General features: G+C 42.8%; 1 non-coding gene across 1 annotated transcript; it reads right to left on the minus strand.

Annotated features, from left to right (window-relative positions):
* Nucleotides 1-223,687: 223,687 nt before the first annotated feature.
* Nucleotides 223,688-223,762, minus strand: Trnas-uga (transfer RNA serine (anticodon UGA)). Its single transcript has one exon. It is a non-coding gene; the product is annotated as a tRNA-Ser (tRNA).
* Between the last annotated feature and the right edge of the window lie 64,596 nt (nt 223,763-288,358).

The raw sequence follows: 288,358 nt of genomic DNA on the forward strand, positions 1-288,358 counted from the left end.
CATCTACATTCATGACACCTCCTTTTTAAATTATTTTAAATATGTAACAGCTGTTAAGTTCGTTAAACAATAACTTTATTTAATAAATTTAACATGTAAAGAAATGGTGGGTGATTCAGTTTTTTAAGTATCATATTTATATTTCCCAGCCTAAAAAACATAAGGTATTTTCAGCAAAAAAGTTTTTCCATCGTTGGCCTGTGTTATCAGTAGACATATGACGCAGAAATTATGCTAGTCTTATGACAGCGAGATTTAAAGCCGCTTTTAGCCATCATAGCCATGATTGTAAGCCATTCTGAAATTTTCATTATTTCGAGAAATTTCTTAGGTCGAGGAACACCATTGCAGAGAATGAAGTTACCAAATTTTTCCATTCTTACAGCCATTATCGCTATTAATTTCCTCATCCCACTGCTGCTACACTTCTGCTTCACTAGAGCATTTGTTGCTTCCTGGCCATTTTTTGAAGCAGTTTCATGTAAATATTTAGTTCACAGCAAATGACTGCGGCGATCTGTGGAAAGCGGACCGTAACAAATAGTTATTTAGTTCTTTCCAAAAGTAGGGAATGCTTTTCATGACAATATCGGATATCTCCAAATATTCTTAGATTATATTAACACTAAATTAACTAATGAAGACGTTACTTCATAACGAATATTGCGCTGCACTACTTCACTTATTTGCGCTTAGCAACGACGCTTGCAGAATGCTAGAACTGGAGGTAAACACCAGTTTCAAAGCCAGAGGATGTTAATGTCGTTTGTTAAATGTCACGACCATTCTCTCCAGATGATCTGATACGTCTGACATACTTCAAACAGTACAAGGAAGAAAGTATTGCAGAATATAAACTGTTTTCCGTTGCAATAAACTGATTTTACGTGGTCCAAGTTCACGTTTTCTCGGAATTACTCTAACTGTAGTATCCACTTCAACAATGCAGAACAGTATTCCAACGTTGCACAAATGACATCTGACTCAGAGACCTTACGTAGCCGCCAACGAGAAATTCTAACTCTGTTGGAACACCAGCTTGAATAAACTGATGAAACGAAGACTTACCCACCGGAAAATACGCACTTGACTTATTGGACTATACAAATATACTGCAACAGTGATTTCGTAGGCAAGCAATTCATACGAATTCCAGAATCTGATAGTGCCGTATATTCGTGGCCTAAACTGGCTCTGCATCATTTAAGATTCCAGGTACGGCAATGTTATACTGACACTAACAAAGTGCTCGTGCTGCCAACTTCATTCTTCGTTTAACTTGATTTTGTAATCACTAAAATAAAAGTCACATGATATCTCAATATGAGAGATTTCATTTTGTTCGTCCTTCCCTTCTGGGAGTTTAGTTTTCTGGCCAGTAAGCTTTTGCCTTTCTTGCCAGCGAAATGTGGCCAATAATACCTTCACCAACCGCTATTTAGCACAGCTAAGAAAATTTTTTATAACACAGTCGTTGGTGAAGGAGTTTAGTTTAATCTTAAAATATCTTAAGCAGCAATCAGCTGAGTTTAACACGTAATGGTATGGTACTGCTAAAAATACAAAACCATTAACAAGTGAAGGCTGAGTTCACCCTCAAACTAAGGTGTATATGTAATAGGGAAAACAAGGGACACTCTTTGTCCTCGCCTTCCTCCAGTGACCACTGGAAGCCATACACACAAACATTTACAATACCACGAGTACTTTGAACGTTAAAATTGAGGTTGTCCTCCAAGACGCAATAATTCTTTGTTTACAACGAATTAAAATTTATAGAAGCGGCTGAATACGAACCTGTTAACAAGAGATTATAAACTCACCGCTTTACCCACTCCACTATCCTCCCACTTCTATGAAGGGCCGTCACAAATTTCTGTGGTGTAATATGCGAGTTAAGACTGTTGACTAAAGTACGAGACGGAGCAACATGATCTGCATCATAAAGTCAATCTAAATTTTACCTCTAATATCTGAAAACGGTGTCACTATTATTAGTACGTACAACGTTTACAGTAATAATGAATTTAAACGGTTACCTAAACCATACTAACAAGGAACTCATTGACTAAATATTTTTTCAAAGCATATAGCCGGGAATGAATTTGACTTCAGAGGCGAAGGAAGTACTCTCCGCCTTGTGCAACACTTCTCCTTCTGACATGTCAGTGGATCCTGACCTTACGTCACAGCTCAAGGAATTTGATGACGTTCCCTTTTTGCGCTTCATGAAGATGGGTACTCTATCAGCGCTTTTTCCCGTGCTCTAGGATATAGGAAATCTACGATACATCTGTAGGTGGCTAGGGTGGAGGAGGAAGGCCGTGTCGAGCGTCGTCATCGATCTGGACGTCCGTGGACTACGACAGGGCATTAGGATAATAGTACATTGCAGTGCAGTGATGAAGACCCTTTCAGGACTAGCACAGAAATTAGCAACATTTGTAAGTAGGCTGTTTATGTTTTCTTATTGGTAACGCCACGTAGCGCTCTGTATGAAAATCACTGGCTGTGCTGTGTGCAGTCTGTGGCTAGTTTGCATTGTTGTCTGCCATTGTAGTGTTGGGCAGCTGGATGTGAACAGCGCGTAGCGTTGCGCAGTTGAAGGTGAGCCGCCAGCAGTGGTGGATGTGGGGAGAGAAATGGCGGAATTTTGAAATTTGACAGACTGGATGTCATGAACTGCTATATATACACTCCTGGAAATGGAAAACAGAACACATTGACACCGGTGTGTCAGACCCACCATACTTGCTCCGGACACTGCGAGAGGGCTGTACAAGCAATGATCACACGCACGGCACAGCGGACACACCAGGAACCGCGGTGTTGGCCGTCGAATGGCGCTAGCTGCGCAGCATTTGTGCACCGCCGCCGTCAGTGTCAGCCAGTTTGCCGTGGTATACGGAGCTCCATCGCGGTCTTTAACACTGGTAGCATGCCGCGACAGCGTGGACGTGAACCGTATGTGCAGTTGACGGACTTTGAGCGAGGGCGTATAGTGGGCATGCGGGAGGCCGGGTGGACGTACCGCCGAATTGCTCAACACGTGGGGCGTGAGGTCTCCACAGTACATCGATGTTGTCGCCAGTGGTCGGCGGAAGGTGCACGTGCCCGTCGACCTGGGACCGGACCGCAGCGACGCACGGATGCACGCCAAGACCGTAGGATCCTACTCAGTGCCGTAGGGGACCGCACCGCCACTTCCCAGCAAATTAGGGACACTGTTGCTCCTGGGGTATCGGCGAGGACCATTCGCAACCGTCTCCATGAAGCTGGGCTACGGTCCCGCACACCGTTAGGCCATCTTCCGCTCACGCCGCAACATCGTGCAGCCCGCCTCCAGTGGTGTCGCGACAGGCGTGAATGGAGGGACGAATGGAGACGTGTCGTCTTCAGCGATGAGAGTCGCTTCTGCCTTGGTGCCAATGATGGTCGTATGCGTGTTTGGCGCCGTGCAGGTGAGCGCCACAATCAGGACTGCATACGACCGAGGCACACAGGGCCAACACCCGGCATCATGGTGTGGGGAGCGATCTCCTCGAGGGGACACTGAATAGTGCACGGTACTTCCAAACCGTCATCGAACCCATCGTTCTACCATTCCTAGACCGGCAAGGGAACTTGCTGTTCCAACAGGACAATGCACGTCCGCGTGTATCCCGTGCCACCCAACGTGCTCTAGAAGGTGTAAGTCAACTACCCTGGCCAGCAAGATCTCCGGATCTGTCCCCCATTGAGCATGTTTGGGACTGGATGAAGCGTCGTCTCACGTGTTCTGCACGTCCAGCACGAACGCTGGTTCAACTGAGGCGCCAGGTGGAAATGGCATGGCAAGCCGTTCCACAGGACTACATCCAGCATCTCTACGATCGTCTCCATGGGAGAATAGCAGCCTGCATTGCTGCGAAAGGTGGATATACACTGTACTAGTGCCGACATTGTGCATGCTCTGTTGCCTGTGTCTATGTGCCTGTGGTTCTGTCAGTGTGATCATGTGATGTATCTGACCCCAGGAATGTGTCAATAAAGTTTCCCCTTCCTGGGACAATGAATTCACGGTGTTCTTATTTCAATTTCCAGGAGTGTATTATGACTTTTGGCGACTATTAATTTAAATACATTGTTTGTTCTCTATAAAAAAATTTTCATTTGCTAACCATGCCTATCAGTAGTTAGTGCCATCCGTAGTTTGAATTTTTTATTTAGCTGGCAGTAATGGCGCTTGCTGTATTGCAGTAGTTCGAGTAACCAAGAATTTTGTGAGGTAAGTGATTTGTGAAACGTATAGGTTAATGTTAGTCAGGGTCATTCTTTTGTAGGGATTTTTGAAAGTCAGATTGCGTTGCGCTAAAAATATTGTGTGTCAGTTTAAGCACAGTCATGTATAAATGTTCAAAAATGGACGTTTCATATGTCGACCCTTAGCCGAGGATACCTCACTGGAATATCCTGATTTTTTTCTTGTAGTTTGTGTAATTAGTGTAGCCTTTGTTTATTGCTAGCGCGTAATCATAGAGAGAATTTCCTTTGTAATTGTAGTTTTTCATTGTTGTACAGTAAAACAGTTGTGACATGCATGTAGATTTGCACCAAGTATTTCGCAGCTGCGCTTGCAATTAAGTAGACATTATTTCCATTGCCATGTAATCTTATTTTGCTCTTCAAATTGTGCTTTTTTGTGTTATCGTGTGAAATATTGTGACAATTATGGCGTGCGAAAAACGTAATACTAGGCTCCAAAGTAAACTGAGAAATGACAGTGAAGACGAAAACAGTGTGTTAGCGCCACCGTGTAATGAAGTAACTAATGTTCAACATAGTAATTTGGTAATTGTGCATAGGGAAATGGAGCGGGCGGCAAACAATGTCGTAGGCAGTGAAACAATTAGTGAACAGGGAAGCATTATCGATCGATCGCTCGGCAACAGCTCGCCTCAGGAATCCGAAATGACAGGACACAATTTTGCAAATACTGCAGATTCAGGTTTTGCGTCCTCACCGTTTTCTCAAATAAGTCAAGACACATTTTCTGCTTATCAAAATGTGAATGTTGCCGGTGCAAATGCACTGCCTAAAAGCGTAGAGGAACAGATTCCAGACACTTATGCACTGTTATTACAGCTAATGCAACAAATGGAACAAAATCAGAGACAAACACAGCAAAAGCTTCAAAAGTTAGACACAATGGAACAACACCAGAGACAAACACAGCAACAGTTAGACACAATGGAACAAAATCAGAGACAAACACAGCAAAAGCTTCAAAAGTTAGACACAATGGAACAAAATCAGAGACAAACACAGCAAAAGCTTCAAAAGTTAGACAACACACTTGAACAAACACGTGAAGATTTAACTACTGAGTTACATAACAATGAATCGAAATGTCAAAAAGTCTGTAATGAAGTAAAAGCACAAATTTGTGAGCATTTTCAACCTATTTTTTCGCGGCATGAAAATGCATTACAGAACCACAAAGCAGCCATAAAAGAACTGCAAACCATTGTTCATGAAAATCACGACACCTTGCAAGCTAAAATTGACTCAGTTGCATGTACCGACTCGGTTACGCAACTTGCAAAAACTCGGTAAAACTTAAAGGATACAGTAGATACTCTGAAACTTGCTTCAGAAAAACACACTGAGGAAATAAGTACACTATCGGAGAAAGTAGCCGAACTTTCGAATCAGTTCACTAACTTATCTACAAAGGTAGATGATGATCTGAATGACACAAGACCTGTAGCCATCACTGACACAGAAGAGTATGAACAAATTAAGAAATTCAAACAAAATCAGAATCAAATTAATACGCAACACAAAAGAGAAATCCGGGAAGTACAAGATCAGTTGCCACAAAAATTACATATTTCAGAGGACACTCGCACTCCAACACGGGAAGAGGGACTTAGAAATACGGAACAACCACAAAATAATAACACAGGACACTTCGGAAATTATGAAAGAAATTGGCAAGGCACACCGAATTTTGAAATGGAACCGCCGAAACGACGTAACAATGACCGATATGCGACTCGCCGACATGATGATTTTGACTATAAGCTGTTCATTACTACACGTAAATTTAAAACATTTAAGTATTCTGGCAATGACATTCATCCACAAGCGTGGCTCCATCAATTCTCTCATTGTTTTCCTCCCAACTAGTCATTAGAACACAGATTAGAATTTATGTGTGGCTATTTAGAGAATGAACCAGCTGTAAGAATGCGATCGGTCATTCACCATTGTCACAGTGAAGGAGAATTTTATCATGCCTTCCTCTCAGCATATTGGTCTCAAGCTACACAAGACCGAGTAAAACGTAGCATCATAATGATGAAACATTTCGAACAATCTAAATTTTCCAGTCTTGTGAAATATTTCGAAGCATTTTACATAAGAATCAGTATCTTTCAAACCCATACAGCCCCTCAGAACTCATCCGCATTGGTTTAATCAAATTGCCTGAACATTTACGACATATTAATTTGGCAGGACGTTTCAAAGACGACACTGAAGCTTTTCAGGGACTGTAACAAGAAATGGAAATTGACACTGACAATCGCGGAACGCGAAAACAGGAGCACAACAATTACGGATCACATCCGTCACAATTCCGCGATGAAAGAAATAATAACTGGACACAACAAGGCTATTCTTACAACGCAAATCGTGAACAAAACAGACACCACCCATATGACAACCACTGGCAGAGTAATAGTTACAGAAAGAGATTGCATTTCCGTAGTAATGAATATGACAGAAACAATCATAGAAACAGACAATATGGCAACCAGAACTATTATTATCACAGGAGACAGAATAACTTCAGACGCAACGGTCCACCGTGCAGTGATAATTCAGGGAGAAATTCTCCACCACTTAACCGACAACAAAGAAATTACAGGAACTACCGACATGACGACAGACGATATAATCGTAACGACAGACTTGAATTGCATCAGAACTGGCGAGATTCAAACAGAGCAGGGCACTCTCGACAAGGTGAATTTGTAGAAGTTAGGTCTCCCAATCCCAGTAACGACGCGCGCCAACAAAGAAACAGACAATGACTCGCACCGCAGGCAGCCACGTGCGCCCGCTGGCTCAGGGAAAAATAACATAGACGCTAACCTTGAGAAAAATTCCAGTATTCTTTACCGACGTATATCACATGATAATTGCGTTAAAGTTGAAACTCTGCATGCTAGGAACAACAAAGGGTTACTCCACGTTTCACATGTAAAACCGTTTATTGAAAGATAATCTGCTTTTTAACTTTGTCTTTGCCATATAACTTTTCATGTTACATTACTAGTATGCTTGTCAGACTTAGAATCTGTTAACATGCAACAATGTTTGAAGTTAAATATCCAGTCAAGAACCAAGAGAACTTATTGAAACAGAAATTACGAATGCATTGTTATAGTGAACAGACGTCACAGTGTTATTGTGTGTGTACATTTTTGCTTGTTAGTTGCACGATTACGTAACGACTATAAGGCTTACATACTTAGAACATATACTGGTACTGCTAATGAGATTTTAATGCAACATTTTGGTTTACGTGAAAATACATTCTGGATTTAAAGTACTTTCTGTGAGATACCAGACGACACAGTGGTTAGTTTATGTGACAACTACACGGTTTTATCACAACGCTACTAATGAGTGACAATTTACAATGTTGCTTTTGCGGTGTTTCTGTTTTATATCTGCAAAGTTTTTCTGCATTATTCTGGAAAGTAAAACATGTTTTAGTTGTAACTTTTGTGGTATAGCAACAATGAGACAGCCTTTTTCGTGGCACAACAATACGTTACTGTACAGTACTTTCTTCATCACGCCAATAAGCATAATAACTACGATATCTATACGCAAAGCATTTCACTTTTGTTTATCATGAGGTAAGTACATTGACTTCTGCAGAATTTAGCTTTTGGAGGACGATAACTACGACACTTCCACAGAGACTATGTTGCAACAAGACGCACAGTTTAGCGCTACAGTACACGTATTTGAGTGATTAATCTTATTCTTAAAACATTTATTTTTAAGGATTTTTGAATTACAAAGAAAGTTTTCCGTGATACATTTCATTCCATTGCTGTAATCTGTAACACCTGAGGGTATAATTACATTAATCCTCAGAGGGATGTACGCTTACTTTGTGTACCATGTGTTTGGCAAGCACAAGGAGCCCTAGCTAATATGGTATTTGCTTATACAACTTTACACATCGGTACCATATTTCTCTAACACACAAATTACACAGCTATCTGATCATTTAACTGAGAGATAAACATTTTTTTACTACATCAGTGACACATGTTTGCACAGTTACATAGTTGGGTAACTTCACATTTATGAAATTGTATTTTGTCTGTACTTTGTGAACTGTTCATGTTTTTTTGGAACCATTGTGATACTATGAGAGCTTTGAATGATGTATTTGGTAAGGGAGCATGATTTTAAAGTACGTTTGAGATAGATGAAACTATTGAAATGAGCAGAGAATTTTTTTTAAGCTTTGAAATTATTGCAGAAAGCTACGACATTTTTGAGATTTGACTGGGGTGTTATGACATTATTACGACGATGATGTGTATTATGCTGTTGAGGTATGTTTATGATCAATAAGCTGATACTATATGAGGAATTTGATTATGCTATGTATCAGTTATAATGAAATATTGTAGAAGTGTCGACGATATGTGTGGTGTCACCGCCAGACACCACACTTGCTAGGTGGTAGCTTTAAATCGGCCGCGGTTCATTAGTACATGTCGGACCCACGTGTCGCCACTTTCAGTGATAGCAGACCGAGCGCCACCACACTGCAGGTCTAGAGAGACTTACTAACACTCGCCCCAGTTGTATGGACGACGTAGCTAGCAATGCACACTGACGAAGCCTTGCTCATTTGCAGAGCAGATAGTTAGAATAGCCTTCAGCTAAGTCAATGGCTACGACCTAGCAAGGCGCCATTAGCCTTACATAGCTTGTATCTAAAGAGTCTCATCAAGAACGATGTATACAACGGATGGATTAAAGTTAAGTATTCCAGAAGCTACGTACTTTTCTTTATAGCATTCATTACGTGTCCTGTTTCAGACATCACTCCATCCTTCATGAGTTAGCACGTGCATCTTGGCCGCCTCTTTCAATTAGTGTGCGTAGTGTTGGCAAGTCTGCCGACACTACAATATGTATATGTAAATAAGGTAAGGAATAATGAGTAGTGGTTAGGGACTCTGATTTGTGGAAAAGGTTGTTGGAAACCAAGAATCGTACTTTAAGAGTTATGAAATGTGTCTAAATGCGTGAATGTATCACAATGCCGACGAATATTTTTTGGACACTGTTATATTTATAGGATTTTGCTTCTACACATTTGTAACGCAAATTCTCAACCTGTGAATTTTTTTATATGAAACTGCCACTGTAGCGGAAACTGCAGTCGTAAATATTTCAGTAAGAAAGGTAAGTGACCTTGACGTAATGCGTTTTGGGCTCCCAGCTGAGAGGTAGTCGTCTGACAAAAGAAAGCCATTAGGTGCAAAAAAAAAAGAGGGCATTATCCTCGCTATTGACATTTCTTTGTCAAAAGCATCGCAAATACGACACGCTCAAACTTGAAAACATATGATAACACTGTGGCACTCTTAATTTATGATATTTACTAAAATGCCTAATGAAATGATGAGCTACATTTTACATCTATTGTCTTTCTAGTTGAGAGATTGCTCATTTTGTTTAATATCTGGTCTCCAGCTGCGTTGCAGCATTGGTTTTATAAAATAAACTTAAATGCATCTGCTAATGTGAACACTTTCTGTCAACAGATCTATTAAATAATTATTTTCTGATCCGCATTCTTCGAAAAAGGAGCTCTTGGAATGGAAAGAACAATAAGAAGGGACTAATAACAGTAACTGCATATATAATTTTCTTTTCAAGTAATTGGTAATTTTTTTGTAGAATTAGTTTTTGTGGTGCAGCACTTTAATTATATAGACATTAAGATGTGAATATACATTTCCCTTATCTGCATTGTTGTCTTTAGTGTACTATTTTTTTTTTTTTTTTTTTTTTTTTTTTTTTTGCTTGAGCTATGTCATGTTTGGATATAAGTTATTGCATTTGCTGCTGCTGTTTGCCTGGCATTGTGCTACTAAATTTCACTTTACATTACTCTGTTAAGCCAGTTTTACTACTGATTTATTTTTCTTGTTGCTGCACATTGGCTCATATTAGTTGTAATTTTGTATTTTATCTGTTAATTTAGATTTACTGCTGCTTGCTTTGCACTCTGCATTTTTTTGTCATTGCTATTTGTGTTAATTGTTTTGTGCTGCTACATTGCCTCATCCCTTAGTTTAGCATCTGAGCTGAGTAGATTTAAGTTAGCTTAAGATGGGGTAGGCTATATGTGAGAACGAGTTGTGATGAATTGGAATAAATGCATTGATAAGCTATGAGAAAATGGTTTGACCAAAAAAGAATTTTGAAAGACGATGTGAACAGAATCTAGAAAGCATGCTTGGATAGAATTTTTTTGGTGGAAACAAATGTTGAAATAAGAGGAAAGTTCTACAGAACGAAGTTTTGGGTTGGACTGCAGTACCAAAAGTCACACTGAAAACGAACCCTGTCTTTCCTTTTGTATTATTTCGCTATGTTTTTGCGTACCCTTGTGTATTTGTGTTCTTCCTGTCTTTATGTGTTTAGCTAATAAGATTTATGTTGTAGAATTTCTCTAATACTCAGCTACATTCACTCTGATGAGGAATACTGTTATCCTCAAATATAATTTGCATTTATAATATGTTATTTCCTTTGTAAAGATGTTTAGACATTATTAATTCTGTTCTGTTACAATTATCATGTGTGAAATTAATGTTTCGAAAACTATTCTCATTATTTTATTTATTTACTTATTTCATAATTCCTGTAACATTGATGTATATGTTTATTTCTATTCTTTTGTAAAGTCTGTGTTACTACAAAAGTTATCTGTACTGTTATGTTCTTTGGAAATGGAAATGAGCGTTTGGCGTCATTGGCCGGGAGGCCCCTCGCGGGGCAGGTCCGGCCGCCACATCGCAGGGCTTATTACATTCGGCGCCACATTGGGCGACCCGCACGCCGGATGGGGATGAAATGATGATGAACACAACACAACACCCAGTCCCTGAGCGGAGAAAATCTCCGACCCAGCCGGGAATCGAACCCGGGCCCAGAGGACGGCAATCCGTCACACTGACCACTCAGCTACTGGGGCGGACGTTATGTTCTTTAATGATGTATTTTGTACCTTTGTAATTGTATTCTTATGTTGTAATTGTATAGACACCAGTTCTTCAAATTAAGTTACGTTTCACTGCACACATTTCTGTTGGTCATAGTAATGCACAATATGTGAGAAGTAGGGACTGTTAGTGTTTGCACATGTGTTTCTAATTTAGCAAGGGACTGGATAACAGCATTGCTGGTTCTAAGGACAATTCCAAAAACTTTGTGAGTGCACAAGTGGTGGTTGTGGACTTGCTACATTATCCGCAAGACTCTTCAATGGTGATTGTGCACCTGCACAGTAACAACAGATGTCTGCTGGCCATCTCTACAAGGACTACAGTGGGTCTGCATCTTTGATGACCCACTAATACCATTATTTCTACAAGGACTACAGTGGGTCTACACCTTTGCTGACTCACCAGTACCATTATTTCTACAAGGACTGCAGTGGGTCTGCACCTCTGGTGGCCCACCAATACCATTATTTCTACCAGGACTGCAGTGGATCTGCACCTCTGGTGGCCCACCAATACCATAATCTCTACCAGGGCTACAGTGGGTCTGCTCTGTGATGACCTACCTACCAATATTCTTCAAAACGTCGAATGACTCTGCTGTGGGTTTGCTCTGTTGTGGCCCATTACCTGTCTGCATGTCGAGAGTCAGCACTGTCTTTTCGTTGGAAGGACAACACTACTTCTTCAAGACTGCATGGAAATCCACTACTTCCGTGTGCATTTTCTTCTACTGCTCAGACTTTGAGAAAATCACTGCTATTTTACTGTGATGAACGATCAGGACTGTCTTTATGGACTGTGAGAAAATTTTAGCTTTTGACCAACATTGTATCAATAAGTGTGTGCATTTGATATCTTTGTTATTGTAATTATGAAAAATTTTATCAGATCGTTATTGGCCACTGCCCAATACAATTTGTAAATTTTTTTGTGGGGAGCATGGGGGCTATGTAAGTAGGCTGTTTATGTTTTCTTATTAGTAACGCCACGTAGCGCTCTGTATGAAAATCACTGGCTGTGCTGTGTGCAGTCTGTGGCTAGTTTGCATTGTTGTCTGCCATTGTAGTGTTGGGCAGCTGGATGTGAACAGCGCGTAGCGTTGCGCAGTTGGAGGTGAGCCGCCAGCAGTGATGGATGTGGGGAGAGAAATGGCGGAATTTTGAAATTTGTCAGACTGGATGTCATGAACTGCTATATATATTATGACTTTTGATGACTATTAAGGTAAATACATTGTTTGTTCTCTATAAAAAAAATCTTTCATTTGCTAACCATGCCTATCAGTAGTTAGTGCCTTCCGTAGTTTGAATTTTTTATTTAGCTGGCAGTAGTGGCGCTCGCTGTATAGCAGTAGTTCGAGTAACCAAGATTTTTGTGAGGTAAGTGATTTGTGAAACGTATAGGTTAATGTTAGTCAGGGCCATTCTTTTGTAGGGATTTTTGAAAGTCAGATTGCGTTGCGCTAAAAATATTGTGCGTCAGTTTAAGCACAGTCATGTATAATTTTTCAAAAGGGGACGTTAAGGGGACGTTTCACATTCTTCAAATAAGTGTGAGCTGGTCGACTATTCGTCGTCTTTACAACGAGAAGGGGAGGTATTGACGAAAATCAGCCGTTAAGAACATGTTGACGGAGCAACGTAAGGCAGTCAGATTAAACTTTGATCTGGTATATGAAGGAAACCACTTTCCTACTGGGAGCAAGTTATATCAACAGCCAAGAAGGTATTTTCTACGAAGGTAATCCCAAAAGTAAGGTCTCCTATTTCTTGTAAGTACATAGACCTATTTATTTCTACAATGGTTTACATCAGTTTACAGCTTGAATATTTAGCTTTTCTTCGACATAATCACCATTTCTGTCGATGCATTTTTGTAGACGCTGTGGTAGTTTTTGTATGCCCATGTCATACCACCTCGCCGCCATGCTGTTCACAAAGTTATGAACGTCTTCTTTCACTTCGTCGTCGGAGCTGAATCGCTTTCCACCCAAATGTTCTTTTAACCTAGTCAGCACTATAGGGCAGGTGGGTGATTATGTTCCACTGAAACTGTTGCAAGAGAGCAACGGTTTACCGAGCGATGTGTGGGTGAGCGCTGTCATGGAGAATGTGTACGCCCTTGCTCAAGATTCCTTTTCTCCGGTTCTGAATTGCCCGTTTGAGTTTTTTCAGAGTCTCACAATGCCTGTCAGCGTTAATCGTGGTCCCAGTGGGCATAAAATCGACCAACGATACCCCTATCCGATCAAATGGTTCAAATGGCTCTGAGCACTATGGGACTTAACTTCTCAGGTCAACAGTCCCCTAGAACTTAGAACTACTTAAACCTAACTAACCTAAGGACAACACACACATCCATGCCCGAGGCAGGATTCGAACCTGCGACCGTACCGGTCGCGCGGTTCCAGACTGCAGCGCCTAGAACCGCTCGGCCACCCCGGCCGGCCTATCCGATCCCAAAAAACGGTTGTCATAACTTTACCGGCAGACTGTGTTTGTTTGAATTTTCGCGGCTTTGGCGAAGAAGGATGCCGCCACTGGCGTGATTGTTGCTTGGTCTCAGGTGTAAAGTGGTATGCGCACTCGTGACAATTTAGCCCAGAAAGTTGTCCTGTTCGGCTGCAAGGCGGTGAAGAAATGCGCGGGAAGCATCAACTCGTTGCCACATGTGGTCCTCAGTCAGCATTCGTGGCACCCATCTTGCGCACAGCTTCCGGTAGTTCAATGTTTCCATTAAAATTCTGTGAGAGGTGCTTCAGGAGGCCTCAGGAACCAACGTGCAGAGATTATTCAGGTTGATACCCCGATCTTCACGCATGGTTTGCTCAACCTTCAACACTGTCTCCTCAGAAATTGACAGTCTCCCGCTCCTTTGTTCGACCTGAATTTCGGCCCCACCAGCTGCAAACTCTCTACACCACTTACGAACATTTTTAACATCCATGCACAACTCACCATACACTGCGTCATTTGGCGATGGATTTCAATTGGCGCAGTACCCTTTGCGTTCAAAAACCGAATAACTGCGCGCAATTCGCACTTGGCGGTAACGTCCAATAGGAGCTCCATTCTCAACTGCTGACAAGCCGAGACTGAGCACCTCAACGCGGCGTGCGCATGTTTACACACAGCGAGTGAAGCACTCTTCATAACAGTGTGACCAACTGCCACACAAACAGAGTTCTGTACTTATGAAAAAGCAGGAGACCTTGCTTTTGGGATTACCCTCGTAGTACACCAAATACTTCAGTCCATGTGTATCGACCAACTGGGGCGAGACTAGACAGCAAATATGGTCATCTGAGGGAAAGGTGTGGTCGAACTGCTGTCACAGTTTGGGGATGGATATCACCAAGTAGTTCTGGCGTTCGGTGGAAAATTTACCGTCCGTTATCTAGTCATTACGACTGCGAAATAATGGAGAATGTAATTTACCTTTTGTTCCTCTGAGATTTTTCGGAGGCAGAATAATCTTACAACATAACCGTTCCTCTGTCCACACCGTGAACTGTAAAAAGTACTGGTGTCAAATGAACGGAGACGTTGATCTGTAGGACTGGCCTCCCAAAGGTGCTCTGGCCTCAGTCCAGTAGAGCACGTATGGGCAGAGATGGAGAATATTATTAGGTATAGAACACCAGTACCGGCAACCAAGTGAGCGCTCTCTGAAGTGGCTCATGGCGAATGGGAAGAGTTGTCGCAGAATAAGTCATCCGGAAACTTGTAGACAATATTCCCCGGCGGCTAAATGTAGTCGTAGATGAAGCGCGAAACAGGACTCGTTAGTGAATTATTGTGTTATCAGGGAAAAAGTTTTGTTTATCGCAAATGGACCTTTTGTTTTCCCTCGAAGGAGAAGAAAATTCGTTTCTCTGATCTCTGTTTTTTATTAACGAAAGTGAGCAGATTGTACATAAACACTAGCCTGTCTATTTCAATCCTTTCACTCGTTAAATAGACTCTTGATTTTGAATTGTTTTACGACCATTGTTCAAAAAGACCGAGACAAACATGAAAGTAATTTTTTTTCTTGTCACATGGTACATGACGTCAGTGACGATGAAGGCATCAAAGTTACGTCTAGAAAAACCGTCATATTAATTTGTATTCTCTTTATTTACTTTCCGGCGCTACCCACATTCCGAAGAAAGCTCAAAGGAGACATTATTTTCTTCTAATGGCAAGCAGGAATCACAATACATAAAGAAAAAAGTGGTGCAACACCGGCGGTGTAGACGTAGTCCAGCGTTTGAGTGCACTCGATTATATACTTGTGAATTCCTAAAAATTAAGAATACTTACTAGTTCCCATTGTCCTCCTAAAATAAGAACTCTTACCACGAATTAAAGTTTATGGAAGCGACAAGATTCGAACCCCCTACTGATCACCTAAATCACTACGCCATTCTACTAATCGTGAATGCTTTGCTCATGTCATCGTATGATATGATTTGTGACGTCACACCTTTTCCATGAAAAAGATGTTATATACCGCCTGAAAACAGCAAACAATCTCTTTGACAGAAACGCAGGTGCCGTCTGTGGGAGAGTGGGAGAACTTGTTAGCTGCTAACGCAAGTGTCATAAAATTTCGTCACAGTGATGGAGAAGTTACGTGGCAATTGCTCGTGCTGTGCTGACGTCCCCCCCACCCCCCATTGGAATTGGAAGGAAATTAAAAATGTCGGTGTACTTTCTGGGACTCGAGCCCTGGTCCTTCTGGACACTAAGGCCAAGTGCACCCCCCAACACTTGGAAACTGTCCAGACGCAGGAGGGGAAGGTCAGGTTAGTGTACTTTATTTATTTTTGTTGCGAAACTGAAGATCGGCCATAATTAGGTAATTAATCAATAAATATCGGTCCTAATAACAAAACTATAGGCATAGCGCTACACAAGAAGTGCTTAGAATCGCAATGCAGCTCAAAAATTGACGATACCATACCACTGGTGTTATCCTGCTGTGAAAAAATTTCCCAATTCGACTGGAAACTAGTGGCTGACTTACTCAAACTTTACCCTTCACCTACAATCTGAAGGGAAAAAAGGGTGGAGTGAAAGGTACTATCTTTTTTTTTTTTTTTTTTTTTTTTTTTTTTTTTTTTTTTTTTTTTTTTTTTTTTTTTGTGGGAAAAGTGTTCAACTGACGAAATGCTGGTGTTGGACAGAGAGGAGATTGATAAGAGTATTACATGTAACCATACAACTGAGGAGTGTATCTACAGCTGTTCAACATGAGAGTTTTCTACAGACACCTGCTTGACAGTCATCCTGCAGCCGAGGTAATCGAAGCCAATACACATTACCACAACTGATGGAAAATGCTTCACTGTTCTAATTACACATCGAAATTGTGAAAAAAAACATCACTCATGATCAACGTGTCATAATGGAACGCATGTACTTGGGAAAATCGTCGTCCCAAAAGATTGCAGAGGGAGTAGCAGTTGCATCAGTGTCCTCCTCAGTGGGCACTCACGAACTAATCAGTGTTACCCTCCCTCCTAACACCCCTCATGCCTCCCTGTCCTCGCCATAGGTGAAGCCCGATCTATCTTTCAGCTGGTGGTCCATAAAGAGATCCTTCTGGTGACACTGATATACTGTCTCCAGTGGAAATCAGTCACAGATAAAGAGACATGAAGAGGATGTTTCATGCAATCTGTTAAGGAGACCTCGACGTAAAAATGACTGAAAAATAGAAAAAAAAATTATCTGCATCTGAAAGACAAATTTCTCCCGTTTCCAAAAATGTGTGCATTATCAACTTTCAAATTGTTTATTTGTTCTTAAACGCTCTTTGAACAAACGTCTGTACACCAGCCACGTCTCCTTTCAGTTCACTGTCGCACTGCCACAGTCATGCAAACAATAAAGTCAATATACAGGAATTTTGCAGATACAAAATTATTTAGCAGATGTCTACATGGCCACACAAAGAACCATAATAATAGTTTCAACAGTTGTGTGTGGCAACAGGTACCAAAGACAATGTATGTTGGAGGGATGCTACTCAAAATAGGTGTGATGAATGCTGTCATCTGTTTCAATGATGGTGCAACTATCAGGACAAAAATACCGGACAAATAGATCATCTAACAAGGAAATAATGTGATAGTTCCTTCGACTGTCATAGATCGTCAGAGAGTAGTTGAAGCTGAAAGGCTGCGAAGGCCACCACTGAAGAGTTCAGGGTAAGAAAAGGACTCCTCAAAAAGTGTAGAGGATAAAGAAACAGCTGGCCAGCAAGAATATGCTGCTGGGATGTTCTGAACGAGGCATTCGGTGAGTCAAAAGCACTGTGGACAGTCTTTTCTCATTTTCTCGAAACTACATTTTCCGAACTTTAGGTACATATATCTTCACTATGGTTTGAGCCACGTTCAACAAATTTCCGCAAAGTGAAGAATGCTATAGTCTCATTGTATTAGGCATAATACATTGCTGAAACTTTCTATGTTTTTGATTCTGCATATAATTTTAGCGGTAATTTCTGAGCAAAATAATTATGTGGTATAATGAAGATTTTTCTATTTCCTCAGATGCATTACAAACTACAAAATGAGAGGCATAACGCGTTCCTATGAATGTTGACAGCAGTCTGCCAGAGTATGACGGATGATGCACCAGAAAATAGTGCCAGAAATGAAATGAGTGTTAGATAACCATCTATTAGACAAAATGTTGTAATTCTTAAACTATAACCGACAGTTTAATAAATTTCCTTGTACAGCTTCAGTTAATGTCATTCAGTGTCGGTACAAAACCGCAACTTCCTCCGAATTGCAGGTCACGGGTAATGCTTACCGAAAGCGAAGCATAAAAACACAGGCCATTCTCATCCACATATCCTTAAACATATTTCTCGGAGAGACTAGACCCCCTTGGAACAACAATGCAACTGCCAACCAGAGCCCCTGCCAAATGCGGGAGCAGACTCTTCGCCCATCTGCAGTCGGAGCAATCTCCTGCGCGGGGCACGTGGCCGGATGGTCCATTCAGCGGTTCTTCGCTAACACAATAGGTCATAACGTCAGCTGCCTGCAGAACAAAAACGACATACATGAGGCTAAACTGTAGGCATGTCTAGTCGTGGCACAGCTCTCTCGGACGAACACATATGCACACAAACGCATACACACACACACACGCACACACACACACACACACACACACACACACACACACACACATACACACACACACACACACATGCACACAACCACACACATACACACACACACACACACACACACACACACACACACACACACACACACACACACTGGACTGTCCTCGCACCGCCTGGCTAGTCCTGCCATTCTGAATGTGAAAACACTACACTGTAAAAATTGTATGTAATGTCAATGAAAATAGGCACACCATTTTCTTTTAGTTTTATGAGCAACATCGGTATAGTTTTTTTTGTGCAACTGCAGGATACAATTTGCATCTCTATTTTGCGACACCCAACGAAGTGAAAAAACTAAAGCATCGCCGCCAATCACTGATAACCAGATTGCAGAGGTCTATACATGTCAACCCGGCTTAAAATGGGGGAAAATGAACTTTCACTATTCTTTTGTGAAAAACTGCAGATCACCGCTGAATGTCCTCATTATTTTGAAACCAACAACGAAGTAGAGAAAAAGCGAGAATGCAAACTCCAGAGTAAAAACATCCATGTTAAGCAATTTCTTTCAGCTTGATGAACAGCGCCTATCACTTTCAATTCTGTGTCTGTAAATAAACTGTCATGCACACGTCTATTAAAAACATTTAAGACACATGAAATAACATTGGAGGATACAATCTTTCGCACCATTTGCTCACATGTCGAAAAAATACAATCATTTGACCTTCAACAACAGCAAAGTATAGTTCAAGAGGATGTTGCACTGTTTTGTATGCTATGGCAAGTCCCGTTTTACCAGTGTGAAGCTACGTCACATCAGCATATAAAAAAACAAATCCTGAGAGACCGTCTTGTAATAGAACCTCCTATAAGATTTTACCACGTCTATCTCTTCTGATACAGCAAAACCAGTTAGCATCTGCGTACTTACACTTCACATTTTTACTCTATAGCTGCCCTCTACCGACCTGTGTGTAAAATTTCTTTCATCCTGAAGACAGTCGATCAAACAGCAACATATTTTTTTAAATAGGGTGGAGCTTCTCCACGCCCTCACATGGGGACGGTGGCCAACACAAAAGGTCTACTGGCATCTCTAGTTTTCACTAAGTGAGGTCTCGCAGCATGTAGGTACTGCGATGTTTGCATATGTCTGGTTATGATTAACCATTAATACACACTCATCTGGAGATAGATTGGATCAAAAGTTGAACAAAGGGCAACAGTTTGAAAGGCAGAGGGAAAAAAGTGTCAAGGCAAGAGACAAGAGAAAAATGCGATAGTTGGGTCAGATTGTGAGAGCAGCAGCGCATTTCTTGCTGCCTGATACAGGTCATGCAAGGGTACGTTTTGTTAGTAGTGGGTATCATGCAGGCAGATACCGTTGACGTTGTGAAGCAATGTTGCTCCAGGGCTGCAGCTGGGTACAGGTATTTGCTTCTCCATCAGCATCAGTTTATCTGTAAAGTTGGTTCATCACCGGTTAGTGTCAGAAAGGTCACATAACAAATCCACAGTGTAGGGTAGTTTTGGCGGTTTGTTTGTGCATTAGTGCGTGAACTTGTCAGGGTCCTTGCTGTAGCCTGTTGGTCAGCTGTGGTAGCAGCTGGTATATCCAGTCAGCATAGAAGCAGCTTCTTGAGTTATAGTTTTGTGATTAATTTGATCATCATAGCCTGTTTAACACAATCTACCCACATGTCGGGAAAAAGTGCTACCATTTCGAAGTTCCACAATGAGCTATAATTCAAGCGGTGTCTAATTTGTAATTAGAGGTTATGACATATGAAATAACACAGGACGTATCGTGATGATAATAATAAAAACAATCATGATTCCACGAGAATAGATACAGCCGATTTTTATTAGTTTTATGAGCAAAATCAGTGTAGTTTTGAGAGACCTATCTGCATCCAAACTTTAACCAGCTGTACCACTCCTTGTAATAGAACCTCCTATAAGATTTTACCATGTCTCTCTCACTTCTGCTATATCGAAAAACAAATACCATCTGTCCATTGACAGCGAGCATATTACATATATACATATCTCTCCACTGGAGCTGGTGGACAGTAGTCGAAGTCTCGTGCACAGAACTGCGAAGAGTTTTGTCGACTGTACTGGGGGAAGAACATATCAAACAGCCTATAAGTCACAAGAGAGGGTTACTGTATTGTTCCTTCATAAGCAGTTTAATACATCGTTTTTTGCAGCTGAAACACATTCAAGCAGTTTACGGCTACAGCTTTGTACACTACCATACACTTTGTTTTTCTACTATGACTTCAAGGTCTATGTCATGTGCCAAACCAACATTAATAAATTTTATCCATTGCCTCTTACAAAAATCTGAATGTTGCATGGTGTAAATTATGCAGCTCTCACAACACACAGGATGGTAGAAAAGTGGGTAGGGCATTGTATCATATGGGAATTGGATGAGTCTGCAGAACTGAGGAACGCTTCCTAGCAACTGTCTGTACATAATGACCTCTACATTTAATCCCATGTTCCACTGTGACAAGTAGCAGATATCCAGTGTTACACCAAGGCCCTCTTCATCTCTCACTTTGTTGGGTGGGGACACTCCGTTTATCAATTGTTTGGTTCCATTGATATTTGCACTAAAGCAATAACCACATTTCTTCCCTCATATATACCTGTTATACCGCACAACATTTGTATGATTTATTCATGAAAAGGTGTCAGTCAGTTGTTATGTGGTAATGAATAGTGTAGCAGTGGACGGATGGGATGGGAAAGACACCATTGCTACGTGACAATGTACTAATATGCACAGCCGTTGAAAGCACAATCAAGTTTAGCAATTTTGCCAGTTGTTCCGTAATTTCAATACCAGGCAATGATACAGCAGATTGCTTCCCAATTTCTGTATCATCACTAAATCACCCCTGCACTACTTTGCAAGTACCATATACCAGATTCCGAACGCAGATATATGACTGTGCAGTATGTCCATTTGGCCACATACACCAGAATATACCAGACAGCGTTCTATACCGATGCAATTAGGTTATCTGCATATTTCCAGCACATCGAACATAGTGCAGAATTTACAATTGCGACTGGCCATCCTTCCTTGTGCGGATGAGTGTCACAGAGTATTTTCACAGTCGTAGATTAAAATCGGAGAGTGACAGTTCCCTCCTACATTGTCCATAACGGATGATTAAGTAGAAACGTGTCGTATAAATGTGATTACTTCCCCTGCAGAATCGTTTTGCGAAGAGTTTTTCGCTATTTTCGGGGCTGTAGGACTTCGAAAATAACGTAAAAGCAAAAAACCTGGTGTAATTACGGCAAATTGATGTGAAATACGTAAAACTGAGGGAAACACGACGAAATATGTTAAATAGCAAAACCACCTTGCAAAATTACGTAAATCAACTGATAATACATAAAATTAGAGAAAAAGTAGCATGAAATGCGTGAGAATTGAGATGGGCAGGGGATACCCGTGCACTCAATCCGGAGAAAAGCTCTGTGCTCTGGCTGCATTCACTTTGAACTCTCCTATTCCCCTCCCCCTGTAAACTACGCGCGTTTTCGTACCACATACTTTAACAGAGGCGACATAAGTATTACATAGAGGCGCTATATCAAAACAGACGAAACGTGTGTATCCCAATCCATAACTGCGTTTTCACATAAGTAGTCGCAAATAGATTTTACCGAATTAAGGTTGGCTCTCACAAGCTGTTTTATTCCTTAAGTATTAAGGGGAAGAATGAACGAGTTTATCATTTTTAAGTCATTCCCTAGATTGTTCTGTAGGAGAATGGAACGATGCCATATGTATCCTTTAATAGTGTGAGGGGTGTGTACTCGAGAGACATTGTGTTAGGACGAAATTACTATATTATCCTAAACATGAGCAAAACCAGGACTTCTTCGTGTGAGAGGAATGCTACTAGACCTGTAAACGTCAGTAAGACTGTTACATCTCCTTTGGCTACTGATCGTGGTGCTTACACCCTCATGAAGTTGCTGCTTCTTCGTGTACATTTTCTTGCGGCAGGGCGTAGGCGGTACCTCAGTGTAACAGCTATCGAAAATTTTCATGCTGGTTTTTCATCACTCCATTTCCTAGTGACACATAGCCACATCTGTCAAAACCGATACTAATAATAAGCATGACTGACGTGGGAAGTGTGATTGAGGGTACGTACGTTTTCCGACTTAAAAGGACATATAAAAACCATTAATTTCCTAAGAGGTGGAAAAGCAGTCTCCTGACTTCATTCTAGTCGTTTTATAAGCAGCTCAAGCGATGGATGTACACTAAATATGCCTTCCTAGGATTCCAGAATACTGCAGAAGGAAGACGTTTAATTATTTTAAAGTTTTCACCATAGTGATTGGAGTAGAAAACATGCAGGGTGGTTGTATGTCTAACGTTGGACAAATATATCCTGCATGCCGAAAATCATATAGCTTTAAGAATACAGCATTTTTTGGTGCGAACTCATGTACCCATAGGAGTGTGTGTTTATCCTCCATGATCGTTTCTTTCGTGTTGGTACCTTCCCGGTACTTATTCCAGACAGTGGAACAATACTTCATGATTGATAGTACAGTTGATTTACGTGATATGTTTCAAGTTCCATCTGATTGGAGCTCCATCATGAATAAACGACATGTTTCTTCTTAACCGTCTGTTATATGCTGCAAAAAATGGTTCAAATGGCTCTGAGCACTATGGGACTTAACTTCTGAGGTCATCAGTCCCCTAGAACTTAGAACTACTTAAACCTAACTAACTTAAGGACATCGAACACATTCATGCCCGAGGCAAGATTCGAACATGCTGCAACACCCTCATGTATATTATACACTGATAAGGGGTGCTACCCTCTTCGACGTGTTCGCATCTGGAGAGATCTTGTGCATTTGGATGGATACCTTGGGTAAGATTGGTGCGGAAAAGTCTTCGCTGAACAGCAGTTACAGACACAGCTCCCTCTGTTTCTTCATATTACATAGCATGTAGTTGGTGTTGGATCCTCATACTTCCGGTCAGTTGCTGATTAAATTGGCGACAGTGTTGCAGGGAGCATTGATCGAGCACAATGTGGGAGAGAATTGTCACTCTCCGACTTTATCCTACGAATGCGAAAATACTCTGTGACGCCCATCCTCACAGGGTAGGTAAGATGAACAGTTGTAATCGTAAATTCTCCACTATGATCGATGTGCTGTAAGTATGTATATAACCTAATTGCATCGGTATAGGAAGCTGTCTGGCATAATTTGGTGTATGTGGCCAAATGGACGTACAGCACAGTCATCTATCTGCATTCTCAATCTGATATACGGTACTTGCAAAGTAGTGTAGGGGTGGTTTAGCGATGGTACAGAAACTGGGAATCAATCTGCTGTGTCATCGACTGGCGCTGAAATTAAGGATCAGCTGGTGAAATTGCTAATACTGAGCGCGCTATCAATTGCAGTACATATTACAGTACATGGCCCCATGTCAGTGGTGTCTTTCCCATCCCATCCGTCCACTGGTACACTGTAGATTACCACGTAATGATTGATTGAAAGCACTTGGTTGAGATCGAGAGAGTCTTGGTGCAACACTGCGTAGTTGACAGCAATAACTATATGATCAAACTGGTACTGGTGCTCCAAGAATGTGGTGGTGCTCTGCAATCCACTCGTTCTGAATGACATTGGTGGTAATGCACTTAATCTAAAGCTGCCTACCTAAGTGAAGTTGGCCTCATGCCGTTGTCGCTTCTTGTGACCAACAACTCTGATTAAGCCCTACTTATATCATCCTGCTCCACAAGCTAGCATGCACTATGCACTAATGGGTGACTATGAACATCTGCTGTGATATGCTGCCTCATATTACCCTCACGAACAAGCAATTAATGGAACAATAAACTTCTAACATTAGAAGGGAAACAGCCGTCAATCCAATATACCTAATATATGTAACGGCTGTCTTATTAGCACCAAGCAGGCACAGGGTTCATTCTTGCAGTAAATGGAGAAATTCTGCAGATATTTGGTTAACAAATAACCGTCTGCTATACAACTGAAATGACAGTCACTGCGCAGATTCTATATGTTACAGTTAGTTAAGTAATCAGCTTCCTGCAATGTTGCTTCAAATATTCTAAAATATACTAACCAATAGTTATTTGAATAAATAGGCGGTATGCTCTGCGTCACGTGTATTTGAAGTGTTTTAGCGACCATATGTATTTGACATGTTTTAGCGCCATCAAAGAACAGTGACTAAGGAAAGAATGCCGTTAGAGCCCATTACAGAGATATCAAAACAAATGTTCCCAAATCACTTGTATTTTCTCCAAAAAAAGTTACGTATAAAATGCCATCTGAAAAATGTTTGGCCACTCAGTGACAGTCGATGAACTTCCAGGACTGGAACTAAATTATCCTACTCAGTTCACTAGATATTTTCTTGTAATTTTGATGAAATTTTCTAAACAATTTGTTCAAGATACATTAGATGGGTTGTAAACTAAGTTACGGGCTGCAAGAAGGTTATTTAACTGGAGAATTACAATGCCTGTTGTCAGTTTCTTTGTAGGAAATCTGCTTATTTCTTCATTAATTGTTGCCACCCTTGCTGAGTTTAGGAACCAAGATTCTGTGTAATAATTACGTCCAAATCAGTGTCACATTAGGCAGTGCAACAATATAATGTTACAACACAGCTCCTTCAGAGCACCAAAAAAGCAAATGAAGTTTGGGAAGTCCAAATTGTAAGTGAACAACTGATTTGTGTGTCACACGATATCGCACCACAATAACTGCTGAAAAACATTTGTTTCTCACACAGGCTAAGATGTCAATCACAACGAGATACAGCTCCATGCCAGCAGAAGGTACGACTAGACGCTGATTGGATTTTATCTTCGTGTAACAGTTTTCTGTATGCATACGAGCTTGATGAGCGAAACATGCTTGAAATGCGTTGCGATACGTTAAATTATACATAAAATAAATAATTAAACCTTGAGCGTAAACTGTTCTGATGCTGACGCAGCCACAGGCTGTTTCGCGGAAATGTTTTTGAGGCTTTTTGTTGTTAGACTAGTAACTTAAGCAGATATCTGATATGCAATTTAGGAAACTAATGAATGGAGTGGATTCGACCGTGCGACTTTATGTGTACAGAGTACGAAGCTTATCCCTCGCCCACCAGCACATACCTTTTCATAACAGCTCGAGTAGACTGACAGATCTTCCTACATTCACTTCCATACAAAGCAGTGTTGCCAGATAGGGCATGTGGCGAGACTTTGAATTCTGAGTGGGGTCGGGAATTGTGGCTGCCTGAAGTGAACGACTCGGAATTCGTCTGTGAGGCTACCGGCCTAAGGCCTCGTTTTATGTCTAATACTGTACTTTCTTGTCATCTCGATGAAATATTCTGCATGGCTTCCATTTGAGAGACACTGAGTACGTAAAATTCATTGTTCGAACCAAGGTTTGGCACCTAGTTCTTAGTAATCTACATTACGAAACATGGACTTAGTGAAAAAAGGTACAACACAGCAGTGTCATGTTGGCTCAGCGGTAACATGCTCAATTTCTAGCACATTCGTTGATATGCCTGTCGGCTCGAATCTCGCTGCAGGATGGAAGTATTTTTCTCTCGTTTTCTTTCTCCGGTCTGCAAACGGCCAGAATGAGATCCAGTGACTAAATCATAAGACAAGCTCTGCATCATAAGCCATCTTACAACCTACATACAGTACGCAGTGAGCAGAAATATCTATTTAGGAAATTCCGAGATGCTTCATAAGAAAGGCTCAGAAAAGGCTCAAAGAAACCATTAAAGTCAGTAAGTTGCAAGTAGCTTTTCATTTAGGGAATCATCACGCGAGACAAACATTACTAAGGCAATGAACATACTGACGTAAATCTGGAAGAGAAAAACGTACTGAATAGCAGAACTGCAACCTTTTTCATATTTTTCTTTTTGTATCTGCATCACGAGAGACACATTTTCCTCGTAAATATACTTTTTGATTGCTGTGTGATATACTTGAATCATTTCACAACTTCGACTGAAACAGATTTCTTTCATTAAATGGGACTTCCGTCATAAGATATAATAAGTGTATAATTTAACCACATTTTCTAATATACACTCCTGGAAATGGAAAAAAGAAGACATTGACACCGGTGTGTCAGACCCACCATACTTGCTCCGGACACTGCGAGAGGGCTGTACAAGCAATGATCACACGCACGGCACAGCGGACACACCAGGAACCGCGGTGTTGGCCGTCGAATGGCGCTAGCTGCGCAGCATTTGTGCACCGCCGCCGTCAGTGTCAGCCAGTTTGCCGTGGCATACGGAGCTCCATCGCAGTCTTTAACACTGGTAGCATGCCGCGACAGCGTGGACGTGAACCGTATGTGCAGTTGACGGACTTTGAGTGAGGGCGTATAGTGGGCATGCGGGAGGCCGGGTGGACGTACCGCCGAATTGCTCAACACGTGGGGCGTGAGGTCTCCACAGTACATCGATGTTGTCGCCAGTGGTCGGCGGAAGGTGCACGTGCCCGTCGACCTGGGACCGGACCGCAGCGACGCACGGATGCACGCCAAGACCGTAGGATCCTACGCAGTGCCGTAGGGGACCGCACCGCCACTTCCCAGCAAATTAGGGACACTGTTGCTCCTGGGGTATCGGCGAGGACCATTCGCAACCGTCTCCATGAAGCTGGGCTACGGTCCCGCACACCGTTAGGTCGTCTTCCGCTCACGCCCCAACATCGTGCAGCCCGCCTCCAGTGGTGTCGCGACAGGCGTGAATGGAGGGACGAATGAAGACGTGTCGTCTTCAGCGATGAGAGTCGCTTCTGCCTTGGTGCCAATGATGGTCGTATGCGTGTTTGGCGCCGTGCAAGTGAGCGCCACAATCAGGACTGCATACGACCGAGGCACACAGGGCCAACACCCGGCATCATGGTGTGGGGAGCGATCTCCTACACTGGCCGTACACCACTGGTGATCGACGAGGGGACACTGAATAGTGCACGGTACATCCAAACCGTCATCGAACCCATCGTTCTACCATTCCTAGACCAGCAAGCGAACTTGCTGTTCCAACAGGACAATGCACGTCCGCATGTATCCCGTGCCACACAACGTGCTCTAGAAGGTGTAAGTCAACTACCCTGGCCAGCAAGATCTCCGGATCTGTCCCCCATTGAGCATGTTTGGGACTGGATGAAGCGTCGTCTCACGCGGTCTGCACGTCCAGCACGAACGCTGGTCCACCTGAGGCGCCAGGTGGAAATGGCATGGCAAGCCGTTCCACAGGACTACATCCAGCATCTCTACGATCGTCTCCATGGGAGAATAGCAGCCTGCATTGCTGCGAAAGGTGGATATACACTGTACTAGTGCCGACATTGTGCATGCTTTGTTGCCTGTGTCTATGTACCTGTGGTTCTGTCAGTGTGATCATGTGATGTATCTGACCCCAGGAATGTGTCAATAAAGTTTCCCCTTCCTGGGACAATGAATTCACGGTGTTCTTATTTCAATTTCCAGGAGTGTATTTGAATCAAGGTGATAGAAACGAAGTGAAATGATCGTGTGGCGTTGATGGCCGGGAGTTGCCATCTGGGAAAGTTCGGCCGCCGCGTTGGAAGTCTTATTTTAGGTGACGCCACATTGGGCGACTTGCGTGTCCGTGATTATGAGATGACAAGGACAACACAGAACCAGTCCATGAGAGTAGAAAATCTGCAAGCAGGCCGGGAATCGAATCCGGGCCCGCTGCATGGTAGGCAAGCACGATACCACTCAGATAAGCAGACGGACATGACAAAAAAATACATGCTTAAAAGATTCTCAAGCCAAGTTCTGTACGAGCATCTTTTTTCATGGAAAAGGTGCGACGTCACGGACCGTATCATACCATATCGTAAGTACAGCGTACGCCATGATAGAGAGGCTTATTGGTTAAGGCCATCAGTTCCTAATCCGCAGGTCTTGTCACTTCCATGAACTTTAATTCATGGTAAGAGTTATTACGAGTAATTTAAGAGGACATCCAAAATTAGTAAATATTCTTGATTTTAAGGAATTCATAAGTATGTAATCGATTATGTAGTGGACTCAGACGCTCAAGTACGACTACATCACCGGTATTGCACCACTTTTTCTCCTTATGTATCGTGATTTCCACTTGGCACTGGAAGAAAATGGTATTTCCTTTGTGCTACCTTCACAATTGGCTTCTTGTCAGCAAGTAAATAAAGAGAAGACAAATTAATAGGATGCTTTTCTGGACGTAAAAAATTAATACTTTCTCTTGATCCCTTCATCAACACTTACACGTCGCCGTGTGACGAAAAGGAATTAGTTTCGTGTTTGTCTCAGCCTTTTTTGTCAATGGTCGTAAAATAACGTAAAATCAAGAGTCTATTTAACGACCGAAAAGAGTGAAACAGACAGCCTAGTTTTTATGTATAATCTTCTCGTCTTTTTTCATACAAAACATGGATAAGACATACGAAATGTTCATCTTCTTCGAGGGAATACAAAACGTTCATGACGCGCGGAGTGGTTGCGTGATTTGAGGCGCTACGCCACGGATTGCAGGCCCCTCCGGCCGGAGGTTCCAGTCCTCTCTCGGACGTGGGTGTGGGTGTTGTTCATAGCATCAGTCAGTTTAAGTAGTGTGTAACTCTAGGGACCGATGACTTCAGCAATTTGGTCCCTTACAAATTTACACACATTTGTACATTTTGAAAACGTTCATTTGTCATAAACAAATCTTTTGCTGACAACACAATAATTCACTAACGTGTCCAGTTTCTGGCTCATCTAAAACTGCATTTAGCCGCCGGGGAATAGAGGCAACAAGTTTCCGGAGCAATCTCATATTCTATAACAACTCTTCCCATGCGTAATGAGCTGCTTCGGTCAACACCAGCTTGGTAGTCGGTGCTGTTGTTCTGCACCTAACAATTTTCTCCTTCTCTGCCCATATATGCTCCACGGCACTGCGGTCAGCACCTTTGGGAGGACGGTCCAACATCTCAATCCCTCCATTCATTTGAAACCAGTGTTTTACACAGATTATGGTGTGGACAGCAGATCGGTCATATTAGAAGATTATTCTGCCTCCCGGAAATCTCAGACGAACAGAATGCAGCATTACGTTCCCCAGAATTTTGCAGTAGTCATGACTGGATAACTGACGGTCCTCTTGTCACAGAACGCAGATACTTTCTGATATCCATCCCAAGCTGTGACAGCACTTCGGCCACACTTTTGCCTCTGATGACCATATTTGCTGTCGAGTCTCGCTCCACGCGGCCGATGTACATGGACTGAAGTATTTGGTGTAGTAGAAGACACCTTCCCAATTGTAAATATAACTCCCCCCCCCCCCCCCCCCAGTATGAAAATGGTTTTCTCCAGTGCGCCAGTGAAGTTTAATCTGACTGCTCAGGTTGCTCTTTCATCATTTCCTTAGGGGTTGATTTTTGTGCATACCTTCCTTTCTTGTTGAGACGACGACGAATGGTCGACCAGCTCACACTTATTTGAAGAATGTTCCTAATTTATGTGCTAGTCCTGAAACGGTCTTCATGGCCTTTGAGGAGTATACTGTTGTACTGCCATCCGCGGTAGTCCGCGGACGTCCAGGACGACGGCGACGGTTGACGTGGCCTTCCTCTTCCATCCTAATCACCTAGAGATGTACCGTATATTTCTGTATGCTACAGCATGGGAAATAGTGGTGATACGGTATCCATCTTCATAAAGTGCAAGGATGCCAACTTCATCAAATGTCTTGATCTATGACACTTCTCAGGTAAAGACCCACTGAGAATTCAGGAGGAAACGAAGTGCGATACGAGGTGGTGAGCACTTCCTTCAACTAAGAAGTAAAATTCATTCGCGATTACACGCTTTGAGAAAAAAATTAATAAATTAGTGCCTGGTGACTCTCGCTTAGAGCAACATCTAAATGTATTTTGTCTGCAACGTCATATATAGCAATAATAATGACACCATTTTCAGAGATTAAAGATAAAACTTTGATCCACAGTGTGATGTAGGTCATGTTACTCCGACTATCGTATTTTAGCCAGCTGTACAACCTCACATTTTACTCCACAGAAATCTGTAACGGTGCTTCATGCAAGTGGGAGGACAGTGGAGTAGGTAAAGTGGTAAGTTTGTAATCTCTTGTTATCAGGTTCGAGTTCTGCCACTTATAAAAATTTTAATTCCTTATAAACAAACAATTGTTAGTTAGGAAGGACTATGACGATTTAGGGTTCAAAGTACTCATAGTATTATAGGTGCTTGTGTGTATCATTTCCAATGATCGCTGGGGAAGGAGAGGACAGACGGTGTCCCCTGGTTTCCCTATTATGAACACACCTTAGTCTGAGGGTGGACTCAGCCTTCGGTTGTTAAGGGGACATTGTATGTCCTATGCCGCCAATGTTACATTATCTGATTTTTGACCCACCATCTTGGAAACGTTTTAAGACACCAACTTACAATTTTCCATAATTATTGAATGCACCTTTCTAGATACACTGAACTAGAATTATTATTAAAATTGTATTGTGGGGCATGTTATCTTTTCTTTAAAAAAAAACACTCAATTTTTTGACAGAATTTTGTAAATAAATGAACATGAAAACAAAACAAGTCAGGATATTTTAATTATTTTAGTTCCATATGTGTTGAATCTCACACTTGGCATGCTGTGAAAATTTCATATCTCTACCATTAGTAGTTTTTTTAGAAAACGGGTCATTTATTGCAAAAAATGTAGTTCAGAGGTGTTAAAGTTTAAAACTTTATTTAAAATTCGTATACAGAGTTAGATTTCTGCGTCTTTTATGCACTAGAATTGCCCTGGCCTGTAGTCTGTGTCTTCTTCAGTGTCACAACAGCCCAGTGCTTGCCTCCACCTTTTCTTTCTTGCTTCTTTTGTCATTTGCTGAGCAGCTAACTCTGCTTCACGTACACGAAGCTCATCCAGTTTTCGAAGTCCCTTAGCTGTGTTCTGTCCAAATCTTACCCCTTACTCCCCCATAACCTTAAGTCTGTCATAGTTCCCACCATTAAAAGTTATTACAGTATCAGACGCTACTAACCTTAGAGTCATAAGGCCAACAAATACAGTTTTAGGCACACGGCACCACACAACATTATTGAAGGACTCATTTACATTCTGGGTCTTCCCATGTAAACACTTCTTTAGTAGCTCAGGATTTGCCAAATATCTGTAAATAGGTTTGATTGCCTCCGTTACTGCCAAAGAAAGAGAAGTTTTCCGTGTAAATTCATGCAGGGTGCCAGAAAATTCAGTTTGCCTATATTTACACCAAGTGTTTGGTGGACGTGAACACAAAGCATGACATGGCTATTCATCGGTTGATATTCGATGAAAATGCAGATCTCACATTTCTGTTACCCACAAATTTGCGTTTCTTGAAGGTACTTTTACGCATAGTCATTTTATTTACGTATAAAAAGCACTGGAAGTTAGCTTACTACAAAAATAGCCTATAATCACACTGCTTTCAACTAAAACTAGTATCAGTAACAAAGGACTGATTTGTTTATTCGTAATGCCAACTTCTGAGACGTAGCAGTAGACACTAAACAAAGTAATTCACAGCCTTCTAGACCGTGTAGTTCCCAAGATATAACTGGTCAACTGTGGCAATATATGCGTAGCCGCGAAATTTGAGACACATGTCAACATTCAAAATAATATTTGAAGGTCTCACAATTCTCTGATTTTAATGTATTATATAACAAAATGTTCAGGAAAGTCCAAAGTACATTATGGAGTAGAAAACAGAAAATGTCAAATTTCAACAAATTTCAAGTTCAGTTGATTTTATTTTTAGGAGTACCATACCCTTAAATGCTACTCTCGGTTTCAGCTAATGATTTCCATAGCTACAGGAACACAACGTGTAATACCTGTTAGTGATACTGTGAGGCAGTGTTGTCAGACGAAAAGATCTATCTGGTCCAGACTGTGCAGACTAAACCTTTTTGTACCTGGACAATAAGCTTTTCTTATTTGGTAAATTTGTGAACGTTGCTGCTTTAGATATTTTAAGATTGAAATAAAAATAAATTCCTTCACCTACGACTACATTAAAAGAAATCTTCCTAAAAGCACTAAACAGCAGTTTGTGAAGCGACTACTGGCCGCATTTCGCAGGTAAGAAGAGAAAAAAGCTTACTGAACAGAAAACTAACCTGTGATTACAAAATCAAGTTAAGCGAACAATGAAGTTGGCAGTACGAGCACATTGTTGATATCAATATGACGTTGCAGTACCTGGGGCATAAAAGGATGCAGAGCCAGTTTAGGTCGGGAATATACAGAACTGGAAGCCACTGTACTATTAAATCCAGCAATTCGTATGTATTGCTTGCAGACGAAATTACTGCTGCAGTATGTGGCTTCTGATATTTTCCCGGCGTATATCTTCTTCTAATAATTTCCGGGTATGCAGCCGGATCCCGTTGACATTCTGCCACGATATATCGGCCCAGAGACGTCCGGACATCATCAGGTGAGAACACAACTACTGAAGAGCCCAGGTGAAGTCGCGGTACTTATGCCGAATCTCGCGCATCCGAAATGTACTGGCATCCTATTGCGCATGCGTCACGTACTGACATGCGCGGCATAGCCGAGTTGTACGTGCTGCCCTCGGTGGTGAAAGTAAAAGATCATCTAGTCATTGAGTATCGAATGACGCCGTCGATTCCGCTATGATTGTATAATTTTAATAACAGGATTCCAATTTTTATCCAGCTGAAAGCCGTTGTCACGATTTATAAGATTATCGGCAAAACGTATTTCCACTGATTCTTTGATTACGTAATCCCAAAATCCGGAAACCGGAGCTAAAATTTTTGTCCCATTGTATTCCATTGAATGTCCCAAAGAAATACCGTGATCTGCTATTGCCGATTTTGACGGTTGCCGCAGACGGGTGTATCTTTCATGTTCTATACATCGTTCATGGACAGTTCTTGTCGTCTGGCCAATATACGCAGAGCCACATTCACAGGGAATTTTGTAGACGCCTGCTTTCTTCAGGTGTAAATCGTCTTTAACGGATCCAACCAGGGCCCGGTTCTTTGCTGGTGGACGGAAGACAACCTTGATTTTATTTTTCTTCAGTAATCTGCCTATTTTCGACGACACATTCCCGGCGTATGGAAGGAACGCAGTGGATTTAAAGTCGTCATCAGCGTCCTCAGTGCTTTGCTTCTTGTTATGACAGTTGCGCATGGCCTTCCTTATTTGGCGTGAAGTGTAGCCATTCTCTTTAAAAACCTTCTCCAAGTGTTCTAATGCTGCGTGGAGGTTTTCATCATCCGATATTACATGCGCTCGATGTATTAAGGTACTGAGAACACCGGCTGTTTGTGCAGGGTGATGACAGGTTGACGCCTGGAGATACAGATCTGTGTGAGTCGGCTTCCTGTACACAGAATGTCCTAATGACTGATCATTTTTACGGCGTACTAACACGTCTAGAATTTGATGTTCTCATGTAATGAGCTTAAGTGATGAAGGAATTTCTCCAGTTCCCGTCCGCCATGAGGCCATACAACAAAAGTATCATCTACGTACCGCCAGAAGATCGTAGGTTTCAAAAGAGCAGACTCAAGTGCTTTCTCCTTAAAGTCCTCCATAAAGAGATTACCTACCACAGGGGACCACACGCCGTCTGTTTGTTCAAAGAATTCGTCATTGAATAAAAAGTACGTTGAGGAGAGTATATGTTCAAACAAGGCCGTCATTTCTGCACTGAATAAGTTACCAATAAGATGTAACGATTCCATTAAAGGCACTTTAGTAAAAAGTGAGACCACATCATAGCTGACTAATAACTCCGAGCTGCTAAGCTTAACTTCCTTCAACCTACTGACAAAATCCTCGTAATGACGTATATGGTGCCAGAGTTGTTCATTTTATTAATAGTGTCGCCGCCAACAATATAAAACGTAAGGCGAGTCTGGCCTTAGTAAAAGAATGAATCCGTGAGTTAGACTCCGTTGCCAGGAATTTATATTATTTACATCTGAAGATTACAGCAAAATGTTCTTCCCTCAGCTGGGACTCGATTAACGGTGCATCCTGGACTATGGCAGACTGGGCTGACAGGAACAGTACGAACAGGCAAAGTGCAAAGTTTAGCCAACTCGTAACACGAAAGCCGCAAGGAGCTATCTCTGGACGATCCGTGGTGAACCTCACGGAGAAATCTTTTGACGATGCGACGATGTCAGTGCTTGCGAAAGGGTTAAACTTCGCTCCTACACCTGCTTCACTGCCTTTAACGGATTTCATCAGATCCATTGAGGAAGCCATTAGACGTCTCCCTGTCGATTCTGCAGACGAAATTCGACGTGAATCTTGCCGAACGTTGTTGAAATGTACGCCACAACGGAGTAACATCTCGCCCGCTGAAAGTGCTGCTCTCCGCAGCCTCAGAGAAGATACTAGCACAGTCGTACTGCCTGCAGATAAGTTCTTCTGACAAGAGAAGCCTACAACGAGAAGATATACAGTCAGCTAAATGATTCTACGTACCGCAGATTGAAAAGGACCCAACAAGCCGAATATCAAGGAAAACTGCTACCCTTTTGAACGACTGTTCTCTACCTGAACAAGTTATCAAGAGATTGAGACCACACAATGCAGTACCACCAAGACTCTATGGTCTTCCCAAGATACACAAGGATGGTGCCCAACTACGATTAATAGTGAGTAATATTGGCGCTGCGACATATTCTACAGCAAAATTTCTGGCCTCACTACTAAAGCCGTATCTGGGTAAGTGTTGCCGCCATATACGTAATTCCGAGGACTTTGTCAGTCGCTTGAAGGAAGTTAAGCTTAGCAGCTCTGATTTATTAGCTTTGATGTGGTCTTACTTTTTACCAAAGTGCCTTTAATGGAATCGTTACATCTTATTGGTAACTTATCCAGTAGAGAAATGGGGGCCTTGTTTGAACATATACTCTCCTCAACGCACTTTTTATTCAATGACGAATTCTTTGAACAAACAGACGGCGTCGCCATGGGGAGCCCTTTGTCCCCTGTGGTAGCTAATCTCTTTATGGAGGACTTTGAGGAGAAAGCACTTGAGTCTGCTGTTTTAAAACCTACGGTCTTCTGGCGGTACGATGCCTCGGGCGTGGATGTGTGTGATGTCCTTAGGTTAGATAGGTGTAAGTAGTTCTAAGTTCTAGGGGAGTGATGACCTCAGATGTTAAGTCCCATAGTGCTCAAATCCATTTGAACACAGATCTGTATCTCCAGGCGTCAAGCTGTCATCACCCAGCACAAACTGCCGGTGTTCTCAGTACCTTAATACATCGAGCGCTTGTAATATCGGATGATGAAAACCTCCACGCAGAATTAGAACACTTGGAGAAGGTTTTTAAAGAGAATGGCTACACTTCACGCCAAATAAGGAAGGCCATGCGCAACTGTCATAAAAAGAAGCAAAGCACTGAGGACGTTGATGACGACTTTAAATCCACTGCGTTCCTTCCATACGCCGGGAATGTGTCGTCGAAAATAGGCAGATTACTGAAGAAAAATAAAATCAAGGTTGTCTTCCGTCCACCAGCAAAGAACCGGGCCCTGGTTGGATCCGTTAAAGACGATTTACACCTGAAGAAAGCAGGCGTCTACAAAATTCCCTGTGAATGTGGCTCTGCGTATATTGGCCAGACGACAAGAACTGTCCATGAACGATGTATAGAACATGAAAGATACACCCGTCTGCGGCAACCGTCAAAATCGGCAATAGCAGATCACGGTATTTCTTTGGGACATTCAATGGAATACAATGGGACAAAAATTTTAGCTCCGGTTTCCGGATTTTGGGATTACGTAATCAAAGAATCAGTGGAAATACGTTTTGCCGATAATCTTATAAATCGTGACAACGGCTTTCAGCTGGATAAAAATTGGAATCCTGTTATTAAAATTATACAATCATAGCGGAATCGACGGCGTCATTCGATACTCAATGACTAGATGATCTTTTACTTTCACCACCGAGGGCAGCACGTACAACTCGGCTATGCCGCGCATGTCAGTACGTGACGCATGCGCAATAGGATGCCAGTACATTTCGGATGCGCGAGATTCGGCATAAATACCGCGACTTCACCTGGGCTCTTCAGTAGTTGTGTACTCACCTGATGATGTCCGGACGTCTCTGGGCCGAAATATCGTGGCAGAATGTCGACGGGATCCGGCTGCACACTGTCGCAGTATATTTGTAAAGCCCAACAGCTGAGCTGTGTGTTTTCCGATGAGTAAGAGAAGTGGTCAACAGCCTTCGTTTCACCACTTTACTGAAGCTGGTGTTTCACACTGTTGGAATTTCTTTTTGGCGATTTCTGGTTAGCCTCTGAGTCGGATGTCAGTTTTGCCAAACTGAAAAGTTATTCTACATTGTTGAAGTGGCTACTACAGTTTCAGTAATTCCACGAAAATGTGGACTTGGGTCACGATAAATGATCTTATTGCAATGGTAAACAGTTGATATTCCGCAATATTTTTTTCTTGTATTAGTGATACAAAAAATATTGTATCCACATTTCATATTCAAACATTTCACTACTGGTGAAAAAGTTCGATATCTCACAAATTATTTTACATATTTACCATTTTAACCTCCCCCCCCCCCCTCCCCCTTCCGTCCGTGAACCACGGTGCCTACGTGCCTCATCGTTACACATTGTTACAGATAGCCGTATTGTAGGTGTCACCACAACGGAGGGGTATCTGTTAAGAGGCCAGACAAACGTGCGGTTCCCGAAAAGGTTCAGCAGCCTTTTCAGTAGCTGAAGGGGCAACTGTCTCGATGATAGACTGATCTGGCCTTGCAACATCAATCGAAACGGCCGTGCTGTGCTGGTACTGCGAATGGCGGAAAGCAAGGGGAAACTGCAGCCGTAACTTTTCCCGAGGACATGCGGCTTGACCGAATGGTTAAACAATGATGGCATCTTCTTGGGTGAAACATTCCGGAGGTAAACTAGTCCCCCATTCACGTCTCCACGCGGGGACTACACAGGAGGACGTCGCTACCAGGAGAAACAAAACTGGCGTGGAATGTCAGATCCTTTAATTGGGTAGGTGGGTTAGAAAATTTAACAAGGCAAATGGGTAGTTTAAAGCTAAACATAGTGGGAATTAGTGAAGTGCGGTGGCAGGAGGAACAAGACTTCCGGTCAGGTGATTACAGGGCTACAAATACAAAATGAAATATGGGTAATGCAGGAGTAGGTTTAATAATGCATAAAAAATAGGAACACGGATAAGTTACTACGAGCAGCATAGTGAACACATTATTGTAGCCAAGATAGAAACGAAAGCCCACGCCTACAACAGTAGTACAAGCTTGTATGCCAACTAGCACTGCGGATGATAAAGAGTTTGAAGAAATACATAGTGCGATAAAAGAAATTAATCAGATAGTTAAGGGAGATGAAAATTTAATAGTCATGGAGGACTGGTAATCGATAGTAGGAAAAGGAAGAGAAGGAAAAGTAGTAGGTGAATATGGATTGGGGGTGTGGAATGAAATAGGAAGCCGCCTGGTAGACTTTGCACATAGCATAACTTAATCACAGTTAACATTTGGTTTAAGAATCATGAAAGAAGGTTGTAGACGTGGAAGAGACCTGGAGTCACCTGAAGGTCTCAGACTGATTATACAGGGTTATTACAAATGATTGAAGTGATTTCACAGCTCTACAATAACTTTATTATTTGAGATATTTTCACAATGCTTTGCACACACATACAAAAACTCAAAAAGTTTTTTTAGGCATTCACAAATCTTCGATATGTGCCCCTTTAGTGATTCGGCAGACATCAAGCCGATAATCAAGTTCCTCCCACACTCAGCGCAGCATATCCCCATCAATGAGTTCGAAAGCATCGTTGATGCGAGCTCGCAGTTCTGGCGCGTTTCTTGGTAGAGGAGGTTTAAATACTGAATCTTTCACATAACCCACAGAAAGAAATCGCATGGGGTTAAGTCGGGAGAGCGTAGAGGCCATGACATGAATTGCTGATCATGATCTCCACCACGACCGATCCATCGGTTTTCCAATCTCCTGTTTAAGAAATGCCGAACATCATGATGGAAGTGCGGTGGAGCACCATCCTGTTGAAAGATGAAGTCGGTCTCCAGTTGTGGCATGAGCCAATTTTCCAGCATGTCCAGATACACGTGTCCTGCAACGTTTTTTTCGCAGAAGAAAAAGGGGCCGTAAACTTTAAACCGTGAGATTGCACAAAACACGTTAACTTTTGGTGAATTGCGAATTTGCTGCACGAATGCGTGAGATTTCTCTACCGCCCAGATTCGCACATTGTGTCTGTTCACTTCACCATTAAGAAAAAATGTTGCTTCATCACTGAAAACAAGTTTCGCACTGAACGCATCCTCTTCCATGAGCTGTTGCAACCGCGCCGACAATTCAAAGCGTTTGACTTTGTCATCGGGTGTCAGGGCTTGTAGCAACTGTAAACGGTAAGGCTTCTGCTTTAGCCTTTTCAGTAAGATTTTCCAAACCGTCGGCTGTGGTACGTTTAGCTCCCTGCTTGCTTTATTCGTCGACTTCCGCGGGCTACGCGTGAAACTTGCCCGCACGCGTTCAACCGTTTCTTCGCTCACTGCAGGCCGACCCGTTGATTTCCCCTTATAGAGGCATCCAGAAGCTTTAAACTGCGCATACCATCGCCGAATGGAGTTAGCAGTTGGTGGATCTTTGTTGAACTTCGTCCTGAAGTGTCGTTGCACTGTTATGACTGACTGATGTGAGTGCATTTCAAGCACGACATACGCTTTCTCGGCTCCTGTCGCCATTTTGTCTCACTGCGCTCTCGAGCAATCTGGCGGCAGAAACCTGAAGTGCGGCTTCAGCCGAACAAAACTTTATGAGTTTTTCTACGTATCTGTAGTGTGTCTTGACCATATGTCAATGAATGGAGCTACAGTGAATTTATGAAATCGCTTCAATCGTTTGTAATAGCCCTGTAAAATTGTAAGACAGAGATTTCGGAACCAGGTTTTTAACTGTAAGACATTTCCAGGGGGGAGATATGGACTCTGACCACAATTTGTTGGTTATGAACTGCAAAAAGGTAGGGATTTATGAAGATGAACACTGGATAAACTAAAAGAACGAGAATGTGTAGGGAGTTTCAGAGAGAGCATTAGGGAATGATTGATAAGAACAGGGGAAAGAAATACAGTAGAAGAAGAAAGGGTAGCTCTGAGAGATGAAATAGTGAAGGCAGCAGAGGATCTAGTAGATAAAAAGACGAGGGCTAGAAGAAATCCTTGGATAACAGAATAGATATTGGATTTAATTGATGAAAGGAGAAAATATAAAAATGCAGTAAATGAAGCAAGCGAAACGGAACAAACGTCTCAAAAATGAGACCGACAGTTAAGTGCAAAATGTCTGAGCAGGGATGGATAGAGGATAAATGTAAGGATGTAGAAGCATATGTTACTTAAGGGTAAGTTAGATACTGCAGACAGAAAAATTAGAGAGACGTTTGGATAAAAGAGAACCACCTGTGTGAAAATCAAGAGCTCAGATGTGAAACCAGTCGTTAGAAAAGAATGGGAAGTACAAAGAGGGTCTATACAAGGGCGATGTATTTGCTGGAAATATTATGGAAATGGAAGAGGACTTAGATGAGGATGAAATGGGCGATATTATACTGCGTGAAAAATTTGACAGAGCATTAAAAGACCTAACTGTCAACAAGGTCCCAGGAGTAGACGACTTTCCGTTCGAACTACTGACAGCCTTGGCAGAGCCAGCCACAACAAAACTCTTCCATCTGGTGAGCAAGATATGATTCAGGCGAAATACCCTCAGACTTCAAAAAGAACATAGTAATTCCAATCCCAAAGAAAGCAGGTATTGACAGGTGTGAAAATTACCGAACTATCAGTTTACTAAGTCACAGTTTGCAAAATACTAACACGATTCCCTTACAGATGAACGGAAACACTAGTAGAAGCCGACCTCGGGGAAGATCAGTTTGGATTCTGTACAAATGCCGGAACACAGGAGGCAATACTGACCCTACGGCTTATCTTAGAAGATAGTTTAAGGAAAGGCAAACCTACGTTTCTTGCATTTTTAGACTTCGAGAAAGCTTCTGACAATGTTGGCTGGAATACTCTCTTTCAGATTCTGAAGACAGCAAGGGTAATATACAGGGAGCGAAAAGCTATTTACAATTTGTACAGAAGCCAGATGGCAGTTATAAGAGTCGAGGGGCCCGAAAGAGAAGCAGTGGTTGAGAAGGGAGTGAGACAAGGTCGTAGCCTATCCTCGATGTTGTTCGATGTGTATATGAGCAAGTAGTGAAGAGAACAAAAGAAAAATTTTTAGTAGGAATTAAAATCCATGGAGAAGATATAGAAACTTTGAGTTTGCCGACGACATTGTAATTCTATCAGAGACAGAAAAGGTGCTGGAGGAGGAGCTGAACGGAATGGAAAGTGTCTTGAAAGTGGATATAAGATTAACATCAACAAAATAAAAACGAGGATAATGGAATGTAGTCGAGTTCACTCGGGTGAAGGTGAGGCAAGGAGACACTTAAAGTAGTAGAAGACTTTTGTTATTTGCGGAGCAAAATAACTGATGATGGTCGAAGTAGAGAGGATATAAAATGTAGAATGGCAATGGCAAGGAAATGTTTTCTGAAGAAAAGAAATTTGTTAAAATAGAGTATAGATTTAAGTGTCAGGAAGTCTTTCCTGAAAGTATGTGCTTGGAGTGTAGCCATGTATGGAAATGAAACATGGATGATAAATTGTTTAAACTCGAAGGGAGCGGAAGCTTTTGAAATGTGGTGCCACAGCAATTTTTTGACGTGGTGGTTGGATTCCCCGTCAAAATCTTTATGTTACTGCACTTCGTTTCGGGAAAGTACAAACTTCGTTACTTGAAACTGGATTAAACGTTTTTAGAAGTTAATTAACAGGGAGATAAAAGTTTTGACAGGATTACAGACAGAGCAAAAAAATTTTCAAGTTCAGATTGTCTAACTGATACTGATGACTACTTCGATATTTCACGACTCTTTACGCACAGCTGCCAGTGACGAACGTTGCTGTAATCGATTCTCGGTCAGGCACGAAAGCTTTGATTAGTTACAATGGCGTTTTGTTTCAATCCAAATCCAGAACAAAAACTTTCGTCATGTCATTTAACGTTCAAATATGTGGAAAAATAATTTCTCAGTAGTTAGTACAAAGTACCGGTGATATGATGCTAACTTTGAAGTTTCATAGAACACTTTGCGCTGTTAATTGCGTTGTTGTTAACTGGTTAGCTCAACATCCAGTTTATGACAAACCACTCGTATCCGAAACGACGTTTCACGGTTGTGAGAAAAACCTTTTAAACAGCAAAAATACTTCGAACTATCAGAGAACTTTAGGAGTCCAGATATCGCCTCGAAATATCTTGTTCATAAAAATATTTAATTTTGGCTTAAGAGTGCTGGAGTGACTTACGTGACATAGTTAACTCAAATTCTAAAAAATATGGTAGTGATTTTGAAATGTCGTTCGCTGTAAGAAAATTGAGTTTACAAGCGCTAAGTTCTCTCTCATATCTAATGATTCGTTTCCTATTGTTTGCAATATCGTGGTGTTGATTTACATATGAACTGATAATCTTAAAGAACAATGTTCTCTGGCCGGCCGGGGTGGCCGAGCGGTTCTAGGCGCTACAGTCTGGAACCGCGCGACCGCTACGGTCACAGGTTCGAATCCTGCCTCGGGCGTGGATGTGTGTGATGTCCTTAGGTTAGTTAGGTTTAAGTAGTTCTAAGTTCTAGGGGACTGATGACCTCAGCAGTTAAGTCTCAAGTGCTCAGAGCCAACAATGTTCTCTAGTGATCTCTTGTGTAGTTAAACGTCTGTACTGCAAAGAGGTTAAAGGACAGCTACATTATGCGGGTTGCATGCAAATCAGGAGACACGCAATTCAGGTCGTTCCGGTATTTTTTGGTACAATAGTACATTTATATGCTTATCTTCTCCTCCTAAACCACTGAACGAGTTTCGACAAACCGTGGAGAGAATCACTATGGGGGTAAGACCCATCTACTTATGAAAGGGATTGGGGAGGGTTGAAAAGTATTGTAGATAACGAAGCGCTAATTTGCCGACTTAATTCACCAATTATTTGAGAATGAGAGCTCTTAGTGACTTGCAAAAACCTTTAAACACAGTTTCAAACATTTCCGAAACTTTTTCTCGCTCATAATCCCAACAAAATGATGAAAGGAAAAATTTGTTTGCGCTTACTACATTTTCGCTGTTCATATAGTATAACTGCCAAAGCAGGCAAGGCGTTTTAGCTTATTACTTCTCTATTACTAACTGCATTCACAACACATTTTGCGGACGGTATTCACGTATACTATTGAATGTATCTGCAAAAGCATATCACAGTATGACACATATTTAAGAAGATATCACGTCATAAACACTGAGATGCGTGAGAAACTGCCACCTCATGCATGACGTTTAAAAATATTGCTTCTGTACTATTCACTCTATTCGCAACATGTTTCTCATACAGTACCCACATATGCCGCTGAACGTAGAAACAAAATTATATCCTTTTATGACACATATCTGAGGAGACTTGATGTCATAAACACCAAGACACGTGAGAAACTGCTGCATCATGTATGACTTTTAATTTATTACGCCCTTAGTATCGACTCTATTCGCAACACTTTTGCAGACAATATAATAACTGTCACTGAATGTACCTGCAAAATTGTATCATTATACGACACATTGTTCAGGAGACATAATGTCTTAGATATGAGCTACATGAAGTATAAGCTGCAGGGCGAAAGTCGCTACAGATACAGGTGAAATATGTGCGTAATATGTTAAATATATGTGAAATATATGTGACACGTGTGTACTTTGGCGTATCTGTGGCCAAAACGCTCCTCTAAAACCTTGGATCGATTTCTACCAAACATGGAAAGAAATACCAGCAACCTCCTATTGAGTTTGGAATGGTAATGTGGAGGATGAAGGGGAGAGTAAGAGATGAACAGACAAAGAGTGGCAGGATGACGTGGACATGTATATGAGGAAGACAGTGATGAACAACGTGAAGGAGAGGGGGGGGGGGGACATGGACAGAAAAAGGAAAGAGGAGGATATGCGGAGAGAGAGGGAGAGGAGCAAATAGACTGAGGAAGGAAAGTAGAGTAGACGACAGAGAGAGGGGAAGGAGAAGGTGTACTGAGAGAGGTGGGAAGAGATATGCAGAGAGATGAGGAGAAAAATAAAGAGAGAGAAGAAAGAGGAGATGGACAGAGAGAGAGAGTGAGAGTGGAGGAGGAGATGGGCAGAGAGAGGATGAGGAGGATGATGATGATGATGATGATGTTTGGTTTGTGGGGCGCTCAACTGCGTGGTTATCAGCGCCCGTACAATTATCCAATCTTTGCTCAGTCCAATTTCGCCACTTTCCTGGATGATGATGAAATGATGAGGACAACACAAACACCCAGTCATCGATGAGGAGGAGACAGCAGAAAGAGGAGATCGGGGGTAAATGGAGTTGCGAAGAGACAGAGTTGGAAGAGAAAAGGAATTCAGAGGGCCTTTGTATGGAAGAGATAGAAGGCACAGGCAGACAGCAGGGACAGGAACAGGTCAGAGAAAGTGCAGAGGGGTATATGGACAGAGAACGGGACACTAGGAGATAGACAATGGGGCGTGGAGAAGGTGGTGAGAAGGATGGGGGAGAAGGAGAGAGAGGAGGGCTGAGGAGATACATAAAGAGAGGGATAAAGAAGAGATCGGCTAATGGAACTGAAATAAGTTCATACCCAGCCTCCTCCCTTCCCCCACCTCTACCTACAGCCACGTACGCCTCTTGTTCCAAAATTTATGTCTTTAAATACTTTGTAAATTAATGGAATGATCTTGATTCTGTGTTGTTTCGTAAATAGTACCCTGTTGTTAACATTGTCTAATAAGAAATCTATATTTAGTCTTTAGTCTATTTAACTAACTGCCAATATTGTGTTGTGAGAAATTTCGTATTTACCCTCTAATCTAGTCGATCAGGCGTGCTGAAACACTTGAGGCTTGAATACCGCTACATGCAATTTAGTTCATTTAGAGATCTACTGACTTAAAAATTCATAAAGGCTTAAGAACAAAGCAACACTGTATTCAAAATTAACCATTTTAATTATTCTAAATACAGAAGAGGTAATTTTCTCTGAAGCAAAAGCTGTGGGGGCACTATTAGATATTACACATGTTAATAAATTCAAATATCCACCTTCTCAAATATTGAAAAAATTTAGTGAAGTACTTGGCTTTGCATATAATTGACAGTTTATCATAATGTGGTGAATATTTTGTCAGAGCCAACCTTACACAGTCTAAAAAAAGAGGATCAGTGAGTGTGAAATAACGCTTCGATTTCACTGTCTTCATCGGTGAAGATGCTGCCTCATTCAGAGAAATTGATCCAAAAAAATATAAAACATACGATGCAATTTTTTAAAGTTATCTTCATTCTAATCTGACTTTAAGGAAATGTCATTCTGAATCGAATTATTTTCTTTTCAAGTTCACTCTCACTACAATGGAAAAAAGCACTTATTTTACTTAAAATGCCTTCCACATCCACTTTTTGGGATGGTTCATCAGTGAATGTTAGAACAGGCTCTTCTGGCTTGAAATCTGAAAATTAGTTTTCAAATTGTCTTCAGTACTGTTGGGTTGGGTGTTTACTTCTCTGCAGCTTCTCGATCCAGTGATGTATCTTGATCCGACAATTCAGACTGTATTTGAGGCAATAGTTTCACATTTAATTTCTGTAACTGTCCTATCCTAATGTCAAATTTTTGCATTAAACACTTTATAGAAGACATAAGTCTTAGGATGGTTTGGTTTTTTCCTTGGAATTCTTTGTTCAACTCATTTGGTTTAACTTTTATATCAGTTATAAAAGCCAGATCCAACGAGCAGCTTAAATCTTGCAGATGTAAGTAATCTTCCTCTCTTTCAAACACAAAAGATTTTATCGCTGGCAGAAGTTCTTTAAAACAGTGTAGAACCGTACCTCCACTCAATTAGCGAACTTTGGTGTGCAATGATAGGTCTCCACACGGGCTATAAAATTCTTCTAAAAACACTAAACTTTCTTCTCTGTTGTGATTGTGAGCGAACTGAATTAACAATTTTTGTGACGATATTCATAACATGTGCCATTTTCAAAATATGTCCATAAAGCACTTGTTGCTATATGGGACAATGATACTTAAGGAAAGGAGGGAAAGATTCGTCGCTCGCACGCAAGGTAACAAATGCTCTATCTTCGCTTACCATCCAAAGCGCTCCATCGGTAGTAACAGACACAAGACTCTGAATTGGCTTATCATATTCAGAAATGAAGGATTTGAACACACTGTAAAAATCTTTCTTGTCCTTTCTTTCAAAGGTCAAAACTGCAAGCAAGTCTTCTTTTACGCTAAAATCCTAAAATATCAATCTTACAAAAAATCATGACTTGAGGTGAATCGGTTACATCCACTGACTCGTCTAACTGCAGTGAGAAACAAAAGCAGAACTGCAAATCTGTTATGAGTTGACCTTTTATATCTTTCACCATTAATTCCACTTTTCTAGTTATAGTAGGTCTTGACAGAGGCATGTCTGTGATGTCTCTAGACCGTCCGAACAGTCCTTGGAAGACCCAACGGTACCGACCGGCCACCATGTCATCCTCAGCCCACAGCCGTCACTGGACGCGGATATGGAGGGGCATGTGGTCAGCACACCGCTCTCTCGGCCTTATGTTTATGAGACCGGAGCCGCTACTTCTCAATCAAGTAGCTCCTCAGTTTGCCTCATAAGGGCTGAGTGCACCCCGCTAGCCAACAGCGCTCGGCAGACCGGATGGTCACCCATTCAAGTGCTAGCCTAGCCCGACAGCGCTTAACTTCGGTCATCTGACGGGAGCCGATGTTATCACTGCGGCAAGGCCGTTGGCTGTGACGTCTCTGACAAGTTTTTAAATGTGGAAAAGAAGGAATCAATAGCTGCCAAGAAGTACGCCTTAACGACTGTGCCATCGACAATCCGTTTTCCGTGTTTCACCAATACTTCTGAAACACGAAATAATGCTGTGTTTGACGAAAGACGTCTTTTTTTGTACAGGCTTTACAAAAAAAAGACTGCCGTGATTAAGAATAGAAAGTTTCTTCCTCCTCAACTCAACACTAACAGCTTTTGCCAGTGCGAATTCTTTGTGAACTTTTCTAAAATGGCGTTCAGTAGTCCCCTTTTTAGGGGACTGTATTTATGCAAGTAACAAAAAAAAAAATTCTTCCCACTCACCATGAAGTGGTATATTTTCCTGCGTTTAGCTGCATTCATTTGTCATGAATAGCTTACTTATTAAGAACTATAACTTGGCACTTGGACTCCCCAGTCCCAGTCGGTAGAACTTAGCAGCGGTCGGGAGACTTCATGCCAGAGCGTTTTTGAGATGTTCATACTATTCGCCGGTGTTGACTGCAATATCTCTGGGCTATGCTGTCGCTGTGATGTGTATTGTTTCGCTCTTTTGCTAGCGATTGTTTCAAAAATGAGTGATGAGGCGGCTTTTTGATGTGACAACACAAACAGCAATCTCAGTTTCGATAACGCAAAGTATTTAACTGACCATTACCTCCATGGTGCACCTTGTTGTTTTGTGGGAGCTCGAAAATAGAGGTTTGTGTTCCCGCAATCCTCACATCGTGGCGAGGCGCACGTCATCGACGCGCAGGTCGTCAGCGACCACATCGACACCGACTGCTGCCACCGGCAGAAGGTAGCAGAGTACGACGTTCCGACGGTCAGGCGCGCGGTCGTCGCTTTCCGGCCAGCAGCCACCAGCATCTAGTTCTCCACGGTGACGGTAAACTGATGGATGGGGGCATGGGCGCCTTCATCTGCCCTCCAATCCCTCATGTCCGCAGAGACCTGAGCGTCGTCGGAATCAGGTTACTCACTGGAACCATGTGAGCCTACACTCTCGCCGAAAGAGCGACTGGCCACAGGCCGATATTCAAGGAAGGAATGGTTTACTGTGCCCTGACTCCTGAGGCTTCAGTACCCGGGAGCAATACCGGCTTCATTTCACTTTGCCTGCTGGAGGCGAAGCTTGTTCCCGTCCGCACAGCGCACCGTACGTCATCCCGCAGCAAATCCTACACTGAAGCGCCAGATAAGCTGGGTATTCAAATACAGAGATATGTAAACAGGCAGAATACGGCGCTGCGGTCGGAAACGTCTATATAAGACAAGTGTCTCACAGAGTTGTTAGATCGGTTACTGCTGAACGTGGTGTTGTAGTCGGCGCAGGAGCGATTGGACACAGCATCTCCGAGGTAGCGATGAAGTGGGGACTTTCCCGTACGACCATTTCACGAGTTTACCGTGAAATTCAGTAATCCGGTGAAACATCAAATCTCCGACATCGCTGTGGCCGGAAAAAGATCCTGCAAGAATGGGACCAACGACGACCGATGAGAATCGTTCAACGTGACAGAAGTGCAACCCTTCCGAAAATTCCTGCATATTTCAATGCTGAGCCATCGGCAACCATTCAACGAAACATCATCGATATGGGCTTTCGGAGCCGAAGGCCCACTCGTATACCCTTGATGACTGCACGACACAAAGCTTTACGCCCTTCAACACCGACGTTGGACTCATGATTGAAAACATGTCATCTGGTCGGACGAGTCTCGTTTCAGATTGTATTGATCGGATGGATGTTTACGCGTATGGAGACAAAATCAGGAATCCATGGACCCTGCATGTCAGCACGGGACTGTTATAGCTGGTGGAGGCTCTGTTATGGTATGGGGTGTGTCCAGTTGGAGTGATGTGGGGCACCTGATACGTCTAGATACGAATCTGACAGGTGACACGTACATAAGGATCCTATCTGATCACCTGCATCTGCTCATGTCCATTCTGCATTCCGGCGGACTCGGAGCATTCCAGCAGGAGAGTGCGACATTTCACACGTACAGAGTTGCTACAGGGTGGCTCCAGGGATACTCTTCTGTGTTTAAACGCTTCTACTTGGCACGAAACTGCCCAGACGTGAACATTACTGAGCATATCTGGGATGCGTTGAACTATGCAACTCGGAAGAGATCTCCACCCGCTAGTACTCTCACGGATTTACGGACATCCCTGCAGGATTCATGGTGTCAATTCCCTCCAGCACTACTTCAGACATTAGTCGAGTCCATGCCACGTCGAGTGGCGGCACTTCTGCATGCTCAGAGGGCGACTTCACAATATTAGGCTGGTGTACCAGTTTCTTTGGCTCTTCAGTGTATACTCCTACTGGAAAAGACTGAAGTCGTAATAGCAACAGTGGCTTCACAGTAGAGAAAATACCAGAGTACAATAAACTATAACTTAAAGGGAAAAAATGTTGCTACGAACATCGTAATTTTAGTTATTTTTCTTATTCAGAGGCATCATCAGTGCAATAGTAGTTTTTTTTCTTTCCGCTTGAAAAAGTAAAATTGTTCTGCATGTAGTTCGCGAGTGCTTACCCAGATTGTCTTTGAGACAGCACAAGGTTGCGTACCTCGATTGACCTACGCATATTATCAATCCGTATGCTCTCAGTGACTGCTGGATTTTCGCACAACATATTGTCAAATCAGTGTACATATGCTTAAACATTCCGTTTTACTGAAAGACTGTGAGATAGTTTTTTATGTTTCAGGTAGATAATATACCTTCACTCTCAACTCATGTTGAATTTAATTTTCAGATCACGGTAAATTGTACTCCACTAAAATAAGGCGTCCTGAAGTTCTTAAGATACATGCACCCCAGATCTGAATTCAAAGAGGACCTAAGATAATGGCATATACAGAAATATATCACTTCAATTCCTACTGCAATGCCCAGAAAGACGATCACCTTAGCTGGGCAGTCGGTTTCCCTGACCACAGCTTACAATTCGTCACATCCAGCAGCTCCTCCTCCCCAAAACTCATGATGTTCTGCTTCAACAGCGACATAATAATTAGTATTGTGATACTTCACTGCAACCTTTCCCACCAAGATTCCTTGCATGCTATTTGCATTTGTTCGTCTTCCAGCATCATACGATGCACCAGTGTCTGGCTTGATGCTGCAAGCTTTCCCATTCGTAACAGGAGAAGGGGTTCATGCATCATTTGAATGTATAAATATTACATGTAGATTATGGAGGAATCTAGTTGGCACAGACTAGATCACGACCAGAGAAGCCAAAGGTGTTGTTCTGCTTGTGCCCACTGTTTTATACACATATAGCACTAAAATGTACTAAAATGTTCTAAGATGCTAATTCAACAACTGCACCCAAAGTACCTAAATACCAAAAAATGTTGAATCCAAAATTACTAATGGACTCCATGTGATGCTACGTCTGTTGCTACAATGTTGGTCAAATCAAAGGAAGTTTGCTGCAGCTACCTCTGATAGATACCAAATTGTAGGATACCGAAAAGACCTAAGTGCTCTCTAATGTTCTCATAATTCAAGTAAAGACGTCTTTGGGAAACTGTAATCGTTCATTGAATAATGGTTATTGAAATGGCGTTCTGGTGGACATAAGGTAACAGTAAAGTATGGCGTTGACTATTGGTTGCTGTAAATTTCATGAGCAAGCTATGCAGGTGATTGTAAATTGCTGAGTGGTTATGTCGCTTGACGAGAAGTTGTAAAATGATGCAAAATGGTGGTTCATCAGCGTCTATACATAGGCTAGAAATGGGACTGGTCCTAAACTCCCCTGTGATAGTCCAGTAACCAAACAGTAGACAGCATTCAGTGTCTCAAGGTCAGATGACCTAGCAGACCAGTAGCATATCTACGTGGCTTTTGACTCACTTTGCACTTACATTACCTTCAAAAGTGCAAGGGCTAGAGCAGATTGCCTACACGATTAATGATTACAGGTCAGAAGATGTATTCTTCCAGCAGATACATTTTGGATTGGTTCCCTGAATTGCTCGAACTTTAAATGTCTCATTAGCCAGTTTTGGGTCAAGCCTTTCTCGAAAATCGACTTATGTTTACCAGTACTAACCAAATCACCTATATTGAATTTAGCTTTAGACCGGTTGTGTTAATGTCATTATGCAGAAAAAATTCGTTATCTTTCACATCGACAGGTCCCATATTGAGGAAATAGTTCACGAGCTAGTAGCTGGATGACAGTGTCTAACAAGCACATTATTTTGACAGGCGACTACATTACCATCATCAGGAGCTGTGATGAACTGATCACTGAGGGGGCTACTGCGGCACTGTTATCCCTTTCAGCGCTCCCTCCATCAGATCTGCTGCTCGATCCCACACCTGCACCCAGCATCTCTGTCCCACGCCTCCTGCCCACTCGTTGCTCTGCCCTGGATTTTCACCAAGGCATTCATGTTGGCGGAACTTCAGCTGCTCTTTCTCCTTCCTTTGAAGTCAGTTGGTTGTGACATTTCCTTGCTCTTCTTAGATTTAAGGTTTCCCACCCTTACGAAAGATGTAGCCAATACCACGACTAATCAGCGGATCCCTTATTCGAATCTTGATAGGTTGATAGATTATTTAACGACACAACCCCAGAAGTTAAAAATCTGTGTCTGAACCTTAGTATGGTCGTAATTCATTCCATGTAAGTCTGATAGGCAGTGTTCCACAACTGCCATCTTGTTAGTCTGCTGCAATCTGGTATCCTGTTGGTGTTCTTGGCAACAACCGTCTGACTTATATACGTGTTGCCACACTGTCGTGCTATCTGACAGACCACATATTTCTGTAGTTCGAGGTCGTCTTTGGCAGTACCAAGTAATGACCGCGTTTGAATTCATTCGCAGAAAACTGTGTTCACTCAGTGTTTCCGGATAGTTCATTCTATCTTTCCCAGGTCTGGGAACCTGCAATCACTCAGATTAAGAAGAGGAAAGATATATTCCACAATAAACTTACTTCAGAAGCAGGCATAGGAACAGCAGAGGCGCTGCAGTACGCACACCTGTGCACAAAGCTGGGATGAAGCAACGATGCAGCAGGAGGAGTGGGGGTGGAGATGCTGCACGTGTTCATCGGATGAAACACCATGTCTGAGGGAAGGGGCAAAGAGATAAAATCGCAGCATCAGCCCTTCAGTGGTCTGTTTTTCTAGACACCTGAAGGTGGTAACATATCTGCTTTCCAAAATATTGTGCCTGTCCCACACGGACATCCAGCTGTTCACCCACGAACTATTTTGTCAGGAAGTACGCTGGGAGAATATGAAATATCACAGATCTCCTTTTCATTATTTTAAGTTTTGTGGGACTACACTGACTGATAAGACCTTGTACCATCTCAATCCATTTGAGAGAACCCTAAGCGGCTAAACGTTTAAACAATTTTACCTTAAGAATTCTATTGAATCGCTCCACAACGAAGCTTTCAAGTTGGAAAACGATGAGTAGTGATTACTCTCATGTTTTTCAGTTAGCTTCTCGAAATGAGTGTTATGATATTCCTTACCTTAGTATGTTTGTAAGTGATACGGGAGCCTATTACTTATTCTGTATATTTTTCAGACAGAATCCGGTCTATGAAATATCACTCTGACAAACTGTCTGTATGCATTGCGTAAGCTTCTCATGTTCCTTGCACGCTGACTCCAACAGCAAGTCTGTTTAGCCATTCCATCAACACTGTTCCTCGCCCACAGTAAAGTAGCCAGGTATATTAAGTTCTAGGAGTAAGCGGCACATTCCTTCACCATCATCTTCTTCTCCTTCAACTGATGTACTACACTGAAGAGCCAAAGAAACTGGTACACCTGCCTAATATCGTGTACGGCCCCCGCGAACACGCAGAAGTGCCGCAACACTACGCGACATGGACTCGACTAATGTCTGAAGTAGTAATCGAGAGAACTGACACCATGAATCCTGCAGAGGTGTCCGTAAATCCGTAAGCATGAGGGGGTGGAGATCACTTCCGAACAGCACGTTGCAAGGCATCCAATATATGCTCAATAATGTTTATGTTCATGTTCATGCCCATTTTCTGTGGCCAGTGGAAGTGTTTAAACTCAGAAGAGTGTTCCTGAAGCTACTCTGTAGCAATTCTGGCTGTTTAGGGTGTCACATTGTCCTGCTGGAATTGCCCAAGTCAGTCGGAATGCACAATGGGCATGAATGAATGCAGCTGATCAGACATGATGCTTACGTACGTGTCACCTGTCAAAGTCATATCTAGACTATCAGGGGTCCCATATCACTCGAACTGCACAAGCCCCACACCATAACAGAGCCTCCACCAGCTTGAATAGTCCCCTGCTGACATGCAGGGTCTATGGATTCATGAGGTTGTCTTCATACCTGCACACGTCCATCCACTCGATACAATTTGAAACGAGACTCATCCGATCAGGCAACGTGTTTCCAGTCATCAACAGTCCACTGTCGATGTTAACCGGCCCAGGTGAGGCGTACAGCTTTGTGTCGTGCAGTCATCAAGGGTGTACGAGTGGGCCTTTGGCTCCGAAAGCCCATATCGATGATGTTTCGTTGAATGGTTCGCACGCTGCCCCTTGTTAATGTCCCAGCATTGAAATTTGCAGCAATTTTCGGAAAGGTTGCACTTCTGCTACGTTGAACGATTTTCTTCAGTCGTCGTTGGTCCCTTTCTTGCAGGATCTTTTTCCTGCCGCAGCGATGTCGGAGATTTGATGTTTCACCGGATTTCTAATATTCACGGTACACTCGTGAAATGGTGGTACAGGAAAATCCCCACTTCATCGCCAGCACGGAGATGCTGTGTCCCATCACTCGTGCACCGACTATAACACCACGTTCAAAACCTTGATTAGCTACCATTGTAGCAAGAGTGACCTATCTAACAACTGCGCCAGACACTCGTCTTAAATAGGCGTTGCCGACGCAGCGCCGTATTCTGCCCGTTTACATACCTCTGTATTTCAATACGTGTAACCATACCAGTTTCTTTGGCGCTTCAGTGTAGTTGCTGTATATCAGAACACACCTCAGTGTGTTTGGAGACGCAATTGAAGAAGCAAGCTGAACGACTCTCCATCAGAGGTCTTCCTGACAAAGAAAACTACAAAACCACAAATAGCATTGTTTGTGTTAAGCAAAATCATATGAAGTTTTACTTTTCTATGTGTCGCCCATATGATGTAAACAGCTTTTATGGATGTCCGACATATAGTAAAATTTGGAAGCAATTTACCAAACGAGACAGGGCACTGGACTTGCATTTGATAGGACAACTCTTCAAATTCTGGCCATCCAGATTTAGGTTTTCTATGTTTCCCTAAGTCGCTCCAGAAAAATGCTACAATGGTTCCTTTGAAAAGAACACAGTTGGCTTCCTTCCCCATAATTTCGAAATCTGATCTCTAATGACCTCCCTGTTGACAGGATGTTAAACTCTAATCTTTCTTACTTCCAAAACAATTATGAAAATGGTAATTCAATTATCATTATTTGTATTATTGTTATTATCATCATTTAAACAATATGAACGTAATTTGAGGCATGTATTCTGCGATCTTGTTAACCGAGATTTGACTTTCACTGTATTCTTCAAGATGTTCAAACTAGCATTGAGTAATAATGTGCATAATGTTCTAATTATAAGCAAAGATTATGTTTTAAATAATGTTCGTTATCGTATTAATTTTGATAACTACATTTGTAGTTACCTCCATCACCATATACGAGCATTTTCTGTATTGCTCTGAAAATGAGATATTGTTTATAATCAGTTCAGATATTGATTGAGCAGTGCGGCTGTCAACATGACTCTGAATTCCTTTGGGCAAAATATTAATCTGAAAAGCCATGTGCTGGGATCTAGACAAAATATCGGCAGTAAACGGGCGTTGCTGCAAAAAAGGCAAGATGAAACTGAATCTATACAGGAAAGAACATTTAGACCGTTTTCTCAGCTCCGAAATATAATGACACAATGTGGGCACCTATTCCGAAAAAAGACAGACCAAGATAAAGAAGATGACTCCAAAGAAAACACTGTAACTATGAAAGAAAAAGACAGATAAGAAGAAGAAGAAGAAAAAGATGATGATGAGGAGGAGGAGGAATGTAAGGAGGATGATGGTCATGTTGTTGAAGGCGAGTAACGAAAGAAAATTATAGCAGAGACGAGGTATTTTAGTAGACCAACAGAGAGAACGAGTATAAGACATATGAAATGTGTGGATTACTGGCAATTCACAGATGCTTGTCAAAGGTAATGATTTAATAATTCACAATGCAAAATTCCAGGAAATGAGAGGATTATATAATCTATTTTTTTTAAATTAAGCTCCCTAAGACAAGCTACACAACACAATATCTTCAGAATTACGGTGAAATTGACGGTGCCACCAATGCTCATGAACAGAACTATCTCTCCCACAGACCATTAAATTCCAAGAGAAGCAATAAATATATACATATCGTTATTCCAACTTCAGTTTTAGTTAGTGGGTCGTTACTGAGAGATGACACGTATATCGTTATGCAGATAATGAAAATTCCCATGGATGCCATTAGATGGCAGTCACCAACGAATCGCCAGCATATGTCAATTTTGTTCTATGGAATAATCCAAATGAATTGGTGGAGCCACTACTTTTCTTAACTCGCTTCCAAAATGGTATGCAATGGGTCATATGATAAGGGCATAATATCTTTGAAGAGAGCATTCAAGAACCGTTGATTATTGCTTGAAGTTAGACCTCCGCCGGAATGATGTTGTAAAAAGAATAGAATAAAATGTGTAATTGCTTTACAAGAGCAATCACTCACCGGTCATGGAGAGTAATAGAGCTTTCCTTTACATCCAGTTAGACAACTAACATCTCACTGTAACCATACACACTCATATCCCATGCTATCGTTGATTTCATCGCCAAATAATGTAAAGCTTCTCGTCGAAATATTTGACACCCCGCTTGACGCAATACGACATGAATGCCGATCCATTTGAGCTTGCAGGCAGCAATCAGTAAGCCTGAACTTGCTAATAAAGAGGTTTTGCTCGTTGGAAAAATTCACAGCTTGTCCGTCCTTTCTCGTCAAATTGGCCAAATTTGATGCACTTGGAGATTGCACAACATACAAGCTTGGTGACTAATCGTTTTTGCTTGTTGGAACAAGTTTCACCTTGTCAGAACTTGTAACAGGTGGAAAATTGCTGCCTTAGCAGGAAAGTAGGTATAACTACTAGCAACAACTAGTTTAAATAAGCCATTAATGATGCAGCTGCTGTTATCCCCTATTTTTCCTACGTTGAATTGCCAAAAAAAAGCAACTCTAGTATGCACTACCACACCTAATAAAATTTGTGTTTTGTTTAGTAATTACTTGTTGGAATTAAAGCAGGGTTTCTTGTGCTCCTATATTGCAAAATTTCAAGCGTCAGGGTGGAGGTGGAGGAGTAAAATGCTTCGAAAGACTGTTGACTTCGAAGATTACGGAGCGACACCCAATCTTGAGACCAAGATGTGTCAACATCGAATTCAGAGTCACAATGCTGGTTTACCTGAATGACAGCAAAGTATATCTACCATCAAGCTTCCCTGCTATCAGTCATGGTGAACTAGACTTTTTCAACAGCGGCACCATCTGCATGAATATCTTGGAAGTGTGAACAACATGGACGCAGATGATATCGAAAATAGTGGTAAGTACTAACGTATTTTCATATGAGCCTAGTAAAAAACAGTGTATATAACAGTGTGAGTTTCTATCAACAATATCACTGAAACTATAACGCCCTAAAAGAAGATTTTTGTGGCTCAGTGCTTAATTTACAAGCGAGTTTACAATGCTGTTGCCTTGTTAAAGTAAGTTCACAGAGAGATTAAATATACTCATGATGGTGCAATGATGCTTATGGGGTGGATGTGATATGTATAGTATGTAATTTTTTACTAATGTATGCACACATGTGAGGAGAAATTTAATGACAAGATAAAGGTGGCAGGAAAGACAGAGTTAGGAAATTTGCTGTGGTGTATACATCAGAGACAATATTTTGAAGCAGGTGTGGAAATACTGGAATTTTTTTTATTTTGTATGCATACATAAGAGATGAAATTTAGTGATGAGACGCTACAGTATTCACAGAAGTAGAACATTATGCAGTGTGTATGTGTGTGTGTGTGTGTGTGTGTGTGTGTGTGTGTGTGTGTGTGTGTGTGTTTGTGTGCGTGCATACATACAAATTTTGATAAATAATCACATATTTTTGAAACTGGTGTCAATTCAGGTGCAGCAGTTTATATAACTTTTGATGTGAGAATACTGTACTATAAAGGATGCTTTGAACTTCACTGGCTATACAATATGTTAATTGGCCTGTTTCATGTTATATGAAACGTTTTTTTCTCTGAGTTGTTGTTTCATTTAATGAGTACTAAAAGTTTTGCCACCACCACGATCTTGCAGCTTTTAATGTTTAAATTTCCAGAGAGTGTCATATTTGGTTTTTGAATTTCTCTACCAGTGCCATCTTTTTTTAACAATTTTCTGCCATCTTCCACCGTGATGACTTCATGTATCTTTTTTTTAAATATTTTATTTTACACATGCCATCTTGATAACGTCACGCATTAAAAGTCATCAAGGTCATTAGCAGCATCATGCAGTTGCCCCTAGCATATAACAACCAACAGTGGGTCTTGCACTTTGATGCGCTGAGCTGTGAAATGCTTTCAACCACATCAGATGAGTAGATGTAATGCATTAAAACACAAGTGAATAATTAAAAAATGCATAGACCTTTCAGTGTAAAATTTAAGACTAGTGTTATCTCTTAATTGTTGAAAGCAGTTGGCATATAGTTAGAGGAAGTTTGGCGGAAGAACACTGATGAGTTGTCTACGAACAAGAATCAATGAACAGGGCTCCATGCAATGAGTCTTATATTGTCTATAATTATCGAAACAGGGTAACACTTCAAACTTGTGGAGCAATTTTCTCTCATATGCAACTATAATTAAAATAGAACTAATGTGTGAGCATCAGTGGTGTTGTTTGTTGAAGGATATGGAATTGACCATCCATCGGTAATCAGTAACGAACTGCTACAGAACGTCGACAAAATAGTCAGACTTGCAGCGTGTCAACAACTTAGAATACACATAGCATTTTAGTTAATTTCAGTGTGGTTACCACGGAATACAACACTGTCCTTTATAATAGCACATAATGCGGAGACTTAGAACTGTTGTTGTTGTTGTTGTTGTTGTCTTCGGAGGTGAACGGGTGCTCAACGGTGAGATTATCAGCGCTCTTGAAAACATTAAGAGGAAGAATATGGTTAAAAGGGCTAGTAGAACCTTTGGCACACTCACTCACTCACTCGCGTTGATCCACACAACACTCCATATAATCTGCCGTAAAGCAAAGGAGAAATAGTGAAAGACACTACACTTGGGTAGAAACGGAAGAAAAACGACAGAGGAGCTACAACAACGGCCCGGGAATATGTGGGAGGCTGACCACATACAGAAAACATGGATGAGCCAGTCACCCTGTTAAGACCATCTCCCTGAAATTTATGGAAACAATTTGGACAATTCACAAAACCTTAGAAGCATCAGCACATTCGTTTGAACGTCACTTAAAATAGAGACCAGATGTGCCGACAAATCTGCCGCTGGCCTTTGGTCGGAAAACAAAACACAGTCTAGCAAAATGTGGCGCGTAGTGATCTGTATGCCACAAGCACCACACGTTGGAGGGTCGTCGAACCGGACCAAGAAGCTATGCGTCAGAGGACGGTGGCGTATGCGAGGGCCTCATCCCCTATTCGTGGCTGAAAGGGGATACGCCACGGCCGCGTATTGGCTTTAAGACGCAGCTTATTATCTGTCACTTCCAGCTGCTCGTCTTCCCGTCGACTCCTGACTCCGTACCTCAGCAACGAGGAGACAGCGTGCAGGGGGATGGAACACTGAAAAACTGACGCTCACGACACGCCTCCTTGGGTGCTACATTTGCCCTTTCGTTCCATTACCCATGTGCCCTGGTCCCCATCAGAAAGGCTTCTTCTTCTCCAGCCGTTCCAGTTGGAGGAGGATGTCCTGTACATTCTGGGTTACTTTATTTTGTTGGGAAAAGGGCGTAGTAGAGAGTGAAGACCACACGGAGAACCGGAACAGACAAGGAATTTAGCACTTGATGCTCATCTCATCTACGCCAGTGTCCGCAAGGCCGCATATAATTCCGCGTCGAAGACAGCAGAGTCTCGAGGCAGTCGACCCTTGAGGACACAATTAGGGAAACGGAGTCCCCTCAAGTCAGAGGAGACGGCCATAGAGTTGTGGTGCTAAGCTAAAATGCCGTAACATATCCAGGAGTGCAGCATTTTCTGTACTGCAAATAATCTAAAATCACTGTGGGCCTGTGTAGTAACCACGGTGGCAGGCGATTAAACCCTGCATTTGGGGTCGTACGTGCTCCACAGCGAGTGGCTCCAGTACACGCTGCACCCGGGTCCGAGTCGGCATTGTTGTTTGTGGCGACTGGAGATAAGGAGTTCCAGACGTCGACGAGCCATCGTATGCTATGTAGTTGAAGTCGGAGCTGCGAGGAGCTGAGACTTCACCTGTTTAGAACAGATTGTTCAAATTTTTGTTATGGATATTCACGTAATTTTGAACTGGAAGATACACATTAATCATTCTGTCAAACAACTACGTTTTAGCAACTTTTTGTCTTCTTATAATTGCTAATATCAGAAAAAATTAAGTTTTTTAAACGTATTTTGCATACTTTTACCCACAATATCTTGTGGCATGTTTTAGAGTAAATCATGACTCGGAAAAAATGTTTATTGCACACAGGAGAGCTGTGAGAATAATATGTAGGACTCACTCAGTCATCTAACAGGCGCCTCTCACGAAGTAATGTATCTAACTGTACCTTCACAGTATACGTATTTGCTAATGTAATTTTCCATGAATAATCTAACACAATCTTAGAAATATAGCAATCTCTACAGAAATAACACAAAAAACATGACCTCCATTACTAACGTTGTCAGTGATTCAGAAATATTTTAAATCAGCAGTAACAAAAATCTTTGTTCATTTGCCACATAGCATAAATTGTCTGACAGGCAGAAAAATAATTGTTAAATCTAATCTCATACCGTTTCTTCTAGATATATTCTTCTATCCTATAGACAAATATTATTAATTACTGATGTAATGTGTACTAAGTTTGCACTAGATATAATTTGTTGTTAGTATACAGCACAGACCTATCCTGCAGTGGCTGCTTCTCCCTGTCAGTGTGTAAGTTGACTCCTTACATATTGGCATCAACAGCTATATACATATTCAGTAAGCCACCATATAGGGTGCACAACAGAGGATATCTTTCCTTTTCCAAGTGCAAACGGAGCAAGGGGAAAAAGACTATGTATATGCCTCTGTACAAGTCCTAATTTCTATTACATAGCTTTGTGATCCTTACGCATATGTACACTGGTGGCAGTCGAATCGTTCTGTAGTCATCTGGAAATGCTGGTTCTCTAAATTTCCTCATGTTTCGCAAAACTAAAGTCGTCTTCTCTCCGCTTATTCCTATTTGTTTTTCATGAAACATCTCCGTAACACTGGCGGTGATCGAAGTTACCTGTAACAAATCTGCCAGCAGGCCTCAGAATTGTTTTGAAGTTTTCCTTTAATCCGATGTGATGGGGATCCTGCTTCACACCGGAAAATTATTTGCGTCAGTTACTCAGTGGTGGTGCTTCTCACAGTTAATTAGCCCGACACAGTGTTTTTATATTACGTCACCATCAAAAATTCCAAGCGTTAGGTATAGGACTGTATTTGTTGTTAAATTTGATTTTAGTAAATTACTCCAATGTTGACATAACTGTTTCAAAACAAATTAAACAGTACAGTGTAATGTTTTGAAACAGTTTGTGTTTTGTAATAGTATAGGCCTTCACATTAGATCATCTTGAGTGTCTACCGTACAAATATTGTCATAAAAACACAATTGAGGTGCGAGAGCGCCAATCATATCGCAGAAAGTATGAAACTTTCACTTAGGTGTCTTTGCAGTTCCATATTTCCTGTAGAAAATGTGCTGCTTTCGTGTCGTGTGACTTCCATACTTTCCAATTGGCCGAGTTCAGACTAAATATGATTGACATGACAGATTTTGTCAAACACGTTTCCATGTATTCTAGTGCATAATTTTGATAGGTTTTATGAGTGACAATCTGTAAGTGCTCTTGAAAAGGCGTATCATGAGATATAATTTACTCAGATAACATTCTGGGAAGCGAAGCACTGAATTGACATTTATGAGTGTGCACTCACACTTTTATTACTCACAGTTAAATTTTCCATTGATTGTCACACAGAGCAGGATGCAAAGTGACTCATGAACACAGATCAAAAAGTTACCATAACAGACTGTAGCATATAGCACAATGCTCAAGTATTCCAGTTTCTCATCAAACATTCACAAGTTAGCTGGATACATCTCATAATAAGTACACTTGATAGAACTGGAAAACATGTTAAAACATTTCAAGGTAACTGAAATGCAGAGATTGGTATGTTTGTTTGAAGTATAAAACCCAGACTAAAATTTAAAACAATTCATACAGTGTAACACCTTTGTGATACCTGTATCATGGCAGATCTGCCTCTACACCACTTATAGTTCTTGCTAAAGAAGTTTGTTTGAGGTACAGGTACGTAGAGTTCCCTAAAGTACTCACACCAAGCATATGTATTACCATTTTATTATAAACTTCCCCAGGAAATCACAGATGAAGTTAAGTTGCTGTTGGAATGCAATTTTTATCACAGTATCTAAACGCCAAGAACAAAAGTATTGAAGTACCATTGTTGATTTGCCTGAGACTTATTTATGATATACAAGTATCAATATACCTATAGTGTAATAACCAAACATACCACATTTACAAAAATAAACACACACACATATACATGCACAAAACAGATAATTATTCTCAGACACATAAATGAATAAATAACATACTCAAAAAAATTAAACTCACTGAATGGTAAGCAAAAACGCGTCTTCTGTGTGCAACAAATTTAAGAAAAATGTTCTTGTAAGGTAGGTACATGCACTAGTGGACTAAACAAAATACAATCAAATATAAATTCAGTGCACAACGTCCAGAGAAGAACAAAATCAATTGAAATTTTACTGTTTCATTTCTGAGTAGATCTGCTGTACCTACTCTAAGATGTAGTTTAGAAATACCATTTTTGATACTTTTTCGCTTGAAGACTGGATCGTCTCTCTGTTATTGTTTGCCCCTGCTTTGAAAATATGCGCTCACATGGAACAGAGGTGGCCATAATACAAAGATGTCGTTTCATTATTTCAAACAGTGTAGGAAACAACACATGATTTTCTTTCCACCCTAGCAATGGATCTTGTGATCTGTGTATCAGTGGCACCTCCATATATTTATCAAGCTCGACTATGCTTGCAGGACGTGGATTGTCTACACTTTGGATCAAGCCACCTACAGCTTAGTCAAAATCTTGCCAAATGTTGCCACTGCTAGAGGTGAATGTGCTCACCATAGCTGGTTTGGATGGTGGTGGACTGTCTGTACAACACCGAGTGGGTTTCTGTCGTACTGCACAGCATTTGTTAATTATGGTACACTTTGTTTCTTTTAATCGATACCCAGTTTTTGGAAATCCATGCTCCCTGAAGCGAGGATCCAATAGTGTTGCTTCACAAGCAATTGCTTTATCTGCAAACTTTTGAACGAGGTGGGTACAGATTCCGTCCTCAAGTTTAGTAGTTACTGTATTATTGGCTTCATTGCTGTGATCTGAGTTTTTCAGTCTCAGACAATGACATTGTAAACATTTTCCTGTATTGTATTGTATAGTATGTGAACCGGGAGCCTAGAAACGACGGAGAGAGGCTCCGTCCCCGCCCACAGTGGTCCATAACCCCACGATGACTACCGCAGTCCACTTCACCCCTCCACCGCCCCACACCGAACCTTATTGTGCGGTTCGGCCCCCGGCGGACCCCCCCCCCCCCCCCCCCCCCCGGGAACATCAGACGAGTGTGACTCCTATGTTTGCGTTGTAGAGTAATGGTGGTGTACGCGTACGTGCAGAATTTGTATGCGCGGCAATCGCCAACGTAGTGTAACTGAGACGGAATAAGGGGAACCAGCCCTCATTCATCGAGGCAGATGGAAAACCGCCTAAAAACCATCCACAGACTGGCCGGCTCACCGCACCTCGACACAAGTCCGCCGGGCGGATTCGTGTCGGGGACCAGGCACTCCTTCCCAATCCGGAAAGCCGTGCGTCAGACCCACAGTTAACTGGGTGTGCTAAACCTTTGCTTAATAAGACCACTGTTGACAAGGTTACATTTCTTTGACTGCTAATTTCTGTTATGATTTGTTCAAAAGGAGATAGTATTACCATTCAGTGAGTTTAATTTTTTTGAGTATGTTATTTATTCATTTATGTGTTTGAGAATAATTATCTGTTTTGTGCATGTATATGTGTTATTTTTCAATAACTGACTAGTCTTCATTGGACAGTTTTGTTTGTGAATCCACACTGATGATGGCGAGTGTGCTTTGCAAAGGCTCTTTGATTTTCAAAAGCCTATCAAACATTTCATACGTAGAATTCCATCTCGTAGAGCAATCTTGTTTTGGTGTTAAAATAGGGAAGCCCATTTGCTTCTGAATATTGTGTTATTTCTCAAGTGCTTGAAGAGTTATTGTGAAAAATTCCACTATTGACTTAATTTTTGCCCTTGTATCTGTAATTGGTTCAATGTTGCTTGCACAATTAAATTCAGTGTATGTGCAAAACAAGGTACATACCACCATTTGCACATCATCACTGCCTTCACCATATTAGGTGTATTATCTGCAGTGAAAGCTACAATTTTATTGGCAATACCCCAAGCTGAAGACACATTTTGTAATTCACTGGAAATGTTTTCTACTGTATGCTTGTCATGGAATTTAAAACTAGATAACAAATATGACTTCAGATTTCAGTTTTCGTCAATGAAGTGAGCAGTCACTGCTATATAATTCTCATTATTTACAAATGTTCATCCATCAGTCGTAATGCAGATGTAGGATGCAGCTTCCACTGCAGATCTTGCTCGCTCTAATGTGCTGTCGAACACTTGAGAGAGTAAACTGTGGGAGAGTGTTTTTCTACTGGGAGGTGCATAGTTTTCATTTAATAAATAAGTCATTTTTCTAAACTCTGCACTTTCAACTACATTAAAAGGAAAGCATTCTTTAACAACAATCTGTTCGTCTATTTTGGCTCGTTTGGATGAAGGCATTGGTCTTGATGCAAATCCAGTAATCTTTGTTTGTCTACCACACCTACCCAGGACTGAACCGGTGGAAGTTCTGGGTATTTCTTGCACAGATTGTTTATCTTGACGCACAGGCACTGAAACTGCAGATTCCTGAACAGTTGCTAACAGTTGCTGTGGAAATTGAACTGACTTCGTCACTGTCCTGATTCATAAAAACAGCTTTCGAACGAGCTTCACTTAAATTAACTGTTGGATGCTTATGTCGCAAGTGTCTGTTTAAGTAATAAGTTGAACTACTTTTAAATGACAACACTGCTGAGTACAAGTTACATTTAATTTTCTCAGGATTTATCTTCATAAAATAATCCCACACCGGGCTTCGCAACGCCATAGCTGAAGACAGAAGAACAAACACGAACGGCGCTGGAGGCGGGAGCAAACTGCAGAAATAACGGATAAGCTTCTGGAATTCTAGCATTTCGTTAGTATGGATAATACATACCCGTCCTGCTGATTTCCATGAACACAAAAGAAATCATTGTGGAGTATAGGCACATTGACTATTGACTAACAAATAAAGCAACATAATTCGAATAAATAACAAAATATAAGAGAAAAAAAGTTTCTTCCCCAAGGTGTTTCGAGCCATTATTATAAATCCACCATGTTTCCCAGCCCTTCCGTTCACCGTTACATCATCAATGATCCGTCAATCACAGTGCTTGAAAGTACATCCAATTTATGTATTAGTCTAAAAACTACCACTCTAAGCCTTTTTTCATTCAAAATGCTGTAGGTTTATTGCGTTTTTTATTATGAATACTGGACATGAACATGAAAGCGTATGTTATGGGAGATGTGTAATTTAACTGAATGTTTTCACACTTTTATTATTTTGAATGCGTAGTGTGTGCTTTATTTTATTGTCTGTTAGTGTTTATAAAGCATATATTACGCCATTTCGGAATAGAGCAGTCAATTAGAAACGAAGCTTTATTTTCGGAAATCTTAAGCTTCATGCTGTTGTGTGTCAAAAAGATTTCGACACTCTTCAAAGTGTTTTATGAGCTAGTATATTAAACGTACTTCAGTATCTGTGCCGTGTTCGAATCTCGTACGAGACAGAGCGAAATTAAACATCACTGTTTCGATACAATTAGTCCGTTCCAAGCACAAGTGGACGGAAACAGCGTTATTTTGAAACAACGATACAGCTTCTGTGTCTGGCTCGAGAACGAATCTGGTCCAGTTATTCGACAAAGAGCGGAATGAAACACCATTGTTTCGAAACAGTAAAACATAGCCGTTTCAAACACTGAAACAGTTCCACGTATCGATACACTGTATCGAAACATAGAAACAGTGGGCAAGTCTGTTTGCAGGGCTAAGGGGACTCTCGCGATTTCCAAATATTACCGCTAATCAAGAGAAATTTCTCACAATTACAATTAATTTTACATGAGAAAATTAGCGAATATTAAGATATTTATTACCACTCTCACCCGTTATCACTTAGAACAACAGCGCTGACCTCTGCACCAAAGTTACCCTACTGAATTTGCATAAAGTAATTAATTTTACCACTTCATAAATATAGAAGCTGGTGCAGATAAACATGGACAACACATTTAAGCAATATTTGATTATCTTTAGCCTAAGTATCACATGAAACTTAGACGTTTTTGTGGCTCGTCACAAAATGGCTTCTTACACTACGAAGAAGCAAAAGGGAATAGAGCGACCTTTTTGCCAAATATACAGAGATTGCAATTACGTTCCCATATCATATTAATTGATTACAGAGTCTTTTTCATTTTTCTGAGATAATATATTCCGTTACAAAGTCAGTTTTGGTATATTTGTAAAGTTATTCAATATCATCTGTATCACGTTATGTGGTGAACCGTCACATGGGCCCCCTAGTCAGGGTGTACCCAAATATTTCTAATGTAGGGTCCCACTCACTACCAGACCCGATCACTTCACATGATTTTTAAAGACTTCAATCACACTCGTCACTGTGACTAAAACAAGTATAGCTTCAGACTACTCATATTATTAAGCAAGCAGAGCTTTATCTTACAAAATGGTTCAAATGGCTCCGAGCACTATGGCACTTAACGTCTGAGGTCATCAGTCCCCTAGAACTTAGAACTACTTAAACCTAACTAACCTAAGGACATCACACACATCCATGCCCGAGGCAGGATTCGAATCTGCGACCGTAGTGGTCGCGCGGCTCCAGACTGTAGCGCCTAGAACCGCTCGGCCACTCCGGCCGGTTTTATCTTACACCTACAGTATTTGTTTACAATGTGTTTTTGCAGGTTTACAATTATTTTCGTCAGGGCTTGTGTTTAACTTACTGTTTGCCCTGTGCCTGCACATGAAGGCCAACAGTTCGGAATAACCTATGACCCGATAGTAAAAGGCTTATACTCCCCCATTCAGGTTGCAAGTGTATCGCAAAAAACGGGTCGAAAACAACCCTGCCCGGAGTCTTCGAACTGTTTACTTTCAAAGTTAAAGCAATTACAGCCCTCGGTCACAAAATTTAAGTGACTTGACCAGGTTTCAACACTTCTATGAGAGCCTTCATCAGAACTTAAATGTTCAAATTTGCATGTCACGTATAAGATAAACATCAAGTGAGAAAGGCTTAAGTCACCAAAATTTAAAAAGGAATACATGGAAGGCGAGCCACTATGTCCTTTCTAGCTCGATACACTACTGGCCCTCCCCCCATGAACCATGGACCTTGCCGTTGGTGGGCAGGCTTGCGTGCCTCAACGATACAGATAGCCGCACCGTAGGTGCAACCACAACGGAGGGGTATCTGTTGAGAGGCCAGACAAACGTGTGGTTCCTGAAGAGGCGCAGCAGCCTTTTCAGTAGTTGCAGGGGCAACAGTCTGGATGATTGACTGATCTGGCCTTGTAACATTGACCAAAACGGCCTTGCTGTTGTGGTACTGCGAACGGCTGAAAGCAAGGGGAAACTAGAGCCGAATTCTTCCCGAGGGCATGCAGCTTTACTGTATGGCTAAATGATGCTGGCGTCCTCTTGGGTAAAATATTCCAGAGGTAAAATAGTCCCCTATTCGGATCTCCGGGCGGGGACTACTCAAGAGGACGTCGTTATCAGGAGAAAGAAAACTGGCATTCTACGGATCGGAGCGTGGAATGTCAGATCCCTTAATCGGGCAGGTAGGTTAGAAAATTTAAAAAGGGAAATGGTTAGGTTAAAGTTAGATATAGCGGGAATTAGTGAAGTTCGGTGGCAGGAGGAACAAGACTTCTGGTCAGGTGAATACAGGGTAATAAATACAAAATGCGGGAGTAGGTTTAATAATGAATAGGAAAATAGGAGTGCGGGTAAGCTACTACAAACAGCATAGTGAACGTATCATAGTGGCAAAGATAAACACGAAGCCCATGCCTACTACAGTAGTACAAGTTTATACGCCAACTAGCTCTGCAGATGACGAAGAAATTGAAGAAATGTATGATGAGATAAAAGAAATTATTCAGGTAGTGAAGGGAGACGAAAATTTAATAGTCATGGGTGACTGGAATTCGAGAGTAGGAAAAGGGAGAGAAGGAAACATAGTAGGTGAATATGGATTGGGGCTAAGAAATGAAAGAGGAAGCCGTCTGTTAGAATTTTGCACAGAGCATAACTTAATCATAGCTAACACTTGGTTCAAGAATCATAAAAGAAGGTTGTATACATGGAAGAATCCTGGATATACTAAAAGGTATCAGATAGATTATATAATGGTAAAACAGAGATTTAGAAACCAGTTCTTAAATTGTAGGACATTTCCAGGGACAGATGTGGACTCTGACCACAATCTATTGGTTATGAACTGTAGATTAAAACTGAAGAAATTGCAAAAAGTGGGAATTTAAGGAGATGGGACCTGGATAAACTGAAAGAACCAGAGGTTGTACAGAGTTTCAAGGAGAGCATAAGGGAACAATTGACAGGAATGGGGGAAAGAAATGCAGTAGAAGAAGAATGGGTAGCTCTGAGGGATGAAGTAGTGAAGGCAGCAGAGGATCAAGTAGGTAAAAAGACGAGGGCTAGTAGAAATTCTTGGGTAATAGAAGAAATATTGAATTTAATTGATGAAAGGAGAAAATACAAAAATGCAGTAAATGAAGCAGGCAAAAAGGAATACAAACGTCTCAAAAATGAGATCGACAGGAAGTGCAAAATGGCTAAGCAGGGATGGCTAGAGGACAAATGTAAGGATGTAGAGGCTTATCTCACTAGGGGTAAGATAGATACAGCCTACAGGAAAATTAAAGAGACCTTTGGAGAAAAAATGGTTCAAATGGCTCTGAGCACTATGGGACTCAACTGCTGTGGTCATCAGTCCCCTACAACTTAGAACTACTTAAACCTAACTAACCTAAGGACATCACACACATCCATGCCCGAGGCAGGATTCGAACCTGCGACCGTAGCTTTGGAGAGCCACTTGTATGAATATCAAGAGCTCAGTTGGAAACCCAGTTCTAAGCAAAGAGGGGAAAGCAGAAAGGTGGAAGGAGTATATAGAGGGTCTATACAACGGCGATGTACTTCAGGACAATATTATGGAAATGGAAGCGGATGTAGATGAAGATGAAATGGGAGATACGATACTGCGTGAAGAGTTTGACAGAGCACTGAAAGACCTGAGTCGAAAAAAGGCCCCGGGAGTAGACAGCATTCCATTGGAACTACTGACGGCCTTGGGAGAGCCAGTCCTGACAAAACTCTTCCATCTGGTGAGCAAGATGTATGAGACAGGCGAAATACCCTCAGACTTGAAGAAGAATATAATAATCCGAATCCCAAAGAAAGCAGGTGTTGACAGATGTGAAAATTACCGTACTATCATTTTAATAGGTCACAGCTGCAAAATACTAACGCGAAATCTTTACAGACGAATGGAAAAACTGGTAGAAGCCGACCTCGGCGAAGATCAGTTTGGATTCCGTAGAAATATTGCAACACGTGAGGGAACACTGACCCTACGACTTATCTTAGAAAATAGATTAAGGAAAGGCAAACCTACATTTGTAGCATTTCTAGACTTAGAGAAAGCTTTTGACAATGTTGACTGGAATACTCTCTTTCGAATTCTAAAGGTGGCAAGGGTAAAATACAGGGAGCGAAAAGCTATTTATAATTTGTACAGAAACCAGATGGCAGTTATAAGAGTCGAGGGGCATGAAAGGGAAGTAGTGGTTTGGAAGGGAGTGAGACAGGGTTGTAGCATACCCCCACTTTATTCAATTTGTATATTGAGCAAGCAGTAGAGGAAACAAAAGAAAAATTCAGAGTAGGTATTAAAGTCCATGGAGAAGAAATAAAAACTTTGAGGTTCGCCGATGACATTGTAATTCTGTCAGAGACAGCAAAGGACTTGGAAGAGCAGTTGAACGGAATGGACAGTGTCTTGAAAGGAGGATATAAGATGAACATCAACAAAAGCAAAACGAGGATAATGGAATGTAGTCGAATTAAGTCGGGTGATGCTGAGGGAATTAGATTAGAAAATGAGACACTTAAAGCAGTAAAGGAGTTTTGCTATTTGGGGAGCAAAATAACTGATGATGGTCGAAGTAGAGTGGATATAAAATGTAGACTGGCAATCGCAAGGAAAGCGTTTCTGAAGAAGAGAAATTTGTAACCATCGAGTATAGATTTAAGTGTGAGGAAATCGTTTCTGAAAGTATTTGTATGGAGTGTAGCCATGTATGGAAGTGAAACATAAAGAGTTTGGACAAGAAGAGAATAGAAGCTTTCGAAATGTGGTGCTACAGAAGAATGCTGAAGATTAGATGGGTAATCACGTTACTAATGAGGAGGTATTGAATAGGATTGGGGAGAAGAGAAGTTTATGGCACAACTTGACCAGAAGAAGGGACCGGTTGGTAGGACATGTCCTGAGGCATCAAGGGATCACAAATTTAGCATTGGAGGGCAGAGTGGAGGGTAAAAATCGTAGAGGGAGACCAAGAGATGAATACACTAAGCAGATTTAGAAGAATGTAGGTTTCAGTAGGCACTGGGAGATGAAGAAGCTTGCACAGGATAGATTAGCATGGAGAGCTGCATCAAACCAGTCTCAGGACTGAAGACCACAACAACAACAACACTACTGGCATTAAAACTGCTACACCAAGAAGAAATGCAGATGAGAAACGGGTATTCATTGGACAAATATATTATACTAGAACTGACATGTGATTACATTTTCACGCGATTTGGGTGCGTAGATCCTGAGAAATCAGTACCCAGAACAACTACCTCTAGCCATAATAACGGCCTTCATACGACTGGGCATTGAGTCAAACAGAGCTTGGATGGCGTGTACAGGTACAGCTGCCCATGTAGCTTCAACACGATACCACAGTTCATCAAGAGTAGTGACTGGCGTATTGTGACGAGCCAGTTGCTCGGCCACCATTGACCAGACGTTTTCAGTTGATGAGAGATCTGAGGAACGTGCTGGCCAGGGCAGCAGTCGAACATTTTCTGTATCCAGATAGGCCTGTACAGGACCTGCAACATGGGGTCGTGCATTATCCTGCTGAAATGTAGGGTTTCACAGGGATCGAATGAAGGGTAGAGCCACGGGTCGTAACACATCTGAAATGTAATGTCCACTGTTCAAAGTGTCGTCAATGAGAACAAGAGGTGACGGGGACGTGTAACCAATGGCACCCCATACCATCACGCCGGGTGATACGCCAGTATGGCGATGACGAATACACGCTTCCAATGTGCGTCCACCGCGATGCCGTCAAACACGGATGCGACCATCATGATGCTGTAAACAGAAACTGGATTCATCCGAAAAAATGACGTTTTGCCATTCGTGCACCCTGGTTCGTCGTTGAGTACACTATCGCAGGCGCTCCTGTCTGTGATGCAGAGTCAAGGGTAACCGCAGCCATGGCTTCCGAGCTGATAGTCCATGCTGCTGCAAACGTCGTCGAACTGTTCGTGCAGATGGTTGTTGTCTTGCAAACGTCCCCATCTGTTGACACGAGGATCGAGACGTGGCTGCACGATCCGTTACAGCCATGCGGGTAAGATGCCTGTAATCTCAACTTCTAGTGATAACGAGGTCGTTGGGATCCAGCACGGCGTTCCGTATTACCCTCCTGAAGCCGCCGATTCCATATTCTGCTAACAGTCATTAGATCTCGACCAACGGGAGCAGCAACGTCGCGATACGATAAACCGCAATCGCGATAGGCTACAATCCGACCTTTATCAAAGTCGGAAACGTCATAGTAAGCATTTCTCCTCCTTACACGAGGCATCATAACAACGTTTCACCAGGCAACACCGGTCAACTGCTGTTTGTGTATGAGAAATCGGTACGAAACTTTCCTCATGTCAGCACGTTGTAGGTGTCGTCACTGGCGCCAACCTTGTGTGAATGCTCTGAAAAGCTAATCATTTGCATATCACAGCATCTTCTTCCTGTCGGTTAAATTTTGCGTCTGTAGCACGTCATCTTCGTGGTGTAGCGATTTTATTGGCCAGTAGTGTATTTATCTTATATGTGACATGCCAATTTGAATATTGAATTTCTGATGAAGGCACTCATAGAAGTGTTCAAAACCGGTCAAAGGCTTAAATTTTGTGATCAAGGGCTGTAATTGCTTTAATTTATAAACGGTGGCTCACTACACAGCTATGTTTAAAACTGAAGTGTTTACTTTCAAGTGATATGTAATGATTTTCGAATGATAGACATTTAAACATATACAACAATTTTGATAAAACATTGTTTACATCAACACGAAAGAAAAACGGTTCATGTATCAGATGCTTATTGCGCAAATTATTTCAGAAAGCTTTTCATATTCGCTGATTAAGACTGTCCATGACATGTTTTGTCACGTAAGGTTGATGTCCGTAACAAGTTATACTAGTTTCAAAAAATGGCTCTGAGCACTACGCGACTTAACTTCTGAGGTCATCAGTCGCCTAGAACTTAGAACTAATTAAACCTAACCAACCTAAGGACATCACACACATCCATTCCCGAGGCAGGATTCGAACCTGCGACCGTAGCGGTCGCTCGGTTCCAGACTGTAGCGCCTAGAACCGCACGGCCACAACGTTCGGCTACTAGTTTCACATATAAGGCAAAAGTCTTTGTCAGTTTAGAAATACTGGCGAAAAGTTTGGTATTTATGACGTTTTAGCAAATGAAGTTCATTTGACTTTACATTCACGAGCATACTTTGGTGTTGAGAAAATACATGTTAGCGTTCACATTACTGTTGCAAAGTTAATTTATTTATTTATTTACTTATTGTTACAAATATCATATACCAACGTTAGTTGCAGAAAGTTCCTCGATCGCCGCGTCGGCAGTTGACGACAGTGTCGGCGAGTATTCAGCGCAGGGCAACGGCAAAAGAGGGAACAAGGCGCGTGGAAAGCAGGTTCGATGACCGGTGCATGATGTCAGCGGTGGCAGCGGACAATTGTGCGACGCCCGGCGCCGGTCAGCTGAGCGGTCCAGAACAGCTACGCCACACAACAAGAGAAAGCTACGCCCCCGCTCGCCACTCGAGCAACGTGAAAAATTAACCCACCTTGCATCAGATTTCTCCCAACAGTACCACAAAATACACTGGCTGTGAGAGGAGCGTTATTACGCCATACACTCCGCAGTCACACGTGTATTTGTAAGTTTCTGTAGTATCTTGGTCGAGAACAGACAATAACAGTACTTCACATGGGATTTTGGCTTTTTCAGTTCATTCTATTGCTTATCGTAAGTAGTGTTTCGTAACACACATGTTCACTGTGATTTTCCTGTATCTCACTCTGGTGAGCTTCTGTACAAGGATTATTGTCGTGACACTTTCACACTGTTCCGCTAATACTTGTGCCGATAAAGCGTTCACTAGTGATTTTAGCTTGTGGTTGGCTGTTTCTTAACCACTCAGTATAGGTTCACTGTCTTCCAATAAAAACCACTGTTTCTTGCTATGCACAGTTCTGTGAAACTATAACAATCATATAGCACTTTACTTACTACAGTTCACCCATATGTGACGAGCAATTACGTTTACTTTATTACTGCTGCAGTTTATCAATGTTTTGACTAGCTGTAACACGTTCTGTCTGTTCTTCTTTCCTCATGTCACTATCTGAGTTTCTGGAAAACTACTTCACATTAAACGCACATTGAGGACATTTTGTTCCTTTTCATTCAAAGTAAATACACAAATACATATACAATCGATATTACATATTTTGTCGCCTTTACCGAGAAGTAATATGAAATATATTTTGTCTATTACAAAATTATCAAGTTCTTTGCCAAATCCTCTTACTCATGAGCAGAATGTGGTGCCACACAACGTAGCACTACGCAAAACTGGCGCTAATAGCATAAGCTCATAGCGAACACACACGACACAGATCTGTAAGTCCACGGTATTGGTGATAAGTTGAGAAAACCGTCGCGAAACACATGTGCTACAAAACGCCACTGTTCCCTGCGCATGTACCCCTACATCAATATGGGATATTATCACCATGCACACATACACAGGCTACACAACGGGTTGGCATACTCTGGATCTGGTGGTCGAGCAGCTTCTGGGGTATAGCCTCCCACTCTTGCACCAGTGCCTGTCGGAGCTCGTGAAGTGGCCAAGGGTTTGATACGTCGACAGGGAGCATCCCAGACGTGCTCGATGGGTTTTAGGTCTGGAGAACAGGCAGGCCACTCAATTAGCCTGATATCATCTGTTTTAAGGCACTCTTCCACGATGGCAGCTCGGTGTGGCCGAAGGTTATCATCCATCAGGAGAAAGGTGGAACCCATTGCACCCCTCATAAGGCGCACATATTGGTGCAAAATAACGTCCCGATACACCTGATCTGTTACAGTTCCTCTGTCAAAGACATGCAGGGGCGTAGTGCACCAATCATAATCCCACCCCACACCATCAAACCACGACCTCCATACAGGCCCCTTTCAAGAACATTAAGGGGTTGGTATCTGGTTCCTGGTTCACGACAGATGAAAACCCGGCGAGGATCACTATTCAGACTTTGGACTCGTCCGTGAAAATAACCTGGGACCACTGTTCCAATGACTATGAACTGTGATCTTGACACCACGCATTAAGGACTCTCCTGTGACCAGGGATGAGTGGAATGGATCTTGCAGGTCTCCGGGCGAATAAACCGTATCTGTTCAGTCGTCTGTAAACTGTGTGTCTGGAGACAACTGTTCCAGTGGCTGCGGCAAGGTGCCGAGCAAGGTTACCTGCAGTACTCCGTGGCCGTCTGCGGGCACTGGTGGTGAGATATCGGTCTTCTTGTGGTGTTGTACACTGTGGACGTCCCGTGGTGTAGCGCCTGGATACATTTCCTGTCTGCTAGAATCGTTGCCATAAACTTGAGACCACACTTTGTGGCACACGGTGGGCCCGTGCTACGACCTGCTGTGTTTGACCAGCTTCCAGTCGCCCTAGTATTCTACACCTCATAACGTCATCAATATGTGTTCTCTGAGCCATTTTCAACACACAGCCAGCATTAGTACATCTGAAAACGTCTGCACACTTACTCGCTGCACCGTACTCTGACATACACCAACACACGTCTGTGTATGTGGACTGCTGTCAGCGCCACCGTGCAACGACCGCAGGTCAAATGCACCGCATGGTCATACCCCGAAGTGATTTAAACCCACAAACCGTCCACCAGAGCATTCTTTCACCATGTATCAGTATTATCCTTAATTTATGAGCGTGAGTGTAGATTGCGCGCTTGCAGCTGCCTCGCACGCGAGAGTGCAGCCACAAGTACTTCTAGCTGGTATTCGCGCCAAATCTATCAAGCTGTACTGTCGCTGAAATGAGGAATACGAACGATTCCGTCCAGAGAATGGCCATTATCAAAATTTTAATGGGACAGATTTTCGGGCGCACACACTGTGCTCAGTGTTAGTACGTCCAATTCATTTTCTAATATGTTAGTTCATGTACATACATGATGCACACATTCAATTCATTACACATACTTACACTCCAACCAAAACAAGGAAATTTACTCACAAAAATGAACAAAGCACACAAAAATACATACTCAAACTAACTTAAATTTGATCAAAGTATGTTTGCTTATCAAGTACGCATCTATTTACAGTTTTCACTCAGTGACTTGTCCTCAGTTTTCAGAAATTTCATTGGTTTGCCCAGTAAAAGGTTTTAGGTCTTCTTGTGGATACAATCTTTCTGTGGATACAATAGGTCGCGCGGCAGAATGTATCGTGTGCTTGGACTTGCATATTGTACTCATACACTGTGATTAACCGGGTCTTTCGGTAAATATATCAGCAAATTGGTCAAGCAACTGTGTCAGTTCACTTTGTTGCTGGTCATTCAAATATGTGGAATTCGGCTACCTTTTCGACAATATTTTGCTTAATGTTCCGTGCAACCAGGCACCTTCCGTATCATTTTCACTCTCTACTGACAGACTGTTCACCTCCACCAGCGTGGGACTGTCTGGGACCACTACGCTAACATGCTGACAATAGTTCGTGCACGCATCAAGCGTCCTGTATGACACAAATTCGATCAGCTTATCGTGGTATATTAAGGTGCAGGTGCCCAGTGCCAGGTCAATTTTGGCCATATTTTCACAGAGAGCATGTAAACCCAGGAACCAGGGTACGGCGAGATTTCTAACCACCAGGAATGAACTTGTAAATGCTTCTTTTTCCAGTGTTAGCTCTACCTGCACCTGGTATTTTATTAACTGCCTCTCCCCTCGTAGGGCTCCCACCACTCTACAGTTTTCCACTGGTAAAATCGGCAGCTTCCTGATCTTGTCCACACAACGGAACAATTGCTCATATATCACGGATGTGCTGGCACCGGTGTTCAGAATCACTACCATTAAAATATCTTTAATTTTAGCCTGAAAGGAAGCCTGAATTAGTTTAACATCATCTGTACTTCGCTGTCACGGTTCAGATATCAGTTCGTCCTTTAAATGCTGGCCATCATTGTACCTCAGCATACACAAGTTTACATCCCGCGCGCCCCTCACTCTTTCGCTGCCGACCGACTGGAAAGCGCCCCACAGCGGTCGGCCGGTAATTGACGGCCTGTCTCTTGCTTCACGGGTTTCATCTGTGACTCCACAATCCTCACACTCTCGTTTTGAGCGCAAGACTGACTCTGTGGTACATACACTTGGGCATTAGGGTTAGGTGGATGCAGCGGTTGCAATGGCATGGGAATAATGTTAATGTGATGCATCGGTACATTAATATTTCACATTTGACTTTGTGCCTGCCAGTTTGCCGGTCCTGGGCGTTGCCAGTGGTCGTTGGCAGTGCGCATGTTTTTGTGTAAGAAGTTGTGGTTACCCCCTCCTTCGCCTCTCCTTTTACGGTTCTATTGTTCATTGCCGTTTTTACTCGGTGAGTAAGTAGATCGTGAGTACCGGTGCTTAGGATACCAATTACTGTTAGTCGGTTGCTGGTTAACCCCCGCCTGCCTTTTATTGTAAGCTTCACCATTTGTAAAGTCATTATTCTTCACGAACCCGTTCTTTCTCGGGCTGCTACTATTCGACTGTCGTGATATATTGTTGTTTTGATTGCTCCTCGCATTACCATATTCGTTTAGACGTGCACTTCTTGGACCAAATCCAAAGAATGTAGTGTTGACATAAATTGTTCTAAGTCCGTGTCTGGGACATGCACGAGCTTTTCTCGAATGACTATGGGTAATTTTCCTTTAAGAATTCTCAATTGCCAACATCGATTCATCCCAATAGCGCGTCTTGTTAAGACATCTCTCAAAATACTTTCTTATATTCCGCTGGCCGAGGTTGAACAGTTCGGGGTTGTAGACCTGTTTTCTTAAACGTTCTTGTACAGATGGGGACCAGAACCTCGAAGGAAATTTGTTTTCAAAAACTACAACGACGCGCACTGTTCGGCCGTTTCTAGTGCCCACAGCGCTGCATCTCCTGTTGTAAAGGATGTGACAAACAATCTTTTGCCTCACTGTACATGAATGAGGCAAAACGTTTTTAAAACTTTTTAAAAAGATGAGGGGATGCACAACCTTTTCTCATCATTGCATATCTGAAACTGTCTATGTTTTATCAACGATTCCTCAAGTTTTACTTGGGAAAGGGTTGGTAAGACGCCTGAATAAGCGGCACCAACAATACCCGTAGAAGTCCGTTGAGTCTGGCAAGGCTGACTCTCGCAGACAAATCTATCTTCACGGTGTATATTAACTGGACACGTACCTTACAGCCTTTCTGTATTCCAGAGTAACATAGGTTCAGCTGTCGTAGCAGAGGGATCGATTTGTAAATGGGTTTCCGATTTACAGTTATGCTTGTCATCATGTTGAACAAAGTGTGTAGTAGTCAACTGTCCTGCTGATAACCCAGTCTTCGTTTCTGGCCTAATCTCGTGAACATGTGTGCTCACTTGAACTAGTTCAGGATTTTCAGTGACATCGTGAGATCTTAGTCCCAGTTCTGGTTCCTTTTGAAGAATTTGCAAATGGCTATTCTCCGATGGGCCAGTTATTTCGAGCTCATGGACATTATCGTCCACTTCCGTCTCAGATATAGCCTCACTCGCGGCACGTTTCTCTCTAAGTGGCCTATCCATGCTTGTTCAATGACAACGTACGTTAGACACACACAAAAACACAAGAAATGTAACACACGCTTTAAGTGAAATAGTGTTACAATATACTAAAAAACACACACACAAAATTAGAAATTTCTACTTAAATTCACTTTCTTGTATTTATATAAGCCTATCATTAACTAAAATTCTATAAATTGTGTTGTGACTTGGCAAGACAGCCAAGCCCCTACGAGATAGCCGAAAGGCACGCGTTTAAGCTCACGCAGGCTGGCGTGAGGTCTGGAACAGTTAAAGGAGTTGAGTCTAGTAAAAAAAGTACGTAGCTTCTGGAATACTTAACTTTAATCCATAATTGGTGAACATCGGTCTGACGGTACATGCATCACAAGATAAATAGCAAATGATAATGGCGCCTTGCTAGGTCGTAGCAAATGACGTAGCTGAAGGCTATGCTAACTATCGTCTCGGCATCTGAGAACGTAATTTGTCAGTGAACCTTCGCTAGCAAAGTCGGCTGTACAACTGGGGCGAGTGCTAGGAATCCTCTCTAGACCTGCCGTGTGGCGGCGCTCGGTCTGCAATCACTGACAGTGGCGACACGCTGGTCCGACGTATACTAACGGACCGCAGCCGATTTAAAGGCTACCACCTAGCAAGTGTGGTGTCTGGCGGTGACACCACATTCCTCCCCCGCAAATCGGCGGATGGTTGTGGCATAAGGCTTCCGCCCGCCATGGAGAGGACCCCATGTTGACGTATGCGACGATGTGGGGAGCCTAACAACAGACGAGGCTGTGCCACCCGCACCCTGCCATTCGGTCCGAGGGGAGCTAGGAAACGCCTGAAAACCTAGTCCAGGGTGCACGCCAACATGCGGTGTATCCGCCCTTAGAGAGACAGGAGGGGCCGAAGGGTCGACCTCCATCGAGCCGAGGGCCCCCGACTGGCGAAGACGACATATGGTCCGGAGCGGGCAAGAGGTCCATGGCGGAGGACAACTGGTCACGGGAAGCGATCAGCGGCGCGTGACCCAGGGAGGCGCCCGGCGGTTGGAGCGACGCGTCCACTGCGGGCGTCGCCGGCGGGAGAACAGGCGGTGGCGGCGGCGCGTCGACATGGGGCAAAATGGAAGGCAGCGTCGGTAACAACTGGGGCTGAGGCGAGCCAGTAGATGGGTCCCCAGGGCGCGGACCGGACGGCACCGTCGCTGAAAGCAGACGGGGAGCGGCAGATCCCGTGCGACGACAGAGGCGCAGCTGATTGAGATGCCGACGCACCTCACCAGAGGCCCCCAAAACCAGATACATAGCGCGGCCGAGGCAGCGAAGAATGCACCCTTCAAGCCAACGCCGTGAACCTCGATAGTTGCGGTAGTAGACAAGATCGCCTGGGGCAAAAGCAGGTGTGTGCCGCTGCACAGGAACCTGATGCGGAGGATGGAGCAAAGACATCAAGGTCCGACGAGGGCGACCGTGAAGCAACTCAGCCGGCGAGCGACCATCGCGGGGCTGAGAGCGATACGAGGACAAAAAGAGCAATAACGCGTCCTCCCGAGAATGCGACTCTTTCAGCTTCAACATCTGTGACTTGAAAGTCCTGACCAAACGTTCAGCAGCACCGTTGGACTGTGGCGAAAACGGCGCGGACGTCAGATGTTGAATACCATTGGCCTTGCAGAATGACTGAAATTCTGCGGACATGAACTGTGGGCCATTGTCGGAAACAATAGTCTGTGGAAGACCTTCAATGCAAAAGATAGCAGATAACGCTTGGATGGTGGCAGAAGACGTCGTGGAAGACATCCGGACAACAAAAGGGAAATTACTGAACGAATCGACAACATCCAACCATCGAGCATTCCAGAATGGACCAGCAAAATCGATGTGTAAGCGTTGCCAAGGGGAAGTGGCTTTCGGCCATGCAACGAATTTCCGCGGTGGTGCGGATTGTTGTTCGGCACACGCCATGCAAGAAGAGCACATATTCGTAATCGCAGCATCGATTCCGAACCAAGTACAGTGCTGACGAGCAAGTTGTTTCGTTCGCGCTACACCCCAATGTCCATGGTGGAGAAGTCATAAGACAGAGGACTGGAGCGAACGTCGGACCACGACCCTGGACTGATCATTATCAGAACGCAACAACAAAACACCACGTCGAACAAAAAGTCTCTTCTTGTGAGCAAAAAATCGGCGAACCAACGGATCCTCGATCCGTGACTTTGACGAGGGCCATTTCGTAGCAACAAAACGCAGAACGGTAGCAAGGACAGGGTCAGCAGCTGTGGCTGTAGCTAAACGACGAAAATCAATCGGAAACGATTCGACCACGTCATCGGTTTCCGAATCAATGAACATGCAAGCAAGTTCGGAGGAATCGAATGCTCTATCCTCAGCAACAGGCAAACGGGACAACGCATCGGCGTTTCCGTGCTTAGCAGTGGACCGATAGAAGATATCGTAGCGGTACTGCGAGAGGAAAATAGACCAGCGAATGAATTTCTGCGCTGTACGTGGAGGAACAGGCTTGTTCGGATGAAAAAGCGATGTCAAAGGTTTGTGGTCTGTGATGATGGTAAAGTGACGACCATACAAGAAATCATGAAACTTAGTAACACCAAATACGAGAGCCAAAGCTTCTTTCTCGATCTGTGAATAATTTCTTTGCGCAGACGAGAGCAATTTGGACGCAAAGGCAATAGGGCGATCGTGCGATCCATCTTTGTGCGCAAGCACAGCACCGATCCCGAAATCCGATGCATCTACCATCAACAAAAGGGGTTTCTGGGGATCGAATGGCGTAAGTATTGGAAAGCAACGCCGATTTCAACTGGTGAAAGGCGCGTTCGCATTCCGTCGTCCAGACGAACGGAACACCTTTACGGCGTAAGCGATGAAGCGGAGCTGAAATGGAAGAGGCGTGGCGCACATAGCGATGATACTAATTTATTTTTCCCAGCACACTCTGTAGCTGCTTCAAATTCTGCGGCGAAGGCAAGTCTTGTATGGCACGGAGGTGCTCTGGACTCGGATTTATGCCTTGGGCATTGAGTACATGGCCCAGGTAGGGTAAGTCCCGAGCAAAAAACACACATTTGTCCTTCCGCAAGCGAAGACCATTTTGTCGCAAGACCTGAAATAATGTTCTGAGATTGGCTAAATGTTCTTCTTCCGTCTTTCCGGAGAGCACAATATCGTCCAGATAGTTTGCTGCAGTAGGGATCGACGCACAAACAGTTTGTAGATATTGCTGAAACAAGGCAGGGGATGATGCACACCTGAATGGCAGTCTTTTGAATCGGTACAAACCAAGATGCGTGTTAACCACTAGAACGCGCTGGGATGCTTCGTCAACCGGTATTTGCAAGTACGCATCTGCTAGGTCCAACTTAGGAAAATATGTACCCGGGCACAGTTTGTCAAAAAGATCTTCCGGGCGGGGTAAAGGAAAAGTTGCAGTCACTAGTTGGGGATTCACTGTTGCCTTAAAGTCCACACAAAGTCTCAATTTTCCGGAAGGTTTTGGCAAAATTACTAAGGGTGATGCCCAGATAGAAGCCTGCACACGTTCAATTACACCTTGTGATGTTCTTGCGACCTCATCACGCAATGCGTGGGGAACATTGCGCGCTCTGAAAAATTTCGGTTGCGTGTTTACTTTCAGTTCCAAATGTGCTTCATAGTTCTTAGCGCAACCAAGGCCCGGTGCAAAAATGTCTGCAAATTCTTCACATAGATGAGAAACACTGGCTGAAGGCACAGTCTGGTTCACTGCTAGGACCTGATTTACTATAGACAAGTTAAACAACTGAAACAAATCGAAACCAAACAAGTTCACTGCAGAAGAAGAACGAAGGACGTACAATGACACAAGTTTTGTTTGTCCCTTGTATGTTGCAAGAAGGCTACACTGTCCTAACACAGGGAGCCGGTGACTTGAATATGTAGTTAGCTTAACATTTGTGGCACGCAACAGAGGTGTGCCCAGCTGTTTGTACGTGTCTTGATTGATCAGTGAAACTGCAGCTCCGGTATCGAGCTGGAACGGTATCACTTGGCCACAAAAAGTTTATTGTCCTGCTGACGACAAGAGCGACTGTCTCGTGCAACGTCAACTGACACTGGTACATAATCACTTGCGACCTGACGGGATTTCCGGCGATGTTGACGCACACTATTTGTGGGACGAACACAGTCACTGTTAGAGAGAGTGGCACTGGGCAGAGTGGAATGAACTACATGAATTTCCATGGGCGAAGTTTCACGACCCTGAGTATCCTTGGTTCGGTTCCAATTCCGGCGTGAAGCAAAGGGCCTGGAATGGTTTTGAGCGTCCAATCGGAGCTTTTTCTGGCAAACACTTTGAACATGTCCTTTTTTATTACAGAAAAAGCAAATAGCTTAGCGTGACGGGCAATTCTCATGCGAATGTCTAGTAGCACACCGCGGGCATGATTTCACTGCATTTGCTTGCCGGCGCGGGACACGTGGCTGAGAGCCAGGTGGCTTTGGCGCGGCCGGGCGCGAGGACTGCTTACTGTTCCACACAGATCGCCCGGCGGGCCGGTTAACGTGACACACGGGTGGCGAAGTTTCAAATGATGCCTGAGCAAAGTCAAGCGTGTCCTGCCGATCCAATATGTCCATCACTTGTTGAAGGGAGGGATTGACTAGTTTAAAAATCTGTTCCCTTATATGAACATCAGAAACGTTCTGTGCAATTGCATCACGCACCATAGTATCTGAATAAGGGAGTCCACATTGACACTCAAAAGCACAATCCCTAGTAAGGCCTTGCAAGGTTGCAACCCACTCCCTATTAGTCTGACCTGCCGTACGTTTTGTACGAAAGAAGGTATACCTTTTTGCAACGACATTGACTGATTCTTTGAAATATGCATCTAATGCAGACAAAATTTCGTCGTAGGACAGAGTTGCTACGTCGCGTCGGGGAAACAATTTGACTATCATACGGTACGTGGACACTCCGACACACGATAATAAGAAAGGCTGCCGCTCGTTACCTTGAATTCTGTAGGCGGCGAGATTGAATCCAAATTGGCGTGACCACTCCGTCCAGCTTTCCAGTGCAGCATCAAAAGGACGAAAAGGTGGTGCAACTGCGTGTTGTGGTTGCGGGAGCGGTGAAGCGGCGGCTGCCGCATCGTTTCGCCTTGCACGTTGACCCTGGACGAGCTGCCCAAGGGCATCCAGTAAGGCCTGCGTCTGCTGATTCTGTAAGCGATAAAATTCGGACAGTACATCTGGAGATTGTGGTGAAGCCATTACACAAGTAAATCAGTCTGTATAGTTACGAACGCGAATTGGCTCGTCGCCAAACTGTTGTGACTTGGCAAGACAGCCAAGCCACTATGAGATAGCTTTTTTTTTTTTTTTTTTTTTTTTTTTTTTGTCACTTTGTTGAGGAAAGGCCCATCGGCTTTGCCGATTCGCCGTGTATTTTTGTGTATGTTTGGTTGGTTGTGCTGTGGTGGCACTATTTATTTGACTTTGGGGGACAGGAATGTTATTTTTTTCCGGACTGTGTCCGCCAATCCGCCTCCTTGGTTGGTGGTCTGTTCTTCCTCTTCAGGAGTTGTGTGGTTCTCGTTGTCTTCTTGTTGCTTCTTTGGTGATTGCCGTTGGGTTGTCGTACTTTGGTTGTGGATGTGAGTCCTAGTTTCTTAGTTCTTTATCATGCTAATCCTACCTATCCTTATACACTGTGTATTTGCACACATTTAATTTCGCATAATACTACCTAACCTTATGAGCTATGGGTTTTGCTAGTTATGCATTTATATTGAGAGATGGTTGTTATTTTAATCTAACTACACACTATATGCTAATTCTAATCTACTAGGGGTGGCTGGTGATTTTAACTATTTGCAGCATTTGTGTCTGCTCTATTCTACTAGTCGTCAGTTTGGTCTGCTGGTTCGTCAATTATGCTACGTGGCACGCGTTGCTTGTGCCAATGTTTGGGTTTGCTGGTGCCTACGTTAGTCAGATGCCTACAGTTGTCTCTTATAATATCTAGTTTGTTGTGAACCCGTGTTGCTAATTTCTTGACTGTTTCGTCCAACACGTCCATCTCCATGATCTCGTGGAGGTGTCTGGTGCGTGCCCATGGTGGGGCCCCTAGGATCCAGCGCAGCACTTTGTTTTGGACGATTTGTAGTTGGTGTCTGGTTGTTCTGCTTGCAGTGCCCCAAGAGGTGCAGCCATACGTCATCGTCGGGAGGAATGCAGTTTTGTATAATGTTCGTTTGGTTTCTTGCTTTAGGTTTTTGCTTTTGAAAATTGGATAGAGGGCCTTTGCTAGGTTTTGGGCTTTTTGTTTCTTTTCCTTAATGTGTCGGTGGTAGAGCAATTTTTTGTCCAATATGACGCCTAAATACTTTACTTCGTCCCTCCACGGGAGTTCTTGCGCATTTAGTCGCAGGTTTTCTTCAAGGATTGGTCTTTTCCTTGTAAAGTAAACTGCGGCTGATTTCCCTGCGTTCAGTTGCATTTTATTTTGTCGACACCATGCTTCCACTAGGGACACTTGCCGCTGCAGCCTTTTGATATTGGTGAGGTGACGCTTGCCGCTTGTGAAAAAGGCTGTATCGTCAGCGAACTGGGCGATATTTACTCCTGGCTCTAGTGGGATGTCGTTTGCGTAGATGTTAAACAGGGTCGGCGAGAGAACTGATCCTTGGGGTATTCCTGCAGTCAGCGGTCGTGTGGATGAGTGTTTTCCGTCAATTTCGACTACGAAGTGTCTGTCGGTCAGGAAGCTGTCTATAATTTTGACGTAGGTGGCCGGGATGGTTGTTTGTCTGAGGAGTTTCCATATGAGGTTCTGATGCCATACTTTGTCGAATGCTTTTTCCCAATCAAGGAAGATGGCGGCTGTTGAGTTTTCGTAGTTCATGTTTTGGGCAATATGTTCGGTTAACCGGAGTACTTGGAGTTCAGCAGAAACTTTCCTTTGGAAGCCAAATTGTTCTGCCCGGATGGTGTTGTCTTCAGTGAGGGCTTTTTGGATGCGGTTTAGGATAACCCTTTCTAGAATTTTCCCCATGGTGTGAAGGAGGCTTATGGGTCTGTTGTTGGCTGGTAGGCTGGGGTTTTTTCCTGCTTTTGGAATTGTTATCAGTTTTGCTTTCTTCCATGTTGTGGGGAAGTAATTCAGTTGCAGACATCTGTTTATTATTCTGGTCAGGAGGACAAGGGGCTTTCTAGAGAGGTTTTTGAGATGCATGTGGGTTATTCTGTCGAGACCTGGGGCTGTTTTTCCGCTTCGTTTTTGTATTTCTTTCCGTATTTCGCTGGGTGTGGCTAGTTCTGGTGGTATGGCTGGTATTGTGTTTCTGAGTGCTTCGGTTTCACGGCGCATTATGCTGTCTTTTTCGTGGTCTTCCCGCGTGCGAACGTCATACTGGGGTAGGGAGTTTTGGTCTTCGAAAGTGTCAGCTAATAGTTCGGCTCTTGCCAGGGCATCGAATACGGTGCCTTGTTGGCCTGATAGGGCCCTCTTCCCCGTTGGCTGGCTTTTTAGGTTTGTGACTAATTTCCATTCGTCCTGTGATTGGAGCCTGAATGTTTCCATGAGGTCGTTCCAACTTTCGGCGCGCCATTCTGTGAGACGTTTCTGCAGTTCTCTTGTTAGTTTATTCATTTCTGTGCGGTCCCTAGGGTCGCGTGTTCGTTGCCATCGCTTTCGTGCCATGTTTTTCAGGTGTCGGAGATCTTGCAGTAGTGGGGGAAGGTTTTCTTGCTGTTTTTCTACTGTTGTTGTTGTGGTGGCGTTTTTGGCGGCTATTTGGATGTCTTTTGTTAGCTTCTGTATTGCTTTATCTACTTTGTTGACTGTGGTGAGGTCGGTGGTTGGTCGAGAGGAGGCTGTTAATGTCGTTCTATATTGGTCCCAATTTATGTTAATGGTTTTCGTTTGTGGCTGAGATGGTGGTCTTATTTTACGGATGTTAACGAGTACTGGGTGATGGTCGGATGTCAGGTTGTTGCAGACTGTCATTTTCACATTGCCTATTGGGCCCTTGGTTAATATAATGTCAAGGACATCTGGTCTCTGTTGGGGTAGGAGTGGTGTTCGTGTGGGGTCGTCTGGCCCTTGGACGATAAACTGGAGCGTTTCTTCCAGCGATTGCAGCTTATTTCCCTTCGGGTTCACTATCCGCGAGTTCCAAAAGGGATGTTTTGCGTTTAGGTCTCCCACTAGGAGAATTCTGGGGTGGAGATCTAGTACTGTTCGTAAGTCGTCTTCTAGAAGCTGGCGGTTGGGGGCGAGGTATGTGGCCCCGATTAGTATCGCCCCATCGTCGGTGTTTATTTTGGCGAGAGTGACTTCCATTTGTTGCAGTTCTGGGCAGCTCACTGGGTCATGAGTTATTGTGTTCTTAATGAGTATTGCTGTGCCTCCACCTCGTTGGTTTCGTCGGTCGGTTCTGTAACAAGTCATGTTTCGGAGTCGGAAGTTGTCTGATGGCTGCAGGTGGGTTTCTGTAACTAGCATGATGTCAATGTCTTTTTCAGTTATGAACGCTTGAGTTTCGATCTTCTTGCGTTTGATGCCACTTGCGTTCCAGACGCAAATGGTTATGTCACGTTTTTGCCTCCTGTGTCCCGCCATTTTTACTCCGTGAGCATTATGGCTGCTTCCAGCAGTATTACTGCCTTTGCCGTTTTGTCTTTTGCTGTGCGGAGTTTGTTGGCCGTAGTAATGATGGTTGTCACGAGGTTTTGTTTATTGAAGAGTTGTAATGTGGACAGTATTTCCGCCAGTGCTGTTCCCAGTTCAGTGGGCCTGTGATCTGCTGGTGGTTGATGTTGTGGTGGGGCGCCCAGTTGTTGTCGGGTTGGAGTGCCTGGGGCCACGGTTTTGTCGTGTTGTGGATGTTGCTGTGGGGGTGTGGTTACAGTTGCGTAAGTGCGGTCGGTTACCCGAATATCTCTTGTGATGGTGGCGTTTGCCGCTGTCTGTCGTCTGTCGGTGTATCTTGCTGAGTCTGTCTGTAGTTCGGTTCTTGTGTATTCTTGACGGGTCGCGTTTTGGGCTGGTCTGAATGGCTTTAGCCTCTTTTGATAGTGTTCGCACCCTTTAAAGTTTGCAGGGTGGCTCCCTTTGCAGTTTGCGCAGGTGGGTGGTTCTGATCGTGGCTTCTGACAGTCCTTGGAGTGGTGTAGTCCGGCGCAGCGTACACATCGTGCTGGTAGCTGACAATAGTTCGCGGTGTGGTCTAGTCTTTGGCATCGGTGGCACTGTGCAGGATCATTTTTCGCTCTGTATGCCTCCACACGTACCACCATCCCCAGCAAGCCACGTATGTCATACAGTTTGTCGGCGTCTTTGATTTGTGGTGTTGCAATTTGGTAAGTTCCCTGGGGGATGAGTTGATATGTCTCTCTGTCCCTCTTTTTGTGCTCGAAAACGGACACGATTTGGTGGCCTTTTTGTGTAAGTGCTGCTTTAACTTCGTCTTCCGGTGTGTTGGGTAGTAATCCTTTCATGACAAAGCGTCTACAGCGTTGGTCGGCAAGCTGGTGACCGTAGTAGGGTAGATTTTCCTGTCTCAGGAATTTTTCTGCCTCCCTGTAGTCTTCCGCTGTGTCGAAGTGGTATTTGACGCTGTCTCCGCGGAAGATGGCTTTTAGTGGCCCCTTGACCTTTTCCTTTAGGGTTTTGTTGAGCTTTTGGAAGTCGCATGGTTGATGGACAACAATAGGTGGTACTTTGTTGTTGGCTGTGCTGCGCCCCGCTTGAGGTTGCAGTGTGTGTTGTGATGCCTGTTGCTGTTGTTCGGTGTTCTTGAGTTCAGATGTGGATGGTTTACCCGGTGTGTCAGTGTTCTCTGGCTCTTTTGGCTCGTTCTGCGTCAGCAGAGCTGCCGGTAACTCTTCGATAAGGTCGAGGACTTGATATATGTTTTCACTCTCGAAAGAGAGTTCAGTTGGAGTAGTCTGATTTATGTGTGGCCGCCTTTTTGGGGAGCGTCTGCCCCTTGGCAGTCTGAATTCGAAGCTGGGGTCAGTGTCTGTGGGTGTGGAGGCCCGTTGTGAGTGTTCGTTTTCTTGGCTTGGCTCCTGGCTTGGGCCAGGCTGTGGTATGCATTTAGGAGCTCCTTCGTTGTCACTTTTCCGGCGGACGTCTATGTTGGGTGGACATGACGGTGATCTTGGTTTTGCTCCTGTCGGAGTGTGGCTTGTCCTACTCATCTTGGGATTGGGCTGGATCTTCATTCAGCCCTTTCCGATGAAGTCTGGGGGGAAGGGGGGGTCATGGAGATGGACCCTACACGCGACAGTCTGCCTGGACCTAGCTTTTGATCTGGCCTGTCAGAACGCGGGCTGGTCCCGCCGCAGCAGGGGCCCTGGCTCTGCAGCGTTCCCTACCACTAACAGTCCCTAAATTCCGGCTCTCCGGAGTTATTCTAACCTATTTCCTGTCTCGATACGACAACCCAACGACAATTGCTTTTTTGGAGTTGCCGGTACAGCAGTACCAGCACAGGCGACGGTAGCCGCAGCGGCAGCCGCAGTGGATGCGGCGGCGATTGCGGCAGCAGCGGCAGCCACACGGGTTGCGGCGGCAAGAGCGGCAACGGCTAGCTCCGCGAAGGCAGATGCACGCCGCCCCAACACGACAATTTTGCGCGCGTCTTAACAAAGACACTACCTCGGGCGTCTCCAACGCTAGCGAGCGAAGCGAGCGCTACGACCGCCAGCGCGAGACTGTATGAGATAGCCGAAAGGCGCGCGTTTAAGCTCACGCAGGAGTTGAGTCTAGTAAAAAAGTACGTAGCTTCTGGAATACTTAACTTTAATCCATAATTGGTGAACATCGGTCTGACGGTACATGCATCACAAGATAAATAGCAAATGATAATGGCGCCTTGCTAGGTCGTAGCAAATGGCGTAGCTGAAGGCTATGCTAACTATCGTCTCGGCAAATGAGAATGTAATTTGTCAGTGAACCTCGCTAGCAAAGTCGGCTGTACAACTGGGGCGAGTGCTAGGAAGTCTCTCTAGACCTGCCGTGTGACGGCGCTCGGTTGCAATCACTGACAGTGGCGACACGCGGGTCCGACGTATACTAACGGACCGCGGCCGATTTAAAGGCTACCACCTAGCAAGTGTGGTGTCTGGCGGTGACACCACAAATTGATTCAAAACTGGACTCTATACGTAAATTGAGCTAGTACACCTATACAGAATTTTCTGCAACTGCAGTGCAAGTTTCACCTATACTGAATTGTTAATTATCAAAAACATTGCAAAATTATCTTGAGATCTATGTTCTGCAGTTACCTTTGTGCACACCTAACTTTAAATTACTTTACACTAAATCTGGCAAGCAAATTCGTATGAAATAGGCACTGCACTAAACTATCTATGTAAGACACTCAAGTTGAAAACTATCATTCACTGCTTTTAGTAAATGAATCTTTTTGACTTCACTGCAACAATATACAAATGTAAATTCACTAAAATATGTAGACAATTTAAAATTTTTCACTTTGCAGAGAGCCTGGTCCCCTGCTCATTTATGCCTTGTCGTCCACCAGCCAGTAACACTTGTAACTGCACTCTTACCTTTTTTAGTTTTTGGTTTATTGTTCTGGTTATTTGTATTTTTCTTAAAGCTGCAGACTAAGGATCAGTTACTGCAACCACTTCTCACACATGGATAGGTTTCGTGTAGGATTTTGATGGACGTGGTACATGAAACAGTTTATTTTTACAACGTTGAAATATGTACCAGCTGTAATTTCTACATACATAAAATATACATTTACATCTCAGTTTTAGATTGAGATTCTGAGTTTAACCAAAAACTAAATACAGCTATATATCTGTATTTATCTATCTATATATCTGTATTTATGTATATATTTATGTAAGTGGTTCGAGCTGCACGCTTTGGACTCCAGTTGTGATGGTGCTTTATGTATCTCCACAACTGGTATATTTATGTAAATCGGTGGTTCGTGCCCCACGTTGGGCACCATTGCGGTGGTTCTTTATGTATTGTTATTTGTATATTATGAAAAGTTGAAGTTAATGTTATTGTGCCTGCTTCACAGCTCCTGCTTCTCGCAGTTAATTTGACCGACAAGAGAAATCTCCTACATTTACATTTATTTTTACTTGTGGAAATTAGCGTGTATTAAGATATTTATTACGCCTCTTGGCCGTTATCATTTATAACAATGGCGCTGACCTCTGAACCAACGATTCCCTATAAAATTTGCATAAAGAAATTAATTTTACCACTTCATGAATATATGAGCTGGTACAGATAAACATTGAAAACACTTTACAGTAATATTTGATTATATTTAAGCTAAATATTAGATGAAACTTACACGTTTTCGTGGCTCGTCGCAAAATGGCTTCCTACACTACGAAGAAACAAAAGGGAAGAGAGAGACCTTCTTGCAAAGAAAACAGAGATTGCCAATACATTCGCAGATCATATTAACTGATTACTTAGCCTTTGTTACTTTTCTCGCATAATATTTATATTTAGTTACGACGTCAGTTTAGGTATATTTTCGAAGTTATTTAATATCATTTTTATCACATTATGTGGCGTACTGCCACACCTTACTTCTTCGTTTCATTTTCAGCTGTACGCATATTTATTTAAATGATGTGACTGTGTCAAGCAGCATATCACTAACACTATATTCGAACTGGTTTTTTCTCATCCGCATTAATTTACATTTTTTTACATTTACAGCATGGTGCCATTCATCACACAAAGTATAAATTATGTATAAGTCATCCAGTAACTGGCTACAGTCACTTAACAACACTTTATTGTACGCTACAAGCAGTTACATATTGCTGTTCACCCCATCCATCGCTGAAGGTTCACTTCAACTAAGGGATTTACGGAACACGGTGTGTACATGAATCAATAAATAAATAAAGACCGATGCACAGATCTCAATTCTTAAATTTAAGTGTGTTTCGAAAAAATCGTGAGTACTGTCAAAGACGAATACATTAAATTTGCACTACATTAAGGAAGATGGGCTATTTAATAACCGCTAGATGGTCCTCATGTTGCCATGTATGGAGATACATTATGTGTATTTAAACTGTTAACCGATTCGTTTCATAAAATTTCGAAATAAATCATACATATAATTCACAAAATGTGCAGTTTATAAACTAATGGTTCAAATGGCTCTGAGCACTATGTGACTTAACTGCTAAGGTCATCAGTCCCCTAGAACTTAGAACTACTTAAACCTAACTAACCTAAGGACATCACACACATCCATGCCCGACGCAGGATTCGAACCTGCGATCGTAGCGGTCGCGCGGTTCCAGACTGTATAAACTAATTAAATGAGCTAAAGAAGGACTGCAAACTGTTATAACAGACACTAATACACTGACAGATACGAAATTAAGTAGCAATTCATGCATTCCTTGCACGTTGAAATATGTGTCAAATAGGGCGATGGTCTTTCTCTGTTGCTTCATAAATCGAAAGGAATCCCAGCTGGGTAACTAGCTTTAACTCATCACATTGCAATTTTGTTGAATGACATATTACCTAGAAAGTGTAACAGATCAACTAAGGAGACTGCCTACACTACGCTTGTCCGTCCTCTTTTAGAATACTGCTGCGCGGTGTGCGATCCTTACCAGATAGGACTGACGGAGTACATCGAAAAAGCTCAAAGAAGGGCAGCACGTTTTGTATTATCGCGAAATATGGGAGAGAGTGTCACAGAAATGAAAAAGGATTTGGGCTGGACACCATTAAAAGAAAGGCGTTTTTCGTTGTGACGGAATCTTCTCCCGAAATTCCATACACCAGCTTTCTCCGAATGCGAGAATATTTTGTTGACACCGACCTATATAGGGAGAAGCGATCACCACGATACAGGAAGGGAAATCAGAGCTCGTGCGGAAACATATAGGTGTTCTTTCTTTCCGCGCGCTATATGAGATTGGAATAATAGAGAATTGAGAAGGTGGTTCGATGACCCTCTGCCAGGCACTTAAATGTGATTTGCAGAGTATCCATGTAGATGTAGATGTAGATGTCAAAATGGACTGACAGAATAAACTGCAAATACGAGGTCCGTTCAAAAAATTCCGGAACTTTGTCCACAAAATTTTTCTATGCTATCAGCATGACTTTGACATTTGATCTGACCAGAGAACCTTTCCCGACCCACTGTGAAGATTGAACCTTGGTATCAACGTCATAACCGGAGACCCACGCCTCATCACCAGTCATGATTCTCTTAAGGAACATCTCGCTGTCATTTGCACGATCCAAAAGCTCTTCACAGATTGCGAGACGAAGGTCCTTCTGGTCTTCACTCATGAGCCGTGGTACAAACTTGGCGGCAGGACGATGCATTCCAAGATGCTGTGTGAGGATTTCATGACATGATCCAACTGAAATGTTACATTCTTCTGCAATCTCTCGGAGAGCCAGATTTCTATTGGCAAGAACAGTTCGTTGACGCTCCTGGCATGAGCGTCGTCGGCAGACTTCGAAGGGCGTCCTGAACGAGGGTCAGTTTTAACTTCCGTCCGGCCATTTCTAAGCAGTATGAACGATTCGTAACACCGAGTGCGGCATAAGCACGCATTACCGCAGACTCCCTGCATCATTTCGTGTGTCTCTATAAAGGTTTGCTTGAGTTTCACGCAAAACTTTATGCAGATGCGTTGCTCCTCTAACTCTTCCATTCCGGGATTCGCGAACTGTGCCACGCAACGTTCTACTCAATATACAACTGAACAATAACTGGCAAACACTCAACAATGAGACGTCCGATCCAGGCGTGTGCAGGGATGCCAACTGCATTTCGCTCCAACTTACCATGGGTGCCAAATTACGAACGTTCCGGAATTTTTTGAACGGACCTCGTATAATAGAAAGTATAGATTCTAAAACACATAACCATCAAATAACGGTTATGAAGTCAGCAGTCTTGCACAAATATTAGAGACATAACAATTTATTTTCCTAAAAAGCAGAGAAAAATGCTAAATGCATTATAGGAACTCTGGGATGCGATTTCAAGAAGGAAAGCCAACAAGGAAGATTCCAGATATAGATCTACAGTAAAGTGGTCGCAATACCATGCCCTATAACTACAGCCATACGTATTTCCATGTCGTCCTACAGTTAGTCACTTGTAATCCCAGACGTTTATCAGTGAGAAGTTGAATTATTTATTGCTTTATTACGATTCCTTGACAAATACATCGGTACAAGGTTCTACCCTAACCATGACGTAATTGCCACTTTCCATGGAATTGTCCATATAAATTACAAATCACGCGAAATATCTTACAAATTTTTCATTCGCACTTCCCTATAGTTGCGAGCATTCAATTAAAAAGCCACGTCTAATAAGTCGCAACTACTCCTGATACACTAAACGATATATGCCACCTCCTTTAAGTACTTATTTACGATATCGTGATATCCGATTCACATTACGATTCTATATTTCCTCGCGTTCGTCCAGCGTCAATACATACAAAAGTGTCGAAATTTTTACTAACTTTTTCTATACGACTCGTTCAGAAAACCCTGTAGCCTATTCAGAAAATTCCTCTCACGTTACGGTACCGCTTCACAGATGTGGGAGGCAAATCACCTGTAGAGATTGGAAATATGCTCCCCAACTCAGTGGATACGTGAAACAAATTACTTCTGCGGCAGTGATTAAAAAGAAGTAATTCCTCGCACCACCATATTTTCTCTCTCTTCCTGTGAAATTCTTTCTCCCCCACAGTCAAACGAATACGCATTTAGAGGGTAAATTCAGTTCGGTCGTTTCTTTCTTTCTTTCACAGAGATTTCTGAGAGGGAGGGGGACGTGAATCGAGAGAGAGAGAGAGGGAGAGAGAGAGAGAGAGAGAGAGAGAGAGAGAGAGAGAGAGAGAGAGAGAGAGTTGTACTCACTCAAAGCCACCTGAGCATAAAGAATTCATTCGAAATCGAGACGATAATCAAATTTCTTTCTAAAGTGAAAAAGTACTTTTTTAGTTGAATTTAATTCTTGGTTGGTCCAGTTTTTCCTTTTATCCGATAGACGAAACACTTCCGGAATTTCTCGGTGGACCAAAAAGCTCCACAGCTATAGACAGAAATGAGCGTAACTGCATATGAGCATTCCGCAAGCAAACTTAACTATGACCTAGCGTCAGGAGAACGATGCTGCACGCTGAACATCAATAAAATATTGATCACATTCAGTGATCTGATTCATATCCGAATATATGTTAACACCCTTATACGTCTCATCTTCATTACAGAGCATCTACAGGCACTAATAATTTCAAATAAATTTTTGAAAGTACACTTCAAAAAAATGAAAGAAATTAATTTTAAGATATAATGCAGAAACATCGCAAACATTTTCTGATTAAGAAATGTGTACATTGTACTGCTGAACCTACTTTCCATCATACTTCAAATCGCTTTATAGTTTAAGTTTCGGAGCTTCTCGTGGCATTTCCATTCAGTAAAAACAGACTATCAGTTGCTTGTATGCGTATCATCCGAGGTTGATTTCTTATGTAAAAAAGAAAAAAAAACTGAAATTCAATGCACATACAAATGTATAAGGGTCAGTCAAATAAAAGCAAGACAGTTGAGAAAAAATAAGATCCCAGCATGAGACAAGACGGTCAATGCCTTCACGGTGTTTGCAGTTGCCTAAGAAATCATGATTGTACCCAGTCGTGCACCCTTCGTCCGATGCAAATTGACAGCTACGAATGTCTTTCTTCAGAGCTCCTAAAATATGCAAATCGCATGGAGAGGAATCGGTACTGTGTGAAGGATGTATAAAGGCTTCCCAGTGAAACCTTTACGGTGTAGTCGGAATAACCTTGGCAACGTGTGGCCGACTGTCTATTTGATTCTGACGAGAAGGCTCGATTAAGAGTAGGTTTATTTTAAGTAACTGTGTATCTGTAATTTTTGAAGTATGCAATCTGTGTTGTTTGAACTCCTTGATGTATGGCAAGAAAATTAGAGTTTTGTAATTTATATATGAAAAAAAACAAAAGAGTATGGTAAAAATTTAAATCATTATAATATGAATATGTTTATGACAGAAGCATGGTTGTTAAAAGCTGGTTCATGCTTAGGGCACTTGTATTTGTAAAATGTAAACGCTGTAGGGAAGTCTCTCCGCAACGAAAGTGGCAAGGCGCAGTGTAAAAGGTGGGTTTGGCGGTCGAACTGAGCGGCTCTTTTGCGTGTACGGTACGTAGTGTGCGGCTAGCCTTAGCACGGTACACCTCGACGGTGCTAATAGAGGCAACTGGAAGCTGCATAAGAAGGGATTTGCATCGGTTGTGGATCTGGCTTTTACTTGATATTCACGGAATAATGGAATGGCTCTAATATGTTGGAAATCCGATGCCGAGAAGAGATTTTGTAGAGCATTCGCACATCAAGAGCCGTGAGTACAGTTAGCCGCCATTTCGCCTGCCACTAATCTTCGCCACTGCTTCACAGACTTCATACATTCAGTTACTCAATGTATATTGATATGGACCAGTTAATTTGTGTGTTGTTTCAATAATAACCACAAAAATCGTCGACTCGTGTTCGAAACCATAACTTCAGTCCTGATCTCGAACCTACGCAGAGTCCTCACTTAAATGCTACTAAAACCGGGTGTCCTGATTTAAATGAACAATTCTGGCATTCATGTGTTTAAAAGTGATTTTCTGTCTAAAGTAAAAAGAGTAGCGAAAGTTAAAGTAAGAGTAAAATTTGGATGCTTTGTTTATGGACTACCCCATGTGAAATAGTTAAGGTAGGAAGTTTAAGTGCAAAAATTTTAAGACCAATCAGTAGGAAAGTGAAAATCTTAATTATTTAGAAGCTAAAACCATAAAAGTGAAGTTGGATAGGCTTTAGCTGAAGTATCCTTAGTTTATTATAAAATATAGTTTTTAGGATTACAGAGCAAGATTGCGAAAATATTATTCCCAAGAATACCTGCTGAAGTATCCTTAGTTTATTATAAAATATAGTTTTTTAGGATTACAGAGCAAGATTGCGAAAATATTATTCCCAAGAATACCTGCTTCACAGGTGATTAAAGTACATATAAATCTTTAATGAACCGATTTGCGGTAATACTATTAGAAGTGAACTTATGCACATTTTCAAAGATAGTGTAGTTTTGATACCCATCATGAATGGTTTCTTTTGAAGTTAATTAATCCCAGTTTTGCATTTAATTACCTTTCAAAGTAATTTAAGTGAATAATTAACTTTTAGAGATAGTTTTTACTGTTGCAATAATCATAGAACCTTGGCTAGTGGAACTATACCAGTTTATGAGTCCCCATTATATTGTCCTCCTATTAAGAAAAAAATGAATTATTACTGTCACTAAGAAAAACTGCTTTATGCAGAGGAGCTTAATGTTTAAGCTATTTAAGATGTTATTCATCTTTATTTGTGTATTTCTTGTCAGTCAAGATAGAAACCCTTCATGTTCAAAATTAGTTCTGCACTTCATGCAATGATGTTTCAGTATTTCGATTACGTAATGCTAATGATTGCGGCCATCATTAGTTTGAGCTCGGTGCAATTTTGCTCCCCATAATTTACTGGTGTGTGTGTGTTACTGGTAACTGCTTCTACACACAGTACAGACTGCACTGTGTCAGTCTGCATCCTGTTTGCTATTCAAAGGGAAATCTCAATAAAAGCAACTTCAATAACTAATATCCAATTTTATCAATTATATATTTCCTAATTAATGTGTCTAATTAGGTTGGCGACCGTTCATTTCTTTCATTCACTTATAATTTTACCACTTCTGTTAACTTCTAAGGTTAATACCCGATTGGTTTTACTGTCAACTTCACAACATTCGAAATTATAGTCCGGTACCCTTTCCCATTAGACACACGAACGCTCGAACTTTGAAATCCTCTCAGAGGATAAAATTAGGGTGTTTCACGGCACATTAGTGTTATACGTAGCTTTTCTCGTGACAGAACTTAAGTTTCAGTTATTAGGGAATAGTGTTATAGTCTGGGCACAATTATATTTCTATTGGCAGCCGCAAACATTTTTCCGTGAAGACAGTCCTCTCACAGTGCGATAAATTTATTACAGTTATGGGGATTGCTTCTGAAACAATAAACAGTTTAGTTACCTTTTTCCCATCTGCCTCGGTTTCATTTGACTGCCCCTCGTACGTTATGTTATCGAAAGTGTCTGGACACGTGGCTGAAACTGACTTACAATTTAGTGCCACCCTCTATCGGTAATGCTGGAGTTCAGTATGGTGCTGACCCACCCTTAGCATTGATGACAGCTTCCACTCTCGCAGGCACACGTTCAACCAGGTGAATGACAGCCCATTCTTCACGGAGTGCTGCACTGATGAGAGGTATCGATGTTGGTCGGTGAGACCTGGCTCGATGTCGGCGTTCCGAAACATCCCAAAGGTGTTCTATAGGATTCAGGTCAGGACTCTGTGCAGGCCAGTCCATTACAGGGATGTTATTGTCGTGTAACCACTCCACCACAGGCCATGCATTATGAACAGGTTCTCGATAGTGTTGATAGATACAATCGCCATCCCCGAATTGCTCTTCAACAGTGGGAAGAGAGAATGTGCTTCAAATATCAATGTAGGGCTGTGCTGCAATAGTGCCACGCAAAACAACCACCTCCAAATTTTACTGTTGGCCCTACACACGCTGGCAGATGAGCTTCACTGGGCATACCCACACCCTGCCATCGCATCGCCGCATTGTGTACCGTGATTCGTCACCCCACATAACGTTTTTCCACTGTTCAATTGTCCAATGTTTACGCTCCTTACACAAAGTGAGCCTTCGTTTGGCATTTACAAGCGTGATGTGTGGCTTATGAGGAGCTGCTCGACCATGAATTCCAAGTTTTCTTACCTCCCGCCAACTATCATAATACTGATGCAGTTGGAAATTCCTGTGTGATGGTCTGGATAGTTGTCTGCCTACTACACATTACGACCCCCTTCAACTGTCGGCGATCTCTATCAATCAACAGATGAGGTTAGCCTGGACGCTTTTGTGATGTATGTGTACCTTCACGCTTCCACTTCACTGTCACATCGGAAACAGTGTACCTACGGATGTTTAGAAGTGTGGAATCTCGCGTAAAGTTGTATGGCACAAGTGACATGCAATCACCTGACCACGTTTGAAGTCCGTGAGTTCTGCAGAGCGCCCCATTCTGCTCTCTCACGATGTCTACTGACTACTGAGGTCGCTGGTATCGAGTACCTGGCAGTAGGTGGCAGCACAATGCACTTAATACGAAAAACGTATGTGTTGGGGGTGTTCAATTTAATTCTAGCTTCCTACGATAATCTATTAATTATTAAGCTTATTTCTCTCTGCTGGCAGCATCGGCCTCTTAAATCACTCCCTTCTCCCTTATTTCCACCCTAAGCTGTTTCAAATACGCTAATTACATTTCTCCTCTTACGACAGAGGATACACAGTAACACACAGCCGTCACTATTTCGGTCATATTCTCCTTGCACCGAATACCACTAATCCATTTTCTATACTCCCGCAACCTCAGGAAATCTTTAGCAGTCGCCTTTCTTTCGGCACTCGCGGTGTCACAAACAGGGCGTGCAAAATCTCGGACACCCCTGTGTTATGTCACTTGGCGGAAGCAGCGGCCAGTGCCCCTCGCGGCAGGTAGTGCCTAACAAAGGGACAAACCAGTCTGCCACCCTACTCCAGACTGCTCAGCAGAACGCGTCAGAGCTTTTAGCAGCTCACTGCAACATCCAGTCTTTACCTGCGCATTACGAAGACCTTAGCCTCCTCTTCAACCAACTAAACTACCACGTAATCCTCTTATCCGAAACGTGGTTGAAACCACACATATCCTCTGCATCTTTTCATCTCCCAGGGTACACATTTCTTAGGGCAGACAGATCAAAAAAGCGAGGTGGCGGGGTCGGCGCGTATATACGAATAGATCTCAAAGCGAAAGTCTTATGTACGTCAAATCCTGCTGAAGAAAAAGAGGCTGAATTCATGTTCATTTAAATAAATATACAAAGTCGGAAATTCTTGACTGGCGTCGTGTACAAGCCGCCAAAAATAAGCTCAATGAGTTCCTTCCAGTCGGAATTACATTCACTTCAGTGTCAATACGAACATGTCATCGTAATGGGTGACTTGAACATAGACCTGCTAAGAGACACTCCCTCTGCAATTAACCTAAGAAGACTGTTTAGTTGCAATAGCATGAACACTCTTCCATTACAACCTACACACCATACGGCGCACAGTCATACTCTTATAGACGTAATCGCAACGAAACAGACTGACAAAGTAAGAGATTTTGGTCAAACATCGGCCCCTGGCCTCTCAGCACATGATGTAATATTCCTGGCCTACTCTGTTCAGCCCCCAAGGATCAAATCGCGTTACATAACTTGTAGGAACATGAAACGTATTGACCTTGACGCTCTAACAGCCGATTACTCAGAAATCTCATGGCATCAAATAATCAGAAAACCCACAATCGACGGCAAAATTAATGAACTTGGTGATAAACTCACTGCCCCCTATGACAAACATGCACCTTTGCGCACAATCCGTGTAAGAAAATCTCCTGCTCCATGGCTGACAGCTGAATTACGTCAAATGATGACTAATAGGGATGCTGCCCACAGGCGTTTCAAGGCAGATCCGAAACCCGAGCGTTTCGAAGAATATAGAAAGCTATGGAACAGAGTGAAACAATGCATTCGCAATGCTAAAATCAGGCACGCTCGCTCCCTTGTATGCAGCGATCTGACGCCCACGACCCTATGGAAGAATCTCCGTAGCTTGGGGGTCGGAAAGGCAAAATCGGAAACTACTTTTCATGTGTCAGTTAACGAATTAAATGAATTCTTCTCTGCACCTCTGAATACCAGCACAGCTGATAATTACCATCCACAAGAATCCCCAAACAGGATAACTAACAACGATACCTTCCATCTAAAACATGTAACAACAAATACGGCAAGAAAAGCAATAATGAGAATCTCTTCTGATGCAATAGGCAACGAGAGTATCGGTATAACCATGATTAAGAATGTTGCCGATATCTTAGTACCTGTCTTGGCTGACATTTAATTTTTCCCTCGTGAACGGAATATATCCCACTGCATGGAAAAGAAGCCTAATTCGACCCATCCCTAAGATCGAAAACCCGCAACTGCCTAGTGATTACCGACCAATTAGCATACTGCCTGCTGTTTCCAAAGCACTTGAATATATTGTTCATGACCAAATCACTGAACACTTGCATGAATTCAGCCTATATGACAAATTTCAATCCGGTTTCCGTAAACATCACAGCACAAACACTGCTCTAATTAAAGTAACTGATGACCTGAAATATGCCATCGACAATCGAAAGGCAACAATATTGACGCTACTGGACTTCAGCAAAGCTTTTGACACTGTTAACTTTGACATATTGCTCAGAAAAATGCAACAGCTTAATTTCTCTGATAGTGCAATGAGATGGTTTGAAAGCTACTTAAAAGACAGACAGCAATGTGTTGTCTGCGTAAATGAAAAATCTTCCTAGAAACATGTTTCCTCGGGAGTGCCACAAGGATCAGTCTTAGGACCACTTTTGTTTTCTTTATATGTCAACGATATTTCGTCGGTTCTGTCCCCCTGTAAATATCATTTCTATGCCGACGACCTCCAGCTCTACCTAAGCGTCAGACCTGAAGATGTAAACACTGCAATCGCTCAGATGAATGATGATCTGTCTTCAGTAGTGACCGAGCGAGGTGGCGCAGTGGTTAGACACTGGACTCGCATTCGGAAGGATGACGGTTCAATCCCGCATCCGGCCATCCTGATTTAGGTTTTCCGTGATTTCCCTAAATCACTCCAGGCAAATGCCGGGATGGTTCCTCTGAAAGGGCACGGCCGACTTCCTTCCCCATCCTTCCCTAATCCGATGAGACCGATGACCACGCTGTCTGGTCTCCTTCCCCAAACCAACCAACCAACCAACTTCAGTAGTGACGTGGGCGAAAAACCTGGGGCTTAAACTAAATGCAAAAAAGAAAGTTCAGATTTCCGCGAACGGCTACCTCCTATTCTGCTCGACGGTACTCCAATACCATATCAGAAAACAATGAAGAACTTGGGTGTAACTTTGGATGAGCATCTCAACTGGGCGGAGAATACAGTCGCAGTGTGCCGAAAGACGTCTGCTTGTCTCTATGCTCTCAAAAAGTTTCGGAACATATTTCCACAGGACTTGAAACGCCAGCTCGTGCAAGCACTCGTTCTACCGAACCTCCACTATTGTGATGTGATTCAACAAGGCATGAGTAGTGAAAACAAAAGACGGCTAGAGCTAACCATGAATGCCTGTGTGCGTTACACCTGCAACATTCGCCGATATGATCATGTTAGTGCTTCATACTCCGAGCTAGGGTGGCTGCGGCCGGACAAATTGCGTGACTAACACACTCTATGTCTACTCCAACGACTCCTCGTCGCGTAAGCACCCCAGTACCTTGCTTCAGAGATTAAAAACCTGCCATGCGATCATAATCGAAACACGAGGTCACTCTTATTTGGTATCCTAACTGTGCCCACTCACAAAACAAAAACTTTTGCAAACTCCTTCTCAGTTGCCGCTGTCCGCCTCTGGAACAAGCTGCCCCTTACCTTGCGCAAAATTCGATCTCCTGCTGCTTTTAAGAAGAAGTTGAAGCATTTCCTACTATCATCCTCACAAAGTTCTCCACAAAATTAATGTACAAGGACAATCCCCTCATCTGTCAAATAGCAAAGCTAGCGTCTCATACCTTGCTCCTGAGATGCCTTCCTCTTCATCTATCTCTATTAGCCACGCAATCTTCTTTTCCTTTATATTTCCTTAATTATGTTTCATCATGTCTCTATTCTTCTCCTCCCTTCACCATGAGTGTCCCTCATACTCCCTGCTGCCAGCACTCCTATCTAAAATCTGTCTCTTCAATAATGTCTAATTATAACAGTACTTGTGACCTAAGAATATAAACTCTACATGTATGTATTTTTCCAGGTGTACCTTTCAAATTGTTTATTTCACTTTTTGTACTAGATGTAGTTTAACATGCCTACTAAAACATATGAATGTAAAATAAGTAGAATGCCTGGTTAGATGTAAGAGAGGGCCTGATGGCCCTAATCTTGCCAGGTTAAATAAATCAATAAATAAATAAATAAACATCTCTTACAAACAGCAACTCTTCTGGATCAAGCCCCATTTCCTCAGTGTCACATTCATAATATCCATCCACATATTCCCTTTTTCTGCGATACCTAATGGGAAAACTGTTACTCTCCTTAGTAGTTTACTTCTTTTTCCTAGAAAATGATATAATTATATTTATATCATAGAAGCCTCATTAAAATGCAGCTCCCCTTTATATTCATTGAAGAAATCTACCCTTGTCAACATGTCCTTGCATTATCAGGAAGTTATGATACCACTGTATATCCTTTATTTTAACAGGCAGCAACACTTCATATTTAACAACTTTCTTAACCTTTCCTATGGCATCAATTATTTGAATTCCCATAACAGGCATGATTATTAATTCCTCCTTGTTTGGCAAAGCATCTAACCACTTTTGACTAACAGCACGAAGATCACGGCCACTGTCAGCTAAATACTGCACTTCTTTCCCTTGTACCACTAACTCGACTACGCCCTGACCTGTCTTCTCTCCAATGTTACTGACTTCAGATTCACCAAGCAAATCGTGTACAACTTCCCTTCTCTCAAAACCTTTCCCATGCCTAGAGATGACACACGTATTTGTAGGATTATTTTCACTGTTTATCCTCTTATTCGGTCAACATGTCCACTACTGACATATCAAAACACATTGGCGCATCACCTTTCTCTTCCTGAACCTCCTCCATTAAATTACTTAACTGTTCCCACTACAGTCATCCTCAGTATGTACCTCTCTCCTTATTACAAACAAATTCTCATTAATCACCTCCATAAAGGGAAGCAGTGATTGCGAAGGGAGTGAAACAGGATTGTAGCCTATCTCTGATGTTATTAAATCTGTATTTTGAGCAAGCAGTAAAGCAAACAAAAGAAAAATTTGGAGTAGGAATTAAAATCCATGGAGAAGAAATAAAATCTTTGAGGTTTGCCGACGACACTGTAATTCTGTCAGAGACAGCAAAGGAACTGGAAGAGCAGTTAAACGAAATGGACATTGTCTTGAAAGGAGGATATGAGATGAATATCAACAAAAGGAAAACGAGGGTAACGGATTGTAGTCGAATTAAATCAGGTGATGCTTATGGAATTAGATTAGGAAATAAGACACTTAAAGTAGTAGATGAGTATTTCTATTTGGGGAGCAAAATAACTGATGATGGTTGAAGCAGAGAGGATATAAAATGTAGACTGCCAATGGTAAGAAAAGCGTGTCTGAAGAAGAGAAATTTTTTAACATCGATTGTAGATTTAAGTGTCAGGAAGTCTTTTCTGAAAGTATTTGAATGGAGCGTAGTCATCTATGGAAGTGAAACATGGACGATAAATAGTTTAGACAAGGTAGATCACTAATGAGGAGGCACTGAATAGCATTGGGGAGAAGAGGAACCGGCCGGTGTGGCCGTGCGGTTCTAGGCGCTTCAGTCTGGAACCGCGTGACCGCTACGGTCGCAGGTTCGAATCCTGACTCGGGCATGGATGTGTGTGCTGTCCTTAGGTTAGTTAGGTTTAAGTAGTTCTAAGTTCTAGGGGACTGATGACCATAGATGTTAAGTCCCATAGTGCTCAAGCCATTTGAACCATTTTTGGAGAAGAGGAATTTGTGGTACAACTTGACTAGATGAAGGGATCGGTTGGTAGGACACGTTCTGAAGCGTCAAGGAATCATCAATGCAGTACTGGAGGGAAGCGTGGAGGGTAAAAATCGTAGAGGGAGACACGGCATAAATACACTAAACTGATTCAGAAGGATTTAGGTAGCAATAGTTACTCGGAGACGAAGACGCTTGCGCTGTATAGAGTAACATGGAGAGCTGCATCAAAGCAGTCTATGGACAGAAGACCACAACAACAACAACAACAACAATATTTCTCTCGTCTAAATCCTGCAATTCTTTTTTATCTGTGTTCTCCTCTTCTTCGTGCACGCGTTCTCCTGTTGATTTGAACCTGTGCCATCATCAGTACACACATATCAAATCCTCATTACTGCAGTGTTCTCTTCACCTGTTCCTATTCAAAACGTCACCTAAGCCACCATGAAATATAAACATTTTTATGTTACTTACCTCATTTGTATCATTCGTACTGCCTACGTCATTACTTCCCAATTTAGTCACTTCTTCGCTACACATTGTAAAAGGAGTTGGTAGCGATTTTAAACTGCCATTACCCGTCGTGCAAACGCCAGCATCTTCACAGACTGGATCTACTTTCCCGTCCTGCAAACGCCACAGACCGGATCTACCTTCCCATACTTCGTGATACTGCGCTTTCTCCCTCTCGCAGTCCCCTCTGTTGTCTGTTTTGGACATCAGTATCGTCACTTAATGAAGATCGCGTCCCACAAGAAAGACAGGCTGTGGCGTGTACGTCACGAAGGTAGGCTTAGCTCGCTCTCTCGCTTGCTCAACTCAGCAGACAAAATGCGTTTCTGAACATGTTAACTCGCAACTGGATGTGTACGTACTAACGAGAATAGCACCTTCTACTGGAATCTGCTATTATGAGGTATTACTGGTTACTAGTGCAACAATATTTAAGATCAATTCTCAACATAAATGGTATAACGGCTTGTTTATAGCATTCTTCTTCTTCACAGTCCTCATGTCATACAAGATGTAGTGACTTATCCATCAGATAATCATTTTGGCATGATTTTAATTTTTTTACACCCCAGTACAGCTTTAATAAATTATCAATAGGCTTGTGGACTTCCTATCATTGTAGGACTAATGAAAGACTCCATAATAGTGGCTTCCAGGGGAAGATGCAATTCTCGTTTGTAGATACACATCAAGTTATGAGTTAACAGGTGTAGAAACTCAGTTTGTCTGTTAAGTTGAGCGAGCTCGGCCTACCTTCGTGACGTACGCCCCCCAGCCTGTCTTTCTCGTGGGCGTCGATGAAGATCGCGATTTATTAGCACTCCTTGAAAGGAATTAGTTTGCCTCTCTCCCGTAGAATGGCATCAACCTTTTGCGCCTCTACCTCTGCCGTTACCTCGAGATACACCCACTCTGTTTATATTCACATTCTGTCGAGGTTCCGCGTAATTCGGAGGCCTAAAGTTTCTCTTAGCCTGCTCCTTCTCCAGGATTAGTTGCTCTGCTCTTTCCAGATAATTAATAAGTTTATTAATATCGTCCCAAAAAGCAGCAATTATTTTGTTACGCCAATTCATAAGCAGCTTCCCTCCATTATAACCTGCTCTGGCTCTAATTTGTCAGAGAGATAAGGTAAATTAGCCACCCACTTTAAAGCAAATCTTTTCACAATATTTTTTTACACTCTGTTTTCTGGGACTAAATTTTCCCCCAGCCCTGAATTCTTTTTCAGTTCCATCTGCTTTTGTTTACCCCAATATTATGTGAAAAAAGCATCTTTAAACTCTTCCAAAGTATCCCATCGTTCAGTAGCATTCACCTTCCAGATCCTAGCTTCCCCTATAAAATTTGACGAAATAAAGCCGATCATTTGCCTATCGATGTATAATCTTGATAACATATTTACAGAATCATTCCAAAATTCCTTTGGATGTATATGTCCAGCCTAATCAGAACGTAAGAACTCTGTGTTAGAAATGTGAGATACTTCAGTCGACTCGATTAGGAAACTACCTCCCACACTGTTAGTACTAACTTGTATATTCAATTCTAGTTAGTCTGTTTTTACGCTCATGTAGTTCATTTGCTACCACTCCCACGCGACTAGTCAAATAATACATGTTAGTCTCTACTTCTTCCACAAGATCTGATACAACCTTTATAGCTTTTAAACACTTTTCGCTATCTTCATTGATTTTACTATTAAAAATTGTGTGCTCACTTTCACATATATCTAGCACTGTAGCTGTTTTATGCTCTGCTTTCTGAACATTTTCTTGGATCTGACCCATTCTTTGCTTGTTTTCATTAGCTAGCCTTTGAATAGTCTCTTTTAATTCCTTTTTTACACTATCTGAGGATTCCTTACAACTTTCTTCAACTTGAGAAACTTAAACTTCGACCTTTTCATGAGAGTCTTTGATCCTGTTCGCCACATTTCCTTTAGATCAGCAAAAAAAAAAAAAAAATGGTTCAAATGGCTCTGAGCACTATGGGATTCAACAGCTGAGGTCATCAGTCCCCTAGAACTTAGAACTAGTTAAACCTGACTAACCTAAGGACATCACAAACATCCATGCCCGAGGCAGGATTCGAACCTGCGACCGTAGCGGTCTTGCGGTTCCAGACTGCAGCGCCTTTAACCGCACGGCCACTTCGGCCGGCTTTTAGATCAGCAGCTTGGTTTTTTAACTTTAAACTCTTTAAGTTCACCAGCTAACTCTTTTATAATACCAGCCTGCTGCTTAAGCTGACTAGCTAAATTTCTGTTTGCTTCATTGATGCTAAGCATTAAAGCTGCTAACATCTCCTTTACACTTTACTTGCAACATACCGAATTTGGCATCTGCCTCTCTTGCCTCCTGTTCATTTAAGTCATCATGGCTGATGTCAAATAAATCAGCATCACTAAAATCACTCTATTATTAAAAGAGATGGTACATCTGTCAAACCGTTTTGTCCCCATTTCTCACCCACAACTGGAGATAACTGTTGCAAATTAGGATCTGAAACACGATTAAATTCTAATTCATTCACATTTTTCTGCCCTGTAATGCTTGCCTGACTGGCACTTCCATCAAACTGAATCGCATCCTCTTCCTTGACAACTACATTATCATTCCGTCCCATTTTAAAGCGTCTTTCGATACAAGCAAACAACAGATGAACTAAACTTATGTACATTTGTTGACTGTGTATGTGTGTATTGAACAGGGGACCTAGAAACGACAGAGGGGCTTCGTCCCGCCGTAGCCCTCAGTGGTTCACAACCCCACAACAGGCCACAGCAGTCCACCTGCCACCTGACCCACCTCCGCCCCACACTGAACCCAGGGCCACTGTGCGGTTCGGCCCCAAGTCGACCCCCCCCCCCCCCCCCACCGGAACGTCTCATACAAGACGCGTGTAACCCAAACGTTTGCATGGTGGAGAAATTACTACATACACTCGAGAACCCTGACAGCACCTGTCTTGCCCGTGACTCATACTGCACGTCTAACCACACTGGTAATGTTCCATCTGAATAGGCATGATGCGAAGACCGACGTTTCATGTTCCCGTGCAGAACATTTACTTTTTCCGACTGCATTACACCATTGAGAATAGGTAGAATTCCTACTTGTTATGTCACGTGCTGGTTGGTTGGTTGGTTTGGGGAAGGAGACCAGACAGCGTGGTCATCGGACTCATCGGAATAGGGAAGGATGGGGAAGGAAGTCGGCCGTGTCCTTTCAGAGGAACCATCCCGGCATTTGCCTGGAGTGATTTAGGGAAATCACGGAAAACCTAAATCAGGATGGCCGGACGAGGGATTGAACCGTCATCCTTCCGAATGCGAGTCCAGTGTCTAACCACTGCGCCACCTCGCTCGGTGTTATGTCACGTGTGTTAATTTGTAAATCGTCATGAGCTGTGAAATATTTTGAGCTGGTGAATGTTTTGTATAGTGTGATCACGAAATGGACGTAGTTTGTCACGTGTTTTAGATCACTATTTAGCTTCGGGATTTCGCTATCATTGCCGTAAAGCTCTCAATGCAGTTATGCCGCGTTTAATAATTTTACTTCTGTCTGTATTACATGAAGTTACTGTAGCACCACTTTCCGTTTATTTTCGATTTGCTTTCTTGAATAAAAATTATTCATCGTCTTTCTCTGTCGTCTAAATGGTTCAAATGGCTCTAAGCACTATGGGACTTAACATCTGAGTTCATCAGTCCCCTAGAACTTAGAACTACTTAAACCTAACTAACCTAAGGACATCACACACATCCATGCCCGAGGTCTGTAGTCTAAGTCAATTACAGAAGTTAGAGTGAAAGCTTCTTATTAATTGTTAAGATTGTTTCTGTCCATATCACACGTAGTTATCGTACCACCAATTACCGTTTATTTAGATTTACTCTCTTGAATATACATAATTCAACATGTTTCTCTGTCTTCTAAATCAATTACATTCGTTAAATATCCTCTTTTTGTTAATTCTTCATTTATCTCTTATTTAGTATTTATGTTTTGTTGCTTCAAAATTCCGGAAAGTGCGGGTGGGAGGGGGGGGGGGGGACAGGGATTTTCTCTGCCTCGTGATGACTGGGTGTTGTGTGCTGTCCTTAGGTTAGTTGGGTTAAGAAGTTCTGAGTTCTAGGGGACTGATGACCATAGATGTTAAGTCCCATAGTGCTCAGAGCCATTTGAACCATTTGAACCACAAAGTGCACAGACTATTTGACTGCGAGATCACAGCTTCAGTTTACTAACTGCAGCGACATGGCTGTGGGGCGTGAGAGCGTAAGTGCGCGCCGCGACCCTAATCGAACTATTCTTTTTAAACAGATCCGCGCATAGCCCAATTACCTAAGGCAGGGCCGGCCAAACGCTGCACAGTGTGCAGACGTGCGGAAGTGCTAGACATGTGCGCACGTGTGCGACAGCGAGCGACAGCGACATCTGTTATTAGACATGTGTTCTAAATGAACGGCGGTGCCTCCAGTGCCCTGTGGTACAAGCAAGAGCGCAACATATCCAGTCTCGTTTACCCCCTGTGACAGTAACCTTAGCAGAGAAGTACTGAGAAATGGCAAGTACTGTGGAAAAGCTAAGGACGGGAGATCTATGTTCTCAGTCGTTTAAAAATGACTGGGAACTGTAATTCTTTTTTGTAGCCGTTGGTGAAAACTCACATTGTTTGCTGTGCCGCCGAATAATAGGCGGCCAGCGTAAGTTTTCAATTGAAAGACACTACAATACTTATCACAAAGACGAGTGTAGTGTACTCAACAGTGATGAACGGCAAGCAAAATTAAATGTCCTTAAGAAAATGGATGGGACACATCAACTCGATTTTACTGTACGTCGAAATAACTGATACTTCTTGAACTCTTAGTTTCTTGTGTTACATTTATGTCTATTTTACTGTACGCTGTACAATTAACTGTTTTCAATTTTCCAGAATGACAACCACATTAAATCTTCACTGTGATCAAGTTTTAGAATCGCATTAAGAACTGCACAATCTGGGAAAACCTTTTCCGAACGGGAGTTTGTGAAAGGGTGTCTGATTGATGCTGCAGAACTTGTGTGTCCCACGAACGTTAGAGGGTTTCAGGTAATCAGTTATCCAAACAAACAGTGACAAGACGTATCAGTGCTATAGCCGGCGATCTGCACAGGCAGCTAATAAATAAGGCTAAATACTTCGTTGCTTTCTCTGTTGCGCTCGATGAAGCAACAGATCTTACAGATACAGCCCAGGTTGTGATATACATACGAGGTGTCGATAACGCACTTTGTGTAACAGAGGAGCGACATCTGTGCGTAGAAACATGCACTACATGAACGGTGACGGCTGCGGTGTGCACGCTGTGATCCGGAAGTTGCACATGTGCAGGAGCACCGCACGCGTGCAGAATTTCTGGCCGGCCCTGACCTAAGGTATAAGCAACATCAGGTGAAGCTAATGCGCTGCGCATTACACTATAAAAGCAAGTCATTATAATATGAAGTAAAATACAAAAAAATATCGACAATCCTAGAGTACATTCGAAGTTAAATCACCATGACGCTCCTCGAGGAATATAAACTTCACTCAAATGATAGGTGTTGTTGCAGAAGGAATCGCTCATGCAAAACCTAGCCTGCTGTGCTCATGTATATCTGGCAAAAAATAGGTGTAATCGATCAAGTAGATTCCGTCTTCCTAGATTTCTGTAAGGCTTTCGACAATGAACCACGTTTTCGACTATTAGCCAACAGACGACCATATGGAGTACCTTGTCAAATACGTGATTGGCTCTACGAATATTCGACTAATGAAACCCAGTACGTTTTACTGGACGTCAGGTGTACCAAAGACACGAAAGCAACATCGGGTGTGTCCCAACGAAGGTCCTTTAATAAACCATTTATCAGGTAGGGTCAGCTGCGCTATAGTATTGGTCACTGGCGATGTAGCTGTGTACAGGAATGTATCATTGTTTGGCTATTTCATGAAGGACTTCTACAAACCTTTACTTCATGTGATGAATGGAAAAACTCTTTAAAAATGGATAAATGTAAGATAATGTAAGGGAATGTCTAGGGAAAAGTTGGGTAAAGCGGCCAAATTAAGGAGACTGTTGTTTTCCTCTGCTTTTATTTCATAGGTAAGCAAATTATAACTGCATTGCTGTACACTTTCTGTAACTGTAAAGCAGTCGGATTATAGTCCGCAGCTCGTGGTTTTGCGGTAGCGTTCTCGCTTCTCGTGCACGAGGTCCCGGGTTCGATTCCCGGCGCGGTCAGGGATTTTCTCTGCCTCGAGTAGAGCGGGTGTTATGTGTCTTTCATCATCATTTCGTCATCACTGACACGCAAGTCGCCGAAGTGGTGTCACCTAAAAAGGACTTACAATACGGCGGCCGAACTCCCCCGCATGGGGCCTCCCGGCTAACAATGCCATACAATCATTTTCAGTCCCTCCTTTTGCAGTAGAAAAACGAGCTTAACTGAAAGTCTGCAAAAATGCAACTTCCCAGTACGCAGAGTAAAATGGCCAGATAGAAAGATATGGGAAACTAAGGCTGAGATGAAGATTTTGGGACACTGGGAACAGGATGAAGAAGATACACATTTATTGAATGACATCCATTTAAATTTGAGAAAATATACTTGACTATAGTAATAATTTACCAAATTATGAAAAATATTAATGTATTTTCTGTTTCCAAACTATACAGTAACATTTTTAAGGTTGAATAACAAGTAAACTGTTATTCAGCCTTATATGTGGAATTGTTCTACCAAGAAGTGACGGAAGAACCCATTAATAATACACAGTATCACAGTCAAATGCTCTAATTCAAATTAGATTCAAAAGCCAGCACATTCTTCATCAACCCGCTGCTTCAAATTAGAGCATTTAATCCAACATCATTGTCCTTCGTCTCCTTTTCTTCACTGTATTATGCGAAAAGCTGCTTCTTGCATTTACCGGGTTGTTTACTTGTTGCGTCTTTGCTTTATTTTTTTGTTATTCATTCCAGCAAGTCTGCACCTTTCAGTCTTTTCCATCGTTTCTGCTGACGTCCTTTTCTTGTTGATGTACTTATCTTTCTTCGACTTATCTTGTAACAAAAAAAATGGTTCAAATGGCTCTGAGCACTATGGGACTGACACTCGCACTCGGGAGGACGACGGTCCAATCCCGCGTCCGGCCATCCTGATTTAGGTTTTCCGTGATTTCCCTAATTCGCTCCAGGTAAATGCCGGGATGGTTCCTTTAAAAGGGCACGGCCGACTTCCTTCCCCGTCCGATGAGACCGATGACCTCGCTGTTTGGTCTCTTCCCCCAAACAACCCAACCCAACCCACTATGGGACTTAACTTCTGAGGTCATCAGTCCCCTAGAACATAGAACTACTTAAACCTAACTAACCTAAGGACATCACACATATCCATACCCGAGGAAGGATTCGAACCTGCGACCGTAGCGGTCGTGCTGTTCCAGACTGTAGCGCCTACAACCGCTCGGCCACTACGGCCGGCTATCTTGTAGCAGTTGATTTCTGTGGCTCGACGTTATTATCGTTGACTTGTCCTTTCTTTGGCTTTTGTTTCTTTATTGTTGTTTGCACAATTTTGATTTTGACACAGGTATGATGTGTCTTGGACTTACTGCGAAACACGTCAGCTGTGCCACCATTTCACTTTCATCGGTGACGAATAGTCCTACATTACTGTCTTTGCTACTCACTTCTTCTTTATGCACAACTATTTTTATCGGCATCTTTTCTCCTCTTACAACATTAATGATAGCTGATTAATGAAAATTTCTACAATGACCCCGCTGAGACAGAGAAGACCTACATGCTGTTTGTACAACTTTCATTGATTGTGAAATAATTATGACTGTTTCAGACTGGATAAAGCTAATAAGTCAGCTATAGCAAATCACATAAATGAAACTGGACACAGTGTTGCAATGGATAACGACCTATAAGTACTACATACTTTGGGAAAAGAACAGGAGAATGGCCATCTTGGAAGAAATGGAAATATTCAAGCACGGCCTTAAATCGAATAACGAGATCCTAAATGAAATGATAGAGTTCAAAAAAATCATGAAAATAAATAGTATTTGTGTTGCCATTTGTAGTATAAAACCGTCACAGTCTCTCATTTTGTAATATATTATGTCAACAAACATAAATGCTATGATAGCAAGACATGCAGAAGACGTTGCTACTGACAACACAAGGATCTACATGTCGACAGTCAATTCGAAACCAGCCTTGTTTTGACTTCCATCTTGTGTTCTGCTCTGCTGATTCGGTTGTTTTTTTTCTCGTGCTTTAAAGACACCTTTGTGAAGTCTGTGAATAGTGATGAAGAAGTCCAAAAGAGCCATGGAAATAGCTATGCCTCAACACAACACAAGAAAACTGCCAAGCCACAAGAACAAAGTGAGTGAAAGTGTTTTATAAAATTTTCATGTGCACATAAGACCAATACGCCATGTGGCATTGCCTCTAACTAGTTTATCTCTCTAACCCTTCTCAGGATGATCACAGCAGTCATATTAAGTAGCTTCAGTATCTGTGTAAACGTATGTTAAATGTTTTTTGTAATGCCAATATAGCCTGATGATAAGGTATCACCGCGAAACATGTCGCTAAATAATTAGTTTAGTTGTCAACAAATTTTTTTAGCTGGTAGCGGTATTTGGAAACCTATTCATATTTTTGAAACAGCCACAGTCGATTAGTAGTCAATATGGCTTCAAACTGGCTTCAATCGATTGACAAAATCAACAAAATTACGTATGTGGGGATAACACTTAACCACATACGGCTTGAGTAGAGGGGCCAGATGTTTTGCCGTACGATAGGTCGAGGCAGCAATATTACTCGCTATTAGTCGTAGTGGGACACCATCGTTGTGAATCTTAGGAACGCTACTGCGTTGTGTAGTCTCAACCTCTTGATAACTTGTTTAGGTAGACGACTAGAAGAGTAGCAGTTTTTCTTGATCTGCGACTCGATGGGTCCTTTCCGATTTTGCGGTATGTAGAATCACTTAGCTGACTATCCGTCTTCTCGTTGTAGGCTTCCCTCATAAAAAGAACCGTGGCATCACGCCTATCTGCAGGAAGTACACCTGTGCTAGTGGCTTCTCAGAGTCTTGAAGACAGTTAACCTTAGCAGCCCGGATTTACTTGTTAACTTTGATGTGGTCTCACTTTTTGCCAAAGTGCCATCAATGGACTCCTGTTGGTAACTTACACAGTGCTGACCTGACGGCCGCCCCGTTCATTGCACTGCCTTCTCATGGTAGTCGTACACAAGGCTGTAGCTTGCATACAGACGCTGAGTCCGAGGCCACCATCCCGTGGGAGCATGGTACAGGGTGTTTCAAAAATGACCGGTATATTTGAAACGGCAATAAAAACTAAACGAGCAGCGATAGAAATACACCGTTTGCTGCAATATGCTTGGGACAACAGTACATTTTCAGGCAGACAAACTTTCGAAATTACAGTAGTTACAATTTTCAACAACAGATGGCGCTGCGGTCTGGGAAACTCTATAGTACGATATTTTCCACATATCCACCAAGCGTAGCAATAATATGGCGTAGTCTCTGAATGAAATTACCCGAAACCTTTGACAACGTGTCTGGCGGAATGGCTTCACATGCAGATGAGATGTACTGCTTCAGCTGTTCAATTGTTTCTGGATTCTGGCGGTACACCTGGTCTTTCAAGTGTCCCCACAGAAAGAAGTCACAGGGGTTCATGTCTGGCGAATAGGGAGGCCAATCCACGCCGCCTCCTGTATGTTTCGGATAGCCCAAAGCAATCACACGATCATCGAAATATTCATTCAGGAAATTAAAGACGTCGGCCGTGCGATGTGGCCGGGCACCATCTTGCATAAACCACGAGGTGTTCGCAGTGTCGTCTAAGGCAGTTTGTACCGCCACAAACTCACGAAGAATGTCCAGATAGCGTGATGCAGTAATCGTTTCGGATCTGAAAAATGGGCCAATGATTCCTTTGGAAGAAACGGCGGCCCAGACCAGTACTTTTTGAGGATTCAGGGACGATGGGACTGCAACATGGGGCTTTTCGGTTCCCCATATGCGCCAGTTCTGTTTATTGACGAAGCCGTCCAGATAAAAATAAGCTTCGTCAGTAAACCAAATGCTGCCCACATGCATATCGCCGTCATCAATCCTGTGCACTATATCGTTAGCGAATGTCTCTCGTGCAGCAATGGTAGCGGCGCTGAGGGGTTGCCGCGTTTGAATTTTGTATGGATAGAGGTGTAAACTCTGGCGCATGAGACGATACGTGGACGTTGGCGTCATTTGGACCGCAGCTGCAACACGGTGAACGGAAACCCGAGGCCGCTGTTGGATCACCTGCTGCACTAGCTGCGCGTTGCCCTCTGTGGTTGCCATACGCGGTCGCCTTACCTTTCCAGCACGTTCATCCGTCACGTTCCCAGTCCGTTGAAATTTTTCAAACAGATCCTTTATTGTATCGCTTTTCGGTCCTTTGGTTACATTAAACCTCCGTTGAAAACTTCGTCTTGTTGCAACAACACTGTGTTCTAGGCGGTGGAATTCCAACACCAGAAAAATCCTCTGTTCTAAGGAATAAACCATATTGTCTACAGCACACTTGCACGTTGTGAACAGCACACGCTTACAACAGAAAGACGACGTACAGAATGGCGCACCCATAGACTGCGTTGTCTTCTATATCTTTCACATCACTTGCAGCGCCATCTTTTGTTGAAAATTGTAACTACTGTAATTTCGAAAGTTTGTCCGCCTGAAAATGTACTGTTGTCCCAAGCATATTGCAACAAACGGTGTATTTCTATCGCTGCTCGTTTAGTTTTTATTGCCGTTTCAAATATACCGGTCATTTTTGAAACACCCTGTAAGTGTTTCATAACAGACTTTAAACATGGAACCAGCCGTAAGGTAACTGCCAAGGGCCGCCTGAAGGCTGCGCTCAATTGCCGTCGGCAAAGGGAGAACCGACACGATGTAGACCAATTTTGATGCCACATTACGATTAAGAAACTCAATGCATTGAAGTGTGTTCTGGCGGCCCAGAAGGTTCTGACAGACGTCGTTCTGGACGATGTGTGACAGGCGACAGCAAATCGTCATCGCTTTGCGTGTAACGGTGGTGGTAAAGGTTATGCCCAGGTACAGGAACGTCCCCACGAGCGGCAGGGGTGCCAGTTCATCTTGCTGGAGACCTCGTCCAATGTATATCACAGAATATTTTGCGACATTCATGGCACTGCCAGCGGTAGCCCCACAAGGTCTAATAAACTCGAGAACTGCTCGAATCTCGGAGCCAGAACGGGTGAGGAGGAGGAGGTCGTCATCAGCATATGCCAAACAGCGAAAGGTGTGTTGGCGAAGGGTGAGGCCAGAGACCTCCGTCGTCGGGCCTCCAATATCCTCCAGGCAATAGCATACAGGAGGGTAGAGAAAGGACACCCTTGCCGAATTGTGCAGCGAATGGGTACCGGGCCTGCTAAACGTCCATTTACTTGTATCGTAAACTGACGCTGCTGTTAAGTCGCAGGAGGACGTCAACGAAGGGAGAGGGGATGCCCATGCTGGCTGCCACTGAAAACAGGAAGCCGCTATCGAAATCTATAGCGACGACCACTGCACGGAGTCTGCAACTCGCTGCCGTCGGAATTAAGTCGCGGCATTCCCCAATGGCAGTCTATATCTCTGTGTTAACCTGTATCCCAGGTGCCGTTTTCTCTGGGGAGAGGACATGAGGGAGTATTTTCAGGAGACGCATTGCCAGTAAGCGTGTGAAAAATCTTGTAATCAGTGTTTAGTAGGGTGAGTGGTCTACACCTCATGACCATCGAACCACGAGGTGGTTTGTGGACTAGAATGATGAGGCCCTCAACAAAAGTGGGTGGGACTGCTTGGTCAGATGCCATCAGTTCTTAAAACATAGTCGTCCACCGCGTTGCCATGAGTTCCCAGAAGACTCGGTAAAACCCAATGGGTAAGCCATCATTGCCAGGCGATCTGTTGACTGTACCCTTATCGACTGCGCCAACTTCGTCCCGTGTGACCGCCATTGTCAATGTATTTGCTTCCTTGTGGGGGAGGGTGTGCATAACGTAATGCAAACTGGAGTCGTCAGGTTCAGTTTCGGCATCTTACCTGTAAGTTCGATGGTAGTGTTGGACAGAGGAGTGAACGTTATCATTCTGATTGGTCACCTGTGGGCCATCAGGCGTGACTAGAGTGTCGGTGAGCTCCCGACGATGCCGTCGTTCGTTGGACACTATATGATGCATGGATGCTCTTTCCAAACCCGCATGATCATGGCGCCAAGTCCATTTCACCACTCCTTGCAATTTGTGGGGTGCCAGCGCAATTATTTTCGCCTTAGTTCTTTGCCGCTCCAACTGGTTGTCTGGCGTTGGGGGCCAAGCATCCAAACCTTGGAGAATCGCATAGTAGACGTTGATAGTGTTGTGATACCATTCAGCCAAGTCCTTCCCATATCTCATCAGTGTCCTCCGAATCGCTGGTTTGGTGCAGTCCATCCACCACATCAGTGTCGAGCAATAGCTGGGAAGACGTCGTTTGCAGGCTGCCCAAGTCTCGGTGGCTTGCTGTGGCCAAGTCCAGTCACGCAGATGAAAAGTATTTAGTTTCCATGGCGCACGACTGCAGCATACAAATTGGGGCGGAATCATGTCCATGTAGATGTAAGCGCAAAGGTCGGAAAAGCCCAGTGGCCAGCGTTCTGCATCCCGTATCACAAAGATTCCATGAGACACATATCCTGGCTAGGTTGCCCGGAGAATGACTGGTAAGATAAGTATGGCCAGACTCGTCTCCACGTTGTACTTCCCAGATATAATGGTGCAGGGGGTCCTGCACCGCTATACTTAATTCTTGGCATGTGATAAAGTGCGCAATCTAGTCTTATGGGTGCAGAAAGCACTTAACATTAACATTACCTCTTGGCAGGCAGTGTTGACATCGCGTTGAAAACGGGGAGGGGGAGGGGGGACAATGCCCTCAAAATAAAATTGGGCCTGTTCACGTCGTCGGTTGGTGCCCAGAGGGGCGTAAACATTAATGAAGTGTGTCCTCATGGAAGTGAGTGCCATGCCCCGAGCTGATGAAAGCAAGGTGACATCAGTGATAGGAATCCCTTCGCGAACTTAGATGGCCAATCTGAGGCCCTTGGAATCAATTGCGGATGCGCGGGCGGTATAGCCATTGATATCCGGGACACTGGCCAAGTGAATGTCCTGCAGGATGGCGAAATCAACATCAGAATCCCAGAACGTCTCCTGCGTAAGACGGACTTTCATCGTAGAACGGATGTTTTTTGGTGCTGATGGTTGCTGTCGGATAGGCCTGGCGGCAGACAGCTGGAGGCTGGTCCCGAGGAAGGGCGTGGGTGTCTCCGTGGAACATTATCCAGCTCTTCCGCAGGGAGTTCTGGGGATAGTATGATTAGTGGAGCGGCACCGACGACGCAGGATCCCGCAACAGGTCCTGCTTCTCGATCTCCTCGTCGCTCTACGCCGTGGAGGTGGGCACCGGTGTAGCTTCCATTTTGCCTTCATCAGATGGAGTGCTAGCCACCAAGCGTTGTGTGGCGGAGGGTACTATTCGCGCCAAAGTCATATTCGCTCCCCCTCCCCCACCCCCTCCTCTATTCCACTCGCGGATCGCGTGAGCGAAAAACGACTGCCTGAACGCTTCAGTACGAGCTCTTATTTCCCATATCTTTGAATGGTGATCATTGTACGGTATGAAAGTTGGTGGTAATAATATATGCTCTTCATACTCGGATTTTGGAATTTAGTGAGCGGCTCCTACCGTTTAGCGCGTCGTCTATCTGCAAGTGTGTCCCACTTCAAACTGTCTATGAGATTTGTAACGCTCTCGCGATGGCTAAATGTACCAGTCACGAGTCTTGCCGCTCTTCTTTGGACCTTCTCAATCTCTTGAATCAGACCCAACTGGTAAGGATCCCATACAGACGAAAAATACTCTAAGACTGGACGAACTAAAGTATTGCAAGCAATTTCCTTTGTTGAAGGACTGCATCGCTTCAGAATTCTACCAATAAACCGCAATCTACATTTCGCCTTACCCGTTACTTGTATAATCTGATCGTTCCATTTCATATCATTTCGAATAGTCACACCCAGATACCCGACGGATGTTGCCGCTTCCAAAGAGTGGGCATTTATTTTGAACTCGTACATTAATGGGGATTGTCGCTTTGTTATACGCGGTAGGTTACACGTACTAATATTGAGAGCCAACTGCCAGTCATTACACCACGCAATTATTTTCAGCAAATCGTCATTCATTTGTTCACAACTTTCGTGTGATACTACCTTCCTTTAGAATACAGCATCATCGGCAAACAGTCTAATGCCACTGTCATCACCATCAACCAGATCGTTTATGTAAATCTTAAAAAGCGGCGGACCTAGTAGTGGTTCGTGATGTAGTTTCGGCTGTGCTACGTCCATTAAGTAGTTCAGCATCCTCATGGTGCTTTTGGGGGGACGGGCGCAGGGATAGCGGCTGACGTCGCCGGGCTCACATGGTCTTCTTCGGCAGTGGAGGATTCGGGGGCGCCGTTCTGGTCGACGGGGGTATCGTCCTCGACCTGCAACATTTCCTCTTGGCCGAAACCGGTGCGGCGCCATCTGCATCTACATCTACATCTGCATCAATACTCAGGAAGCCACCTGACGGTGTGTGGCGGAGGGTACCTTGAGTACCTCTATCGGTTCTACCTTCTATTCCAGTCTCGTATCGTTCGTGGAAAGAGGAATTGTCGGTATGCCTCTGTGTGGGCTTTAATCTCTCTGATTTTATCCTCATGGTCTCTTCGCGAGATATACATAGGAGGGAGCAATATACTACTTGACTCCTCGGTGAAGGTATGTTCTCGCAACTTCACCAAAAGCCCGTACCGAGCTACTGATCGTCTCTCCTGCAGGGTCTTCCACTGGAGTTTATCTATCATCTCCGTAACGCTTTCGCGAGTACTAAATGATCCTGTAACGAAGCGTGCTGCTCTCCGTTGGATCTTCTCTATCTCTTCTATCCACCCTATCTGGTACGGATCCCACACTGCTGAGCAGTATTCAAGCAGTGGGCGAACAAGCGTACTGTAACCTACTTCCTTTGTTTTCGGATTGCATTTCCTTAGGATTCTTCCAATGAATCTCAGCCTGGCATCTGCTTTACCGAAGATCAACTTTATATGATCATTCCATTTTAAATCACTCCTAATGCGTACTCCCAGATAATTCATGGAATTAACTGCTTCCAGTGTCTGACCTGCTATATTGTAGCTAAATGATAAAGGATCTTTCTTTCTATGTATTCGCAGCACATTACACTTGTCTACATTGAGATTCAATTGCCATTCTCTGCACCATGCATCAATTCGCTGCAAATCCTCCTGCATTTCAGTACAATTTTCCATTGTTGCAACCTCTCTTTATACCACAGCATCATCCGCAAAAAGCCTCAGTGAACTTCCGATGTCATCCACAAGGTCATTTATGTATACTGTGAATAGCAACGGTCCTACGACACTCCCCTGCGGCACACCTGAAATCACTCTTACTTCGGAAGACTTCTCTCCATTGAGAATGACATGCTGCGTTCTGTTATCTAGGAACTCTTCAATCCAACCACACAATTGGTCTGATAGTCCATTAAACGACTGTGAGGAACTGTATCGAACGCCTTGCGTAAGTCAAGAAACACGGCATCTACCTGGGAACCCGTGTCTATGGCCCTCTGAGTCTCGTGGACGAATAGCGCGATCTGCGTTTCAAACGATCGTCTTTTTCGAAACCCATGCTGCTTCCACAGAGTAGATTTCTAGTCTCCAGAAAAGTCATTATACTCGAACATAATACGTGTTCCAAAATTCTACAACTGATCGACGTTAGAGATATAGGTTCGACGTCCCTTCTTGAAAACGGGGATCACCTGTGCCTTTTTCCAATCCTTTGGAATGCTCCTGCGACTTTCGGAGAACGATGTTTCCTTATGCGATTTTCCGTGTTCGACGACGGAAGGGAGTCGCGTGGCTCTGGCAAGAAGACCGCCGTAGTGAGACGAGCGAGTCCATCTCCATTTTGTTGCCAAGGTTTGGGTCAGCAACCGGCAGCGTCAGCACCGTCGGGGTTGATGGCCGGCCTAGGCGGTGGGCCGTCCGAGGCGCTCCCTGCTGGGTCGGGGCTCATTTGTGGCGTCCGTGCGGCGTTGCGAGGCTGTAGGGCTGCGGTCACCTGTAGCACTATAGGTTGCGACGCGGGTGATCCGTCAGCAGCTGGAAGTTGCGTAATACGCCGTTGTAGGCATTCAGATATAAGGTGGCCTCATTTGCCGCACCCTGAACGGGTCAGAGGCTGGTCGTCATACATAATCATTGCACGGCATTCGCCGATCTGTAAGTAGGACGGGACGTGGCTTCGGAGATGGTCGCCGTCTAGAACAGGTTACGTCCGAAACTGCGTCCCCTTCTCCGCAATATGGCGGAGTGCCGCGACAACTTCCGCTACAGGAAGTTCTAATGCCAGTTCAAAAACGCATATCGTACGCACATCTAAGCCCGCGTGGTCGACGGTTACCGCCCCGACTTTGCCATCAGCAAGACAGAAGTGGAGCGCCTGTTTGGTCTCGAGCAGGATGCGTTCGCACGCCGGGTCGTTATTGATTTTAACACAGACCGTGCTGCTCTCGATCGACGAGTGTATTCCTTAACGTCGGTCGCCGCGATGTTCACTTCCTCTCACAGAAAACGCCCTACCTCGAGTACTTTGGGTCGGGCATAACTGTTGCAGAAAGTAAATCGGAATGTAGAGTAACGGTAACGGTTCGCCGTGTCTCGTAGACGTTAACCCAGTTCTGTCACCCTGCTAAAGGCAGGCCTGTGATGTCAATCTATTACAACGAAATATAGTTCCTGTATAACTTTATACGTAAATTGATGGTGGAGTATGGAAAAAGGACGGAAAAGGAAGAGATTATTGATGTTAGCTGCATAGGGCCATTGCACGCACTCAGTAGCGACGAGTGAAAATGTTTCTGGGACCAGGACTCGAATCCGTGATCTCCTACTTACTACGCAGCTCCGTTGACCACTGCGCCACCCGGCACACAGTGTTTATCGCACATGCACAGAGAATCTCAGTACGGCTCACGGCCTGCCCACACCCCACCGAGCGCCACCCACCCACAGTCCCTGTGCGTTTCCTCCATGTTCGTTACTTTCTCAAGGGGAAGCCAGCGTGGCTTCAAACTTTGTACATCTTAGTAGAAATATGGTTCAAATGGCTCTGAGCACTATGGGACTTAACTACTGAGGTCATCAGTCCCCTAGAACTTCGAACTACTTAAACCTAACTAACCTAAGGACATCACACACATCCATGCCCGAGGCATGATTCGAACCTGCGACCATACCGGTCGCACGGTTCCACACTGTAGCGCCTAGAACCGCTCGTCCACTCTGGCCGGCCATCTTAGTAGACCACCGAGCGAGGTGGCGCAGTGGTTGGACACTGGACTCGCATTCGGGAGGACGACGGTTCAATCCCGCGTCCAGCCATCCTGATTTAGGTTTTCCGTGATTTCCCTCAATCGCTCCAGGCAAATGCCGGGATGGTTCCTTTCAAAGGGCACGGCCGACTTCCTTCCCCGTCCTTCCCTAATCCGATGAGACCGATGACCTCGCTGTCTGGTCTCCTTCACCAAAACCAACCAACCAACCAATCTTAGTAGACCATTAAAATAACATAACGTGCAAACAGTAAGATGCACTACTCTGGCAATTCCGAGAAAATCGTATGAGAAATTTTACGCGTCTACTATTTAGATGATGTAGCTGTGCGAAGGTGTCGGATGTAACAAGTCATTGTACTCAAGCCGTTTGCGTTCGAGCTACGCAAAAGGTGTTGTTCCCCAAGTGATGATCGGCTCCCGCTAACGGTAGTTTTTTTCATCATTGGTCACAATATTTATTTTATATAACGTTTTTGAAGTACTATAGTGAAAAAAAACTTGCATTTTAATGAAGTTGTAGTGACTTTCGTCTGCTATTTGATTATTTGCTATTTTTCATTAAATTTTCAAGGACGTGGGACAGCCCATTTCATACAGGGGTCACCTTCATTTTTGTAGCACAAGTGTAAATTCTGCGATATTAAAAAAAAAGCAACGTCTCCCTGCTACGCAGGTTAACTGCCAAATGGGGCCTGCCTGTGTGTCTGCAGCTCGAAGCGTCGAGGTGAGCTGTTCCGGGTATCTTACCAGATTGCATGTATAAGGGATTCCGCAAATCACGACAGGCGTACATTTTCGGGGAAACTCTATGCGTTTCTTAGTTTACTTGTCGATAATTATAAATTTGTTTGTTCTAATAATTTAATTAAAAATAGTAAGTAGTCAGATAACATGAAATTCACTAAAACTAAAATACACGTGGTGTTTTCACTATCTTACCTCTCAAATGTCATGTAAATTAAGTAATGTTATCAGTGATGAAAAGATAGATTAACAATTAAGTATCAATGGGAGTCGAACCGTCGCCTCATGCATGTTCCCTAATCAGTTGACCGCGATAAACTCTAACGTCCGACACCAACGCGTAGATACAGAAACCAAATAATAAACGCGTAAAACTTCTCTTGCGATTTTCTCGGAACTTCTACATCTACATGGTCACTGTGCGATTCACACTTACGTGCCCGGTAGAGGGTTCATCGAACCATTTTCATACTATTTCTCCACCATTCCACTCTCGAATGGCGCGTGGGAAAAAGGAACACCTAAATCTTTCCGTTCGAGCTCTGATTTCTCTTATTTTCTTATGATGATCATTTCTCCCAACGTAGGTGGCTGTCAACAAAATATTTTTGCATTCGGAAGAGAAAGTTAGTGATTGAAATTTCGTAAATAGATCTCGCCGCGAAGAAAACCGCCTTTGTTTCAGTGGCTGCCACCCCAACTCGCGTATCCTATTAGTGACACTCTCACCCCTATTGCGCGATAACACGAAACAAGCTGCCCTTCTTTGCACTTTTTCGACGTCCTCCGTCAATCCTACCTGGTAAGGATCCCACATTGTGCAGCAATATTCCAGCAGAGGACGGACAAGTGTAATGTAGGCAGTCTCTTTAGTGGGTTTGTCGCATATTCTAAGTGTTCTGCCAACAAAGCGCAGTCTTTGCTTCGGCTTCCCCACAATATTATCTATGTGGTCTTTCCAATTTAAGTTGATCGTAATTGTAATTCCTAGGTATTTAGTCGAATTGGCAGCCCTTAGATTTGTGCGATTTATCGTATACCAAAAATTTATCGGATTTCTTTTAGTACCCAAGTGGATGACCTCGCACTTTTCTTTGTTTAGCGCCAATTGCCACTTTTCGCACCATGGAGAAATTCTCTCTAGATCATTTTGTAACTGGAATTGATCGTCTGCTGATTTCACTAGACGGTAAATTACAGCATCATCTGCAAACAATCTAAGGATGCTGCTCAGATTATCACCTAGATAATTTATGTAAATCAGGAATAGCAGAGGGCCTATGACAATACCTTGCGGAACGCCAGGTATCATTTCTGCTCTACTCGATGATATGCCGTCTATCACTCTCTGAGAGGAAATCACGAATCCAGTCACACAACTGAGACGATACTCCATATGCACACGATTTGATTAGTAGTCGCTTGTGAGGAACGGTATCAAAAGCCTTCTGGAAATCTAGGAATATGGAATCGATCTGAGATCCCTCGTCTACAGCACTCATTACTTCATGGAAAGAGCTAGGTGATTCATAATGTTCGAGTACAGTGTATGCTCCAATATCCTACTGCAAATTGAGGTTAGTGATATGAGTCTGTAATTCAATGGGTTACTGCTATTTCCTTTCTTGAATATTGGTGTGAACTGTGCTACTTTCCAGTCCTTAGGAACAGACCTTTCGCCAAGTGAGTGGTTATATACCATTTCCAACGCTATCGCGCAATGGCGGTATCGACTGCTTATTGCCACTAGTGTACTTTACATACGACGAGAATTTCTTTGGTTTTTTTTACCATATTTTGAGACAATGTTTCATTGTGGAAGCTATTGAAAGCATCTCGCATTGACGTCCGCACTAAATGTCGAGCTTCCGTGAAACTTAGCCGGTCTTGGGGATATTGCGTTCTTCTGAATTTGGCATGCTTTTTTCGTTGCTTCTGCAACAGTGTTCTGACGTGTTTTGTGTACCATGGTGTATCAGACCCGTCTTTTATTAACTTCCAGAGTAGTGCGCATTACTGATAGTACATTATTTTGTTTCATGACCTACTAAAGGTGTACAACATTTGAAGTAAATCTGTGATCCCAACGCCGCGATATCTCCTTGTGAGATTCCCGCAGGACGTCAGACGAACTTGGGCATCCGCACTGAAGAAGGTGGATCCATTGTCCATCTAGGCGAATCAATTATATGAATGTATTGTTTCTGTGCTTTCGGACATGCCTCAAAGAGCCGACACCACGATAATATAATTCATCTATAACGTTAGATTTTACAGCATGGATTAACGCAGTTTCAGTGTTCAATTTAGTTTCAAGCCGACTAGTCTTTTACAAATAGTATTTTACTGTCAGTGGGAACAAAGAATCATTGAGAATCGGCACTGTCTTTTGAAGCATCGCTGTGACGTCATGCCCAGCTGGCCCGAGACCTACGCTGCTAACCGCTAAGTGATCAATACCATTAGTACACTGCATTCTTAGTTCACAATATTTTACAATATTTGTTTTACATGACTACATTTATTACTTTTTATCCGTGTTTTGGCATTGGGGAATTTCATTACGTATTTATTATTACATTTATTAGAAGTTTATTCACTTTTATTTTCACAGTAAAATTATGCAGATCTTTATTTGTACGAGGTGTCATGTCCGTTGTTACTTTGCGTCCAAACACGTCCAATTCACTATCACAAGCACTATTTATAAGCATCCTTGCATGGTAGCTTTCCTCTTTAAAATCGTAATTTCTACCTGGCTTATTAGCACCGTGTTTACACATTTTCACATTTCGAATGTGACAACTGCCAAGCGTTGCTAACTCCATTGTCGAGAGCGTACGGAATTAGCATAGCGTCACATGGTTGCCACAATTGTACGTACCGGTAGTGTTCACAGTAGTATCCAACATTACCGTCGTAAGAAGTGCATCACCTATATCTGAAGAGTTCGTCTGTTGCAGAATCTGCACTTGGATTAACTTCGTACGTCACAGGTCACGATTCACCAAAGGTGAGTGAACATCATACCTGATTTTCATTCCTCACTGTTGTTTGCACCGAAATACAAATCTTAATTAACCGTCAGCACTCATTAGAGCGTTCATGATCATTCTCCCACTTACTAACAAAATCACTGCACGCGCACTCAGGCAAGACATAGTTTTCTCTTTATGCTGAAATACTTTTTGTTTATTTTAACTTCTTTTGGAAAATCTTGTGTTATTACCATCCCCCACGGATCTGGGTTCTTTGCCTTGTTTTGGATTGCAGTGCTCCGAATCATAGACTTGTTTCCGTACTCTTTCCTGAACTGACGCGGACCGGCACCGATTTAGGAAAGCCTTTTCGAAATCAGCACACGTTGTGCATTTATCGGCTATGTCCATTGCCCAAAGTGCTCCCTCACCATGTACGTATGTATGCCATGACAAACTATTTTCTATTAGTCATTCCACGTTTGTGGTAAGACACTTCTGAAACTTCTTATAAATATGGCTGTGTAGGGTGAGTTCTTTTCGTGCAAGAATATCTGGAATTGCCTATGTTTTACTAGGCTTTCTTCGAGTAATTTGAAGATAGAGTTGGTCCTGCCTCCACATGATCAAATGAGTTGCCACTACCGAACTAATTGGCCCTGCTTTTTCCGCATAAGGTCTTTCGTTAAAGATGCTTTACCATACACGTTACCTACTCTTACTATTGTTGGTTCGTATACCACATTTCTTATGACGGCTATTTCTTGCCTCTGCCGCGAATTTGTGTTTTGACTTGTTTCAGTTCATGCGTCACGTGATTATTAGGCTTACTACACTGGAATACTATTTCCTGAGCTGCATTCTCTGTGTTAAAAGTATCATTTGTATGCTTTTTCTGTGCCTTTAATCATGCGGAAACATTATTTGTCAGTTACTTATGCTGTGCTTCTTTGATTTTGTTTTCGTTTTCCATAGCCAAAGTATGGAACTGATTTATGGAACTGATTCGTATGCTTCTGCATTTATGTTTTCATACCGGACTGCTATGTTTTCATTGCTCCTACTCCACCAGAAATTTGCAATAATGTCTGCAGTATTCAGCAGTATGCCTCTTGTTATGTATTTATGTTGGTAATTTATTGCTGTGAAATTTGTGACAACGTTCTCCGACTGCCCTTTAGCGTAATGTGATCGAGCGTAGCTATTATTTGTTTGGATTGTTCTTTTATTACTTTCTCGAAGTTCTATTTCAGTCGTGCGTCCATTTTATTATAAAGATACAGTGCCATAAGCTCGAAATTGTTTTTTAGTTGGTCGGACTGTTGTGTGTCATTCGCGGTTAATTTACTGTCATGTCAATGTCTCATAAGTTCGAAATTATTTTTCATCATATTTTCTAATTTCTGAAATAAAGTATCTGGCGCTACAGACGTTTGTTGCAAAGATGGTTTTACAGAACATCGATCTCAATGGCGTCTTCGACTACAATTTCGGCGTCCGGTTCCTCCGTATTGCCGTTTTTGACATTTTCTAGGAGTTGAACTGTATTTCTAGGTTCCATGATTTCTCGTTTATCAATTTTAGTCACACCACAAAATATGCTGTAGGGCTCAATTCAGTCGCTTTCTCTGCACTAGTGTACTTATAAGTATTACAGTTGACAATACCAAATTATCTCGCTCAACTCGTGAGAAGAAGCATGTTGGAGTGTCAAACGAACTAAGGTCGCATCGATATCTTAACTACAATCATGCGCGCCAGCAGCCATCTTGATGGCACAAATTCTGAACTCAACAATGCTTGTAACTAAATTTCTTGCAACTTGCAAACTGATACAACTAATGATAGAATACGTCAATTTTCCCGAGAACTTCAAAATTCGTGATATCCGATGCTTTAAAATGCAAACCAGAAAGTCCATACACGGTTTGCGTTTGAACGTTCAAACTGCACAGTTGGCCGCGGGGAATGATGGGAATTAGTATGCACTGTATGGTTTGGTTTTGCGACGAAGCCCACTTTCATTTGGATGGGTTCGTCAATAAACAAAACTGGCGCCTTTGGGGGACTGAGAATCCGCATTTCGCTATCTAGAAGTGTCTTCACCCGCAGCGGGTGGTGTGCAGTGACCAGTCACGGAATAATCGGTGCAATATTCCTTGATGGCACAGTGACAACCGAACGCTACGTGAACGTTTTGGAAGATGATTTCATCCCCGTTAACCAAAGTGACCCTGTTTTCGAAAAGATGCGGTTCATGCAAGACAGAGCTCCAACCCATGAAAACAGGAGAGTGTTAGATCTCCTGGAGGAGCACTTTTTGGCTCGTATTCTGGATCTCAGGTACCCAGAAGCCACTGGCATGCGCCTCGATTGGCTGCCATATTCTCTGGGTCTGGACACATGCGACTCCTTTTTTGGGGGCTGTATTAAAGACAAGGTGTACATCAATAATTCCAGAACTGATGCTGAGCTGAAAACAGCCATTCAGGAGGTCATCGACAGCATCGACGTTGCGACACGTCAGCGGGTCATGCAGAATTTCGCTTTTCGTCTGCGCCACATCATCGCCAATGATGGCAGGCATATCGAACATGTCATAACCCATACCCGAATATCTCTAGTGACGTTTACATGTTGAATTAAGTTTGTGCACGCCGTAGTTTGTAACTTATTTGGGTTTTTTCAATAATTGTCACCCTGTGTGATGACGGCTTGGGAAATACAACTCCCCGTCTCCGTCGTATTCACGTAAGACGCATGCCCGATTAAGATGGCCAGTGTTAGAATCAGTTTCCCGCTGCATAGAATTTATATATTTTCGTCAGTACCCTAATATGTTAATGCATTCCAAACAGCGTTCACTTTCCCTCATCAGAACTATTATGTAATTCCGGAATGTCAATGATATGTCCACTGTCCCCAAATGTAACAATGATTGGAAGTTTTCCTTCTTTTGGGTCCCTGGCAGTTAAGAATCACAATGAACAGCAGCAAATGCAGGGATTCCATTGTTGTAAGCCGATTTTATTGAACGTTTTCCTCCTCTCTTCTGTCCGACACTACAAAGAGATGATTTATTAATACACAGCTTTTCAGTATTGTGACGAAGTACATGTGCTGTCGCCTGAAGAATATATACATGCAGAATCTCTTACATAAAGCGGTCATCCATCCAAGGCAGACGCCTTCAGTAATAAAATCTTTGGTATCTCGCCTTGCAGCATTCTAAAATGAACTACTCTCGTAAGTACTTATTAAAAACTCGTCATCAGAAACGTCAATTTCATCCGAACTTCAAAATTCCTTAGCCCATTCTCCATATGATGAAAGAAGTGCTGTAGAAGTAGATGCCCTAAACTTTTCTTTCTCATGCTTTTTCATCTCTCCTGCAAGGTAGCCTTTACGTCCTGGCTCTTTCTGTCGAAGTAAAAACATCCTGTCTTCATCCAGCTTGATTGTTGGTACAGCATTGTTCGAATTATTTATAAACTCCTCTTCACGGCGCTTGAACACATCTTGACACACTTTTGCGATTTTTGTAATTTTTTCCACTCTGAATGCACGTTAGCGACCTTTTGTGAACATTGCTGAATATATCTTGTCCGTATTCTTGCGTTCTCCCAAAATATATTGTACTCGCGAACCACAATATTATCACTTTTACTAATTTCCCGTGTGTTATAAAATCACACAGCCAGCACATGTCTATTTGATGATAATTTGTGTGAAGTTATTTGGTGTTTTATATCTTCTACGAAAAACACACTATCGTTTGCCTTGTGTGACTGATGTGACAGCTTAGATAGCGACTGGAAAATACGTGCGACATGATCGGTAACTGCACTGCGCGTGCGCGTACTGGGAAGCTGTGGTGACACCACCAAGACGTCTGCGAACTTTCGCGCTCAAGTCGGCTCGGGTTATAGTGCTTCTACCACAACAGAATTTCATACAGACATGTTTTAGACTCATTCAAAAAATACTAGTGGGTGAGTGCTCAAAAATATTGAAGTTGGAAAATGAGGGAGACCCTAATATTCATACAGTAATTACAGTTCATAAGACAAGTAGCAATTTTGAAATCTTCGCAGTCGCAAGTGTAATGCAACCTTCGTCGGGCAGCGGAGAGCAAGTATGAAAATAATGAAGTTAAATAAATCTGCTAAATAGTATGCAGTGCATGAATTAAAGGTTTGGCGTCGAAGGACTCAGCACAGACGCTATATAGCACGACGTATTGGATTTACATCCAAACATCAGGAAATATTAATCATCCCATTGAATATTATGTGAGTTCGTGTAAGAAAAATGAAATCACTATCGCCTACTAATTGGTGAGCGTATCAGGCCTTGGGTGCTGCCGAACGTACCATTGTTCCATAGGCACATTGACCGTGAAAAATCTTACTTTAATTTCACCTTGTACATTGGTAGCAAAACTGATTCGGATTTAGTATTTACAGATGCTTGATCTATTCGGGATACAAGGCTCAAACAGCGAGACGAGATCAGCGATATGTTTGACTGCTTTCGAACAATGTAGTTGCCCTTCATGACACACCGTCTCTAAAGCAGAAAATAAGCTACATAAAAACACATATGATGGATCTATAGGTGACAACATTAACGGTAAAAACTTTTGATAAATATATCAAGTTATTATGAAGCACAATATACCCCAGTAACTCATACCTCGTCTACAACACAAGACGAGAAAATCGGGAGTGATTAACGGTTAGGAGCTTCTTCCTCAACAATCTTCCACTGTTTAACAACTGACAGTTTTTTTCATATATCCATACCATTTCTTTTTACTGTTACAGAATCGCCTATTCTCTTTCTGTCTCACACTTGGATAGGTGTACATTTCTTATGCCAATGAATAAACAAAAAGGAATGCAGCAATATTCTATTCCTTACACTTGATTATGGTGTGTTCTGCAATTATGATAACTGACATTAATTTTCTCCAAAAATAATTGATTTCAAAGAATAACAGCAATAACTCATACACTGAACCAACCAAGAAAACCCATCACTTAGCCACACTGAAAACTTTTGCCCGCACTGGCCTACCAAATGGCTTCGTTGACAATGGTCGAAATAAAACAGGCCTGTACTGAAAGCCATAAACAGCTATGCGGCAACAATAACACTTACCATAACTCCTAGTGTGCATTTCACATAAGTCATCATCTGCGCGATTTTAGTACTAGCAAATGGTGCCCACGCACAGCAGAGCAATAAACAGGTGCTGGTTATCTTGGGAAGCATAATGTGGTTGTGATGACTGTAATCTCACCCTCCCACAAATCACTATTAAATTTTTCATAGTGTCTTCATTATTTCCAAAAGCTTCGAGAGGCGTAAGATAGACAAAAACGAAAAAATTTTATTTATCTTCATTTTCTCTTGTTGATGGCTCCAATCCTTGCGTCTAGGGGTACATTCTTGAGGCTGAAATTTTGACTTGCTGGTTTCCAGAAGACTAAATAACTGATGAAGTACTAGCTGTTGCTATGATTTTCTTTTATTTTGTCCCGTTCTTCTATAACACACCAACTTCACAATCTGCGTTTTCATAAAACCATCAATTACATTATTGTAAACAAAATTAAAAATATACGTGCGTTTCCATCAGCGTACATTACGCGGTACTCACAATATTCCAAAGAGTTTACAAAGCAAAAGTGCTTACATATTTTCTTAACAAAAGAAGAATCTTTACTAAGCCACAACATTATTTTATAAATGAATCCAGAAATAAATTTAATAATTAGCGTTAGATTGCGTAAATAATAATATGAATTTTAAGTATACCAGAAATATCGCAATTTCAAATATATTTAAAAGAAGAGTAATTTTAACTGCACCTACGGAGTACTAACGAATTAATTTCTTTTTATACGTTTACCATGAAATATAATATATCGTATACAAAATCAAATGACATTCTTTCAGTGAAACAGCAGAGATAGTTCACCTACACAGGAATCGATAGTATACATGGTATCGGTTATTTCTATTAAAAAAAGGTTATGTTAGAAAAGGGTGTCCCATTACATGAACATAACTGGACTGGAAGCGAGTGCTCGGCGTAGCCAAATGAGAAAGGGAAGGGGAAGACTGTATACACACCCAGAGGAGGAAGAATACAGTAGGAACCGTGAAATTCTTTTGGAAATTTTTGGCAAGTTCCTATGGGACCAAACTGGTGAGGTCATCGGTCCCTAGGCTTACGCGTTACTTAATCTAACTTAAACTAACTTACGTTAAGGACAACATACACACACCCATGCCCCAGGTACGACTCGAACCTCCGACGGGGGGAGCCGCGCGAACCGTGGCAAGGCGCCTCAAACTGCGAGGCTAGCAACCGTGACGAAATTCTTCCCGAGACGAGGAGGAAAGTCTGAGGTCAAAAAGTAATTACACTCCCGGACCACGAAGGGAAAAAAAATAATCATTTCGGATGAGAGAACTGTAATGAACTTTTCATGAAGACTCTCAGGGACCGTTTATGTGCAACCATTGCTTTCGGAAATGGAGTAACACACGTACTCATGCAGACAGGGCCGACAGGGGTGTCTTCACCGAAAAGCGTTTAAGTTACGTTCCTTCCTATAAAAATGTATAGACTCGAACAATGTCTCCATTGAACTAACTGCCAGCAATAGTATTCTCTGTTTCGTCGAATCACGAGAAAATGGCGTCTCTAATGAAACAACGAAGTTCCCTAGTGATGAAGACTACCTTGAAGCAGCAGCAGTGGCTTCAGTCATTATGAGAATGAGCGGCATTGCAAATTCTCAGTAATTTGAAAAACAATGATTCATAATGGCAGTAGCTAGTAACTCATCGGGAACCACATTCAATTTTTCCACGGATGATTAAACCCGTTCTCGAATGACTACTGTGTTGTGTCGAAAACTCATTTAAAAATCTGATCTCAGTTACCTAACATCAATATCGTCAACTGAATGTTTGTTATTTTCTGTCAGATATTTAGAAATTAGTGATTCGTATTACTGCAGAACGAATCTTCTGGCAGAGTATTTCTTCAGAAGGAATTAATCTCTGGTAAAATCAATTAATATCAACAGTTGAGAAAATGTACAGCATTCAAGCGCTAATAATCTGTTTATTAATTAATGTGTGTGAAATCTTATGGGACTTAACTGCTAAGGTCATCAGTCGCTAAGCTTACACACTACTTAACCTAAATTATCCTAAGGATAATAACATACACACCCTTGCCCGAGGGAGGACTCGAACCTCCACAGGAACCAGAATTTGTTTATTGCAGATCCAGATTGCCACTACTAGGATGCTGTCATCATTGCGGTAAGATACAAGTCAAATATTATTTTCGCTTGCCTGTCGAACAGCCCCTACGGCTCGGTAGTTCAATGCTAACGTGCCAGACTACAGATATGAATGTCTCGGTTTGATCCTTTACCAATCCTAGGATTTATATCTGTCATAAATGAATTCTTTTACCTCCGGCAATATTCGTCGATGTGAAAAATGCCGAATTGCACCGTGATTAGTTATTCACACTAAGCAGCTAGTTTCCGAATAACTGGTTGGGTGAGTCAGTTCAGAGGTCGGCGGAAGGCAACGTCATACAACAGGTCCACGTCTAGGAAAGTACTATGGTGTTCAAAACAATCTTCGGATGGATGAAAGATTTACACTACTGGCGACTAAAAGTGCTACACCAAGAAGAAATGCAGATGATAAACGGGTATTCATTGGACAAATATATTATTCTAGAAGTGACATGTGATTACATTTTCACGCAATTTGGGTGCATACATCCTGAGAAATCAGTACCCAGAACAACCACCTCTGGCCGTAATAACGGCCTTCATACGCCTGGGCATTGAGTCAAACAAAGCTTGCATGACATGTACAGGTACAGCTGCCCATGCAGCTTCAACACGATACCACAGTCCATCAAGAGTAGTGACTGGCGCATTGTGACGAGCCAGTTGCTCGGCCACCATTGACCAAACGTTTTCAATTGGTGAGAGATCTGGAGAATGTTCTGGCTATAGCAGCAGTCGAACATTTTCTGTATCCAAAAAGGCCCGTACAGGACCTGTAACATGCGGTCGTGCATTATCCTGCTGTAATGTAGAGTTTCGCAGGGATAGAATAAAGGGTAGAGCCACGGGTCGTAACACATCCGAAATGTAACGTCCACTGTTCAAAGTGTCGTCAATGCGAACAAGAGGTGACCGACACGCGTAACCAATGGCACCATGTACCATCACGCCGGATGGTACGCCAGTATGGCGATGACGAATACACGCTTCCAATGTGCGTTCACCGCGATGTCGCCAAACACGGATGTGACCATCATGATGCTGTAAACGGAACCTGGATTCATCCGAAAAGATGACGTTTTGCCATTCGTGCACCTAGGTTCGTCGTTAAGTACATCACCGCAGGCGCTCCTGTCTGTGATGCAGGGTCAAGGGTAACCGCAGCCATGGTCTCCAAGCTGATAGTCCATGCTACTAACGTCGTCGAACTGTTCGTGCCGATGGTTGTTGTCTTGCAAACGTCCCCATCTGTTGACTCAGGGATCGAGACGTGGATGCACGATCCGTTACAGCCATGCGGATAAGATGCCTGTCATCTCGACTGCTAGTGATACGAGGCCGTTGGGATCCAGCACGGCGTTCCGTATTACCCTCCTGAACCCACCGATTCCATATTCTACTAACAGTCATTGGATCTTGACCAATGCGAGCAGCAATGTCGCGATACGATAAGCCGCAATCGTGATAGGCTACAATCCGATCTTTATCAAAGTCGGAAACGTGATGGTACGCATTTCTCCTCCTTACGCGAGGCATCACAACAACGTTTCACCAGGCAACGCCGGTCAACTGCTGTTTGTGTATGAGAAATCGGTTGGAAACTTTCCTCATGTCAGCACGTTGTAGGTGCCACCACCGGCGCCAACCTTGTGTGAATGCTCTGAAAACCTAATAATTTGCTTATCACAGCATCTTCTTCCTGTCGGTTAAATTTCGCGTCTGTAGCACGTCATCTTCGTGGTGTAGCAATTTTAATGGCTAGTAGTGTACTTGTAGACTGTCCATATCAATATTTCAGTGTCAGTATTTCAGCCCAGTTCAGTTCATCGTGAACTGAAATACAGGTATGGATGGTGTAGTAGGGGATATTCGTATAGAAAAGCCATAACGACGATTTGGCTTGCATCTTACCCCACTGATGATAGCCACACAGTGGTTGAAATCTGTATCTCCAATAAAAAGATTATTAGGGACTGACTGCTGTATATTTTCTCAACTTTCCTCTGAGGGCACCCTTATGACACCGTACCTAAGATTGTACATTTCTAGCAATAATAAATCCAAAGTAACTTACTCCTTCTCCTTATAACCTAGACCCTATATACTGCGTAATTATGTATAAGAGGCGATCAAAAAGTTTCCGTTTGAAGATCATACAGTCCAGCATTGGTACACCAATCGGGCAAAACCGCTGTGAGCGTTGAAGCAAACATCCAACCGACGCACCGGGTTGAAGATACCGTTTGGTAAAACATTGTGTCCTTCTGCGTGAAGAAGTCCGTAACTGTCAGCTGCGCATCCTCGTCCTACAGGAATCCTCGGCCCTTGTAGGTCTTATTTAAGGGACCGAAAGCGTGATAATTGCATGGGGAGCGATCAGAACTATAGAACGGGTGCCCGAGTATTTATCACCTGATATGCCGTAACTTCTGCGTTGCGAGGTTCGCGATATGGGGACATACGTTATCATGAAACAGCGGCACCATTCCACAAAGGTGGATTTCGCTGCCTCAAGAACATTCTTCATTCTCCGATGGATGTCTACCGATGGTTGCCGTTTGGCAACCAAGAAAAGAATAACAGCACGTTGGTCCTGTTTGGACGCATTTGGTAATAACTTGAAAGGTGGCTACACTGAGTCACAGCGCCAGAGATTGCGCCAAAGAGTATTATTCCGCCGCCTCCGCTGGCGCAGTAGTTGTTCAGAGAATGTCGAGGGCAGTTGTAGTTCACAGGTTGCCGTGGGCAGTGCTTGTTGAGAGGATGTCGAGAGCAGTACTAGTTGAGAGCATGTCGTGTGCAGTTATTGTTCTGCTGGGCGAGAGAGTAGATGCTGGTCGGTGGGTGTAATGTATTTATGGAAGATGTTGCAATGATCATAGTGTATTTTTCGTCAATATATATGGAGGTAACAAAATTATTTTTATTTCAAATTTCCTAACTGACAATGCCTCTTGGTCACAGGTTCATTCAACAAAGCATCTGGCTCGTGTTCACGTATTAGACTGTAATTCTGGTTTCTATGTGTCATTATAGTATTTTTGGCTTTTTTAATTACTTAATTGTAAATGGTGTTTAAAATTTCTTGTCGTATTGAGGAAGAACCGTGCCAGATACATGTACGTTGAACCACACTACCACACACAGAAGAGATACACTTGTGCTTTGTTGTTTCGTAGCTTTTATAGTTGCAGGGGACGTAATTAATCAATTGTGTTAACGGAAATTTCCTTTCATTCTTTATTGTTATTTTATGCAGTCAGATTGCGTACTAATACTACTCAGGGCCAACCGGTTACGAGACTTCGTAACCGGACACACAGCTACTAAAATTATTGGATTTTCATTTATATAATTAAGCCCCCATGCACGTGGCGGCCGCTGCTTCGGATCGTCCCTTGGAATTCTTTTGACAGTAAAAATAGAGAACAGTAGTATTGTTGTAGTAATTTGTAGTTTAGTAATTGTACTCTATATTGCATGTGTAGATTTTGTAATTGAACATTTGTAGTTGTCTTGTCATTCTTCTAATGGTATTTTTGCAGAATTTAATTTCTGATGTCTCGTATATGGGTTTGACAATTTTGTGCAATTATGAAGATTTCAATTGTTCGTTAATCGTGTTTGTCGGGAAGCATTTCGTGTGAATGGTATTGTTGGTGATAAAATGTTATATTGTGTGTAATTTTCGTATAGTGACGAGTTTTGTATGTTTTGTAAATGATTACGCGATCGATGAAAAAGGCAAAAATGATGGATAGTCAGAAAGACGAAATTGTTAACATGGCGAACTCGCCAACGCAGGAGAACAGTATGATGAATAATGAAGTAGAAGACAATTTAATAAGCCGGGAAAATTGTCCGGAACCAGTTCAAAATTTTTCACAATCTGAAATTTTCAGAATATGAGATTAACGATAGAAGATTCTGGAATTTTTACGGGAAATGTTAGGGGCGAAAAGAATTTTGAACCAGTTAATATGGAGCAGTTGATGGGTGCTACATTAAATTTGGGATCACAGATGGGAACATTGGCAACACGGTTAGACTCACAAGTAAGAACAATTAAAACTGATCTGGGAACAGTGGAAACACGGTTAGACTCACGAATAGGGACATGTTTCAAAAACATGAAAGATTAATTAAAGAAAGAAATTAGAGAAGTACAACCGATTTTGAATTCTCACAATAATAGATTAATTTCAATAGAAATTAGACAAAAGGAACAGGACAGAGAAGAGGAAGAAAGAGATCATGTGATAGTACAAAAATTTTCAGAGTTAAATTTACAACGTGCACACGATAAGGAAGAAATATTTGAAAGAATCGAGGAATCCGTTCCAAATGAAAGAATAAGTAACCTAACAGAACAATATGAACAGTTAACTACTGTATGTGTCAATACTGAAACCCGAGTCGCGACACTTACGGAAGACGTAAATAAACAGAAGGAACAAATAGATGACTTATCGGAAAGAGTTGAGGAGATTTCAGATAAATTGACAAGTCTTAGTTTAAATGGGGACAGAGATCCAGATGATACAGCTCCATTGCCATCTGCAGAAACCGAAGAGTACCAGAACATAAATAAACATGTTGAAAATCAGGGAAAATTTAATGAACGAGTTAAAGGGGAATTTGAGGCGTTACGAAAGCAAGTCTAACAAATTGAAAGCGAAATCGTAGGAAAAGACAGTAGAAGAAATTTAGAATCACAGGCGCGCGAACTTGACAATAATTGACATTCGGACTGGGACAGACGCGGTAGGTCTTTGTCGCCACGAGGCGAAAACTTTGACTATAAACACTTTTTAACTGTTCGGAAATTTAAGATCTTTCGCAATTCTAAGAATGACATACATCCATGTTCATGGTTAGATCAATTTATGTACGCACTTCCACCAAATTGGCCACTAAGTCACAAACTGGAATTTATGTGTGGATATTTATGTCCTCAGGAGATTCACTACACTAAGTGAATATGTGCCGTAGCGTGCACAGGGCCCTGAGCTGTAGTGGTGCTATTTCCCTTTTAGTTTTCTGCACTGCTGCCTATTCTTTTACTATTCTTTGTGTCTATCAAAACAACTCTTCAACTATCAATCTATCTAGAGAAGGAGTCAGTAAAGAATAACCGGATATGACTATTTTACCCAAAAGTGATTTCGGAAATTACTGTTTGGACTTACTGTATCTTCAGCAGCATTCATTCGTAGTTTAAACGAAATTTTACCTGTTTATCTTCGTGACAATATTACTTCATATGTTGACGACATTCTTATTGCTAAACGTTCTTGGAGTGAGCATAACAAAATTTTGGATTCATTATTACGTATTTTTGCAAGAGTTGGCATTACAGTGAACTTGAAAAAATCTGAATTTGGTCGTTCTCAGGTGAAATTTCTTAGTCATATTATTTCTAAAGAAAGTATTCTTCGTGATCCAGAGAAACTAGACGCTATTCGTAATTATGCTGTTCCTACTACAAAACGTGATGTTCGTAGTTTCCTTGGTTAGGTTAGTGTTGTTTAACGTCCCGTCTACAACGAGGTCATTAGAGACGGAGCACTAGCTCGGGTTAGGGAAGGATGGGGAAGGAAATCGACCGTGCCCTTTGAAAGGAACCATCCCGGCATTTGCCTGAAACATTTAGAGAAATCATGGAAAACCTAAATCAGGATGGCTGGAGACGGGATTGAACCGTCGTCCTCCCGAATGCGAGTCCAGTGTACTGACCACTGCGCCACGTAGTTTCCTTGGTATCTGTAATTTTCTTAGCGCTTTGTTAGATTGGACAATTTGACCACACCTCGTTTAGGTGAACTATCTGGAAAGAATTCTAATTGGTGTTGCGATGAGGAAGCTGAATCGGAATTTGAACAACTTCGTGATGCTTTAGTTGCTGCTCCACTTCTATCACACCCGGATGGATCTAAAGATTTTTGTTTGGCGATGGACTCATCATACAAAGGACTAGGTGCACATTTACTTCAAGAGATAGAAGAAAACGGCGTTGTAGTACAGAAAACTGTTGCATTTGGAAGTCGTGTTCTCTCTAAATCAGAAAAGAATTATTCGATTACGGAACTTGAAGCTTTGGCTGTTGTACGGACTTTCACAAAATTTCACGAATTTTTGTATGGCAGACATACTAAGGTTTACACCGATCATCGAACTCTGGAATTTCTTATGTCAACAAAATTAACACATGGAAAATTGTCACGATGGGCGCTGTATCTACAGGGATTTGATTTTACTATTGTTTACATACAGGGTTTTTCAAATATTATTGCTGATGCTTTATCACGTGCACCTATAGGTTTAAAACAAAGTGCTGAGGAGGACTGCAAAGAAAACAATTATTGTTTGATGTATATTCAAGATGTTGCGTTTGAAAATTTTATTTCGTTTTCGCTCCAGGACATCGCTAAGGAGCAAAATAAGGATCCAATCTGGAAGGACATTAAGGAGAAGTGGAGGAGAAAGGAAAGTGTAGCGATTAGACAGTATTATTTAGTTCGCAATGATATCCTTTTTAAACGAAAATCTGTTGACAACTCTGTTTGGTTAGTTTGCATTCCTGGTGAGTGGGTTAATAAATTGATTTGGTATACACATTTCAGTTATGCACACTTCGGTCCCAGAAAACGCTTTCATAAATTACGAGAAAATTGCTACTTCAGTAATATGGAAAAACGTATTCGATTTGTTCTTGCCAAATGCAAATTATGTCAAAAGGCTAAGCCGCCAACTATTTCTCACAGAGCACAGTTGTTTCCTATCATTCCAGTGAAATTAAAGGAGATGGGTGCAGTCGATTTGTTCGGTCCAGTGGTTCGTTCTACTAATGGTTTTGCATACATTTTGGTAGCAGTGGAATTGACATCAAAATATGTGTGTTTTACACCTTTACGCCAAGCAACAGCTCGTTCAGTATCTAATGCTTTCATCAAATATTTTCTTAATGAAGTGGGCCATGTTGATAAGGTTATATCAGATAATGGATCACAGTTACGCTCTAAAATTTGGCTTCGTACTCTACAGCGTCGTAAGATTAAACCAATTTTCATTTCACTTTTTCGCCCTCAATCTAACGTTTCAGAGAGATAGATGAAGGAAATCAACAAATTGTGTCGTCTATATTGTCATCAGAATCACAGAACGTGGGATCAGTATCTTCATATTTTTCAAAACATTCTGAATGAACTCCCTAATGATTCAACTTCTTTACCGCCCATATTGATATTAAAAAATAAAGCACCGACAAATCGCATTTCTGAAATCGTTCCTTTTCCGCCTACACGGAAACTGCGGCATTCTGAAGTTGTCAACCTGGCTCTACAAAATATTGCATCTGCGGCTGCTAGAAGAGAGAAATCATTAAACGTCCTGGTCGTTTTAAGACTTTGTCAGTTGGTCAAAAGATGTTAATTAAGTCTCATCGTTTGTCTCACAAAGAAAAGGCTTGTGTCGCAAATTTTTTCTGCTTTATAACGGTCCATATAGAGTTCGCAAAATTATTCATGATAACATTGTCGAAGTAGAGACTCTTAAATCACGACGCTCTAAGGGAATACATCATATATCGAACGTTAAAATTTTTGTGGAATGACATACTTTTGAGAAACTAACAGTTACATGTAAACACGCAAAGAATACAAGGATACTGCGCCGTGTTCTGACGGCGGCACATACTCAAAGCAACAGCCAAGTCTGCGCGCCGCAGAAGGCAGTCGTTGACCGCAAACAATTACTTCTTATGTCACGCGTACCTACAGCTGATCAAGCGCTCAGTGCCAATGCACTGACAGTCGTAAACAAATACACAGTCTAACTTCTCCGAATAAATTCAGTATAAAGCTATAGTGACTTAATAAATTATGTTATTAACGTTCGGTTTTTTTCAGGATACAGTTGTATAAAATATTTAAGAACTTCAGGTAAATTCTGTGTGTCCGACGTTAAGAGGACTTGCTATCGAAGAAAATTGCAGGAAGAATATAATTTCGAAGAAGAAAGTAATAAACTAAAAAGGTAACTATTAATTGAGTTTATTTTTCAGGTAACGTATTTACACTTAGGTACGTACTTAAGACGTAATTTGCTGCTCGCTATTACGTGATTTATACTTTGTATTAACTGATTGTGAAAATGATTGATTAATGAACAGGGTTGTTACTTATGTATATTATGTATCGCTTGGCTGCTCTGGTTTTTCACTGATGTCATATTTTTTTATTATGTGCCTGCTGTGCCTATTTATTTAAGTTATATTTGTCACCTGATTAGTCGTACTGATATGGTTATGTATATAAGTCATACTTCGTGATTTATCTGCTTGCGCCTTCATGTTTACTTATTAAGATTACATATGAACATTTATTTGCTTATCCTCATATGATGCTATAACCTGTTTATTATGTAAGATATATATTTGCTGCTTTGCGTATGGATTGCATATTTACACATTTCTGTTTTGTTGTCATAACTACACTTTAATCTGGTATATAGAAGTGCTGATATACTGTGTACGAACATGGAGTTTACGTCACACTATGGTATTAATTATAGATTGTTCGCTTGGCAGAGCCTCGTAGTAGGGCTACATCCATTTGTTGACATTCTGTTCTCTACTGGTATATTTACTCGCTATTGCATGTTTTGCTTACGCTCAGTGCTTTATATTTTAAGATAAGAAAATGAACTGCTATAATTCTACGAACGACATTGCTACAAAAAAACTTCATTGAAGTCACATGAGCTGGAGGTTTTATGGAAGCTGTATAAATTTATGTTACTAGGGAGGAAGCTAACGACATGACATACCAACACTAGGTTTAGACCATTGACAGTTATTACACTGCATTCTTCGTGAGCAATTGAAATAGCAAGAGACACTTGACACAAGAAATACTCCACATCTTTGCTTCTGTTTTGCCATGATTCTTGAATTGGTGTACACGCTGTGAAATACTACGATCATTCACACTCCGTACTCGTACTTACTTACTGAAAGTTATTCAAACTAAAGGCTGTTAGAGGTCATGTATGCATTTCTTTTATTTAATGATGGATAAGGTAACCAAAATGTATTTTATAATTCATAATGAGTAGAAGATATGGGTCAGGTGGATTACACAGAGGTTGTGTGTGGACATTGTGTCTTCGGATTGTATGGGATGATGAACTGAAGTTTGCACTAGGATTTTATCTGTACTTGTTCGAGGAGACTGACTAGAGGAAAGAGTTGTTATGGAAGTGAAATGATATTGGTGATAAGGTTTATATATACCGACGTATTGAAGAGGTATTATTGCGGTATTGAGATTGTGTGAAGTTGATGATTATTGGTGTTTTGGAGGACAAGAGGTAAGGTAAATGACATTGATGATAAGATTTATATGTATCGACGTAAGAGGTATTATTGAAGTATTAAGATTATGTGATGCTGATGAAACAAGGAGGATGAAGATGGCAGACTTGAACACTCAAGTAGAAGGAAGATTGTCTACACACACACTTTGTTAAATCAATAAGCAGTATATATATATATATTTGGAGAGAGGAAGTATTTGCATATCTTGGCACACTGACAGTTGTTCAGCAACCGTACATTTTGATTTGGCTTGGCAAACATTGGTCTTGACATGATGACTATGACGTTCACTAACTATTATTGACTGTTATACACTGTTGCCACTACTACTTGATACACATGTTGAACATCAAATTTTGACAGAATTGCATTTACACTGTTAACACTATTCAATTACACAGTAGTACTTAATATGTGGATGAAAGATGAGTGAGTGTGTTTTGTGTGTTTTCCTTTCCTAATCCCAGATAATTGCTACCGACCTATCTCCTAAATATTATTTTACTTGTTTGTTGTGGCTTGCACTGACACCCATAAATATTATAGGTTTACTGATAGTTGTGTATTTTATAGTTAATATGACAATTCTCTGATATAATTTGTGTGTTTATTATAATTTCTATGTTTAGTGTAAGAGCATTGATAATAATTTTGTAAAAGCAATTGTGTGTGCAATCGAACTGTTGTTCATGCTTACACGCATTAACATTGGTGGGGCCACTTGGAAATGTTTAATTTCTGCTGATGAACTCTGATGAACTGTCTAATTAGTGATAGTGAATATTATGGACTGTTACTTGCACCTGTTCAACATTGCTGGGTGCCACTGTTGGAACTGCTTCTGCTGAAATGATGTCACTTGTTGGTGTCTGCACCTGCTCAACATTGCTGGGTGCCACTGATGGAACTGTTTCTACTGAGATAATGTCACTTGTTGCTGTGTGCACCTGTCAACATTGCTGGGTGCCACTGTTGGAACTGCTTCTACTGAAATGATGTCACCTGTTGGTGTCTGCACCTGTTCAACATTGCTGGGTGCCACTGATGGAACTGCTTCTACTGAAATAATGTCGCTTGTTGCTGTCTGCACCTGCTCGCCATTGCTGGGTGCCACTGATGGAGCTGCTTCTACTGAGAGGATGTCACTTGTTGGTGTCTGCACCTGTTGACCATTGCTGGGTGCTACTGTTGGAACTGTCAACTACTCTGAGGAGTGTTACCTGTTTATTGAACTATTGAAAAGATTTTATGTGAATATTTATATAGACTGATTTTTTGGGTATTTACTGTTTATAAAATGTTATGAGACTCTTACCTGCACCTATTCGTCATTGCTGGTGCCATTGATTGAATAATACCTGTGTAAACTATTATGCAAAATCACATGTATGCAAGTATTTGTATTCCTCACTGTATTTTATATATTAGTTTATTGAAGGGTCAGTGCAAAGCCAAAATTTGTTTAGTTATGTGATATTTACTTATTAATACCATCTTTTATTTTTGTCTGTATTTTTTGGACGCATTTGGTGGTATTTTCATCACCAATGCTGGCAAAAATACCATCAAATTCTAGCCAGTGGAGGAGGGGCATACGAAAGTGGCTACACTGAGTCACAGTGCCAGAGATTGCGCCAAAGAGTATTATTCCGCCGCCTCCATTGGCGCAGTAGTTGTTCAGAGAATGTCGAGGGCAGTTGTAGTTCAGAGGTTGTCGAGAGCAGTACTAGTTGAGAGCATGTCGTGTGCAGTTATTGTTCTGCTGGGTGAGAGAGTAGATGCTGTTCGGTTGGTGTAATGTATATATGGAAGATGTTGTAATGATCGTAGTGTATTTTTCGTCAATGTATGTGGAGGTAACAAAATTTTTTTATTTCAAATCCCCTTAACAATAATGCATCTTGGTCACAGGTTCAGTCAACAAAGCATCTGGCTCGTGTTCATGTACACTGCTGGAAATGGAAAAAAGAACACATTGACACCGGTGTGTCAGACCCACCATACTTGCTCCGGACACTGCGAGAGGGCTGTACAAGCAATGATCACACGCACGGCACAGCGGACACACCAGGAACCGCGGTGTTGGCCGTCGAATGGCGCTAGCTGCGCAGCATTTGTGCACCGCCGCCGTCAGTGTCAGCCAGTTTGCCGTGGCATACGGAGCTCCATCGCAGTCTTTAACACTGGTAGCATGCCGCGACAGCGTGGACGTGAACCGTATGTGCAGTTGACGGACTTTGAGCGAGGGCGTATAGTGGGCATGCGGGAGGCCGGGTGGACGTACCGCCGAATTGCTCAACACGTGGGGCGTGAGGTCTCCACAGTACATCGATGTTGTCGCCAGTGGTCGGCGGAAGGTGCGCGTGCCCGTCGACCTGGGACCGGACCGCAGCGACGCACGGATGCACTCCAAGACCGTAGGATCCTACGCAGTGCCGTAGGGGACCGCACCGCCACTTCCCAGCAAATTAGGGACACTGTTGCTCCTGGGGTATCGGCGAGGACCATTCGCAACCGTCTCCATGAAGCTGGGCTACGGTCCCGCACACCGTTAGGCCGTCTTCCGCTCACGCCCCAACATCGTGCAGCCCGCCTCCAGTGGTGTCGCGACAGGCGTGAATGGAGGGACGAATGGAGACGTGTCGTCTTCAGCGATGAGAGTCGCTTCTGCCTTGGTGCCAATGATGGTCGTATGCGTGTTTGGCGCCGTGCAGGTGAGCGCCACAATCAGGACCGCATACGACCGAGGCACACAGGGCCAACACCGGGCATCATGGTGTGGGGAGCGATCTCCTGCACTGGCCGTACACCACTGGTGATCGTCGAGGGGACACTGAATAGTGCACGGTACATCCAAACCGTCATCGAACCCATCGTTCTACCATTCCTAGACCGGCAAGGGAACTTGCTGTTCCAACAGGACAATGCACGTCCGCATGTATCCCGTGCCACCCAACGTGCTCTAAAAGGTGTAAGTCAACTACCCTGGCCAGCAAGATCTCCGGATCTGTCCCCCATTGAGCATGTTTGGGACTGGATGAAGCGTCGTCTCACGCGGTCTGCACGTCCAGCACGACCGCTGGTCCAACTGAGGCGCCAGGTGGAAATGGCATGGCAAGCCGTTCCACAGGACTACATCCAGCATCTCTACGATCGTCTCCATGGGAGAATAGCAGCCTGCATTGCTGCGAAAGGTGGATATACACTGTACTAGTGCCGACATTGTGCATGCTCTGTTGCCTGTGTCTATGTGCCTGTGGTTCTGTCAGTGTGATCATGTGATGTATCTGACCCCAGGAATGTGTCAATAAAGTTTACCCTCCCTGGGACAATGAATTCACGGTGTTCTTATTTCAATTTCCAGGAGTGTATTAGACTTGTAATTCTGGTTTCTATGTGCAATTATAGTATTTGTGGTTTTTCAATTAGTTCATTGGAAATGGTGTTTAAAATTTCTTGTCGTATTGAGGAAGAACCATGCCAGATACATGTACGTTGAACCACACTACCACACAGAGAACAGTTACATTTGTGCTTTGTTGTTTCGTAGCTTTTGTAGTTGCAGGGGACTTAATTAAAGAATTGTGTTAACGGAAAGTTCCTTTCATCTACATCTACATCTACATTGATACTCCGCAAGCCACCCAACGGTGTGTGGCGGAGGGCACTTTACGTGCCACTGTCATTACCTCCCTTTCCTGTTCCAGTCGCGTATGGTTCGCGGGAAGAACGACTGTCTGAAAGCCTCCGTGCGCGCTCTAATCTCTCTAATTTTACATTCGTGATCTCCTCGGGAAGTATAAGTAGGGGGAAGCAATATATTCGATACCTCATCCAGAAACGCACCCTCTCGAAACCTGGCGAGCAAGCTACACCGCGATGCAGAGCGCCTCTCTTGCAGAGTCTGCCACTTGAGTTTATTAAACATCTCCGTAACGCTATCACGGTTACCAAATAACCCAGTGACGAAACGCGCCGCTCTTCTTTGGATCTTCTCTATCTCCTCCGTCAACCCGACCTGGTACGGATCCCACACTGATGAGCAATACTCAAGTATAGGTCGAACTAGTGCTTTGTAAGCCACCTCCTTTGTTGATGGACTACATTTTCTAAGCACTCTCCCAATGAATCTCAACCTGGTACCCGCCTTACCAACAATTAGTTTTATATGATCATTCCACTTCAAATCGTTCCGTACGCATACTCCCAGATATTTTACAGAAGTAACTGCTACCAGTGTTTGCTCCGCTATCATATAATCATACAATAAAGGATCCTTCTTTCTATGTATTCGCAATACATTACATTTGTCTATGTTAAGGGTCAGTTGCCACTCCCTGCACCAAGTGCCTATCCGCTGCAGATCTTCCTGTATTTCGCTACAATTTTCTAATGCAGCAACTTCTCTGTATACTACAGCATCATCCGCGAAAAGCCGCATGGAACTTCCGACACTATCTACTAAGTCATTTATATATATTGTGAAAAGCAATGGTCCCATAACACTCCCCTGTGGCACGCCAGAGGTTACTTTAACGTCTGTAGACGTCTCTCCATTGATAACAACATGCTGTGTTCTGTTTGCCAAAAACTCCTCAATCCAGCCACACAGCTGGTCTGATATTCCGTAGGCTCTTACTTTGCTTATCAGGCGACAGTGCGGAACTGTATCGAACGCCTTCCGGAAGTCAAGAAAAATAGCATCTACCTGGGAGCCTGTATCTAATATTTTCTGGGTCTCATGAACAAATAAGGCGAGTTGGGTCTCACACGATCGCTGTTTCCGGAATCCATGTTGATTCCTACATAGTAGATTCTGGGTTTCCAGAAATGACATGATACGCGAGCAAAAAACATGTTCCAAAATTCTACAAGAGATCGACGTAAGAGATATAGGTCTATAGCTTTGCGCATCTGCTCGACGACCCTTCTTGAAGACTGGGACTATCTGTGCTCTTTTCCAATCATTTGGAACCCTCCGTTCCTCTAGAGACTTGCGGTACACGGCTGTTAGAAGGGGGGCAAGTTCTTTCGCGTACTCTGTGTAGAATCGAATTGGTATCCCGTCAGGTCCAGTGGACTTTCCTCTATTGAGTGATTCCAGTTGCTTTTCTATTCCTTGGACACTTATTTCGATGTCAGCCATTTTTTCGTTTGTGCGAGGATTTAGAGAAGGAACTGCAGTGGAAAAAGGTGTTTAGTATTTCAGCTTTACGCGTGTCATCCTCTATTTCAATGCCATCATCATCCCGTAGTGTCTGGATATGCTGTTTCGAGCCACTTACTGATTTAACGTAAGACCAGAACTTCCTAGGATTTTCTGTCAAGTCGGTACATAGAATTTTACTTTCGAATTCAATGAACGCTTCACGCATAGCCCTCCTTACGCTAACTTTGACATCGTTTAGCTTCTGTTTGTCTGAGAGGTTTTGGCTGCGTTTAAACTTGGAGTGGAGCTCTCTTTGCTTTCGCAGTAGTTTCCTAACTTTGTTGTTGTACCACGGTGGGTTTTTCCCGTCCCTCACAGTTTTACTCGGCACGTACCTGTCTAAAACGCATTTTACGATTGCCTTGAACTTTTTCCATAAACACTCAACATTGTCATTTTATGCAGTCAGATTGCGTAATAATGCTACTCAGGGCCAACCGGTTACGAGACTTCGTAACCGGATACACAGCTACTAAAATTACTTTCATTGTATTTATTTATTTAATTAAGCCCCATGCAAACTTCGCCATAGCTCAGTTTCCTACATTTGCAGCACGCACGTCTGAAAGACACGAATGACACACTAACCCCTCGACAACTTGTCGTTGCTTATATATCCGCATTGCAGTCGCGCTACGTTGCAATATACGCTGCAGCAATGCCCTCAAACGGAACCTTTTTGATCACCACTTACGAGGTGCATTCAAGTTCTAAGGCCTCCGATTTTTTTTTCTAATTAACTACTCACCCGAAATCGATGAAACTGGCGTTACTTCTCGACGTAATCGCCCTGCAGACGTACACATTTTTCACAACGCTGACGCCATGATTCCATGGCAGCGGCGAAGGCTTCTTTAGGAGTCTGTTTTGACCACTGGAAAATCGCTGAGGCAATAGCAGCGCGGCTGGTGAATGTGCGGCCACGGAGAGTGCCCTTCATTGTTGGAAAAAGCCAAAAGTCACTAAGAGCCAGGTCAGGTGAGTAGGGAGCATGAGGAATCACTTCAAAGTTGTTATCACGAAGAAACTGTTGCGTAACGTTAGCTCGATGTGCGGGTGCGCTGTCTTGGTGAAACAGCACACATGCAGCCCTTCCCGGACGTTTTTGTTGCAGTACAGGAAGGAATTTGTTCTTCAAAACATTTTCGTGGGATGCACCTGTTACCGTAGTGCCCTTTGGATCGCAATGGGTAAGGATTACACCCTCGCTGTCCCAGAACATGGACACCATCATTTTTTCAGCATTGGCGGTTACCCGAAATTTTTTTGGTGTCGGTGAATCTGTGTGCTTCCATTGAGCTCACTGGCGCTTTGTTTCTGGATTGAAAAATGGCATCCACGTCTCATCCATTTTCACAACCGACGAAAAGAAAGTCCCATTCATACTGTCGTTGCGCGTCAACATTGCTTGGGAACATGCCACACGGGCAGCCATGTGGTCGTCCGTCAGCATTCGTGGCACCCACCTGGATGAGACTTTTCGCATTTTCAGGTCGTCATGCAGGATTGTGTGCACAGAATCCACAGAAATGCCAACTCTGCAGACGATCTGTCATTCGGCAATCCCCCAAAACAATTCTCTCCACTTTCTCGATCATGTCGTCAGACCGGTTTGTGTGAGCCCGAGATTGTTTCGGTTTGTTGTCACACGATGTTCTGCCTTCATTAAACTGTCGCATCCATGAACGCACTTTCGACACATCCATAACTCCATCACCACATGTCTCCTTCAACTGTCGATGAATTTCAATTGGTTTCACACCATGCAAATTCAGAAAACGAATGATTGCATGCTGTTCAAGTAAGGAAAACGTCGCCATTTTAAGTATATAAAACAGTTCTCATTCTCGCCGCTGGCGGTAAAATTCCATCTGCCGTACGGTGCTGCCATCTCTGGGATGTATTGACAATGAACGTGGCCTCATTTTAAAACAATGCGCATGTTTCTATCTCTTTCCAGTCCAGAGAAAAAAAATCGGAGGCCTTAAAACTTGAATGCACCTCGTACTGCTCCAGAATGAAATTTTCACTCTGCAGCGGGGTGTGCACTGATATGAAACTTCATGGCAGATTAAAACTGTGTGCCGGACCTTTGTCATTCACGGGCAACTGAGCTACCCGAGCACGACTCACGCCCCGTCCTCGCAGCTTTACTTCTGCCAGTACCTCGTCTCCTACTTTCAGTTGGTGACAGGGCGTGAGTCGTGCTCCCGTAGCTCAGTTGGTAAAGCATTTGCCTGCAAAAAGCAAAGGTTCCGAGTTCGAGTCTCGGCCCGGCACACAGTTTTAATCTGCCAGGAAGTTTCATATCAGCGTACACTCCGCTGCAGAGTGAAAATCTCATTTTGGAAACATCCCCCAAGCTGTGGCTAAGCCATGTCACTGCAATACTCTTTCCTTCAGGATCGCTAGTTCTGCAAGGTTCACAAGAGAGCTTTTGTAAAGTTTGGAAGGTAGGAGACGAGGTACTGGCAGAAGTAAAGCTGTGAGGACGGGGCGTGAGTCGTGCTCGTGTAGCTCAGTTGGTAGAGCACTTGCCCGCGAAAGGCAAAGGTCCCGACTTCGAGTCTCGGTCCGGCACACAGTTTTAATCTGCGAGGAAGCTTCACCACTTAAAGCTTTTTACTGAAAGAATTGAACTATATACTCTCGTAACAGAACCATTTTCAGACTAAATTGTCTCCTGCTCCAGATTTTTTTCAAGTCCGGTGATTTCATCATTCCCTAAGAAATCATAAATACGTTTAGGAAAAATAGTTTTAGAAAATAGTTTATCCAAAAGAAATAAATGAAATAGATTGGAAAACTATTTCATGCGACTTTCAATGATACTCGAAATCATGTACAGCAGTTCAGACATTGAATCAAAAATGTGGTTGACATTGCTTTGAAAAATCAGGTACTTCAATATTTAAAACCATAAATAAAGAAGCTGGAACGCTCATGCATTAGTAACGTAGAAAGCGCGCTAATTAGAATCCGTTTTCGCTGAATACAATTCCAATTCATACCACGTTTTACGTTCACTTTTTTTGTCGGGAAAAGTGACTGGGCAAGAACAACGATGTCGACAGCACTGTGCAAACTGGTATTCATTGGACAAATATATTATACTAGAACTGACATGTGATTACATCTTCACGCAATTTGGGTGCGTAGATCCTGAGAAATCAGTACCCAGAACAACCACCTCTGGCCGTAATAACGGCCTTGATACGCCTGGGCATTGAGTCAAACAGAGCTTGCATGGCGTGTACAGGTACAGCTGCCCATGCAGCTTCAACACGATACCATAGTTCATCAAGAGTACTGACTGGCGTATTGTGACGAGCCAGTTGCTCGGCCACCATTGACCAGACGTTTTCATTTGGTGAGAGATCTGGAGAATGTGCTAGCGAGGGCAGCAGTCGAACATTTTCTACATCCAGAAAGGCCCGTACAGGACCTGTAACATGCGGTAGTGCATTATCCTGCTGAAATGTAGGGTTTCGTAGGGATCGAATGAAGGGTAGAGCCACGGGTCGTAACACATCTGAAATGTAACGTCCACTGTTCAGACTGCCGTCAATGCGAACAAGACGTGTAACCAATGGCACCCCATACCATCACGCCGGGTGATACACCAGTATGGTGATGACGAATACACGCTTCCAATGTGCGTTCACCGCGATGTCGCCAAACACGGATGCGACCATCGTGATGCTGTAAACAGAACCTGGACTCATCCGAAAAAACGACGTTTTGCCATTCGTGCACCCAGGTGGGTTAACAGAACCTGGATTCATCCGAAAAAATGACGTTTTTTGCCATTCGTGCACCCAGGTTCGTCGTTGAGTACACCATCGGAGGCGCTCCTGTCTGTGATGCAGCGTCAAGGTTAATTGCAGCCATGGTCTCCGAACTGATAGTCCATGCTGCTGCAAACGTCGTCGAACTGTTCGTGCAGATGATTGATGTCTTGCAAACGTCCCCATCTGTTGACTCAGGGATCCGTTGCAGCCAATCGGATAAGATGCCTGTCATCTCGACTGCTAGTGATACGACGCCGTTGGGATCCAGCACGGCGTTACGTATTACCCTCCTGAACCCACCGATTTTCATATTCTGCTAACAGGCATTGGATATCGACCAACGCGAGCAGCAGTGTCAAATTGTTCAAATGGCTCTGAACACTATGGGACTTAACATCTGTGGTCATCATTCCCCTAGAACTTAGAACTACTTAAACCTAACTAACCTAAGGACATCACACACATCCATGCCCGAGGCAGGATTCGAACCTGCGATTGTAGCGGTCACGTGGTTCCAGACTGAAGCGCCTAGAACCGCACGGGCACACCGGCCGGCGCAGCAATGTCGCGATACGATAAACCGCAATCGCAATAGGCTACAATCCGACCTTTATGAAAGTCGGAAATGTGATGGTAAGCATTTCTCCTCCTTACACGAGGCATCACAACAACATTTCACCAGGCAACGCTGGTCAACTGCTGTTTGTGTATGAGAAATCGGTTGGAAACTTTCCTCATGTCAGCACGTTGTAGGTGTCGCCACCGGCGCCAACCTTGTGTGAATGCTCTGAAAAGCTAATCATTTGCATCTCACAGCATCTTCTTCCTGTCGGTTAAATTTCGTGTCTGTAGCACGTCATCTTCGTGGTGTAGCAATTTTAATGGCCAGTAGTGTATCTTATCTCTCACAAGTTGGGATAACTGACAACGGCCGGCAGAGCGGTTTGCTGACTACATGCCCCTCTGTATTTGCAACTTGTAACGCCTAAGGGTCGTGGATGATACGGCGGCCGGTAGTTACCATTGGGCCTTCAAGGCCTGTTCGAACCGTGTTTGTTTGCCTTTTTATTTTATTTCTTAATTTCAGACAAATCATTTTACAAAACATTTTACTGTTTTATTATTTTTTCGTTTTTTCTTCAAAAAATATTAATTATAAAATATTTAAATATCAATTGGTGTTCTGTTGTGGTAGTGGTATGAAGGAATTAAAGATGGAAGCAATTTTCGCATGATGTGTCACTGCCAGGCATCATAGCTCTGTGAAACTTGGACCGTACATAGAAAGGCCTGCCACGGTGTACGAGGTACAGAAAGAGACTGAAAGAAATACGCCGTGAGACGAATAGAAATGCATTATTCAAAGACAAAAATATTCTTTTTGAATACATGGTGTCAGCTGCTGCGAAAGAGCAGACACCACGAAGATCACGCAGCTGTGAAACACTGTATGTATATTGAAGGTGGATGACTGCTGGCCGGCCGCTGTGGCCGAGCGCTTCTAGGCGCTTCAGTCCGGATCCGCGCTGCTGCTACGGTCGCAGGTTCGAATCCTGCCTCGGGCATGGATGTGTGTGATGTCCTTAGGTTAGTTAGGTTTCAGTAGTTCTAAGTCTAGGGGACTGATGTCCTCAGATCGTAAGTCCCATAGTGCTTAGAGCAATTTGAACCATTCTGATGACTGCTGTCAGCTGCAGCGGGACATTAAATGGAATCAGCGGCGACTGGGTGGGAGTGAGGATGGGCTGTGAAGCGTACCGAGATAGTCTGTGCAGTGGCAATAACACTGTGTCCCAGATGGCGTAATGGTTACCGCACTTCCCTCATAGGAGATCCCGGGTTCTAATCCCGATCCGGTACAAATTTTCGCTCGGCGCTGCTTATTCCGCTTAATATCCCGCTGCAGCTGATTAGTCATCCCCCTTCAATTTAATAAAATATTCAGCTGCAGCCATCGCGAATTATGATGGTCTAGTAAACATTACTCAGGGCGAGATATGTTTCTTATTGGTAACGAGGTCTTGTGGTAGGGCGTTCCATTAAAACCACAAACGTGGTCGATAGGTGCTGTATTATCGTCCGTGCATGGGAAAGTGTTGCAAAACGTGACCCGAACGCATCCTACACCTGCTCGATGGGAGTGTGGGACCATTCGCCAAACATCCTCTCGTTGCAAGAGCGCCTTCACGTGTGCAGCGCGATAAGGGCGCGAATCGGCATCCATGAAAGTGAAGTCAGGGCCGTAGGCACCCCTGTCAGATCCACGTGTAGAAGGAGTACAGTATTACAGTAACATTTACCGGTAAATGTATCGTGTTCAAAGATTTTGAGGTCAGTACGCCCATGCAACATTTTGTTCCCTTACACCCCCATCCGACCCTTCATACCCACACCATAACGCCGGGACGACCAAACGATCATGTTCGATAATGAGCCTGGATGTGTTACTTGTTTCCACCTCTCGTCATATACACTACTGGCCATTAAAATTGCTACACCACGAAGATGACGTGCTAAAGACGCGAAATTTAACCGACAGGAAGAAGATGCTGTGACATGCAAATAATTAGCTTTTCAGAGCAATTACGGTTTATCGTATCGCGACATTGCTGCTCGCGATGGTCGAGATCCAATGACTGTTAGCAGAATATGGAATCGGTGGCTTCAGGAGGGTCATACGGAACGCCGTGCTGTATCCCAACGGCGTCGTATCACTAGCAGTCGAGATGACAGGCATCTTATTCACATGGCTGTAACGGATCGTGCAGCCACGTCTCGATCCCTGAGTCAACAGATGACGTTAGCAAGACAACAACCATCGGCACGAACAATTCGACGACTTCTGCAACAGCATGGACTATCAGCTCGAAGACCATGGCTGCGGTTACCCTTGACGCTGCATCACAGACAAGAGCGCCTAAGATGGTGTACTCAACGACGAACCTGGGTGCACGAATGGGAAAACGTCGTTTTTTCGGATGAATCCAGGTTCTGTTTACAGCATCATGATGGTCGCATCCGTGTTTGGCGACATCGCGGTGAACGCACATTGGAAGCGTGTATTCGTCATCGCCATACTGGCGTATCACCTGGCGTGATGGTATGGGGTGCCATTGGTTACACGTCTCGGTCACCTCTTGTTCGCATTGATGGCACTTTGAACAGTGGACGTTACATTTCAGATGTGTTACGACTCATGGCTCTACCTTTCATTCGATCCCTACGAAACCCTACATTTTAGCAGGATAATGCACGACCGCGTGTAGGATTTCCTGTACGGTCCTTTCTGGATGTTCGATGTTCGACTGCTGCCCTGGCCAGCACATTCTCCAGATCTCACACCAATTGAAAACGTCTGTTCAATGGTGGCCGAGCAACTGGGTCGTCACAATACGCCAGTCACTACTCTTGATGAACTATGGTATCGTGTTGAAGCTGCATGGGCAGCTGTACCTGTACACGCCATGCAAGCTCTGTTTCACTCAAGGCCAAGGCGTATCAAGGCCGTTATTACGGCCAGAGGTGGTTGTTCTGGGTACTGATTTCTCAGGATCTACGCACTCAAATTACGTGACAATGTAATCACATGTCAGTTCTAGTATAATATATTTGTCCAATGAATACCTGTTTATCATCTGCATTTCTTCTTGGTGTAGCAATTTTAATGGCCAGTAGTGTAGAAGGAGTACAATGTTACAGTAACGTTTACCGCTAAGTGTATCGTGATCAAAGATTTCGAGGTCAGTGCGCCCTTGCAATATTTGTTCCCTTACACCACAACCCCAGCCCTCACACACACCATAACGCCAGGACGACCAGCCGATCACGTTCGATAATGAGCCTGGGTGTGTTACTTGTTTCCACCTCAGGCCATATACGTCCAGCATTGTCAAACATGATCATTTAGTGGTCCAGGTGTTATGGTATGGGGAGAAATAATAATGGTTGGGTGAATGGACTGACCTGCCAGTTCCCCCAACTTAAATCCCATCGACGAAATGTGGAATGTGCTGGAAAGACTTACTGCTACACACCCACACACACCGACGACCATCCAGCGGCAGTCACCACGCTGATGGAAGGGTGGAACGTCCTACTGCAAGAACTTACCAACTTTGTGACGAGCATGAAGAAATGAGTGCTGTCGACAAGGGATCTCAGATCGATTCCATACTCCTAGATTTCCAGAAGGCTTTTGATACCGTTCCTCACAATCGACTATTAATCAAATTGCGTGCATATGGAGTATAGTCTCAGTTGTGTGGCTGGATTCGTGATTTCCTCTCAGAGAGGTTACAGTTCGTAGTGATAGACGGTAAATCAACGAGTAGAACAGATGTTTACTTAATTTACACACTCATAATTAATGCAGGGTGTTTTTATATAAAGAAGATACAGAGCTGGTTTAAGTGTTTTTTGTAAGGAAACACATCCAGTTTTTTCTTCCTTAAACTAAAGCTGTTGTATGTGACTTCCGTTGATTATCCTGCACACATCCCATTGGAAGTCAGTTTCTTTCCAAACTCGCTGTAGCATTGCAAGTGTAACTTGCTCAGTGCCGGCGTAAATTCTTGCTGTAAGTTCAGGTAGAGAAGCCGGCACTGGAGGTACAAATTGGGGAAGTATTGTACTTCCATTCAACGTGGGTAAAATTTGCTTGATTAATACATTCATTTTGCATCTTTCGTTTGCCTAACAAAAATATTTGCTTACAGTTACAATATGTTGTCTTCAGAAGCGATATTCTGATTTTGGCGTTGACACTACTCGAAACTCTTTGTTCGTTTTTAGATATCACTGACCTGCCCCAGATTGGTCGGGTTACTCTATCTATGGTTGGATGACCTACCTGGTTCAAAAATGGTTCAAATGGCTCGGAGCACTATGGGACTTCACTGCTGAGGTCATCAGTCCCCTAGAACATAGGACTACTTAAACCTAACTAACCTAAGGGCATCACACAAATCCATGCCTGAGGCAGGATTCGAACCTGCGACCGTAGCAGTAGCGCGGTTCCAGCCTGTAGCGCCTAGAACCACTCGGCCACCCCGGCCGGAGACCTACCTGGCGAAGTAGTAATAAATTGCTCACATAAATCTTCTTCTTGAATCAGTCCCTCTATTAGTGAAAAGTACATCAAAATCCCTACTGTAATTCCTGAGATCAGCCTTCATATACAGACAGATATTTATAGAGTCTTGCCAAGCTTCGTTGCGCTTTCGAGTTGCGGTAGCTGTTTAATTTACTGCTTTTCCCGACAGATATCACCTCATCTGTAACGATCCAGCTTGTAGCTCCTATCTTTGTCATAACATATCACTCCAAACAGCAATTAAATATGGATCAGATAACAACACTTAATTTACACACTCATAATTAACGCAGGGTGTTTTTATTGAATGAAGATACAGATCTGGGTTTAGTGTTATTTTGTAGGGAAACATATTCAGTTTTTTTTTTCCTTAAACTAAAGACCTTGTACGTGACTTCCGTTGGTTATCCTTCACACATCCCATTGGAAGTCATGTTCTTCCCAAACTCGCTGTAGCATTGTAAGTGCAACTTGCTCAGTGGCGACGTAATTTATTGCTCTATGTTCAGGTAGAGAAGCCGGCACAGGAGGTACAAACACGATATCCTTGATGGATCCCCTTAAAAAAAAATCGAGTGTTGTCGGGTCTGGGGAATGTGGGGACCATGCAATTGTAAGATCGTCAATATGTACGGTCTCAGATGCAAACGGTTTCTCAACACACGCCAAACAGTCGTATGTGGGATTCGCAGTTCGCAAGATGCATGCCAGGTCGATTTCGTAGGGCTGTGGACAAAACGTTGTCTCACTCGCTCAACGACGTCGTCACATGTGCTTGGACGACCTGATGATTTCCCATGCCTTACGGAGCAGCCTCTTTCTACAAAACATTTATGTCACTCATAAATTGTGATCCTGCAAGGAGGATCTTTAGCTTACTTGGTACGGAATAACGCTTAACTGTTGTCGCCGACTTCGATTCTTCAAACCAAAACACACAGCTAACACGCTCGGATCCAGCGAAGGCAGCCATCTTTAACGCAACTGCCGCTAGCGCTCCAAGCGGCGCGATTCGGCACTAGCGAACTAAGCGAGACAAAACTTGATGTATTTCCCTACAAATTGACACTGCAATCATCTCTGTAGGTACTATGAATTAATTTATATGAATTTTAAAAGTTGTGAAGTTCTTTTTGAAACACCCTGTATAATTACAAATAATACACTAACAAGGGGAGGACGCCAATTGTGAAATTCAGATTCGATTCATACTGCGCATAATAAAAGCTCATGGCCAGAGGTGTAATGTGGCAAAGCACCAAGATGCACTTCTTAGCCGTTGTCGAGAAAATCGACAGTTAAAAGAAACCGTAGCGGTGAAATACTTTCTACAATTAATAATTTTATACAGCGTCGTGGCGCAGCGGTAAGCGCTCGGGTTCGTAATCCGAAGGTCGCTGGATCGAATCTGGAAAAACATCAGTAGTGATGTTCTTTCGTCTGACGTGAGAACAGCGTGGTACAAGGTAGTCAATAACATCATCAGCACTAATGAGCGCCTCTTTGCCGTCGGTTTAAGTGACACAAACCTCTGCAGCAAATGCAACCTCGTGGATAGTGTACCTCATCGTTACACTTGTGGAGATCGGATTATCAACTGGAGATGGACCAGGGAGAAAATTGCTCAAATAACAAGAACTTCAGCAAACAATGGAAAATGAACTCGAGAAAATACTCAAATATCAGAATCACAATAAGAAATATGGTAACATGCTCCGAATTGTCTTCAACGGAATGGGTATAGGTTAGGAACTGGATTCCTAGTAGAGAGGGAATGGATTGGGTCACGTTCCCGACCCTAACCTCACCTGCAAGTCACACATGAAAAATAAATCAGCAGTACAGCAGATACAAGAGTATGGCGAGAAACATCTGGTGTCTGATATAAAGGAAGATCTTGAACTCCCTATAGATGCGTTTATAAGGCTGGAACTGACAAAAATAAGAAGGCAGTGAAATATTTTGCGATGTCGCTGTTCGGGACTTCTGTCCATGTAATTTACCCTGGAAAGAACACACATCAAGGATTTACTGAATGATTAATTTGGGTCTGGGAAATGATGATGAGGAACCGGCTGCAGAAGAAGAAAATGTGCATGCTGAACTGCCACCAGTTGAAGGTGACAGTGAAGGTGCTAAATTGTGCTACTACTAAAGAGTCATTTTTTGAATGCTGTAATTCATGACTGCAATTATCTGTCACCTTATTTATGTCATTTCATTGTAGCCATTTTTGTTACTGTTTCTGGTGAATAAAAAAAAAAATCTCGCGCCATGCAACATTTTTTTTATTATTAGTTTTTTGTAATTCAAATATATATATATATATATATATATATATATATATATATATATATATATATATATAAACTATTAATGAATTGCTTATGCATGTTCGTGAAGGCGGATCGCTCTCCAATTGTACCGCCTCCATTTTTCCGTTTGTTTAACATGGTGTACCAAAGCTCTCACGCCCGCACTGATTTTCGACGATGTTATAAGTTGCGCTAGGGACCGCATCTACGCTGTTTTGCGGCGGCTCGTTTCGGCCCATTCAACATCTGTCCTTCAAGTGCAACGAGCGAGTAACGGAGTTTATATTTCATACCTGCCACAGCAATTTTGTGTTCGTGGGGTTTCTATTCTAATTCGAACGTTTGACTTACGCTATACGTATTCGTTTCTACGCCTTCCGTTAACTATACGTGGTTAACATTATGAAGACAATTAATCACATTTGTGAAATACAACTTTGTTTGCGGAATACATAATGATGTTCGAAGTAGCCAGTTTTTCCACGACAAACGACTTCCAACAACCTATTATATGCATAATTGTTGCAACTGATTGCCGGGAATTATATATATATATATATATATATATATATATATATATATATATGTGTGTGTGTGTGTGTGTGTGTGTGTGTGTGTGTGTGTGTATCCACACATTTGAATTACAAAAAACAAATACTAAAAAAAAAAAAGTTACATGGCCCGACATTCGATTCGGCGACCTTCGGATTACGAACCCGAGCGCTTACCGCTGCGCCACGACGCAGTAGATGAACATTAATCGTTGAGAGTATTTCACCGCAACGGTTTATTTTAACTGTCAATTTTCTCGACAACGGCTGAGAAGTGCATCTTGGTGCTTTGCCACATTACACCTCTGGCCATGAGCTTTTATTATGCGCAGTATGAATTGAATCTGAATTTCACAATTGGCGGCCTCCCCTTGTAAGCCAAAATACACTGTCCACCGCGACGCTGGATGCCTCCTGGCAACGTTGCGGACACTTGGCGTGGTAACAGAAGCACGTAAGCGGTGCAGTCACGGACAGGGAAATCATCCTAGCCAAGATATGGGCTGCAAATGGGAAATCCATTGAGATAAGCGATTTTGTCAAAGGGAAAATTATTATTACGCAGAGCCTATGAACGAATATCTTGAAACCGGCGAAGCTGGTCAAATTCACGTGCTACTGTCGTGAGCATCTACGACAGTGAAACTACCACTACGCGCTAAATGGTTGGACGTCCACCAATCGTCACAGAACTTGTGTTTCGAAGGCTTGCCTGCTCTGTAAAGTAGAATGGCAAATGGCTCTAAGCACTATGGGACTTAACATCTGAGGTCATCAGTCCCCTAGACTTAGAACTGCTTAAAACTAACTAACCTAAGGACATCACACACATCAATGCCCGATGTAGGATTCGAACCTGCGACTGTATAAAAAGTAGAACAGCATCTGGGCCGAAAGAGTGCAATGCAGGTGCACACAAAAGTCTTTCGGAGCACACCATTCATCATACATTGTTAAACATGGAGCTCCGCAGCAGATCACCCCTACGTGTTCACATGTTGACCCAATGACACCGTCATTTACGATTGCAATGGCCACGGGACCGACGGGATTCGACCGTCGACCAGTTCTTCGGGTGAATCACTTTTTGCTACACTAGGTCAATGGTCGTCTCCACAAACGCCGTCATCGAGGTGGACTGCGGCTCGAAACGTGCAGCGCGCCGACGACGCAGGCTGGTGGGAGCAGTATTACGCTATGGGAGACACTCTCCTCCACTTGCATGGGACCTGTGGTAGTAGTCGAAGACACGGCTGACTGCTGTGAACCATGTGCATCCCTTCATGCTGGGTGTCTTCCCTTACGACGATGCCATCTTTCTGCAGCATAATTGTCCTTGTCTTCGAGACAGAACCGTGCTACAGTGGTTTGAGGAGCATTACTGTGAACTCAGTTGGATGTCTCGGCGACCAGATTCGCCTGATATAAATCCTAGGGAATCAATCTGGGTCACTATTGGGATCCATCACTGCGTACGCAAATCAGCGGCCAGTTATTTACGCGAATTACGTCACCTGTGTGTAGACACTTAATGCCACCTACCTCCACAAACCTACCAGCAAACTGTCGGATCCCTAATAAGCAGAATCTAGGATGTATTTCTTTCCAAAGACGGATGACAAGCTATTAAGCAGGTGTTCATGTTAGTGTATAAGCAGAAACCATCCTCATCTGTTAGTGAAAACTGTGTGAAAATCCCCACAGTAGTTCCTGAGTTTAGCCTTCACCCACAGACAAAAAAACATTGGGGGGGGGGGGGGAGGTGGAGGGGCGTGATTGTGCAATAGTCTATATCTATACTAATAATAAATCTGTAGGATCATCGTTGTGACTGTCCGTTTGTCTTTGAACACACTACTCTCCAACGAGACGATTTTTCATGAAGTTTTCGCAATTAACTTCAGAACTTTAGTTCACCAAAATCGGAAAAAATATATTGTGATTTAAAGTTTTCTTATAACTTTCTTGTCTGTCTGAATATGCTGATCTCCAAAGCTACTAGACGGTTTTTATACCGATTTCACTGGTAACTTCATCGTAGCTAGGGGCACCGTACAGGCTATATTTTATCGAATACGGATCACAAAAAAGTTATTCATACGTATCATAAAAGATTATGTATTTTTGTTCCACATGTCCTCCGAAACTACTGGACCAGTTTCAACAAAACTTGGTACACATGTCACTTACTGCATGGGAAGAATCTCTGTGAATGCAAGAATCACCTAACCACGAAAATGGTGTGAATGAAAAATAATTGTAGTCTACGAAGCGTGTATAACCAGATTTTATTCAACCAGTATTTTGAGAGCGAGAGCACTTACTGATTTGCAACAAACTTTGCACACTGTTTCAGCCCTTCACTAAACTTTTTCTCGCTGACAACCGCCTCAAAATACGGCAGAAGGGGTTTATTTCTTCCTACGTTTTCGCTATACATATAGTAAATGATGCGTCACGCGTGGACAATGACCTTTAAATTTATCACTTCTTTGCTACTAATTCTGTTCGTAACATATTTAGCAGACAGTAAACACATATGCCGCAGAATGTACTTGCAGAATGATATCATCGTATGACATATAGCTCAGGAGGCATGGGAAAAGAGAGGGAGGAGGACAAGGACAGAGAAAGGGAAGAAGAGGAAATGGACATAGAAAGGAATAGCTGGACAGAGACAGGGACAGGGTAAAGAGGGCGGAGTGGGGGGTGGGTGGAGGAGATGGACAGAGAGCAGTGGCAGAAGGAGAAGGACAGAAGGAGGCAGAGTAGATGGATTAATGTAACTGAAGTAAATACATAGCAGGGCAACGCTGGGTACTCAGCTAGTTCAGTAATATGCACGGATAGTTGGTCACAGTAAATAATAGTCTTGAAAACCTTATTGATTTCATTTGTTTCTGATAGGGGGCCCATATCACAATTTTACCTAGTGGTCTATAGCTCCTATATGAGGGACCCTTACACGTGGTGTTAATTCTCATGAAACACTGTGTGGGCAGATGGCAGTTGCGAAAGGCGTACCACCTGATCCCAACGAAAGTTGGATCGCAAGGAAATCTTTGAACAGACTGAACCCAGGAGTGGACAGACCGATAGAAGGAAACAGTTTTACAGATATAAAAACTGGCCTTTTCACTACTTCTTTCAGGAGAGACTTTCGTCAAGGCGTCTGGCTGACATTTTAGAAAGTGAGATGCTCCACCAGCCATCCGTCTTTGAGCGTCCAGCGGGGTGGGGGGTGGGGGTGGGGCGTTGATGGACGCTTTTCTGCCTCCTGCCTGAAAGCTTTCACAGAGATGAAACTTCCTCACTGTCTGCTTTAAGAGGCGCCTGCATTAAAAATGTAAAGCAAAGGCTACCAAGGAGGCAGTATGAGTCTCCTGTTTCTTAGGCGTGAGTTACACTTTTGAGGAATCATATAGCTAATAATTACTACAAAACAACTTCTGATAGCCTTTATACAAAGACTGCATTCTGCATTAATCTCACTATGCCTGACTGTATGAAGCTGTAACGAATTAAACAGGGTCCGCGTTTTTCCAAGAACAACAATTTTGTTATATTTAATCCCCAAACGTGTTTCAGCACAGTTGTGGAATCTTGAGTGTTTTTATTTTCTTTTATTGTTTCTGAAATATATACAGACAAATACAGGGTGTCTATAAATGAATATCGGGGTTTAACACTTTATAATACTTATTATATTAAACTTACAGTTATAAATGACATGTCAAATGAAAGAGCAATTCAAACAGTTTTACCAAGGACCTTATAAATGTTCAATGTGAGCACCATTTGTCACACGGCACACATCAAGTCTATAGCCGAGTTCTTCCCAAACGCTGATAAGTGTGTCTTTAGTGATTGTAGCAACAGCTGTTTCAATCCGCCATGCGATTTTTTCCTTCCGGGCTTCATCAAGGATCGTGTGTACGTGCCTCTGCTACCACCGGACCTCGCTGAATTAAGAAACCGGATTGAACCAGCCGATGCTACAATCACTGAAGACACACTTATCAACGTTTGGGAAGAACTCGGCCATAGACTTGAGGAGGAGGATATTAGTGTTTAACGTCCCGTCGACAACGAGGTCATTAGAGACGGAGCGCAAGCTCGGATGAGGGAAGGATGGGGAAGGAAATCGGCCGTGCCCTTTCAAAGGAACCATCCCGGCATTTGCCTGAAGCGATTTAGGGAAATCACGGAAAACCTAAATCAGGATGGCCGGAGACGGGATTGAACCGTCGTCCTCCCGAATGCGAGTCCAGTGTACTAACCACTGCGCCACCTCGCTCGGTCCCCTAGACTTGATATGTGCCGTGTGACAAATGGTGCTCACATTGAACATTTATAAGGTTCTTGGTAAAACTGTTTGAGTTGCTCTTTCAAAAATGGTTCAAATGGCTCTGAGCACTATGGGACTTAACATCTGAGGTCATCAGTCCCATAGAACTTAGAAGTACTTAAACCTAACTGACCTAAGGACATCACACACATCCATGCCCGAGGCAGGATTCGAACCTACGACTGTAGCAGTCGCGCGGTTCCAGACTGAAGCGCCTGGAACCGCTCGACCACAGCGGCCGGCAGTTGCTCTTTCATTTGACATATCATTTATAACTTTAAGTTTAATGTAATAAATATTATAAAGCGTTAACACCCCGATATTCATTGATAAACAACCTGTATCACAAACGTTAGGAATTTGTTGACATCAGATTTTGTTGTTTCTTAGATAACATGTGTTTTTCACCTTTTTTATACTACACTCAGATGAGAAAAAACGTGGGATAGTGATATGCACACATACAGGTGGCTGTAGCATCGCGTACACAAGGTATCTAAGGGCAGTTGTACTCAGGTGAATCATGTTTCCGACGTGATTATGGCCCCATGACAGGAATTTACAGGCTTTGAAAGTGGAATAGTAGTCGGATCTAGACGCATAGGACATTGCATTTCGGAAATCGTTAGGGAAGTCAATATTCCGAGAAACACAGCTTGAAGAATGTGGCGAGAACATCAAATTTCGGGCGTTACCTCTCACCACGAACAAAGCAGTGGCCGACGGCCTTCACTTAAAGAACTAGAGCAGCGACGTTTGCGTAGAGTTGTCAGTGCTAAGGAGACAATGCGTGAAATAACCGCTAAAACCAGTGTGGGACGTACGACGAACCTATCCGTTAGGACATTGCGGCGAAATTTGGCATTAATAGGCTGTGTCAGCAGACGAGCAACGCGAGCGCTATTGCTAAGAGGACCACATCACCTGAAGTGCCTCTCCTGGGTTCGTGACCATATCGGTTGGACTCTAGACGACTGGAAAACCGTGACCAGGCCGGATGACTTCCGATTTCAGTTCATAAGAGCTGATGGTAAGGTTCGGGCTTGGCGCAGACCCTAAGAAGGCACTGTGCAACCTGTTGGTGGCTCCACAATGGTGTGGACTGTGTTTACATGTAATGGACTGGATCCTTTGGCCCAGGGGAACCGATCACTCACTGCAGATGGTTATGTTAGGCTTCTTGGAGATCGCTTGCTGCCTTTCATGTACTTCATATTCCCAAACAACGATGGAATTTTTATGGAAGAAAATGCGCCTTGTCACGCGCCATAACTGCTCGCGATTGGTTTGAAGAATACGCTGGACAATTCGAGAGAATGATTTGGCAACCCAGATCGTGAGACGTGAATACAATAGAATCTTTCGCAGTTATGTAGAGGCAGCGCGGCTGAGTATTTCTGCAGGGGACTTTCAACGGTTTGGTGAGTCCATGCCACGTCGAGATGCTGCACTACGTCTGGCAAAAGAAAGGCCGAAACGTTATCAGAAGGTATCCCATGACTTTTTTCACCTCAGTGTATACTGCTCTATAGCTGCCAACAGAAATTAGCCACAAGTCTACAGGGTGTAAATTTTAAGTTGACAAACCAGAATAACTCGAAAAATAAGCTTCATACGAAAAAATGTGTCGAATCCAAAGTTGATTATTTTCGACGGGGACATCAGCTGGTGCTAAACTTAGCCCGCCACCCCAGCTCCCTGGGGGTGCGGTGGGCGATAACTTTAAAATTCCAAATGGGAACCCCCATTTTTACTGCAGAATCAGATTCTACATAAAAAAACTACGTAAATGTTGACTTAAATCATTTGTTTTGATTCCTGGTAATTCAAGAAAATCCATGTTCTCATTTTTGCGTGGAAAAATGTATGCAGATAAGTAAAAAAAACTTATGTACTTTGTAAATTTTGATTCGCTAAAACTAAAACTCTCCCTCTCTCCCCATAGGGTGGGGTTTGAGAGAAGAATTAGAGCTTTACAAATGTTGACACCTGCACAACGCTATCCGCTGTTCACATCCAAATGCCCAACGCTACAATAGCGAATATTCCAACAATACCAACCAGCCACAGACTGCACACAGCACAGTCAGTGATTTTCATACAGAGCGCTACGTGGCGTTACCAACATACACTACTGGCCATTAAAATTGCTACACCACGAAAATGACGTGCTACAGACGCGAAATTTAACCGACAGGAAGAAGATGCTGTGACATGCAAATGATTAGCTTTTCAGAGCATTTACACAGGGTTGGCGCCGGTGGCGACACCTACTACGTGGTGACATGAGGAAAGTTTCCAACCGATTTCTCATACACAAACAGCAGTTGACCGACGTTGCCTGGTGAAACGTTGTTGTGATACCTCGTGTAAGGAGGAGAAATATGTACCATCACGTTTCCGACTTTAATAAAGGTCGGATTGTAACCTATCGCGATTGCGGTTTATTGTATCGCGACATTGCTGCTGGCGTCGGTCGAGATCCAATGACTGTTGCAGATTATGGCATCGGTGGGTTCAGGAGGGTAATGTGGAACGCCATGCTGGATCCCAACGGCTTCGTATCACTAGTAGTCGAGATGACAGGCATCTTATCCGCATGGCTGTAACGGATCGTGCAGCCACGTCTCGATCCCTGAGTCAACAGACGGGAACGTTTGCAAGACAACAATCATCTGCACGAACAATTCGACGACGTTTGCAGCAGCATGGACTGTCAGCTCGGAGACCATGGCTGCGGTTACCCATGACGCTGCATCACAGACAGGAGCGCCTACGATGGTGTACTCGACGATGAACCTGGGTGCACGAATGGGAAAACGTCATTTTTTCGGATGAATCCAGGTTCTGTTTACAGCATTATGATGGTCGCATCCGTGTTTGACGACATCGCAGTGAACGCACATTGGAAGCGTGTATTCGTCATCGCCATACTGGCGTATTACCTGGCTTGATGGTATGGGGTGCCATTGGTTACACGTCTCGGTCACCTCTTGTTCGCATTGACGGCTCTTTGAACAGTGGACGTTACATTTCAGATATGTTACGACCCGTGTCTGTACCCTACATTCGATCCCTGCGAAACCCTACATTTCAGCAGGATAATGGACGACCGCATGTTGCAGGTCCTCCTGATTTCTCAGGATCTATCCACCCAAATTGCGTGAAAATGTAATCACATGTCAGTTCTAGTATAATATATTTGTCCGTTTATCATCTGCATTTCTTCTTGGTGTAGCAATTTTAATGGCCAGTAGTGTAAAAACCTAAACAGCCTACTTACAGTATGTAATCTGAAGTCTCCTCCTCGCTTCTTTTTGTATGTTCGGGCTTGTCTGTGGAACTACTGTATAGATATTGGTACGGTCTTAGAGTTCCCGGGACCAATACCCCGCAAGTATTCATTCAACAACAGACAAAAATCGTTGAGATTCACGATTCTCAGGATGGATTAACTATGTATATACATTAACAAGTTTGTGCGGAGCATTCAGTGCGCTGGTCTTCCTCGTACTTTTCCATTTATTTTGTAAATAATGGCCATTAGATTCTGAAGTTTTGCTTTTTTGCGTCTGGCATATTTTACAACTATAACTGTTTGGTAGAAGGTGTATAGTGCTATTTCTCAGACTACGTCTCTTCCAGACTACGTCTCTTCCGCATGGAGAACTGCATCAAACCAGTCTCAGGACTGAAGAGCACAACAACAACAACGTCTCTTCCTTGTCAATCTCGGAGGTCCACCTCCGTTCAGCGGATGTGACTGCCATTCGGAAGTCTTGGGTTCTGTTCCCGCTATTTCCGGGGAATTTTTCCTTGGTGGGAGGACTGGAACAGAATCCACTAAGCCCCTTGATGCCAACTAAGAAGCTGCTTGAATGAGAAGTAGCGGCTGCTGCGTCTGGAAAGCCGATAATGGCAGGAACAGCAGTGCGCTGCTCACATGCCCCTGCAGACCGCATTCACGTGACGCCATATGGTAGAGGATGACACGGTGACCGGTCGGCAGGGCGCTGTCCTCGGGCCTGTTCTCTGAGTTCCCTTTATCTACACTCGTGGTCATAAATTAAGGATAATTGCATAATGTGGTGCCAAACAATGTGGCACTACACAAAACTGGCGCTAATCGCATAGGCACATTGGGAACACACACGACACAGATCTGTAAGTCCACGGTATTGATGATAAGTTGAGGAAACCGTCCCGAAACACATGTGCTACAAAACGCCACTGTTTCCTGCGCATGTACTCTGACATCAATATGGGATATGATCACCATGCACACGTACACAGGCCGCACAACGTGTTGGCGTACTCTGGATCAGGTGGTCGGGCAGCTGCTGGGGTACAGCCTCTCATTCTTGCATCAGTGCTTGTCGGAGCTCATGAAGTGTCGTAGGGGTTTGAAGACGTGCAGCGGTACGTCGACCGAGAGCATCCCAGGCGTGCTCGGTTTAGGTCTGAAGAACAGGCAGGCCACCTCATTTGTCTGATATCTTCTGTTTCAAAGTACTCCTCCACGATGGCAGCTCGGTGGAGCAATGCGTTAACACCCATCAGGAAGAAGGTGGGACCCACTGCACCCCTGAAAAGGGGGACACTCTGGTGCAAAATGACGTCCCGACACCTGACCTGTTACAGTTCTTCTGTCAAAGACATGCAGGGGTGTACGTGCACCAGTCATAATCCCACACCACACCATCAAACCACGACCTCCATACAGGTCCCTTCCAAGGACATTAATGGGTTGGTATATGGTTCCTGGTTTACCCCAGATGAAAACCAGGCGAGAATCGCTGTTCAGACTATACCTGAACTCGTCCGTGAACATAACCTGGGACCATTGTTCCAGTTACAATGTACTGTGTCCTTGACACCAGGCTTTACGGGCTCTCCTGTGACCAGGGGTCAGTGGAATGCATCTTGCAGGTCTCCGGCCGAATAAACCATGTCTGTTCAGTCGTCTGTAGACTGTGTGTCCGGAGACAACTGTTCCAGTGGCTACGGTAAGGTCCCGAGCAAGGCTACCTGCATTACTCCGTGGCCGACTGCGGGCGTCTGATGGTGAAATATCGGTCTTCTTGTGGTGTTGTACGCTGTGGACATCCCGTACTGTAGCGCCTGGACACGTTTCCCGTCTTCTAGGAATCGTTGCTATCATCTTGAGATCACACTTTGTGGTACACGGAGGGCCCGTGCTACGACCTGCTGTGTTTGACCAGCCTCCAGTCGCCCTAGTATTCTACCCCTCATAACGTCATCAATATGTGTTCTTTGAGTCATTTTCAACACACAGTCACCATTAGCACGTCTGAAAACTTCTGCACACTTACTCGCTGCACCGTATTCTGACATGCACAAACACACCTCTGCGTATGTGGAGTGCTGTCAGCACCAGCGTGCGACGACCGCAGGTCAGATGCACCGCATGGTCAACCCCGAGGTGATTTGAACCCGCAAACCGCCCCACAGAGCGTTGTTTCACCTTGTATCAGCATTATCCTTATTTACGAGCATTGGTGTAGTCCCGACGAGTACGAGGAAAAATGAACATTCAGAGTTCGAGTTCTTTTTTCCCTTATTTCATCACGATGGCTATTTCTTCTTAGGTAGGTGAGATTTAAAAACATATATTTTGTCTTCCTGAGAAGAAAGGTAGTGGTTGGAATTTCTTAATAAGTTTTCCTTGCAACCAAAAATGCCTTCGCTTTAATTACTGCCATCTCAACTTGCTTATCATGCTCGTGACATTCTCCCTCCTATTTCGTGGTAATACAAAAAAAAGTTACCCTTATTTGTAATTTTTCTAATTTGTCCATTAAGCCTACCTGGTAAGGATCTTACACAGCACAACAATATTTAGAAGAGGACGGACAAGCTTAATGACTGTTGTGTTCTACAAATAAAACGGAGTCTTTGATCCACCTTCCCCACAGCATTGCTTACGTGTTGCTTCCAGTTAAAGTTGTTCCTAATTGTAATCGCTAACAAGGAACTCCTTGAGTGCGAGGTCCCAAGTTTAATCTTTATAAAGCCTCATTTGAAAATGTTGTGTTAACAATTACGACAGGAAAAATATTTGCTGCTAATGAGTCACCAGGTTCTTCAGAAGGACGACATAAAATGAGTGTCCGCGTGGCGCAGAGATCAAACTTCTATGGGACAAAATGGACATCGTCAACATTCGAGAAACATTCAAAACGTGCACCATAAACGCCTGATGAAAAATGGCGCCCCACAATGATAACAACGGTGCGCACCATCAAGCTAGAAGGCGATCTATCCTTCGGAGTTACATACTCTGCACAACGTTCAGCTAGGTATCCATTCTAGAAAAATGCCTGTAGAATCATGTTGTCGTAACAGTGTGACGAGAACTGATGGAACGTGATGCAACAGAATGCTAAACAGCCTGTTGTGGACCTCATCGTAAAACTAGGAGTCGTTCAAGACATAGCTGCAGATAGTGCGATAATATGTTTCATAGGCAAGGAAAAAAAAAACATACATCCAGAGGCTGAAATGGTCCAGTGGTTCCAGGTGGTATGAACTCGAATGTCACACAATTTTCAGGAAGGATAGTTTGCTGTGAAGGAGCATAATTTTTATACGCGACCAGGAATCAAGCAAACGGAAGTTCTTTTGGCCAAACGCTGTGCTCATACCATATTTGTAGTTCTCTTATCCCCATTTTCCCTGTATTGCTTGCTGTTACGTAAATATTCCCTAGTGCCCATAGAAGATCGCGCACACGAGAAAGAATTGTATAGAGTAGAGCACCTCCAACTTCTCGCAGACAATAAATAACTTTCCAGACAATTTACCATCCATATTATCAGTCGACATAATTGTATACAAAGACGTTAATGTATTGATGTTAGCTGATATTGATACAACTGTCTTGGTACCTCTAATATCCACGGTTCCTTTCATAAGCATTTCCTCGTCAAATCTCTATTGGTCGGAGTTGAAAACAAATTCCTTATTGAACGAAGGGATAAGTTTTTTTTTTTTATCTCATCTACAAATTTTGGGGCCGATTCTGCAGTTTGATGGGCATCATCAAGCTGACGCTGTGTTTGAAATTTCGTTATCTTACATCCTCCAGTACTGTAGCACTGTTTGAAGTTATGCAGTAATCCACTGCTTCTCTTAAATCACTGTAATCTATGTCGCGCGCAGTTTGATGTGCGTAGCGTAGAAGTTCAATATCATGCACAAGCTGTGAATTGTGTCGAGCATCCTTGAAACGTAACAAGTGCGCCTTCCCTTGAACATCTTCACTTTTTCTTGTGCACTACACTGTCACATTGCTGCGAACTTTTCGAAATCTGTTCTTTTTTTTTCTTACTATCCTGCGGATTATCTTCCATGTACGTAATTACGTTTATTGCCCGCTCATTGAACGACTGTCCTTCAATATTTTTCTCCGCAGACGGGATTTGTAGCTCCCTGTCCGACAACGCTGATGAACTGTATGCCTCAATATCACTTTCGCCTGGTAAAACGAGTCGTCATCATTGCACTCCTTATGTACATTGTCTGCACAGTCGAGCGTCTATGGCACCACACGTTTAACTAACTCATCTTGCAGAAACGCTAATATTTCATATGCCAATTCTTTCTCACTCTAAGACATTCCTTGGTTTCCTTTCCGACGAAATGTCAACTTTGGCAGCTGTTGATGTAGATATAATGCAATGTTTGCTTTTGAATGTTGGGATCCATAAGGTTCCCTTTCTGTACAGCGACCGTGGAATATAAAATTGTAAAGAGTGTAGCAACCAGTCGCGGAAACATGATTTATTTATCGTGTTGCAAATCGACTTCATGATAGAAATCTGCCAAGGCCAGTACTTCTACTTATGGCACGTATCGGATAGAAAAATGCACCGATGATGACTGATATCAGTCGAAATCGATTTGCAACAAGATAAACAAATTATGTCTCCGCGACCGGTTGCTACATTCTTTATAACGATTGCTTTGTTTATCGTTGCCATTGCTCTGCTTTGTATCAGCACCACTAGCACTGTAGCACTGTTGTGACTTACTCGTTGAGTAAGCAGCCCATCTGCGTTCCGTAGCGTCATGCTGTGCCCACCATTGGGTACCTCTAGTCGCGCGGGGTAGCCGCGCGGCCTGGAGCGCCTTGCCACGGTTCGCGCGGCTGCCCCCCCCCCTCCCTCCCACCCCCCTCCCACCCCCTCCGTCGGAGGATCGAGTCCTCCATCGGGCATGGGTGTGTGTGTTGTCCTTAGCGTAAGTTAGTTTAAGTTACGTTAAGTAGTGTGTAGGATTAGGGACCGATGACCTCAGCAGTTCGGTCCCATAGCCGGCCGCGGTGGTCTAGCGGTTCTGGCGCTGCAGTCCGGAACCGCGGGACTGCTACGGTCGCAGGTTCGAATCCTGCCTCGGGCATGAGTGTGTGTGATGTCCTTAGGTTAGTTAGGTTTAAGTAGTTCTAAGTTCTAGGGGACTTATGACCTAAGATGTTGAGTCCCATAGTGCTCAGAGCCATTTGAACCATTCGGTCCCATAGAACTTACTAAAACTTTCCAATTTCCAGATCTGGATACCTCCAGTCCCGCCCCCTGTTGCCATTAGCAGCCAATATTGTGGTTGTGTGGTAGATAATATGTGGGGTGTCGGCCCGTAAACATCATTGGCCTTTTGGGACCTCGCACGTCAAGAGTTCCTAGATTACAAGCCGCTGATGAGAAACGGTGTCAGGAGCCTTGTGGAAGAAAAAAAAATGTGGAGTCAACGAGATAGCACTCGTCACTTCGTCCGTATAAAGAGCCAGTAGTGCTCCGGAAGACTGAAATTTTTTGAGTCTGTGCAGGTTATATGTCAATTATTCGAGGTACTTGGTAATGTTGGGACCCAGTATATGTTCCAAAATCCTACTGCATATCGACGTCAGTGAATTCAGCTGATTATTTCGATTCCCTTTTTTATGTATTTCTGCGACCTGTGTAACTTTCCAGTCTTTAGGTACTTAACTTTCGTCAAACGAGCTGTTCTATATGACTGTTAAACATGGAGCTCCGAGTTGTGGATAGTCTTACAGCCTTTTGAATAGTCATCTCTCCCGTGGCAGTCGTCTCCTGGACATACGAATACGAGAATTTTGCCAATAGAGCGATCATCATTATTTCAGCTTCAGGACACATGTGTGAATACATGTTGTGTGTCTTTAATGCAGTGGTTTTCATTCCATCCATCATCCCCATGCTGCTAACTATCCCCCCTTTAGGGGATGTTTCCCAGTCCAATGGTGAGAGGTGACCTTGTGTAAGTAGGCTGTTTAGCTTCTTATATTGGTAACGCCACCGCCACGTAGCGCTCTGTATGAAAATCACTGGCTGTGCTGTGTGCAGTCTGTGGCTAGTTTGCATTGTTGTCTGCCATTGTAGTGTTGGGCAGCTGGATGTTAGCGCGTAGCGTTGCGCAGTTGGAGGTGAGCCGCCAGCAGTGGTGGATGTGGGGAGAGAGATGACGGAATTTTGAGAGCGGACGATCTGGACGTGTATCCATCAGAAAGAGTAATTTTTTAATACTGGATGTCATGAACTTATATATATATTATGACATTTGAACACTATTAAGGCAATTACATTGTTTGTTCTCTATCAAAATCTTTCATTTGCTAACTATGCATATCAGTAGTTAGTGCCTTCAGTAGTTTGAACCTTTTATTTAGCTGGCAGTAGTGGCGCTCGCTGAATTGCAGTAGTTCGAGTAACGAAGATTTTTGTGAGGTAAGTGATTTGTGAAAGGTATAGGTTATTGTTAGTCAGGGCCATTCTTTTGTAGGTCAGATTGCGTTGCGCTAAAAATATTGTGTGTCAGTTTAGTGTTGATCAGAATAAGTAAAGAGAGTAATGTCTGAGTACGTTCAGTTTTGCTCAGCTGTTTTATAATCAAATTATGTAAGAGGTTTATCAGCACAGTAATTCATTAATTTTTCTAAGGGGAAGTTTCACTTGAATCTACTATCCTCCGACCTGTTTGACATGCTGTTGGTAGAACAAGGGTGACTCCTTACACCGAAAGTCTTCGGTTGCCATTGCTGATCCTTTTGCTTTTTTTTTTTTATTTAAGCAGTGGTTGGAATCGAAACCTGGATGCACGAGATTATAATACTAGTCGAAAACGCTTCGTTCTTTGCGATTTGTTTCATCATCATTTTTTCGTTAGTGGTTCTGTCTGGATGTCACAAGATTCCATCGTGGAGAACTTTTGACTCCATATTATTATTATTATTTTATTGTTCAGAGGGTGGCCAGTTCCCTGACCGAACAAGAGTTACTGTGCCGGCACACCTAGACTATAGGTATCAATTTTTTACAGTATCCATACACAGCCTTAGCGTGAAGTGGAGTGCAAGAAGTTCACTCTTTAAAATATTTGACCTCTTATCCAGTTACGCAAGCAATCTAGTAAACTTTAGCCAAGAACTGGATTCTTACCTGCATGAAACTCCTGATTCTCCAAAGAAGTGTGTGTAATAGTGCTCAGAGCTATTTGAACCATTTTTTGTGTGTGTCTAGAAGAGAGAGAGAGAGAGAGAACTGCCTGTATGTTGGCAAGCTGCATATGGGAGGCATCAAAAGTTCGCCTCTAGTGTCACATTTGTTTCTTTGGTGCGCATGTATAGACTGCGGAGGCGTAACAGTGGTATGTTAGATCCCCCGACAGAGCAATGGTGGCTAGCACGTTAATCAGAAAAAGGTGTAGGAAGTGAACTTAGAAAAGTTTAAGTGCTAACATGTAGTTATTGATGGTGCTTGTATGTGTGAGTGTGCCATGTGTGGTGCAGACGATACGTTTACTGCACAAATTAAGTCGAATCACACCGCGTGGATTGAACCAGGAAGATCATATTTATGTTCATAAATAGACGGTCAGTAGACTTGAGTGGTTTGGGTGTGCAAGTGACTCAGGTTTATTTTTAAAGCAGTGTGTGAGGAATGCAACCCAGAGAAATAATCGATTCACAGTAGATTTGAATTTTACCTCAGCTGTGTTACCTTACTCAGTACAGTAATGGTACCCATTCACTCTCTCGTTGCGGGACTACATTTTGTGTTGAAGCATTTCAGCACAGCTACAGTGACAGTGCAACGGACGAAGGAGCAGCCGGCGGCCGTAATGGCCGAGCGGTTCTAGGAGCTTCAGTCCGGAACTGCGCAGGTTCGAATCCTGCCTCGGGCATGGATGTGTGTGATGTCCTTAGGTTAGTTAGGTTTAAGTAGTTCTAAGTTCTAGGGGACTGATGACCTCAGATGTTAAGTCCGATAGTGCTCAGATCCATTTGAACCAAGAAGCAGCCCGTGCTTGGAGCTTCAGGTCGTCAAACATTAACTTCCCTATTATTCCAACCGAGCTGCTTACATGCACTATAATTGTGCATGCCACTCGTTTCACGTCACAGAAAGAGACTATAGTAATTAAACCACACTAAACTGAACTTGGCACAGTGTTTTTGTTTTTTTTTTAATCTTTACGTATTTTGGCACGTTCTGCCAATACAGGGTGTAAATGCAGTCCGGGAATTTATTGCACTAGAACTAAACGTTGTACAGATGCCATACATATTGCAATTTGAAGAGAAACTCTGAATTTTTTTTTTTTTTTTTTTTTTTGCAAACATTTGGTATGCGAACCATGACTGACCCAGCAGATGTCAATACGGTAATCGAATTCTTGCCATACCTGTCCCAGCGTGGCATCGTCGACTGGGGCAGTCGCTTCCCGTCCCGGAGCTTTGCTACATCACGTGGTAGAGGCGGTACATACATCAGATCTTTAATGTGTTCCCACAGAAGAAAGTCACACGGACTGAGCTCTAGTGATCGGCGAGGCCATATCATGAAACAGCTGTCCCCTTACGTAGCACGGCCGATCCATCGATGCGGCAGCTCCGTTTTCAGGTACCCACGAACTTCATGATGAAAATGGGGTAGAGCCCAATTCTACTGGAAGATAAACGGAGAGTCCGATTGCATTTGAGGCATCAGCCATTGTTGCAACATGCCGAAGTAGGAATATCCAGTGGCAGTGCTCTCAGCGAAGAAGAATGGCCCGTACAGTTTTCGACGTCGCAAGTCACAAAAAAAATTTACCTTTGGGGAATCATGTTGAAATTCAATGCATTCTTGTGGATGCTTTGCACCCCACTTTCGACAGTTGTACTTGTTCACTTTCCCATTTGTAAGAAAAGTGGCTTTGTCACTAAAAATTAAGCGATCAACAATGCTATCCCCATCCTCATTCATTGTTGCAACTGCGAACAAAACTCAAAACGCTTGTCTTTGTCGTCGTCATTGAGCTTCTGCATTAGCTTCAATTTGAATGGTTTCATAGACAGCTTCTGTCACAGGACTTTCCACACTGTCATTGGAGCCATTTCGAGTGCACGGGATACACGACACACTGATTTCTTTGGGCTCCTTATGAAACTCTCTTGTACGCGCTCCACATTCACTTCACTCACGCTGGGACGTCCGCTTCTCTTTAGTGGGCACAAGCAACCCGTCGTAACGAATTTTTGTTCTAGTGGTAAATGGCCTTCCTTGTTGGTGGCTTCTTAACGTACTTGGTTCTAAACATCCGTTGAACAGCTGTAGCACACTTGTTTTTGTCGAACTCCAACACACAGAAAGCTTGTTCTGCACCTGAACTCGCCATGTTTGCGTCTAGCTCTGACGAACGGCAAATTACCAAACTACACTGTGGCGGCTTACATGAAAAAAAAAACTTTCAGGGTTTGTCTTAAAAATGACGTATGATATCCGTACAATGTTTGCTTCTTGTGCAATAAATAATTTAAAGTGTTCCCGAACTTCACGTACACCCTGTATTTCATGGACATTCTGAAAAGAAACTGTATGTTACCACATAACTGGAGTTCCTTCTGAAGATATGTCCGTTTATGACGAGTTTCAGCCGACGCAAGTGTTCTGTCAGGCGAGACATCCTAGAAATACTTCAATTTCGCTTGTTGACGCTTAAAACTAACTGAAAATAAAGAACTATGCTGAATTTCATTGGAAGTGACTCCTTCACCTGACCTGTCTCACTAAGCCGCAAGAACACATTGAACATTTGGTTGGTGTAATCTACACCCTTCTTCATAATGATCATATTTTCGATCGCAGATGGTGAAATGCTGCCATTTCTGATGAACACACTTTTGTTTCTTGATAAAACTGCTCTGTTTCTACTACAGCCACCAACGAACTGGTACTGCGAGGCGATGTTATATTATCGCCAATCAGGATACTCCAAACACCAACTGTCTGTTCACTTCTCTCATTAGTGGCGATATCAGAAACTGCCTATCTGTAAAATTTAAACCTCTGTAATACATATTGCGTTCCACTGTAATTTAAAATGCCGTTATGACATATTGCATACCACTGTAATTCAAAATATCATTATTTCCAGCTGCTGTGCAGTTTTATTTATTTTGCCAATCAATAAGCACGCATTCACACTCATTGAGCTGTTTAGAACGACAAGCGGTCGCAAATGAAATGAATGGATAATTGTGTATGAGAAAATAATCAGGAATATAATCAATAAACATCGCCAATTGTCATACGGAGTAGGCAGGAGCAAAGCACAACAGTTTTCGAAAATGCGGGAGAACTGAATACCACAGTAACTCAACACACTGCAGTCCCAAAATTTTATATCATAATTTTTGGGGTACGGTCATACTAAACTAGTTCACTAGCTAATGTGCGTAACTTTAGACCAGTAACGTGAAGTTTTGTCCTGAAGTATCACAGCCTTGTCACAAAGTAAACAATCCCTGTGTAAAAACGAGAATGGAATTCGGAAGTATTGGTGCTAATAAATGTGGCTTATTGTTTTTAATCTCGCAAGCGTATAAATCTCTAAAAATTTGAATTCAGGTGGACACATGGTTTTGCCTGTTTAGAAATATGACCAAATCAGTATAATAATAATCACAGTTGTGACTACGCAATATTTATCTATAAATCCAGACGCGGATCACTAAATGAGTGAAACTCAGTGGGATATGTCACATGAAAATAGATATATATTTTCTCATTATTTATTTATATACTCCAATTATGTATTTATGTATGCAATTAACTCTTCAAGGTTGGGGCCTTTTAGTCCTCTCTAACATCTTAACTTAATTTGAGGAATCGTGTTTACAAATAAAATTACATTGTTTGCAGAAAATACTACGTTATTGTGAGTAGTGTAGACATAGAAACCATCAGACACTATATAAAATCATGTTATTGCTTTCACTGTACACTGTAGAGGGACAACTCATTTAATTTTACATATTATTCTCCCGGAAATTAGTCAGTTGACCTGGGTTGCAATGATTACAACTCTGCTAAAAATTGGATTATGGACCTATTCAGCGCCGGTGAAATTAACTTCAACGAGTGGTGGTGCCATGTTACAATTGTTCTTTAGACATTGTTCTTTAGGCACGCAAGTGTGTTGTACTTGTCAGTCAGAGATTATATGTTCAGATAACCTGGTCTACAGGTACCATATACAAAGTAAATATTATTTTCCTAAAGTGAAGTGATTTTACTACAGTTAGGTTAGGTTAGGTTCAAAAGCGTGAATTGTGAAACGTCCCCTTTTGAACAATTATACATGACTGTGCTTAAACTGACACACAATATTTTGTTAGCGCAACGCAATCTGACTTTCAAAATTCCCTACAAAAGAATGGCCCTGACTAACATTAAACTATACCATTCACAAATCACTTACCTCACAAAATCTTCGCTGCTCAAGCTACTGCAATACAGCGAGCGCCACTACTGCCAGCTAAATAAAAGATTCAAACTATGGAAGGCACTAACTACTGATAGGGATAGTTAGCAAATGAAAGATATTAATAGAGAACAAACAATGTATTTACCTTGATATCATCATACATAAATATAGCAGTTCATGACAAATTTCAAAACTCCGCCATCTCTCTCCCCACATCCACCACTGCTGGCGGCTCACCTCCAACTGCGCAACGCTACGCGCTGTTCACAGCCAGCTGCCTAACACTACAATGGCGAGTATTACAACAATGCAAAGCGGCCACAGACTGCACACAGCACAGCCAGTGATTTTCATATTGAGCGCTACGTAACGTTGCCAATAAGAAAACATAAACAGCCTACTTACATAGCCCCCATGCTCCCCACAAAAAAATTTTTACAAATGGTGTTGGGCACTGGCCAATACAGATTTGACAAAAAATTTTTCACAATGACAGTAACAAAGATATAAAATGCACACACTTATTGATACAATGTTGGTCAAAAGCTAACCTTTTCTCACAGTCCATAAAGACAGTCCTCATCATTCGTCACAGTAAAATTGCAGTGTTTTTCTCAAAGTCTGAGCAGTAAAAGAAAATGCACACAGAAGTAGTGGATTTCCATGCTGTCTTGAAGAAGTAGCGTTGTCCTTCCAATGGAAAGACAGTGCTGACTCTTGACATGCATACAGGTAATGGTCCACAACAGAGCAAACCCACAGCAGAGTCAGTCGTAGTTTGGAAGAATATTGGTAGGTAGGTCATCACAGAGCAGACCCACTGTAGTCCTGGTAGAGAGTATGGTATTGGTGGGCCACCAGAGGTGCAGACCCACTGCAGACCTTGTAGAAATAATGGCGTTGGTGGGTCATCAAAGATGCAGACCCACTGTAGTCCTTGTAGAAATAATGGCGTTGGTGGGCCACCAAAGATGTAGACCCACTGTAGTCCTTGTAGAGATGGCCAGCAGCCATCTGTTGTGACTGTGCAGGTGCACAATCACCACTGAAGAGTCTTGCGGATAATATAGCAAGTCCATAACCACCACTAGTGCACTCACAAAGTTTTTGGAATTGTCCTTAGAACCAGCAATGCTGTTATCCAGTCCCTTGCTGAATTATTAACACACGTTCAAACACTAACAGTCCCTACTTCTCACATATTGTCCATATACTATGACCAACAGAAATGTGTGCAGTGAAATGTAACTTACAAGTTACTTAATTTGATGAACTGGTGTCAATTACAATTTTATAACATAAGAATACAATAACAAAGGTACAAAATACATCATTAAAAACATAACAATACAGATAACATTTGTAGTAATATGGGCTTTACAAAAGAATCGAAATAACATATACATCAGTGTTACAGGAATTATGAGATAAGTAGATACATAAAAGATCGCAATAACTTTTGAAACGTCAACTTCACACATGAGCATTAAACAGAACGAAATTAATAATGTCTAACATCTTTACAAAGTAAATAACATATTATTAATGCCAATTATATTCTAGGATAACAGTATTCCTCATCATAGTGAATGTAGCTTAATATTAAAAGAAGAAAAAAATTCTATGAAATTACACAGAGACAAGAAGAAAACAAATACACAAGGGTACACAAACATATAGTGGGATAACACAAAAGGAAAGGACAGGGTTTGTTGTACTGCAGTATTTTGCAAACAAAACTTTCTTTACTTCTTGGAGATCTCCCTTCATTCATCATTATTCCCAAAAAGTCCTATCTATACCTGCTTTCTGTATTCTATTCGTATTTCTTTCAATATAATTATTTCTCAGTGTACAATACTCATTTTCATATTGTCCGTAGTCAGTTTCTTATATAGTCTACCTCCTCTTAACCTAACTTAAATCTACTGAGCTCAGATGCTAAACTAAGGAACGAGGCAATGCAGCAGCACATAAAACAATTAATATAAACAGCAATAAAAAAAATGGAAAATCGCAAAGCAAGCTACAGTAAATCTAAATTACCAAGCAATTCAACATTACAACTAATATGAGGCAATGCGCAGCACACAAAAAAATAAATCTGGCTTAGCAGAGTAACACAAACTAAAGTTCAGTGGCACTATGCCTGGCAAACAGCAGCTTATATCTAAACATGACATAGCTCAAGCAGAAAAAATAGTACACTAAAGATAACAATGCAGATAAGGGAAATGTATAATCACATCTTAATGTCTAAGTAATTAAAGTGGTGCACCACAACAACTTATTGTAAAAAAAATATTACCATGTACTTGAAAAGAAAATTATGTGTTACTGTTACTAGTTCCTTCTTATTGTTCTTTCCTTTCCAAGTGCACCTTTTTTGAAGAATGTGGGTCACAAAATTATTATTTAATAGATCTGTTGACAGAAAGTGTTCACATTAGCAAATGCATCTAATTTTATTTTATGAAACCAATGCTGCAACACAGCTGGAAAACAGATGTCAAATGAAATAAGCAACTATGAAAAGCAAAGCAAGAAGCTTGTCATAATCAGGTGTGCAGATGTAAAAATATTTCTCGTCATTTCATTAGGCATTTCAGTAAATATCGTAAATTAAGAGCTAGTGTAATCATATGTTTTCAAGTTCGACCGTGTCGTTTTTGCGATGCTTTCTACAAAGGAATGTCAGAAGCGAGGTTAATGGCGTCCCCTTTTTTTTTTCTACCTTTGCCGCTGAAAGGCTAATGGCTTTTTTTTCGGGCGGCTGTTGCCCAGGTGGGTGCCCGCGACGCATTACGTCCAGGTGGTCACTTAACTTTCTTACGGAAATATTTACGACAGCAGTTTCCGCTACAGTGACAGTCTCACATAAAAATATTTCACAGGTCAAGAATTAGCGTTGCAAATCTGTAGAAGGAAAATCCTATAAATATAAGTGTCCAAAAAAATTTTCGCCGGCATTGTGATACAGTCACGCATTTACACACACATTTCATAACTCTTAAAGTACGATTCTCGGTTTCCAACATCCTTTTTCACAAGTCAGCGTCCCTAACCACTATTCATTACCCCTTACCTTATTCGTCGACACTTCTTCAATATTGCATCATAACAGATAAGTATCATAATCAAATAACTCATATAGCATCAGCCTATTAATCATAAACATACCTCAGCAGCATAATACACATCGTCGTCGTAAAAATAACATCATAACACCTCAGTCAAATCTCAAAATCGTCGTAGCTTCCTCCAATAATTAAAAAAAATTATCTGCTCATGTCAAAAGTGTCATCTGCCTCAAACGTACTTTAAAAATCATGAATCCATACCAAATACATCATTCAAAGCTCTCATAGTATCACAATGGTTCCGAAAAAATATGAGCATTTCACAAAGTACAGACAAAATACAATTTCGTAAGTGTGAAGTTATCCAACAGTGTAATTACGTAAACATGTGTCACTGATATAGTAAAATAAATGTTTGTCTCTCTCAGTTAAATGATCAGATAGCTGTGTAATTTGTGTGTTAGAGAAATATGGTACCAATGTGTAAAGTTGTATAAGCAAATACCATATTAGCTAGGGTTCCTTGTGCTTGCCAAACACATGGTACACAAAGTAGGCCTGTACCCCCCTGAGGATTAATGTAATTATACCCTCAGGTGTTACAGATTACAGCAATGGAATGAAATGTATCACGGAAAACTTTCTTTGTAATTCAAAAATCTTTAAAAATAAATGTTTTAAGTACAACATTAATCACTGAAATGCGTGTCCTGCGGCGCTAAATGTGCATCTTGTTGTAAGATAATCTCTGTGGAAGTGTCGTAGTTGTCGTCCTCCAAAAGCTAAGTTCTACAGAAGCCAATGTACTTACCTCATGATAAACAAAAGTGAAATGCTTTGCGTATAGATATCGTAATTATTATGTACATTACTGTGATCAAGAAAATACTATACTGTAAAGTATTGTTGTGCTACGAAAAAGGCCCTCACATTGTAGCTTACTACTAAAACATGTTTTGCTTTCCAGAAGAATTCAGAAAAACTGTGCGGATATAAAACAGATACACCGCAACAGCAACATTGTAAATTGTCACTCATTAGTAGCGTCGTGATATAGTCGTGTAGTTGTCAAATAAACTAACCACTGTGTCACCTGGTATCTCTCAGAAAGCACCTTGAATCCATAATGTATTTGCAAGTAAACCAAAATGTTGCATTAAAATCTCATTAGCAGTACCAGTATGTGTCCTAAGTATGTAAGCCTGATAGTCGTTACGTAATCGTGCAACTAACAAGCAAGAATGTACAAATACAACACTGTGTCGTCTGTTCACTATAACAATGCATTCGTAATTTCTGTTTAAAAATGTTCCCTAGGTTCTAGACTGGATATTTAACTTCAAACATTGTTGTATGTTAGCAGTTTCTTAAGTCTAACACAGCATACTAGTAATGTAAAGTGAAAAGTTATATGGCAAAGACAAAGTTAAAAAGCAGATTATCTTTCAATAAATGGTTTTACATGTGAAATGTGGTGTAAACCTTTACTCTTCCTAGTACACAGAGTTTCAACTACAAAGCAATTATCATGTTGTATACATCGGTAAAGAATGCTAAAATTTTTCTCAAGGCTAACGTCTTATGTTATTTTTCTCGGAGCTAGCGGGCGCACGCGGCTGCCTGCTGCATGCGGTGTGAGTCATTGTCTGTCCCTTTGTTGGCGCGCGTCGTTATTGGGGTTTGGAGACCTGACTTCTACAAATTCACCTCCTCGAGAGGGCCCTGCTCTGTTTGAATCCCCCCAGTTCTGATGCAATTCAGGTCTGTCGTTACGATCACATCGTCTGTCGTCATGTCGGTAGTTCCTGTAGTTTCTTTCTTGCCGGTTAAGTGGTGGAGAATTTCTCCCTGAATCGTAACTGCGCGCTGGACCGTTGCGTCTCAAGTTATTCTGTCTCCCGTAATAATAATTGTTTTGGTTCCCATATAGTCTGTTTCTCTGATTGTCTCTGTGATATTACCGCGGAGAGGTGATCTTTCCCTGTAATTATTACTATTCTGCCAACGGTTGTCATACGGGTGGTGTCTGTTTTGGTCACGATTTGTGTTGTGGGAATAGCCTTGTCGCGTCCAGTTATTACTTCTGTCGTCACGGAATTGTGACGGATGTGACCTGTAGTGATTGTTTTCCTGTTTTTGCATCCCGCGACTGTCTGTGTCGATTTCTAATTCTTGTAACAGTCCCTGAAGAGCTTCAATGTCGTCTTTGCAACGTCCTGCTAAAATAATATGTCGTAAATGTTCAGGCAATTTGAGTAAGCAAATGCGGATGAGTTCTGAGGGGCTGTATGGGTTTGAAAGATACTGATTTTTATGCAACATGTCTTCAAAATATTTGACAAGACTGCAAAATTCAGATTGTTCAAAGTGTTTCATCATTATGATGCCATGTTTTACTCGATCTTGTGTGGCTTGAGACCAATATGCTGAGAGGAAGGCATGGTAAAATTCTCCTTCACTGTGGCAATCGTGAATGACCGATCGCATTCTTACAGCTGGTTCATTCTCTAAGTAGCCACACATAAATTCTAATCTGTGTTCTAACGACCAGTTGGGAGGAAAACAATGAGAGAATTGATGGAGCCATGCTTGTGGATGAATGTCGTTCCCAGAATTCTTAAATGTTTTGAATTTACGTGTAGTAATGAACAGCTTATAGTCAAAGTCATCATGTCGGCGAGTCGCATATCGGTCATTGTTACGTCGTTTCGGCGGTTCCATTTCAAAATTCGGTGCACCTTGCCAATTTCTTTCATAACTTCCGAAGTGTCCTGTGTTATTATTTTGTGGTTGTTCCGTATTTCTAAGTCCCTCTTCCCGTATTGGAGCGCGAGTGGCCTCTGAAATACGTAATTCTTGTATTACCTGTGTCAGCTGATCTTGTACTTCCCGGATTTCTCTTTTGTACTGTGTATTGATTTGATTTTGATTCTGTTTGAATTTTCTAATTTGCTCATACTCTTCTGTGTCAGTGAAGGCTACAGGTCTTGTGTCATTCAGATCATCATCTACCTTTGTAGATAAGTTAGTGACCTTATCCGAAAGTTTGGCTACTTTCTCCGATAGTGAACACATTTCCTCAGCGTGTTTTTCTGAACCAAGTTTCAGAGTGTCCATTTGTGTTGAAATCGTATCTACTGTGTCCTTTAAGTTTTCTTGAGTTTTTGCAAGTTGCGTAACCGAATCGGTAGATGCAACTGAGTCAATTTTAGCTTGCAAGGTGTTGTGATTTTCATGAACAATGGTTTGCAGTTCTTTTATGGCTGCTTCGTGATTCTGTAATACATTTTCATGCCGCGAAAAAATGGGTTGAAAATGCTCACAAATTTGTGTTTTTATGTCATTACAGACTTTTTGACATTTCGATTCAATGTTATGTAACTCACTAGTTAAATCTTCAGGTGTTTGTTCAAGTGTGGTGTCTAACTTTTGAAGATTTTGTCCCATTGCGTCTAACTGTTGCTGTGTTTGTCTCTGGTGTTGTTCCATTGTGTCTAACTTTTGAAGATTTTGTTCCACTGTGTCTAACTTTTGCTGTGTTTGTCTCTGATTTTGTTCCATTGTGTCTAACTTTTCAAGCTTTTGTCCCATTTGTTGCATTAATTGTAATAACAATGCACTGGTGTCTGAAACATGTTCCTCAGTGCTTTTCGGCAGTGAATTTGCACCGGCAACATTCACATTTTGACAAGCGGAAAATGTGTCTTGACTCATTTGAGAAAACGGTGAGGATCCAAAACCTGAATCTACAGTATTTGCGAGATCATGTCGTGTCATTTCGGCTTCCTGAGGCGAGCTGTTGCCGACCGATCGATCGATAATGCTTCCCTCTTCACTAATTGTTTCACTGTCCACGCCATTGTTTGACGCCCGCTCCATTTCCCTGTGCACAGTTACCAAATTACTACTTTGAACATTAGTTACTTCATTACTCTGCGGCGCTGATAAGCTACGCTCGTCGTCACTATCATTTCTCAATTTACTTTGGAGCCTAGTGTTACGTTTTTCACACGCCATAATTGTCACAATATTTCACACGATAACACAGAAAAGCACAATTTGAAGTGCAAAAATAGGAGAACACATTAACATAGCACTAAAATAATATCTAGTTAATTGCAAGCGTAGCTGCGAAATACTTGGTGCAAATCTATATGCATGCCACAACTGTTTTACTGTACAACAATGAAAGGCTACAACTACAAAGGAGATTCTCTCTACAATTACGCGCTAGAAATAAACAAAAGCTACACTAAATACACAAACTACAAGAAAAAATCAGAAGATTCCAGTGAGGTATCCTAGGCTAAGGGTCGACATATGAAACGTCCCCTTTCAACAATTATACATGACTGTGCTTAAACTGACACACAATATTTTGTTAGCGCAACGCAATCTGACTTTCAAAATTCCCTACAAAAGAATGGCCCTGACTAACATTAAACTATACCTTTCACAAATCACTTACCTCACAAAATCTTCGCTGCTCAAGCTACTGCAATACAGCAAGCGCCACTACTGCCAGCTAAATAAAAGATTCAAACTATGGAAGGCACTAACTACTGATAGGGATAGTTAGCAAATGAAAGATATTAATAGAGAACAAACAATGTATTTACCTTGATATCATCATATATAAATATAGCAGTTCATGACAAATTTCAAAACTCCGCCATCTCTCTCCCCACATCCACCACTGTTGGCGGCTCACCTCCAACTGCGCAACGCTACGCGCTGTTCACAGCCAGCTGCCTAACACTACAATGGCGAGTATTACAACAATGCAAAGCAGCCACAGACTGCACACAGCACAGCCAGTGATTTTCATATTGAGCGCTACGTAACGTTGCCAATAAGAAAACATAAACAGCCTACTTACAATTGCACTGATCCAACATTAACCATAAATCAATATCACGTAAAGAATAAACTGCGAAAGTGTTAATGTGCTTTTGTGAGATTTGTGAGAACTGTTTTCTTCTTACTTGGGAGAACGACACATCAAATCATCCAAATCAAAATTTTCTGTGGTTTCCCTAAGTGACTGGAGGCGAATGCAGTGGTAGTTCTTTGAAAAGGCACAGTCACATTCCTTCCCTAACCTTCCGCATTCCGTACTTGACCTGCGTCTCTAACGATCTAGTCTTCGGCGGGTGGTGACTGATCCTACTTTCTTAATTCCTTAAGCCGTCGGCACACGGACCGTGCTGTCGAACGTTAACGTGCAGCGTGGCAAGTTCAACGTGCTGCTCAACGCTCAGGAACGATGCGACTTGTGCATCCGGCACGTGTGCCCCAACGTGGTGTAAGTGGTCGCAACGCACTCCAGCGGCATTTGAGGGATGTTTCTAGTTCGTAAATCACACCGTTTACTCAGTGGGCGCGCGTAAAATTCCCACGTAAGCTCTATTAAAACGCACATTTCCTCCACCGTCCACGAAAAGGAAAGTACCATGTCCAATCAATAAGGACACAGGCTTATAAAAGTTCCATTACAAACAGTGAGGTACAAATTTGGAATACTTCTCCTATAAGATAAACATTATTTCATCATTCCCACATTTTAGTAAAATTCCAAGCTCAGTCTTAGTTGATCACTGTTTCTACCCAGTAGCAGAATCTTTGCAACATGTGAATTACGAAGCGTAAAAGAAAAAGCAGCAAAATATCTTTATACAAGTAGCGCAAGCTGCCCTGTAGATTGAACCAATCGAACAATCACCCCTCAAAAAAAGGCGAACTTATATTAACATAACATCAAATACTATAGCATATACTTATATTAAACCAATAAAAAAAGTATCAGAACGTAATAAAAACCCGATTGTTAGGAAAAAAAATTTAGAAGTTCTAAGGCGCGAACCACCGCCCCATTAAATAATTTCGCCGGACAGAGACGCTACTCATTACTCCTTCTTTTTTTTTTTTTTTTTTTTTTTTGTGGAACCGGTGTATCCACTTTTTTTATTGTAAATATACTGGTTTCTCCCTCCAATAAACAAAAATGAGTCTCCTTCGTCTTGTTGGCGAAGAAGCAAACTTTTGGAACAAAAAAAAGTTTCTCAAAGCCAAAATCAAATTTCTTTTTCCTTTAAGAACAAATTGTGAGGAATAAATAAGGAAAAGTTTTTTTTTTGTCGAAAGAAAACAAAGACTCCGATTATATTGGTTTCTCCTTCCAGTAAACAAAAATGAGTCTCCTTCGTCTTGTTGGCGAAGAAGCAATCCATTGGAACAAAAAAAAGTCGCGCCAGGAGATTTTGGACTGGTAGTACTTGAGCCACGTGTGGTATACGGGAAGCATGATACATGTTCACGTATTGCGCGCGCTGGATAACGTCGAGAGCTCGTAGCCGGTGTTCTGCGAGATTTGCTCTGATTGTCTGTAGCAAGCGTCTACCATTGGTAGCCGCTGAGCGGCGCAGGTCTGCTGTGAAATCAAGTCCAGACACCGTATGGTGGCGGCGACACTAAGGGGGGCAGCGCATCTCTCCGGCAAGCCCTCACCAATGAGCAGGACCTTGGATTTTGACACGTTGAGGCAGCTCCCCGACGCTTCGCCGTAAGTCGCCACCCATGTCAGTGCTGCTCGTACTTCATCTTCACTGCGCAGATATAGTACTATGTCGTCTTTCTGAACCAACACCAGGATCCTATTATGTAATCACATTGTCTTATCCCTTCTAAAAAAGTTAATAGTAGATAATTATGTTACTAACTGAAATTTAATTATAACAAATTGTACCAAGAACAATGCGTTTTGGGTGGATCTTCAGCGAGTCGCTGCCTTCAAATAGCCTACTCTCATAATACACAAGTTACAATAATTCTTTTGCCATGAATATGATGTTTCTCATTATTTTATTGGAACGAATCACACAACTAACAACGGGTTTTCCAGCGATTCTCAGTTTGCTGGCGGTCAGAAACGGCGTATATACGTATAGGTTTGAAATGAATGCCAATATGGCGCCTCACAACTATGTACTGAAGGGAGACTGCGTGCGTGTGACGTAGGTGGCGTTGTGCCATCTCATTGGTCAACGCTCAGACGCACGATCAGAATATCTGACATGCCAGATATTACTCTGCACGTTCGGAAAGACTCCCGAACGTGCTATTCCACGCTATGACGTCAGAAACTCGGCACGCTCAACGCTCAACGTTCGGATGCACGGTCCGTGTGCCGACGGCTTTAGTCTGTGTATTTAGGATTAATCTTCGCTTGGAGAAGGTGTGCCGCACTTAACGGCTCTGATAACGTATTAGTCGACTGCGGTAGGTGTGCCGGCCCCGGAAATCGATTTGACCTCCAACCCAACGTTTTAGACGAGAAAAATGACACACTTCATATTCATCGACATAAGTCTAAATAGCCGGGGGCGCTGAACTGCTGTCGTCTACAATCACACTAATATCGTGTTAGTCGGAAATGTAAGACGAGCCTCGTATCATAGTGTGGAACGTGAACGTGTTGAGAGACACTCATTCTGCAAGCAACCTAAGAAGACTGTGGCTATAACAACAAAATCATATTACCATGACATCCAACGCAACGCTAGAAACGCAGTCATACTCTTACTGACATAAAAGCAAGATTTTAAAATATAGATCGTTCAACTCTAACGTCGTACTGCACAAAAACCCAGCGGCGCCAAATAATCAATGAACCCGCAAGTCTTACTGATAACATGTATGACGTAAGAGGTATGCGCCCATTTTTACGTAATTTGAATATTGTATGAGTGTTATTTCTATAATTATTTAACCCAATGGCCACGGAGTTAATTCCAGTACATGAAGTGATCGTCAGGTTTCTTGAACTGTACCTACACATGTTACTACCTTTAGGTTTTGCTTTATTTCTGTCATTTGTAAACGTCTTTCGACGTTTATAAGTTTAGGTTTTGTTGTGTTGTATGTATTGTATGTTAACCGGAGGCCTAGAAACGACGGAGAGGCTCCGTCCCCGCCGCAGCCGCAGTATTCCACAACCCCACGGCTACCGCAGTCCGCTCCACCCCTCCGCCGCCCCACTCCGAACCACTCTTTTTGCGCAGCAATCGCCGACATAGTGTAGCTGAGGCGGAATAAGGGGAACCAGACCGCATTCGCCAAGGCAGATGGAAAACCGCCTAAAAACCATCCACAGACTGGCCAGCTCACCGGACCTCGACACAAGTCTGCCGGACGGATTCGTGCCAGAGACGAGGCGCTCCTTCCCAGTCCGGAAAGCCGTGCGTTGTAGCGGAAGGCTAACCGGGCGGGCTAAGTTTAGGTTACCTACTCATGTGTGAAAAAAATATTTCCTGTACCTCTGTTTTACAGAGGCGATTAATGTATGTGTCTTTTAATACATCTATTTTAATTGTAAGTGTCTTGTAATAAAAAGGTTTTTCGTCGTGCCGACTCATGGATCGGTTCATTACGCCTCTGCCGGGCACCCTATTGGCTCCCCTCCCCTACAAAATGAGATTTCATTTTGTGACTAAAACAGTCGTTGTTTCATGGTTTTTGATACTATGTATACTTGTTTTGTAAATATGCGCGACATCCAGATGGTATCTTCGTCATTATTCAAGGAATTATAATAATTGCGTTAAGTCTTAAACATTAATGCTCACCTGGTGGCTTACTTGTCTTTCTGAACGGCGCATCTGCCATAATAATTCAGTTTAGCATTGTCTTGTGGATAAGGCAGATGACTCCACACCTATGTATGACGTGTTCAGCAAAACCTTGGTATGTTTTCACATTGCGCTTCGATGTATTTCTTTGTTGTTTTTAGTAAATAAAATGTAAATGTCGTGTGAGTAGGGCCTCCCGTCGGGTAGACCGTTCGCCGGGTGGAAGTCTTTCGATTTGACGCCACTTCGGCGACTTGTGCGTCGACGGGGATGAAATCAGGATGATTAGGACAACACCATTCCCTGAGCGGAGAAAATCTCTTACCCAGCCGGGAATCGAACCCGGCCCCATAGGACTGACATTCTGCCGCGCTGACCACTCAGCTACCGGGGGGCGGACGAAGAAAGTTTCACCACACAGTCTGTAACATCCATTTATTTTTATAGCGTCCGTAGCACTATAACAACTTTCAAATTACTTTCTAATAGGCTGAAGGCTGTCTGCGAAAAGCATGCTCCTAGAAGTACAGTACGGCTAATACACTGGTGTACAAAATTAAACAAACGGAAATTTTGCAAGGTTGTGTTTATATTGACATAAAACAGTATGAACTGTTGATAGTAAAATAGAAACAATGTAAAGAATATTGAACGTAAACAACAGCAATATGCATAACGATACACAAAAATGCTGTTCGTTTTTTTTCCAACTTAACGGATTTGCACACATATTCCGACAACTTGTTAATGTACTCAATATGGGGTGTTACAACCTCTGGCAGCAATACAGGTCCGAGAATGACGGGACATGCTGTGAATAATGTCATCAATTTCATGTTGAGGCAATAACGCCCATTCTTCCCGCGGAGCTGCTCGCAGACGTGCTCTACCGGATTCAAATCGGGAGAGCAAGCAATGCGTGTAATATCAGCGGTTTCCAAGAGAACATCAACCACCCGTGCTCTGTGAGGTTGAGCATTGTCGTCCATCGATTCGATGATTGATGTCTGAGGCTTCCAACTGCGTGGTCATCAGCGGTCGATTCGAAATCTGACCCCACAGCACCTTGCAACAACCGCACATGAGGTCCCAAGACCTCAACCGTCAGGATACCTAAAAGCTGTTTAACCTTGCAGATTCACCCGTACGATTTCATAAAGAGGTGTTCGAGTGGTCAACATTATCCCTGCCCACACTATCAGGGATCTTCCTCGATATCACTCTCTTTCTACACCGTTTGGGTCCCGAAATCGTCTTCCACGTTCCCTCCAGATGCGAATCTGTCGAGACCACTCTCCAGACCAAATTGGAACTCATGAAAATAACGTTGGCTAACTGTTCGACCGTCCAGGTAGCATGTTGACGACTCCATTCTCGTCGTTCCCTTCTGTGAAGACGCGACGGAGATACACATACAGCACGCCTCCGACAGTATAGGTCGCTCTGACGAAGCCTTCTGTACACTGTTGCCTCGACACAACACATCCAGTGGATGCTGCGAGGTGAATGCCAGTTGCTGTGCAGTACTAAGGTGATACCGTCGTAGCCAAATAACGGTCCTCTCTTTCTGATGCCAGCGCTGCCCTGGTCTTTGGATACAGTTTCAGTCTCTATAACCTGTCGCCACATCCAAGAAACAACAGAACGATTCACATTTATCCATCGGGCCACAACAGTTTGCGATGTCCTGCTTCCATTCTTCCTATGGCACTCCACCGCAGAGAGTCTGGTAGGTGTCTCCTGTATGCCAAACTCCACCGTCTGTGACTGTGTACACAATGATTGCGGATGTAGGACTGCTCGGCAAACACTACCCTGTTTGATAGGCGCCCTGACGTCATTGTTGGCGTGGTTGTCCGTGCAGAACACGATCGTACTGACATATGTTGACAGTTTGTATTATAATATAGTGAATTATACACAGGACTGGGAAATAGTGATTTGTTGCTTGTACTCTGGACACCGGTGTAAAAACTCCTTGACCTGCGATTCTGTGGGAGAGTCTCCGTAGATTGAATGAAGGAAAGATAAAATCAGAAACTGACGAAGTGAATAAATTCTTTCAGCAAAAGACAGTCCCTCTGCCGCAGAGAACTATCACCCTCAAAAAACCAGGACTATGTATCTAAACTTCACACTTTTCACTTTCAACAATGAAGTGATTGGCAACTCCGATACCAGCATTACCATCATCAAAATGTTGCGTATAACTCGCACTATTAAACATTACAAAACTGTATACAACGGTATATACAACCATAACTGCCGCAAAAGTAATCACCATGGCACATCGGAAACAACTAAAGATACTACGATGAATAACAGGTGATTTATTTCACCACCCTTTAACAAGAAACGAACACGGAATAACGCTTCTGACTGCGTGAAATTCACCCCTAATTCTGCTTTAATCGTCCCATACTTAACCGTGTATGAAACCTTTTAGCACTAATGTCGATGAAGTGGACGCTTTTCCACTTTACAGTACTTTGTTAGTAGAGCATCCTTCGCTAGATCAGCAGCCAGAAGAATAGTAGGCTAGTGTGCGATACTTTCTAATAAATGAGCGTGCTGTTAAGAAGCTCCGTCATGATCACATGTGCCACACGCCGCAACGTAGACAACCAGCGACAAAGAGAATTCTCAAGGTGGAAATCAGTTTGTGAAATAACTTTTTGGTAATGTATTGGTATTCTAAAATACCACAGAAAGAATATAAACAGGACACACTAGGGATGGCTAAATCATACTAACACTTTAGCCATTCATAATACTGATAAGGGAAGTATCCCAGCTCTGTAGTATGACCCATCAGAGTTATTTATCTGTAAAACTCCACATTCGTGTACAATCGACATTTGAGGAATGACGAAACTAAACACTAGAGAAGCGCAAGTCACAGATGAAATAATGCCTTGTAACGGACAGTTATGAACAGAAGATCCACAAAAGGCAGAAACGAGGTATTATCTCGCGAAAGCTAGACGACATTTGCTGTAAAGGGGGTAATATATTGACAGATGCAGTTCGTACCTAACAGTATTTTCCAAACTATAATAGGCTGTGTTCTTCCTTCAAAAAAATGGTTCAAGTGACTCTGAGCACTACGTGACTTAACTTCTTAGGTCATCAGTCCCCCAAAACTTAGAACTACTTAAACCTAACTAACCTAAGGACATCACACACATCCATGCCCGGGGCAGCGGTCGTTCTTCCTTCATTCATCATCAAAACGCAAATGTGGAGTTTCAATGAAGTGATTAAAATACAACGGAACGAAGCAATATGCACACTTCACAACATCTACATCTACATAAATACTCCTCTAGGCACCAAGCGGTGTGTGGCGGAGGACACAATTCACGCCAAAGTCATATTCCCCCTCCCCCACTTCCCACCACCGGTCGTTCCACTCGCAGATCGCGCGAGGGAAAAACCGACTGTCTGAACGCCTCAGTACGAGCTCTAATTTCTCTTATATTTGAACGGTGATCATTGCGCGATTTGAAAGTTGGCGGTAATAATATATGCTCTTCATCCTTGGCGAAGATCGGATTTCGGAATTTATTGAGCAGCCCCTTCCGTTTAGCGCGCCATCTATCTGCAAGTGTGTCCCACTTCAAACTTTCAATGAGATTTCTAACGCTCTCGCGATGGCTACATGTATTAGTCACGAATCTTGCCTCTCTTCTTTGGACCTTCTCAATCTCTTGAATCAGACCCAACTGCTAAGGGTCCCATACAAACGAACAATACTCCAAGACTGGGCGAACTAACTTATTGTAAGCAATTTCCTTTGCTGAAGGACTGCTTCGCTTCAGGATTCTACCAATAAACCACAATCTAGAGTTCGCCTTGCCCGTTGCTTGTGTAATCTGATCATTCCATTTGAGATCATTTGGAATAGTCACACTCAGATACTTGACGGATGTTACCGCTTCCAAAGACTGGGTATTTATTTTGTACTCCTACATCAGTGGGGATCTTCGCCTTGTTGTACGCAGTAGGTTACACTTACTAATGACTGGCAGTCATTACACCACGTATTTATTTTCTGCAAATCCTCATTGATTTGTTCACAACTTTCGTGTGATACTACTTTCCTCTAGATTACAATGTCATCGGAAAACAGTCTAATGCCGCTGTCAATGCCATCAGTCAGATCGTTTATGTAAATCGTAAAAAGCAGCGGACCTATTACGCTGCCCTGGGACACACCTGAAGTTGACGCTTGTTTCTGTTGAAGTCACCCCATTCAGGACGACATACTGCTCTCTGCCTGTTAGAAAACTTTCTATCCAACCGCATATGTCATCGGATAGACAGTAAGCGCGCACTTTTTGGAGCAAGTGACAGTGCGGAACTGAGTCGAACGCCTTTCGAAAGTCGAGAAATATGGCATCAACTTGGGAGCCTGTATCTAGAGCCTGTTGTATATCATGCACAAAGAGGGCCATTTGTGTCTCGCATGACCGCTGTTTCCTAAAACAGTGCTGGTTTCTGCAGATGAGCTTCTCAGAGTCCAGATAGGTCATTATGTCTGAACACAAAATATGTTCCATGATTCTACAACAAATCGACGTCTGTGAAATTGGCCGGTAATTATGTGCATACGATTTTCTACCATTTTTATAGATTGCTATGACCTGGGCATTATTCCAGTCCCGGGGAACTTTCCTCTGTTCCAATGATCTCTGATAGAAGATGGATAAGAATGGTGCTATATTTTTAGCACAGTCAACATATAATCTTACGGGGATACCGTCTGGGCCAGATGCCTTCCTGGCGTCTAAGGATCTTAACTGTTCTACAGTCCCAGATACACTAACCACTATGTCAGCCATCCTTGCGTTTGTTCGATAATTGAAAAGGAGAATGGTGCTGCAGTTCTCTACCGTAAACGAGTTTTTGAAAGCTAGGTTTAGAATTTCGGCCTTCTGTTCAACATCATCCGTTACATTACCCGTACTGTCAACAAGAGAAGGCATTGAATTATTTGTAGCTTTCATAGATTTTACGTACGACCAAAATTTTTTGAGTTTATTTTTAGAATCTACAGATGAAATATTGCTTTCAAATTCGTTAAAAGAATCTCTCATTGACCATTTGACAGCTGCTTTCATTTCGCATAATTTCTGTTTGTCAGCGGGGCAGTGTTTACGCTTAAAATGGCTGTGCAAAATTCTCTGCTTTTTCAGTAACTTCCTAATATGTTTGCTGTACCAAGGTGGATCCTTTCCCTATCCTATATTTTTGCTAGGCACATACTTCTCTAGCACGTGGTGGGCAATATCTTTAAATTCCGACCAAAGATGCTCAATATCTTTGTATCCTGCGTTGAATGCTTGGAGCTGACTAGGAAGATATTCATTCATGATACTTTTATTTGCTTTCCCAAACAAGAAAACTCAACGCCGTTTTTTTTTTTTTTTTTTTTTTTGCAACTTCCACTGAATTAGAAGCCACAACGACATTATGGTCGCTAATACCTTCTTCCAGATTAACTTACTCTAAAAGATCAGGTCTGTTTGTCGCCAAGATATCTAATATGTTCCCATCTCGAGTTGGTTTTCTAACCAATTGCTGAAGGTTGTATGTTGAGAACGGTCCTAGAATAACTTCACACGACTCTTTGCTTCTGCCCCCTGTGATAAACGTGTAATTTGTCCAGTCAATGGATGCCAGATTAAAGTCTCCACCTATAACTAATGGATAATTTGGATATTTATTTCCTATGTACTCAAAGCTTTCCCTGAAACTTTCTGCGACATTTGTTGCGGATGCTGGTGGTCTCTAAAGACATCCTAATACAATGGTCAATCCTTGTCTGATTGACAGCTTTATCCAGACTATTTCATAGTCCGACCCAGTACCGATCTCAACTGCGTTTAAACACCTTTTAATTGCAATGAACACACCACCTCCCATAGCATCAGTCCTATCCTTCCTAAACATTGTCCAGTCCGAGTTCAAGATTTCACTGCTATTTATGTCTGGTTTTAACCAGCTTTCTGTGCCTAATACATTATTGGCATTGCTACTGTTTATTTCTGAGAGTAACTCTGGGATCTTGCTGCAGACACTTCGACAATTTACTAACATGGCCAAATATGGACATTCTACATTGTCTTCGGTTTATGTGCACTGCGGTAGCCCACCATCAAAAGCCACTGTGACCACAGTATCAAATGATGCTGCAGGAACATCCGCATTTTTGCAACACATATGTTAACATAGGGTTTATACCCCGGTGCAGAAAGTTGGTTGCAGATCACGGAATGAAGGCGGATGAAGAAATACTGATCATGTTATGTGACCTGTTGTTTGACAATTTGCAAGCGTACAAAACCAACAAGACTTCTGCAATAGAGTTTATATCTTCTAAAGAAATATACATCCAGTGGTTGGCAGTACTTGGTTGTCTTCGGTGGCAGTGTGTGTAACATAGTAATCTTCTTTGGAAAAAATTCTTCTGTCAGTCTGTAATCCTTGTGTCCTGTCCATGAATCACAAAGTAGTAATCCTTGTGTCCTGGCCATGAATCACAATGTAGTAGACCATTCTCACCAACCCGTTCATAAAGAACCGAACTGAAAAAGCTTTTCATGTGCTCTGTGGTTGTATTTCCTTTCTTACTCCCTTCAATATGGATGTTCCGACACATTGCTGCCAGTTTCTTTACAACCTGTGGACCAAACGTCCCGTGTGTTTCCTGCAAACAAGTGTGCAGCTTGTTCGCTAATCTACCATGCATCAACACAGCCACAACTATTGTGTAACTCTGCGTGGCACTACGAACAGACTGTACCACGCACACCACCTCTTGATTTTTCACCTCTATGTGATAGTGTTGAAGCAGGCGATAGCTCATAAAATAATTCGCTCTGGTCACTATTCCACACGTAAGCCTTAACGATGTCTTTACCTCTAATGAACATGTTTACATCTGTCCCAAATGTTTCTGCTCTTTTTCTAAGAATATATTCTTCTTCAGTTCCTTTACTCGCCAATGCCGTACGTGGACATACGTGGACAAAATGCTGTATTCTTCTTTGAATCCACTGACGAAATGGAAATATGCTTTAAAATTGTCCGGAGCAATTGCCCTAACAGCTTTCAGAGCCCACACTTGAAAGTGCCGGTAGTGGGTTACCGATCTTCAAAAATGGTTCAAATGGTTATGAGCACTATGGGGCTTAACATGTATGATCATCAGTCCCCTAGAATTTAGAACTACTTAAACCTAACTAACCTAAGGACATCACACAACACTCAGTCATCACGAGGCAGAGAAAATCCCTGACCCCGCCGGGAATCGAACCCGGGAACCCGGGCGCGGGAAGCGAGAACGCTACCGCACGACCACGAGCTGTGGACTACTGATCCTCACTCACTGGCGTTGTCAAACTGTGCTCTGACATATTCTTTTACAGATTTTGGTTTTGATGTTTTGTTTCCCTTAAAGCGTCATGGGCCTTGCCTTTTCGCCTCACATAATCTAAAGTTTTCTTGCAGTTGGATTTCGAACGGATGTAGTTATAAGATTTCTTAAGACTGTATCCAATGTGATGAATTCCGATAATATGCCTGCAGTATGATGTTCCACGATATGCGTACAAGTAACTCTCCATTCCAATTACGTTATAATTCCGATAATATGCCTGCAGTATGATGTTCCATGATATGCGTACAAGTAACTCTCCATTCCAATTACGTTATAATGATGCAATGTGTAATTTTGACGTTATTTTTCACGCAGCAGGGTCTCAACGTTCACAGGATTAATTGGCTAAGTGTAAACATGAGTGTGACAAATCCATTATAACTGTCGCTCCCCTGTGTAATATCTCTCGTTGTCATATTGATAACCAAATTTCCTATCCAGTTACATTATAATGATGCAGTGTGTAATTTCGATGTACCTCTCGACGTTCACAGAATTAATTGGCTTAAGCCTACTAATGTTCTACGTCAGTACGTGCACTTCCCTAGCACACACTGCGGCGGTCACGTTCGCAGTGCATGGACAGCTATGGCGCAGCGCGTCTAGTACGCTGACATTCAGACACACAGTAGACGCACTTACAAGCCGTGAATACAGCGGGAACACTTAATGGATAAGGTACATACATCGCAGTTATTACAGGGGAATAAGTTTACTGGACTCAGCATAAAAGATATATGCTAAGATTTTAAATACTAGACTTAAAAACATAGCAGAAGCAATACTGCATGAGGAAAAAATGGTTTTAGGTAGGAAAGGACGCTCCACAATAGATGCAGTTTTTGTTATGCATCAAGTAATAGAAAAACGGAGAGAGTATAATAAAGAAACACACATTGCTTTTCTTGACTTTAAAAAAGCTTTTGACAATGTCAATAGACAGGAACATTGGGAAATAATGATGAATCGTGGATATCCAAAGTGTCTAGTAAATGAGATAAAAAGATTATATCGAGACACAAATGTCACTCTAGATCTCAATGGTAAAGCAACTAATGAGGTACCAACTAAGAAACGGGTACGACAAAGCTGCAGCATCTCTCCAACTTTGTTCAACATCTACATTAATGAAATAATACACATATGGAAATCAGAATTTCAGAAAGTCATCTTCCTAGATAGGAACATACTTTTAAATAACTTACTATATGCTGATGATGCAGTGATCCTAGCAGATAAGGAAGATGACCTTCAGAAAGGAATCTACTTGCTAAAACAAATAAGTGCAAAATTGAACATGGAAATTTTAAAAGAAAAAACTAAGACAATGGCCTTCATGGGGAAAGAACCAATTAGAACAAAAATAGTGATAGGTCAGAAGATTTTAGAGCAAGTAAACTATTTCAGTTACCTCGGATGTGAAATGACAGTGGGTACAGCAGAGATATTGAAATTAAGCATAATAAATTCATTCGGGTATGTGGAACAATCAACAGGAGCCTAAAAAACAAAGACACTCAAATCAAATTTTACGAAACTGTTGCAGTTCCCACACTGCTCTATGGAAGTGAGACATGGGCGATTACCAAGAAGCATGAAAGCCGGATTCAGGCACAAGAAATGAAATTCCTTAGAGGTGTTAAAGGTTGCACAACAGAAGACCGGCTAAGAAATCAAGATATTACAGAAGAACTGCAAATCTTTAACCTCAATGATAAAATTCGTGATTACAGAAGAAATTGGAATGAACATCTGCAAAGAATGTAGAGTGAGAGACTTCCCTTAAACGCAAGAAATTATAAGTGCCATGCAAGAAGAGACAAAGGAAGACCGCGACAGAGATGGGTACCGTAACAGGCAATTCCTGCCTAATACCTTAAGAGAAGATGAAGATGATGGTACATAGATACACAAGCTTGACGTCAAGCATATAAGTGAGAAAAGGTTTTAATATAAAGTTTAGAGTTTGCTGGAGGTCACTAGCTGCTTTCTTTAAGAATTGCTAGATGAGTATAATCTGGATAATTTGCAATCCATTTGAAGAAAAAGCTACTTTTCCACGCATTTCCGAGTTTGTGACGGCATAGCTCCTGAACTGCGTATCGTACAATGACATAATTTCACAGGTACACGTTTGTTGTACATGTAGATACTGTCTGCAAAATAGGTTTCCAATAGAATTAGTAGTAAAGATTAAAATGTCATGTCAGATGCTGGAGTTTTGCTGCAGAACCGCGAAAATGGAGTAAACGATAAATTTTTTCCTCTCATCAGTTTGTGGGAGAGGAGGCACGGAGGAAGGGGGGGAGGGGAGAGGGAATGGGGAGTATCAGAGCCAGAAGTTTTCTTGAATGTCTCAAATTGTGTGTAAGGTTTGTTGGAAGTTGGTAAGTGCTCTCATTCTCAAATACCAGATGAATACAAGAGGTCTGTTCAAAAAATTCCGAAATTTCGCAATTTCGCGCCAATGGTGTGTTGGAGCGAAATGAGGTTGGCCTGCACACGCCTGTGGTTAATGTGTAACTACCGGAAGCTTCGTTGTTGTGGTGTTCAGTGCTGTATCGAGTAGAACGTTGTGTCGCACGGTTTGCGCATTTCGAGACGGCTTGTTAGAGGAGCAATGCGTCAGCAATTTTGCGTGAAAGTCAAGAAAATCTTTACAGAAACACACGAAATGATAAAGGCAGCCTGCAGCGATGAGTGCTTAGGCCGTACTCGGCGTTACGAATGGCTCGGCTCACACAGTTTAAAAATGTCCAGACGCAAGTTAAAGAGTGCCCTCGCTCAGGACGCCTGTCGACGCCTACCGACGACGCTCATGTCAGGAACGTCAAAGAAAATGTACGTACCAATTGAAGACTGACTGCCCGAGAGATTGTAGAAGAATGTAGCGTTTCAATTGGATCATGTTATGAAATCCTAACACAACATCTTGGAATGTATTGGTTGCCGTCAAGTTCGTCTCACAGCTCATCAGTCAAGACTAGAATGACCTTTGCCTCGCAATATGTGAAGAGCTTTTGGAGCGCTCAAATGAGTACGGAATGTTCCTAAAGAGAATCATAACTGGTGATGAGACGTGGGTTTACGGTTATGATGTTGAGACGAAGGTTCAATCTTCACAATGGGTCAGAAAAGCTTCTCGAAGACCAAAAATAGCTAGTCAGATCAGGTCAAATGTCAAAGCCATGCTGATAGTTTTCTTTGACTTTGAAGGATGCAGCGCCCCCTTGGGCATGTTTATATGGGCGTGAAGCGACCATTACACAGAAACAGAGCGTCATAAGGTTTTATTGGTGAAAAAATGCTGGGCAAGAACATAATTTGGTGACCAAGAATCCTTGCGATGACAATAGAACCCTTGTCAAGTGTTTGCTACGCCAGTTAAAACCACATTTACGCCTCAGACCAGATATTACATGCATAATTATTGTAACCTTGAACCAGTGGATCGTGGTGACTAATATTGCAATAAGAAACAGGTTCATTGTTCTCCAACAATATCATCCTAAGACATGGTAAAAATATCCACGATTTGCCACGAATATAAATTAGAAGTGGCCATCACCACAATTCGTACTTCTGATAGCCAAAAAATCATGATTTTTTGGGTGTGTATCTTGATAACGGATGCAGATTTTCGCGGTTTCTAGATGAATATCTAAGGAATGTGCATTTTAAATTTGAGCAATTTGTTGTGTTTAGTTGTTTAGATAATTGCGAGTAACCCCGCAAAGACGTCTAAAGTCCGGATTTTGCTATTTTCTGGCTAAATACTATAATTTTGAAGCTCTTGTTCTCTGTAACGAACAATATAATTCAAAAAGTTTCGAATTTCCCCAAGAGTATTACCTTAAGAACAGATGGTAAAAGTTTCGACTATCTGCCATGAATATAAATCATAGAAGCGCCCATCCCCACAATTTGTGCTCTTTGTACCCTTTTCTCAGGAACCACCAATCAGCAAGTAGTGCTTTTACAAGCCACCTAAGGTCGACCCTAGACCACATAATACGAAAGAACCAAGCGATGTGCTCAATTTGTCTGCGCTGGAGGAAGTGTGTAATGTTTAAAAAAATGGTTCAAATCGCTCTGAGCACTATGGGACTTAACATCTGTGGTCATCAGTCCCCTAGAACTTAGAACTACTTAAACCTAACTAACCTAAGAACATCACACACATCTATGCCCGAGGCAGGATTCGAACCTGCGAACGTAGCGGTCACGCGGTTCCAGACTGAAGCCCCTAGAACCGCACGGCCACAACGGCCGGCCTGTATTGTTTAAATTTTGGCCCTCTACTTCTGACAGCCACAGTGTGCCCGTTCACCCGATAGGTATCCAGTTGGTCGCTAGGCGGAGGGCTATCCAAAACACTTGACGCTTTATCTCTGTGATCAATAGAATCCGAGAAATGACCCACTTAAAAACTGCATCTAACGCGTGCTGCTGGTACCGTGCACGGACCAATTTCAGCTACATCAATACGTAGTCGTTTGCGCAAAGCATAGCGGTAATGCAGTGCCGGTAAGGGCACATGCGCTTACACCAAGGAATAATGAAAGACGCTCCAGTCAGTGACAACAGCGAGATGTTAACTCTCCTCACAAAACATAATTTCTGAAAGTTCGTTTAAAATAATTCTGTTCGCCAAAGCGTTTATACAAGGAATCAGAAAAAGAGCGTGAAGCAAACAATCTGGCTGAAGGTTGGTTGAAATGGCTCTGAGCACTATGGGACTCAACTGCTGTGGTCATAAGTCCCCTAGAACTTAGAACTACTTAAACCTAACTAACCTAAGGACAGCACACAACACCCAGCCATCACGAGGTAGAGAAAATCCCTAACCCCGCCGGGAATCGAACCCGGGAACCCGGGCGTGCGAAGCGAGAACGCTACCGCACGACCACGAGATGCGGGCGGCTGAAGGACACAAGGAGGTGGAAAAAAGCGCCACAGAGATAATAGGCGGTGGTGATTAATTGTTTACAAATGTGCTGGCAAACATTACGTTTACCTGAAAGAAGACTGCTAACAACACATTAAATCAGAAGTTAAAATCTTCTGGGTTATTAGGCCGCGTCATTTTTCTACTAAAATGATCGACGTTTCGACCCCTCTCTCGGGATCTTCCTCAGGATCTTCTGGTGTCCACTACCGCTAGAACTACTGTACCAGAAGGTCCTGAGGAAGATCCCAGCAGAGGGGTCGAAACGTCGATCATTTTAGTAGAAACATGACACGGCCTAATAACCCAAAAGATTTTAACTACAGTGACAACGCCCACGAAAGCCTGCAGAATTACATTAAAATCAGAAAATTGTTCTTTTCTGTCAGCCTTGTGGTGTTAGCAAAGTGCCGATATCACAAAAACCTGCACACCGCATGAAGTCGCCGACTGCACGCTGCCGCAAATGCAATACAAGATGGCCGCGAACCTTTTTTCAAATTACTCTCATTAAGTGCTTAAGCTCTCTAAGACGTATCCCTCTCTGCTCATGCTCATAGAACATTCTCAGCCGATCTTTCCTTTTTTTCATTTTATCCCCGTCGCCCCATATAGGCAGTGTGTGCGTGTGTGTGTGTGTGTGTGTGTGTGTAAGGGGGAAAGTGAGCTGCGGTGGTCTGTCAGCAGTTCAAGATTCCGTTCTTCAGCCAAGACCTCCAAAAAATATAAACAAAGACCAAGTGAATATTACACTGTCCAGTCACATTAGTGCGGGCACCTGTCAGTACACTGAACAACCACCTGTTAAGCGTGGACCCCTGCAGGAAAATAGTCACGGAGGTTGTGGAAGGTACTGTAACGTGCGCGTGGGGCACACAATACTCGTTAAAGCCTGTGCTATGGTAATTGAGCGGGGTTCACCTTATGAGAAAGGATTTTCGTATAGATATCGACCGCGTGTACCTGAATGGTGGCAAATCAGACTTACGCCCACTCTGTAATAACAATGATCCGTCAAGCAAGTCCGAAATGCAACTACACGTCAGGATGGACCAAACGTAACACTGAAGATGCTACCAATTTAATAATAATACGGTCGCCAGCCTTATTAGGCATTAACTGAGTTTCTTCCCTGTGCAAGTTGGTGTATATTCATGCAAAACAATACGTAGTAACACTGTATAAAATAGTAGAATTTTAGAACCAGAAAATCTATTGAACTGATAGTTTCACGTTCTGTACTGATATGGAAAACCCATGATTACATAACACTACACTATAATGTATACTACAAAACTTTATACTGTCTATTAATCTGATTAAAATCGGGCATAGGTTACCCTAGCAATAGCACTTTTGTGACACACACAAAATGTCAATTTTGATAAAGATAAAATACTGATAAATTTTGACTTTTATATTGACTTTAACTTTTGCTGGTCAAACCAATTTAGAACACTTCAGAATTCAAATGAATAAAAAGGGGGGGGGGGCTGAAACTGTTATGATCACTATATTAAAAAAAATTGGTTACTGAAATTATTATGCGTTCAAGATTTCCAGTATATGAGCTACTACTCTTTTTATCTTATTTACTGTTCATTTAAATACCTTTATATCTGTCTCGAAATAATTAAACGTCATTACTATATCAATGTCCGCCTTCGTGGTCTCGCGGTAGCGTTCTCGCTTCCCGAGCATGTGGTCCCGGGTTCGATTCCCGGCGGGTTTGGGGATTTTTCTTGCCTCCAGATGATTGGGTGTTGTTGTGTCGTCTGTGCCTAGTAAGGCGGTGGGGGTCTCCCGCATCGTCCCCCTACGCTCTGTAAAGAAGCATGGGACTTCGTTTCCATTTTCCATACTATATCAATATTAAAGTTATCTTTCAACTTCGTTAGGCCTTCGTTATTCATTTACTGGTTCATTAACAAAACAGTTCTTTAAACACCATTCTAACATAGCTAGGTCTGCAAGTAATTATTATTAACACAAAATTTAATTTTTCATTTCGGGACACTCGGATTGCACAACATTTGGAAAGGACCCTGTCTAGATTAGTTGTGAGGATAATTAAATGATGGGAAAGTTCTGGTAAAATTTAGGTTATTATTGAACAGTTCACTCCATGGTCCATACGAATATAGTACTAAAAGTTTCAACCTGCTTGTATCGATGCGGCGGTTGGCGGGCGGCGAGATGGCGAGGCACAGAGCACACATACAACCACAGCTATGGCTCTTGACGTATCGGCACTTTAATTCTTCTTAGCGTCGCAATACTTTTCCATTTAGTGCCTATGGAATTTTGCCATGCTGTGTGGGATTTGGAACGGCATACCCGAGGCTCAGTGAAACTACGTCTTCCAGGAGAGCCTCCTCGCTCCAGAAGGTGTTGCTCAGACCAATGCCAAACTCCAACTACTACTGCTGCTGAGCGCGTTCCGCCGTGCAGTGCCCGCGTGCATTTTCCCGCGCTCGCATGCCATCCACCTTTTACCGCTCCCTTACAGACAGCGTATTCACCCGAGGTTTTGCATTCTATATATCCTAACACATTTCCTACGTATGGACCAGACGCACAGTTACAATTTTAAACATCTTACAACAGTCTCAACATTTGTTACATTTCAATTCTACCACAATATTGCTTGACATTTGACATAAATATTAATATTCACATTGAAACTTGTTTACAATTTTCTTAACACAATTACATGACACAAAAAAGAAATGAAATCATAACATCAATTACACTAGTTTAACGAAAAATCAGATGGAAAAAATATTACTTATATGTAAAATAGTATAGCGTCGTTGTTACAGTACCACGGGGACGTGGTGTCATGGCGATTCCAAAGCCGTGCAAGCTGCACTATATTTTAGGTTGCAGGCAACTGCGCTACCGGCTACTGCGCATGCGCGCCGCGCGTTTGCGAAACTCGTCGGTGAAACTAAAGTTTCGGCGTGTTCCAACTTTGGCGACACTAGTTGCATGAGCTTTGAGGTTTTGTGTGTTCGTAGAGTGTAGACAAAATGAAATATGAAGTGGGGAACGGAGAATAATGTTCGCTTTTCGGATATCTATGCTTTGCATAGGTGTTTGTGGGATTTCAGTGTTGCTGATAGCAAAAATAAACAACATATTGCTGCTCCTGAGATGGTCACGTGCGATCAGAACATACACAGTTTGACAATATCTGAACTGCAGCGCAAAATTTATTGAATTAGGAGCACATATACAACTGAGTTAAGAAAAAAAACAAGCAAATGTAATTCTAGCTGTAGAAATGCTCTTGTCTACAAGAGTAAAATCCCATCGTTCAAGTTGGCCGACTCTTTTTTCTTTTTTAAGGAATATTATTGACAGCAGGGAAGGCTACCCAAATCAAGAAGCTACATTCTTTATTCAATATTCATCTATTTAAAACGTCGCACAGTGCTCCCCATTCACACATGTTTGAATTTTGAAATATTGCCACTGTACAGATCTATCTTCAAGAGAGTAGTTTTCAAACCATTCTCTTCTTAATGTGGCCTGCTTTGAATAATTACTGCTGTTAATGTTAATAATCATTACTGTTAATAATTATTGATGTTAATGAAAAGCGCATCATCACCAATTAAAACCGCATCTTATAGCATGCCGAGTGTTCTCGACTGTAATGCATGCAATGTGATATGTAATTTCAGTTCTGGCGACAGTGCTTCATGCATTACAGTATCTTTATTCCTTATTGCACAATTAACGCTATTTAGAAGAAACGTTAACACTTCTGGTAATATTCTAAGATAATTAAAAGAACTTCTTGGGTCTTCCAAGGATGCTGAGCAACCGAACTGACGTCTTTTCTTCATCCAGTCACGAATTGAAACACGTTTACTTTTTTCCTGAGGAAGCGATTCCATGCAACAAGCTTTAACTCCCTCACAACTCGTGCGACGAGCAGCAGCCAAAGCTTCCATTTCAGACACGGCTCAGGAACCCACCAAACGACGAAACTGAAGTATATACTGGTTTCGCCATGTCTACAGTCAGATATGAAACCATTTGCGTGCAACTCATTCCACACAACGAGTGGCGCAACCCAATGTCGTCGTGTAAACTAGGCTTTTTATGCTACGCGCAAGCTGAGACGCGTATAGCGCGTGTGGCGCGGCGCTGGGCAGTGCGCAGTTTTGTAATTCAACGGGTTCAAGTGCGACCGCGCAAATTGGGACGCGACGTGATGGTGACGCGACAAAAATGTTCAAATGTGTGTGAAACCTTATGGGACTTAACTGCTAAGGTCATCAGTCCCTAAGCTGACACACTACTTAACCTAAATTATCCTAAGGACAAACACACACACCCATGCCCGAGGGAGGACTCGAACCTCCGCCGGGATCAGGAGCACAGTCCATGACTGCAGCGCCTGAGACCGTTCGGCTAATCCCGCGCGGCTATGGTGACGCGACACGCGCCTGCGCCAGATAGCGCGGCGTTGTGGTTGCGGCACAGTTTCTCGCCACACGGTGACTACGGGAGAAATGAGGAGCGGATTGGGAAAGCAGTCCTGCCATATGCTCCGTCACGCAACCGGTATATGCTCAGTGGCAGTGATGGCCGTCCGAAAAATATTGCCTTATTACTGAACTCTATTGTCATTGAGTAGTGATTCGTTTATCGCCATTTATGCTCTCGATCTTTTTTATTAGTTCATTGTATTTTTCATTTATATCTGTATAGTTTTGCTGTTTTATTTCATTACTGTTTTTCTTCCGTGAGGAACAATCCAGAGTTCAGTGACGTGTGAGCCATCAGCCACTGGGATTATATCTTCTGCCTCTACGATGTCTTCAAATTGCAAGAAGGGGCAGACAATTCATCGTGAGGGCCGTGAAATAGGAAGAATATTATATATGAATATTATAAAATCATGTGATCAAGAAGCAAGGTCGGAAAGTTTAAACATTATTCGGTGAGGCAAGAATGTCTTCGTCCTGCCTGTGCCGACATTCCTATACGATCCGTTACAAAATTTCGAAAAGTGGCTATTTACTTTATGTTCCTGCTAAAGGCAAATTGTTCAAATGGCTCTGAGCACTATGGGACTTAACATCTGAGGTCATCAGTCCCCTAGAACTTAGAACTACTTAAAGCAAACTAACTTAAGGACATCACACACATCCATGCCCGAGGCAGGATTCGAACCTGCGACCGTAGTGGTCGCGCGGTTCCAGACTGTAGCGCCTAGAACCGATCGGCCATCCCGGCCGGCACCTGCTGAAGGGCGTCCAAGGTCTGAAGCATATGAGTTTTATTGTTATTACTTGGGTATGAATGTAATAAGAGACTTATATTACATGCATGCAGACATCACATTTTCACTACCGCTGTAAGCCAGAAACAGTCGAGAAACCCTCCTGAATTACGATGTTTTCATTGGTACACAGTGTAGAGAAAAAGCATTTCAGTGGTTGCATAAACGGTATCATCATCGATCAACAGATTGCTCAACAGGCTACGCAAATGGAGAATGCAGTGGGAATAATTCCGAAAGTATGAGTGTCGTGGTAGAGTTTCGTAAAATGAAATGAACGTTTGGCGTCATTGGCCGGGAGGTCCCTTGCGGGGCAGGTCCGGCTGCCTTGGTGCAGGTGTTATTATATTCGACGCCACATTGGGCGACCTGCGCGCCGGATGGGGATGAAATGATGATGAAGACAGCACAACACCCAGTCCCTGAGCAGAGAATATCCCCGACCTAGCCGGGAATCGAACCCGGGCATGAGAACGGCAATCCGTCACGCCGCCCACTCAGCTATCAGGGCGGACGAAGAGTTTGGTGATATGATATATTTAATTTACTGAAATGTATTGCTGACAAGGCAGGCCTACATTCATGACAATTTTTTTTTTTTTTTTCGAACGATGTGAAGTCTTCCCCACACAAGGCACAGCTGGATACCTTCCGCATTCCTGTCGTGCGCGTTATTCTCAGCTGCTGACACTATGCTGACCACCGTGTTCTGCGATGTATCAATTGTTTACTTTTCTTAATAACAACTATTTTATTCGCGAATCACACACTGTCAGTCTGGCAAGCCGTAGGTGAGTAACCATCGCATGGCATGTACACATCACTCCGCCTGAAGGGTTCGTCATTATTTTAATATTGCTCAGATGAGGAACAGGAATAAAATACTTTAATAAGTTTCCACTCCAGTCATTCAATGTTAAAAATACGATGGGTATGAGGATACCACCAAAACTACAACAAAATTGGCGATTTATTTTTGTATGAACTGTTAACCTTCCCTCATTCGAAGAAGCTTCACCATTTACGAGTAACGGCTACAACTCTTTTGTTGACAGATTTAATTGTGCTTCTTATGCCAAAACACAGTGTAATTTGTGCGATCTCACCTTGCAACAGCTAATGCGACAGAATTCTGAAACAAGAGTGTCTCATTAAACAACCAACTGGCGACCAATGAAATCAAATGGTTCAAATGGCTCTGAGCACTATGGGACTGAACTTCTGAGGTCGTCAGTCCCCTAGAACTTAGAACTACTTAAACCTAAGTAACCTAAGGACATCGCACACATCCATGCCCGAGGCAGGATTCGAAACTGCGACCGTATCGGTCGCGCGGTTCCAGACTGTAGCGCCTAGAACCGCTCGGCCACCTCGGACGGCAATGAAATCAATAGCTTACAAAAAATCTCACTCTGTCGGATTGCAGTAACATATGACAAGAAATTTCATATTTGTTTTCATACTAGGAAATTCTCGTCTCACTAGCTATCGATGTCTCTTCAAAAATTACAGTCACTGAAGTGAAAAAAAAAAAAGCTATAACTTCTGATATATCGCCGTAGATGAGAAAGTTCCGTGTGTTAACAATTTGGCTAAATGCTCTACTCCTTCGGTGCTATCATTCGCCATAACCTCGTTTCGATATCTCCAGCGGTTTAGGAGATATGAGCGATGTCATATTCCATTCTCGCGGGTGTGCGATCTGGAGTGAATGCGCCGTGTACGATCGTTTTTCTTGAGATCGGAGGCAGTTAGAGACCTTCTCCCAATCTAAAGAAAAGCTCAGTATGTTAGCTAAATTTCATACGCTGCAAAATGTGGTGTAACTCGCACCAAACGCAAAATCATAGCAGCCACTGATTTTAGTTGCAAACCTCTCGAATTTTGCGCAGTGTCTTACTTAAATGGACATATCACAATAAGTATGACCATTAGCGAGATGTTAGCACTACGCCACGGAACTGGTACGTAATGCCGAAAGGAACGCAAAAATTAAATATTTTTAACGAATAGTTTCTGTAAAATCGTTTAGAAAGATTACAGGGCGTGCGCGCTTTGACTCTTGTCAGCGTAGAGCGTCGCCGACTGGCGCGTGCTGAGGAAATGTGCACGCCTCTCAATATGAGCAGCACCTGTGCGGCACATGCAGAATGTGTCCGCTACTCGTGGTCTAATGGCTACCGTTGCAGACTCTGGGTCCCTGGTTAGATTCCGGGGTGGATTGGGGATTTTCTCTGCCCGGGGACACGGTGTTTATGTTGTCCTCATCATTTCATCATCATCATCATCATTATCATTCATGACAGTGCTTCGATTGAAATGTATAAAACTTGGACTGCGTAAAAATTGGGACTTTGGACGGGCGCTGATGAGCGCGCAGTTGAGCGCCCCACAAAACCATCATAACATGCGCAATGTGCGCATCGCGCTGTTGTGTCACGTCACATCACATGTGCTATAAGCGCCTCAATTTGTGCTTAACCTTACCGTAGCTCCTCGATTAGGATTAGAAGGCTGAGTCCACCCACTTTCAGTCCTCCCACCAAGGAAAATTCTCTGATAGAACTGGAAAACAAATTTGGGTCCTATGCGTAGCAGTCAGACACACTTACCACTGAGCAACGGCAAACAGGATAATAGCATTTGTGTTAAAACGTTAAAAAGTAAGTTCTATTGTTTTTGAGAGAGTTGTAGAGAATAAAAACTGTAGGTTAAGACCGGGAATGGAACATGTCCAACAGACAACCGTGGAAGTTGGGTTGAGTGTTAGTGTGTGCACAGAATAACGTGGCTGGTAGATGCACAATCGGCAGGGTATGTGTGAGGAAAGCGGGAGTGCTGGGCGTTACAGCCCGGCGCTGTAGGGGACGTGCTGAAAACTGGAAGGGAAATGCAGTTCTAAACTGAAGCCCAAGGTCATTTTTTTGTTTTTGTAAATGTGAAAGGGAACCCCTTCGCATGCACCCTTGCGTGGTGACCGTTCAAAAAGATCTGTCACCTCTGCTTCGGTTAGTATCTAGATAGAATTCCGCTGAAAATGTAACAATAACTGCGATTTACTTTCGCATGGCTTGTTAACCATTTGTAGCTTTCAGACCAGCATGATGAGGGGCGAATTTTGAGTAAAACCTACACATTTGTCTTGTTGCCATGTCATAATTTGCTTCTTTTATCTAGATACAGCGAAGTTTAGACAATGTCATCTCACCAACATGTCGTGCAGACGCAGCTGTGAGAGAAATCTGAAGCAGTGGTTTATTACGTTTATTAATTGAGGATCTAAGGAAAGGTAATGCCAATAGCTCATGAAAAAGCACATCCTCAGTACAAAAGTAAACTTGCCTTATTCCAAAACCTATAGCACTTCCTGTTTCATCAGCTATCGACAGCCCTTAAAAATTATATTCTTCCTTCAAAAGTCTATAGTTAGTGGAATAACACGGTAGAGAATGAAGTTTACCGTATGGGAAAATACTCTCCTCTTTGCGCGCTATGATTTCCCAAAATCTCATTTCGATATCTCAAATTATTTATGAAATATGAGGAATGTTGTGGATATTTCACTCTGGCTTTATCGCTGGCACGCGCGATCACATATGACTGCGACATCAGAACACTTTTCTCGAGATTGGTGATAGAGACCTTAACCAAGGTCTAAAGAAAAATTCAATTTGTTAACTAAATATGATATGCAGCAACATATTATGTAATATGCACTAAACACAAAATCATGTTTTTAACTAGGAAATTTTTCGAATTTCGCGCAGTGTCTTAGTTACGTGCAAATACTACAATAAATATAACCATTCTACATCTACATCTACATACACACTCCGCAATCCAGCATACGGTGCGTGGCGGAGGGTACCTCGTACCAGAAATAGCATCTTCTTTCCCTGCTCCACTCCCAAACAGAACGAGGGAAAAATGACTGCCTATATGCCTCTGTACGAGCCCTAATCTCTCTTATCTTATCTTTGTGGTCTTTCCGCGAAATATAAGTTGGCGGTTGTAAAATTGTACTGCAGTCAGCCTCAAATGCTGGTTCTCTAAACTTCCTCAGTAGCGATTCACGAAAAGAACGCCTCCTTTCCTCTAGAGACTCCCACCCGAGTTCCTGAAGCATTTCGGTAACACTCGCGTGATGATCACACCTACCAGTAACAAATCTAGCAGTCCGCCTCTGAATTGCTTCTATGTCCTCCCTCAATATGACGTGATAGGGATCCCAAACGCTCGAGCAGTACTCAAGAATAGGTCGTATTAGTGTTTTATAAGCAGTCTCCTTTACAGATGAACCACATCTTCCCAAAATTCTACCAATGAACCGAAGACGACTATCCGCCTTCCCCACAACTGCCATTACATGCTTGTCCCACTTCATATCGCTCTGCAATGTTACGCCCAAATATTTAATCGACGTGACTGTGTCAAGCGCTACACTACTAATGGAGTATTCAAAACATTACAGGATTCTTTTTCCTATTGATCTGCATTAATTTACATTTATCTATATTTAGAGTTAGCTGCCATTCTTTACACCAATCACAAATCCTGTCCAAGCCATCTTGTATCCTCCTACAGCCACTCAGCGACGATACCTTCCCGTACACCACAGCATTATCAGCAAACAGCCGCACATTGCTATCCACCCTATCCAAAAGATCATTTACGCAGATAGAAAACAACAGCGGACCTCCACACTTCCCTGGGGCACTCCAGATGATACCCTCCCCTCCGATGAACACTCACCATCGAGGACAAGGTACTGGGTTCTATTACTTAAGAAGTAATTAACGAAATGATGGATACATTATCACGAAGCTGACATACATAGCTATAAGTCATCCAAAAAAGAAATCATTTTACCCAATAGTTTCTGTAAAATCGTTTGAGAAAAATTCCAGGGTGCCTCGATTTTGTCATCGCCGACCGGCTGAAAGGTGACAAACACTGTCGGCCTCTCCTCCCGAACAAACGAATGGCCTCGCCCAGCACTTGTGAAGAAAACTGGTTACTGCGCGTCGGCCAATTGTGCCCTGCGCGGACTCTACTCTGAGCTTTCAAACGATGGGATGTGCAACATAGGCCAGTTCTCCAGTGAGATTAAAAGTCTCGAGGAATTCGACGAAAAAATTTGAATTACCGACAGCACGCAGTTACAACAAAACTGCGCTCAGAAATGCAAGCTAACACCGGACGCTAAGCTTTTGTGTTGACGTGCACGCTTTCGGCTGTGGGGGTGCGCTCCGCATGATTTATTACCCAGGCGTTGTGCCGCACCGTTTTTGTGTGTAACCGGTCGTGACGCAGAAGTCCCGCAAGCAGAAGCCCTCGCTAATCACTGCAAAAATGCGCGAGCGCCCGCGATTTCCATAAACGGGGAAAAATGAGTCGAGTGGACGTCGCGTGGCTGTTAATGAGCCCCGCGTCAGCTCGGAGTGCCGGCACCATCGATCACCACTGGAGTGGCGCAGCAGCCTCGGCCGTAGCAGCTCCGACACCCGAGCCGATCACGCACTGCCGGTCTGCGGACACGGAGCACCTGCTGATCGCCGAAAGCACCTCAGTCGGATTTTGCGCAGAGCGGAAGCATTATGATGAGTGTGGACCATCGCTGTGCGGACATTTGCCACGCCGGACATTTGCCACGATTTTACCTGCTCCGAAGGGTTGGGTCCCTTGTCTGCCCCTCCTCCTCCTCCTCCTCCTCCTCCTCCTCAACTGCCGCACGACCCGCAGTAAAGGTACTTACTGAGCCTTTCCGCTGATTTACTTAACATAGAACCACACTCTCTTTGGATTTTCCGCCACATGTCTAGAGAGAGTTTCGTTGTGGAAACTATTAATTGCATCTCGCATTGAAATCCGCACCAAATTTCGAGCCTCAGTAAAACTTCGCCAATCTTGGAGATTTTGCGTTCGTCTAAATTATACTCGCCTTTTTCGATGCTCCTGCAGCAGCTTTCTGTCGCGTTTTGTGTGCCATGGGGGATCAGTTCCGTCTCTTATTAATTTATTTGGTATGAATCCCTCGAGTGCTGTTGATACTATTTCTTTGAAGTTAAGCCATATGTGGTCTTCACTTGCATAGTTTGGAAGGATTGGGGACTGTCTCTTAGAAAGACGTCAACAGAATTTTTAGTTGCTTTTATAAATTTATATATTTCGCGTTTAGTTTTGGTGAATTTCTTTGTTACGGAATTGAGTCTCGCTACGACTGTGTGTTCACTAATCCCTGTATCCGTCGTGACGCTCAGGATTATTTGTGGCTAGGAGGTCAAAAAATGGTTCAAATGGCTCTGAGCACTATGGGACTCAACTGCTGTGGTCATCAGTCCCCTAGAACTTAGAACTAATTAAACCTAACTAACCTAAGGACATCACACACATCCATGCCCGAGGCAGGATTCGAACCTGCGACCGTAGCAGCAGCGCGGCTCCGGACTGGAGCGCCTAGAACCGCACGACCACCGCGGCCGGCTGCTAAGAGGTCAAGTGTGCTTTCATAACCATTTACAATTTGAATGGCCTCGTGAAGTAATTCTCCAAAATTATTTTAAAAAAGCATTTAGAACAATTACAGAAGTTGTTCTCTATCTACAATGTATTTCTGTAAACATACGGAAGGTAGATTGAAGTCGCTGCCAACTATAATTGTATGAGTAGGGTACCTATTTGTGATGACACTCAAGTTTTCTTTGAACCGTTCAGCAAATGTTTCATCTGAGACCGAGGGTTGGTAAAAGGAGCCAGTTATTAATTTATCCCGGTTGTCGAATATAACGTCTGCCCATACTAAGTGACAGGAACTATCTGCTTCTATGTCGCTTGTGAGCTGGAACACACATTATTTTTCCTTAAGTCGTGCTTCTTGTTTCTGTTGAAGTGCAGATCATTACAATTACGGCTTTTCCCTCCAAAACGTAGGATGCTTTCTCTGTGATTCTGTAAATACCAGAGCTAAACAATGTAGAACAACAACGTACGTTACTAGCATAGCATTCTGTATTACTTCATTTCCTTATTTCTAACATTTTAAAATTGTACTTCGACTTTAGGTGACAAGTCAATCATAGATGTTCTTATCTCTATTTACTGAACGTATTTTCAGTCATGCTTGGAACATTGTCCCGCTACACTTTATTTACTAATGTTTCGCCGCAAGGGATATCACATTTTAGAGAGTAAATTAATATGGACTACGTCGTTTTTCTTTTCAAACATTCACATACCCATTTCTTCTTTCCTTGTTGTCTTTTGAGCATCCAGTTGTAGTAATTAAAGTAGGCACAAAGGGCACTGACCAAAAAGAAATGATTAGCGTACATTCGCATTCTCTTTACATCGTTACTTTCTTATTGCTCCCATGGCGATGGACTGTGTCTACCACAATCAGTAAGCGTGAAAGGAAGCTACCGTACAGACAGAGGAATCTATATTTATACTTGGCAGAACTAATTACATACTGACATAATCGTCGGTATTGCATCGTTTCACAAAAGTTATAAACATTTCGATTTCGGAAAAGAATCTCTGTATTTGGCCAATATGTCGAAGAAGAAGGTCCCTTACGTAATGGTTGTATCGAGTAAGATGTGGAGAAAGCGGTTTGAAAGCGAACAGAAGAAGTGTGAGGAAGGGCGTCCCTTACCTGAGGGATCGCTACCTGGCGAAGGGGCAAGTGTGGCAAATGTCCGGCCTGGCAAATATTCGGCGTGGCAAATGTCCGGCATTCGGACCATCGACCAGATTAATACTGAAGACGAGTTTTACATGAGCGTTGGTGCTTTTCCTGATTCGAGTTGTGTGATGTTGGCATATTCTCGTTGCTAATTTGGATTACGTCATCGAGATCCAAACATCGATGGCCGCTAATAATCGACCCCAAAACAAAGATTTTTAACTTCGATCTTGCCGGTTTTCGAGAAATGTGGTGTCATGAGGTGAGGTGGCGCTCAACCACGTTCCCTCCGACTCAACGTTGAAATATTAAAAGTTTTGGCTGATTTCGTTGTCTAGGGGCTGGGGTACGTAGTTGCCGCATTACAGGCCAAATACTGCTGAGTCTACAGTATACAATATAAATGTGCACATGAATCGAATGGTCGAAGGTTTCTATCACTCGGCAATTGCGAATTATGAATGTAGTAAATAAATTACAAATGAAAGATTGCAATTAAATAAAATCTGCAGGTACTGTCTTAACGACTTTAAATGATGAGTACGATAGTAGAAGTACTTTTGAGAATGCGGTATATTTCTGCAAAACACTTATTGGTGTCGATGGTCCAGCAATTAAATAAAATGTAAGTTGAATAACAGGGAAGCAATAGATTCCTACTTCACGTAATTAGCTATGAACAACAACATAGCTCGCGAGATATTCACTTCCAAACGCGTACTACGTCTTCACTGTAGAAACCACGTAAATCTCACAAGTTCACAAGTTCCGAAGTATTTCTGTCTCTCGCGACCACGCGCAAACCGCTCCACTCCCCAAGTCTTTCCCGCGTCTCCGCGTCCGTCGCGCCGTGGCGTCCAGCACTTACAGGCGTCACGCCTCAACGTGACCTAGTCTTCCAATTTTCAGCTTTCGCCTGTAGCACCACATTTCAAAAGCTTCTATTCGTTTCTTGCCTATACTGTTCATCTTCCATGTTTCACTTCCTTACGTGGCTACACTCCAAACAAATATTGTCAGGAAAGACTTCCCAACACGTAAATCTATATTCGATGTTAACAAATTTCTCTTCTTCAGAAACGCTTTTCTTGCCATTGCCTGTCTGCTTCAGCTATAATCATTTATTTTGCTGCCATAATAACGGAACTCACCTACTACTTTAAGCGTTTCTTTTCCTAATCTAAATCCCTCAGCATCACCTGACTCATTTCGCCTACTCTCCATTGTCCTCCTCCTTTCGGACACTTTTCATGCCGTTCAGCCGCTCTTCGAAGTCCTCTGCGGTCTCTGCCAGAATTACAGTGCCATCGGAAGCCTTAAAGTTTTTTTTTTTTCTTCTCCCAAATCTCAATTCTCCCTCTAAATTTTTCTTTGGTTTCTTTTACTCCTTGCTCATTATGCACATTTAGTGACATCAGTGATAGGGTACAATCCTGTCTCACTCCATTGCACCCCACTGCGTCCCTTCCAAGCCCCTCGAATCCTGGAACTGCAGTCTGTTTTTCGCTCCCTGTATTTTATCCCTGCTACGTTCCGTATTTCAAAAAGAGTATTTCAGTTAACTTTATAAAAAGCTTTCTCTATGTCAACAAATGCTATAAATTTAGGTTAGCCTTTTCTTCACCTAAGTCGTAGGGTCAGTATTGCCCTGCGAGTTCCTACATTTCTCCGGAATGTTCAAATGCGTGTGAATTCATAAGGGACCAAACTGCAGAGGTCATCGGTCCCTAGACTTACACACTGCTTTAACTTAAACTAACCTATGCTAAGAATAACACACACACCCGTGCCTGAGGAAGGACTCGAAACTCCGGCGGGAGGGGCCGCGCAATCAGTGACATGGCGCCTCTAACCGCGCGGCCATTTCTGCGGAAGCCAGTCTGATCTTCCCCGAGATCGGCTTCTACCAGTCTTTACATCCTTCTTCAAGGAATTCGTTTTACTTTTTTGCAGCCATGACTTACTAAACTGATAGCTCGGCAATTTTCACACCTGTCAGCACAAGCTTTCTTTGGAATTGGAATTATTATATTCTTTTTTAAGTCTGAGTGTACAATATTTTGCCTGTCTCATACGCTTTTCATTCCATTCCAGTCACGGGTGGTCTCCCAAGTCCGTCAGTAGTTCTGACGGAATGTCGTCGTCTACTCCCGGGGCCTTGTTTCGAGTTAGATCTTTCACTGCTCACTTAAATTCTTCTCGCAGTATCATATCTTCATCTACGTCCACTTCTACTTCTGTAACATTGCCTTCAAGTTCATCTCCCTTCTATAGACGATCTATATCCTCCTTTCGGCTGTCCCTTCTTTGTTTAGGACTGATTTTCCATTTGAGCTCTTGATCTTTATATAGCTGTTTCTCTTACCTCCAAAGGCCTTTTTAATTTTCCTGCTGGCAGTATCTATCTTTCCGCTAGTGATATATGCTTCTACATCCTTGCATCTGTCCTATAGCCATTCCTACTTAGCCACTATGCAATTATGGTCACTCTCATCTTTTAAACGCTTGTATTCCTTTTCGCCTGCTTCATTTGCTGCGTTTTTATATTTTATCCTTTCATCAATTAAATTCAGTATTTCTTGTGTTATCCAAGGATTTCCAATAGGCCTTGACTTGTTCCCTATTTGATCCTTTGCTGTCTTCACTATTTGATCTCTCAAAGCTGGCCATTCGTCTCCTACTGTATTCATTTTCCCTGACCTAGTCAATCGTTGCCTAATGCTCCTCTGAAACTCTCAACAACCCTTGGTTCTTTCAACTTATCAGGTCCCATCTCGTTAATTTATTACCTTTTTACAAGTTCTTCCGCTTTAATCTACAGTTCACAACTAATAAATTGTGGTCAGTGCCCACATCTGCCTCTGGAAATGTCTTACAATTTAAAATCTGCTTCCTAAATCTCTTTCTAACCATTATATAATCAATCTAAAACCTTCCGATGTCTCCAGGTCTCATCCACGTGTACAGCCTTCTTTCGTGATTCTTAAGCCAAGTGTTAGCGATGATTAAATTATGCTCTGTGCAAAATTCTACTAGGCGGTTTCCTCTTTCACTCCTTTCTCCCAGTCCATATTCACGTACTATTTTTCCTTCTATTCCTTTTCTAATATCGAACCCCAGCCCCTAATCACAACTAAAGTTTCGTCTCCTTTAAGTATCTGAATAATTTCTTTTATCTCATCATTCATATCTTGCATTTTTTTATCATCTGTGGAGATAGTTGGCATATATCAAGTTGTACTACTGTGGTGGATGTGGACTTCAAGTCTATCTTGGCGTTCACTATGCTGTCCATAGCAGCTTACCTGCACTGCTATTTTCTTACTCATTATTAAATCTAGTCGCATTAAAGGTATTTGATTTTGTTTTTATAATCCTGTATTCAGCTGACTAAGTCCTGTTCATCCTGCCATCGCACTTAAATAATTCTCACTATACCTAATTTCATCCTATGCATTTCCCTTTTTAAATTTTCTAACCTACCTGAGGGAGACCAAGAGATGAATACACTAAGCAGATTCAGAAGGATGTGGGTTGCAGTAAGTACTGGGAGATGAAGAAGCTTGCACAGGATAGGGTAGCATGGAGAGCTGCAGCAAACCAGCCTCAGGACTGAAGACCACAACAACAACAACAACAACAACCTACCTGCCCGATTAAAGGATATAACATTTCACGCTTAAATCCACAGAACGCCAGTTTGGTTTCTCCTGAGTATCCCCACCCGCAGATTCAAATGGGGGACTATTACACCTCTGCCACAAAAACATTTCCCAGACCATAACGCTCCCTCCGGTTGCAAGGTGTTTGCTTTCAGACATTTCACGCTATTAATACCAACGAAGGATGCCTTCATCGTTTAACCATAAAGTAGAGCTGCATGCCATCGGGAAAAATTACGGCTGTAATTTCCCCTCCTTTTCAGCCACTCGCATTACCAGAACGACAAGGCCGTTTTGGTTGATGCCACAAGGCCAGATCAGTCAGTCACCGAGACTGTTGCTCCTGCAACTACTGGAAAGATTGCTTCTCGTCTTGAGGAACTATACGTCTGTCTGGCCTCTCAGCAGATACTCCTCCATTGTGATTTCACCTACAGTACGGCTGTCTGTATCGCTAAGGCACGCAGGCCACTATATATATATATATATATATATATATATATATATATATATATATATATATATATATACTACTGAGTTGGGATAATTGAAAATATACTACTGGCGATTAAAATTGCTACCCCAAGAAGAAATGTAGATGATAAACGGGTATTCCTTGGACAAATATATTATACTAGAACTGACATGTGATTACATTTTCAAGCAATTTGGGTGCATAGATCCTGAGAAATCAGTACCCAGAACAACCACCTCTAGGCGTAATAACGGCCTTGATACGCCTGGGCATTGAGTCAAAGAGAGCTTGGATGGCGTGCACAGGTACAGCTGCCCATGCAGCTTCAACACGGTACCACAGTTCATCAAGAGTAGTGACTGGCGTATTGTGACGAGCCAGTTGCTCGGCCACCATTGACCAGACGTTTTCAATTGGTGAGAGATCTGGAGAATGTGCTGGCCAGGGCAGCAGTCGAACATTTTCTGTATCCAGAAAGGCCCGTACAGGACCTGCAACATGCGGTCGTGCATTATCGTGCTGAAATGTAGGGTTTCGCAGGGATCGAATGAAGGGTAGAAGAGCCACGGGTCGTAACACATCTGAAATGTAACACCCACTGTTCAAAGTGACGTCAATGCGAACAAGAGGTGACCGAGATGTGTAAGCAATGGCACCCCATACCATCACGCCGGATGATACGCCAGTATGGCGATGACGAATACACGCCTCTAATGTGCGTTCTCCACGATGTCGCCAAACACGGATGCGACCATCATGATGCTGTAAGCAGAACATGGATTCATTCGAAAAAATGACGTTTCGCCATTCGTGCACCCAGGTTCGTCGTTGAGTACACCATCGCAGGCGCTCCTGTCTGTGATGCTGCGTCAAGGGTAACCGCAGCCATGGTCTCCGAGCTGATAGTCCATGCTGCTGCAAACGGCGTCGAACTGTTCGTGCGGGTGTTTTTGTCTTGCAAACGTCCCCAACTTTCGACTCAGGGATCGAGACGTGGCTGCACGATCCGCTACAGCCACGCGGATAAGATGCCTTTCATCCCAACTGCTAGTGATACGAGGCCGTTGGGATCCAGCACGGTGTTCCGTATTACCCTCCTGAACCCACCGATTCCATATTCTGCTAACAGTCATTGGATCTCGACCAACGCGAGCAGCAATGTCGCGATACGATAAACCGCAATCGCGATAGGCTACAATCAGACCTTTATCAAAGTCGGAAACGTGATGGTACGCATTTCTCCTCCTTACACGAGGCATCACAACAACGTTTCATCAGGCAACGGCAGTCAACCGCTGTTTGTGTATGAGAAATCGGTTGGAAACTTTCCTCATGTCAGCACGTTGTAGGTGTCGCCACCGGCGCCAACCTTGTATGAATGATATGAAAAGCTAAGCATTTGCATATCACAGCATCTTCTTCCTGTCGGTTAAATTTCGCGTCTGTAGCACGTCATATTCGTAGTGTAGCAATTTTAATGGCCAGTAGTGTAAGTTTAAATACTGTGTGTTGTACTGATGTATACACTGTCCGGTCACATTAATGTGACCACCTGTCAAAAGCCGGAATAACCACGTTTCGCACCATGAGATATGCAGGTAGAGAGTAAGCGAGGTTCTGGAAGCTACCATCACGGATGTGGAGACATACCGACTCCAGTACCATGGTCAGCGGTGATGGGTTTCTTGGTTGAGAATAAATGGGGCGAACAGTACGATCGAGGGGGGTCACACATATTCTCGGTCCAGAGAGTCTGATGGCCAGGGGAGTACGGTAAACTCACTACGGTGCTCTTTGAACCACGCATGTACCCCACTGCGAGTTGCGTGACGCGTTGCACTGTCCTGCAAGTAGGTGCCATCATGCCAAGAAAAAATAAACTACATGTACGGATGGGCATAGTCTCCAAGGATAGATGCATACTTATGTTGATCCATTGTGCCTTCCAGATTGACGAGATTGCCCAGGGAATGCCACAAAAACATTTCCCAGATCATAATGCTCCCTCCGGTTGCAAGGTGTTTGCTTTCAGACGTTTCGAGCTGTTAATGCCATGCTGTCCTGTGGAGCATAAAACTTGATTCATTTGAAAAGGTCATCTGTCGCCACTCAGTGGACGTCAAGTTGCAGTATCGGCGTGCAGATTCCGGACTTTCTCGTCGATGTACTACATTCAGCATGGGTGCTTAAACAGCGTGCCTGCTGCAGAGGCTTATATGCAGCAACGTTTGCTGAATGGTCGTTGAGGAAATGTTGTTGGTTGACCATTGGTTTATCTGGGAGGTCAGTTGCCCAAGAGTTGTCCGTCCGTCCGTCCGTACACATCTCCATAGCCATCATTAACTGTTGTCATCTATGGCCCGTGGTGCACCACAGTTTCCTCGGCGCTGTCTGTCTCCAGTTAATCATAAAAAAAATATCGTAAAAATTGAAATAAAACCTCTGGCTGCTCCGGTGTACTGTTTCGTAGTAATACAAGATGTAGATAGAAGTTTAAACTGTTTCGAGCAAAGATGCGGGACGGGACACGTCGGGTTAACAAATTTTGCAGGCACTGATTTAGCACTGCCAACAATGACGTCTGCACAGCTATGATGACAGACCATTCGTTTATTACTTCACTCAAAATTAACTGAATGGAAGTACAGGCCCGCACACTGATAAAACTCTCTTTTGGCAAAGTCCGCATTTCGAAGCACAGAACGCTATTGGTTAATTTCCCTTATTCATAAGTCTAAACAACAGTAATATTCTCAATCAGTTTTATCTTGATATCTTGGAAAACAGCTCTGGTTTGCTGCTCGAATAAATTACGGTGTAATTGTGGTCTCTCAGCGTGACTGCTGCTCGTTCTGGAATGTTCGATGTAGTTTCAGTTTCTTCTTCTTTTTCTTCTTCCCGGCATCTTCTGTGATGACCTTTAACATAAATCTTTTTCTTGCTGTCCTTGGCTTTTTTCGAGATGCTCCCACTTGTGCTTCCCCCTTCTGCATCAATCTTCGCAAACGGAATTTTTTCCTGGCATATGAGGTTCAAATGGCTCAAATGGCTCTGAGCACTATCGGACTTAACTTCTAAGGTCATCAGTCCCCTAGAACTTAGAACTACTTAAACCTAACTAACCTAAGGACATCACACACATCCATGCCCGAGGCAGGATTCGAACCTACGACCGTATCGGTCGCGCGGTTCCAGACTGTAGCGCCTAGAACCGCTCGGCCACTCCGGCCGGCGACATATGAGGAAATTGTAGAATTATTGTGCAGCAATGCTCTTCCAAAATATTCTAAGCTCGAGTCGCCTTTCCCTCTAAAATTACACATTTCTCCATTCACAACAATCTCTTTGATATCTTTCAAATTTCTCCTCTTTCCAGCACTAGTGAAGCTTTTCTTCTTTCCAGACATCAACAGATTTTTTGCTAATCTATTCTGCGCTCACATCCGACAGTCTTAACTAACACCAATCCAGCTGTGAACTACTCCACTCATCAACTGTATCTTATTCACACATAAATTTTTCTGATATATAGATAAAATATTCCGTACCAGGCTGAAGCGTCCAGAAATACATAAGCAACATACTTACATCCATTAAGAACACTACTATACCTCAGATATTACTAATTTACAGAACGATTTCTCGTCACGTGGTCAAACATATAGAAATCACAAAGTCAATGAAGGAATATATACTGCTCTGGAAAACTTTAGTAAGTAATAGATAAAGTAACATAACATATTAACTACTCAGTGGGCATGAAAGGTAGTCTGGGAGCATATTATGAGAGTCTTCTAGTCTTGAACGAAGAAGCTGGGCGTCACGTGGAGTGAGATGAGCTACATGGGGCTGGTCCTGCAATACCAGGCAGTTGAAGCAGCGAAAAATGACAGCGTGGGTCAGTCAGTGAGCAGTTACCCCCACATAGCGTGGATGACTTCACACGGGTAAAATCATCAGAAGACTGGGGGGAAGCATCCGTTACGTCACGATGACACCCGCACATCGGCGGCATCGATAGGGACTGGACCAAAGAGGAATGGGGTCGAGTGCTCTTCTCAGATGAGATCAGATTCAGTCTGCGTAGTGATTTTGGACGTACTCGCAAATGGCTAGAGTGGGAACACGGAATGTAGACAGGAACATTGTCGGACTTGATATTTCTTGCGGTCCAGGCGTTATAGTGCTCTCATCGGAGAACTGACCCTCGTATCCAGAATTAGGTTTTCACTTGGCAGCGGAGTGTGCGCTGATATGAAACTTGCTGGCAGATTAAAACTGTGTGCCGGACCGAGACTCGAACTCGGGACCTTTGCCTTTCACGGGCAAGTGCTCTACCAACTGAGCTACCCAAGCACGACCCACGACCCGTCCTCACAGCTCTGATTCCGCCAGTGCCTCGTCTCCTACCTTGCAATCATCGCAGAAGCCCTCCTGCATACCTTGCAGAACTAGCACTCCTGGAAGAAAGGATATTGCGGAGACATGTCTTAGCCACAGCCTAGGGGATGTTTCCAGAATGAGATTTTCAGTGGCAGAATTGAAGCTGTGAGGACGGGTCGTGAGCCATGCTCGGGTAGCTCATTTGGTAGAGCACTTGCCCGCGAAAGGCAAAGGTCCCGAGTTCGAGTCTCGGTCCGACACACAGTTTTAATCGGCCAGGAAGTTTCATATCAGCGCACACTCCGCTGCAGAGTGAAAATCTCATTCTGGAATCATCACTACTCCCAGTATTGTCACTGCACACATTTTGCTGCACCAGAAATCACTTCATTGTTTATTTCTCAATCTTCCCAAACATTTCGTCAACAAACACTTGTTAATGTGTCACATACATACACATTATTCACTTAACAGAGCTTGACACCAATTTGTCATTACAACAGAACAGACACACCTGTGCAAGAGATCGCCAGGAAGAGTCATCATGTGACTATCAAAGACAGCAACTGCACAACACACACCACTATAATTCTCCTCCATGTGATCTTTTCAGTGGTGCATTCGGCACTGGCTGCATTTTAAGGACGACAATGCGCGACCACATCGAACAGCGTGAGTGGAAGGGCTCTTGGACTGAGAAGATATTCGACGAATGGACTGGTTGCCTGTTCCTCCAACTTAAACCCCATTGGTGTGCTTTGGGAAAACGTATGGCAGCATGTTCACATGCGCCGACGACTATCCAGCCGCTGTCAGCCGCGGTGCCTTGAGTGTAATTACTCTCTTTGAATAAAAGTGACATTTCTGTTCGTTTGACTACGCATATCTTTCAGTTTACTTCTGTACTATATTGTAGCAGTTCTTTCTATCTATGGTCCAAGTTTCATCGAGCTATGCTACTTGATAGTGACAAATGATGCCAAAGTTGCTTTCGTCCCTAATTTTCCCAAACGAAAGTACAACTTTACAGCATATTCATACGAAGTATTAAATTTGCGGGGACGCTATTGCTTAATCATCGAAGCGTAATTCTATGAAGCCATACGAAATGCGACCAACGCGCAAAATCAAACAACAGTGAAGATGAATGGAACACAGTTACCAGGCCTTGGTAAAAAGTAATGCCTTTGAATTTTTTTCGTGAAAATCCTTAATGTTTTTGTAAGTAAATCAAACGTTTTTAACATTCTACACTTTCATTCTTCATGTCTACGTGTTTGTTTCTCAACATAGTCACCCTGGCGACGAACTCACTTTTCCCTAACGAGAGACCACTTTGTTGACACCGTCACTGTAGAATGTTTGACTTTGTTGACGGAGCCACAACCTCACGTCTGCTTGCACCGCTTCAAAGTGAAGCGCCCAAAGGTGTTCTTTAAGATTTGGAAACAGATGAAAATCGGAAAGGGGACCGTTGGAACTGTTCGTACGATGATCGATGACAGTGAAGCCAAGGCCGTCGGATTGCTGCAGATGCCGTAGCGCTCGTGTGGTCTGGCATTGTCTAGCTGAAGAAGAAGGTGCTTCATGTATGGAAGAACTCTTCAAATTTAAAACTCGATTACGGCAAGCTGTTTCTCACGCATCGACATAGCTACGTTACACACAACCATGTTACACGCTACAATTCGGATCCCTTTAACCACAGAGGGCTGCAAATATGTAGATACGAAGAATAAAAGTGTAGAATGTTAATAACGATTGTATTATTCAAAATGATTTAAGAGTTTTTAAACAAAAAATTCAGAGGAATTACTCTTCAGCGCACCGTCTTATGTTAGGAAGATTCTGCAAAAGTGCAATTTGCCTGCTAAGGAAACTACATACAAGATTATTGTGTGATCTGTCGCGCTGGTTCATTTTTTTTCAAACGAGGAAACTGCGAAACAAGGGACAGAGGGACAGCTTTTCATTTATCTACTTATTTTTTGCGCGCTGCGCAAGAGTGCTTTTGTTTTTGTCAAATTGATAGTAAGTCATACGCTATATTAAAAAAATTACACCTGGCGTTTTTGTTCGCTGCTGAAGGATGCCTTCTGACATTTCTCCTTCGCTTGTTTCGGAGTTCATTATGCCACGAGGTGTCACAAAAGAGTGACAACGTGAATGAAATTTGTACTTATCTCTTCACGCTCCAGAAAGCAGCACGCCAGTTATCTTCATACTGCCCCTGTTATAGCTATATGCTCCCTCCTCTGTGCAGACTTCGTTACTCTCAAGAAATGAAATAATCATCAAACGGAAACGAAATATTCTGCTGCTCTCGTTTGTTCTTCGAGCGATGTACAAAGTTTGACACGACAGAAGGAAAAAGTACATATTTCTATGAGTTATCAATTAATGACCAAAAAAATATTATTTCTCCTGTATAAATATTCACTACTTTTGTTATAACATCAAAACGGTCGCAATTGAAAAATGAACTGCTTCAGTTTCCTGAGACAACTTAGCCATAAACTACGAACAAAACTAAGGATGTTTCAAAACATTCGCGTTGTTCCACAAAACTATATCTTCTACACCAGAGTCCCCAAACGCTTTTGTCTCAAAGAGCACGTGCCATTTTTTTCTGTTTTGGATACATCCCGTCCCTTTGATAGACTGAATATTTATAAATTCATCAACTTCCAATATGTTTTAACAAGTGATATGTTACAACTGACTTCGATAGATTTCACTGGAGTACTGTAGAGTGAAAACACTTTAAAAATACATGTTAAATTATATATTTATATTATTTTAAATAATACAAATTTGAAATCTAGCAAAATTAATACATAAATAGCATATTTTCAGTATTCGGCTGCGGTAGCGTTCTCGCTTCCCACGCCCGAGTTCCCGGGTTCGATTCCCGGCGGGGTCAGGGATTTTCTCTGCCTCGTGATGACTGGATGTTGTGTGATGTCCTTAGGTTAGTTAGGTTTAAGTAGTTCTAAGTTCTAGGGGACTGATGACCATAGATGTAAAGTCCCATAGTGCTCAGAGCCAGTATTCGGCTTGAATTTAATTATGCTTAACCACGAATCTCCTCAGTCATTGATTTCCAATCTGTTTCTTTTTTGTGAGAAGATTGACAACCGCGGTAAACGTGTTTCCACGAGGTATGAAGCTGGAAAAGCTATCAAAAACTTTCTCGCTATAGTTCATAATACAGGATAATGTACAGGTATGTATCTTTGAAGTCAGAGTTGGTGATATCCATTTGTAAACTGATCTAAGCTCTTCGTGAATGTTTCTTCCGATCAGTTCTTCTTCTAATACGACATCCCTTTATAGACTATCAGTGTATAGTTTGAGAATCCACTGTGGTATTTCCACAGTCAAACCAACTTCACACCTGGCTTCAAAGAGTTCGTACAGACATTTAAATGTTGAACGTATGTTGAAACGCCATCATCCTGGCTGTTTGTCTGTGACAAACTGAGAAATTAGAAAAGTTCGCGCTGTCCATTGTATTGCTTCATTAGTTTATTTCTGACAAGAAAAGCCAAAATGACGGACTTCGTATCTATCAAATTTAGACAATTACCTTGTAACTGCAAATTAACCCCATTAAATTTAGTAAACAAATCTGTTAGATAAGCAATGTTTGATTCCCAAATATCAAATTATCTTATAAAATTGGATCTTTAGCATCTAAAAACTCTAAAATAGTCTTAAAAAGGGAGAAAAATCTTGTCAAACGTAAGTGTTTTTACAGCCAGCATACTTCATTGTGAAGGAGTAATCGATCAAAGTTCTCGTCCTTGTCATCCAGTAAATGCGCAGATAACCTCGAGTTTACCGTGTTGCTTCGAAGTTTGTTTGTGGGGTAAACACAAATATTGATTAAAGTGATGCAATCGAATACCCAGACTTTTAGGAACTAAATGTTGCGATTGGACGACGCAGTGTATTTCTATATCCCGAGTACATTTTGTTTTAAATGGTTTATAAACAAACGATAGCGCCCAAACACGGCACATACTCCATCTGCTGCCGCTGTTATTATATTTGATATTAGGATATCTCTCTCTACGAAATAATCTTTCAAAATATTAAGTGTTGATTCACCATTACTGACGTTCTCACACCCCTTGGGAAGTGCAGTTCTTCATGGATTTCTTGGTTCGGAACAAATTGAACATATACCAACAGCAATGCTTCACTACCGGATCAGGTTGACTCATCCAGTTGTAGTGAGAAACAGGTCGTTTGCGGATAGTTACACAAGATGCTTTCAGAACCATAATTCATTTCATCGACACGTTTTGAACATTGCTGTTGTCAAAGGAAATCTTTTGAGTATATCATAAGAACGTATGTGTAGAACGGTTTTTAAAACCCATCCAATAGCTGCCAAAATTAACTATTCCAGGATTGTGCGACAATCGGGAGTTAAGGAAACGGGGAGGGGGGAGGGGGGACCAGGCTCACAAATTAACTAGTTATTATTTAATGCAATAACAATTTAACTTAAAATCAAAGAAATAAATACTGAAATTTAAATCTAAAGGCCACATTTTAAAAGAAATATAACAGTGTCAGCGCTGCATGGATGCAAGAGGTGCCTTGAGATGGTAATTTTTAAACAAACAGTCGGATGGCGTATCCGGCAGATCGGTACAGGGTGAAGCAGACGGACCAGGCTGCGAGCAACGTGAAGCGGCAGTCCGTACACGCGATGAACTGCGGTGTCACTAACCAATGATCAGACAGCCACCGAGTTGCCGCTTTCCACAACCGGAGGCCCGCACTAGCTGGCGGGCGCGAGGAAGGCAGACCCCACCAACCGACCGGCACGCCCTTCACACCACTCGCCCAACAGCCAAACTCCTGTCGGAAGGATTCAGCTTTCGCAGACTCTGAGCACTATGGGACTTAACATCTGAGGTCATCAGTCCCCTAGAACTTAGAACTACTTAAACCTAACTAACCTAACGACATCACACACATTCATGCCCGAGGCAGGATTCGAACCTGCGACCGTAGCGGTCGCGCGGTTCCAGACTGAAGCGCCTAGAACCGCTCGGCCACCGGGGCCGGCCAATAGGATCTCTTGACTTCTCTCCAACCGAGCGCATGTGGGATGTGGTGGCGCGAAAAGTGACTCATGCGACTTCTCAACAAACAACTCTTACATATCTACGTGAAGCGGCCAAGCAGGCATGGGATAACATATTCCACAGCAGTATTTGCCATTTACAATTGACTGGATGCCAGAGTCAGTGCCTGCATTGCTGCCCGTTGAGGCTCCACAGCCTGTTATGGGTGTTGCGGCGTGGGTCGATACCTGGTAGCTCAGAACAGCTTGCGCTATTGATCTGTAAATGTAATCATTTCATGCACTACATATGCACTGTTGCAACAATAAATCTTGAGTGAAATGGAAACCTCTACAAGGATGTACTAATTTCTTCTCGGCACTTTATCAGGTGCTGAAGCACTTCTGAATGGTAGTCATTGAAACTGAAACAACCCCAGAGGAGTGTTGATCATAAAGTATTGCTTTGACTGCTCGCCCGGCGGTAACAGTAAGTATGTTTCTAGTAAATCAGTCTTGGAAAAGAATCTTTCCTGTGCCAATTTGCCCAATAATTCTTCATGCTTCTAGTCGTGGAAGAGGATATAAATCCACGACAGTCTCTGGGTTTACCGTGGCTTTGAAATCAGCACACAGACGTAAACCTGTTGATGGCTTCTTAAGTACTCCCAATCGGCTGCCCATCGATTTGCAGAAATGGGTTGTATCATCCTATTGTCTTTCCATCATTGGAGTTCCTGAACAACCTGCTCCTGTGTAGCATGGGGGAAGGCCTGGCACGATAAAATCATGGTTACGCATTGCCTTTAACAGTAATGTTCACCTCAGAATCCTTAGCCCTTCCTAATTCTGGTTCGGAAGGTTCACTATACTTATTACACAAGACTGAAGCATTGGTGCGAGGCACTGAAACACTGATTTGTAACATATCGTCTCATATGCACAGATTGACAAATCAAACGACTATAAACCAAAAATGTTTGCTCTATTTCTAGAATATAGTACACGAAAGGAAATATTCTTTGTAACTTTATGAGAAGTTACTGGCAAACTGTACATACCAAATACCGCAATTTCGTGCCCGTTACACGCAGACAAAACAGATGTAGGTTTATGTAGCCGAAGGTTACTGACCATCTCATAGGCGTCTTATTTGTCTTTTGTGCCACTCTCAATTGTACAAAAAATCTGTTCGCCTGTCTGTAGACTGCAGCAGAAGGTTCCCGCGAAGCGCAAAAGCGAGCGTTCGTTGAGGCCAGCTGTAATGACAGTGCTGGCAACATTCACTTGCTGAAAGCCACGCTGTAGTCGTGTGGTACCCTGATCCCTGCCATGGCTGACTTTTAAACAGATGATCTGGTTATGACCTTGTTTACCACACCTGGAACACTTTACATCATGACAAGGAAATTGGAAATTTATGGTAAGGACTATGGGACCAAACTGCTGAGGTCATCGGTCCCTAGCCTTACTCACTAATTTATCTAACTTAACCTTACTTACGCTAAGGACAACACACACACACCCATACCCGTGGGAGGACTCTAACCTCCGACGGGGGAAGCCGCGCGAACCGCGACAAGACGCCCAAGACCGCGCGGCTACCCCGCGCGGCACTTCATGACAAGGAGAAGCTGTTCTATCATGATTTGAAAAACACTGAGGACAAAATATTCTCACTTTATTCTGAAGCACACCTTGTGCCACATGTCTGAAATGCTTTTCCTTTACATTTACTGTTAATCTGGCTCCTGCTTCTATTCACTTTAACATTAACCTTAGACTTGCACTGAATGTTTTGAGAACTATGAACGGGAGAAAGAGACGAAGACTCAGAATCAACTCCAGTTGTGACCACAACACTTGAGACTCCACGATAGACAAAACCGTTTTCAGATCCTGATGTGCAAATTTTAGGGTACTGTAGTGTATTGTATGTTCACCGGGGGCCTAGAAACGACGGAGAGGCTCCGTCCCGGCCACAGCCGCAGTGGTCCACAACCCCACGACGACTACCACAGTCCACTTCACCCCTCCGCCAACCCACACCGAACCACTCTTTTAGTTTTAGTAGACGAATGTAACCCCTATGTATGCGTGGTAGAGCAATGGTTAGACCGCACGGCTAACCGGGCGGGCAATTTTAGGGTAGTAGCACCTATGCGTGCATCTGACACATTCTGCATACTCGCATTGCGTACCATAATATCGCTGTAGCTTAGTCCACAAGAACACTTGGACCTGCAATGTCTTGTTACCCCTCGTAGCTCGTTGTTTAGTGGCTAGCGATGCTGCGTCTGGATCACAGAGTCTCGGGTTCGATTCCTGGCCGGGTTGGGGATTTTCGCTGCCCGGGGACCGCGTGTTTGTGTTGTCCTGATCACTGCATCATTATCATGCGTGACTGTGGCTAGACTGGACAGTGTAAAAAAAAATGGACTGTGTAAAAATTGTGACTTTGTATGCACGCTGATGACCGCCCCACAAACTAAACATCATCATTATCTCGTTAGCCAGATGAGTTCAGCAAATCTAATGCTTTAATGACTTCAGGATGCTTATTTAGAGGACAATAATTAGATCTCCAGCAGCGACGTGAATCTGTGCCTCGTAATGCTTGTCGATTTTAGGATCGATTCCGTCACAAACAACATCTTCCAGACGAGAGTCCGGGAATAACTTTATGCGTAGACAGTACACGTCGACTCCGATGGTGGGCAAAAAAGAAAGTAATGCACGCCATACCTATAATGTTGTATGGGGTGAAGTGTGATTCCAGCTGAACGCGGTATTACGACCAGTGCTCTTCTTTAGTATTTAAGAGGCGAAACTTGGGGCCAGCAACCGGTCGTGGAGCTGCTTGTTACGACAGTAAGATTGTCACTTGTTGGACACTAAGCAGCAATCGTTCAATGTGCTTGGTCTGAAACTGAACAACTTCGTTTAGTGACAGTTCTCGTGGGGACTCAGACAGGGTTAAGCACTGTGTATTATTGCCGCCGTTTCTATCGGTTCACTAACAAGAGAAACTCCATCGCACCGCTGTCAGATTTAGAGGTAAGAGGGTCCAGTGGATAGCCCGTCAAAAACTGAACACAGATCAAGCGTGCAAAACAGGAGGAAGGTGTGCTGAACTGTGAGAAAAAGCAAAGTAGAAACGGTGAAGGGTACAAGCAAGCGAAACAAGTGGAACATTAATCGCTGGCCGGTCGGAGTGGCTGAGCGGTTCTAGGCGCTACAGTCTGGAACCGCACGACCGCTACGGTCGCAGGTTTGAATCCTGCCTCGGGCATGGATGTGTGTGATGTCCTTAGGTTAGTTAGGTTTAAGTAGTTCTAAGTTCTAGGGGCTGATGACCTCAGATGTTAAGTCCCATAGAGCTCAGAGCCATTTGAACCACTAATCGCTGAAAAGAAGCGAGGGCATCGTAGTTCAGCGGTCACGATGTTGGACTGCAAAGCGGGCGAAGCGTGTTCAAAGCTTCCTCGTGCCAATTTTTTTATTTTATTTTAGTTCTTTTTCGCTGTTCGCTGTATTCACATTTGTGTCTGTGTCGTGGTGTAACTTCCGTTCGCAACAACAGCGTGTTAGGAAGGGATCCATAATGAAAGCTGATTCTGCACAACTACTTACTCTATTAGCAGCCGAAAGGAAGTGGCTTTCGAATGGGAACCGCAAATCTTTGATGACAAGGTGACAAGTCCACCGAATCCTCCAACGGAAAACACGTCTGGTGTGTCATACACAGCACTATTGAAAGTACGTGTGTCACATGATACGACCTAATTTGTAAAAAATGGTTCAAATGGCTCTGAGCACTATGCGACTTGACTTCTGAGGTCATCAGTCACCTAGAACTTAGAACTAATTAAACCTAACTAACCTAAGGACATCACACACATCCATGCCCGAGGCAGGATTCGAACCTGCGACCGTCGCGGTCGCTCGGTTCCAGACTGTAGCGTATAGAACCGCACGGCCACTCCGGCCGGCCCTCATTTGTACTCCTGGTGAGTGAGTGAGATATGTCTCCTTGCCCGATTTAGATGTTCGTATGAATGTGAATGTGACTGATCTCTCCCAAGGAAATGATGAAAACATAACACCTTGTCACATAAACTGCAACTAATAAACGCAAAAATTTCACAATTCCATACTTTATCTATTCTCTGTCAAAAGGTACCTTTTTAGCGTTCTTGAAGTTGCGTTCCGTTTTGGAAGCTTTGACTCTTGAATTCCTTTGTTGTAACATAGTTCACATCCGTCTATTTGTTCTTTTTTTCGTTTCTGTGAGACTTCTATGTGGTATCTCGCTATTCCTCACGTTTACTTGTGACAGTAATGTATTCTTACTTTTGTATCCCACCTGGAAGGCGGCGCATGGGTAGGAGCAGGAAAAGGTGAAAATCTATCGGTACTGCAGTGTGAATTAAAATCGCCCTTACTTCAGCAACAAGAGTAATACATAACTTTGCCCTGAGGTGCGAAGCTGAAGCGAAGTGTCCCGGCCGTCTGCTCTTGATCAAATGGGCTGAATCAGGAGCGGAGTTCGTAGATCTTTCCCGCACCGGCTAGAGTGCGGTGAAGTCGGTGTCTGCCGTAGTGCCAACTTTAGAACTTGTATTTACGCCGTGGCATCGTTGCTATCGATACCACACTTACCATATGATATATATCCTATAACCAATGTATAGTACGACGACTACCAAATGGAAAGAGAACAAACATTTCAATGACCGGACGGACAGTTCATAAACTTATAAAATAAAAATATCAAACTAAATGGGACAAGGGAGCTTAGAAACCGGCTCGTCCACTTACCAAGTCCACCGCCGTAACCACTTAACCACAACGCCATTGCTTCCCCTTGTCGCTTAGTGTTTCAGTTGTCAAGCTTGGGCTGTTCACTGTTTCTGTTTCTCTTTTTTTCCATAGTTCAATACACCTTCTTCCTCTTTTCATGCTTGATCTGTGTTCAGTTTTTGACGGGATATCCACTGAACCATCTTGACACTAAATCTGAAGGGGGGGGGGGGTTGCGATGGGGAGGTTCCCTCGTAAGCTCTCGTGATAAGTACGGGAACCTTATCGTCGCCATGAGAAGTAATGGAGGACGGGACAACACATCATTGTTGCCATTTTAGTCCATTGTACCAAGCCTAGGTTACTTCTGGAGGGGGTCGAGCGGATACAACACATACAAAATATTGGGTTACTTTATTCAACTCTGAGCAATCTAAAGTACTTAACTTGGAAACAGTCTATGTTACTGAACACTATAACTTGATACAATACAGAATTACAATCAGGTCTCAATGTACAATTGACTATAGTCTTTGATACACAGTTCCGACTAATAGTTCTGTTAGATCGCAGCTGGATCTGAGCTAAGAAGATGCCGTCGTGATAGGCGACAATCACATTGTGAGCAGAGGGGCGCTGCGTTCTAATGTAAGCAAGCTTCCGGCAGCGACGGCGTATGGAGACTCTTGAGGGCGTGCCTATACCGACGTCTAAAAAAAATGGTTCAAATGGCTCTAAGCACTATGGGACTTAACATCTGAGGTCATCAATCCCCTAGACTTAGAACTACTTAAACCTAACTAACCTAAGGATAGCACACACATCCATGCCCGAGGCAGGAGTCGAACCTGCGACCGTAGCGGTCGCGCGGTTCCAGACTGAAGCGTCTAGAACCGCTCGGCCACACCGGCCACAATGGTCGGCATACCGACGTCTCTCATTCACTGTTGAATCTGGTAGCTTGTGGTGACGTTGGGAGGTACCAGCTGTAACATGGGACCTCACTTTTCGAACGACAGCACAGTTCTGCTATGTTGTGACGCAAATTAATATAAATCTCTTGATGAGTGACGAAAGTTTCTGGCCCATCACGGGCAGCGCTACATACTTTTACACTCTGCCGATAAGGGCAAGGGATTTTTTGCACAAGAGTGGATCTTCACTCGCTGAATGTTGCGAACAGGAGAGCAAAATATAGAGTTCCTCGAATCTCCCTCTTAGCCAATGGGAGACGAACAATGACGGGCACAGGAGCAAGCTTCAGCTCTGCGAGAAAGATTCGAAATTTTAGTTCCGATCTACCCAAATGGGTCTTGAGGACACTAATTTTTCATCTAATGTACCCTCAATTTTTTTTTTTTTTTTTTTCGCCGACATGGTCCCCTTTAAGGTTAGGGTCGACTCCTGCGCGTCGATATAGTCTACTTTGGAAATCACTTCTCTGCATGAATGGAGACAGCAACTTGGGGTGGATTTTAAATCAGGCAAAGAACTACAGTGTTTTTGTTTTCAAAAGATCCATCCGACTCTGAATGGTATTTAACTTACAACCATGTAAATACGAGCCTGAGGTACCCTTTACGGTGTTATTTAGGATCAGTTAACAACCCGCCCCGGCTTCGCTCTGTCTACTGCCGGACGACTTGTCTGGTGTAGTGATATCCCAAGAGCAGCGGTCAGTATTCAGGAACGTAACAGAAACCCTCATTTGAAGCAAAAAACTTCTTGTGGACATGTAACCTATTCCGAAAGGTTTCCGAGATACAAAACATCTAATGTATATTTGTTATTGGGCTCATTGACACGCACGTATGTGTCTTACATCCTCTTTGACGTTTTATTCCAGACCAACCCGCCTCGCTGCTTTCAACCTCTTCCCTCGGGACGTATTTTTGGCTTTAAACTAGCCCGTTCAATGCGCAATTGTGCGTGGTCTGTTGTGAGTGAAGTAAAGCGAGAGATACCCCACTTACAGGACTGGTCGCGATAGTACAATTGAATGGTCACTAAGATCGCCAGATCTTACGCCATTAGTTTTTGTTCATTGGGTTGAATGAATTCTGAGGTGTGCAAACAAAAGACGACTACGCGAGATGAACTGCTTGGTCGCATCACGGACACTGCCGCCCTAATTAGGAAACGTGAAATGGCGCACAGACAAGAAAACGTGTTCTCCCAAGAGTGTAAAAATGCGTTGAAGTTGATGGTGGGATGTTCGAACATTTATTGTGAACTTAACAACATCTGTAACGTGACATATTTGATAATGCTTGGATGCGAATGTGTTAAAATACGCGTTTTTCAATTGATACTTTGTAAACTGCATGTGGTAATGTTTGTTGTACATGTGTACATGTAAACCTGATAATATATTGAATAATACACAAAATACATGCTGTGTCGAGTCGCTAGTAAATTATATGAAAAAAACCTTCCTCGTGAAGCAGTCTACATATTAGCGAAAACTGTATCAAAATCCCTACAGCAGTTCCTGAGATCAACCTTCACACGCAGGCAGAAAAACTCTTTGGGAAACTTTAATTCATCATAGTTTAGACAATTTGCACGAAATATTTATAAACCATACACACACAGCTGTTTCGTGAATCAGTCTGTCTATTATTGGAAACCGTGTCAAAACCCTGCAGTAGTTCCTGAGACTAGCATTCACATACAGCCAGAAAAATGCACAGACATTTTAATTTCCTTTCACAAATGTTCAATGGGTTCTCCGAAGCGTGTACGACAAACACCCAGCTGAGGGCAAAGCTCACCGTATACTTTTTGCGATCGTGTCTGAAGCTACTGCATTTGCTGCTGTTGCTATGCGGCATGGCTGTTGACACGAAACCGTTTGGAAGGAGCGGCACATTGAGAGAATCCTTCGCCGCCCCCCCCCCTCCCCTACCATCCAACTAAAAGTAACCTAATGTGATATCAGGTGACCTTTAAGGTGAGAACCATGCACCCTTATGGCCGCTCCTTCGTTAGGGCAGCTTATTGTGTAGAATATCTCTTATATTCAGGTGAGAGTGCAGTGAAGCCCCGTCCTATTGAATAATATAATTTTTGGCGTGTTCTGCATTAGGAGACATACCTCCAACATACCTAGGCATGTGGTTCAAATGGTTCAAATGGCTCTGAGCACTATGGGACTCAACTGCTGTGGTCATTAGTCCCCTAGAACTTAGAACTACTTAAACCTAACTAACCTAAGGACAGCACACACATCCATGCCCGAGGCAGGATTCGAACCTGCGACCGTAGCCTAGGCATGTGATTCCTGTGAATGTCTTTTCCGTGAAAAATGAGTGGGCCGTGTATCTTTTCAAGAGAAAAGACACAAAACACATGCTGTGGTTGCAGCGTGCCACCTTTATTACCGTGCAGCGGATCACTTTTTCACTTAAACGGAATGCAGCTTCATCACAAAACACTAAACCTGAAAGGGAACTGTTATCAATCATCTCTTCCGCCTCCTCCCCTCGCACAGAACGTATTCACGATAATTTGTATCGTAAATCTTACACCATCGTGAAAGGCTTGTAGCAAAGGTATCCTGTATACTTTCAGACACCAGAGACATGAAGAATGGCTAATTCTCAGCTGGCACGACGAGTAGATAGAATTCTGTGGACTACATGTAAAAAAAACTCCACACATATTATGAAGTGAATGTACACTACTGGCCATTAAAATTGCTACACCGCGAAGGTGATGTGCTACAGACTCGAAATTTAACCTACAGGGAGAAGATGCTGTGATATGCAAATAATTAGCTCTCCAGAGCATACACACAAAGTTGGCGACACCTACAACGTGCTGACATGAGGAAAGTTTCCAACCGATTTCTCATACACAAACAGCAGTTGACCGGCGTTGCCTGGTGAAACGTTGTTGTGATGCCTCGTGTAAGGAGGAGAAATGCGTACCATCACGTTTCCAACTTTGATAAAGGTCGGATTGTAGCCTATCGCGATTGCGGTTTATCGTATCGCGACATCGCTGCTCGCGTTGGTCGACATCGAACGATTGTTAGCAGAATATGGAATCGGTGGGTTCAGGAGGGTAATACGGAACGCCGTGCTGGATCCCAACGGCCTCGTATCACTAGCAGTCGAGATGACACGCATCTTATCCACATGGCTGTAACAGATCGTGCAGCCACGTCTCGATGCCTGAGTCAACAGATGGGGACGTTTGCAAGACGACAACCATCTGCACGAACAGTTCGACGACCTTTGCAGTAGCATGGACTATCAGCTCGGAGACCATGGCTGCGGTTACCTTTGACGCTGCATCACAGACAGGAGCGCCTGCGATGGTGTACTCAACGACGAACTTGGGTGCACGAATGGCAAAACGTAATTTTTTCGGACGAATCCAAATTCTGTTTACAGCATCTTGATGGTCGCATCCGTGTTTGGTGACATCGCGATGAACGCACATTGGAAGCGCGTATTCGTCATCGCCATACTGGCGTATCGCCCGGCTTGATGGTATGGGGTGCCATTGGTTACACGTCTCGGTCACCTCTTGTTCGCCCTGACGGCACTTTGAACAGTGGACGTTACATTTCAGATGTGTTAACAACCCATGGCTCTACCCTTCATTCGATCCCTGCGAAACCCTACATTTCAGCACGATAATGCACGACCGCATGTTGCAGGTCCTGTACGGACCTTTCTGGATACAGAAAATGTTCGACTGCTGCCCTGGCCAGCACATTCTCCAGATCTCTCACCAATTGAAAACGTCTGGTCAATGGTGGCCGAGCAACTGGCTCGTCACAATACGCCAGTCACTACCTTTGATGAACTGTGGTATCGTGTTGAAGCTGCATGGGCAGCTGTACCTGTACAGGCCATCCAAGCTCTGTTTAACTCAATGAGCAGGCGTATCAAGGCCGGTATTACGGCCAGAGGTGGTTGTTCTGGGTACTGATTTCTCAGGATCTATGCACCCAAATTGCGTGGAAATGTAATCACATGTCAGTTCTAGTACAATATATTTGTCCAAGGAATACCCGTTTATCATCTGCATTTTTTCTTGGTGTAGCAATTTTAATGGCCAGTAGTGTATGTGTGTGTGTATCTTGCACATCTCCTCCTAAACCCCTGGATCCATTTCAACCGAAATTGGTACACGTGTCCCCTACTGTCAGGTAACAATTTCTGTTGGGGTATGAACTACCTATCTTTTATAGTTCAGGAGATATGACGTCAAAAACAATGAGATGCGGGAAAAACTTCTGCATCATGCATGATGTTTAAATTTATTACTTCTTTGCTACCAACTCTATTCGCAACATATTTCGCAGACAATATTCACATATGCCACTGAATGTATCTACACAGAGATACCACTGCACGACATGTAGTTCAAGGGATGTGATGTCAAACACAGAGATGCGTGAAAAAATGCCGCATCATGCATGGTGTTTTAATACATTTGTTCTTTACTACTAAGGCACTACCTCAGTCGAGACTACTGAAGGAAATACCTGACATTGGCGGCGCTTTTGACAACTTTCAACTGTGAAGTGCAAATGGTTTTAGGTGGAAACAATAGCCGTCTAGAGAGCTATGAAGAGGCGTTGCCATAGAGACGTTTACAAAATCGGGCTGTTGACATATGAAGCAGCTGCTGCCGTCGTACAGAAACTGATAATTTCAAAGGCATTTTCACGAATACACGGGAGATAATTTCTTTCGATATTACGCTAGAAGCACAGTTCTATTTCTATTTTCGTTTCTAACAGGAAACTGGCAGAATGAATTCGTGGAAAGTGCCAGGTTTTGTCAGCTAATAAACAAAGAAAAAAATCCTGTTAATTTCACTCTTTGTCTTCAACGAGCGCAGCTGTGGATCTTCCCTTGCATTAGCAATCAGTGTATTGCAGCTGCTGGTGAGATCATCGAATGCTTTGAGCTGTAGGAGGTGCAGTGCTGTACTGTCGATGACAATTATGTCACACATTTTAACTGAAGCGCACAAACTGAAAAGCAGCTGTGTTAACGTCAACTCGACTCCATGCAGATTGGGTAATGCACGAGCTAGTTAGTTACAAAGAAAGACCTACCACCAAACACAAGGACTGGAAGATTACAGTTGGTACCAAGGTAAACGCTTCGTTCTTATATATTAGTTAAAATACAATTTTGTATCTTTATTCATGTAGAAGATATATTATTGCTAAATCGGATAAATGTTTTCAAGAGGCCCTGTAGCATGAAGGAAGAGAAAAGAAGATAACATCGCAATGAAGCCGTTTTCAGTTTGATCTATAATAAGAAACCAAGTAAATAATGAAAAATGAATGAATTTTGGTCGCAAAATTTGACTAAGACAATGTCAGATGTGGCAGTGTAGCGTGATGATGATGATGATGATGATGATGATGATGATTGGTTTGTGGGACGCTCAACTGCGCGGTCATCAGCGCCAGTACAAAGTCCCAATTTTACACAGTCCATTGTAGGCACTTTCACAAATGATGATGGTGAAATAATGAGAACAACACAAACACCCAGTCCCCGGGCAGAGACAATCCCCAACCCGGCCGGGAATCGAACCCGCGACTCCGTGATCCAGAGGCAGCAACGCTAGCCCCTAGACCACGAGCTTCGGACGCAGTGTGGTGTGATAACACTGAACACACTCAAGTTGATAATGAGATGAATCAAACCGTTTGGCACAATAATTAAGAAAAGTAATTAGCTGGAAAACATTTTAATTGATGCAGTATTTTACTACACTAAGTTTGGTGAAAATAGTATAAAGATCAGAGTATACATATACTATATATTTTGGGCTATCAGAATTTACTTAGCAGCAGCTGGAGCCCAAAGAGGCCAGACAGTGCATTCAGGGGCAGGCGCTGCCGGCTGTCCCCAAATACTGCGTCAGCACGGCGGATTAAGGCAGTGGGCGGCTGGAAGGTGGCGATGCAGGCCCAGGGACACTAAGAAAATACCCGAAATAAAAGCTAAGATGTGGTTTACTGGAGGAGACTCCACTTTGGTTCCTGTGGATGAGTACATCAGCCGACCAAGTCCAAGGGTAAAACAGTCCGCCTTACATTTCATTGTGGTGGACAGCAGAGTTCACAGTATTTATTAAAGTTTATAGTTTCTCTGCACAGCTGAAAATCATAGAGAATGATATAATTGCAACTAGATTTAACATTTGGTAAACTGTAGTGTCTGACGTTACTGCCACCAAGAATCAGGAGAAATTGGACGACACGCCATTGTTAGGGAAGGTGCAGCTCGGAAGGTTGATTGAATGGATGTGTGGCGAGTGTCACTCCATCGGGTGTATAATCTAACTTCTGCACCGTTTCAGTGCAATAATGTGTTCATTGTAAATAAGTATTGTAGTAGTTCTATTATATGTTTATTATCTTATAAATAAAAAAAATTTTTTATATTTTAAATTCAGTGCATTAATGGGATCTTAGTAAATTAGTGTTGTAAAATGACCCCTTCATATAGCGTACATTATAAAAAAGACCATCATTCCACTTGGGACCTGTGGAAGGTACATTAGCTCATTTGTTTTAGTTGTAAATATTTGCCATATATTATTGTTTTTCTGACACGTTCTACATCCTTGAGGACCTCCTCACTACGGATCAATTGGAATGAAAGTAAATCTAATCTAATCTTCTCACACTGTGCAACTGACGTTGTCTAAGTAAAACTGTGCAGGCAGTGAACTGTATGAATGTTTCTTAAGTATATCTATGTTGGTGACAAACGTATGGGCCTTAGACGCAAGTAGTTCAAATGGTTCAAATGGCTCTGAGCACTATGGGACTTAACATCTGAGCTCATCAGTCCCCTAGAATTTAGAACTACTTAAACCTAACTAACCTAAGGACATCACACAAATCCATGCCCGAAGCAGGATTTGAACCTGCGACCGTAGCAGTTGCGCGGTTCCGGACTGAAGCGCCTAAAACCGCTCGCCACCGCGGCCTGGCGCAAGTAGTTAATGAGCAAAGCTTATGTCGTGTGCAGTGCATTACTCCCAAGTACGAAGGTAAGTTGGGCACGCTGCGCTTGCAAGCTGTTAAGTACTCAAGTACTGTGCTATTGACCTCGCTGACGACCTTTTGGTCGCGACTCTAAACTTTGTGGAACTTGTCGGCTTGAAGAATACCTAATTAATCATTTCCAGCTCTCCACAGACCCCTGTGATAAGTACCGCAAGGCAAAGAGCATTAACTGCCCCTCCCACTCGTAGATAAGCTGCGTTGTGGCATTTAGAAAACAAACTCTTAAATGAGAGAAGTTTCATGTGTGATTTTGTGCCACTGGTATCAGCGCACTTGTGTCCGAACAAGCTCGATGAATTCTGACAAATACCATCTTTTATTTTATTTCGATGTAATTAAGTATGTACACGCACTTATTCTGAGGACACTGGGCCTCCACGGTACAAATAACTTTTAGCAGAATTACACTGGTGTCCAAAATTAAAGCAATAAACCGCTGTTTCCCCGTCCTGTGTCCAAGTCACGATATAATCATACAAACTGCCAACTAGATGTCCGTACGATCGTGTTCTGCACAGAAGATGGCATACCGGTCAACAGACAACCATGCCAACGATGACGACAGGACACATACGAAACGAGGTAGTGTTTGCTGGGTAGCCCCCACATCCACAGTCGCTGTGTACACAGTCACAGACTGTGCACTATGACACAGAGAAGATGCCTACCAGACACTCTGCGGTGGAGGGCCAGATAAAGAAAGAAATCAGGACAGTAACAAACTGATGAGGCCAAATGACTTAACGTGAATCGTTCTGTCATTTCTCGGATGTGGCAATAGTTTATAGAGACCGAAACTGTGTCCTGAAGACCAAGGCAGGGCCGACTTCAGAAGAGAGGAGCATTACTTGGCTGTAAGGGCACGACAGTACCGCCTTAGTACCGCAAGGCAACTGGCATGTGTGTTTGCAGATCCATTAGATGTGTTGGATCGAGGCAAACGGTGTGCAGAAGGCTGTATGTCTACCTCTGACGTGTCGTCACAGAAGGGAACGTCTAGAGTGGGGTTATCAACAGGCCACCTGCACGGTCGAACCGCGGGCTAGTGTTGTTTTCACAGATGAGTCCCGGTTTAGTCTGGAGTGGGATTCTCGATGTATTCGCATCTGGAGGGAACGTGGAACACGGCTTCGGGACCCAAACATTGTGGAAACGATGTGGGCAGAGATTATGTTTACCACTCGAACTGCTCTTCATGTACTTGTACGGGTGAATCGGCAAGGCTTAATTGCTGTCAGGTATCGTGACGAGATACCTGAGGAAGAAAGGGCGTTATTGCCTCAACATGAGACTGGTGACATCATTCACAGCATACTCCGTCGTTGTCAGGCCTGTATTGCTGCCGGAGGTGGTCGCACCACATACTGAGTACATTAACCTGTTGTCGGAATGTGTGTGCAAATCCGTTAAGTTGAAAAAAAAAAACGAAGAACATTTTTGTCTACCGTTATGCATGTTGCAGTTGTTTACGTTCTGAATCCGTTACACTGTTTCTACTTCACCATCAACTGTTACACTGTTTTGTACAAAAACAAATGCAATATTGCAAAATATCCGTTCGTTGCTTTAATTTTGGACACCAGTGTAGTTTCTCTTTAACTGTAAGTGTAGTGAAACTCCCTAACTGTGGTTGTGTTGGACACTTAATTCGGCAGAATTCACATGTTGGGGCCCAGTGTACTGATAACTACACTGGACATAAGGACAGGTGAGTTCGAGGAAGAGCGTCTGGTCTTCAAGGAAGAAGTACTGGCAGGTAGGACACTATCAATAGAGCGGCACGCAGCCCTGTAAACTGCCGCTTAATGTAATAGTGCGTTATGAGCAACAGTTGGTTGGCAATTACACTACTGGCCATTAAAATTGCTACACCAAGAAGAAATGCAGATGATAAACGGGTATTCATTGGACAAATATATTATACTAGAACTGACATGTGATTACATTTTCACGAAATTTGGGTGCAGAGATCCTGAGAAATCAGTACCCAGAACAACCACCTCTGGCCGTAATAACGGCCTTGATACGCCTGGGCATTGAATCAAACAGAACTTGGATGGCGTGTACAGGTACAGCTGCCCATGCAGCTTCAACACGATACCACAGTTAATCAAGAGTAGTGACTGGCGTATTGTGACGAGCTAGTTGCTCGGCCACCATTGACCAGACGTTTTCAATTGGTGAGAGATCTGGAGAATGTGCTGGCCAGGGCAGCAGTCGAACATTTTCTGTATCCAGGAAGTGTAGAGCCACGGGTCGTAACACATCTGAAATGTAACGTCCACTGTTCAAAGTGCCGTCAATGCGAACAAGAGGTGACCGAGACGTGTAACCAATGGCACCCCATACCATCACACCGGGTGATGGCAATGACGAATACACGCTTCCAACGTGCGTTCACCGCAATGTCGCCAAACACGGGTGCGACCATCATGATGCTCTAAACAATCTGGATTCATCCGAAAAAATGACGTTTTGTCATTCGTGCACCCAAGTTCGTCGTTGAGTACACCATCGCAGGCGCTCCTGTCTGTGATGCAGCGTCAGGGGTAACTGCAGCCATGGTCTCCGAGCTGATAGTCCATGCTGCTGAATCCACCGATTCCATATTCTGCTAACAGTCATTGGATCTCGACCAACGCGAGCAGCAATGTCGCGATACGATAAACCGCTATCGCGGTAGGCTACAATCCGACCTTTGTCGAAGTCGGAAACGTGATGGTACGCATTTCTCGTCCTTACACGAGGCATCACAACAACGTTTCACCAGGCAACGCCGGTCAGCTGCTGTTTTTGTATGAGAAATCGGTTGGAAACGTTCCTCATGTCATCACGTTGTAGGTATAGCCACCGGCGCCAACCTTGTGTGAATGCTCTGGAAAGCTAATCATTTGCATATCATAGCATCTTCTTCCTGTCGGTTAAATTTCGCGTCTATAGCACGTTATCTTCGTGGTGTAGCAATTTTAATGGCCAGCAGTGTGGTTATAGTTGCATTTATGCAGTCCTTCCAAATTCTTACTAGACTGACTCTACTCCTGGCGTATAAGCGACATCACCGCAGTAACTACGGTGGCATCTTGAACTATCAACTGCAAACTATAGATGTACAATCGACCAGTCATTTGTGAGGAGGCAATATTAAGCAGTGAACGTGTGGCTTTAGTGTGTCAATTTTGTTGTGTTACAACTCGGAATGGATCGACACCTCTAAAGCAAGTGTTCAAGATATAGAAAGTTTTGAAGAAGAGAAAAATGTGTGCGAAGTCTGTCCTGAACAGCTTGACTCCCGAACAGAAACATCGACGCTTGGACTCCAGCCACGACTTGATTACAATGCAAAATGCGTACAGTTCTTTTCTGGAAAAATCATCGCGGATGACGAGACTGGGCGTTATCAACACGAACCTACCGAAAAACGACCAATTACAGAAATTAGCATGAAGGGTCAACGCTTCGAAGGCAGAACCAACATTCTAGCCAACGCGGCGTGCGACTTCAACAACATCTCATAGCAAATTTAATTTCACACAGTTGTATGAACGTTCTGTGCTTTGTACTCACGTGAAGGGAGGCTATGTAGAACAAGTCAAGCATTAAAACCATCACGTTAACTTTTCTCTATTATTTTTATTAGTCCAGTCTCGGGACGTCTTGGACTGTCGCGGTAGAGTAGTATCTTTTTTACATATTATGTAAATCATCAGTACAGCTTATAAAAGTGACATTAACTACTTAAATGTTCTTATGCAGTTCAGAAGAAGACGAGATGCTACCAACGATCGTAAGACTGTACTGAATTGTACCAGTCTGACGATGTGCGCAATGGACCGAAACCAGTAATGGCAATAAAGTAAATCATTTAAAAGTATATGTGGCTGGTTGCGTTCTGCCTCAACAATTTTGACCTTGAAATGGTTTGTATGAATTGTAAGCTGATCATATGTGTAAAGTTGACGATACCAAACTGTTAAATACAGTTGTTACTCTGTTTTTTTCCCCGTTCCTTGCTGTATCTAATTGGCGCGCTCCAACAACGGTCAGGTTCTCGAGCAATATGCAAAGCGAGGAGAAGAAATTGGCCAAGTATAAGATCAGTAAACGAAATCTTGATACTTGACTGGTTTACTCTATGTGTTTCGACATTCGAACTGACTGACTTTGCATATGCGAAAGAACTAGGTCACACCACCCCTTGTCCCCTCCTCGCCTGTTTAAATGACTGGGTTAAAGATAAGAGCAAATAACTTCCAATAGAAAAAATGCATTGTGTTATTCAGATTGGTTATATGGTTGATGGTTACTTTAATTGAAAGAAAAAAAACAACTTTGACAGACTTCCATTGGTTGAGCTAATCTCGTTATTAGCGTAACGTGATATTCGACCTCTCTTCTCATACTAAAACTAGTTTATAGTTGCCTGCCATCCGAAGTTCCTGGTGCGCATACCGGGCAGCTGGTTGCTGTGTTAATCCGATATTAACGTCGAAGAGGGGCAGCAAGGCAGTCAGCTGTTGACGGTCTACCTCAAGTATGGAATAGGACTTGATTACACCGTAAATGTCAGGCCACTTCTCCACCCTGGAATGAACGGTTTACCGACTAAGTCGCCGGACAGCACAAGGTATTACTGGCAACTTCAGAGTCCAATATCCGGAAAATTATGTCACTGAAGTCTAGTACATCAACTAAGTATTTCCTCCTCTTCTGCCTTTAACACGAATGGGAATTTCCTAACTTAATTAACTTGTGCTAAAACTTGCTATTGGAAATGACGAGTTCCACCAATACATGAATCTAATACCCAAAGCGTTTATCTCTTCCTAAAATTCTCCCTCCGCCCCGTCCTTAACCTACTTTCCTTAAGCTGGGAAAACTACAAAGAAAGTAACTTTTCCTAAACCTAATAATTACTTCCTTGTTCCCCGAAACTAAGATATTAGAAACCGGAAGTTTTCGGAGAAGCATTGAAACTTTTATCGCGCAAGTCCGTAGTAAGACAACTTCTATATTCAGTTACTTTCTGATGACCTTAAAGCTGAAGAGGGGGAGTGGTCGTCTTAAAATACAACTCTAAATGCTTGGTAGAGTGTGTGCGAACAAGCTGCTTCTGCTGCAGCTAGTGAAACAACGATGCCATAACGTTAAATGTGACGCAGCAAAGAACAACTTGACAGTGTACCAGGTTATCTTTACCCTATCTGCCCAGGGAAGTTATCGGACAAATCAAGCGAGTCAGATCTGCTTTTAACAAAATTTTTATTTATTCTTAAGTCGGAGAAGATGAGTCAAAAATATATTTAACAGTATTTCCTAGTTTTACTTTTTATGAAAGAGCCGTTAGTTACAATAACTCTGCTCTTAGCATGCTCTGATTTATCTCTTAAACTGAACAATTATGAAGCCAACGTTAACAATGAAAGATACAATTAATCTCTTTTCGCAGAATGTGATTTTGCACTTAAAATGAACCAATATTAAACAAACTTTGATAATGAAAGACATAAATTAACTGACCTTCGAATTAATTTAAGTAACTGTATGAGATTAACACGGTGGGAGGGACCCTGTAGAAGGAAGACTGTATGGAAGCTAAAGCGCATTATGTGCTTATCTGTGCAATTCGCCCATGCAAGATTGAAGAAATTAAATTCCAACTCTGAAGATTTCGGATCGCACTATTGTGGGCTCCGAAAACTCACCTCTGCTCCAAGACAGCTGAATGCTATTAACAACTACGGATGGCCAGTAGTTTTCGTCTCTCTTCGTCCACTTCCGCGCCAATCGAACCTCCGTCTCCGACTCGCCGAAAAGTTTCATTCCTCCTGCTCAGTCCCCAACCTCTATAAAAACAAAAAACAAAACAAAACCAAAAACAAAAAAAATCGTAGGTGGAGGGCCTAGCTCTATACTGTTGCTAAACTGACAGGCGAGAAATGCCATAAAATATTCTAAAAATAGAGGAAAAGACAGTAACCTTCCTTCTGCGTACACCACGCACAATTTCCTTTACGAAGTCGATTCCAGAGTTAAACCGTGTTGTTTCTGAGTAGCCAGTTCGTCTGCGCCCTACATTAGGCGAAACATGCTGTCGGAAGTTCCATGCGGCTTCTCGCGGATGATGCTGTAGTATACAGAGAAGTTGCAGCATTAGAAAATTGCAACGAAATGCAGGAGATCTGCAGCGGATAGGCACTTGGTGCACGGAGTGGCAACTGACCCTTAACATAGACAAATGTAATGTATTGCGAATACATAGAAAGAAGGATCCTTTATTGTATGATTACATGATAGCGGAAGAAACACTGGTAGCAGTTACTTCTGTAAAATATCTGGGAGTATGCATACGGAAAGGTTTGAAGTGGAATGATCATATAAAATTAATTGTTGGTAAGGCGGGTGCCAGGTTGAGATTCATTGGGAGAGTCCTTAGAAAATGTAGTCCATCAATAAAGGAGGTGGCTTGCAAAACACTCGGTTCGACCTATACTTGAGTATTGCTCATCATTGTAGGATACGTACCAGGTCGGGTTGACAGAGGAGATAGAGAAGATCCAAAGAAGAGCGGCGCGTTTCGTCACAGGGTTATTTGGTAAGCATGATAGCGTTACGGAGATGTTTAGCAAACTCAGCTGACAGACTTTGCAAGAGAGGCGCTCTGCATCGCGGTGTAGCTTGCTGTCCAGGTTTCGAGAGGGTGCGTTTCTGGATGAGGTATCGAATATATTGCTTCCCCCTACTTATACCTCCCGAGGAGATCACGAATGTGAAATTAGATTCGAGCGCGCACGGAGGTTTTCCGGCAGTCGTTCTTCCCGCGAACCATACGCGAGTGGAACAGGAAAGGGAGGTAATGACAGTGGCACGTAAAGTACCCTCTGCCACACACCGTTGGGTGGCTTGCGGAGTATAAATGTAGATGTAGAAACCGTGATTATAGAGTGAGATAGATGTTGGTGATTTTGGTTTGTGGGGCGCTCAACAGCGTCGTTATCAGCGCTCGAACAAATTCCCAATCTTTTCACTGTCCGGTCTCGCCATTTTCCTGAATGATGATGAAATGATGAGGAAAACACAAACACCGGGTCCCCGGGCAGAGAAAATCCTCGACCCCCATCGGGAATCGAAACCGGGACCCTGTTATCCAAAGGCAGCATTTCTAATAAGTAGACCCCCCCCCCCCCCCCGCAATCTTCTACTGGCGCTAGGGCATTGGTCCTTAAGGCTGATTATCGAATTCGCTCGGGGGAGGAGGGGAGGAGGGGGTGGAGGGACATATGGTGACTGCATCACCATTGAGCGCCGCTCGCCCAACACACAAAAGGGGGTGGGAGGGTCGGTCGTTCAGAGTGATCCCAATAACTCGGCCATCCAGCATGGAAGCATGGCTGAAACAATGGGATTTACAGATGGGCTCCTTAGTCGCTACAAATGGACGCTCAGCCCGATGCGATGCGAAGCTTCCCTCTCCTCCCTCCCCCCCCCCCCCAACACACACACACATAAACCGCCCAATATACTAACAATGCATGAGTAGAATAATATGCTGGCCCTAAAATGAATGGGTAGTGCCAAGCGATATGCGACGATCATGTCACAAATCCGAATACAGTTTCACGAAATACGCTCCAATACAAAAAATGAGGCAACACGAAGAAATTATCCGAATGGGGCAGAAATCGGTAGATGTGATGTACATGGACAACAAACATAGGATCACAGTTTCAGAAAAATTGGATGACAACCAAAGAGGTTCTACCATGAAAAACTCCATTTTGTCGGGCAGTGTGGTGGGCGACAGGCAGGTTGGTACCCCACCGCTGTACGGAGGCGCCTCCAGGCACCTCTTCGGTGGTCATCTGGCCTCAGTTCGAAGCGGGACTCATCACTGAAGACAGTTGTTCTCTACTCAGTGAGAGTCCAAGCCGAAGACGTGTCTGGAGATGCCACATATAGCTGTGGATACCAATCCGAATATCGCCTACCACGTGGAGTGATGGCCTGGGGCGTCAATTCATTTCACAGCAGGATACCTTTGGTTGTCCTCCATGGCACCCCTGCAGCACAGTGATACGTCGACGATGTTCTACGCTCCGTTTTGTTTTCCGTCATGGCAAGCCACCCGGGAGTCACATTTCAGCAAGATATTGTCTGTCTGCACGCGGTGAGAGTTTCTATTACTCATCTTCGTGCTTGCCAAACCATACCTTGCCCAGCAAGTTCGTCAGATTTCTCCCAAACTGATAAGGTTTGGAGCACTTACAGGCTGGGCCCTCCAACCATCTCGAGATTTTGACGATCTAACTTGCCAAGTGGACAGAATTTTACGCGATATCCCTCAGGAGGACATCCTACAACCCTCAGGAGGACATCCTACAACCCTATCAACGATGGTATTAATAATGAAACTTCCTAAAGATTAAAAATGTGTGCCGCACCGGTACTTGAACTCAGAACTTTTGCAGTTCACAAGTAAATGCTCTACCAACTCAGCTATCCATGCACGATTCACGGTTCGCCCACACAGCCTTACTTTCGCCAGTATCTCTCTCGTATAGCTATTAACACTGTTCTTCGTTGATAAGTATCAAATTCTACCACCAAGCACCAATGAAAGAATCTATTAACATGTCTTTACTAATAGCCATCAATTCCTGCTTCTGGATGATATTTGTTAAGAAGTAGGAAATCTGGAAAGATTCTCGAAATAAAGAGAATTTTTGACTGTATCTGACATTACCGCTTCATTTCCAAGCAGTCTGTAGATTGGCACTTCGAGTCGGATGATCAAAACGCCTGGCTGTTCTGTAATTGGAAGTAGTAGTCTGAGAGGCGCAGTAAGCTTGTTAAAATTATTGGAAATAGACAATGGAGAAAAGAACAGGAATCAATCGCCAAATCCTTCGCCTTATTACAGAACTTCCGAATCTGAACAATTGCAAAGTCATGTTCAGTGCATGTATGTAATATACAGGGTTATTCAGCTACCCCTACTGACGTGTTTTTTGCAGGCTGCAGCGCCATCGAAAACATTCACGAGATTTTCATTTTCTCTCTCTAGCTTGTGCAAATTATTAGTCCTACAGATGAACAGGACCATTATGTAGGAACTACAGTTAAGTGCTGTACTAGGACACGCTGTCACTAGAGGCCATAGTTGTCGAATTATTCAAGAAAAACGTACAAAAGTGACCGACAAACGCATTTTTCCTGAAAAACTCGAAAATCGTAGCCTCCAGCGTATCCCAGTACAAAATTTAACTACATTTAATTTCCTACATAAACGTCTTGTTCATTTTTCTCTGTAGGACTAATAATTTGCGCATAACGAACGAGAGAATATTAAAATCTAGCGTGATTTTTTAAGGTGCTTCAGGCTGCATAAACCCATCAATACGGACAGCTGAATCAGGTCTGCTGTAATAAAACGACGAATTCCGCGATCGACTGCTATTCTTTCTCCATTGTCTGTATTCAATGATCGCTCGCACAACAGGATCAATGGATTCCAGTCTAATTACTAGAATTATTAGAAATGTCGCGAGGGTGGTAGCATGAGGGCTACTAATGGGTTCCCCATTGCACACTCTCTGAACAAATGATTAGGCTAAGTTGACGGGCTGCGCGGTCATGTTGCACGCCGACGACGAAGCTGTATTAAAGAACAGCTACAGCCTTATTTTAGCTTCGGAAAGCCAAGGATTTCTATATGCAGCCACCAATTAATACAAAATCTGTGCCATAAAAACTAAACGTAGCAGTTGCTGCGTTTTTCCGAACTGAGAATAGTGTTTAATTTTTCGCCATCAAAGTTCTCCATGTTATTTCATTAGTGCGTCATATTTTTTTTTAGTTATATCTTTATAGCTCTGCTGTTTTGTTTCATTATTGTTTTTCTTTTTTCAAGAAAAATGCCGTATTCAATTTCTGGTGAGCCATTAGCCATTAGCATTATACACTCCTGGAAATGGAAAAAAGAACACATTGACACCGGTGTGTCAGACCCACCATACTTGCTCCGGACACTGCGAGAGGGCTGTACAAGCAATGATCACACGCACGGCACAGCGGACACACCAGGAACCGCGGTGTTGGCCGTCGAATGGCGCTAGCTGCGCAGCATTTGTGCACCGCCGCCGTCAGTGTCAGCCAGTTTGCCGTGGCATACGGAGCTCCATCGCAGTCTTTAACACTGGTAGCACGCCGCGACAGCGTGGACGTGAACCGTATGTGCAGCTGACGGACTTTGAGTGAGGGCGTATAGTGGGCATGCGGGAGGCCGGGTGGACGTACCACCGAATTGCTCAACACGTGGGGCGTGAGGTCTCCACAGTACATCGATGTTGTCGCCAGTGGTCGGCGGAAGGTGTACGTGCCCGTCGACCTGGGACCGGACCGCAGCGACGCACGGATGCACGCCAAGACCGTAGGATCCTACGCAGTGCCGTAGGGGACCGCACCGCCACTTCCCAGCAAATTAGGGACACTGTTGCTCCTGGGGTATCGGCGAGGACCATTCGCAACCGTCTCCATGAAGCTGGGCTACAGTCCCGCACACCGTTAGGCCGTCTTCCGCTCACGCCCCAACATCGTGCAGCCCGCCTCCAGTGGTGTCGCGACAGGCGTGAATGGAGAGACGAATGGAGACGTGTCGTCTTCAGCGATGAGAGTCGCTTCTGCCTTGGTGCCAATGATGGTCGTATGCGTGTTTGGCGCCGTGCAGGTGAGCGCCACAATCAGGACTGCATACGACCGAGGCACACAGGGCCAACACCCGGCATCATGGTGTGGGGACCGATCTCCTACACTGGCCGTACACCACTGGTGATCGTCGAGGGGACACTGAATAGTGCACGGTACATCCAAACCGTCATCGAACCCATCGTTCTACCATTCCTAGACCGGCAAGGGAACTTGCTGTTCCAACAGGACAATGCACGTCCGCATGTATCCCGTGCCACCCAACGTGCTCTAGAAGGTGTAACTCAACTACCCTGGCCAGCAAGATCTCCGGATCTGTCCCCCATTGAGCATGTTTGGGACTGGATGAAGCGTCGTCTCACGCGGTCTGCACGTCCAGCACGAACGCTGGTCCAACTGAGGCGCCAGGTGGAAATGGCATGGCAAGCCGTTCCACAGGACTACATCCAGCATCTCTACGATCGTCTCCATGGGAGAATAGCAGCCTGCATTGCTGCGAAAGGTGGATATACACTGTACTAGTGCCGACATTGTGCATGCTCTGTTGCCTGTGTCTATGTGCCTGTGGTTCTGTCAGTGTGATCATGTGATGTATCTGACCCCAGGAATGTGTCAATAAAGTTTCCCCTTCCTGGGACAATGAATCCACGGTGTTCTTATTTCAATTTCCAGGAGTGTATCTTCCGTCTCCACATCGTCTTCGGATTGCAAGAAGGGACAGGCGATTCGTCATTAGGGCAGTGAAATGTTAAGGAATGTTATAAAAATAATGTGATCAAGAATCAAGGCAGGAAATTTTAAATATGTACTGAAACTATAATAACGAATAATAACTAGATTCGTCTTCACTTTCCTTGTTGAAGTTCTCCTCCACGTCCTTTTTCTTCTTCTGATTCTTCCAATTCATTCTTTACAGTCTGCTCGATCATCATCCTCTCTAGGATATCCACCGCGTAGATGAGAATCACAATCGGAAGGATCACCACTGCATCCAAAACTTTTCATTAAATTGCGGTATGCCACTAAACCTAAATAGCATCGGTAACTTAATACAACTACAACGGTCCAAAAATATTTCAGATATGACGGAATTCAAAATTTTTACTTACCATAAAAATGTGTAATTTGATACTCATGTAGACACGACGACGAAGACTTCAGTCTTTCCTGCGAGAAGATACATGGGGATTTGCGGACATCACTTATTGCAGGTTCAGATTTCTGAACGTTAAACCCTGAGAATTTTAACCCAACCACTCTTACCAACAATCGCAAAATAACGTTGGAAATGTCGTGTGGCTAGGGCCTCCCATCGGGTAGACCGTTCGCCTGGTGCAGGTCTTTCGATTTGACGCCACTTCGGCGACCTGCGTGTCGATGGTGATGAAATGATGATGATTAGGACAACACAACACCCAGTCCCTGAGCGGAGAAAATTTCCGACCCAGCCGGGAATCGAACCCGGGCCCTTAGGATTAACAGTCTGTCACGCTGACCACTCAGCTACCGGGGAAAATAACGTTAGAAAGACAATGCAGCACGTTTGTACTCCTCTCGTTAAGGCCGGTTAAGGCGTTATTTTCGAGGTCTCCACGAACGTATATTTCAACAATGAGACATGGTATCCCGTGCTTTCTCAGAAGATTTTTATTGGTTGGGTAAATTTCCTCAGGCTACCATACGTAGAAAATCCTCATTGTATACATGCTGATAGCTGATAGAGATACAGGATTTGGGGGGGGGGGGGGGGAAGATGTTACGTAGACTCCGTTGAGTGAAAGATACATTTAAGAGAGAGCTACATGAATTGCACGATTTCTTAAATTTCATTCGACAGTCAAACTTATGTTTGTGACAGAGAATGACGTCTGCCTTCGTTCCTACACATTCTAGCTTATACAAGACCTGACAATAATCTGGAGCACATGTACAGTTTGGCTAGAAAATCCCTTTACATCCGAACGAAATGCATGTAACAGGGCAAGGTGGTAAGATGTTCTAGATTTTAACTTCCAGTTCTGATCACTAATATTGTAACGGTGTTCCTCATGTGAGTAACAAGTGTGCCTGTACGTAACTGCCACGTGAGTGCCCGGGGAGGAGAATAGTTCTGTGTGTTGACCCAAGTCATTTTTCGCCTCAGCCGGTCGAAGTGGCCGTGCGGTTAAGGCGCTGCAGTCTGGAACCGCAAGACCGCTACGGTCGCTGGTTCGAATCCTGTCTCGGGCATGGATGTTTGTGATGTCCTTAGGTTAGTTAGGTTTAACTAGTTCTAAGTTCTAGGGGACTAATGACCTCAGCAGTTGAGTCCCATAGTGCTCAGAGCCATTTGAACCATTTTTTTCGCCTCTGTGTTTGATGAAGAACAATGGCAAATAACTTCCAACTTTACTTTGGAGGAGCGCTTAGTGACAACTGTGTGGGTCCGTAAATCGAAGCAAAACGACGAAAATGTGACAGATGATGGATAGGATTCACGAACGGTATGTCACCACGAAGCTGTCAGGCCTTGATCACCTGGGAGAAAAGAGATGATACTTTTTCGCTTGGGAAGTGTTTTGGATGCTTCACGCCCCCTCCCTTTCCCTCTGATCGTCCATCAATCCGGATGACATGTGCTGAAGTTACACGTTCACCCTGCAAATCGACTAAAATTCATGCTGCAGAACTTGAAATTAAACGCAGAAAAATGCATCTCCACACGAAAATAAACTTAGCTGCTAAGTGGATGTCCATGAAGACATGGAACAGTATCAAGCTGTCCAGGGATAATGATGGCGCCGGCCAGGGTGGCCGAGCGGTTCTAGGCGCTACAGTCTGAAACCGCGCGACCGCTACGGTCGCAGGTTCGAATCCTGCCTCGGGCATGGATGTGTGTGATGTCCTTAGGTTAGTTAGGTTTAAGTATTTCTAAGTTCTAGGGGACTGATGACCTTAGATGTTAAGTCCCATAGTGCTCAGAGTCATATGAACCATATTTGATAATGATGGCACACATATGGATGTTTTGAACAGTTAGCTATTTAAGTGTTATTAAAGGTGGAATGAAATAATAACACTTGCAAAGAGACTTTCAGGTCACCATGCGCGGGAAATCTACTAGCACAAATATGTATTTACGTATCACTTCACACAACCACCTACACAAGTAATAAATATTGCTTGTCTACGAGTATCTTCCACATCAGTGTCAGCAACAATTCGAGATCGGACCTCGATTTCTTAAAAAATGGTTCAAATGGCTGTGAGCACTATGCGACTTAACTTCTGAGGTCATCAGTCGCCTAGAACTTAGAACTATTTAAACCTAACTAACCTAAGGACATCACACACATCCATGCCCGAGGCAGGATTCAAACCAGCGACCGTAGCGGTCGCTCGGCTCCAGACTGTAGCGCCTAGAACCGAACGGCGACCCTGGCCGGCTCGACTTCTTAAACAAAAACCAAAAAACAAATAGCGTAAGGCTACGATAGCTTTTCCAAAGATAGGTGCTTCAAATGTAATTCTACACGGTCTAGTCACATTAAAGTGACCACCGCTTAGCTTGACGTTAACGTACAACAACCGCTCACACGCATCCACACACACACACACACACACACACACACACACACACACAGGCACACACACAGGCACACACACGCACACGCACACGCGGCTGGTGGCAGCACTAGCAGTGGAGGGTATATAAAGCGTGTTGGAGGAACGTAGAAAACAGCTCAGTCCTCGTAATGCTGAAATGGAGTGATTTATTTGACGTCCAAAAGGGCATGGTCATCGTCTTTCGGGCCAAGGGTGGAATCATTTCCGAAACGGGTAAGTTTGTAAACTGTTCGCGCGCCGCCGTGGATAAAGCATACTGTGTATGGGAAAATGGCGTTACACAAAACCAGCGCCAAGGCAACTGTTGCGCAACAGTGGGGTGAACGATGGCTGTAGAAATGTGGACAGGCGAATAAACATGCAACTGTTGAGCAACTGACCGCCGAGATAAAGCAAGAGACTACCAACAGTGTGTCCTCAACGACTGTATAGCGAACGCTGCTGTATATGGTCCTCTGGAGTAGGCGGCTGGTTCATGCATCCATGCTAACTGCTGTTCAGCGGCGACGAAGGGTGCAGTTTGCACCCCGATACCGCAACTGGACGTCCATTGAGTGGCGACGGGTGGCCCTTTCAAATGAATCAAGTTAGTTTTTGAACAGATGGTCTTTGGTGTAAACAGTGTGAAACGTCTGAAAGCAAACATCCTGCAACAATCATTGGAGCGTTATGGTCTGGGAATCTTTCTGTGACATTCCGCAAGTGATCTCGTCATTCTGGAAAGCAAACTGGGTCATCACAATTATGAATCTATCCTTGAGGACCATGTCCACGTCGGCCGGTGTGGCCGAGCGGTTCTAGGTTCTTCAGTCTGGAACCGCGAGATCGTTACGGTCGCAGGTTCGAATCCTGCCTCGGGCATGGATGTGTGTGTGTCCTTAGGTTAGTTAGGTTTAAGTAGTTATAAGTTCTAGGGGCCTGATGACCTCAGATGTTAAGTCCCATAGTGCTTAGAGCCATTTCAACCATTTTTGAACCATGTCCACCGTTACATGTAGTTTGCTTTTCCTCGGCATGATGGCAGCTTCCAGTAGGACAATGCAACGTGTCACACAGCACGCAATGCACGTGCTTGGTTCTAAGAGCACCAGGACAAGCTTACCGTACTCCTCTGGCCACCAAACTCCACGAATTTAATTCCAGTCGGGAAACTGTGGAACCACTTCGATCGGGCTGTACTGACAATGGAACCTCAACTAAGAAACCAAGCGCAGCTGCCCACGACACTGAAGTCGGCCTGGTTCCACATCCCTGTCGATGCCTCGCAAAACGAAAAATGGTTCAAATGGCTCTGAGCACTATGGGACTTAACTTCTGAGGCCATCAGTCCCCTGGAACTTAGAACTACTTAAACCTAACTAACATAAGGACATCACACACATCCATGCCCAAGGCAGGATTCGAACTTGCGACCATAGCGGTCGCGCGGTTCCATACTGAAGCGCCTAGAACCGCTCGGCCCCTCGCAGAACGCCATTGACCCTAATCCTGTGCGTCTCACAAAGGTGTCGCGCTGCGAAGGACAGTCATTCAGACTTCTCACAGGTGGTCACATTAATGTGACTGACAGTGTATCAGTACTGCAAACAAGAAGGACGAGGGACCTCCTCCTAACCCAGCAAGGTCGCGATTCTTTACGAGAGTAACCAACAGTGTGAGGTAAACACTTGGAAAAAATTACCTGAAGACTACAGTTTAAACCAGCGCAAAACAAAAGACTTTCCGACCTATAATGGACGCTCTTGGTCCTATCAGTACTAGGGGAGTATGTAAAGTGGCGCATGGTTATGGTGAAGTACAACGAGGCAATACTGGTGGATAGTAAAAGAACGGATTAAGAACACGGACGCCACTTAGGTTTAAAACAAAAAGTGATATCTGTTGTCGTGGAACGCCAGGAATACTGTACCGTGACCTATTGTACATTTTAAAAACGTATGAATGTTAGCCAAAGAATGTAACATTTGTACAAGGAAGGTCTTTGAAACATTTGAGGCTTTCAAAAGTGTGTAAGTTAAATAGAGATCATGGCTATAAGCTTCCAGCTTCATAATCCCTGTATCACGGAAGTACGAGTGTTATTCAATAAATGCCATAGTTTTTCTTATAACCGTTAATCTGTATAGAAAAAATCCTTCTAGGGGCTTCATATGTAACGTTTCTTCTTAAAGTGTGTTAAGTGTCGAACAGCTGCAAACAGATGGCAGAGACGTAGTGGACTATCAAAATGGCGTCTACTCAAGACACTTGTTACAAGCAACGTGCTGTAATTAAAATCTTAGTTACGGAGAAGTAAATGTGGTGAACATCGATAGTGTGCATTGTATGATAGTAATTCAGTTGACAGTTCTGTTGTGCTATGGGTAAACGTAGTTAAAGCGTCAGGAAGTGCAGAAATTAGACTCTATGATCGGTCACGTTCGGGATGTCACGTCACAGTCACTGCTCCCAACACGGTGAATCGCGTTGATGCTCTTATTCGTGCAGCCCGGCACATCACAACTCGACAGTTAGCTCTACAGCTATCGATTAGAATTAGAAATGCGTGTCCTATGGCTGAGACTCTGGGATATTTAAAGGTGTGCTCAAGATGAGTTCCACGAATGCTCAAAACAGACCAAAATTTTCAAGGTAAACCCATTTCATCTAAACTACTGGGCCAGTTTGAGGCCAATGGAGAGACCTTTCTGCCACGTATCGTAACAGATGACGAAACCTGGGTGTATCACTTTGAGCCGGAAAAAAGACGTTCAGTGGAGTGACATCACACGCATTCATCAAAAAAGAAGATATTAAATGCGGCTCCCTTTGCTGTCAAAATCATGACGACAGCCTTTTGAGACAGTGATGGTGTCATTGCCGGCCGTTGTGGCTGAGCGGTTTTGGCGCTTCAGTCTGGAACCGTGCGACCGCTACGGTCGCAGGTTCGAATCCTGCCTCGGGCATGGATGTGTGTGATGTCCTTAGGTTAGTTAGGTTTAAGTAGTTCTAAGTTATAGGGGACTGATGACCTCAGATGTTAAGTCCCATAGTGCTCTGAGCCATTTGAACCATTTGATGGTGTCATTCTCGTGGATGTTGTCGGGGAGGCGAACCAGAGACCGCGTTTTATTGGTAGAACACTTAGAAGATACAACAGGTGTATTAAACAGACTGCCTACACCGCGCTTGTACATCTTCTGCTAGAGTACTGCTGCGCCGTGTGGGATCCTTATCAGATTTTAATTAACGGAAGACGTCGAAAAGGTCCAAGGAAGGGCAGCTCGTTTTGCATTATCGCCAAACGTGGAAGGGAGTGTCACAGTTCCGATACGTTGGATTGGTTGGCAGTCATTAAAAGAAAAGCGTTTTTTCGTTGCGGCGGAATTTTTTCACGAAATTTCATTCACCAACTTTCTTCTCCGAAAGTGAAAATATTTTATTGACGCCCATCTCAATCACTGGCCTATGCTTGGTGTTGGAACATTCAAGTATCATCTTGCAGGTCCTTTCTGTCGACAGTTCACTGGACGCCCAGAGGTGGGGTAAGTGTGCACCATACCGATAGAGGGGTTAGCCGGAGGCGCTTGTCTACACGTTAGTTTCGCAGCTAAATTGTTGAGTCAGGCGTAGTCGTGGAACTTGATGCTATCCTTGATGGGTTTCCTCCATCTGCCGTGGTCTTCAGCGAGCTCCTCCCATTTGTCGCAGTCAATGTTAAATGCGTACATATCGTGATTGACGGAAGCTTTAAAATACGAACCAGGGCTTCCAGGAGGTGCCTTGGCATGTCTGTGACTAAATAGTGTGCGTCGTGGAAGATGCCCACCTACAGAGGCAGAAACGACCATCGTAATAAAAGAAGAAAAAAAAAGCAGAGCTGTCACATAAAGTTTACGTGTTCGTTTTTCCCTCGTGCTATTTGAGAGTGGAATGGCAGAGAAACAATCTGAAGTTGGGTAAGTGAACCACCTGCCATGCATTTAAGCGTGAATTGCTGAGTAATCATGTAGATGTACACTGAGGTGACCTGCTAATGTCATGTCGGACCTTCTTTTGCCTGCCGCAGCGCAGCAACTCGGCGTAGCATGGACTTAAGTTGTTGGAAGTCCCTTTCAGAAATACTGAGCCACGCTGCCTCTGTAGCAGTCCATACGTGCGAAACGTTGCTGGTGCAGGACTTTGTGCACGACCTCACCTGTCGATTATGGCCCATAAGTGTTCGATGGGATTCATGTCGGGCGATCTGGCTGGCCAAATCATTCGCTCGAATTGTCCAGAGTGTTCTTCAGGCCGACCGCGAACAGTTGTGGCCCGGTGACTTAGCGCATTGTCACGCATAAAAATTCCATCATCGTTTGCGAGCATGAAGTCCATGAATGGCTGCAAATAACTATTTTCAGTCAATGATAGGTTCATTTGCACCAGACGACCCAGACCATTCCGTATAACCACGGCCCATACCGTTATGGAGCCGCAACCAACTTGCACAGTGCCTTGATGACAACTTGGGCCCATGGCGTTGTGGGGTCTGCACCACACTAGAACTCTAGCATCAGCTATTACCAACTGAAATCGGGGACCGTCTGGCCAAGCCACGGTTTTACAGTCATCTAGAGTGCAACCAATGTGGTCACGAGACAGGAGAGGCGCCATAGGCGATTCAGTGCTGTTAGCAAAGACACTAGCGTCTGTCGTCTGCTGCCATAGTCCATTAACAACAGATTTCGCTGCCCCGTCTCAATGGATTTGTTCGTCATAACGTCCCACATTGAACTCCGTGATTATTTGACGCAGTGTCCCTTGTCTGTTAACACTGACAGTCTACGCAAACCCCGCTGACCTCGTTCGTTAAACGAAGACCATCGGCCACTGCTTTCTCAGTGGTGCGAGGTAATGACTGAAATTTGGTGTTCTCGGCACACTCTTGACGCTTTGGATCTCGGAATACTGAATTCCCTAACGATTTCGGAAACAGAATGTTCCACACTTCTAGCTCCGACGACCATTCAGGGTTCAAAGTCTGTTAATTCCCAACGTGGGGCCATAATCACGTCTGAAACATTTTCAAATGTATCACCTGAGTGCCGATGACAGCTCCGCCAATGCACTGTCCTTTTGTACCTTGTGCACGCTATACTATTGCCATCTGTATCTGTGCAGATCACTATCCCATGACTTTATTCACCTCAGTGTAGATGTGTTGCCATTAATTCTGAGGCATATGTGAAGAGTCTGAACAAACTCAAGAACCGTTTCCGGGGTGTTCGGTCTGACAAGAATCCAAAAGAAATCTTGCGCCAACATGACAATGTATGCCCACACGGAAGTCTCAGAACCCGGGAACACATCCCTATCTCCCAGTGTGTCACCTTTTTGCTGTACGGTGTTTAGTCCAGTTCAAAGTTTACTACAATTCGCGTCTAGCGACGCTACCTGGCTTAAGATGCTCGTTAACAGAACGTCACATCAGATCCACATAAAGCTGCTTGCCGAGAACACGATTATCATCTGGACATTAGGTATAATATTTGCTCCTTGTACAACGAAGATCGGTGTAAACCCTGCATATCTCATTTTGAAGTGATGGCATGTTCACTGTCGAGGGCAGTACAGTGTAATGAAATTATCCAATAATTGGGATGAGGTGGACGAAATTAAAAACTAATATTATTTGTGTGTTCTGTAATCAGTCAGGACTCTGCAAGATATTCGATTATCGTCGAAATTTTGTACACGTTCCTATTTAGCAAGCAAGATGCTGAAATACCACAGAAAGATCTAGCCGCATTTGTGAATACGTTTCACTATTGCATAATTTATTTGAAATTTTGTTTAAATATGTAAAAGTGGCAGAATTTGTGAAGATGTATGTATGTTATACATACCATATACCTTAAAAATTTTACTCGCCACTTTTTAGTAGCTTTTTCACTTATTTTGAAGTGACCAGACTGTAGGATAGTGGAACTGTTTCTATGGTATCATAATTTATTTTCCTTGACAAACACCAAATGCCAGGAAACGACTGTAGATGTGTTTGAGATGACAGAACATTTTGTTAGAGATATAACCGTGAATATTATTGAAACTCTGAAAAATAGACTCCAGAAAAGTGTCTGTCACGGTCAGTGTTTAAATCTATAATACTACAACGAGACGGAACCATGGAGTAAGAGTGCCTATGGAGTGAGCATTCAGATGCGCAGAACAGAATTAAAGAGCGTTATAGCAAAACTCACGAGATATACCGTGTGCTATTGACAACATTCACAGTGCGCTTATGAGGGTAACACTCGGTTCACAGCACTTCCCGCAAACGCGACATCATTTTGACGTCACATGCAATATCGACGACAGCATGATTGGCTACCGACTTTCGTTAACATTTGATAGGGGCCTCTCGCCAGACTTTATGCGGGCATACTGGAAATTTACAAAAACACTTCATTCTTGGAATGATTTATTATAATTATTGCTATAATGAAATGTCACAATGATTTACGGACGTTTAATGTCTTCGTACACGAGTGTTCTCTGAGGCTTGAATTTTTATCGTCAATAATTTACAAATTAAGAATTAAACACGCTTATTTTATGGTTTGCAATATGTCATTTCAATGTAACGCAGCACTGAAAATTTATCACAGACACGTCACCGCTATCACTTAATAATGCATCAACGATATAAGCCTTCAAGGGAGAATATGATAACCAAGGCAGGAGATACACACCAACACGACCACATCAGTCACGATGAAGATACTTGTCATTACCTAAGGGATGCGCCAGCACATTTCAGACTTCCTCAAGCAACAATAGATTTTCTGGTACCGGATGAGTACTAAATGTTTTCAAGGGTGCAGATCAACGGACATTTCATAGAGGCATTCCCAGTGCAACGTTCTGTCCGACATCGCTGTCCCTTATCAATGATACAGTTTGTCATCCCTTTGGCACCATTAATCCTTACAGGCAGCATTTCAAAACAATGATTATATGTTGGTGCACAATGATGTTACCATTATAATTATAGAACCCTAACACACTGCAAAAGTATCACAAATAAAGGATGATTGTAAAGAAGCGACAGGGGCAACAATAAACAACGATAAAACACGTTTGTTGAGCATAAATGAAGGTTCTAAACCCAGGTCATTCCCATTCAGCGACTGTGTTGAAATGGAAGTGCTGGTATTAAAATTAAGTAAAAACATAAACGAGTTAAATGACGTCAATCCGAAAGGAGTGATGGAAAAAACAAGAGGTGCCCTGATACCGAATAGCACAAGAAAATAAAACATTATTCAAAGGGTTGATTGTGTAAACATACTCGCCCTGTCTAAAATGTGGTATGTTTAACAAAAGCTTACCCATCAACAGAAAATGTTTCACGCTAATTAAAAAGTACATTGGTTGGTTTATTTGGAAAGGTATGTTGTTCGGGTAGCCAGGGATTAACTAACGAAACCACTTAACGAAGGTGGCCTAACCTTAACAGACTGCGAGGCAAAATGTTCAGCCATTACATTGAAAAATCTCATATGTACCCTCAAATTATCAACTGATCAGATTTACAAAAATGCGGACTGGGGCATCGTGACAGAAAACAGAGATGACAGAAGGATGTCAAAAAAAGTAAGTCGTGTCTTGCAAGCCACACATATGTTTTTGAGAAGACTCCAGACGTAATATTCTATACGACAAAGAAAATAATCGAAACCATTGGAAAAAAACCTCCATGTTCCCCAGAAAACCAGGTGAAGCATGAAGACTTAAACTGGAAGACGCTCTGGTCAAATTTTGCTGACAGATCCTTAAGTTCAAAGTTGCGCCCAGCAGCTTACATGTTTCTAAATAATCTGATCAGGACAGCAGCGCGAAGCCACGGAATAAAACTAACTAATCATCCTTACTGTGGAATAGTTGACACTGCCATACACCGAACAGTAGGCTGCTACAGAATTGCAGATCTATGGAAATGGATAAAGTTTAAATCAACAAGTCTTCTATCAACCACTGTTAACGAAATAAACAACAAAACAATAATGTATATGGACGTAAAAGCGTTTCCAGCATCCAAGACAAGAACACTAACTTGGTTCGTGTATTGTTTTAGAAACTACATTTTGAACGAGGGAGGAGAGTCTATATATGATCTGAAACAATACCTGAAGAACGAAAAACAAGAAATTCTCAACAATAAATGCAAAAGAGTGAAGTTCTTACCATTTATACATATAATTTAAATGTTGTACTTAAAGTCGATGTAAAAGTTTTGTGATACTCGTTGCTGATTTGTGGAGACGAAAGATGTGGTTCACGTACAGTGACATACAAAGATTTTTTTGTGTATTAGAGTTGTTAACACATTCTAAGACTTTCTTATGAACGTAATACAAGTGTGTTCAGCAATATTCGATGTCATTTACGTTCCGTCTGATTTGAGAACGAAAAGTGAAATAAATATTTAGCGATTTCCGATTGTGTAATTAGGCAGGAACCTAAGAGAAGAGCTTAAATTGCTACGACTGAAACAAGCAGCAATAAAATTCATATTCTGCTTTTTCACTAATATATTTGTCTCTTTATGTTCGAATATGTAGCGACTTCCGAGTGTGTGGTCGGGCAGGAACGTAATAGGACAGCTTAAATTGCTGCGAATGAATCGAGGAGCAATAGTGTTCATATTCTTCCTTGTCACAAAGTCGGTAGCCGATACTGCGCATGGCTTCAAAATGACGTCAAGATTGCGAGAACTGTTGTGAAACGAGCATTGCCCTGCTGCTCTCGCTTATGAACACTCCATAGATATTCATATTCTACGGACAGAACAAAAGATGTAAACGCAGCAAGCAGTTGTGTATAAAAGCAAAGAGTCAACAGCTGAAGTAGGGAGACTGCGCACTTGACGTAGCAGTAGTAGAATTAACTTTTGCAACACACAAACTAAGTTAGCAGTATTTCTATAGTTTTATACATCGTGCTTTTTTTATTGGAGTTTTACAGTGGTGAGTAACTAAAGTGAGCTTAATTAATTTAGGAAAACTGTCCAGGACTGTCATTTTAGCGTTTCTTAATTGGTACATATTTGCTTTAAGTTTTGAATCGGATATACAATTTTAGCATCCATTGTGTATTTATGTCTGGTGTACATATTATGCCGTGAAGTCAAGTAATCATTTTTAACTATTTACGTCCACTATGATGCTCATTTACTTGGAACTGGTTTCCCATTCTTGCCCTTGTCATGTGATGTGTCCAGTTTGCGGATACTTTCTGTGGAAAATTAAAAAACCTAGAATAGAAGGTCTTTTTGGAGTCCATATCTCAATCGACAAAAACGGAACCCCCACTAGCTCACATTGTTGTCCGTCTGTCTGTCTGTCTGTCTGTCTGTTCATCCGGCAACAGTCGGACCCCTTTTTCTCAATAACGGGTAGGCGTATCAAGTTGAGATTTACGTCAGATACTAAGATCTACGGCCCCTTGGCGGTGTGAAAAAATTAAGGTTCTAGGTGAATGTAATGAAAAGTTACGGCCATTTATATCACATATTGCGATACTCGATAATTCACTCATCAAAATCTGTAGGTCCCGTTGACATCAAGTCATACAATTTGACAAGAGATAAGGTTTCACGTGAAAGTAAAAGAAAAAACCCGAAAAAAGTTTGTAATTATTTCACATATTTGATTTTGCCATTTGCTATCCGTCTGTTTCTCGGTCCGTTAAGACCCCTTTCTCCCAGGAATGGGTCGAGGTATCAAGGTGACTTTTGTGTCAGGTACTGAAGTCTACGATTCCTTGACGGTGTAAAAAAATTAAGCTTCTAAGTCAATCCATTCAAAAGATATGTCCATTTATGTCACATATTTAGATACAAACTCACTCTTCAAAACCTACAGCGTACTTCCCGTTGAACTAGAATCATTAAGTTTGGCAAGTAAAAGTAAAATAGAAAATAAAAAAAATGATACTTTCTAATTATATAAAATAAAATTTTTTTGGGCCATTTTTTGTCCGTCTGTCCGTTAAGACCCGTTTTTCTCAGGAGCGGGTAGAGGTATCAAGTTGAAATTTGTACTATTTGCGAAGATCCCAAATCGCTTGGCTGGGTAAATACTATAAGCTAAGACGATGCAGTCAAAAGATACGGCCATATACGTCACATATTTTAACACTCGCAAACTCATTCTTCAGAAACCTATAGATAAACTACGTACATGATGATGCGAGCCTGGAAGACGAGAGACCGCGGGATCCAATCTGAGTTTGACCACAGATTTTTCATTTTTGTTTTAACCTATCTTCCATCTCTCAACGATCTGAGGAGTCTCTAGAAACAAATGTGGTTTGGATTCTGCGTTAAGCTGTAGGTTGGATAACTGGGGTAGGTTAGGGACACGCAAGTCGTCAAAGTGGCGTCCAATAGAACGGCTTGCAACAGGCCATTGAGCCACACAAAATTATGTGCAGTTGAAAAGTATGGGTGATGTACCATCTCCCAGTCTTACTCCTGATTTTATTTGAAAAGGCTTTGAGAGTTCCCCGACATATTTTACTTTCGATTTGTGTCTAAGTTCTGTTAATTACTTCTATTTTTTTATTGTCGAGGCCGAATTCCTTTATAATGTTGATTACTGTATTTCTATCAATAGAATCACGTGACTTTTTAAAATCTCCAAAAGTTATCAAATATTTCACTTTTCTGATTTTCCTCTTTCCCATTATGTTCTTTCGATTGAGTATTTGCTGTGCACAAGACCTTCCCTCCCTAAATCCTGCTTCAGTTCTTTTCAAAAGTGTCATGGAGAAGATCTTATATGTCACTGGCCAAAGGGGATCCCTCTATAACTCTTAGGATCAGTTTTGTTTCTTTTTTTATGTAGTGTATGTACTAATGCCGATATCCAATCTGATGGTAAGCTGTTCGTTGTCTAAATTTCATTAAAGATTTCTGCCAGACATAGAATAATATTGTCACCAGGGTATTTCCACAATTCAGCGACTATCTTGTCTTCTCCTGATCCTTTGTTATTTTTATGTTGGTTTGTGATTTTTCTGATATCTTCTGTTGCTGGTGGTCCTGAAACTGGTTGCATTTGGATCACGTTATCAAAATGAAATCGCAATTGTTTAGTTCTAGTCCGCATTTATTCTGTAGTTCTCTGTATTATTATATGCAGTCGTATGTGTTTTTGGATCTGTAAATAGTAAACGTGGTGGTGTGTACTTCTTTAAACTATTTTGAATGTTATATGAAAGTTCTTTATGTTTTTCTGCTTTAAATGTACTCAGTTGACGTCAGCTGATCTTTTGTATGTTGTACTCTGATCTTTTTGAGACCTTTCGATTGAATGTCTTCTTGGTGTTGTTCCCAACATTTAGGTATTTTTTCCAATTGTATTTTGTAATTATTTTTCCCAGATAAATGCTGTATGTCAAACTTTTTACGTTGGGACTGGTTCTTTTCTCAAAATATTGGCCTAACCTTGAATTTAATAGTGGTCAGAATCTAAACCGCCACAACGAAAAACGCCTTTGTTTTAATGATTCCCACCCAAATCACGTGTCAAGTCCGTGGTCCTCTCTCCCCTATTTCGAGATAGTGCAAAACGAGCTGCCCTTCTTTGAATTTTTTCGATGTCCCCGTCGATACACATTGCACAACAATGCTCCAAAATAGGACGTGCAAGTGCAGTGTAGCCAGTCTCTTTACTAGACCTGTTGCATTTTCTCATTGTTCTTCCAATAAATAATAGTCTTTGGTTTGCTTTACCCACATTATATATGTGATCCTTCTAACTTAGCTGATACGTAATTGTAATCCATAAGTATATAGTTGAATTTACAGCCTTTAGATTTGTGCAGTTTATCGTGTAACCGAAATTTAGAGGATACCTTTTGGTACTCATCTGGATGATTTCACACTTTTCATTACTTACAGTCAATTGTTACCTTACGCACCATACACGTATCTTGTCTAAATCGTTTCGCAATTTGTTTTGATCTTTTCATAGCTTTACAAGACGGTATATAACAGCATCATATACAAAAAATGTAAAAGTACTGCTTAGAATGTCTCCTAAATCGTTTATGTAGATCACGAACAACAGAGGGCCGATAACACTTCCTTGGAGAAGACCAGATATTACTTCTTACTCTATGACTTTCCTTCAGTTACTACAAACTGTCACCAGTCTGATAGGAAATAATGAATACAGTCCCACAACTGAGACGATTGTCCATTGGCACATGGTTGTTGTTGTTGTTGTTGTGGCCCTTCGGTCCGAAGACTGATGTGATGCAACTCTACACGCTACTCTATCCTATGTAAGCTTCTTCATCTCCGAATAACTACAGCAACCTACATCCTTTTGAATTTGCTTACTTCAGTCATCTCTTGGTCTCCCTCTAGGATTTTTATCCCCACACTACCCTCCAGTACTAAATTGGTGATCCCTCGATCTCTCAGAATGTATCCTATCAACCGAGTCCTCCTCCTAGTTAAGTTGTGCCGAAAATTTATTTTCTCCCCACATCTATTCAGTACCACCTCATTAGTTACGTGATTCACCCCTCCAATCTTCAGCATTATTCTGTAGCATCACATTTCAAAACTTCCATTCTCTTTACGTCTAAACTGTTTAACGTCCGTGTTTCACTTCCATACATGGCTAAGCTCCGGACAAATACAATCAAAAAAGAATTGCTGACACTTAAATCTATACCTGATGTTAAGAAACTTCTCTTCTTCAGAAACTCTTTTCTGGACGTTGCCAATCGACATTTTGTATCCTCTCTACTTCAGTCATCACATGTTAGGTAAATATAAATATAGAGTTTTTAATGAAAAACATTTATGAATTTACTGAACTATGGAAAATTGCATTTTCGAAATTCTCAAAAAGAAAGTAACGTGGAAAATATTTTCCTCTACATGTTCTGAAAGTTTCAAATTGGGATGAGCTTGGACTCTCAATAGCGATTCTGTTATATGTCATTCAGACCGTGAATTATTGTAATTTTAATTTTACTACCCGTAACAATTTTACAAAATCATAGTTGGTTTTATTACTTGGGCTACAAAATCCTACTTCTCATCAAAAAACTGTGTTTTAAAGTGTAACACCAGACAAATTAACAACTCAGAATTAATAAATAGACACAATACCTAAAATATGTATTTTATTACAATCGAAGAAAACATTTTTAATACTATATAAAAAGGATAGAAACGTAGAGTTCGTGAAAGCCAGGGATGCTTTGTCTTCTTCTAGTCCGCAACCTGGCAAAACTCTTAATAAAATAATTGCAGATTTATTGTTCTGTTAAGATAAGCTGGTCATTACGTAGTAAAAAGATTTTACGCTCATAAGAGTTGAAGGAGCTAAAATACAAATGCAAAAAAATTAATTTTAAGCAGTTTGAAATAAATCTTTGTGTACTACAAAGATAACTATCCGGGGCTCCACATTGGGTTTTTAAAGTCTGCCGTGCTATGTCCTAAAAATCGTTTTTTAACTGAAAACAGTGGTATGCATAGTGTTTGTATGTGCACTACTCACCAAATCTTCAGACTTACGCTGAACGGGTGTAACATTCCTGGCCGGCCGGTGTGGCCGTGCGGTTCTAGGCGCTTCAGTCTGGAACCGCGTGATCGCTACGGTCGCAGGTTATAATCCTGCCTGGGGCATGGATGTGTGTGATGTCCTTAGGTCAGTTAGGTTTAAGTAGTTCTAAGTTCTAGGGGACTGATGACCACAGATGTTAAGTCGCATAGTGCTCAGAGCCATTTGAACCATTTTTTTGAAACATTCCTCAGCTGACAGTGAATGGTGGTACTGCGGTAAAACCCTAGAAAGACTGCAAGGCAAGAGCTGTGTGTAACCCATCATTGTCCGTTTGTTACTTTGGTAAAAGTCAGTTCTGTCTAGGACTAGAAATACTTAAAAAGTATTTACAAGAGTTGCTGACAGTAATGATATCGACCAGATAACTTACAAACAGTGGGTCTCTGTTGACTGTATACCTCTAGAAACCGTTATAAACCCTCTGACGACTTTATTCATTATTTTTTTGGGAAATTAAAATCATTTACACAGCATTTCATTGTGGCCAGTCAACAATCAATCTCCAAAAAAAACTGAAAATTGAATATAAAGAAGGTGAGTTTCTGGTGATTTGTGATTTTGCTGATAGCTACACATTTATTGTACAGGATGAAGTTCAAGGTTACCATTGAACCGACACACAAGCAACAATTCATCCTTTTTTAGCTTATTACAAGAATGGCAACAAACTTGCGCACATCTCTTATCATATCAGAATGCCTGACATATGACACTGTTGCTCTGCGTATGTTCCAGTCCTACTTAACTGACTTCCTGAAAGAAAAAAATTTAATGAAAAAATCATGTAAAATATATTAATTCTCTGGCGGAGCGGCAGCTCAGTATAAAAACAGAAAGAACTTCTGTGTTATCATGAAGAAGACTTCCCACAGTGTCGTAGGCCCCAGATTCCGAAAGCCTAAATCTCTCCCAAATTGTATCTTCTTTGTTGATTTCTCGCTGATTTAGGGGAACAAGTCCCTTAAAAATACTACTCAGGGTTGTTAGCTCTGAGGAACATGTTTCCAACCGCACCTCTAGTGAACAGAAGCTGACCACTTTGCCGCTTGTTGCAACTCAGACGCCTTGTAGACTTTTCCCGTGTCCCTTCTCCCGCTAGTTCCGCCGATCCAAGATCCATTCTCTCCTCCTTCACTTCCACTGAAGCCTTCACTGTAATCCTAGGATGAGTCCTCACAGGGTGCTATACCTGGGCTAGGTGAGCTCTGTTTTTTTTTTCTTTTCCTTTTGCGAGCCTGTTATTCGTCCCCTTCCTCCTTCAGCGCCATTGACACGATGAAGTCCCAGGCTTGGGTCCGGTATAGCGGAGTTATTACTACTATAATTATTGTTAATACTATCTATACACAAATAACATTCATTCACGAAATACATATAGAAAATTTTAATTTTAGTTTGGATACATGCTGAAATTTGCGCAGAAACCGCAGAGCTGAAGTCCTAGTCGTACTTGTCCGGGTAGACAACATTCCATTAGAACTGCTGACGGCCTTGGGAGAGCCAGTCCTGACAAAACTCTACCATCTGGTGAGTAAGATGTACGAGACAGGCGAAATACCCTCAGACTTCAAGAAGAATATAATAATTCCAATCCTAAAGAAAGCAGGTGTTGACAGATGTGAAAAGTACCGAACTTTTTTTTTTTTTTTTTTTTTTTTTTTTTTTTTTTTTGGTGATCAGTCTACTGACTGGTTTGATGCGGCCCGCCACGAATTCCTTTCCTGTGCTAACCTCTTCACCTCAGAGTAGCACTTGCAACCTACGTCCTCAATTATTTGCTTGACGTCTTCCAATCTCTGTCTTCCTCTACAGTTTTTGCCCTCTACAGCTCCCTCTAGTACCATGGAAGTCATTCCCTCATGTCTTAGCAGATGTCCTATCATCCTGTCCCTTCTCCTTATCAGTGTTTTCCACATACTCCTTTCATCTCCGATTCTGCGTAGAACCTCCTCATTCCTTACCTTATCAGTCCACCTAATTTTCAACAATCGTCTATAGCACCACATCTCAAATGCTTCGATTCTCTTCTGTTCCGCTTTTCCCACAGTCCATGTTTCACTACCATACAATGCTGTACTCCAGACGTACATCCTCAGAAATTTCTTCCTCAAATTAAGGCCGGTATTTGATATTAGTAGACTTCTCTTGGCCAGAAATGCCTTTTTTGCCATAGCGAGTCTGCTTTTGATGTCCTCCTTGCTCCGTCCGTCATTGGTTATTTTACTGCCTAGGTAGCAGAATTCCTTAACTTCATTGACTTCGTGACCATCAATCCTGATGTTAAGTTTCTCGCTGTTCTCATTTCTACTACTTCACATTGCCTTCGTCTTTCTCAGATTTATTCGCAAACCATACTGTGTACTCATTAGACTGTTCATTCCGTTCAGCAGATCATTTAATTCTTCTTCACTTTCACTCAGGATAGCAATGTCATCAGCGAATCGCATCATTGATATCCTTTCACCTTGTATTTTAATTCCACTCCTGAACCTTTCTTTTATTTCCATCATTGCTTCCTCGATGTACAGATTGAAGAGTAGGGGCGAAAGGCTACAGCCTTGTCTTACACCCTTCTTAATACGAGCACTTCGTTCTTGATCGTCCACTCTTATTATTCCCTCTTGGTTGTTGTACATATTGTATATGACCCGTCTCTCCCTATAGCTTACCCCTACTTTTTTCAGAATCTCGAACAGCTTGCACCATTTTATATTGTCGAACGCTTTTTCCAGGTCGACAAATCCTATGAAAGTGTCCTGTATTTTCTTTAGCCTTGCTTCCATTATTAGCCGTAACGTCAGAATTGCCTCTCTCGTCCCTTTACTTTTCCTAAAGCCAAACTGATCGTCACCTAGCGCATTCTCAATTTTCTTTTCCATTCTTCTGTATATTATACTTGTAAGCAGCTTCGATGCATGAGCTGTTAAGCTGATTGTGCGATAATTCTCGCACTTGTCAGCTCTTGCCGTCTTCGGAATTGTGTGGATGATGCTTTTCCGAAAGTCAGATGGTATGTCGCCAGACTCATATATTCTACACACCAACGTGAATAGTCGTTTTGTTGCCACTTCCCCCAATGATTTTAGAAATTCTGATGAATGTTATCTATCCCTTCTGCCTTATTTGACCGTAAGTCCTCCAAAGCTCTTTTAAATTCCGATTCTAATACTGGATCCCCTATCTCGTCTAAATCGACTGCTGTTTCTTCTTCTTCTTTCACATCAGACAAATCTTCACCCTCATAGAGGCATTCAATGTATTCTTTCCACCTATCTGCTCTCTCGTCTGCACTTAACAGTGGAATTCCCGTTGCACTCTTAATGTTACCACCGTTGCTTTTAATGTCACCAAAGGGTGTTTTGACTTTCCTGTATGCTGAGTCTGTCCTTCCGACAATCATGTCTTTTTCGACGTCCTCACATTTTTCCTGCAGCCATTTCGTCTTAGCTTCCCTGCACTTCCTATTTATTTCATTCCTAAGCGACTTGTATTTCTGTATTCCTGATTTTCCCGGAACATGTTTGTACTTCCTCCTTTCATCAATCAACTGAAGTATTTCTTCTGTTCTCTGCCTCGTGATGACTGGGTGTTGTGTGCTGTCCTTAGGTTAGTTAGGTTTAAGTAGTTCTGAGTTCTAGGGGACTGATGACCATAGATGTTAAGTCCCATAGTGCTCAGAGCCATTTGAACTTTGAACTTATTTCTTCTGTTACCCATGGTTTCTTCGCAGCTACCTTCTTTGTACCTATGTTTTCCTTCCCAGCTTCTGTGATGGCCCTTTTTAGAGATGTCCATTCCTCTTCAATTGTACTGCCTACTGCGCTATTCCTTATTGCTGTATCTATAGCGTTAGAGAACTTCATACGTATCTCGTCATTCCTTAGTACTTCCGTATCCCACTTCTTTGCGTATTGATTCTTCCTGACTAATGTCTTTAACTTCAGCCTATTCTTCATCACTACTATATTGTGATCTGAGTCTATATCTGCTCCTGGGTACGCCTTACAGACCAGTATCTGATTTCGAAATCTCTGTCTGACCATGATGTAATCTAATTGAAATCTTCCCGTATCTCCCGGCCTTTTCCAAGTATACCTCCTCCTCTTGTGATTCTTGAACAGGGTATTCGCTATTACTAGCTGAAACTTGTTACAGAACTCAATTAGCCTTTCTCCTCTTTCATTCCTTGTCCCAAGCCCATATTCTCCTGTAACCTTTTCTTCTACTCCTTCCCCTACAACTGCATTCCAGTCCCCCATGACTATTAGATTTTCGTCCCCCTTTACATAGTGTATTATCCTTTCAATATCCTCATACACTTTCTCTATCTGTTCATCTTCAGCTTGCGACGTCGGCATGTATACCTGAACTATCGTTGTCGGTGTTGGTCTGCTGTCGATTCTGATTAGAACAACCCGGTCACTGAACTGTTCACAGTAACACACCCTCTGCCCTACCTTCCTATTCATAACGAATCCTACTCTTGTTATACCATTTTCTGCTGCTGTTGATACTACCCGATACTCATCTGACCAGAAATCCTTGTCTTCCTTCCACTTCACTTCACTGACCCCTACTATATCTAGATTGAGCCTTTGCATTTCCCTTTTCAGATTTTCTAGTTTCCCTACCACGCCAAGCTTCTGACATTCCAAGCCCCGACTCGTAGAACGTTATCCTTTCGTTGATTATTCAATCTTTTGCTCATGGTAATCTCCCCCTTGGCAATCCCCTCCCGGGGATCCGAAGGGGGGACTATTACGGAATCTTTTGCCCATGGAGAGATCATCATGACACTTCTTCAATTACAGGCTACATGTCCTGTGGATACACGTTAAGTGTCTTTAATGCAGTGGTTTCCATTGCCTTCTGCATCCTCATGTCGTTGATCATTGCTGATTACCGAACTATCAGTTTAATAAGTCACAGCTGCAAAATACTAACGCGAATTATTTACAGACGAATGGAAAAACAGGTAGAAGTCGACCTCGGGGAAGGTCAGTTTGGATTTCGTAGAAATGTTGGAACACGTGAGGCAATACTGACCTTACGACTTATCTCAGAAGAAAGATTAAGGAAAGTCAAACTTACGTTTCTAGCATTTGTAGACTTAGAGAAAGCTTTTGACAATGTTGACTGGAATACTCTATTTCCAATTCTAAAGGTGGCAGGGGTAAAATACAGGGAGCAAAAGGCTATTTACAATATGTTCAGAAACGAGATGCAGTTATAAGAGTCGAGGGAAGCAGTGGTTGGGAAGGGAGTGAGACAGGGTTGTAGCCTCTCTCCGATGTTATTCAATCTGTATATTGAGCAAGCAGTAAAGGAAACAAAAGAAAAATTTGGAGTAGGTGTTAAAATCCATGGAGAAGAAATAAAAACGTCGAGGTTCGCCGACGACATTGTAATTCTGTCAGAGACAGCAAAGGACTTGGAAGAGCAGTTGAACGGAATGGACAGTGTCTTGAAAGGAGGATATAAGATGAACATCAATAAAAACAAAACGAGGATAATGGAATGTAGTCGAATTAAGTCGGATGATGCTGAGGGAATTAGATTACGAAATGAGACACTTAAAGTAGTAAAGGAGTTTTGCTATTTGGGGAGCATAATAACTGATGATGGTCGAAGTAGAAAGGATATAAAATGTAGACTGACAATGGCAAGGAAAGCGTTTCTGAAGAAGAGAAATTTGTTAACATTGAGTATAGATTTAAGTGACAGGAATATGTTTCTGAAAGTATTTGTATGGAGTGTAGCCATGTATGGAAGTGAAACATGGACAATAAATCGTTTGGAGAAGAAGAGAATAGAAGCTTTCGAAATGTGGTGCTACAGAAGAATGTTGAAGATTAGGTGGGTAGATCACGTAACTAATGAGGAGGTATTGAATAGGATTGGGAAGAAGAGAAGTTTGTGGCACAACTTGACTAGAAGAAGGGATCGGCTGGTAGGACATGTCCTGAGGCATCAATGGATCACAAATTTAGCTTTGTAGGGCAGCGTGGAGGGTAAAAATCGTAGGGGGAGACCAAGAGATGAATACACTAAGCAGATTCAGAAGGACGTAGGTTGCAGTAGGTACTGGGAGATGGAGCAGCTTGCACAGGATAGATTAGCATGGAGAGCTGCATCAAACCAGTCTCAGGACTGAAGACCACAACAACAACATAGTGGGATTAGGCGACCTTGGAGGCCCATGGTGCCTTAAGAGATCCGTGCGGACCTTTCGGGTGATCCTTTGTTGAGGAAGCTCAATGCTTACAAGGGAACCTCCCCATCGCACCCCCCACAGATTTAGTTATAAGTTGGCACAGTGGATAGGCCTTGAAAAACTAAACACAGATCAATCGAGAAAACAGGAAGAAGTTGTGTGGAACTATGAAAAAAATAAGCAAAATATACAAACTGAGTAGTCCATGCGCAAGATAAGCAACATCAACGAGATTCTGAGCTCAGGACCGCCATGGTCGCGTGGTTAGCGTGAGCAGCTGCGGAACGAAAGGTCCTTGGTTCAAGTCTTCCCTCGAGTGCAAAGTTTAATTTTTTATTTTCAGACAATTATTTTGCGAAGCTGCACAGGTACACAGAGCAGTATTGTTTACGTGATTGTGTGTCAATTATCAAAGTTCAGGCACACTCACATAATCAACTTCTCTCTCCAAAATTCCAGGACATGTTCAGATTTGCTTGGACATATGCAGGAATTGACGGTCTACACAAAAAAAAAATTTGAAAATGTTAAAAACATATGTTTTGACAGAGCACAGGAAAAACTGTGCGACTGTAAAACTGTTGCATTCATTTGTTGCAGTTTATGTGACAAACTCTTATGTTTTCATCACTTTTTTAGGAGTGATTATCACATCCACAAGATAACCTAAATCGGGCAAGGTAGAAGAATCTTTTTACCCATTCGCCAAGTGTACAAGTTAGGTGGGTCGACAACATATTCCTGTCATGTGACGCACATGCCGTCACCAATGTCGTATAGAATATATCAGACGTGTTTTCCTGTGGAGGAATCGGTTGACCTATGACCTTGCGATCAAATGTTTTCGGTTCCCATTGGAGAGGCACGGTCGCAAAATACAGACACAAAACTTATTACAGTGAACAGAGACGTCAATGAACGAACGGACAGATCATAACTTTGCGAAAATAAAGAAAGTAAACTTATCACTCGAGGGAAGACTTGAACCAAGGACCTCTCGTTCCGCAGCTGCTCACGCTAACCACGGGACCACGGCGCTCCTGAGCTCACAATCTCCTTGATGTTGCCTATCTTCCGCATGGACTACTGAGTTTGTATATTTTGCTTATTTTTTTCATAGTTCCACACAACTTCTTCCCGTTTTCTCGATTGATCTGTGTTCAGTTTTTCAAGGCCTGTCCACTGTGCCAACTTATAACTAAATCTGAGGGGGTGCGATGGGGAGGTTCCCTTGTTAGAAATGCTCTTACACGCATGTGCTAGTGAGGTGGTGTTCCATCCTGTTGAAAAAATGAAATTTACCCTATGTTCTCGCGGTTATTTTCAAAGCCATACTTCAATTTACTGAGCTACATGGTGAGTGAGCAAGTGGGCTAGCTCTACCAGGGCAACACCTACCAGGAACAACATGCAGTAGCAACATAAGAATAAGCTCCAAGGTGAAGTTTCTTGCATCAGTTAAAATTAACCCCAAGTTTCTGTTTTCATTTATCTAAAAGATATAGCCTTATAAAATACGTATAAATGTTTTTGACGCAGTCTGTATTTTCATACAAGATAATCTACACCGTCAGAAAAAAATCACAACACCAATAAGTAATAAATTTAGAGTAATGAAATTTCGGGAATACATTTGTCTAGGCAACACATTTATGTGACTAAAATTGCAAGACCATAGGTTAATCCAAGAGCGAGATACGCAAGCCGTTGCAAAAGTGAATGGCTGGTACATTAGTCAGAAATTTGAATGCAAGCATGCAAACGTGCATGCATTGTGTTGTACAGGTGCTGGATGTCATTTTGTGAGATGGATTTCCATGCCTCTTACACTTGGTAGGTCAGTACGAGGATGGTTAACGCTGCTTGTGATTGACGCTTTAGTCCAATGGTGTCTCATATATTCTCAATTGGAGACAAATCTGGTGATCAAGCAGGCCAAGGCAACACGTCGACACTCAGTAGAGTATGTTGGGTTACAACAGCAATATTTGGATGAGCGTTATCCTATTGGAAAATACCCCCTGGAATGGTGTTCATGAGTGGCAGTGCAACAGGTCGAATCACCAGACTGACGTATTAATTTGCAGTAAGGGTGCATGGGATAACCACGAGACTGCTCCTCCTATCATACGAAATCGCACCTCAGATCATGATTCCAGGTGTAGATCCAGTGTGTCTAACGTGCAGACAGGTTGGTTACATGCCCTTAACTGGCCTCCTCCTGACCAACATAAGGTCATCGCTAGCAGCGAGGAAAAACTGGCTTTCATTCTACCCCACAAGGGCTCTCGCTTAACACCACTGAACACGCAAATGTCGATGGTTTGGTGTCAGTGGAATGCAGGTTAAAGGCGTCTGGTTCGGAGTTGTCCTCGAAGTAACCGATTAGTAACAGTTCGTTGTGTCACTGCGGTGCCAACTGTTGCTCGAATTGCTGCAGCGGATGCAGCAAGATGCGTCACGGCCATACGTCGAACAAGATGGTCTTCCCTCTAGGTAGTGCCACATGGCAGTCCGGAGCCTGGCCTTCTTCTACATTCTAGTGACATGGCTGCCAGCAGTCATACACAGTGGTTATATTCCTAATGAGTTTTCTGCAATATCGCAGAGGGAACATCCAGCTTCTCCTAGCCGTATTGCACTTCTCATTCAAACTTAGTCAGGTGCTCAGAATGGCGTCTCTGTCGTCTTAGAGGCATTCCTGACTAACACCAACTCACCACGTCCAATCTCAAAAGTAACTAACGCTCACGGCCGTTACAGCGCGTATTTAAACCAAACATGATTCGCATCCTCGTAGTGGCGCCACTATCGCCACTCTTATGCGACAGACGCGAAATTTGAATAGGTATCGTCTTTCAGATGTAAAAACACGCCTACCACCTTTCGTTTTTGTCTCAAAGCTCCTGGTTGGTGTTACGATATTTTTTCCATCAGTGTATATCAATGGTTGAAACATTTTTTCCTCAAGAGCCAGTACTGACATTGTGGAGCGGCACCTCGGGTCACATATGTACGGATCTTATTTTCAAGGTACATAAATAAGTGTGTTATGAGGCTCCAGTACAATAGCTCTAGTCAGGGTGCTATTAGTTGGGCGCGGGCCCCCAAGTATTGACCGTTATGTCGGAACACTTCGTGTCGACTGTTCTGTTCCAGGCTGGTGCCACTCTGAGCGATACCAAAGTTGTGACACTGTATTGCCTGACGAAGTGTTGTTGTGTTGCCTGTGTGAGTGGATGATTAATTGACTAATAACAGTTTTGTACTTATATTTAAATGCGTTATGCAAAATGAGACGCGATCACAAATGTTTGCTGATGTCATTTTTCTTGTACTCATTGCTCTGTATTCCCTGCTTCAAGTATACTAATGAACCAGGACATTATGACCATCTAGCTAATAGCCGGTACGTCCACCTTTTGCACGGATAACAGCAGCTACGCGTCATGGCATGGAAGTAATGAGGTCTTGGTAGGCCGCTGGGGGGGGGGGGGGGGGAGTTGGTACCATATCTGCACACACAACTAATCTAATTCTTCTAACTTCCGGGGAGGGCGGGGATGAGCTTTGGCCCCAAGTTCAATCACATCCCAGATGTGTTCGATCGGGTTAATATCTGCCCAGCTGGCGGGCTATCACATCAACTGAAAGTCGCTACTGTCTTCCTCGAACCAATCCATCACACGTCTACTAAAGAGACTCTTACATCACACTTGTCCGCCCTCTTCTGGAGTATTGCTGTGCGTTGTGGGATCCGCATCAGATGGGGATGTCGGAGGGCATCGAGAAAGTTCAGACAAGGGTTGCCCGTTATGTACTATCGCGAAATTGGGGGGAGGGTGCCGCGGATATGATACTTGAACTGGGGTGGCAGTCATTATCACAAAGGCGTATTTCCTTGCGACAGAATCTTCTGGTGTAATTTCAATCACAAATTTTCTTCTCCGACAGCGAAAATTTTCTGCTGGCCCCCACCTACATAAGGAGAATGATCATCGTGATAAAATTAAGAGGGACCAGAGCTCGCGCAGAAAGATTTAAGAGTTCGGTTTTGTCGCGCGTTTTTCACGAGTGGAACTGTAGAGAAAAAGCTTGAAGGTGATTCGATGCGAAACCTCTGCCAGGCACTTAATTGTGAATTGCAGAGTAACGTATAGATACAGATGTAGGTGACGATTCCAAACACTCGAACGGGACTCGAGAATGGGTCGCACAAATCTTCTGCACGCAGTCTTCCTTATACACTTAAGCGCCAAAGACACTGGTATATGTATGTACATTCAAAGACAGAATACAGTCAGAATACGGCGCTGCGGTCGGCAACGCCTATATAAGACAAGCGTCTGGCGCAGTTGTTAGATCGGTTACTGCTGTTACAATGGCAGTTTGAACGGGGTGTTACTGCCGGCGCACGAGCGATGGAACACATGTCAGAGGTGGCGATGAAGTGGGGATTTTCCCGTACGACCATTTCACGAGTGTACCGTGAATATCAGGAATCCGACATCGCTGCGGCCGAAAAAGATCCTGCAACAACGGGACCAACGACGACTGAAGAGAATCGTTCAACGTGACAAGTGCAGACCTTTCGCAAATTGATGCAGATTTCAATGCTGCGCCATCAACAAGTGTCAGCGAAACATCATCGATATGGGCTTTCGGAGCCGAAGGCCCACTCGTGTACTCTTGATGACTCCACAACGTAAAGCTTTACGCCTCGCCTGGGCCCGCCAACACCGACATTGGACTGTTGATGACTGGAGACATGTTGCCTGGTTGGATGAGTCTCATTTCAATGACATGGAGCACTATCCTGTTGAAAAATGCCCTTGCCGGCGGGGAAACTTGATCGTCATGAAGGGGTGTACGTGGTCTGTAACCAAAGTATCATACTCCTTAGCCGTAATGGTGCCTTGTATTAGCTCTGCTGGACCCGTAGATGCCCACGTCAATGTTTCTCAGAGCATAATGGAGCCGCCACCAGCTTGTCTCCGTCGCGCAGTTTAGGTGTCAAGGAGCTGTTCCCCTGGAAGACGCCGGATTCGCGCCCTCCCATCGGCATGATGAAGAAGGTAACGGGATTCATAAGACCAAGCAACGCTCTGCCACTGTGCCAGCGTCCAGTGCCGATGCTCACGTACCCATTTCAGTCGTAGTTGTTGACGTGAAGTTAACATTTGCTCATACACATGTCGTCGGCTGCGGAAGCCCATAGTTAGAAGTGTTCGGTGCACTGAGTGTTCAGACACACTTGTACTCTGACCAGCATTAAAATCTTATGTTAGTTCCGCCACAGATCGCAACCCGTCCTGTTTTACTAGGATTCCCAGCCTATGACGTCCGACATCTGTAATGAGGGTTGGCCGCCCAACCCCACGACGTCTGGACGTGGTTTCACCTTGGTGAAGGCACTCACTACAGCACTCCTCGAGCAACCGACAGGTCGTTCAGTTTCCGAAATACGTGTGCTGAGCATGCGGCCCGTCACATTTTGTCCTCGGCCAAACTGAGATGGCGCGCCTTCCCTATTCTACACATGGACAACACGCTCACTGATACTACTTGCACCATGCATATGTCTGACTAGCAGTCATTTCTCGCCATGTAACGTTGCTATCGCTAGATGGGTTTGTATCTATAGTTGATCGATGGTCATAATATTCTGGCAGATCAGTGTATTTGAAGATGAGCCTTCACGAACACAGTTAATTCCGTTTGAACTTTATACTACAGCACCTGATCGGTAGGAGGCATCAAAGCCCCTGAGTTGTCAGCACTGGAAGTCAAACAATATAATATTCCCCTTATCACGTCCCCTCACTCCACTACGGCAAAAACTATTTGCCCCTGAATAGAGGTTCGCATCTGTGGTGACCGACCAACATAAAGCGCGCTCACTATAATTCCTCTAGCATATTTTTCATCCAACGGAGTCAGGTACAGCCAACTGTAGCAAATGATAACCATTTATCACTTGCCGTTTTCGCATTAACATAAGCTCTTCTTCTTCAGAAGTTTCAATTAAAATTAATCACATCTTAAAATATTGCCATGTCTGTAATGATTTTTGTTTGTTGCTGACAAGGAGACCACACGGTAATAGGATTTTTGTAATTTTTTATATTTATGGTAGGTCAAGTTCGGAGCTGAAATAATCAGTTTTTCACAGCAGTTCGATGCATCTCTGAAAAAAATTCTCGATAAAATTGGCTTTGTAGTTTTCCAGGTGTCTTTAATTCAATGAAACAAAGACAGTTTTTCGATGTAGATGCATGACTGTGATGGGTGGCTTACTACTCCTACAGGCAATCTCGATTTGGTTCCCAGCAGACGCAAATTTTTAAACAAAGATGGATGTTCCACGGGTGTTTCTGTGAAGCATAAAACACACAAAGATGAAAAACACATCGGTAGCGTTCAAGACGTAAATGTTGATTCAAGTCTCATTTCGGTCATTTTTCGTTTCTTTTTCCATCAATTGGAATCCCTATGTTATTTGATGCTGAGGGAATTAGATTGGGAAATGAGGCACTTAAAGTAGTAAAGGAGTTTTGCTATTTGGGGAGCAAAATAACTGATGATGGTCGAAGTAGAGAGGATATAAAATGTGAGCTGGCAATGGCAAGGAAAGCGTTTCTGAAGAAGAGAAATTTGTTAACATCCAGTATTGATTTAAGTGTCAGGAAGTCATTTCTGAAAGTATTCGTATGGAGTGTAGCCATGTATGGAAGTGAAACATGGACGATAAATAGTTTGGACAAGAAGAGAATAGAAGCTTTCGAAATGTGGTGCTACAGAAGAATGCTGAAGATTAGATGGGTAGATCACATAACTAACGAGGAAGTATTGAATAGGACTGGGGAGAAGAGAAGTTTGTGGCACAACTTGACCAGGAGAAGGGATCGGTTGGTAGGACATGTTCTGAGGCATCAAGGGATCACCAATTTAGTATTGGAGGGCAGCGTGGAGGGTAAAAATCGTAGAGGGAGACCAAGAGATGAATACACTAAGCAGATTCAGAAGGATGTAGGTTGCAGTAGGTACTGGGAGATGAAAAAGCTTGCACAGGATAGAGTAGCATGGAGAGCTGCATCAAACCAGTCTCAGGACTGAAGACCACAACAACAACAACAACAACAACATGTCATTTTGATACAAAATGCGCCAAATATATGTTAATTATCGCCCGCCTAATTATCGTTGCTGGAAAATATGAGTTGAGGGGGAAATGCAATACAAATGCAGCATTTCTGCGGAGCATTCGGTGCCGTGGAATTTATTGTTTTCTCTGTTTTTACGACGATTACCACTCTGGCTTGTGCGAGGCCACATCTGTGGTGTAAAGCAATGGACACAGTCAAAATAAAGAGTATCTGATTTTAATTTGTTGTGTTTTTTTGTTAATTTAGACACCCTTTATTAGTGATTTTCTATAAAACATCGATTATTAGGAATTTCTAATTGCAATGAAAAACTGGAATTTTGCGTGCAATTTGTGATTAGAAATAAGACGTGCATTTTTCATTAAAAAGTAGTCATTAGATCTGTGTTATTTAAAATAAATTTGATGAATTTTATATTTAAATGGCGTGTGTATTCTAAGTGAATGAAAAAAAGCGGAAAAATGATGATCGAAACGAGAAACGAGCAAGCGATTCCCATTCTGCAGTGATATCGACCTTTTTGGAATGTTTATGTACTTTCAGTTCACAAGTTGATAGAACGAGCGCCTTTATTTAAAAAATTGCGTTGGCCAGGAATTGAACTAGCAGGCAAATGTTCACCTACAGAACGACGCGACCCATCGTCAGAGTCTTATATTTCGATTAATTAAACACGCTCAGAAAATCTCAGAGTCTATTTCCTCGAGGAAAACAGTTATCTTTTAAGATACGATACAGATGATAGGCTTCTGTGAAGAGAAGATACATTACTTTAAAAGAGCATAATTATAGGCCAATAAGTTTTTAAAATTTCATGCAATATGATACTGACCCATTCCCCCCAGTTTCATCTGACACACATCCACTGTACGTCGTTGCAACTATTTTCTCTTTGTTTTCATAAGCAGTGTTTTGCTGAAATTTATCGTTCATTATTTTGTTATATATTTTCCTGTGATTTGGGGTCGTAATTACAGCAAAGGCTACCTGGAATAAGTTACATAGTTCACCTCTCCCCTTACATTTTACGTAGTATATTTACGTTCCCAGAATGAGATTTTCATTCTGCAGCGGAGTTTTATGTTTACGTCGTTTGTACATAATATGCAGCAAACTACTCACAGGAAACTTGTCCATTAATGATACGCATTTTCACAATTAACATTGCGGTTTCACTTCTTATGGCGAAAGATGTGTTAAATGTGCTGCGAACGTAAAAAATTAGAATACACTACAGGACAGTCTGTTACCACAACCGTTATTAGGCATTCCCATACGTTGGCTTGCAAGCTAACATAGACCACGGGCTAGGCTAACGATCAGCCTGTCACCACAACCAAGATTTCAAAGGGTGAGGTGGAGGTTGGCGGCTGGTTAACGGAATGGCTCCTGAATAATGTTAATCTTATTATTTCAGTGCTCGCTAACAGCAAGTCTTAGAATTCTACGCGGCATTGTGAAGAAGCAAGCTCGCTTACGTCGTACCAGGCAATTAGAATGTATGTTTATAATGAAGCCTGTGTATGTTTTCGATAAATTGCTAACAAATGTTAAGCATTAAATTTTGAAATAATTAAATCTAAGAAATTTATCTTATATCCCATTTAGAGTTTTGTCGTAAATTTCATTTTTGGATGCATTCGTTGAAACCTATGTTGATTGATAAATAACCGTTGCCTCGACTTTACATAGCATAATGAAGTGGTCGACATATCGCCTGTAATAAATGATACTATCTGCTTTTTCTTGATATCTTTGAAGTATTTCTTCTCAATATGTTTCACATGAAACTTTCAGCTTTAGTTTTTGCGATATCTTCGCATGCAAGGCTGTCTATAAAACATAAGAAGGGCTTATAACAATATGAACTGTAAAACTGCTACTAACTCCAGGACTTCGGTGACAGACACACGTTTAGGAGTCAGTAAATTTTGTTTTATAGCTACTCAAAGTAGCTTCGTCTAACAATGTTTATGTATACGTTTACGGTGCCCATGGGTGCCATGAGGACGTCTGATATTATTCACACCCTGTTTTTATACTGTGTGATTCTGCAAATGTGAATATTTCCGTTAAGTTCTTTTTTTATTTAGCCCCGGTTACTTGCATACATTCAGCTGTTTTTGTTATTGACAGTTGCATGTAAAGATTTGCCATATGCAGATTCATCTGCGCACGTCAGGAGGGCATAAGCGACTTAATTGTTTTGTTTCCTTGAGTTGGTGTCCGTCTACGTTTCTTTTTATTTATGTAGCGCCTTCAGTGGCCTGTTACACATTTTTAGGTGTATAATCTTTGCTTTATGCAATTATTACAGATACGTCACTATATTGCAGTTTTTTTACTCTTATTGTTACGTAGGAAAGAAGTTTTCAGAGCGCAAGTCTCTGGTTCAACTTACGATTTTGTGATATTATTCCGTGTGTGTCGTCCTGGGGCTGTACTTAGTTGAGCTACGTACACCAGGATGTCAGATCTTTCTAGTTTTGGACACATCAGTTTCCCATTGCGTTGATCCCTGTGTTAACAAATAACAACTGCGTGTTCTGTATTTACTGCAGTGTTGCCAACTGCCACTGTGTGTTTTCCACTATTCTTTTTCTTGTGGTGTTGTCTGTATTTATTTCGTTATTAGTTTGTTGTGTGTGTATGTGTGTTACTTTACATATGTGGTGGGACCTGCTCTGGGAAACTGAGGGAATATACCGCAAATACTTTCTTTTTGCAGTGATATGAGTTTAAGCTGTTTTTTAGTCTGGTTTTGTCCTACATGTTTGTTATTGTTTTAGTTGCTAACATATGTTGGCTGGTACGCTGATCTGGTCATTTATTACTTATTCATTGCAAGGGCTCTTTGTATGTGAAAGTTTTCCCGCAATGTTAAGAGTTTTCTGTTGTAATTGTTCACTTTCATTAATTTCATATCCTGTTCCATGTTCATTCGGTGTTCAGCAAAGGTAGAATGGCTGTTTTCACATTTTTAGATTATTACGTGTTAATTTTGAAATTCGTGCCTTTATTCCCAGATAAACTGGTTGCGGTCTTGACATTCTAACTCTCATATACCAGTTCCTTGGTATTTTGTCTCCGTTTTCTGTTGTGTTTGTAAATGGAACTAGAGTGTTTCGTGTTCTGTATGCTATATGTAATCCTTGTTTATTCAGTATATTTGCTATTATCTGTGTTGATTAGTGTTTGTATGCTGAAGTGTCTTTTCTTTTTGTTAGTCACACAATGAGTGTTTCGTTTCTGTGTGTTTGTGCGTGCTGTAGTGTATATGTTTGTGGAATTTTGTGGTGCTTGTAGCCTCTGTTTAATTGCATATTTCTTTAGTTGTGTTGCGTTTTAATGGTAGAGCCCTTCTATTATTTATTATTTTTGTCTACTCTTCTTTTCTGAAAAGAGAAAGTTCACGTTATTTATTTTCATGATGAGAAGAGAGTGGAAATTTGCATTGGGATCCTTCTCTGGTTTTCATGCTGCATGGAGTAAAGTGTTGTTCTGTTGTCTTTTTTGTATTTACGAGGGTAACTCAATAATTATAGAGACAAATTGGTCCGAAGAAAAGCTTTTATTTTCGCAAAACAATATTTTTCTATTTTCCAAAATTAATCTCTTTGAACATTTATGCACTTGTTCCAATGGGCTACTAGCTTTTTTTTCGGCTGCAAGGAACTCTTTATCTTGACGTTTTAACTAATTTCCCACAAACTTTTTCACGTCCTCGTTGTCCTAGAACCACTTCCCTCCTTCAGTGCACCAAACAAGTGGAAATTACTAGGTGCTAAATCAGGACTGTAAGGGGGATGAGCTAGTACTTCCCAGCCATTTTGTCGATGGTTTCACGGGTTAGTTGAGCTATATGAGGACATGCGTTGTATTGCTGGAGAATCCATGTCGTCTCTCTCACATGACTGGCTTCACCTTGTTTAAAAGCAAGTCCGAGTAGTATTGGCTACTCATTGTACGCTGCTCTTAGAGATAATCACAAAAAACTTGACCTTCAGCATCCCACCGTCAATATGACTATTCCTGCTGTTGCTTGGATTTTGAATTTTTTCATGATAGGTGAGTTGGTGTCCTTCCACTCCAAGCTTTGTCTTTTTGATTCTGGCTCATAGTGTGTGAACTCAAGTTCCATCACAAGTTAAAATTTTGTTGAGGAAGTGCTCACCTTCTCTTTAATAACGTTCTTTTAACTCTGTTCTCAACCTTGTTTCCTTGTGTAGCCGCAACAACTCTTTTGGGACCCATCTTGCACGTGTTTTGCAGTACTTCAGCTTGTTGCAGATAATGTTATGAAATGTACCAGTACAAACTTTAATCTTATCAACTATCATTTCCACAGTCACACGGTGGTCGCCGTGAATAATGTTGTCAATTTCACTTTCAAGACATGGAGTTAAAACTGCAACTCGTCGGCCAAAACGATTTCGTCAGTCACTGAGTTGTGACCATTTTTCAACTGCTCTACCCACTTGTAAAAATTTGCACCATCCATACAACCTTCATCATGAACTTCACACTGCTTTCTTGCCTTCAGCAAGTAAACAATGAATAACAGAACATCGTTCAACTAATGTGGGCGTTTCAAGCGGACTCGCCATCGCTATCTTGAAATGTATTTTTGAGGTTGTAAACAAAACAATGTTGATATCAGCTGATCAGGGCTCATCCCAGTGATGCAAACTTAAAGCCATCAAAGTACGAAACTTGCCCTACGAACAGTTTTTTTCAACAGACCAATTTGTCTCTTTAATTATCGAATGACCCTCGTACTGCTGTCGTATTGAACTTACAAGCTTTTGTAACAACTGTGTGCTTATGTAATTTCTTGTTAAGCCTCCAGATTACCCGTTCCCTTGACATTCGCAATGACATAATTTTATCTCTTAGATAATTTTTTTTTTTACTTTGAAAGGTTCCTTCTGTTTAGTTATGCATCGTTACCTTTTTGTATCTCTGTTTCTTTCTATTATACTAGAGGTGGCCGGACGTGTGTGTGGCCGTCGCCTCATTGACACGTGCTTGCCTGCTTGATACATTGCTCGGAAGAATTGAATTTAAGGGGCCGGCCCGACATTTAGTTAAATGATCTGATGATTATTTGTTAATATTGCGCAACGGATAACGCGGGGGAGGGCTCAAACAACCAAGTGGGCAAGTCAGTAAAGCCCACACACTATCATGATCTAGAAAGACCCCACTTTGTTGGTAACACTGATCTCTACACAGGACTGGGGTTTGTAATGATCACTAAATTCATGACATTGCTCTCGACACAGGACTGGGGTTTGTAATCACCACTAAATCCATGAC

The sequence above is a fragment of the Schistocerca serialis genome, chromosome 9, assembly GCF_023864345.2.
Source record: "Schistocerca serialis cubense isolate TAMUIC-IGC-003099 chromosome 9, iqSchSeri2.2, whole genome shotgun sequence".
NCBI lineage: Eukaryota > Metazoa > Arthropoda > Insecta > Orthoptera > Acrididae > Schistocerca > Schistocerca serialis.